General features: G+C 40.5%; 1 protein-coding gene and 1 long non-coding RNA gene across 3 annotated transcripts; both read right to left on the minus strand.

Moving 5' to 3' along the window:
• Window positions 1-3,166: 3,166 nt before the first annotated feature.
• Window positions 3,167-149,123, minus strand: GRIA3 (glutamate ionotropic receptor AMPA type subunit 3). 2 transcript variants are annotated; one of them, XM_053955517.1, is made up of 16 exons: window positions 148,857-149,123; window positions 147,843-148,001; window positions 114,586-114,825; window positions 83,285-83,472; window positions 66,926-66,979; window positions 65,290-65,451; window positions 61,282-61,449; window positions 57,996-58,100; window positions 56,910-57,017; window positions 55,559-55,765; window positions 45,629-46,005; window positions 38,533-38,731; window positions 24,577-24,824; window positions 8,585-8,699; window positions 6,182-6,429; window positions 3,167-5,584 (listed from the first exon to the last, which is right to left on the minus strand). In XM_053955517.1, the coding sequence occupies exons 1-15, from the start codon at window positions 148,945-148,947 to the stop codon at window positions 6,184-6,186; spliced, it is 2,667 nt and encodes an 888-aa protein (XP_053811492.1). In that variant the 5' UTR covers window positions 148,948-149,123; the 3' UTR covers window positions 3,167-5,584; window positions 6,182-6,183. The 2 variants fall into 2 exon arrangements, with proteins under 2 accessions (XP_053811492.1, XP_053811491.1); XM_053955516.1 differs by lacking the exon at window positions 8,585-8,699 and adding an exon at window positions 23,909-24,023.
• LOC128795068 (uncharacterized) lies at window positions 32,833-36,021 on the minus strand. The gene is made up of 3 exons (XR_008433381.1): window positions 35,870-36,021; window positions 34,495-34,704; window positions 32,833-33,062 (listed from the first exon to the last, which is right to left on the minus strand). It is a non-coding gene; the product is annotated as an uncharacterized LOC128795068 (long non-coding RNA).
• Window positions 149,124-224,173: the final 75,050 nt, after the last annotated feature.

The following is a 224,173-nucleotide window of genomic DNA, read 5'->3' on the forward strand; positions in this document are numbered from 1 at the left end:
ATAGAAACAGCAATAAATAAACACTTGGTGTGTGCACCAAGGTTTCGTTATCCTGCCCTTGGTGCCAGCCCATGGAGGCAGCACCATCCAGCACGTCAGTGCCATGGTGTGCAAGTCAGCGCTGCAGGAGCTTCCAGTGAGCTTTACCAGGGAAGGGCAGAGGTTTTACTGCTGCACTGGCTGTAAGGTGTGCATGGCAGCTCCTGTACTCACACTCCTCTCTGGGTGCTGCTCCTTCCCTGGTGGGGCAGCTGCTGCCAGTGCCTGTGCCCAGGGGAAGCTGGAAACCATTTCTGTTGATGCTGTTGCAGTGATGGTGCCATATTACAAACCAGTCTCAGTAATTTCTCTGTTGGTAACCGATGAAATAAAAGCAAGAAAGCCCAAGCACAGAGTCAGAGCAGGGCTGGGATGTTGATGAGCAGATTTTGGCCAAACCTGATACCCACAGGGCACACATAGGAGGAGGGTCCCAGTCATGGTGCTGGGGCTGCAGCCTGGGGCTCCTGGGCTGGGAGAGATGCAGCAGTGGGTGCCGTGGCCCTGCTGGTGCTGTCCCATGGTGTAATGCCAGCCTGGGCCCCTTCCTGTGCTGCAGGACAGGGTGCTGCTGCTCCTGGGGACACTGTCCTCCCTGATACCAATTTCAGATGTATTATATTCTTAGTAAATACTACAATGAAATTTATAATATCCGTGCAAATATTATCTCTGTATTTAACTCCTTTTGGTTAATTGAATAGAGCTATCAGTATCCAAATCTTGTTTATGTATTGCTGCCTGCAAAATAGAGCCTGTTTTCCACACTGAAATGATGACTATGGGCACCAAAGACATTTTGTAATTTAATTTTAATATCCATGGCATAATATTATTTTAATAACCGTGAAGAACAATTGTTTATGAAAAAATAAATGTTGCAGTGCTTTGCACAAAACCTTTGAAGGAAAAATGATACAGTATTTATTTTAATTTGTTGTCAGGTGTGGTGTGCCATGGGGAAGAGCTGCTTTTGGTTTGGATTTTTAGGCTCAAACTTGAACACTGTTGAGGTCCTTTTGTTGCCACTGATGGTTCTTGGAATTTGATGCATTACTCTGAATTTTTCCTTGTATTTCCTTATATACTCCCCACCTGCAGAAGTCTAGAGACAAGGTCATGCTGGGGTGTGTTGGAGCCCAGCATTCCAGGGGTGCCATGCAGCCCTGCAGCCATTGCTGTAGTCTGTGTAGCAAGTCCAGGTTTTGTTCCAAAGTGCACTGCCCTTGTGGCCCAGGGAGGTTCTGGACTAGACCATCTCCTGCCTCTCATCCATGTGGCTACAGACCCATGTGAGGCCATCCCCCACCCCATGTCAGCTGGCCAGGCTCTCCCAGCTCTGGGTGCAGCTGTGCCACTTTGCCACAGCCCTAACTGCCCTGTTTCACCTGACACATATTTATTAGAAAAACTTAACACCCACTGTGCAGGATCTGGTGAGCCCCTGGCAGGGCAGCACCGCAGTGACTGCTCACTCAGGGCAGGGCTGGCATCAGCCTGGCACTGGCCTTTTGCTGTGCTTGCAGACACATTTTGGCAGGTGGGGGAAGGCAGCATAACTCACCCCCGTGGCTGGTGCAGGGCTGTGTGTGGCTGTCAGGCAGCAGGGAATGGATCAAGACAGCTCTCTAGAAAAATGCAGTCTGTCCATGTTGGCCTGGATGTTAAGCATGAAACGAAAGCTGAAGGACAGAACAATATTTTGTCCATGCCTCCCTGCGTTCATTGCATGGGCACTTCACACATAAATAGGCTCATTTCAGGGAGACCTCCCTGTGCTCTGTGGGAAGCGTGGTCCCACATGGAGCCCAGAGTGCTCAGCACAGCACCCTGCTTACACCCAGGATAACCTGACACCTTCATTCTTGTGAGGTGATTTAGGGTTGAATAATTGTTGTTTATTGCTCTGTTTTAGTCCTTGCTTATTCCTGAGCTTATCTGCAGTTGGTGAAGCCTCGGCTGAAGACACAGGGTGGGTTCAGCACCTGTTCCCCCGCTTCACTTATGAAGCACCAGTGGCAGCACCACAGGGACTGGGGCTGGGCTCAAGCAGCCCCATGGTTGGGATGGGACCCACTGCCAGGCACCAGGTGCTGAGCTGGGAAAGGTACCAGTGACTGCCAGTATATTTTTCCCCTTTCTCCTGCAGCCAGAGGCAGTGCCACAGGGACACTCCAGACATCTCCTGTTTTGCAGGGTGTGTTTTGACCAAACCACTCAGGTCCATGCTCAGCTGCTCTGCAGCAGCACTACTGCCCAAGACCTCCTCTGGGGGATTTTTTTTATATTTCAGAGGCTGATCTTTTCATCCCCAGTCATCCAAGAGAAGCCTGGTGCTGCTCTAGCTCAGCCCCAGAGGCCCTGGGTGCCAACAGCAGTGTCACCCTCAGTGGTCCCTGGAAAGAGCCCAGGGAGCTGGTTCCTGATGGGGACCATGTGGGTGGAGTGGCCAGGGGTAGCTCCAGAGAGGTGCTGGGGTGTGGTTTGGGTACACACCAGCTGTTTAATACCAGGATTACTTCCCACAGTTCATACTTTGTGGTGACTTGAAAAACTACACTGTGGGTGAAGTAAACTCAATAAATTAGAGCTGGGATTAGCTGCAATGTTGGGTGAAAGGTTTTTTTCCATAAAGAAACATTGCTGAAAAGCTGAGAATTGCAGGAAAATACATCTGTGTAGTGAATATTTAAGGAATTTATTTACCCACACTGCTGCCCACTGCAGTGGCAGAGCAGAGCATCTCCCACCCTGGCTGCAGCCCTGAGGCTTCTCCCCTGCTCCTCACAGGGTGCTCCTTGCATCTTGCAGGATCAACCAGTTTCCATCATCAAGAAAATAAAAAATTAGTTGGTTTGCAGGTTACCAAACCAGGAATACCCATTTCCCAGTAGTATCCTCAGTTCAGTGTGGGGGCCCCTAAGCTGGGCAGGCTGGAAAGGCTTGGAGAAACCTGGTCTAGAGAAAGGTGTTCCTGCCCATGGTGGGGCTGTTGGAACTGGGTGATCCTTCCAACTCAAACCTTCCCAAAGTTCTGTGGTAAACATCTGAGGAGCATCCCAGACTGGCCAAAGGGAATGCAGTAGGGATGGACTCTTTCTCCTCTGAAGAAAAGAGAAGCAAGCTCTTTAATTTTTTTTTCTTTACAGTTTTATTTACAAAATGTATTAAAACTCTTTGTACAACACCTCATCAAAATGAGGCTCAGTAATTGATGTCCACACATGCAGTTTATGCTTTTACAGCCATTAGTTTGCTTGGCAATTTTTCTGCTCACTCAAGTGCAGTTTCAACGACCAAAAATAGGAACTTAAATTACAAAAAAAACCAAAAAAAGGAGAAAAAAAAAAGTTAAAGGAGAGAACCCCCAAAGCCCCTGAAGCAAAACAAATTAGAAAAAAAATATACCAAAACAAATCATCATGAGACTACTGCCAAACTTCTGATAGCTTGAAGTTGGTAGCCAGAATTGGTAAGCACTCAACACATTTTAGATTTACATGCAAGTTTAAAAAATATCGAACCATTTACCAAACTCCCTTCACTGGTGTGAAGCCTCCAGTCTTAAAAATTGATCTGATAAACATACATATTTTATACATCTTTTAAGAAAAACGTTTGTTTTAAATACAACTCATAACTGCACAGCTTTAGCTCACCCTTGCTGGGGATGTGTTTGTGTTCAGAGGTTGAAAAAAAAAATCAGAGTTTCATGAAAAGAAAATGAAAACAAAACAATTTTTTGTCAATATCTCGTTAAAAACTTTAACAATAAATTATTCTCCTATGAGTTTTAAAATTATTTTATATTACATTTTGTTGGAAATACATATTTTTAACAAGACTTTTATTTTTATTATTTTTTTTGTTTTTTGTTTGTTTTTAAATCCTATTGAAAGTTCAAATCTATCATCAGCAAACTAAATGCCTAAGGGTCAGACTGGTTTAAATGAGTTTCTTTTTCACTGTATGTTATTGATGAAATAAAACTCTATCATAAACTACGGAAAATACATATTGTCGATTAGAGGTAATTAGTAAGCAGATATTCCATTGAACATTTCCCAAGTGATTGACAATATGTTTAAAGTTTTGTGGTTTTTTTTCCTTTTTCTTTTTTTTTTTTTAATTTTTATTTTTATTTTTAGAGATGAAGTTAAGTAGTTTCCAGGCAGAGGTTCAAGGCTGAAATGCTGCTGCTGTCTAAGACGTTGGATGTGAGTAACAGTGAGCTCCTCCTGGAGCAGAGGTGGCCGGAGCGCGGCGTCCTCCTCACACAGAGGCAGGGACAGGAGCATCCTCTCACCAGGCATGAAACAAGAGTTGGCAGGAGCTGATATTATATAACAGTACTAGCAGGAGTCATGTTAGATCACTTACTATTACTCTGGAACTGCAGCTAAACTGGAGTTACTATCCTCTTTCCTTGCCTCTGTTTTACAAGGACCGTTACTGAGGAGCGTTAGCTGAGCACGGTGCTAGGTGGGAGAGAACTGGGGAGAAGCAGAAGCAGGCCTGGGAAAAACTAACCTGCCTTTCTCTTGCTTCATTGCATGATATTAAACAATGAATTAAAATGCAAATGCACAGCAAGAGAGGAGATATATGGTCTGAACTTAAACAGCAAGTAGCTTTTCCCTTTTTTTTTAATTTTAAAAGCCACCCAATGTTATTTTAATAAAGCACCTGTAGGTATGCCTGATGATAGAACAAAAAAAAAAAGGAATGCAATATTTTCTGCCCGCACTTTAGCTACCTTGTCAAGAAATTAATTTACTGATCTGGAAGCAAGACATGCAGTTCCACAAATTACTTTCTTCTGGATTTACAGATTCACAGTCATTGACCTTAATTAGTTTGAATGCACAGATTCTTTCCCTCCTTTTGCTGCTATACAGAATTGCTCAAATTAGCTGGAGAGGTTAAAGTGGCTCAGAAAAAAAAAAAAAATGACACCACTGTAAGTAAATACTGAAACATCTTGACATCAGCTCACACAAGCAGTGGCAGGCCAGTCCACGTTTGCACGCAGCAGATTTCTGAGGCTTTGTGTCAGGAGGAGTTTCATAATTTGATACGATTGGGGTGGCTGATGAAACCAGCTGCGGTTGCTTTCAGGACACAAGTTCAGTTACTGTGCAGTGGTATCAAAGAATGGCTTTTGTTGCACTGATCTTTTTTTACAATAATTTTTTTTTTTCACATACCAATATCTTGTTACCAGTCCTTTTCTTTTTCCCTTTCATTTGTTTCTTTTTTTCTTCATTTCTTTTTCTTTTCTTTTCCTCTTTTATTTTTCTTTTACTTCTTTGAAGCAAAGCAAGAATATTCAGTGATGGTTTGCATTGTTGTGAGTCTCAGAGTCTTCCATAAGGCACTGAAGGAAAAAAATACCAGTTTTTCCTATTAAAAGTACATTGCACCATCATCAATGCGTGTCATGCCTGACACCTCGGAGAGAGTGCAACTGGCTCAGATGGTCCAAATCCATGAAGTAGCCACATTCTCTGCTGCTTTTTATCTTGCAAGCTGTCAGGGCGAGGATCTAAAATAAAACCAGAAAGATTTCATCACTGCCTGGCAGCAAGGGACAGGGGGGCTCAGCCCATAGAGATGCACAGATTATGGGCAAGGAGCTAACCAGGCCTTTTCAGAATCCTTTGTCAGCAATTCAACTCTACTTTTCCTGCTTTAGAAATCATGAATTCTTGTGCAGAAAGTTTAGTTCTATTGCAAGTTTTTTTTTTGAAACTTCCTAAAAGCACTTACCTGACCTGATTATACCTTACAAAACAAAGAGGAAGAGATCCGTAACAAGAGAGATGAGAATTCTGATCAGAGTGATTTTAAAAGCAATTAGCAAAATACTTGCATTTGAACTAGCACGATGCTGGAGAGAGGAGTTACTCACTTCAGCACGAAGCCAGCAACCTCTGTGTGTAAAACAGAATGGTACCTTTCTGATCCTACCTCTGATCAGGGAAGAAATTTAAATGACTGATACTTAAAAACTACCACAAGATGGTGTTTCAAAAGCCTCTTGCAGCAGCCTCCTAGTGCACACAACAGAATAGCACAGACAGCTTAAGAAAGGACAGAAAGAAGAAAACCCAGAGGGTTTACTCCCGGCCCGCAGCCGTACCCCTAGATTTTCACACTTTCTGTGCCGTACACGTTGTAGCCTTCTCTGTAGGTAGCGTAATTCTGGGTGTTGGTGGCAGGAGCAGGTTTGAAGTTCTGCGTGTTCTTGGTGAGCTTCATTCGCTTGGACTCGGCCCGAGACTTGTAGCAGAACTCGATCAGTGCCACCATCATGGCCAGCCCCAGGCCTCCCACAAGGATATAGAACACGCCAGCAACATTGCTCAGGCTCAGAGCGCTCGTCTTGTCCTAAGAGAAACGAGCCACGCTGTTAGTTCTGCTGAGAGCAGCAGACAGACAGACAGACAGACAGACAACAGGCTACTTTGCATTAGGCCTAGCTGGAATAGCTACACTCATGGTGTTCAGTGTCCGGCCCACGGACCAGTGCTGTCCCCCCATCCCCGCAGCCCGGGGCTGCACAGCAGTGACTGCTCTGTCCTCCACCCTCTGGTGGGTGAAACCCTGGCTGACTCCAAGGCAATGACGTTTTTTTGGCCACTGGCTTCCCCAGGCCTTCGGTGTCCCAGAGCAAGGCTGCCTATGGCCGAGCATCCCTGGTAGCAAAGGCACTGGGGGAAAGTTGTGCTGGTGGCTGCATAAAACAGCAGGATTTACAGAAGGCCATGACAAAACGAGAAAAAGAAAAAGCCAAGCCACTACACACTTGGGTTTGGTCAATGTAGGTAAAATTCCTGAGAAGCTGCTGAACTTAACTACCTTTTTTCAACATTTAGGAAAAAAACCACACCCTAGAAAGATGGTCAGTTACTTAGAGGTCAAGTAGCAGAGCCCTGAGCTAAACTAGCACCTTCAGGAGAGTGAGTTATTGAATGAAACCAGACATTGTAACACAAAAATCACTGGTCAGGGTTTATCTTCCTTCAATACATGTCAGATGGGGGAGAAGCTTGCATTTTTTAAAACAAGGTTCTGGAATGGGACTAAATAGAGCTGCAACCCTTCTGCTGCTGCATGGGTGGCTGGCTGTGGGCAGGAACGGCTCCTGGCTGGCACAGCTGGCTGGGCTGCCACACCACACTGGCCTGGGTGGATGGACAAGTGCCAAAGAAATTTGTCTGTGCCCAGAGAAGGCACTGCTGACAGAGCTTGGTTAACGATTCTCTCTAGGGAGAGCTAAATTTGCATATTGTCAGAGTAAAATATGATTTACCTTGTAAGTGTCTGTGTGTTTCACAGTTGGTATACATGTGGTTGTAGCAAACAATCTGCCATTTAAACTAAAGATCTTAAAATCATTTATACCTCTTTTTGATCACAGCTCCCTTTGGCAGCTGCCATGTGTTCAGATATCCCATGATCCCAAATTTACCTGACACAACAACTACTGGGCTGTGCCCTAAGCAACTTCCAGTCCTACTGAAATCAATGAAATTTTATTATTGGCTTCGCTGGAACTTGAAATTGTCCTCCGACACTGAAAGGGTGCTTTGAAATTGTAGTTTTCTGTTTGAATGATTACAGAGAGCACTTCCAAAGGCACCAAGGGAGTTAGGCACTCAGCTGTGACCGATTTCAGCTGGAGCTGGATTCTCCTCCTCTTGGTGCCTTTGAAAATGTCCTTTACTCCAACAAGCCCAGCACTTCTACAGAGTTTTTCTCCCCACTGGGTCTATAGGCATTAAAAAAAAAGTCCTCCTTTTAACTGAATGGTGTAAATAAATATGCCCTACAATTTAAGTGTGCAGCTACTTGGCCAATCCACCTCAGGGGTGGGACCTGCCCTGGGGTCTACAGTGGTCCTGCATGAGGCTGGACAGCCCCACAGCACAGCTGGTAGATGACAGGACAGTACAGCAGCAAAATGGTTCAAAGCAGTATAAAAAAGAATATTCAATATTTAGGTAATGATTCACCATTAGTATTTCTAGATTTTTTTTTTAATCCAACCGATTTTAAAATGAATTGGCAAATAGGGCAGGAAAGGCATTTTTTCCTTATCAGCTGTCTGTCCTGAAAATTTGTGCCCTTAGCAAGCATGTGACTGTTTCCCAAAATGACATGTAGAGAATCTAAGTAATAATTTTGAAACAAAAACGAGTTTTTTCAATAAAAATATGAAAAGATGCTGGCCTGAATAATAGACAGTGACTGTGCTGAAACCTGCACATTTAAATGAAGACACCAGCTTGGGAGGCTTTGGGGGCTTCTCTTAGCATGTTTCTAGTAAAATACTCACACAGTGAAATATACTTACAACTACAGTCTGTAACTGCATATAAGAAAAATGCTGTCATGTTCTGAGACTTACTTATTTTTTTCTATTATTTTCTTTCAACCTTCAAAATGTAAATAGCAATTTTTGAAAGTCATTCTTGGTATAAACAAACAGTGGGTCAAAATGTGATTGCTAATCAGTACAAAAAGACCTTCAGCGACTGACCTTACTTCCGGAGTCCTTGGCTCCACATTCACCCTTATCGTACCACCATTTGTTTTTCAGCTTGTCTAAGATGCCTTGTTCACTGAGTTTCAATACTGCAAGGTTTACAGGAGTTCTTCACGTGGGAAATAACATAAATAACATTATATTATGTTATTTTATGTTATTCAATCTTTAAACTACTTTAAAACTATACAAAGCGATAAAGCAGGGTTCCTGGCCACAAAGTATTTACACTGCAGGCAACTGGATCATCCCCTTAAGTTAACGCTAGAGCATCTCTACATTACCAGGTCCTGCCCATATCGCTTTGAGTAATCGGCACTCACTGTTAAATGAAGGCAGTAGAAACAAAGCACGGCCAATCTCCCACTTGGTGCGCCACAGGCACTTGCAGTAGCTTTACCGATCTGGGTGGGTTTGATCCAGCAGGGCCCCTATTGCACCAACAGACAGAAGCCCCCACACCAGCCACTGTGGCTGTCAAACAACGCTTGTAGCCCCTGATCCCCGGCAGCCCCCGCGCCTGGCGGGTCTCTGTGCACATCTGCAAAGCAAAAGGCGCCAGGCTGGACCCATGGAGGGGGATTTTGCCGGCGCCACAGCCACTTCCCCGCCGGCGCTGGCTTCTCCGGCTGGCGCTGCAGGGGCTGCGCTCGGAGGCATCGTGCTGGGCTGCACTCCCTGAACTGCTGCATCTCCAACTCCCCCCGTCCAGGGAACTGCAGCAGAAAATAAGCAAATGCAGACCTCTATGAAGCAAACTGATGAATATGGAAATTGCCGGCTGAAAGTGCCCAGGGTGGGAAAGGTTGGCAGAATAAACGGAATTGCTGACTCGTGCTGCCAAGAGCCCACAGCCCAGGGGGGCTGAGCTCATCTGGCCCTTCCGAGTGGGAGAGCAGCACCTGAGGAGCTCTCGGTTAGGTTTTGTCATTTCCACTTCCTCCTCGTGTGAAGTCTCGTTTTTTTCCCTGCCTGCTTCCTGTGCAAGGAACATCTTCAGTTCCTGCTCCCGCTTGAACAGCTCTGATCCCTGCTCCACGGCTGCACGGGGCTGGGTCCTTATCCCCAGCAATGCTGTGCCACAGTGCTGTGCACTGCTCTGCACACCAGGCAGACACGTGCACAGCCTGCTTTGGGTCCATTCAGGCCTGCTGTCAGCAGAGGAGACGCAGGGGCTCAGCCCATGTCTGCCCCAGCGCCAGCCTCATGTCTGCCTCTTGCAGCTCTCTGCCTTTCTCCCACCCCTACCCAAAGTGCCTGACTCTCTGCAGAGCAGAAGAGACTCAGGAGAAAGAGCAGCAAGACCTATACAAAACATCTTAAATATAAGCTAAATTGCACACTGGCATTTAGGAAAACATCTCCAGACTGGGAGGGCTCACAGCTCTGAGCAACAGGAATGGCTGAGCCCTGCCATGCCTGGGGCTGGACAAGATGCTGAAAGAAGTAGCTGGTAAAGAAAAGCCCTGTTCCCTCATCTGCCAAGAGCTACTTTTGAGATGGCTGGGAGACTGTTGGTGGCTGCTGCTGGGAAGAGCTGCTCTTGGAGATGCTCCGTATCCTTTGGCAGGAGGGTGGCAGCCGAGCCCAAGAAGCTCGTGGGGTATCATGAGATAAATGATTGTATTCAAGAGCTCCTGAGCTGAATGCCCCACAGGCTGCTCCAACATGACCCTGTGTAGTGTCACCCAGGCCAGCAGGGAGGCAAGAGCAGAGGAAAGCCATCAAGGTGGGGACAACTGCTGGTAACAGCAGCAGCACTGCCAGCACTGCCTGCAGAGCTTCCCAGCTGTCCACGCAGAGGCAGCACCACTCACTCCTGCACAGGGCTCAGTTTGACAGCAGCCAAGGCTTTATTTTTATAAAATGGGTATTTTTAAGCGGCAGCTGTAATCTAATTAAATATCAATCAGGGCTGGCTGTACACACTCAGCTGGACACAGCCAACGGGTGGCAGTGACAAGCCACATGAGACAGACCGTGTTTGCTGGCCCAGCACTGGCAGCAGGCAGAGCTCCTCCACCAGGAGCCAGAGGCATCCTAAAAAGCCAGCTGTGCTGCAGCTCCACCTGCATCCTCCTACAGGTAGGCTATAAAATATTAACGGGATCAAAGCAGGCTCCGAGACACTGCCAGCACCCCGGGGGTGCAGGGAACACACCTGCCCCACTCGGTTACACCGATGGGCAGCAGCCAGGTCCTGGCCAAGCCACCACCATGGACCTGTGGGGCAGCTGGGCTGTGTCGAGACCCCTGGGGACCCCCAGACAAACATGCTACGAGCAGCTGTGCGTGCCTGCAATGCCAGCCAGTGAAAGCTCAGTGCCTTTACCTTCCCCTTACAAGCCCCAGCAGAGAGCAGGGTGAATTATTGCTCAGAGAACAGTACTCTCATTTTAAATTTCATTTAAAAACTATCTAATTTGGAGAGATTTTATGCAATACATCTCTCAGCATTGAAAAGCATTGTGCAGCTGAGAATACACAAACAATAGGAAGAAGGTTATAAACATCTTTCCTCCTACCTGCATATTTTATTGTGCAAATTTTCCCCTCCCCCCAGTCCTATTCTGAACACTATTTTTAATTTGCATGCCTTTGTAAACCCCATACGGAGTACTGAGAATTTGCATAACATCCAATACATTATAGATTAGCTTTCACAACATTATACAGTATTGGGAAATGAGGAAGCTTAATATGCTAATTAGGGTGCTTTATTTTTTTTAAGCCAAGATTGCAGCTAATTGAGCACACACAACTGCCAAAAAAAAAAAAGAAAAAAAAAGAAAAAAAAAAGTAGTAAACTAAAATTATCTTAACTAAACAGATGGGAATTTGCCTAAACTGAGGGCTTCATTATCATTTGTCACAGTCCTGTTTGCCAGGTGAGGTACCACATTCTCTCAGCCTGGGTAGGAGAGAGGTGATGTGTCCTATCATGAGAAGCTGAGTGGGATGGGCAGACAGGTGCCAAGGAGTCACTCCTTGCTTCAGGGCCACCCAGCCTTTGTTGGTGGAGCTGTCACCATGCCAGGGTGCTCTGGTCCTGGGGCTGTCCCCATCCTGCCTGGCACAGGGCCTGAGCAGGTGGCTGGTACCAGAGGGTCAGGTTGTGTACAGAAAGAACAGGGGAGGCAATTCAGACATGAAAGAGTAGCTGGTGCCTGCCCCTCCCTGCCTTGGCCTTTCCTGTCCCCCCAGCACACAGAAAACCTGAAGATTTGCCTGAGCAAGTTCCCAGCCTCCCTTGGCTCAGCCACTTCACTGGGCAGGGCACTGGGATGAACATCTTGTACCTGAGCAAGGACAGCCTCTCAATGTGGAAGGCACCAATTTGTGAAGCACAAAATACAGCTTGTTTCATCAAAGTCCTAAAGAATAATTTTGCCTGCTTCCAGGAAATAAATCCCAAAACCTCCTAATGCATGAGCTGTTTCCTTTGCAGCAGGATTTGAGAAACCTTCTATTTGGAGGAGGCATGATGCCTCTGCAACCCCTGGTCCAGCACTTCAGGAATGCAGTATGAGCTGGTGCAGGATGGATTCCTCAAATCCCAAATTCCCAATTTCCTCATTTTCTGAGGCTCTGTCTCAAAGGACTTCAATTTCCTTGTAGTTTTCTTGGGATATTTTTGTGCTTTCCAGTTGTTTTTTTAAAATTATGTTGCTGTTGTTGGGCTGTATGGGATATTCTATGAAGTCCTTGGTCCTTTCCTAGGTGGCTTCCACTGTTTTTCCATGCTTTAATTTATGATGGGATTCTTTTTCATCTCTCCTGTGTGGTTTCCAGACCTCTCTCTGTTAGCTTGGTTGCTTTGATAAAAGTAAAATGTTCAGAGATTTGAGAGCTTGTGTTCTCTTGTTGTGCTCTGTATGCCAAGAAAATGAGATGAGGCCATTTGGATTGGGATGTCAGCATTTTGGATTCCACAGGTTGGTATTCTTGTCCAGAAACTTGCAGTGTTTTTCTTCCTTCCCATAACTGAAGGATTTTGTTTCCTTGCTTTTGCTTTTTATCCAGTATGATCTGAATCATCCAGGCTTAAACCTGTGAGGTTGGTTCTCTTGGGCAGCTCTACCAAACCCTGCTAAGATTTTTTTCTACAAATGATTGGAAGACTTGAGTTTAGAGAAACAATACCAGGAGCCTCATACGGGATAGTATGGCCCTTAGAGGGGAATTAAGCCATCTGCAATGGTTGTTTCTTTTAAGAGTGGCATGACTGTAAGATCAGTGGCCACCTGTTTTATAGGCTTTACAGAGACTGCCACAAATACCATTTTATACCTTGACAGAAGTGGGTTTTATTGGTGTTTCAGCTGTTTCGTTTCTCTGCCACCCTGTCAGGAGACTCTGTTCAGGGGCTGGCAGTGTAACCTTCCCCTCTTCAGCCATCAGCTACTGCTGGAAAACAAGCTGTGCCAGTCTTCTTCCAGATTTAATATGACACCATCCCAAAAGGAACCTCCTTTTCCTTTTGCTGCGTGGCCCTGGGATCTCCTCCCTGCTGCACTTTAGCCTGTCTGGGTGCAGGACACCAGACTCAGAAGCCCTTTGCACTCTTTGCTGCTGGTGGCCCCAGAGGATAGGATACTGATGGAATGAAATTATTTTTGAAAAACAAACTCTTTAAAATCTCATCCCTGAGCATCCCCAAAGCTTCAGGTTCAATTTAAGAACTTGGGCCACCTCTCCCTCAAATTCAGGAAGTGCTACAGCACTTTGTCATGCAGGTTGGTCCTGTACAAAACATAGCATTGTTTCCAGGCTGAGTATGTTCACCATGCAGATACTCCTTCTCAGAAGAAAGAGCTGCTATGTGCTCTTTGCAAAGCATTTATTACACTTATATTTGATTATTACCCACCTTCCATTCATGCAATTAATATGGAAAAGAGGGAACACAGTGACTCAGAGGCCGTCCACTCTTTCCTCTTTGAGACAGCCTTACCTGTCTGAGGGATTTCTTGCCTTGCCTCCTCTTACCAAAGCCCCAGTTTCAAGTTAGTTGCAGTAAATGTTATCTCCACTGAGAAAACTGGTGGTGTTACAATATTTCTTTCCATTCTTTCTGGCCAGAACAAGCTTGAAGTAGAAGACAAGTAAATTAATCATCAAAGAAGTAGATCTTTATTAGTCCCAAAAGTGGGAAGGTAGAACTTCTGACCCTCTCAAATTATAAATCATAACAGGTTTTTAGTAGTGTGATTGATGGCTTTTTAGGTTAATTGTTGTGATTTCACCTGCACCTATTTAAAGAAGATAACCCCAAACCAGATGTTCCACATACTGCCATCACTAACTTCTACCAGCTTAAGACACATCCTAGCAGGCTGCAGTCCCACGTATGACTGAAAAGGCTGGCCAGGCTGCTCCTTTTGGCAGTTGATTCCAGTTACTGGCCACCGTGTTTGTGTGCTAGTGCTGTAAACAGGACCCTTTCCTGAGCAAACTTGGACTGCAGAGAAGAATCTGAGCAGTTTCTTGGAAAAGCGCTGTTAATTTATGAAAGGAACACTGCGATCTTGCCAGGAAAGGGCTGTTTTCCAGCAAAGATGCCAGTGCCTTTGTAGCCAGCGTTTGGGTTGGTCCTCACAAGTCGCAGCAGGTGATACAAGGAGTCAATGACCACTGGAGGTGAGAACTGGGAACAGAAGTCACTTTAGGACTCGCGCATCTCACCCAATAATCTGCAGACTTTTTTCAGCTCTAACTGGTGTTTGAGTGGCATGAAGTCTCAGCAACACTGTGGTTATGTTTATTACTTGCAATCTATAAAAGATTTAAGTGATGATTGGAACAGCTTTGGATAATTCACATCCCATTCCATGCTCTAATGGATGTAATATAAATGTTATACCCAAACCCAATCACTGCCAAGGAGAGTGAATGAACTCGGCAGACGGCACACTGTTCCTTTTAAACCAGATGAACCATTGCTCAGAATTCATTTAGAATTTTTAGATGCAATCTTTCAGAAAAGCAAGTTGCAAAGTAAAGATGCAACAAGCAAGGCTCTTCAAAGCACCAATTAAAGGGCTTCCTCAGGGTGGCACAGGATGAGGAGGGCAGTGCATGGGCTGCCCTGGCACCTCTCACTACCTGGGTTTTACAGCTGGAAGTGTTCCTTCACCCACCATCAGCTGGTTCCTGACTTTCTTTAGAGTATCAGGTGTACAGTGTGGCATTTTCACAACAGTGTTGCTTGCAGCATCTTGAGAGTCCAAACATAGCTTCTTTGGGGGTAGAGGGTAAAGAAATCACCCATGTACTTGAAGGAAGACCAGAATAACATTCATCATTCAGAGCTCCTCTCTGGTTTTGAAAACACCCTTTCTTCTCGTGTGCCTGGGGCTGTGGCTCAGGAGAGCAGAGCAGAAGCTGCAGCAGACCTGATCAGCACTTCAGCCAGGGAGGGATGCCCGGCTGGCTCAGGAGATGTCAAACACCGGGCAAGAACTCCAACCACTGCAGATTTGCTGCTCATGAGTGGCTCCTGCACAGGAGAGCTCCACAGTCTTCTGCAGGACTACTTGGCTATGACATCCATGTCTCCAGCAGCACTGTGGAGGGACATGGGCCATCTCACCCAGGAATACAGAGTTCATTTAGAGGTGAAGCAAAGAAATTTAAGGCCCGTGGCAGTGGGGATCCTTCTCACAAAAGCAGATGGATGCTGGCTCCAAACATACAGCAAATATGGCCACCAGAACTGTCCTTGGCTAACAGACCTCCCTGTGTACTTAACACGGCAGCTACCACAATGCACAATCCTGTGTGGTCACCAACAGGCCCTTGTTCATTTTTCCCAGCAGTAGAACAGCCGACAACAAATTCCTGTGGTTGGAGAAGTGTCATGGAAATGCAGGCACACATCACTTGGGATGCAGCATTTACAGCAAAGCTGTTTGTGATTCCCTCTACTTGGTACTGGCCCTTTGGGTGCACAGGAGAAGGTGAAATCACAGTGCCAAAGAAACCCCAGGCTCTGGCTGTGTCACACTGCATGACGTAGAACAGCTGTAAATATGGTCTAGTATCTGGCTAGGCCAGATTTATTGCTGATTTGTGGCATCAGAGCAACAGAAAGCCACAGGAGGCTTCTGGCAAATCTGTCCCTCCCAAGAGTCCAAATCTGTCCCTCCTAATGAAAGGTGACATTCTCCCTCTGCATCAGAGTGCTGCCCAGGCCAAGCCCCATGGTCAGACCAAGGGCTTGGCCTCTGCAAAGGGCTCGTTACTCTCCTGTCCAAATCTCAGTGACGTGAAGGAGGTCAGAGTCCATGGTGGTACCAGGTCTTGGTTAGTACATTATAAAGTAGTTTTTTACTTGTTTATCATTAGATAATAATAAACTTGTTTTATAATTAAATAATCCCTGTTGGTTTTGCCTAATCCTTTTAGTTTAGGAATCTGACATATTTGGAGCACTCTCACTTCTACAGCAAGAAATGTCTTCCTTTGTTCCTTATGACCAGAGCTGTCCTTGCTGGCTGGAACATCCCTGGGACTGCCGACATCAGCACAACCCAATCAAAACCAATGTAACATCAAAGAGTTCAGATGTTAAACACTTGGGTTTCTAAAATCCACCTCACGGTGTCAGAGAAAGGCAAGTGGAATAAGGTGCAAACAAGCAAGTATTTTCTAAATCCAAAATGCTTCCTAAAATCCTCTTGGGTAAAACTACTGAAAACACTGAATTAATTGTTCCTGCTAGTGTCACTGGCTAATCCCCACTAACTTCAGGGAAAGCACAGAGGGCAGCTTGCTGTAGACATGTGGGACATGTCACATTTACCATGTTCTGAGAGGCAAATACCTGAGGAGCACTGAGATTACAGAATACAGAATATTCTGAGCTGAAAGGGACCCACAAGGACCATTGAGTCCAACTCTTAAATGAAAGGCCCATAGGGGGATTGAACCCACAACCTTGGTTTTATCAGCACCCTGCTCTGACCAGCTGAGCTACCCTCAGTGTGACCCTGAACCATGGCACCACTGCCTGGCACTGCTTCCAGCCGAGCAGAGAAATCCCTCAGCACCACACATCACACAGACCACCAGCCTTCCCCGTCCTGCTGGCAGGAGGAGGGGAGGTGATGCTGAATGCAGCCTCCAGTCCTGCTGACTGGAGCTGAGTGGGCCAGAAGGCAAGTGGCCACTGCTGCATCCCTGAGCCAGCCTGCACAGGCACTTGGCTGTGCAGGGACTGACAAAGGCAGAAATCAAGTCCAGGCTCTCTGCTTAATTTGACAGGATACCATAAAAAATATCACTAACAACCATCTTGGTATCATTAAAATATAAAGATAGAAACAATCTAGGAAGATACACCAAATCCAGCACTACTCTCTAGAGGGCATTGCTCGAGGTTAAAGACCCATCTAAATCAAATAAGGCACTTTATTCCCCCAAGCTGTATAAATCCCAGCCTGATCTGTAACTATTGAATGGACTTTTTGTCAGATCTTGTTACTGAAATAACTTCTGAATAGATAACAAAAGCTGAGGATGAATGCATCATCCAAGGGCTCTGCCCTTGCTCAGATCAGATCATCCATCTGCCTGTTGCAATTTACCATTTTAGCAATGTCTCTGTGCCATGACTTCACGTTTTGTGACACACCCACATGTGAGGGATGGGGAACACTTTGTTTGGAAATGGGCTCGTAATCCAAACCCACTATGTTTGTTTGAGGACTACAGTTGCCCGGTACCTCAAGCAGGAATGAAGAACCTTGAAAATACAGGCAAAAACCCATATGTCCAATCCCTGCTCCTTCTTGTCAATCACTACGTCCTACCTTCTGTCTCAAAAAGTGATCTTTCGTATTCCACACTGAACATTCAATATTCAGTGGAAAAACACAAAAAGCACTGGGCATTTCTTTTTTAAATAATGAGCCCTTGGTTGCTCTTTGCTACCATTTCAGACCCACAACACTTTTCCCCTGCCCTGTGTTACCAGCAGTTGCACATTTCCAAGAGTCAATATTTGAGGGATTGAAATGCTTTATGGGTCGGCAGAGGAAGGGATAAAAGAGAAAGCCATCTAGTTTGGAAAGACAAAGACATTGCACAATTAGAAAATTAAAACTCAGCACCTCAAGCCCTATATATCCCCCAGCCACCTAAGAAATATGCTGCATGTCGATGGCTGGGGTAGTGCTTGGAGGCAGAGCGATAAATCCCCTGGCAGAGGATGCTGTTTTTCCTCAACAGCAGAGCCAGCAGCAGTTCCCTTTGCTCAAGGCCCCGGAGCCCTGAGTGATGGTGAGAAGCATCCTGGGGCTGCAGGGGATGGGTTTAGCTCCTGCTGAGCACTGAGTACCTGTAATAGTTCTCCCTAACTGACCTTTGTTATAGTCTCCATTACTGGGCAGGAGTAACCTGCCTTACAGGTTGGAGCATCCAGTTTATCCTTGTGGAATGTGAAGCGTTTTTCCTTTGGTCACCAGGTATACATTTTAAATTCAGGTGCTTGAATGAACACATGATGTCATTGCATCATCTACAGACACTCTGTGCACACCTCTGCAGAGCCAGATGTGTCACCAGCTGAGGCTGCAAGTTCTGCTCTCTGCAGAGTCTGCAGCCTGTGTTTGGCAGCAGCAATGTCTCTATGAAGGGTTATATGTTTCACAAATGTAGCTCAAACAAATTAAACTCTGTACTAACAGGATCACAATTGAAGAGAAGTGCCAAGTGCTAATGCAATAATACACGCTGATTGGATTAGGAAATACAAGCCATAACAAGTCACTGTAGCTCATTCACAGCAGTACCCGATACTTGAGGTACGGATGTGGTGAGAGGGTGGAAGAAGAGCAAAGGAGGGCAGGTGCCCAACATCGCACTCAAACTTTACAACATCTGAAAGAGCAGCATGGACCTTTCCTGCCATTGCTTGGGTCCTTTCTAACCTGGATGGGTACGAGCAAGAGACTCAACTTACCTTGCACGCTGGCTATCCCCTCACCTTCTCTTTCTCTTGTCTCTAGGCACATCCATTTTTTCCCCCCATCTTTATTTTCCTCTTGAAACGGCTTCTTCTGAGACTCCTGCTCTTGGCTCCTCAGCAGGCTGCAGGTAGGTGCTGCTTAGTCCAAAGGCTAGTCCACAAGACATTCAAAGAACAACTAGGTCGTGTACAAAAGCTAGAGGCATTCGGCCCAGGGTTACAGTGCCCGCAAGCACAGAGAAATCCACAGAGCAGCAGCAGTGCCTGCGTCCATGAGAGCACAATGCTGAAACATTAGAGTCACTTTGAAGAAGAAGAAAGGCATTTACTTTTCCCTTTGTACGTAAAATGACAGCAGTTACTATTAAAGAGAAACAACCAAGCCCAGACCCCCAGGGAGACGTTCAAAGAAAGGGCCCTGCTCCTGTTGCTGGGAGCTGCACTTCCAGCTGCTGGTTTTTCTTTTTTCCTTTTCCTGTACCACAGAGCCTGCTGCCTTGACTTTTCCCATACTGATACTTACAGTGCAGGATAAATGACTCGTGTAAGCAATCTATGGAAATTAACTGTTAAGAACCACAGTTATTATCAAAAGGAGTGCACAATTAACAAGTCTTTAAGATTTCTTGCGGCCATAAAGGCAGGAGGTGGTGTCCCTGCACAAGCCCCAGGTCTGCCACAATTAATGCTGCACAAACAGGTCTCCTTTGGCAAGGCAGCAAAGCCAGTCTCCAAGATGCTAAAGGTTATATTGGCAAAATTGAACAGTTCCAAATTCTTGGACACCACTGGTTCTGACTGCACCAACTCCTTCCCAGTGCAGGCAACCTATTCTTCCTAAATTATCATGCCACTTCCCCCAGTTCCATTTCCAGGAAAATACCCCCAACAATCTGCACAACAGCATTGATGTTTCTGCAAACCAGAGCAGGCTCTCTGCCCTTCTTGGCAGTGCTCTGAGATGCTCCAATGAACTCCCAGAGCATTAAGACTTCATCACTGGCACAAAACATACACAGTATTATTTCCTAATATGCTATGAAGTAATAGCTGTCAATTAAACCAATATTCTGGTGTCTTTCTTTTAAAGCACTATTTTGCTTTGTCACTAATTTGCACAACACAGTAATTTTGTATTACTTTCCCAGCTCTGAGCATGAATTAGCTCTGTGTTACTGTCACTGGCTCTGATCAGCCATTTTATCCTTTTCCAGCTCATAACGCAGGCCTATAGTATGGATGACAAGGAAATTCATGCTGATGAACATAATTTCAAACAAATTGCTGAAATAAATCGTGCTGCATCTTTTTAAGATAGCCATTTCCCCAAATGCCCTCTTTTATGCACTATGTGTTTGGCAATGGTGCTCTTTAGGCATCAGGTATCATCTAAAATAAAGCATAACAGATTTCTTCTAAAAATATGCCACTTAAAAAAATTATGCTGCAAATGCTAACGGCTGTGCTGAAATTGTATCAAACCAAAACAGCACACAGACACGGGGGAACAGATCCCATCTGCTAATGGCCACACTCACAGCTCCGAAGGTCTCGGGAATAAGATATTGTATGGAGCACAGCTCTGAGGGCAGAACTCAACTAGCCCACTGGAAAAGTAATTCTATGATTAAAAAGAAACAATTGGAAAATCAAATAATATTACATTGCATGTCATTTCTCTGATGTACTCCAAAAGAGGGATCAGCCTAAAAAAAGAATATATTAAAGAAATTAAGTTAAATAATTAGCAGGGAATCTTGGCAGGTGAAGTTGGTGAGAAGCTGCATTCAAACATTCTCCTTCCATGTTGGTTGTCATTAAATGTTACCATGAAGGTATAAGAATACAAGAAATTTATCAACAGCAGAACTATGGAAATTTATCTTAGCAGGAAATTGTTCCTATGCTACTGAATAATTAGTTTCACTTAAGTCACTCAGGCTGTGACTGCTGTCTGCATCCCCTTTTGTCTAATTCTTGTTAAATCCCTATTCAGGAGTCACTCAGCTCCAAGATTATAGGACTGTATAATAAACAAAATAATTAGTTTCCAGACTTGTAATACACTGCAACATATTTCCTGCAATATGTTTTTTTTACAACTATTATTTTGTATTCTCTCATGATTGAGAACTCAGCTTGCATGTATAAGAGCATTTGAAGAGAGGATAATTTTGCCATGAAACTAAATTCAAGCTCATTTAGGAGGGCTAAGTGAATGAGTTTTGATGCACGTACCAGAATGCCTGCGTCAGCCAAGTCAGCCCACATGTATTGACAGGCATCCCAGAAAAATTATGGATGGATGGAGCATATTCCCCTTCAGACTTGTTAAATAAGGACCACTACTGAAATCGGCTAATTCCCTTTGCCAGGGCACAGACTGGTAGCACTGAAAACAAGACACATGTCAGCTGAGGCCTTTATAACAAACTCATTAAAATGGCCCAATCTCTTTAGTCTTGACTTACAGGTGAACCCCCGGAGCACGGAATGCCCACAGACCTAACCTTACACTCTGTGTAAACCAAGAGATTCAAATCCTGCAGAAAGCCAATTGAATACCTTTTCTTTTTCCTGCTGCAAGACTCAAAATCCTTGAGAAAATGGAAATCACTGTTTAATTTTCCAGAGGCAGTAAGATACGGTAACAAGAGATGAACTCACAACTCAGAATGATTCCTCTCCGAGCACAGGCACAGCGCATGTGGGACCGCAGGGAGGACGAGCACGGGAGGGGTGACCGGGTCCTCTGCAGTACAACGACGGGCACTGGCACAAGCAAACAGGCTCATACTCACCTCTGGCTTTCAGCGTGAGCTAAAGTATCAGAGTCACAGAGGAATGCAGCTTAAGAAACCGGCACCACCAGTCTGACATGACTCACATCTACACACAGCCCATTACACAACCCACTGTCAGGAGGTAGGAGAGGGCTGATTGCCAACTCGGGGGCAGCGATTCCCCAAGCCCGGGTCTCTACTGGGGAAGCTGAGAGAGGAGTCTGTCAGCTCAGCCGGTAGAGAGAGCTGCCCCAAGTGAGCAATGGTTGAGATGGAGGGCAAGGTCTGTATCTCCACCTCATGCACCTTCACCACTCCATCCTGATTCCCACAGCTGCCACCTCCTTTAAGGTAAAAGGGAAAAAATAACAGTTTTACAGTGACTCCTCTGAATGATCTACAAGTAAATTGTTCATATAAACAATTAACTGGAGAGATGGGATGAGATGATGGGGGCAACTTCTGGTGGGAGGACAGTGAGGAGAGAGAGGCCAGCAAGATTCCTGGCGCTGCAGTGCACAAGGGGCAGCACCAGAGCTCATCCTTCCTGAGAGGGCAGTGGGGCTCCTGCTGGGCTGGGGCAGGGCCTGGCCAGCGATGGGGCTGTGCTGGGGAGGCTCTGCCTGTCTGCTGCAACAGAGCCTCACTGCAGGCTGCAGTGCTCAGGGCCTACAGAACTACCAAAAAGGAAAAGCCACTTCATAACTAAAAAAGCCCTTTTTTTACCACACCTCTAGAAACAGCCACTAACCCCTTCCCTGTCTCCCTCAGCTTAGTCTTCTGTGGGAGGTCTTCTACATCCCATGTTCTCCTCTCTGGGGACTTCTGCCAGCTGAGCTGTGCCCCAAGAGCTGGTGACAGTAGCTCAAACAAGTCCTTCACCACAGTGTGTTACAACAAACTGCAGGCAGACGTCACTTGGGACTAAATCAGCAAAACACACATGATTGTGTTTGCTCCCCTTCCTCCTTCTCTGGGTACCAACTCATATCAGCAGAGCACCCCAGACTCCACTCCCTCAACATTGCCTGACCAGGCCAAGGGCCTGCCAAATAGACAGCACTGTTCTTTGTAAAACATCTTCCAGCACAAGCAAAAAGAGAAGGATGGCCCTGCCCTAATTGTGACCATTTAAAAAGCCCTCTTTAGTTTCCTTAGGGCTATAAGTGTTATTGGCTGGGTTTAATTCAATGAACTTGAAGCAATGAAGTTCACTGAAGCTGGTTTGTATGAAGAGTTTTCTTTCAGGGAGGCAGTATTAGACAATGAGGTGCTGGATATTAAATGTTTAATATACTGGCAAATATGACATATAAAAATGTTCTGTGAAGGATAAGCAGCAGAGCTAAAAAGCATAAAAAAGCTTGTGCTCATCTCCAGGCTGCTGCTGAGCACTGCAGACCTCCAGCTACTGAATCAATCCAAATTCAAGAGCTTTTCCTTCCTTTAATATTACACAGTGGCTTTTACTAGCAGTAGACATGACGAGCTGAGCAATTTCCTATATAGCTAACTGTATGCAACTCTTATGAATAGATTGTAGCAGTAATTTGCAGTAATTGTCTGAAACTGCAGTTTACTGTTATTATTGATTTTGGACCAAATCTGAAGCATTTTTATTGGAGAGATTAGGAGTTATTGTTCCCTAAAGATCTGGTTTTACTAGATGTAGGCGAGTGTCACTATAAAAATGAATTTCAGTACTTTTCAGTATAACAATGTAATTTGAATTAATTTTCTTGGTAATTCCTGCACCCAAGGTGACCAATAGCACCCAGCCAACTCTAGCTATAGCTTATCCTTGCTGGGTTAAAGACTGCAGAAGCTGCCAGTCCTACAGGCCAAAGCTGGCAAGAGGAAAGCACACTAGTTAACATTTGCAATACATGAGCTCACTGAAGCAACTTTGTGAAGGTACAGTACAGGCTGCCTGGAAGGCTGGGAGAAGCCTCAGCTCAGCAGCAGGCAGTGATAAGGCTGCCACTGCTGCCACTGGAACCAGATTTGAGTCCACATCTGTATCAAAGGCATGTCAAACACAGATACAGGGCTCCTGCACAGGAGCATGCAGAAGACTGCTCAGTGCTGTATAAAAGGTGACATTTGAATACTCCAGGCAAAATTTCCAAAACTTCCTCAAAAAGCCAAAGGAAACAAGAGCTCTTTCACTTCCAGGTCTGTGCTGGAAGACACAGCTGGTCCTGGCAGAAAAAGTCTCATGAACCCTTGCCCTCAAGGGTTGGGACAGTGACCAGAGGTGATCACTGGTTTCTTGTACAGTTACCTCACTGATTTACTCTGTGTAGGTCCCACCAACACTAGACTTTCTATCTGTTAGTTAAATAAGGTTTCCAAGCTTGAACAAACCCGCTGATGATATTAAATAAGACTGTTTCTTTGAAAGAGCTACTGAACAAGAAAATAGCGTTTTTTTTCCCCACCACAATTAATGAAATAATTTTCATCTGCTTTTTTTTTTGAGTTTTTTTTTCTTAAGAAGCAAAATAACAGCCTTGCCGATTACTCTTTGCTAAGGTACCCGATTGTGGTGACATTGAGGCTGACCTTGGAGTCACCTCCCCCGCTGCCGCACTCTCCTTTGTCGTACCACCATTTGTTTTTCAATTTGTCCAAGAGGCCTTGCTCATTCAGTTTTAATACTGCCAGGTTAACAGCATTTCTTGAAACGATAAAACATAACTTGTAAGAAAAAATGCACAAATGCTTAGGAAATCGTAACGTATAAAAAAAGGAGCACAAGAGGACAAATTGGCTAAAATTTCACAGAACGTGGAGCTATCAAAATGTCTGTACAGCAAATACAGGGTTAAATATTGGAAGGTGGCATGGAGGATAACATTTGCTCAAAACTGAAGTGTGCGGGATGGGGAAATCGTCTTTGAGAAAAAAAGTAACAACACCACATCATGCAGTTAACATTCGTCACATATGGCAGGTTAACTTGGCTTTTACCATTTAAATTGAAAAAGCCATTGAACTGTAAAATTAAAACAGCAACAAACAATCAGAGGACAACACGAAGAGAACACAAAAAAATGGATGCATTAAATAAATGAAACCATAATTTACCGTCTTATTTAACTCCATGGAATATTGAAGATTTTAAACTTTTAAGTTACCTCAAAATCCACAAGAAAGAAAATGACAACACAATACATCAGGGTAGGTGGAATACTATAACAACATGGATATTGTTATATTATTCCACCCACCTTAATGCTGAGCCTTTGGGGGTTGCTACACCATAGCCCTTGGAATCCAGGTTGCCTCCAACTTTCATGGTGTCGCAGGGCTTGCGCTGCTCGATGTACTCGTTCATCGTGGACTCCAGCAGGAAGGCAAACTTCCCCTTGGACTTCCGCACCCTGGCCACGCCGTCCGCCGTCGTCTTGGTGAACACCGAGGGCTCGGCCGACTTCATGTATGACCACATTTTCTCATAGACAGCTATTTTTGACCTCTGGGAGAGATGAAAGGAGGGAAAGGAAGAGTCATGCTGGCAAGACTGAGCTCCTTGGGCTTAGCTGTCTTCGAGGTATAATGACACCCTGTGACTGATTAAGGCTAACAGATCAAAAAAGTCAAGGTAGCTCGGAGAGAGATACATTGCCCCCTGAACAAAGACCAAATAACAAAATGTTTGTGGGGGAGAAGCATATCTCAGGCATTTATTCTACTGATCACAGAGTAACTCTCAGCCTCGGAATGAGCAATGGTGTGTGCCCACCCCAGCCTTAGCTCCTGCTCTGGGCTGGGCTTATCTGCCCATGTGCTGCTCTGCTACCGAGCCAGAGGGAGAATGGGAAATCCCAGCTCATCCATCATGCCCAGGAGTTGCAAAAGGAGCCTCTCCTCTTCACACAAATCCTCAGCATTGTTTTTTTTTTTTTTTTTTTTTTACACTACCTGCAGCTAGGAAGGGCTGGCATTTGCTTATTACAAATTTTCAGCAAGGCAGGAGTGTGTTTGTCACAGCGGTGACAATTCCTTGCAGAATAGGAATGAAGCAGACAGTAGCTAAATCTAGTTCAAATTTAGCAAACTTGTGGTGGAAGACTGCTAATGTCCATCAGCTTGATGATCGAGACATGCTTCCTCCTCATTCAGGACAATTTAATGCATTTTGAATAATGCAATGCTTAACAACCAGCCTCCAAACACTTCACAGGGAATAAGCCCTGCCTGCACTGCTCCTCAGATTAACATGCTCAGCTGGTGCTGCTATGGTGGATAGAGAGGAGCACAGAGGGCAGGATTTTATTTTATCCTTCCTGATGAACTGAAAATGCAAACCAATTAAAATCAGCCTATCTGACAACAGGAAATCAGAGAGACAACCATATAGCCCAGTCACAAGAGGGGCTGGCTGGGTGGTGGGTGTGAAAAACAAGTCAGAGAGAGCGTCTCCTAGCTAAAGAGGGGCTGTACAGCTTTGTTTGCCCAACATCAGGACAAAGAGGGATGTAACTGGGGTCTGAACTGGTCCTTACATAGTTGAAAGAAGGAATCTGGATTTTCCTGACCTTCCCCTGCAACAGCAAACACTGAATAGCCTGAGATGAGGATGGTGGCTCTGAATTTGAGTGGGGAGTGTGGCAGCTCAGCCCCTGCAGGGAGTGCTAAGCCTCAGCCGACTGCAGGACCGTGGATCCTGCCCAAGGAGGATCTCACTGGGGCTCAGGGCCAGGGACTCGTGGGCTGGCAGCCAGAACACCCTGATAGCCACTTAATCATTGCCAGCTCGAGGTGCCCTCTGCGAGCACACTTGGTGCTCCTGCTTTTCCAACAACCCACTTAATGGATGTGGGCATTTCTTCATCTCCTGCCCTGCTGGGAGCTGCCCAGGGCATTGCATGGCTCCCAGGAACCTGCCAGAGGGACTGTGGGGATTCCAGGGATACCAGAAGTGCCGGGAGGTGGTGTCTCCCTGTGCCCTGTGGGCAGCAGAGCAGCTGTGAGCAGTGGCAGCTGTGCACCTCTGCAGGTGGCAGTGCAGGCAGTGTCCCAGGCACTGCCAGCCCTTCTTGTGCAGCTCTCTTGGGCACAAGGGAACATAAACCAGCCAGGACGGCCAACACGGAGACTGCAGGAGCAGTGGCAATCCTGGCATGGCTTAGCTTCAAGGTTCTCTTCCTGACAACCTTCATCTTCTCTTAGTATAAATAATACAACACACCTGGCCATTTATATTTGCAAATAGGCATGCAAGGGACAAAAAGAAGGTAGAAAACCATCTTTACTCTTTATACCTCTCAGCAAGCTGAGGTCATGCACTTTCCAAACTGTGCATGCACTACGTATGCTTTTGCTTGTTTTCCTCTGCAGAGCGTGCCTTTAATTACCCAGATAAACCAGAATTTCTTTTCCTTTCAATCTTTTAACTCACATGTGAATACCTGTCTGTCAAAAGTTCTTTCATACTTTTTCCACCTGGCCTGACTACCTGAAAGCAATGGCCAGTACATCTGTGCACCGTTAATAATCACAGTTATCTGGTGAGTGCCAACAGCATGCACAGGGCTGCACATGGTCCACAAAGCATGTTCCTGCTCCAAAGGCAAAGGGTGAATATCATCATTCATGCTTCAGAAAACCAAATTCTACAACTGAAAACCTGATCTTTTTTCAACTTCAACAACTAGCCTAAGCTTTATAGTCTGTTGCCTTCATTCAACTCTTCTGGATGACGTAGTTAAAAATCAGTTCCCATTTCTACATGGTCATTGCCCACCTCTTCTTCTGCCAAGTGGGATTTTCATAATATCTTGTTATTATCAAATTAACTAAATAAGAATAGCAATCTGATCTAGCAGAAGTAGACAAAAATTCAACCTAGAAACAAAGCATGTGTTGACTTGGAAAGGTTACTCTAAAATGCATCAGGCATGTATTTAGAGCACAGTCTGGCTGAGTATCCCAGGGGTTCTGAGAGAGAGGACCAGGGATGTGATGGGCTCTGGCCACCGAGTCCTTCTTGGTGAGTGCTGATTTTTGCAGCATCTCCCAAATTCACAATAAAGTGAAAGTAATTACCTATGATGAGGCTCCTTGGAGAAAGGGACAGTGGCACCAGATGAGCTGTGACACCTGCACACGTGCTCAGCAATGCTCCAGGGCATTTTCTGCTCCTAGAGCCATATTTTAAACCTGCTCAATGCCCTGAAACAACCAGTTGATTAAAGCTGGTCAAAGATGCAACAGGATGAAATGACAGATGGTATTTTTAGTAATTTTTTTTTCCAATTTTCCAATTGCCTCAACAAAACCCAACCACCCCAGAAGCTTTCAGAAAAGAAAAATGTCTTTCTTAACTATAAAGCTCCAAATTCTGTGTTGAAAGAACATTCTTACCCATCTGTCCCCCTCTGCAGACATTCACACTGCCTCTCCCAGCCCCCCTAGGAGTCTGACACCCATAAAAGGGGCCAGACAGCAGAAGCAACCACAGAGAAAGGATTTACACTCCTAAGTAAGGCAAGGTCTGACAGATCTGCACTGTTGGTAGAGTTCAGTGGCAGTAAAACATTCTCCCTGTCAATAAAGTGTTACTTTTAAAGAGATCCTTAGGGAAAAAAAAACTTAAAAGCAAATATTTAAGCCAATTCAAAGCCCATAACTGTAGTAACTCTCTATGCTCTGCAACTCCTATTTCTTTGATATTGCTCTCCAGAAGTCCGCCACACACATTTCCTCGGGATTTCAAGGGGATATTATTATAATTTTTTTCTTAAAAGCAACATTTTCAGTGTTTCATCTAGGCCCTGAGACACATTAAAGCGTCTTCATTATCGCAGCCTTACTGCAGATATAAATAGAACTGGCCTTTGCTTTGTCAATAATGCTGGCTTTTTTTTTTTTCTTTATTTGGATACATTTATGCAGAAATATGAGACACAAACACTACAGCCAAGGGTGCAGGCAGCTCCCTTCTGTGTCAGCAGGGCCAGCAGCTCTCGTGCCAAGGACTCACTTCACTTGGCCCGTTACTAATCAGCACCTAAATACACGTTGCTTCTGGGTAGCAATGCATTCATTTGAAAAAAAAGATGCCAATTCCATCAGTCCACAATTTTAACACTGTCTTTCATTCTAATCTCCTAGTTTTGCTGTGTGGTTGACTCCAGCAGTGAAATGAAAAATCAGCCAGTGTGTGTGGTAGCATCCAAAAGCGCGGCCAGTCAGGGCTGGGCGAGTGACACAGGCATGGGAAGGAGGCAAGTTTGCTCTCAGATGCAGCTATTTCTTCAATCCAGCAACCACAAATGTGGCTCCAGCTGAGCTAGACCTGGTGCCTTGGTTTCACTTTTGCACATTCCAAATCACCTAGAGATACCTAGCAAACCCCAGCACACCTTGGACAATTCCTTGACATTGGTTAAATTTAGCTCTAAAATATGAAGCCTTCTCCCAGTGACTGAATTCCCTTCCCCCTCTGCAGACATTTGTCTCACACTTCTGCTAAAAGTGACATTGTGTCACCTCCTCCACTACTGAGTAGGGGTGAAGCTGTTGTGTTTGAAGGAAGCGAGGCTTCTCCTTTCTAGGTAAAGTATGTTACAGAGATGTCCTTCACCTAATTTAGAGCGTTTAACTCTCCCTACCACCTCCTCCACAACCTGAAGGTCTTCTGCAAAATGTCTCCTTGTGCAGCCTGTTGGGATATTTTATTAAAAATTACTAAAATGGTCCTTAATTTCTTATGACAGGGACCAGGAAGTGATTTCCCAGCAGTCAAGCTCAAATTGTTCTCCTACAGGTGAGAGTTGTTGCTCATCCAGTAATGAGCTAAATTTACTCAAATATTATTTTAAAAATCCAGTTATATATTTTATAACTGTATAACTGCTTTATACTTTAAGAAATTTTAGATTATACCGATGTTAATTTTTTATCTCTGCCTTCAAAATTAAGAGTGATAAACAAAGTGTAGCAAAAAAAAAAAAGCATGTGGAGCATCCTGACTGCAGCATGCACATAAAGGTAGGCAGAGACATTAACAAAGGTCCTAGAGCAGCAGACTTACTACTCTCCTCTGCTGCACAGGCCCTATGACTAGGTTTTAGCTCCTTAACAAGGGAGATTTACAGCCCTTAAGTCAGACAGATGTTGCTGATACAAAACACAACGGTCCATACTAAATTCAGTGCAGGTATTTAATCTGAATAATACATGCTGCCTTTATACAGATCACACCTCACTTTGTATAGGTGCACACGTCACTGGAATGAACTTGGGCAGTAAAGTGTGAACCGTAGCTTCATTATCATCACTCACTGCTTTTCCTCCACGTGTGCAATTAGCTCTTCTGCAGCAGCTAATGAGTCCAGGAGCTTATGAACCATTTAAAAGCAAGCTACCAAACAGGAATGGAAAAACTGCCAAGAGATTGCCTTGGTCCTGCTGCTGCTGCCTGGCTTGGGCCCCACTGATATCCATGGGGTTTAGGCAGTTGCTTAACTAAACTTCTAATATGGCAAACTGCAATGGAATGGCACCACTGTGTTTGCTGTTTGGATATGGCTTTGATTGGATGCCTTTCCACTCCCCACAAGCCTGATGTTGAATCATCCCTGGCAGAGCTGCCTCTGGCAGGGAGTGACGGACACCGGCGGGAGCCCTCAGCCTAATCTCAGCCCTGGAGCACATGGAGGCCAACCTAATGATGATGCTACATAAGAACACGATAAATGTTATTAGTAAGGTCCCTCTGCCTGAGATTTCCAAGCTCTTTACTGAGAAAGTAAAAATAGGTCTCATGAAGGCCAGAGGGCCCCATTAGTCCCTTCTCCCCAGTGAGGACATGAAAGCAGAAATGTCATTTACTGAAGGTCATAGGGCAGAATCTAATAGATCAATGTCACAGCTTTTAGCCACAGATAACCTGTGATGCCAGCAATTTACTTACCTATATGGACAGAAAAATCAATCCCATCATTACATGAACCTCTTGCTTTTATTACATTCTCGGCAGAAGAAAGTAGGTCAGGGCATTTCTCTTCCAGCAAGGCCAAACCCCAAATCTACCAATCTCTACCCACGGTTTATGAATTTGTGGGATGCCACAGAAAAGCAAGGTTCAAGCATGCACATGTAAACTAGTCTGTATGTTTGTAGGAACACACAAATCCTTGAGAGCGTATGCAAACACGTAAAAGAAAGGGTGACCTGGTGGCTAATAACATTTTGCAGCCAAGCATATGATGGGAGACGTTGTCATGTTGGTTTATTGCTGAAATGATAACTTAGGCTTTAGAAATGGCATTTTTCTTTCCCAGTTGGGGCAAACGAAGCCCCAGAAGGGGGCAGAAGGATCAGGCCTGCAAACCCCTGGACTGCTGTTTTTCTCTAGAATCCTCTATGTCAAGATGCAGACTACCCCTGCATGGGGCTGAGGGATGGGGAGTCCAGCAGGGGGCTGGTGGAGGTGGTGATGGTGAGGAAGGACAGTCCACAGCAGTGCTGCCCACCCAAACAGCTGGGGAAGCAGCTTAATAAAGCTCCTCCAGGCTTCAGCATCATTAGTTTTTTCACACCTGACACAGACAGTGGCCTGATTGCAAAAGGAAGTGTCTTACAGAAATAATACAATATTTTAGGAGGTGTGTTTTGAGACTTTCTCCCTGTGTATTATGGTCCTTTTCAAAGTGTGACCTTTGGCAGCAGGCAGGTGATGTGCTGTAGCTGCTTTTTAACAGGCACCTCTTCTGCAGCGAGCTCTGCTCACACAGACAAGCAGAGTCACTCCGGCTGCAAGCAGACGCTGCTGACATGTCAGTAACGCTCTGAGCAGCAGAATGTAAATCAAGATTTTAAGACGTCCCTTCCTGGCACAACACTGAACTTCAGACTATATTCATCTCCTCACTTCATTGCTGCCTTTACTCCTCCTTGTTGCAATGCTGATTGGGAAATTAAAATGAAAGTCTTTACCAGAGACAAGCTGCCTTTGTAAATCCTCTGTGACTCAGGGACACAGCCAGCGCTCGGGCAGTGCTCGAGGAAGCAGTGCCAGGGGGGTGACAGGGGCGGGGTGGCACATACCAGGGATGTGCTGGGTAAGCCTGTCTGTCTGTCTGTCTGCCTGTCTGCCTGGGGAGCAGGAGCAGCACACACTCGAGCTGGCTGGAGGGAGGCTTACGTCAGCCTTCAGGCTAAGGGGCATCTTTCCAGCAGTGACTTATTCAGCAGAGTTGTCTTGTCTGGGCAACTGAGCAGCACAACCAGCCCTGCTCTGGATTTGGCCTGTAATAAATTAACAGAGAACGGCATTTCCAGCACATGATCTGAACACTGTCAGGTCTAATGAGTTTTCAGCTCCAGACAGGAAAGGCCAATATATAGGTAATGATGGAGAAATCCCAGTGGACTGCAAGAGGGGATGTTTCATATTCACACCATTAGAGTTTCTAAACTTTCATGTATTTTCTAATTATGCAAAAGTAACAGTAGCAATGCTGTGAGTCATTTATCAGCACCCATGTATTTTAAATGAATCTCTAATAAGCATGTACTAATGTGACACAGCAGCATTACATAAAGTAGTAGAGACTTGAAAAAACAGGGTCCTCGCTGTCTTGGGCAATGTCATTATCATTATCATAGAGCTTCTCTCCAAAAAGTAGAGCATTCAAACAGCAAGTGATTTTCCCCCCAGGCACTCTCTACTTCGCCTCTGTGGTACAGACACAGTTACAGTGTTAACCCACTGTGAGCTGCTGTGTCTGGCTTCCCACAGGCTGCAGCCCCTGTGTCCAGCTTCCCACAGGCTGCAGCCCCTCTGTGTCCAGCTTCCCACAGGCTGCAGCCCCTGTGTCCAGCTTCCCACAGGCTGCAGCCCCTGTGTCCAGCTTCCCACAGGCTGCAGCCCCTGTGTCCAGCTTCCCACAGGCTGCAGCCCCTCTGTGTGCAGCTTCCCACAGGCTGCAGCCCCTCTGTGTCCAGCTTCCCACAGGCTGCAGCCCCTCTGTGTGCAGCTTCCCACGGGCTGCAGCCCCTCTGTGTCCAGCTTCCCACAGGCTGCAGCCCCTCTGTGTCCCCTCTGTGTGCAGCATCCCACAGGCTGCAGCCCCTCTGTGTCCATCTTCCCACAGGCTGCAGCCCCTCTGTGTCCATCTTCCCACAGGCTGCAGCCCCTCTCACTACCTGGTCCCCAGAACCCACAGCCCTGCTCTTACAGAAGGTGACTGCTGGGTGGTATGGAGACAGAGGTGAGCTGGAAAGCCTAAACCACAAACACAAGAGCTGATAGACAAATGCCATCTGTTGTTGAAGATAATGGAGAGATTTATTCAAATATTTGTTACTAAGTGTTGACTGAAAGCTTTGCTAAATTTCGGCTTGCTTGCTGAAATTAGTAAAATGGTTCAGCCACCTTAAGCCCAGCTCCATTCAAATGCTTCCTTTCCAAGAAGTAGATGATGGATGAGCTGTTAATTTTAGTTCCTGTAAGGATACATTTTCCTCTCCAATCTATAGGCCTAAAGACATTAGATCACTTCATGGGAAACCATTTCTTTTGCAATTATGTCACATTTGATTTCCTGTTTCCTTTAAAACTGCCTGTTGGCCATGTGGCAGAAAGGAGGTTCAAGAGATTAAATGAAGCCCACCAGCAGACCATCTATCATCCATGCAGTGGAGAGGCTCTGATCTCTCTGCATGCATACATTCACCTTTTAATATTTGTACATGCTCCCACCTATATCAAACAGGGGAAGAGAGAGAAAATATATAGGTGAATAAAATTTTCACACCTTCTGTGTTTAAAAACAGTTAAACTGCAGTACTTTTTACGATTAATCACTGCCACATTGCGTAGCTCAGATCTATAAAACTCATCTTTGAAGCTACCACTTTTCTGTGATGTTCTATTCTTTAAAGCTCATAAATACAATCACACTTCAATTTTTTTGTCAGGAATTTGTTATGATGACTGTGTTGTTTAGCTCAATGTCAAGAACACAGAAAGCTCCAAACTGCTAATCATAGTTTTATCCTAAGGCAAAAGCAAAGCATTTGTATGACTGCAGTGCTAGAAACAAGTCCTTCATCTTCACTAGCAAAATAAATTTTGAAATTAAAAATCAAAGAGTTTAACTACAGATGAAACCCTTAGTGCTGCGTGCACAGAGTTCACAATGGTGTTTTTAATAGCCTCTAATGATGATCTCAATATCGTTTGATTGCACAGAATGCATAAAAATCATATGGCAGCTAGGGGTGTATAACCCAAGGCTTCTCTTTACCTAAACTGCTTGCTCGTGGAATTTATTTCCTTCTCCTCTTCACACAACCTTATCATCAGAGGAAAGCAATGAGCTCTTTAACTTATAACGGGGTGTAACACACTGGTGCTTTCGAACGCATTATGGTCACAATTCCTCGCTCTCTCCTGAGGCTCTGGCATGGAGCTGTGCTCTCCTTGCATGCCTGTCTGGCATTAGCCTCACCTGCCACTCTCAGAGGCACCTGAATGGGGAACCCTCTCTGCATGCTGCCAGCTGGGGGGGCAAGTGGCACTTGGCTCTTCCGAGCCAGGAGGGAGCCACTGGTGCCATCACAGCCCCATCTCACACAGCCCAACACAAGGCTCTACTGAACAGGAGGGGAGGTCTGAGTTACCTCATGTGCTTTTAGCTGAAGGTATTTCTAAATCCTTTTGATGGGCTGAAGGAATGTTTTCTTTTAATTTCAAGAGTATTTTGGAGTTTGTTCTTTCACTGTTCTCTCAGATAAATGCTCATTTTCTTTTTTGGTGTTTATCTGCCTGGTGTTTTTTTTTCTTTGCTTTCAAACAAATTGTTTTTTATGTTGCCTTTAGTTTTACCAGCTAAACAATTTGGTGCTTAAGTTTCTTTTCAAGAGATACCTCACCAATCCCCTTCCCACTTACTGCTTTTTCTGGTAGCTGTTTGCATGTCAAAGCACCTCTCCTCAGTATGTGCAACCAGAAATGCAAAGCCAGCACATCTCATGCTTTTCTATCTGCTGAATTATTCTAATTTCAGAATAGTTTTAAAATGGGGAACATCTTCAAGGGCCATCCTTAGCATGACTTCCTGTGTCTTAAAAACTGTGGGTTTATACATATTTTATGTATAGACAAAGTCCAGAAAGGACTCACATCTGACCTTGGTTTGCAAAGAATCACTTTTTGAGGAAAGCCATCGTGCCCAAAGGATCTTCAGCCTTTCTACTGAAATTCCTAACAGATCTGGCAATTAATGACATTTCCAGGAGGAAAAATCAGGAACTGGCTTCAGGGCAAGTCATTCCACCGGAGGCATGGGAGAGCCACTCAGTAGCTGAGTTGTTTGGTCAGGGACATCCTTAAACTTGTGCTGAGAAATATACAAAGAAAAATTTCTACAATGAAGTAACATTCATTGGAGATCTTCTTTTCTCCTTAATTTTGTGAACAGTAATTAACTACATAAGTTCTCAGTGAAGTGTACTAGCAGGTCAGCTGTGTTTGACAATGATCAAACATACACTTGGCAAGGTATTTTGCAGAAGCCTCTTAACAGAGATATCTGCTATGAATTAAAAGAAACAACCATAAATTCAAGGTCAATTTATATTTCTAAATGTCTACAAATATGTCCTGCTTCTGCTGAAGTTTAAATACCACCAAGTTTAGACAAGAATCACTAACTGATTGTAAAGGTCATGCCTTTTGAACATATGCATATCAGAGGTGAAATATTAGAGTGTGGTATTATACTTAGGCTCGGTGCTAAATTTGGATTAAATGGCATTATATTGATTTGATAAGCTGCTCAGATATGCTGAAACTTTAACTGAATGTATTAGAAGATGTTAATTCTAACAGATAGACCCTTAAAAGTAGCTTAGGGATTTGAAACTTCTTTCTCATACAGGCCTTCACCAACCTTCAAGAAAGAGGAATTTTGGAGTCCTTAATCTAAGTTATTGTGTTATCTGAGTTATTGTGTTAATAAATACCTCAGGAGAGGTTCTTTCTTTTCCTTTTCAATATGGATGAGTGGCCTTTGAAAGCCAAAAGGGAATTGATGTAATCTATTGATTGCCATTTAAATGCCTTTATAAGCTAATTAGCTCAAAATGTAAGATGTTTCTGAGCAGAAACCGGCAACAACCATGAGAATACAGGAAGATTCCTCTGAATCTTAGATATACTGGGAGGACAAACATCCTTATGCAGAGAATCACCAGCAAGTGAGGAGTGTAAGCAGTGTCTACTGTGAAACTGTTATACCAGCTCTGGTTGGCATTGTGAGAGCAGTGTTGGCATTGTGAGAGCAGTGTTGGCATTGTGAGAGCAGTGTTGGGACTGTGAGAGCAGTGTCACGCTAAAGCAGCCGCTGTGCAAGCCTCAGGCAGCAGTGGTGTATCCAGCTTAACCCTCATAGCTGGGAGAGCCTCTACCCAGGAGACACTGCCGTGTTTAGGGAAACTGCCAAGATTGGAAAATAGGTCATGAGCTGGAGTCTGCCCAGGTCTGAAGTGGCTCAAAGTCATTACCATCTGTTCATCTGAATTGAGAGGCTGGTATCAGTCCAGTTTAAGGTATTCATACTGTAAGGAAAACCTTCAAAAGTGATTCTGTCTAGAAATGGGGCTGGCAGAAGGGAGCCATGGCCTGGAGGAGCTCCTTCTAGCACATGCAGACAAGACGGTGGGGATCTGAAGCTCACTTACATGTCACCCCTTTATGATGCATCAGGAGGCAATTTTTCCTTTCTACTGTCAGTCTGGCACCTTCCACTGACCAACAGCAGCGATAAAGATCAGAATCTGACTAGTATCTTGGAGAAACATTTTAGCCTTACAGCTCTAGAAAGAGATATATCCATACGAGCTTCTTAATGGGATCTTGGAGAGACTGTCCTGAACCTCCTGTGTGAAGCCATGGCCCAGCTATAAAGCCAAGTTACTCCCTTCTCACTGAGTAAATGATCATGAGCCACTGAGCTAACTGCTGTTTAAACTAGCAAAATGCTGGGGGAAAATAGGTGGAGAATATTTCCCTTACACTGGGAATAAGCATCACCCTGTACTCAAGAGAACTCATGCTTTTTCCAATTCAGAGCACTGTCACATCCACTGATGCTTTTGGTAGCAGAGTGGAAAGAGATGCCAAGGGAGAACAAGTACCCTAAAACACAGAGAGGTGCAGTCTGTGCTGCAGGACCTTGGAAAGCAAGAATCCTCTAAGTTATTTAAAGTTTCAGCCACCTTTACCATCTTATTAAGTCACTAATAAAGACTGTAAAGCAAAGTATTTATGTGAACATACGCATTTGTTCTAAGGCAAAGCTTTTGCCCTTTTCAAATCAACTGAAGAAGACTCTAATTACAACACTTTCATGGATGCATCACTCTATTGAAATTAATTACTCTGCAGAAGTTAACACAACTGAAATTATGTTGTGTGGCTTGAGAATGCCAGAGAGAGAGAAACACACAGGGCTTATTCTTCTTCCCACTTGGCCCATACAGCCTTGCTCCACACTGCTGGGGTTCTGCTCTTGTCCATCCCCATGCAACTCCTGTCCTGGCCTGATGGAGCTGGCAGCTCCTGACAGATCAGCTCATTTACAACCCTGCTTTTCCCAGCACCAGCAGAGACACAACTCATCTCAAGATTATTAGCAGCATAACAAAGCATTCATACATTTACCAGACTTTGTATCCTTTCACATGAAACACTCATTCCTTTGATCTCGCCTTGAGAAGAGGTTTCCTTGTTGTGTCAAGCTATTAAGGAAATGAAGGAACATCCCTCTTTCTATATGAACTGTAACAAGGTAGTCAAAAGAAGGCATTTTCCCCCTAAGATCAGTATAGTAACTACAAGCAGCACCAGTATTTCTGAACAAGTTGTGCTACCTCTTTTGACAGGTTCACTCAACTCATTTTTGTTGTAGACACAATACTGCCTTGGGTTGATAATTAACCAGAATAAAAATTTTTATATACTAATGTCACCCTTACAAGGTCAGTGTTTATTTGATAGGATTTTAAAACAAACAGAAGCTGCTGTAATGTACCTGCTACCACAGTTAATTACAAACCACTGAGTATCTCTTTTAATATAAAGACATATATTTTAATATAAAGACAAGCTTCATAAAATACTTTGCATTCCCTTTCAAGTTTACATCAGATGTCTATGCCATGTAATGAAATTTTAAGTAAATTCAAGGAGCCCTGACTATGTCTCCAAGGAGCCCTCAGTATTCCATCAGCCTACAGCAGCAAGGGTTTTTTTGTCTCCCTCCTCCCTCCCGCTTGCACCTGGCCAGTATGCATGACAGGCAGTAATTAGTCCTGCAGCACTGGCCACTCTTCTATACAAAAAAAAAATGTTGGTTTGAATGGCATCTGATTGGCACTGCTGAGAGAGAACCAAGAGCTCCCTGAAAGGCCTGAGCATTCCAGTTCACCCTTGGAAAGAAATAAGAGCTTTTCTGGATGATGTTTCAGAGACATAAAAGTGGACTGAGATCTTATTTAGAGTTCCTAATGCCTCTCACCGAACTGTCTGTAGTTCAGCCTGTGGCTTGGCAAGAGGAGAAAGGAAGGATGATCTTACATAAAAGTGTGCACCTGCCCCTACCCCCTAATGTTGCAAACCCTGCATCTCCCTAACCAAGGTGAAAAACAATCAGAGTTCTGGGGTACAAAATTTTTACCCGACTGTCAGGTACAGCCACAGCCAGACACTGGCGAGCAATGAAGACACAACAATGGCAGCAATCAATGCTCCACCAGGAATGAGCAGCACACAGGCCTCCCATCCCCCTTCGTTCTGGCAAGTGAGCACCGACGTCGGATGGCATTACTGGCTGCCAGCTGGGCACGCACAGCAAGTAGGTCAAGAGCATCACTCCTTGCAACAGTTTTTTCTGCTAAATATTGTGCCAACCACTGCAATTATTGCTTGTCAGACCAAGGCTCTGAAACTGGTGTTACAACACCCTTCCCGTCACAGCAGAGGTTGGGTCTTCCATCTTGAGATGTTTCAGGTTAAGCAAAACCACCCATTTTTGGTAAAATGCCTTTTGATATTAAAATCTGCACTCAGGCCTGTCCTGATTGCATAGGATGGCTATTACAGCTGCGTAAAATTAAACAACTGAAACCCATAAACTAGGCACTTAAAGGAGATTTGACAGACTTACTCTAAAGAATTCTTTGGTTGAGCCTGAATCCAAAGTGCCATAGGCTATTTCAGTTTGTTTAGCCAGGTCCTCTGCACTCTCTATGGGTGAAACCATCCTTTCCACCGTAAGGAAGGCAGCGAGATTAGCAGTGTAGGAAGAGATAATGATGAGAGTGAAGAACCACCACACTCCTCCGACAATTCGCCCTGAGAGAGATCTATGGAAAAACACACATCATTAAATTGCTTTGAAGACAATCCTTGATTGATTTTTTTTTTCTTCACTGAAGAGAAATTCACATGCACAACCCTTTTGTCCAGATCTTCCAGGTATCTCTGAACAGGTGGTCTGTGAGCCAGCTCCTGATAACCTCCCTCAGGAGTGAAAAATCAGTGCACACCTGGTCTTACCCAGTGAAACTCTTTTTGTAGTCTTTCAGTGAAAACAAGAACAGTAAATTAAGAGAGAGTTCATTTGAGGAGAGGAACAAGCTCTCCTGACTTCCACAAATCCTTTGTTGGAAAAGGCTTTTCCCAGAAGATTTTTGTTGTCACTGCGTGCCCAGCCTTTCCCTGTGCTGGACATGCTGGGATATGCCAGCATCATGTCCCTTTGCCCAGCTTAGAGGACACAAATGCACCTTTTACTGCATCCACTCCCAAAATGTAACATACAGTAAACTGCAAAAAGGAATCTGAGTAAACATGCAAAAGAATATACCAAAAATGATCTAGTATCCTTCTCTCATCACAACCTAGCAGGAATTACAAACTGAATTTGCATATTGAAGTGAGAAGAGAGGCTGGTTTGGTTTATGTTTTATGTTAATTAAAATTTGCATGTTGCACTGTTCCAACTCAAGCATATCCCTGCTTTATAAGCACCAGAGCAACAGAGAAGGAAACAGAAAAAAAAACTGTGTTTAGTTTTTGTTGCAGTCTTTGGTTTTTGTTTTTTTAACGGGATTCCATAAAGATTTAAGGAAAAGCCTATTTGCAACACATAATTACAAAATGCCTAATGGTCAGAAGGTCTGGATCTTGTCAGCAAGACCTCTTGATGCTTTACAGCAATTGAACAGCCTCAAAGTATTTGATCTGGGCTGAAGGATGGCAGTGACACATCACTCAGCTGGGTGGGGAATTTCATTGCCATGTACATTGCTTGTTCTTCAAATACAGCATGTTGACCAAGAATCATTTCAACTGCTGAGACAAAGCTATTTCATGTTTTCCCTTAGCTCTGCTGATACCAGTGGAGGAAGAATCAATCTCAGACACATCTGTGGAACCTGAGTGCTCTAGTCCTCAGTTTGTGCAAAGAGAAGAAATAGAAAATTCTTACCTGTTTATTTGTTTCCTTCAAGCCCCTCAGTGCCATCCCTAGACAGTGGGTACAAGTTGTCCTACCAACAGATGGAGATAGGCAAAACCCAAAAGTCTCATGACATGCCCCCACCCCACCCACACAGGGGAGTTTGCTGGTAAACTGCCCAGTCTTGGCCAGAGCCTGAGATTGCCTGAGCCATAAAAAAACCAAACCTCCATTAAATTATTCAGAAAAAAAAAAAAAGAAATTAAAAAACATATCCATCCAACATTAAAAATCATAACAAAGAAAAAAAATCACCAACACAATAAAAACAGAGAGCTCAATCTGGAATACGTGAGAGGAATGTGGAGAAAGGTAAAGCAGCACTGTCCTCCACTCTCCTCTGCCCAAGGAGCTAAAGCAGCAGCTTCCACTGAGAGCGAAGATGAAGGCTGGTTCCCCAGAGCAGGCACACATCCACCAGATCACCCACAAGTGGAGGCCTCCCTGCCTCTCTTGATGGCCTCCCAAGAGGGTAAGAGGCTTCCAAGTTTCAGCTTGGGCTGTGCAGCCAATGTGCTCACTAACACAAGGCTACTGAGTTGCTGCAAAGGGAATTTGCAGCAATATAAATACAGAATAATGCCTGCAGTCAAGGAATCTATCTACCTTACTCTAAATTCTTTGTAGGTATCATGTGAGTGGGATTTTACAGATGGCTGCAGGCCTTTTTGTCCAGCTTCCTTAACAGGTAGGGTCTTGGCTTTAGCTATTTGGTAAAGCTTGATACCCTCTTACTTGGGCTGACACAATTTTCTCCAACTACAAATCAGCGCCTGCTGAACTTGTCACATAAGGCTTCCTTTGGAGCCAGCAGAGAAAAAGAGAAGAGCCTGACACCCTCAGAAAGAGATTTATCTCACTTGCTGCAGTGTGGGATAAATCTAAAGTTGTCCATCTGTCTCGTAACTTCGGAGGGAACAAAGATGCCTCACTAAAAACCACAGTCTATTGCTTTCAGATGGCTATGTCAGGTGAAATTCATCCTCCTTTAGCTCCTTTCTTCATTACACACTTCCCATCTTCAGAGAAGACCTGGAGTTGAACTTTTCCTCCCTGCAGTGATGTGGACAATTTCAGAGCCAGATTGAGGAGGGGTTTGGCTAGCAGGTCCAGCAGATGAAACATCTACTTCCCTACTGCAGGACAAGATCTATCTGGAGTTTCCAGGTTCCCATGGCCCTCTTGCTTTAAGGTAGGTCTTGAAATAGGGAGATGAAAAAAAGACTTATCAGTGTGTTCTGATAAATTCAGTGGAAGCATTGGGAATAAAATGGTATGTGTTCATTTCCCCTACAGTTTCCCCTAGGAAATCTCTTACTTGCTTTGGTAGCTGCCCCTTCTGTTGGTAGGACAGATGGGTTGCTAGGATGGAGATGTGCAGAAGATAAGCGTTTTCCAAACCAGTGAAACCTCAAGCTCCCATTGCTGCAACAATAAAAGGTTTGTGCCAGGCTGCATGTTCAGACAGCATCCTACACACTGAGAAAGGTAAAAATACCTCGCCCCAGAGTCTGGCAACCTGCATGAACCAAGTCAGACAGATATAGGACAAAGACCACTTGAGAGGCAGGACAAGATGGGAACAGGGGGATACCTTGACAAAAAAGGCACTTCCCCGTGGGTCCTAGGTGCAAGAGAGGGGTCTTGCTAGACAGGGACCAGGGCTGTTCTCAGAAGAATTGAGGTCACTTCAAAGAAAACTGGATGTCACTAGAGTTGTTTCTCCCAGAGTCTTTCAACGAGCACAAAAAGAAGGATTAAACAGCAGCTACTACAGAGCAGTCTGGGCTGACATAGCTGTCACTTGGTGTCACAGGATGAGGCAAAAGAAAAATCAAATAAACCACAAAGTTGACACTGAAGGAAAGACAGACAGAGAGATGAAGAACAAGAACATGGACAAGCATGGCCTGGCAGCTTCCTTGACCAAAGAGCCCCAGCTTCCCCCATCCATCTGCTCAAACGAAGACTCCTTATACCCACTGCAGGGGCTGGTGTAGAAGGACACAGGAGAAAAAGGGTTAGTACAGGTACACTGGGCTAGGAATCAGAGAGTGCTGTTTGGTTTATACTGTGAACCACAGAAATGTTTTTCTATTACTCAGATAATAATTATAGAAAACTCAATCAAGCTTTTAGTACCAGCACCACTGTTTCTGATGCAAGCCATACCTGTCCACATGTGCAATAATGTAATTAAAAACAATCAATTAATGCTTTAGCTTAATATAGTTTCCCAAATCACCTCAATTTGTATGGCATTATTTTAAAGTGAATTAGAGTGCTAACAAATGAGAGGAGTAACACAGATCTGGAACAACAGGATTATAACTCAATTGTCAAAACAAAGTCAGATGGTGATTTCAAAAGCAAGTAAACAGGAAGAATGCATACCTTGAGAGGAAATTTAAAAGGAAGCATGGAGTCAAATGAGAGCAAATTAGTAACAAGAGAAAAAACAAAATAAACATTCAAATTCACATTCAGTTTCCAGGAGAACAATACATATAATACATTCAAACAAAACTTCAATTATGAAAATAGCTTGGATTTTGTTTCTGCTCAAGGCCATAAAAGATATTTGATTTTATATTACAGATAGATAGTGAGCTTCTCACGCTACTCCATTTTTAATTGGGCTGTTTGGATCGATATATCCAGTTGTTATGCTGACAGACATCCCTGAACACCTGTCCTAGTGCAGAGCCCCTGGATATCCTGAGCACGGCTCAGCTGGTACCCCCAGGCTCCGGGCCAGCCCTCTGCTGGCACGCCCAGCCAGCCCTCGGCCTCGGGGACACAACGGGCAGAATCGGCATCTGCAGCGCTGGCTTGAGATGCTCCAGCACAGGAATGGCAGTGGGAGTTTCAGGAATGTCAGGTTACCCTCTCATTGCTACTGTGAAAATCCCACAAAGACATTCCCATGGCCTTTAATAGGAGTCTCTTGAGTCTTCTGCTGTGAAAGCAGGGACCTAGAAATACACCCTCCAAATGACCAGCCTCGAGATAGTTTTTGATAACCCCCCTGTCCTTTTCCATCAGCAATTAATTAATCTAGCCTTTTTGTTCTACATGAATAAAGAGCAAAATGAAAATACATGCTCTCATATAGATTTCAAAGATACTTTTGCTCAGAACAGTGTTACAAATTTGACTGTGTTTTTTCCTGATTCCATTTGCTCTATGCATCTTACATAAAAGCAAGTTTAATAATCTACTTTTGATCCCTCAAAAGTGAATTTTCAATGCTTTAGCTCACTATGCAGAAAACACAGCAGCCTTTGATAGCAGAACAAAACTGCTGAAATAAATGATTACATTAAGGGATGCACTAACCCTCAGCCTTTGGCTGCTCTCTGATTCTGTTTAGACGACTCCTATTAAATACAGAGAGGAGAGTATAGGGATATATCCTCTGGAATATCCACACAGCATACTCACCGAGGATAGATCTAACTAGTCATTAGATGTCACAGCTGTTCCACACAAAGGCAGCTGAAAGAGCCTTTATCAGCAAGTACAAAAGTGATCTCTCCAGACTGCTTGTCGGCATCTCTCTACGACTGCTGTACGCTCTCATATAAGAAATTTATTCAGACAAAACTCACAATGGAAGAATGAAGCCCCTTTTAGTGGCAATAAAATAGTATAAAACATTCATATAGTCAATGTACTGTGAATGGTGTAACCTTACAAAGATTACGAATAGGATTAAGAATAGAATACTTGGGAATAGTCCCTTCTATGTAAAAGAAATTTGACATTTTAATCAACCTAAATCAACATATCAGTCAAAGGAACAGTGTTTCTGGAATTTAAACCAAATATTAGATTTCTCTTTTTTTCCTGTAACAATGCATGTAACTGCCTAGAATGTTATCATGGAAGATAACAAAATAACTGGACAACATCTTCAAATGAGGGCCATATATTAATACTGAGCTAATAGCTTCTAATGGACAGATAAAATAAATAGATAAACTTCTGTCTCTCCCCTTTTTTTTTTTTTTTTTTTGGTAGGTATTTCCAAGGCACTTATTGTGGTTCTATTGAAAAAAAAAACCAGTGTGTTCCACTTGTTATATAAGGTAAATGGCTGACCATGCCAAAGAGTCACATGAGAGCTTCCCAAAAATCCTATGCACTTTTATTTAACTGTCAATAACCAGACCTAGTGGAAACAGTGCAATGCCTGCAGCTTTCCATGTGATGTCCCAGTGCTTATTTCCCGGTCCTTTATATTGGGCACACACATGGTCAACAGCAATTTAAATGTTATCACTACTCATCCCCATTAACAGCAAGCACTGGGGCAAAGTGTCAGTGCAGGTTTGAGGCATAAGGCAGAAACAGGGAGTGCAAACAGGGGGAGGAGGCCAACAGCTGTCAGTGCACAGGGAGCAGCACACCGAGACACCAGGAACTGGGGAAACTAACAAACACAAATTTATAGGATGATTATTGTACTCTAACAGACAAAATCATGATCCTTCCCAAGAAACTTCATAGAAATTTTGTCACTTGCTTCAGTGAGGCAACTCAAGACTCCTAACCCTATATGGACCAGGAAAATCTGGCACCTTTTCAATGATTCAGGTATTGAAAAAGGCAACCTGGAGATCAACAAGGTGCATTTTGAATGTCAGTACATAGGGAAAAGATCTTTCTCTTCCTCTAAATAGCAACTTTCTTAAATAGAAAACTGCATTCTGTTTGTCTCAGCAGGTGTTTTTAATAAATAAAATAGCTGGAAACTGGTTATTAAATTATTGTCTTAACATACAAAATTATTGCTCCATCACTAAGAGACGAGATCATTTTACTGCTTATAACAAGCACATCACCAAAGTATTTTACCAGTATAAATGAAGAAACATGATAGATGTTATTAAAAAAAAACCACCTGTGGTATGCATTGTTCAATTACAGGGAGCTTCACTACTTTAATCTGGTTTTTAAAATGCTTCTATAAAAAGAAATATAATTCTACAATAGTTAATAGCAATGCTCTCTGTTAAAATTGGTACTAATATAAATCATACTTTACTACAGCCTTATCCAGAAAGAACATCTTCATGAATAAGAAAAATCTTTATGGAAACTGGCAATGCTTATTAGACCATATTGACTATGAACAGAGGGACAACAGATTAGACTGGACTGAAATAACAATACACAAAGAGGACAGTAGCACAGGACATCTGGAGACATGAACATGTGCAAAATGGTGGCAAGCAGAAGGATGAAAGGATGGTTCAAGAAGAACAAAACTGGAGAAATTAGGCACAAAAGAAAGTAAAAAGACTAGCAGGAGCCTTGATGGGAGTGGAGATGCTTTAAAGTGCTGTTGCATGTGACTTTTAAAAATAAATCTTATTTTGCAAAACGGAATGTGTTATATGCACCAAGGAGATGACCGTAAAATGAGATATGCAGCAAAAACACGGTAGCCCTCCAAGCATTGCTGAAAACAGAAAACCCTATGCATTTTACAGCCTCAACATGGTGAATATAAGTTTGGCAGAAATGCATAAATGGCATTATAAGCAATGCTACTTAATCTGGAGGCGAATGTTAGCAAGCATGGTGGCTTGATGAGGATGTCAAATATTGAATGGACATGTCAAAATAAAAAATTTGGAATTAAAAAGAAATTTGAGAAAGTAACATATATGCACCATGGCATCAGAAAATGACCATAAAATGCAAAAAGGTGATGGAGTGATATGGAACAAACCTTGGAGAAATATCGCATCCTTGCTGCATAAAGGCACCCAGGGAAAACCAAAGGCTGTTAAATATTCCAAACTCATTTGGAGGGTCAGGAGGATTCTGAGGGTCACGTGGTTCTTCAGTGTTGTCTTCCAAGTGCCACTCATAAGGGCTGAATCTGCTGACTAGGAAAAGAACTACGCTGACGCCAATGTAAGCAAAGACTATACACATCCAAATTTCATAAGCCAAAGGATCCAGGAAAGAGAACACGCCCGGTTTAGATTTCTGAGGCTTCTTGATCATGATGGAGATGCCCAGGCTCATAAAGGGTTTGGAAAAGTCTATGACTTCTTCTCGCACCAATGTTATGGTGAGGGGGGCAACAGCTATATCTGCTCTCTGAAAAGGGAGAACAAACCCAAGTCAGTTACAAGTCAGACACAACAGAATCACAAACTACAGTCTCAGGCTAATGAATCAGATGATAAATTACAAGAGTGAGTGGAAATAAATTCTTTGCAGGCTATTTTGCAGTCACTGAATTTAAGGACTACATGATATTAACAGAAAATTATTAACAAGTAAAATTACAATCAAATCTGTGTACAGGGCTCATGACAGCAGCAGATATTTCTATTAAGTTAAAATGGATGAATAAACACTACACAAACTGGACAGTGAGATGGCAACCAACACAATGTCATTTTTTAGTAATAGTCTGTAACCACCCATTTGTCTTGAAGACTTTAGACAAATTCTGTGTTTGCTCTTTTTTAGTTTTCTCTTTTCCATTCTTTCAGCATGTTCTCTTGCCTTACTGATTAGTTCAAGATCTTCAGAAGGAACCCATGAGAAGTAATCTGTCACTGAATTTCAGCTGCACTTGGGTGCTACTACTTGTATGCTCCTTTAAAAACTCCACTGCAGTAAGGGACTGAAGGGGGATAGGAACCAAACACACCCTTTCTGTGGTCACTGAAGAACAGTAAACACAGATTTCTGAATCCCTGAGGAGTAAATAGCCTGGATAATCTGAGGAAAATGTAGTGTCATGTATGCCCTGCTGTCTTAGAGACCTTGGCTCTACAGGCCTGTAACAGACTGCTCTGGGGCTGAGTCACCTGGAAGCACAATTGCATCTATTGCATCATTCATCATTCACCTGTGTGCTGGTGAACGAATACCCTTCCCTTCAATCTATACACCCTTGCTGGATTTCATGGGTTGGCAGGCATGTAAAAGCAAATTACTTAGTTTCCTGATTAAAAATGACATTCCAGAATAGATTTTCAACATATTTAACTGTACCTATATTTCTATGCTACAAAGATTCAAGTCTTCTACTTAGATACCCTAGCCTTGATCCAGCCAATCACTCAATCAGGTGCATTTGTATGAGAGTGGAATGGAATGCTAAAAAAAGAGCCCTTTTCATTTGAAGAATGTTATGAGAGTCTATATACCTACATACACTATTGTAAACACTCTAACTATTCATGTTATTGATATTTTTGAAGAGGGTCTTTCGTTGGCAATTAAGAATTTCAGAAAGAAAAAATGTTCCTTAGGGAAACCTTGACTTATCAGTACCTAAACCACTGTGCTCTTTTTAAATCAGATTTTTTTCCCCACTAGTAAATAGGCATCTCTTTCTGGTGGAAAAATAAAGCCTGATTAAGTGGAAGTTTGAATAAAAGTTAATGGGAAATGTTAATAAGATACTATTAAAATCTGTGACATAAAATAATTGAATATGCCTCTATGTAAATTTGATGGTGATGTATGTGACTGTCATTAATATCTGGTTTGCTCCTCCTCCTAGCTATTGGTTTGGGTTTTACATTTGATAAGCAGAAATGGCAAAGGCTTTTCATACAGCTGATCAGAGCATCGTGGGCTTGGTGCCTGCTGGTGCTCAGCAGCACCGTGCAGCCATCCTGGAGCACTGCTCAGGGTTTGCAGACCAAAGCCAGTGACAGCCTTGTCAGACGAGGGCTGGCCCTCCCCACAGCTGCCTCTCTCTGCAGGGTGCCCATTTGCACAAGGTTTGCTCCAGCCACCCAAGAATACCTCTCGACAGTTCATACCAGCATGTGCAGCTACAAGGTATGTGCACAAGTTCACTGCTTGGAATAATCTGATAAAACCATGCCTGTGCATGTAAGGAAGCCACTTGGAAATCTTGGCCCTGGGTGCCCCCTCTGACAGCCCTGCTCAGTCCCTTTTGACAGTCATGTGTACTGGGACACTGCCTTTCCCCTTGAGTGGCCCTTTCCTCAAGGAGAAAACCTCAGCTCATTTGTGGCCACTTACTGCAAAAATCTAGCTGAACGTGGTTTGAATATAAAAACTGAAAATGCCTTTGGATGTCTGGATGTTTACTGGCTTTGCAGATGAATGTGTTCATCACCTAAGTAAGGGAGAGACTGGAGGGGAGGATATGGGTAGAATGAGGTAACATCTTTGCAAGATGTTGGAACTTGTTCACTGAGGAATTCCCCCAAAACATATATTTCTCTTATAGCTGCTGCTTGTTGAGCTCCTGTTAAATACCAGATGTCTGCAGTCAGGGTGAGATTCACACAGAATATCAGTTTTAAATGTAGTCAGAGTCCACAGCCAGCTGGAAGACTAAGCACTTTGACCGTGCCACTGTACTTCCTGTTGAACTAATGAGGTACTTACAAATTAATCCTTATTAGAGCAAGCTTAATGGATCAGCACCCCTATGGAGACTTAGCAATGGCTCCATGTGAAGTGAAGCTTAGGTGGGAGGCAGGTGCCTTCCCACCAGGCACTTCTGCACATGGACTGCAGCCTTGGAACACTCCGTCAAGGGAGGGAAAGGTGCTTCAGCTGTAAGAGCATTTGGTTTCTGAAGCATTTTCATGGACTTGGAGAATTTTAATTCTCCCAAAGTAATATTTTAATTTCTAAAGTAGACATGGTGGAACTCTTCTGAAGTGCTGATGCAGCATGCAATAAGGTCTGTATCTCCTTCATGCACAGCTGAGTTCATGCAGGATGTTCCTATGGGGGATGAAGCTGATGCTGAAGCACAGACAAATCACTTGTTAAAGCCCTGATTGTTACCATGTTCCTATCACACAGGGCAGATTTCTTTGTAAATAATTTCAAACTGCATTATAATATTAAATGGGATACAAATACTAACTTTACTGAAACATCTCAATCTTCCTGCTTTCCTACCATCCTTACCAAAGGCATTCACTTTACTGGAAACACCAAAAACCACCCTCATCCTTTAGTGAACAAATGGTTTCTGCAGAGGGAACAAGCATGGCCACACAGGGTCTTGGGAAAGCAGGGCACTGATTGACCAGCTACAATCCAACACCCAAATCTGGTTGCCCACCACTTCCCTGAATATTAATTGCACTAGGGAGATTAAAAAACAGTTCTCTCTTTGCTTATTTATTTAGAGATACAGTATTTGAAATGGAGAGCTTATGGAGAGCTCTAAGCACCCTAAAGGATCATTAATAACTGCAGCACTGTTGAGAATTTCCCTCCCTGTTATGGCTGCAGATAAGCAAAACCCATACAAATTGAGCTCGATTAAAAAGAACACAACTACAAACATGCCCTTCTTCATAGAGAACTGGAGAAGGGTTTAAGAACCTCAACAACTGAGCTTTGCTAATCACTCATGACTAATGGTGTTTCAAACATCATCTTCACTGCATTTGAGCCGGGCGAGAAATGTCATGGATTCCTCTGAGGCTTGTTCTGTCTTTGCCTACTAGTGTGGGAGGGATGGATTTAGAGAGGACAGGCAGCACAGAGGCACTGCCCACTCTGCTCAAAGATGACCCCAGGGAGCTGCAAACCTCCAGACTCTTATGGGGAGGGAGAAAAAAAATAGCAAATGGAAATACTCTTCTACATGGAGAATGAAAAATGATAAGGTGTTCCACCTCTGTAATCCAGACGGAGGAATGGGATTCTTCTGCTTACAGACCTACTGATGACTCTCAAATTCAAAGCTGTGCACTAGAGACAGTGAGAGATCTGGGCTGTGCTCCTGCCTGCACAGGCTTTGGGTCACTCCTGCCTGCAGAACTAAACACCTTCTTTGCTCGAGGGTCACTTTTCAAGAAGTGGGTCTGGACTGCAGTCACTTTGTGTGATGGGAAGCCAGGCAGCACCCCAGCTCTGTGCAGACTGGAGCAGAGGGACACTGACCGACTTCCATCGGCAGTTGAACCTCTGCACACCCAAAAAGTGCTGAATGCAGGTACACGGGGGCACCAGAAGAGACTGCACTGCAATGGTGATTGTCTCAGTGCAGTCTGAGGTTCCCAGGTACCAGAAAAGAGCATCAGACAAAGCAACACATCACCTGTGGTATCAGCTGGTAAGAGCTACCTTTGTAAAGGCAGTGCAATGTCCCCACGGATATTCAGGGTGTGTTGAGAGGCCAGGTCATGGGGGCAATGTGGTTTTAACACATTAGCTCACACTTATTTAAAGCCAACAGGTCATACCTGACTAGCAACATGTTGCATTGAAGCATTAATGTGTCCTAGCTGAGCAGTGTGAAAAGGTATTAAGGTGTTAAAATGGCAGTTGGCCTTGTCTGCCACAGTTTGTCAAACTTAAGTCCATTTGTGATTTCTGTGGATGCCCACAGCTCATTCTGACACACTCCTGCCATTCACAGATGGAGATAAAAAGGGTACATCTGCTTTTGGGGCTGTGGACATATGTGTGCTTCCTCTGTCTGTGCTTGGACTCAGGTCAGCCAAAGCCCAGGACCACGGCAGTGTGGCTCTGTGCCAGGGCTGTGGTCCTGTCCTCCAGCACAGCTCAGCCTGGCCAGGGACCCCACATGTGTGCTAGTGTACAGGACAAGGGTCTGTCTGAGCTGCAGGGCAGCAGCATCACACAGCTAGGGCAGCTAGCTAGCTTGGGGACCTGCACCTGGGCTTCCCCCCTGCAGAAACCAGGAGTGAGGAGCAAAGGACAAGCTTCACCCACTCAGGCTCTGCCACAGACTAAGAGCATGTGGGAGATTTAAGGAACAGTAGGAATTGAATTAGTCTGCCTCTCTGCTATGATTCAAAGGCTGTATGTGCCACCTTTAGTATTTCTCCATGCTGCTGGTAGAGCCAGAGAGGCCAGCCCCACACGGGCTGGGTTACTCTGCAAGGCAGGGCGATGTGTCGGCGGTCCCGCTCTGACAGACTGCGGAGGCTGCTGTGTTCCGGGGACTGCCTGTCCTTTACATCCCTGCTTCATTCCTTTGTGCTACTTTACATATTGAGAGGTTTTTATAAAGGCTTGTTTCAACCTGAGCAGAGTTTTAAAGGCTGTAAGGTCTGGCTGCTCTTTTCATTCCCAAAGCATTTGTAGTTACAATTAAGATCTGTGTTAAAACTACTGTCAATTAGCCTCGGCGCTGTGAAAAGCATCAGGCCCGGGGAGGGATGGCTTCCCCTGGCTGAACAGGGAAGGAAGAACAGCAGCCTGCTTTAAAAGGGGAAGAAGAAATAAAAGCCTACAGAAAGAGGCTGACCCCAAAGAAGAGAAAAGACGACTGTCTAGTGCTCAGCAGCTGGTGGGTACAAAGCCCCGAGCTCAGGGGCCGAGGGAGGTGCTGCTGCTCCTCAGCCCCAGCCAAGGGCACGTCCTCAGCCCGTGGGTCACTGCAGGACAGCACTTGCCTTGCTGGATTGCTCTGCTGGTCAGATTTAAATAGCAATTCAGTCTCTTGGACTAAGAATGATTTAGCTACTTCCCTTCTGAAATGTCCAGGAAAAATGCTTTACGTATTTTCTATTTTTATTTTGTTGAACATTTCCATTATTCTTTGGAAATTTCTCTTAGTTTAAAAAAATAACATTGCTTGAATGGCTATCTGGTAGGATGAAGAGTTTTATTTTGACGCCAGAGTGAAAGCGCAAAATTAAGTTTTTTTTCCAGCCTGAACTGACACTTTTTGATTTATGAAAAACCAAATACATTTCCTTTTATACCAAATTTCAATATTATTATTAATTAGTATTAAAATTATCATTACTACTACTATCACTAACATTTAAAAATTGCTAACAGACCACAAAGCTCTGTTATTCCCTCTCCAGCTCTCCAACCCAAGACTGCTGGGTTCTTCTGCCTGAAGCAAAGGCTTTGGGGTTATCTGCTCAGGCAGAATTCCTTGCCTCCAGGGCTGCCATCCCTCTGCAACCAACTGCATTGGCATAGCCTCTTGCAAAGCCACAAGGAAAGGCCCAAGGGGCACAGATGAGATTGTCCTTGACTTCAGGGACCCTACAGTACAGCAGACTTTTATGCCCTCCAACCAAACCTGATGTGATACGAGACAGGGGAGGGAGAATTTCTAATGGGAAGCATTTTAGGGTGTAAATGGCAACGTGTAACTCTAGAGACTGCTCCAGTTGGCCCAGCTAATGCCGACCTCCAGTGAGTCTTACACTGGGGTCAGGGCTGTGCCACCCTCCAGACCTGCAGCACGGTGACACACCACCCCTGGTGCTTTGGGTACAGCTCAGTGCAGACTGAGGCCCCTCCCCTGCAGTGTCTGGAGGCTGCCTTTTCTCCCCTGACTCCGTGCTGCATCCCATAGGAATCGAGAGCAATAGTAACACTGAACTGGCACAACCCAAACATTAAATACAGTTAATTAGGGTTTTACCATTAAAATGACAAGCCATTCATTTCCCGTGATTGTGCTAAGGGCAATTTTAGAAAGGAGCTGCATGCATGGGGCTATGCAAAAAAGGGTTCAGTATTCAAAAAACCGGCTGAGGTGCCCCAGCAGTGCCAGGTGGTGGCAAGGAGGCTGCTGGGTCAGGAATATGCTGTATTTGACAAATGACTACTCACTGCTTATCACTTGAGACAAATGCAATCTACAGGATTGTGTTTCTGCCACAGCTCAGCTGAGCTGCTGGATAACTGGTACCAAAACCAATCAGGCCCCTTTCATCCTACCAAGTCTATCTTCCATAGATGCTAACAAAGGTACTTAAAATCTAATCTGCCTCTTGTCTTCCCAAAATGGAATCCAGAGGAGCCAAATTTGAGTAATTTTGCTGACAAGATTCACAGGGGCATTATGCTAACATAGTTTTAGTTCCCTAATAGAGTTTTAAGCCCGTGAGAGATAAAGGAAAGTTAGCACGTAAATGAGGCACTTGCTCCAAATAATTAGCACTTCTAGAGTACTTCTCATCTTCAAAGGGCTTAGCGCACATCCTTGTGAGTGTGGTACACAGCCCCCTCTCAACGGATGGAGGAAGAGGGCAAGGGTATTTCACAATGTTTGCAAATAGAGCTGGGAAAAGGTCTGGAGGGCTGGGGAGGTTTATACTCAGAGCTCAGGGGCTGTTTTCCCTGCTTCCAGAAAGCCAGGTGGATTTCCATGCAGCTTGCAAGCTCAATTCAGCTGGGCAGTTTGGGGAGCTGGCTCAGCAGCACGGGGCTGGAAGCATTAACTTGGGTCTGCACTCAAACCTCACGGGACACATCTGACCTTTGAATAATTGAGCATTGCAGCGGAGAGGCTTCAGTAACAAAGCTCACAGCATGAGTACAGGAACTGTTGGGGGTCAGGGAGGGAAACATTCCTCAATTTTTCATTAATGAGAAAACACAGATGAAAACTGTGCTCAGAATACAAAGGAACTGACCTTTTTGCAGGGGAAAAGGAGAATGGTGGGTGGTTTTGGGGTTGTTTTAAGGAATGGTCTGTGGTGCCTGCAGGGCTGGTTTTGCTGGTGTGGAAAGGTCACAAGTATGATTAGGGCTAAGTTTAATGCTAAGGAGGCAGAGCTCTCTTGAGTTAGGCTGGTCCCAAGAGGCTGTGGAAAAGGCAGCTGCAGCCAACCTGCTTATCACACATTGGTTTGGGTTGGAAAGGACATTTAAAGATCATCTAGTTCAACCTCTCTGCAGTAAGCAGGGACATCTTCCACTAGTTCAGGGTGGTTAGAGCTCTGTCCAGCGTGACCTTCAATGTTTCCAGGGATGGGGCATCCACTGCCTCTGTGGGCAACCTGGGCCACGTTCTCAGCACCCCCACAATGAAGAATATCTTCCTAATTTCTAATCTGAATCTGCCTTCTTTCAGTTTAAAGTCATTCCTCCTTGTCTTATGACATGACCCTCTAAAACATCCCTTTCCATTTATCTTATAGCCCCTTTAGGTATTGGAAGGTGCTATATGGTCTCTTTGGAGCCTTCACTTCATCAGACTGAAGAGTCTCAACTCTCTCAGCCTTTCCTCACAGGACAGGTGCTCCAGCCCTCAGAGCATCCTTGAGGCCCTTTATGCAGGTGGATCTTGTATGGCAGCTGCACAGACTAATCTTACTGGGCTCAAGACACAAAAGCTGTAGCCCACATCACACCTTTCCTCCCCTCGTGCTCTGACTGTTAGCAGCAATTTGAGGTTCTCTTTTGCCATGCTTTTCCCACATGGTATGGTTATTTTTTAAGTGAATGAACAAGTTTCATTGCTTGTCACTTGCAAGTACATCAGAAGGACCAGAGCTCACAGATTACAGCTGATACTCTTGCTATTTCTTGAACCACATACAGAGCAACGGAGGGTATAGGTTTCCAGTGCAATGTAATTTGCTTGGAACTAAACTAAACCTTTGCTTCAGAGGTTCTCAGTGGACCTGTGTTCTCTAAGAGAGCAAACTTCAGTTTCCCAAATTGCACAACTGAGGCAGGCAGAGTTCAGAAGATTTGCATAATGTCAAACCTCAAAGCAACAGGGAAGCAAAGAAGTAATCCAAGGGTCCAGAACCCTGTTTACTTTCTGTAATCAGTAGATTTCCCTCCCTGCCACAGTACAATACAACAAAAACATTGTTATTTCTATAAAACATTTTCAAGTACAACAGGCTACCAATTACGTAATAAAGCATCAGGACTGACTGCTCCAGAGAAAGAAAACTTGTGAAAATCTAGCAGTTACTTAAAAAAGACTGATTCATTGGAAAAGAATTATCTCACCAAACATTTTGCAAGAATGATGATGCATTATCCCAAGGAAATTTTGAGGTGACTTTTAGAAATTACACTCAACCACAGAACAAAAGGATGCGATTGAAATATGCGCTTCTGTTCAGATATTTTTAATAAAGGGAAGCTTGTTAAAAATAAACTGCAAAAAAGATTTGGGCGGAATCACAAATCATCTCATTAGCATTTGAGGAAAAAAAAGATGAAATATCAGCTTGAGAAGTCTTTTCTGCAAAGCCAATTTTCTCCCCCTTCCATCTGGTTTAACTGTATTCCAAAATTTTCATTTTCAAAGAAGGTTCTAAAATGGCAATTCCGGACTGTTTTTGTTCTTACTAAACAAAGTGATGTACACCCAATATAGAAATATAAAGAAGAATGCAGTGAATTAGCTTTTTTTTTTTTTTTTTTGTCTGACAGTTGATTTTTGAAGCCAAAACCAGGGTTTAAAGAGAAAAAACATGTAGGTGATTTCACACCTGTATTGCTTCTTACCCTGAAAAGTAACCATGGAGTTAAATGGGTCTGGTCAAAACCACAAACCAAGATCAGTGACCCAGCATCCCAGATCAGACCTTTAATGAGAGGGACACCCCCCCCCCCAGCATTTAAGAGACTGATACAGAAAAAGGAGATCTGGCAAACGAAGAAGCAGCATATAAAGACCAAACTGGAAATTCTGCTATAAACAAGAATTTGAAGTTTGCCCAATGTTACTTCTCAGCATTTTGTGGACTCTGATTTGGAGAACAGCAGTAAAAAAGTGACACTAAATGAAACAATTAGGAAAGTAGACTATAAAGATGGCAATACAAAGAAATATCTAGAATTTTACAGGTGGTATTCAAACAGATGATCTTTATTTTGCAGTTTATTAACTTTGAGCATAATTTTTTTATAAAGAACATTAAAATGAAGGTTAAGAGAAACTTACCCCATAGACCAGTTCACCCACCATGCCATTCCATATCTTAGTCTCAGGGTCCCTAGCTCCATATTTCCCATCTCCAACAATTGACAGTTTGTATTTTATTCCAACATGTTTTGCTATTTCAGAAGCTAAGTCTACACAATATCCTTCATATCTCTCATTCCCTTCTAGTTGTTCATGGTTTTTCTTATACATTACATATGGTGATTCCTTTGAAACAAAAGTAAAGATCAAAAGTCTATGAATGTAAAATACAGCTGTAAACCACACAAAATGAGAGCTGTTATTATCCTTTATATTACTGGCAAATATTTACAATATTTCCTGCTTTGGTACAGAAATTAGAAAGACTTCTGCAGCATAAAAATCCTTGGCTGATCCTACAGCCACACATACTATTGACTGTATTCCTAGTAAGGAGCCATTGAAGACAACAGGACTTTTTAACAAAGTTACACATCTGTTTGCAGAATTAGGCCTGATTAGACAGTCAAGTAGCACCACTGTAGCAATAATTCAAATTTTAGTGTTTAAAGACTGACATATCCAACACCTGTACCATCACCACAATTTCCTAAGGCCCCAGTGGCCAAGAATGGGGCTCTGATGGAGATATTTCAAAGAAGCCTAAGGGAAGCTTAGCACTTTTTGTCACTGAATTCCCTTAGCCTTCTTGGAAAATTCTAGTTGAAATGCTGATAACATCTCACTAAATCCATAGGAGTATAAAATACAATGCTTCAGTAAACAGCATAGAATTAACTCATGCTTATTGGACTTGTAAAAAGCACAGAAGTCCCAACGAATGCTGTACAGAGCAGATCTGTAGAGGTGTTGGGACTGACACAGGTGCTGCTGCTCATGACACATGAAGAGCTTTGCTCCTTTGGAATTGCACAGGAAAAGGCTGCTTTTCACCCACTGCTAGAGCAGTTCCAGTTCTCTACAGGCTGCATTGTGCCACCCTTACTCAGTCCACAGGGGTTGAGTTTACAGGAGCTGTACCTGAGTGAGGGGTGCAAGATTTGACTCTACAGCACAAAGGCCAATCTCTGTGCTCATTTACATGCATGCATAATAACTTCACTTAAATGAGGCACTTAATTGAGTTCAAGTGTCTGGGAAGCAGCAAAGCACAATGGTGAGCTCAGTGAGCTCCTCCTGTGAGCAGACTTACTGATACATTAAATTAGCAGGGTCAAGCCCTCAGAACAGCTCTGGAAGATACTGAACTTTCCAGTCACTTGAATTCACACAGTATTCAACATCTGCCTCCTGACAAGGTGCCTAACACACCTCAGGAGTCACGTGCCTTGTTTCCTACATACAAACACACTACAAACATAAAACTTACCAAGATGGTAGTGACTACTATAGTTCTGTTCTCCACAGATGAACTGTCATTAGAGGGCAGCTGATCTAATGCTGGCACATATCTTTCATATTCATTCCAATAACCAGCCTATAAAAATGGAGATTGTTACCTCATTACATACCTTTACAAGGAGTCTGGTACCTGGACATGTAAGAGCAACTATCAAAACGTAAGACTTTGTAACATTTCTCACTCACTGTTTTTGTCATTAAGGGACTACATTAACTTTACATCCATTTCCTTAAAGAAACAATGTTCTCAAGCCCAAGAGCAAATCAGCACAAGCCAAATTTAAGTGAAAGTATATATTAAATTCTCCTTATCTCAATTCACATCAGTATGGTGCCTGTGGAATAAATTCTCATATATCCACAGCATAAGAACATACTACAGACAAGAAGAGAAACTGCACAGCATTCTGAGTAAAATTCTCTGTTTTTGCGGCTTTATCCAATACAGCCCCTGCAGACCTGAGCTGGCTTTAGATGCACAGACATCATTGGCAATGCAGGCACAGCTGCATTATCTCCAGTGTGGGACACAAAACCCTCTGTGAGCACGAGGTGACTTTATCAGCTGGCCGGTGCTGACCTTTGGCTGCATCACTGGGCTGTCAAAATAGCTTTTGTATTTCTGCACAACACAGAAGTAACACTGTTCTCTTCACCCCCGAGTGGCTGGGCCATTTTTAGAGGTACTTGGTATGGCTCTAAAGCCCAATATGGAGAGGGAGGGAAAGATGGACAGGAATTTAGAAGATAGGACTAAGCACAGGACCATGACAGCAGGTATTATGCTTGGCAGTGAAAAAGCTCCCAGAACGGTTTTAAGTGAAAAAGTTGCGTTTGAAGTTGACATGGAAACCAGTGAAGATGTTAAGCAGGGTGAGTGGTTTAGTCCAGGAACTCAATAAACAAGGTTCCTGGGATAGGGAAGACAGCATGAAGGGGGCATTCCTCAGGACCTTGTTATTACACTGCATCCCTAGTAGTTTTGAATTTCGTTGGTTTGTTGGAATAAATATTTGAGATAGTGTGAAATCTGGATCCATGTCTTGAAACTCACCTTCCGTGATCCAGCAGCTTTCATTTCATACACATCAATTGTGTAATTTGTTCTTCGCCCATAGGTGTCAAACTGGATGTTCCCTGTCATTCCTTGAACTTGCACCTTGAGGGAACAAACAGAAAAGTATTTTAATAAAAGATTCACTTTATTTTTTATCTATGTAAGGGACTTGTACTGCTTCTGACACAGACAGTTGTACTGTTCAAAACAACCCCAGTCCCCATTCTCTGAGTTCCAGCTGTAAATACTTAGCACTCAGCTGGTGACCCAGAGTGAGCTGCATTTAAATGAAATTATCCCTGCAGGTATGTTAAATGTAAGAAAGTCTGATCCTGCCATGCTTGGTCATACTGGGTTCACAAGTAGAGAATGGAGCATCAGCGAGGCACAAGCAACAATTAGTGCAGCTAAACCCCTCACAATATGGCACAGAGTGATCTGCAGTACAGACCAGAATGGCATATCATTGCTCATTCTGGGAAGTGCTTTATTTTAAGATCAGTCCCAGTGTAGGAGAAAAGAACGAATGTCTTCTCTGAATGAGCACAGACAATTGTCTCTACTGCTTATGGGGTTTTGGTCTCAGTCAGGATGGATGGGTGTACAGACGGTAAGTCATTATCATTACCTACTCACATGAATCATCTGAAGGGGAAGTATAAAGTACTTTGTCTCAAAAAAAAAGCCTTTCTTATTTCCCTGTATGAAAGGATGAGGTATTTTCGTTTATCACTTATCAACACTGACAAGCTGTCTCTCAGGCAGAAAAGGTACCAGTCTCAAACTTCAGTAGGGGAAAATTAGCTTTAATATTTAGCAAAAGCTGTAGACGTTACAGGAAGAGGTGAAGCTAGACTAGTCAAAGGCAAACTGTTCAGGGCTGGTGACCAATCTGCTGGTCACTGTTAGAGATGAGGTGCAAGGCTACATAAAACAAAAATTCCATGGACCCCAAATTATCCAGTGAGCCAAATTCACACTGACATACAGGGAGTTTCTTTTTATCAGTAAGTGGATTTGAACCTTCTTTAAAATAGTTTATGTCACTACAGGGGCTGGAAAAAATCAGAGGTATTCCTGTTTCCAGAAAGCTAGAGAGATGAATTGCACTTTGAAAAACAAATTTGACCCTAAGTGGTCTTACCAACTGTTGACTGAGCAAATGTATTTGTAGGGTAGTTGACACATAAGTTGCATCCAGATGTGAGTTGCTGTGCCTGCATCTGGCATTTACTGGGGGCTGTCTGTCTCCCTTAGCACAGCAGTGACTGGGTGTCTCACAGAGCTTGTTTCACTGGCTCCATCCTGATGCCCACTGAGACATGATCTTCATGCACTGGACACCTTTTGGCTTCAAATTTAATTTGTTTCTCTTTGGTGGGAAAACTCAGCACTTAGCAAAACCTGGCTGCACTGAGGCAGAAGGCTTGCCAGGACTCAAACACTTTTGGTGGCAGCATGTGGAGGCAATTGCAGAGTGACTGCAAGTGTCCAGATCAACAGTCTGCCACTGACCAGATGTGTTAGAACCAGCTTCAGAAGCAAAGATATGCACAGTTTTCAAGGTTGTTGGGAAGAAGTTTCAAGTAATGTTAATTATCTTGCCAGTAAGATGACTATAGTGAGGCACTGGACCTTCTGGTGGCACAGGATAGATATTTCAAGGATCTCTTGGAAAAAGCATTTTTATCTGAGTTGATGCTCAGAGTGGAGAGGAAAAGTTATTAAATCATTGGTTTTTTTTTTTTTTTTTCCCTGAGCAAAGATTCAAGATCATTGTCTGCACAGAGGGGAGAAGGTGATGGACAGGACGGGTACTGGAAGGCCATGTGGGATGATCTTGGGTAGCTCTCGTTTGAGGTATGGAAACTTTGCTTACATGACTCTGAATAACTAAAAACATTCAAGGCAGCCAGCTAAAAGTCAATCTTCTGCATTTTTTGCCAATCATGCCTTTTTATATCTTTTTAATATTTTTAATAAGTTCTCCTAAATAAGGGAGTGTCCTATTGCAGTGTTGGTTTTCTCTATTGACATGAATACCTTATATATCAGTACAGCACAAATTCTTTAACTATTGTGAAGACTGAATTTAGTTATTTCTCTTCAAAAGTGTGCAATGCTACACTAATGAATGTGCAGTGAGGGTATATGTTAGGAGGTGAAAAAATGGCATAAAAAAAGAGCTCTGGCTCTTTTTATGTGAGACTATACCACCTCAGTTTTAAGAGTGATTTAATCTGATTATAACCATCCACAACTCATTATAATATTGTGATACCATCCTCCCAATTTGGTAGCCGAGAAAAAGCAGCAATTAAGCTAAGTGTATGAAGATTGACCTAGGATTTGTTTTCACCTAACACAGGCTTAGTTCTGTTTTCACTCACTCCAGTTCTATGTCTGCATTAATATAATCAATGCTAACAGGTTTGTTTGAGCGTTACTTGAGCCAGATTAAAAGCAGCAATCTTGTCTTCTGTATCTACAAAAACATTATCCAATTTTTCCTGCTGTCACTTGCTTAAACACAAATAGCAGACTAAAAAGAGTTAAAAATCAACAAAATTAGGGACATAAGTGAGGTAGGATCCCATGCCATAACTAGTGTTAGGGATAAAAATCTGGCCATGCAGAAGGTAATCTGGCTGCGTGCAAAGTTATGCCAGGAATCAGAACTGGTTGGAGGCTAAACTGTTCCCAGGTTCAGGCTGGTGCTGAGATTTACCAGTACTGCTGTGACCAACAACAATTTCTCCACTGTTTTAAACCAATCTATATTGATTTTTTACTGGCAAATTATCAAAACTGCACACATGCTTTTAAGTTCATAAACACATCTATCCCTGCAAGAATTATAACACATGTACCAAAGACCCAGTCTAGTTCTGTTAGTCAGATTTGCAGGCTCACCCTGACTTTAGAAACCCCCAATATGTGTTTGATTGCAAAATGGCTCATGCTCACTCTCCTGGGAAGCTGGGGTGTTACAGGGGAGCTGAGGGATTGTAGGTGCTCTGGTGGGGACAATCAGGCAGCTGCTGCATCAGTACCAGAGAGATCTTGGCCAAAGTTTTGAGAGCTAGTATGTTATGCCTTGCCCTCTATTGAATTTATCTTATCCATCCTTTGAAGTTCATAATTAACTTTGTTTTTACTTTGCTTCCCCTGAGGAGCTGCAGCTGTTTGTGTGAGCACAGAAGCTCTGTGTACACAGAGCAGGACACAAGCACTGTGTACAGAATTGCTGCTGTTGCTCTTCAGCCATTATCTTTGCCCTTACCATTTTCAGTGCTCTTTCTATATCAATTCCTTGGCTCCATGGCACTGCAGGGTTAGCCAGGCAGTCTCCAGCGCTGCCTCTCCTGGAGACATCCACACGCTGCCTTCGGAGGTACCGGAAAGCCTCTGCTATCACCAGGACTGCGTCATGGGTCAGTGCAGATGTGTACTGCAATCGATACAAAGAAAATATAGTGACAAACTGCAATTTTAGAATTGCCCCAGGTATCACATCAAGTCCTCCTCTTTGTTAGAACAGAAGAATCATGCTTGCTGTTCAGGGCTGGTGACTGATCTGCTGGTCACTGTTAGAGATGAGGTGCAAGGCTACATAAAACAAAAAATCCATGGACCCCAAATTATCCAGTGAGCCAAATTCACACTGACATACAGGGAGTTTCTTTTTATCAGTAAGTGGATTTGAACCTTCTTTAAAATAGTTTATGTCACCACAGGGGTTGGAAAAAATTGGAGGTATTCCTGTCTCCAGAAAGCTACAGAGATGAATTGCACTTTGAAAAACAAATTTGACCCCAAGATATCTTATCAACTGTGAACCCTTTGCTTGCTCTCTTGCTTGTCCTTCAGCTGCTGCTTTGTAACAATTCTACCTATTTCAATTAACAAATTAAAAATATTTTGATTCTGTATAGCATACAGCAGCAAAATAAAAATACCAGTTCATAGTTGCATAAAATTTCAATTTAATTGGAAACTTGCTCATCTAGATGAGCTTACTACAAATGTCTGCAATTCCGTGCTGAACCATACTGATACCAAAGGAAAGCTCATATTGGAGTTTTTGCATTAGGTATTTTTGTTTGTTTTTAACAAGATTGCCAAGAGAGCTTTGACTTGAAGTTAGCATAAATAATTTCTGTTTCGATCACAATCCTGATTAGGTAGCATCTGTGGCAAGGAATAGATAAGATTACTTTCCTTAGAAAACAGCTATACAAGCAAGTAATCACAAAATACACTTTGGGCATTACATCACCTTGGTAATTCACCATCTGCCTTCCCTTACTCCATGATAAATCTGCAGAGGGTGGTAAGATCTGTGGAGTAGCAGCTCTTGAACAAACCCCCAGACAACTTATCTTACATGTTCCTGTTGTGTCAACTTCATTCACTGCTCGTTGCAATGTTATCTGGTGACATGCCCCCTATGCTCTAAATTTAGTATCACCTAGAAAATGTCATCAAAGAGGGTTTTTTTTTGGTATTTTTTCCACACGTATCTGTTGTCTGAAAGTTCTTCCCTCCTAGAGTGGCCTGGGCTTTGTATATGACATCCCTGGGTTCCACTGGCATTACAGCACACCTGTAATTCAGGGTCTGTGTAGAGGAGACCCTCTCAGCATGGACCTACTGGGAGCAATTGAACATGCTCACTCTGTAAGAGCAAATTTCAAGTCCCTTCTAAGTGAACCTCAATACCTCCACATCATTTGTAAAAGAACAAAGGAAGAAATGAAGAATGGAAGGTGCACCTGCCCTTCTTTTGGCTGTCTGTGGTCCCATAGAGATCCTGCCTCCTAAGGAACCTTGTGCTGGAGTTCAGGCCACAAGACCTGCTGCCCATGTGTGAGTTAGAAAGGCAGAAATCCAAGTTTCAGCTGCTCATTCAGCTACTCTTTTTATGGATAAGATTTATTATATTCAGAAATGAATTCTATCCTGTAGGGCAGGATAGCACAATTGGAGGTTCTGCATTTCTTAAAACTGAGTATTATCTTACTGCAAGTTCTTCAGTTTGACAGCAAGCCATAGGAACTCTGCACAGAACAAGGCGTGTCTGCACGTGCAGATCGAGAGAATTGGGTCTGATAAAAAAGAGTGCAAAGGTAGGGCTGTGAAGAAGGTGACAGAGCAGACATTTCACTGAGCTTTAAATGACAGCAGCTTATAAACTTACTGGGAGTGGGTGGTGGCTCCTGCTCTGACTCTCCAGCACAGTCACTCCTCTGATCCTGCCCACCTTTACCTCTCCCTGCGATGCTTTGCAATAATCACTCTCTCCTCTTTTAGAAAGTTAACAAAGGTTATACACATCACAATCCACACAATAATACAGAACTGGACAGTAATTTTAACGTATTTGTTCCTGTATTAAAAAAAAGTCTTGTAACAGCTGTCCAATCTAGCACTACATAAAACTTAGACTGATAATTTTTTCAGCAGAGTGCATCAATTGTCAGTAACCTTAATGCAGCCCCTTCTAAGTCATGCCAAGAGAGCTATCCAATTTTCTACTTTATTTGAATTCTACTTATAAATGCATGAGCATGCAAAGAGAAAAAAGAGAGAAAGAAAGGGAAAGGCTGATAAAATACAGAATAAATTAAACATCAGGACTTTAATCTCCAGGCAATTTTATTTCCTAATCAAAAATATTGTACATCAATTCTTAAGTATGCTTTTTGTCTGATTGACAAATACTGTGCACATTTCTATAATGAGCTGTACATCTGTGGAAAGGTAATGTAATCTTTGTGTTTGTACCATATACTTAAGATTCTTTTTTAAGGAGGGAGAATAATTTTTTCCTCAAGGTAAATTGCTTTCAAGTGGAATAAAATCATCTCAGGTTAACTTTGTATATTTCAGAGCTTTTAAGATTAGTATGATACTTATCTTCACTTCTGCATCACTGCTAGAAAGCTTTAGAAAGCAGGACTAAGTTCTAATCCACAGGCAACAATACACTAATCCGGGTTTTGTGGGCCTCTGTTTGCCTTTCTCTGCTTCCTCTGAAATGCCAGAAAGGCTGTGAGATGGTGTGGGATTAAGAAAATTTTCCTCCCTCACAGAAATGACATGATCCCAGGGATGGAACAGTATCTCTCCAAATGGCAGCAGTCATTAATGAATGGCGCTGCCAGAAGGAGCAGACCCTTGGTAAGCGGCTCCTTTTCTGTCTGTAGCCCAACCCAGGGCTACTGCCTACCCTGCTGCCCCCCATGCATGGAACTGGACTAGATTTTTCCTTCCTATCTGGTATTTTATTGCTTTCCTGAACTTTGTCTTACTCATACGGAGACATTACTCCAGTTTATCAAAGTAATTTTGAATTCCAAATCTGTTTCATCAATTTGCATGTGTCCTTCCCAAATCAAACACACAAGACATGAACTGTCTTGTCAGGGCAGTGGTTTTTAGGTTTGGCTGCCCTGAGAAACCAGTCTGTATACTACCATATCCAGGATTCATTCACCTATGGATAACAGTGAAAAATAACAGATCTCACCAAAAGAAGAGAAAGAGGAACATAATAGGAATATTACTAATATGCAGTGGTCCTAGAAGATTTTATGACTTCTGTGCCTAGACAGAGTTTCCCTGATGCACTCCTTCACAGGACAGTGAATAGCATCCCCCTCTAGGATAGGAAGGAAAAAATCTGGGCGAGATAGTAACAGGTTGCAGGTTTCCTACTAACAGAGCATTTACTTAATCTAATCTGTGAACTGGGACTTTCATCCAAAAAAATTCTGAAAAATTTTATTGGTTTCAGTTTTAATAACCAGACTGTTTAAGTAAAGGACAGTGGTGCAAAACAGAGGGTTGAATTGTGAGGATAACTGCCAGCAGTAACTAGGAGGCAGCAGTGGCTCCTTAGTGAATCCAGAGCTACTTCATTTTGCATGTGAAATTCTCTATTACCATCAAAATGGACTAGTAATCTACATTTTGCATCTAAAACCTAACCTAACTAGCCCCCATATCCAGCCCAAGACTAACTCAAGAGGTTCACATTGGAAGTTTTTATATCCACTGTACAGTGACAGGCTTTGCAAGACCAAGCCTTTGCTTCTGAGGAACTCCCACCATGGTGGGCACTTGTGTGTAACAGCTTCTGCCTCTTTCTTCTGGAAGGGCAGTGAATGTTGTGACATTGTCTCATTGGGGATCTGTATCATACTCATGGCACGTGTCTGAGGCTAAAAACTCCCAAAGAATTGTTAAAAGCATGTCATGTCCATCACTGAAAGGTTAAAATAAATACCTTTAATGGTGAGTTTTTGGCTTCAGGGAATTCCCTTTCATCAAGCCTCATCCAGCGCTGTAGAAACTGTTGAACCATTGGATTTTCATTATTAACAATCTGGAATCCAGTAATGTTGGCACCTCCATGCATTACTCTCTCCAGAACAATGTCTGTGAAACCCTGGGAGGACACACGTAGAAAAAAAGAATCATTGTCAGCCAAAGCCACTTTCCTCTGGCTCAGTTTTACCTGCTACAAGTGCAGCACAAAGGACACTGCCTAATGTCCCTCTTGTTACTGAAAATATTCTACCAAGGAGACAATTACTATCACAATTAGGATTTTGATAGTGGCATAGAACAGAATTTAAAACATCTTCTTGTTCGTTGCAATAGAAAACTTCTCTTTTGGGTTGTGGCAATGTGGTAGGTAATATTTGCCAGTCAGAAAGAAAACTGAAAAAGAACAGATCTCACAGATATCAGGGAAACTTGAAGTATTATTTCCTCTTTTGTCCTGATCATGGTGAAAACTGGTCAAAGACCTCAAATCTCATTCGTACAGCAAAGTGAACACAAAGGTTCAGGGCTGGGAAAGAAAACCACTCAATCTCTTGCCAGGCAGTTCTCCATCACAGCATCACTCAGCATGTCACGTGCAAGCAGAACAGGATGGTTCTCTCCCACTCTGTTGTTATTTATACCTGAGGCAGTAAATTGGAGTCTTTTTGATTAGTATGACTTGATTGCAGTCATGTTTATCTGAATGTCAATGGTTACACATACTAAAAGGCAACCCAGAATAAGAACCTCTGTATTTCTATGCACGAGTTAATCAGTGAGATCATGTCTGCTTCTTTTAATGCAAAATGATGCATCTTAAAGTCATACAGTACTTATACTAAATAAGGATATTTAAAATTTGTCTTTTCTGCTTAATCACACCAAAACATGGATACAGAGAATCTTTGAGTAATTAGGATTGCCAATTAGAAAGTGAGAGTTTTGGAAAAACTCACATTTTTCTACTCACAGTAGGCACAGAACCTAAAAATGAATCTTCCTGCAGGATTAATTACAATACAAGACTTTTATAAGTAACTTAAGTAGATGGTGTTTCAAAAGCATCACAAACATCCCTGAAAGTCAATCCTACTCTCCAGAAGCAGCTCTGATACAGATAGAAATGTATGGCCTCTTCCTGGTAGGTGAGCACATACACAGGCACAACCCTACACTCTGAAATACAAAAGAAAAGCTAAACAGCCTTGGTGGTTTATTTGACAGAATTGTTCTAATTTGCAGCTTTTTACCACTTATACAGAAACATGCTACAATTATTTTTCCTAGAGTGCTTAAATTCAAAATATGTTTATAGAAAATTACAGTCACAAATATCTAATTTATGAGGATAGAAATTACTGGAAAATATATAGTTAAATTATTACTTTAAAATTAGTAGAGGACATGACATTTTCTGACAAATGAAAACTGAGTAGAGATGACATACCAGTTATAGTATTTACTGAAGTAATTTCTCAAAATCCAAGTACTCATCCATGCATTTCCACTTCCTGATTAAAGTTTCCACAACCTGAACAGAATATTTTACCCTCTAAAATGCAGCTATACTTTCCATGAAGAAAAGTTCTTACCAGGTTAGCTAACATGTAGTGATAGCCTCTAGAATGTTTGCCAAGGATTACAACCTGTGTGGAGAAAAACATTACATATTATTCAGTTGTAAGAAGATGACTCTCAACTGGTGGAAAAGACACAGAGAATGAACATTTTGATCATCTTCCAAGTCCAATCCATGAGCAGCATGAGTATTCCACATTGGTGACCTTACAGACAAGATGTAGTCCTTTGTGTTTTTCTAACACACGGGCAGAGTACAACAAAGAGTAACTCACAGGGCTGGGAGGATTCTGCTTGCAGAGATGACCTTACCTGGCAAATTCACTCTTGTGGTGTGTGTCCTCCCTGCTGACCAGGTTAATTTTAGTTATCAGTTCAAGTATTTCTGCTCTGAAATGAGGTAATACTGTATGTACTCAAAGTAAACTCCTGTTTATTTGTTGTTTGTGGAGTGTAGGAGAGGTGCAGGACACAGCCCAGCCTCTCACTGTGTTTATTAACCTGTACCAGCACAGCAGGGCTGGGTAAGGCTCCAAGTTGTACAGGGAGTTCCCTACAGGAACCCTGGCCAAGCCTTTTCATGTATGAATGTCTAAAGTTAAATTCCCAAAGTTATAAGCAGTGACCTTCATTGCCTTTTGACAAGTTCAAAAAGGCCTGAAAACCTGTCATTTCTGGTGCATCTAAATGGATACATCTGACCTTACAATGTTTTATCAAAATTGCTACTAAATGTTATGTTGCACATTCCACTAAGCAGCATCTCCTGCCCTGGCTGACCTCACTTGGGCCTCTCTCCGTACAAACAGTCATTAAAGGGAATCACTAGGAGACAAAAGGACAGCAGGATGAACTCAGCAGCTGGATTCTCTGAGGGTAATGGGGAACAGTGGAGGCAGCACTGTCTGGCAAGCCTGAACTCTGCCATCCTGTGTGCTTCCCCCCGCTCCAGGAATCCTGTGCTTTTGCATAAGGAAGGAAAACAAATACTTCCCATGTCTACACAGCGGGCAGCTGGCTCACCAGCAATGGCACTTATGAAAAACTTGCCTTCAGATTGTAACCTCAGAAACATCCATCCAGTCCCACAGCCATCAAATGGAACAACATCCACCAGTAAGAACTTAATTTCTAGTTGTAGTGATTGCATGCATGTCAGGACATAATCCATTCTACCCAGGCTTGCTGGGTTAAAACCAGCAAACATAACGTTGGCAATACACACAAATATTATTGTAATACATGTCCAAGCAGCTCAAGTAAACAGATGATGCTTTTTGATGAATCATCTGAAAATCCATACATAACCATACAAACGTACTCCATAATCACAGAAAAACACTCCAAACACCACACTTTAAAAGAAAACACAACCACTTAACGTCTTTGCTAAAAACAGATGACATTTGAGTCACTGACTTTAGCTATACTGCTGAGCCTGCTCAAGTTCTTGATTAAATTATTAAGTTCCCAACTGCCTCTTTGGGTAGTATTGTCCTTAATAGATGCCATTTCTTTTAAATTCACATTTAATTCTGTAGGAATTTGCATACTTCCAGCAGCCTGAAAATAAATTGTTGTTCAGGTCCTCTTGAGAACTGTATGTACACTCTGTTGGTAGAAAGCATCTGCTTTCCTACACTCACATTTGTTTTCTGTGGAAATGTGCAGGCTTCCTTCAGATCATCTGGTGTGCATGCTATTTGCATACTGAATTCTCTGTACATTTTAATTTCACCTTAAAGGCAGGTTAGAGACAAAAAACTTATTTAAGAACAACAATTGTGGTTTTAACCTTAACAACAAATAAGAAAATTTTTACATTTCTATTCAGAAATGTGTTTATTTAAGAGAAAAATATCACCACAGATGAAGTCAGAGGCTGTAAGAAAAACATACATGGAACTGCTACAGGCATCAGAAGCAATATTGCAAATAAGAAATGTAGGACTCATTAGCATAGATCAGACTCAACTTTCGTCTCATCTGTTGTCATGTCCTCAAAATGACTCTGTTTATTAAACCTTTGAGAGGTCCAACATTCTACAGTCAAGCTGTAATTCATAAAGCATCTTTCAGAAGTGACCTGACAGCATTTCTATTCATACAATCCACCACGTTGGCTCATAACTATTGAACTGGATCTTAACAATGTGTTTAAAATTCACTACACACTACACAGCTGTCCTAAATCTTAACAAGTACAACTCACTTTCCCTCACTTTCCACCCTGCACCAACTGTCCAGCATGCTGAAGGGAGCTGCTGGATTAGCGAGCCCAGCAGAAACAATCATGGACATGTGTTACTCCCAGGGGAGCCAAGTGATGGATAAAGCTTTTTTATGAAGAAGGAAAACAGGAGTATAACAAATAAATCTCATCAACTGCTGATATATTGTGAAGCTTATACAGAAAGTGGGATATTGAATAGTGGTGGTGAATAGAAAGCCAGGATTACAGGGCAAGGATTTCACAGAGCTACATGTCTTTCGTAAGTTTGACTTCTGAGACTTAATATTGCTTTCACCTTGACTGAAAGAAAAGCTTATAAGATTTTACACTGAACAAAGGAGAAGAGAAAAAAATGGCTGGAAACCATCATGAATAATTCAGATTTCTGATCCCATATAATTCTTGCTTTGTAGATAAAAAGATCATAATGTCAGGTTTGATTTGGAATCAAATAAAGTTTGTATTTTTAATTAACTCTTTGGATATTTCCAATTAATTAAGAGAACATCTAGAGGGACCATAACTAAAATGTATCTGCTTTCAAAATAAAAGTAAAATCTGCTGGTCAGCAGCAAGCTTACTTGAAGTACAGACTTACATGCCAGATTGAGAAATTAAATCATCAATGTCAATTTTACTTTTCCTTTTGCCTAGGGGAGTTATTTTTTGAATGCAAGCATAAAGACAATTTGGTTTCCACTGCATCAGTCATCATTATAACAAGTAGGCAACTACAAATTTTTTTGCCTTAGCTTTTAGATTTTTCCTAAAGTTTTGGAAGATAGCACTAAAGATATTAACTGGCTAATATTAAGTTGGTATGAACTACTGTGGTATTTCTAGAGCAATAATGAGAATTCTCTCATGAGGAGATCCATGTCTTTCCTGCACTGGTGAGCTCAGAATTGTACACAGCACTTCAGATGCAGCCTCAGCACTGCAGAGTAAAAAGGAAGTCACTGACCATGCTAATCCAATGCAGCCCAGGATGCTGTTGGTCTTCTTTGCTGTGACAGTGCAGGGCTGGCTTGTGGTCAGCTTGACTACCAGGACCCCAAGATCCTTCTCTGCAGAGCTGCTTTCCAGCCAGGAAGCCTCTACCTGGTCTGTACTGGTGCATGAGGTTGTTCTTTTTCAGGTGCAGGGCTTTCCCCTTCCCTTTGTTGAACTTCACGAGGTTCCACTCTGCTCAATTCATCAGCCTGTCAAAGTATTGTAGCACTACTTGGTGTATCATTCCTCTTAATTTGGTATCATCTGCAAACTTGCTGAGACTGCACTCCATCCCACAACCTTCAGATCACTCAGAGAGAGGTTAAACAGGATTAGCTCCAGCACCCTCAGGGTACCCCAAATAGTAACTAACCTCCAGCTGGCCTCTGTGCTGCTGATCACAACCCTCTAAGCCCAGTAGTTCAGTAATTTTTAAATCCACCTTCCTGCCTCTGTGGGCTTTAATTTTAAAAAGGCATTGAAAAATACTAGCTAAGAGGATATGCTTGCACTTTTACTGAGAGCAGGTGCTATCATGAATTTGGAAGCAGTGAAAGGAAAACTACCATGTCCAATTAATATCTGTAAGGAGCATATCTTCCCCACACTTGAATCCACTGCCATCTGGTCAGTTTAGTCTGACCAGGATGTCAGAAAAAGGATTTATCATCCTTTATTTACAAATGAGAAAAGAAAGAAAAAAACTCGATCACAAAAGTACAGACTGCTTCATCTACAGCTCAAAACCACAATATTTTATGAGTCTATTAGATCTTTCCATAACATAAAAAACTGATGCTGACAGGCAGTATTGCCACAAAGAAGGTCTGAAAATTTTTACTGTGCTTTTCATACGTGACAAGTGGCAGAAATATGCCACTTTAATGGAATGACAGGCAGAGAGCTGACCTGCTGTAATGTGTCATTTTGACTGTATCTGGGAACAACGAAGCAGTGTTAACTCTAGAGCTCTTCTTTCCTACATTTTAGTAAGACAGTAGTAAGAAAAATTAAATTTCCCATAAGATCAGAGTTAAAAAGTATTTTGTTGTCTTTGTTGAGGTTATTTGTACATTAATTTTGGTTCCATTGTTACAAAAAGCCTACACTTAAAAAAGAATCTACTGTTTTTCAAGTATACATGCACATTTCTGAGGACAGGAGAACTTAGCTACCTCTAGTAATGTGCCTTTACACCTTGCTATAGAAATACAATTATGACACCTTTGCCTTCAAAGCAGTGAGCAAATGTCAGAAGTGATTGCATGACTCTTTCTTTCCCACAGCAAACAGGCAAAACTGATGAATGGACTCAGGGATCAAAAAAAAATTTAACAGCATTGTCAGGATGAGCTATCAGCGTTGATTGCACTTCATGGGAACAAAAGGATATCAAGCATAGCAACAACTGTCTGGCAAGCCTAAATTGTTGTGCACCACACTGTCTTCTCACCTGGGTAGCAGGTCAGGTGTTTTCTAGCTCCTAGCCCTATTGAAAGCATTTCTGTTTGGAGGATGGAGTTACTTGAAGCTTATCTCAGACCTGAGCAGCTCCTACCTACATTGGATTGAATGACTGAAAAGCTGAGCCTGGTGATGCAGCACTCTACTGAACCAGTGGACTAATTTGTCTTCAGGACAAAATGAAGAAAGGAGAGGAAGAGAGTATCAGGGTGACCAGCCAATTAGTTTAACAGAAACTAAGGTCAGGGCCCAAAAAGTTGTCAGTACATTAGCAAGATGTTTAACCTCTCTTGAGTGGCAGCTGCAATTACTGCATCTCAGCTCTGTTCCCACCCCTCAGCAAAAGGAGGAACTTCTGAAGCACTGCAGAGTCCTCTCCCTGGCCTCCTGCCCACTCCTGCAGACCCTTCCTGCACTGGGGGAGCTGCCTACAGGCTCTGCAGCCATGGCACTGCAGTTCTCTGCCTCAGTGCACTCCTAACAGCAGTGCAGGAGTCATCTCCTAGAGAGCTACCATGTGAGCAATGGACACTAGTACATCATCATTTCTCACCATGGTGGCTCTGCACAGGTCACCCCTTGTCACAGAAATTCTCCAGACAGGACTAGGAAAAACAGAAGGAGAACAGAAAACAAAACTTCTCTTGTGGGAACAGGACTTTCCTCATCTAACCAGATATTACAGTAAAAATAAGATCCCTTGTAACCCCAGTAGCTCAATTTTACTGTGAGCTGGCACAGCCCACTCACCTGTTTTCCAATTTACACACAAGCCTCTGAAGGAAGACCATATTCCCTTTGAAGATTATAAACACTAGACAAGGTTCAATCTTCTCTCAGTATATTTATAAAAAAGGGTGTTTTTGGTGTCATGATTTTGTCTCTATCACACCAACACCACCAGTGCCAATATATGAGGTTCCACAGGAACCACAATCTCATGGTGACAGAAGATATATCCCAGCTACTGGTGGACTGTCACTGCCAAACAAGTGATGCCTGTCCTGCCTTTAATTCTGCAGAGACAAAACCATTTCCACATTCTGCAGGAGCTGCTTCCCTCACACAAAGGGTCAAAACCTCGTGACTGTAACTGTAGTGCAAACCCAGGGAAGGAAATTTATCTCTTCACTTGGTATTAATGAGACAGGAATCTGGCCACCAGGGATAGCGATGCTGTAAAATATGCAGTAAACAATGATTTCATTTATATGAAGAATGAGTACTATATTAAATTTGAGTTAAATATTAAATGAAGAATGTGTTAAATATTAAGATGAAGATTACACACACATATAATTTGTTGCAGATAAAAATAACTGGATATATATTTGAGATTAATTCATCCACCGTTTCAGAGCCTTCATGCCCTTTAGAGAATGTCACAAATCCCCACATAGTCCCAACTGATATATTTTGGATTTTTGTGCAGTATATGGACCTAAGAATTTTACTTCCATGCTACTGCCACCTTATACATTTGTGACTACATTTTATAACTAAATCCTCACTTTTCTCTACAATAAAATATCAAGATCATTTGTTTGGGCATATAAAACATTCTTCAAACAGCTTTTGGCTGTTCCGCAGCGAATCTCTCACGGGAGATCCTCTCCTAGAGAACCGGAATCTCCTGGAAGAAGAGGACAAAAATGTGCTTGGTGGAAGCAGGGAATTGATGCCTCTGAAGCACTTCATTAGGTTTTCCCCCTCTGGCTCCCTTCTTGTGTCCTTCTCTGCCTTGCCTCTCTCCTTCCTGAGAGTCACATCAAGAGTGAAATTCTGCTTTCAGGCCATCTCCCGATAGATGATGGTTGTACACATTAGTGCTTGCAGGGTAATGAAATGCAACATCTGAAAGCTGTGTTGTGATTTGCTCTCCCTCCATATGGCTAACTCTTCTTTTCCCATAACCAATCTGACATATGCTGATTGAAGATTGTGTAGTGGAATACACATTTAATTTGTGCATAAAAGGTTACATTATAAATTGTTTCAGAAAAAAACCTACAAGTGCAACATTGATTCTGAGGGCTTGATACTTCCCCCTAATTTCTTTCAATGTGCTGACAAAAGTTTCTGCACCCTGAAAAAAATTTCTTAAACTAATTTTCCTTGATATGACTTAGCAATATTGTCAGATTAACTAATCTGTTGGCAAAATTATTGTTGAAGGACATATTCAACTGCAAGATATCAGATCAGAGCAGACAGAGACGAAGAGTTTTATGATCTCTGGTAACTGCCATTCATAATCACAATTATTTACTCTTTAAAGAGAATAAAATTCATTAAATAAACTTTCTATCAAAATTTCTTCTTTGTTCAGACAGACAAAGCCAGTGTTATATCTCTCAGGACTGCATCTCTCTTCACAACTCACATCCTTCAACACAAAGACCTTCATGTCAAAAAAAATCAAAACTTAAACTACCTTTCATCACTAGAAGTTAGTTCACTAAAAACAAGATCAGATACAAGGGGCTGCTACAACCAAAACAAAAATTCTTTGTGCCACATGAAAAGGATACTCAAAATTGCTGAGATCTTTCCCCCTTATTTTGCCAAGATACCTTCATGAAAAGATACTTGTTCCCAGACAGCTTCCTCGAAAGAGATGTATCACAGAAATTTTTAATTAGTGAATTCTTTAGATTCTTAAGTAAGAGTAATGAACTAAAAATCCAGTTGTGTTCTGGAGGAGTTTTTGCAGCTGTATTTATGGGAAGCAAGTGAGTTATTACATATGTTATTCTGCAGCAGTGGTTTTCACACATAGGTAATTTGAAGGAGATAATATTTAAATTGTCTGTGCTGTTCTAGTATATTTTTTGAGAAATATCCTCCCTTGAGAAATGATCATGATGACAGATGATTTAACATCCAAGGAAGTTCCAGTACTTTTTTAATCCTCTGTAAAATCCTAAGTTCTCCTGAAATTTAAATTTCACCTCAAATTTCCCATAGAGGCTTTAGACCTCACAGAAATCACAGATAAGTTGCTTTTCTAGCAATATTGTCAGATTAACTAATCTGTTGGCACAATTATTGTTAAAGGACAATAATTTAGCAACAATAAGTTGCTTTTCTAGCAACTTATTATGTAACTAGCAGTTACATTTCCTTCAAACTACAGTGCAGCCAGCTCCAATCCTGTGTAGCATGGTCCCACCACAGCATCATCCCATTTCCAGCTCCCCATACCCTCTCTTTCCTTTTGCTGCCTCCTTGCTCCTCAGCAGCTCTTGCAGACCTACAAGTCCATATCAGGTAGATCAAAAGCACCACTACCAAAGCTGACTTCTAGCTTGGCATGCTTCCCTAAATTTCACACCACCTGACGTCACTTTCACAAAGATTGCTAATAATAGTGATATTACATTTATTCTCAGTTGTCTAAACCTTCTGCAGAAGGCAGAAATGCTTCAGCACAGTTTGGTGTAGCCACATCACTAACAGGCAGCTCTTTAGTGCCCACTGGGTCACGTGCCCAAACCCTGTGACACAGGAGATATCCAACTGTCCCTTCTGGCTTTCAGTGGTGTGAAACTGTACATCCAACACCCTTCAGAGCACACCCTCACAATCACAGACACACATAAACAATGCTCATTCCTTCTTCTCATATCCCACAGCATAAACTTCTTCAGTCTTAGCTGCTCAAAATATCTATATTCACTGGGGGAAGAAAGGAAGAAATTAGGTAAATGGAGTCACACATTTTTCATTTTAAAAACCACACAAATTTCTCATTTTCTCCATACTTCCCATCAACATGTCAGAGTAAAAATCCCAGTGCTATTCCCTGGAATTGGACAAGAGTCCTTGGAAAAAGAATTCTGCTTATATAAACTATTACTGCATGTCAGGATCACTTCAAACTATTATTTGGATATAACCCAGAAGTGTCGCAGTAATTCAGTCCCAGTGCTCACACGAGAATTTTTTGGAAGGGGTTTTGTACTGCAGAGCACTGCTTTCAAGCAGACCAAAAATACTGAATAGTAGCCATTCTTTTTTTTTTTTTTTTTCTTTTTAAGCATTTCCTTTCCTTTTCAAATGCCCTACAAAATTAAGAAAAAAAAAAAGTCAGTGCAATCTCCTCTAGGAAAGACAAGGTTACTTTTTCTTATTTTTTTATTATAAATAGCATTTTACTGTGACTAGAATTGCACTCAATTTGCTTTATTCAATGCTTTCAAAGAGTCTGAAAGGTTTAGTCTGCTTCACTATAAGCAGCACTCTACAATATTCCCATATAATTTGGTGCATAAACCATGAACTGAAAAAGATTATGAAGAGTTAATTTATTTTTACTAGATTTATTTTATGCAGCAGGGGCCACTGTTTTACTCATATGAGGTAATAGAGATACAGCAATATTTTTCTTTTCTGATTCTTTACATGCATTTTCCCAGGATAGAAGATACTTAGGGTATTTTTTAAGGGTCTATGTATATTTTTTATAATTTAATTTATTACACACTCTGGAAGAAAGAGCTTCCATAAATACACCATTATACCTCCACATGCCTGCCTATGGTGTGACACGAACAAATTTAATTTAGTAACATGGGCTTTTTTTAAGCCATGTAACATTAGTTTTCTCTAAAATTATTACTCTGCTTTCCAGCTCACTGGTTGGATACTGTGGGGTAAGTTTGTATTTGAGCTGAGTTGATTCACAGGGCCGGATTCTCTATAAAAATAATCCAAGCTCCCCTGATGTCTTAAATCTGCTCCCTGGAGGCAGGTGGAATTGCACAGGTGAGAGCAGAGGTGGGATAAGAGACAGGAATCCCATATGAATGTACAATTACAGCAGTGAGAGACTGGAATGGGATGTACTTTGCCATAGAATGCCTGATCCAAACCCACCTGGAGCCTGCAGCAAACACACCACAGCTCTGGATCACATCTCTGGACCTCACTTCTGGGGATGTCTCCCCACGAAACTGTAGCTATGAACTCTCAGGGTGTTCCAGACTGCACCACCAGCACCTGGGCTCAAAAAGCCCAGGGCTTGGCCTCCATTCAGCAAATCTTGCTCTCTGAACTGCACCGTAGCTGTACTCCATGAGATGCACTTGGGAACACCTTGGTCCATGAGGGGCCCTGAAAAGTCACAGTGCTTCTCCTCCTCCCCTAGGTAAGTGATCCATATCACAGTGAAGCCATTAATCCCATCTTAGTGAGCTGTGAAAAAAAGACACACACTCTTGTGCAGCTTTTCTTTTACTTCTTTCCTTGTAAATGAACTGATGAGCCACCAGAACTATCGTGCTGTCTCTGGTGATGTACAACGCCTGTTTGCACAGTGGTACTGTGCTATTACTATTCATTTTGATAGTGTGCTTCCTTCCTCTCCCTGCAGTTGGTTCATCTGAATTGTCGCCAAGATGGTTGGTTGCCTTGGAAACTAATTAAGGAAAAGCTTTGGTTAGAAGCAGAGTTTCAAGCATTAAACTATTTGAGAGACAGATGCAGAAATTAAGGTAATGTCTGCTAAGATGAAAGGGCTTATCCTTTATGTATAAGAAGAAAGAACCACATTTAAATGCCAGGACTGAAACAAAGCAACTTATACACAAACTGATTTTTAAAACCTGGAATGGATGACTGAGTGAGGGGCTTCAAAATCAGTCAGGAGCTTAGAAGAGGTGACAAATATTCCCAAAGCTATTAGAGATGGAGAGATGGACAAATAGGGAAAGACAAAAACTCAGGGAATCACATGTTGAACAAATTATAGCCAGCTCTCTCCCTTTCCCTCAAATACTCTGTCTTTAAAACACTTCTTGTGAATGTTGTTTTTGAAAAATATGTGTAGAACTAATCAAAGACCAAAGCCTCTCCTCCAGTCCAGGCGTGGCACAAGAGTCATGAATGAGTCCATCTGCTCCCAAAGCTCAGCAAATGCAACAGCAGGGAAAGGTGAGGGCCAATAGCCCTCAGGCCCTCTGCACCTGAGACTTGACAACCTGAGCAGCTCAGGCAGTGTGGACACAGGCTCAACAGTGAGTGGGACCCTCAGAGGGCCCAGGGCAAACACATGCACCATTTCTGTGCACTCAAAAGCTGCATAGGAAGGTGAGCTATGCAGCAAATTGAGCTTTTACAGCTACCTATTAACTGAAGTTCAAAGCAAATACAATCTCTGTATGAGCACAGTGATATCAATTTAAATATCATCTTCAGGATAAAGGTTGACTCTGTACTTGGAACAGCAGAACTAAACAAAGATTTTGGTTCTCTGTACATTTAATGGCAATGCAGAGGTTGCCATATAAGTATGACTGTAACAGGATAACTGAATACTACAAATATTGTGGTAAAAATATGCAAAGTCTTAAAAGCAGATGCATGTGTGTGCATTGGTGTGTGAATTAATATCCCATAAATTATCATAAAACAAGTAACTGCTACAATCACAGAAAAATAAAAACTCTAATGGTGACTTCAGGTTCATACACCCCTGGCACAAGAAACAATAGTTAGCTTGGCAGCAATCTTCCACATACAGCAGCTTCCACATTTACAGTGAGATGTGTCTGGATTAATTATTATTACTACTTGATCAGATAAATTTAAAACTGTGCTTTAATGTCTTTTGAACACTTTTATGCTTTGTGTGCTATTACTTCAATCATTCTGCATGATGACTAATGCTCTGATAAATCCTGCTCATTTAGAACCTGGCTTGTTTTATGAAATCTGGATGATGGCTTTGGAAAGACATTCCTTTTTACAAGCTAGAAATTGTTTCCTCAGGTATGTGTGAAATATGCTGTATGTGGGGCAATTAACCCAAGACTGACTCTGCTTTAGCAATTCATCTCCTGCCCTTTATGAGTCTCAGCTGATAGAAGCAGGCCCTTTAAGGCAGATACAGCTGTCACTTTTAACTTATCTCCATTCTTACTCTTCTGCTGTCTATGTCCAGAGGGTGCCTGACCTAAGCAATTCCCCTTTCCTCCCCATATGCCCATACAGACTTGGGAGCTGCTGAAACTTGCTGGGTGTGAAGGGAAAGAAGTGACCTCTCATTCTGCTTTACATCCTGGTTTCAACAATACTCATGGGTATATAACAAAGAAATGTCCTAAATTTTAAGTTTCTAGTTCACTGGAAATGTAAAAATGAACTGTACCAGTTTCAGCATAATGTTACACAACAGTCTACAAAGCAGATACTCTCTTGGAGCCTCAGCTGAACCCCACTGCTCCACACAGCTCCAGACAGAGGATAAAATTAACCTGTGACACAGCTGTGGCCCTGAGCCCTGGAGAAGGTGACGGGCACACTGCTCTGAGCAGTGCAGTGCCTTCAGAGGACATGGCATTGCTGGGCTTCAAAAGCAAAGCAGAAGCTACTCATAGCTCTGCTTCAAGTGTCCCTCTGGATTTGTAGGCAATTGTATTTTAAACTGCTATGGAGAACACAGGCAAACCCCCACCAGACCATCTGCTTATAATGGAACACATAAACCAGGAAGTTTACATGACAGCGGCCTTGAATTTTTTCAATTACAGTTTTCCCTATTGTTATTTTTAATGACTGTTCATCAACCCAATACTACAGTTCTGTGCTTATTCTTATGACACCCTAAATGTGAAAGCTGCTGTGCAGTGAGCTCACTCCTCTGAGACCTGAGCAGCTCTGCACAGAGATGCAGCTGAGCTGGGGCTGTACTGAAAACCTCCATCCTAATCTCAGAATTTCAGACTCGAAGGTTGTCACAGTCAGTGTGTGCACAGGACAGAGTTCAGTCAATCAGATTACCCTTCTTAATCCTAGAGATGCTTTAAGTTGTCTTTGACAGTCTGGCTGTCATTGTAAAACTTTAGGGACTGCATTCTCTACTGTAATATTGCTTTTGCTTTGTGAGATGCCTTCACTTAATACAGACTGCCTTGGAGCCTAACCTTCATGACTAAGTTTGGAGATAGCATCCTTTCAATAAAAGCATGCAGTCTCTGGAATAAACAGGTCTTTTGTAAAGTTTCACCATTTTGATTCTGAATGGAGTTTCTTCCTCCTCGTTTGCCCTGAGGAGATTTTCTTCTAAGTGGACATAAAGCCACTCTAGTCTGAAATACAGCTTATTATCCTGGGAATAAGAAAAATATATTTCTTAACTCAAAAACATGTCTCTAAATACATGGTTGAACAGGCTAAGGCTTATTGTTAGCTCTCAGAAGAAAATGTTCTTCTGTTTATGAGAATAAAATTTTATCTCTGTGAAGAAATACAGAATATTTTAGCATCAAGGGACAAGAAGTGTGGGGAGCTTATGAATTTTGCATGATATAAGTGTTGCTATCTGTATGCCTGAGAGGCCAGTAGATGATTGAATTGGATATAGTTTTGTTGTGCAAGGAGGATATAGAGCCACATGCTCAGTGGTTATAGAACCACAGGGCAGGTGAACAAACAGATGGCAACTTCCAGAATAACTACTGATTTCTCTGCTTCCCTCTATTGTACAGCTGAAGAGGTTTGGGCAGGGTATCCACCTCCAGGACAAAATATAAGGCCTATCACAAAATCTTCTGAATGGGGAATGAAAACAAATCAGCCTACAGTATGAAATTTGGCATGAAACAGGTTACTCAGGCAGAGTAGGAGCTGAGGTGCCCTTTTTCCCTGACCTTATACTCACAGCTGGGAAAAGCAGGTACCAGACAGCCCTGAGAAGATAAGTACTTCATATGACAGGTTACAGGTCTTGGAAATGTAGGGACATACACACATGTGCCATATGCTAAAGGCACATGGAATACTCAAGGTTACTGACTCACTGAAGGAAGGTGCACAATATTCTAGAATGACCTGAAGTCTCAGAAGAAAATCTCCAGATGTGTAATTGTCTTTGGATGAGCCTGAATTTTTGGAAGAGATGTATACCCTGGTGTGAACTGGTTGAAAAAAGGATCAAAGGAAGAGATGTGCACACACTGACCAGCCTGATACAGGAAAAGAGGTCACTCTTACTGAATCCAAGCACTAACACAAAGCCATGATACATGGTTCCTGGAGCAGAGCACTGACAAGCTTGCTGAATGGGCTGGCCAAGAGCCCAAAAGTCTGATAGCAAACCCAGTGCGTGTGTAGACTGTTTAGTGGTTTACAGTCTGTTTATTTCTGCTATGACTTTTCTTTGTGAATAGATTCTATTTAAGCCTCTGAAATCCAGGGTCACTGGCAAATGCTGCTGCTGACTCAGAGAATGAAATAACAGGTGCTACACAGTAACCACATAAAGCCCCTCTCTGGAGGGAGGCAGCACTCCCAGAAGCTGATGGGAGGTTTGACCTTTGGAGCTCTGCTCCTAGGAGGCCAAAAAAGGGAGAGGGATGGAGAGGCAGCTGGGTAGAGGCAGCCTGTACCAGCCCTCTGCGGGACACAGTTTGTCCATCAGTGCTCTGACACAGCAGTTCAGACAGGTAGGGTGTCTTGGCTTCCTTTTGTTCTCACTGGGAAAAACAAACCCATCTGTAAATGTGCACCAGCAAGTGGTAACAGGCTCAGATGTTACTGCTTCTCAGCTGAGCAGCCTTCCTAGACTCCACACATAGCACTGAATTGACTTTTCAAACTGCAATAAAATGCTAGATTTGAAATATGCAAATCCAGACTTATCTCTCCCCTCAATATTATGCTATCAGCAAACACACTTGGCTAAAAAAAAGACAACTCTCCATTCCCTTGAAAAAACTGGATGGATGGATTTAAATACGACACGTTTGTGAAAACTTTTAACTGCATTATGAGAAGATAGCAGGGTAAGCAGAGGAGATGGAAGGAAAAGTCTACAAACAATAACTGTTCAGCTATCAACCTAGGGTCCATCCACCATTAACGACTTTCCCTGCAGACATTTAAGTCACTGCTTTTCAGTATCCAATTAAAAAACCTCTGGAAATTGTTGACAGAAGATATTTTTAGCATCAGGGGCAACAGCATGTGGTATAGAGTTTGGGAAAACCTGGAGGCCCTAGCAGCAAATTTTTACCTAGCAGATGCTAATCACACTGACAGAAGACCGAATCATACATTTAACAAAATTTAAACTTCGCTAGAGTTGAATTTAGAATAGTAGCAGAAGAAAAGACTCGCCAGTTCTTTTGCTATATAGTTTGCTTGGTACACAGCTTTCCTTTTAGGCACTGAAATGGTTTGACTTATTTTTCTCTTACTTGGACAAGAGAAGAAAAGATGAGAACAAATGTAAATGAAGTCAGATCAAACAAAAGGCCTGCTTCTTAGATGAGTGGGGGCCCAGAGAGCTCTTTAAGCTTGGCTCAGGAGTGCTCTCCTGCAGCATTTTCAGAAGAGTGGGATGTGGGTAGGTATGGTGTTTTGCATCTTTTCCAAGAACATAAGAAAAAAAAAAGACAAGTTTCTTACACTTTTCAGTATGAATTTCCCTAAAGACAGCACTCACCATATTGCCTAAAAATACAGCACAAAATGCAATGCTGTGTATTAGCACCACGAACACACCGGTTGTCAGAATTAGGGACCAGCATGGCTTGTGCCCTTTTCTCTTGAGCACCTCTTTCCTTGCTCTCTGGAAGTAGCAGCTGTGGCACCTGGCTGTCCCCACAGACTGACCCTCAGTGATACACCTCAAGGCCTGACAGGAACTGAATATTTTGAGAAGGAACGCAGTGAATATATTTTTCATGTTTCCCAGGGTTTATGGCAGTGGGGTCAGTTTGTTGGTAGTTTACAATACAAGATTTTCAAGAGATATGCTAATGCTTCATGAAATTTAAATGTTATTGATCTATTCCATACTATGAACCCACAGTTAAATTTACAAAGTGGCAGTAATTACAGGGTTTTTCAGTCTTAATGCAAGTGAATTCCCACATGCCTGTGACTAACCAAGAATTTGGTGCCACACCAGCACCAGCTTTACTGTGAGCCCAGGCAGCAGGGAACTGTCCTGTGTCTGCTTCTGACAATTTGTACCTGTTACTACCCCTCTTCAAGCACATGGCACAGCACAGCCAGAGACACGGGCAGAGTGGGCAGCACCCTGGGATGGCCAGAGGGTATGGCCATTCCTCTGGGGCAAAGCAATCACTGGGAAAGCCATGCAAGAGCAAAACAGTCACTCCAGATGCATCTTGCCCCACAAAGGTGCTTGGACTCCATCACCCACAATTTAAGCCTGCCAACAGCACTGGCTGTGCAGAGGGGAGGACTTTATGTACCAAAATGTACTAATGAATCATTTGGACTATCAGCTGAATTTTTCATTAGCAAGATTTCCTTCTGGGAATTCTTTAAGATGATTCTGTGATACTTCACTGGCTTTTTATTTCTTGTTTCGTGTTCCACTTAAAAAATTGCACTTGTCTTGCAATCCTTACAAGCAGCCTTGATTCCAGTAGTATTACTCTGGCAGCTGAGGTTCTAGGTTCCTTATCTACTTAAAAATTATTCATGATTAACATTTGTGAAAAAAAATATCACAGTGGTGTTTCCTGGTAGGTTACATGTAAGTGCTGCCACTATGAGCACCACTGTGGCATTTTCATTTTACTAGGTAACTGGTCAGTTGTTGGGACTCACATCACAAAGGATACTTAATAATCTTTAGAAATAACCAGTTCTGGAAATATTGATGATGCCTGTCACAGAGAGATCACAATTACTGGAAAGTAGATACCTGTTCCAAAATGGTGTTGATTCTGTCTACTTCACAGTCAATTAAGTATCTTTTTTCTTGTCGTCTGTCCATCTCCTCTATAATTCTTCTGAACTCTTGAACATCTTTTATGCTTCCTACAGATCTGGCTGTCACTTGCCAGTTGTTCTGTACTGCTGCTTCCATAATTGCCTGAAGAATGGAAAATCCTGTGGGGGAAGAGACAATACAACCATTTAAAAGCAGAAAAAAAAAATAAAAGCTATTTTGAATGTTTGACAAAGGGTTCACAAAAACTTGTATCATCTAAAGGGACACAAACTAGCTGAGACCCTGCAAGTGCTTCACTGCTTGAGAAAACAACAACGTAGGGACCAGTTTCTGCTTTCAGCTACGCCACTGGCAAAGTCACTGTCTTCAGCAGAACGTCTTGGTGGTGTATCACTGCAAGGCATATCAGAATCTGTCCAATATACCATATTATGATCTTTTCAGGGATGTTTATGGTCATGCTGGGGTCTGTGCCAGCTGAGAATAGGAGCCTGCAGCCATTACTTGGGCAGAGGTCCATCAGCCTGAGGAGCGGGACAAAAGGGGTGATTTGCCTGTGCAGACTGCAGCAATGGGTCATTAACTGGCAGGGATCCAAGCACTGCACAAGAATGTCAATTAAGTCATTGTACCCGTCATTGGAGCCACAGCCACAGGAGAGTACTTTACTGATACTCACTCTGGTTTCAAAAAATGTTTTTAAATACGGAGTCTAGCAGCATTAACCACACTTTCAATGTGTTCATTAAGGTAATATCAACTCAGTTAGTATCCTCAACACAGGAGAGAAGCAGCACAGAACGACCAAGGACTACACAGTGGGAAATTACAGAGGCAAGCAGCATTTCAATTTCTTGTGAGCAGCCGTGCCTCGGCAAAAGGCAAAACCCAAGTCAAGTCCCTAAGTGAAAAGTGGTGGAACTAAAGACAGAATCTCCGTCAAGTCATGCTTATGTAGGAATCATCAGATATTTATTTGCATCCCTTTATTTTAGTATGTAGTGGGGAACCTATTTTCATTCAGAAAATTTAATTTTGTGCATAGTTCTAATTGTTTCAATTCTGAGCAGATGTCAATCAAAGACAGAGGTCATCTACTCCAAGCACACCCAGTGGTTTCCAGTAGAGTTTTATTGTACTGAAGCATATCCATATGAGTGCTGTTTCTGTCCAGATAATTTATTTGCGAAACTTTCAGTCCAATTATTTAGTCATACTGTGGATTTCTTATCCACAGCCAGATTTGAAAAGCTTACACACAACCACATAAACATACAGGATCAACAACCACTTAATCGTGCTCTGAAATAACCAGTTCTCTGAAACTGAAAGGAGTTTGAGCTACAGAGGAACAACACGTTCACTGCTGCGAATTACACCAATAGCTGTTCTGAACTCAGACACCCTTGTAGAGGTACAACGATAACAAAGAACTTGTGCTGCAGCCTGATCTTCCACAGCCTGCTCTAAATTTGTAGTGGCTGTCTGAAGCCAGAGGAGCTGCACTGTTACCTCATTGCAGACACAAACAAGGGAAGAATGATTTTCTGGATTACAATTAGATTATCATAATTTACTGTGTGACTTCCTTAGGTCTCACTCAAATGCCCTCACTTTCCCTGTACAGCCTCCTTGATCCCTAATGCTTTTCTTTGTATGAATGCACTTTACTATCCCATGAAAGGTGGTGACAATTAATATGTACACTGGTTGAGAATTCTTTCTGGCATCTTCTTTCCTCTGAGACTACTGAAAGAGAGGCATTTACATATGTATAGTACAATGAACCCAGTCTTCCTTAACATCATATTTTACAAAAATGGTTGTGATGTCTGTGACAGCATTGTGATTGCATTACATGTAGCAGGAAGATCTAAGCCTAAGATACTTAGTTGGCTGCAAATGAGGAATTTTTATGTGGAAACATAAATACCACTAATGGGGATTTACAAATGCTTTGTATACAAAGATGTGCTTTTGAAAATACATTATTCCACTCAGTAATAAATATTTACAACTTCATTTCATCATTCATATAACATGTAAGTATGAACCTTGAGCTTGTTGTAAACAACAACTGTCCGTAAGTCCAGGTTTTTTACTCCAGATTGAACAAATTAGTTCAAAATATTATGAAAAACTGACACTTCAAACATATCTGTAGCTCCATTTTTTGGTAATGACACATACAAAGCTCATGAACTATCTCAAGGAAAGAAGGAAAATTAATATGCTGGAGTGAAGATGCCATTGCATCCCAGTTTCAGCTAACACTGAGTCAGAATTTACTTTGTCAAACCTTGAATATCTCAGAAGAAAGTTGGGCAATTTTCCTAATTTTGTGCAATTGCATGTTTGTGTGGGTGTGAGTATATGCGTATTTTTGTGTGCATGTGTATTAGTCAGTGGTTACCATTTCAAGAAAGAGAAGAGCAAGATTACTCAGCAGCCTTTCTCCTATGCACAAAAATACAATTACAGTAAACGAAGACAGAAAAGTTCCAGAGCTTTGTAATTCCTGTCTTCTCTGCCTCCTCTTTCTCCTTGCCACATCAAATCTTCACCATCATGGTCCCCTCTACCCTTGCCAGTTCTTGAAATCCTCCCTATGGACACCGTCTGTGCTGAAGCAGCTCCACTCTCTTGGGCCCTCTCCCATCCTTGCTTTGAGAAGAACCATCTGCCCTTCCTGCAGCAGCTCATTACACCAGTCCTCTGATGACCTTTACAGAACCCATTCTCCCAGTTTACCAAAGCTTGGTTCAAACCTCCTGTTCTCAGGAAGGTGGCACCTGCATCCTCAGTGTTCCAGGCTCAGGTCTCTCCCACGTCTAATGTCTTCAGTGCCATTTACTGCATTTTACGTTGTTACCCATTACATGGTATTTCTGTAAACAACATGTTCCAGGCTCCAGCTGTACTCTACCATTAAAAGAGCTGTTACATAAGCAGTATGATTGTTTAACTAAAAGGACCATTTTATCTTGAAATGTGAACTTTTCTTTCTCTTTAGCATAACAATGCAAGCTGTGCCATTTTGGGAGCACTGCCTGGGTAATAAACAGGGAAATAATTTCCCGTGTTGTGTGCACTGTCAGTGACCAGGCCTGCACATGGTGCTTGTCCACACCCTGCCCTCAGGACACACACCTGTGAAAGCTCCTCAAGGAATGCTCACCCTTAAACACCCTGGAGGTGCAGAACTCTTACAGGTACCTCTCATCTTGTTCCCCCTAAAGGAGAAGGCAACAGCCAGCCATGGCAACTATCTCCGGTCCGAAGTCTTTGCCTGGTGTGCATCACATTTACTTCAAAACGCTAAAGAACTGATAATTCACCACAGGTCTGTGGAGAAGTCATGCAGGAACAGATTTCACCAATACTGTTGCCAGTTCATACTACTTCTGTCAAGACAGTAAAAAAATATTAGTTAATGCAAGAAAAACTTGAGATTATCTTAAAATGGGGACCATAATATCATCACCAAAATTCAGTGGCTGCTCATTCTGTAGTGATTAATGCCAATAAAAACCACAAGAAAAATGTATTTAGACTCTAATCTGATCTTTCTACCTCTTTTTTTTTTAGTTATACCTTGGACGTGAAAAATAGTAGGATGAAAGGCAGGCATTTTTCTGGCAGCACCGTTTCTGAGTTTAGTTCATCTGAAGGCACCACATCCCTTCTCTGCACTACGTTATTAACAGGTTGGCATTACAGATTTAAGAATAGTCTTGTCATGTGATGGCTGTAGCCATACTTGCCAGGTCACATAACACACAGGTTGCTCCGGTCATCTTTGAGTGCAATCTCACAGGTCAATCTGATCTGCATCACTAAAAGCTTAGATGATCCTGGCCTTAACATTCAAATATGCCATTGTCTGGCTTATTTTTAAAATATTGATGAATGTAAATAGCTAGCCCTCATCTAAACAGCCTGCAAAATGATTGGGCTGAAGGTAAATACAGTAATAAAACTAGAACCAAACAAATGTTCAGCTTGCCTCTCAGTGAGCTGAAGCAAGTATTTTGAGTTTTGCAGACTGAAGCTTGCAAAGAAGGAAAACATTCTAAATAAATTTCTTGTAAAGCAGTGAAAATCTTATTTATTTCATTGCTATCTCTGTACTTTAAGCAACACAGATGGAATTACATTCTGGCCAGTCCTCCCTGAACTGGACTAAGAAACAAATTCAGCCAGTATCTTGCTACTTTTGCCAGGGAAGTAAAGTCTGTGCCTCAGTCTTTCTGATTATTCCTTTGATAAAAGCATCTCTCCACTGACCCTATCAACAGAAGTGAAGAGGACATTTCACTATTTTGCATCTCTGAAAGCTCACAAAACTTCTCCTACATCCACATAGGCAAAATTCATGTCAGCAGTTTGCTCAGCCATATGAAATTCTATGTGCTACATCACTGAACTTACTCTTGTTTAAATAACAGCAATCATTAATGTGACATGACTAAACGATCACACTGGAGCATCTGTAGTATCACGTGAGCCCTTGCAGTTGGCACCAAAGCACTTACTGAAAAAAGTTACCACTTATGTAAATCTCTCGTCCTGAATGTTCTTGCTAAGACCTTGGACCTTTAGCCTCCTACAGAAATGGAAGAGCACTTGCTCTTCCTTTTGCCTTTCTGAGTACCAATGATCTATGCAGGGTGTATTTTCCTGACATGCAGCATGCTTGTGCCACCTGAATGAACATCGGCTCTGATCTGAATACTTGTGTTTTGAACTATGTATCTGGGACATGATACAGAAATCTACACTTCCAGCCCATGAGTGACCTTCAGGGATTTAAGCGTTGAGCTGTGTTTGTCAAGGGCACAATGAAGTCACCAAAAAGGAGGCCACCCAGGCAAGTGATCCCCCATGACAAATACAATTTCTATGACGCCAGCTTACACTTCAAGTGCACCAGAGGTTGGTAAGTTGAGATATACTTGGATATTCTGTGTGTTTGGCACTGAACCTAACACTAATTTGAAAGCAAACAGATCAACATGTTAGACACGAGTAAAAAAAAAACCTAGCCAACCCCAAAATTCCCCATCATTCAAAATCCCAACGTGTCTGTGGGGCAAGTATGCTTTGCATAACCCAGGTTTGCTTAACAACTTCATAAGTAGGGGAAGAAGTAAGGAACAAGTTACTGAATGAGTCACCAGGAAGCAATTCAGCAAATGATGATGACCCTGGAAAGTTCTTTCAGTCTAACACAGTTACGTTCAAATTATTAAATAAAGAAGAGTAAGCAAAATCCATCTGGTGTGGCAGCAGCTCTCTGGCCACAGAGAGCAACGCACAACTTTCCCAGGAATTGTCTTGGGGAAGGCTATGAGAAGATCAGAGAAAAGAATGAGAAACAATTCTTATCTTCACTTGATGCACCTGTTGTTGTGAACATGTGGAATGTGTTATGGGATTTGTTTACCAAAAGGTGGTTTCTTAATTGGCCACTGGTGATGGTGTTTGGATTCAAGGACCAATTGGGTCCACCTGTATCGTGACTGTCTGTAAGGGTGATGGGTTTCTTAATAAGTATAGAATATTAATAAAGTGATTGATCAGCCTTCTGAGTCATGGAGTCAATGCTAATTATTACCCCTTCGGGACGCCACGCGACGACAATCTGGTTTTGACCTGATCACTTTTAGCTGGTAACCAGCACATGAAGTGTTACACTCCACTACTCTGGTAGCAGACAACCTTCTAGACCAAGTAGCAAACACATTCTAATGACTTTTTTTTTTTAATTTCTGCTTTTTCTGTTCTGTAAACCACTTCACATACACTACAATACTGCAACCTGTCATCCATAAACATAGAAATATACACAAATAAGTATGACAGCTTGGTTGAGTGAATGTGAACTTGCCTGGCTCTAGAGAAGAATTTACAGGAACCATCTGGTTCATATTTGTTAGGGATGGGATACAGCTAAAACTGCAGAAATTCAGAGCTGCTGAATACAAGTAAAATACCTGTTTTTCCCCCTAAATGGCTCTTTCTGAATCCATTTCACCTTGATCTATTCTTTCATAACAACCTTACACCTAACTTGCCTCTCATTTTACTCAAGTTTTAGGTCAGTGCAACTACGCTGCTTTTGAATGAAGCTGTGCCAGTGTAAAATGAGAGCAATGTAGTAAGGGATCAAAGAGTTCAATAACCAAGGACAAGGCAAAAAGATTCTGTAAGCAATGCTGTCTCTTCCACAGGGGAACTTATTCATATGACTTTCACAATGTTGTGGGCAAACCTGCTGGTGTAGGACAGATAGGGATACCTCAGTACAAGGATATGATCCAAAGCTTATCAAAAGAGCAGTGTTCTAGTTTTAGCTTTGCTATGCAAATCTTTATTTAAATAATTTTCAAAGGAATAATAATTGAGTGGACAGCTTCTGGATACAGATTGGTAACAGAACAGACAAGATGGAACCACATCAAAACCAGAGTAGATTCCACTCGAGGAAAATATAACAGGTAAACAATTGTGTAGGGAAGGCAGAATTAGCACTGAAAATCAGAAAAAAGAATAATAAATTTTGAGAAGTAACAGAAGGTGAAGAGCATTGTGTTGTCCAGTGATATGGGCAGTAAGGTATCCTCTGTCCTGATGCTGATGAAACTGATACTGATGCTACCAGAGTTGTGAGGGCACTCTGTCATCAGACAGTGCTGAGATCTGGGAGACATTGGCCTAGGAGTAGTGGAGAGCTCTCCCAAAGAGAAAACTTTTTACATGCAAAGCATAAATTGTAAAACTACATTAGCATTAAAAGTAATTAACTTCCAAACTTTAGAATATCTGAATAACAAAAAAAAAAAAAAAAAAAAAAAATTCAAATGGCTGAAGCTCTACAGAGTCCAGGGCTTTGTCTGTTCAGCAGAGCCCAAACCCTAAAGCTACCTAGGCAGTAAGCATGGTGCTGTTACATAAGCAGTGAGATACAAATCTGTGAGTTAAATTCCTATGGTATTTATCACTGACACCAATTTCCCTGAGTGCCCTGAATTCTCCAGCAAGGACATGCTCCAAGCGCCATCAGCAAATCCAGAATAAACCATTTGTTGAGTATCTTGCATCTTACTGGTATCAGGAAGCTAACACCATAACTTTAATACAATATCACAGCCTTGCCAAGACACAGCTTTCTGTAGACACCTTCCCTTGTGTTCTTCACCTTTGAGCTCTTCTAGATCACAACCGTGATTTTGCAGCCTCACTTACTGCCTCTTGCATGGAGCAAGCAAGAAGCCTTGCTGCTTGCAACAGACCAGCCTTCAGCTGAAAAGCATTCACATGATATAATCAGGTCAGACGTTTCTTTCCAAGAAACCAAGATACGCAGATATTACCAACCATTTCCTTCAGACTCACCAGAGATGGGTTTTTTTTGTTTTTTTCATTATCACTGTGCATAGGTTACTAAAAAAACCCAGATCTAGTCACTATGGATAGAAAGTATCTCAGCCATAATCCTCCTGACATCAGACACAGTGAGCTGACCATAATGAGGCCTAAGTGGACTTCATCTGTCCTTAACTTCAGGCACATATGGATGACAGTCTCTTGTATTCTCTCTCTAATCAGGAGAGAGATGCCGTGTAATTTTTCTGTGTTTGAAACATGCATGGAAATCAACAGAAGAAAACACATAAAAGAACAAAGTTGTGTAAAGCATCATCATCAGAGATCACTAACAACTTCTACTTGCAATTGAAAAACTAAACCAGAACAAAAATCCCAATGTGTTGAATAACACTCAACCAATGAGGTTGATTTATTGCATGTTAAAAGTACAGACATAACTGTGTTTACATATTTATCTCAGAAAAAAATTATTCTATTTAGGAATCACAGAGTTAACAATTATCAGTCTAGAAAAGATAATCTGTCTTTACATTCCATGTAAAGCCATGTTCCATCCGTATGGTATTTCAGAATACATTTTTCTCTTGTTCACTAGAGCAAGCTGAATAGCTACAGTATGCCAGTGAGCTGGGATACTGATGGAAGCCATTATTTATTATTCCAGGTAAAGTTGCATAACTGTGATACAATTACAGATAAAGTTAAAAAGGAAAGTATTGTGTGGAATGGCCATCTGAGAAAGGAAATAAAAATTAATTATTTTTAAGCTTAAATAACTTTTTTAGCCAAAAGAGAGAATCACTGCCTTTATTCTATTAAAGGCAGTAGATGTTCTGAAAAAAGGAAACTTACTTATCAACAGCATAGGATTTTGAAAATACCTAAAACTTGGCTTCATGTATTCAAGAGTGATAAAGATAATTTCAAAGTATGCTGTAAACTTCAATATATTGGTAACGCAAGTTAACTCTTTATCACAATACATTAGGGTTTTTAGCATGAGTGTGCAGGAGTATTGCTGTCTGCCTTCTCTTAAAAACATGTTTGGAACTGCTAAGTCTAAAAAGTGATAAATATTGGTCCTTTGAAGAAACAATCACAGGAGATTATGGTAATCAGACTATGAATTGAAATACGTATTCATCACAAGAAACCCTGGATTCACCTCAGATAAATGTCTTGGAAAAAAATAATGCTAGTTGAATTGTCCTCAGACATAGCAAAGTTATTTTTTCTATCTGACCTTCAGTCAATCGTGTTAGAAAAATATTTATTCCAATTCCTAACCTTTATCTACACTTTCAGTTTTCAAACTACCTGAGCAAACAGATCTTATGCCTCTGAGAATTTTCATTAACAGATGCTATCAGCCTTTCAAAGTCTTTCCTCATCAACATCTCACCCTTTAGTAGCCAGCATTTTAATTGCCCTTGCAGCTGGAATGTGTTTCATATCTCAACCCATAAGTTAATTTCCTTTTATTTATTCTGAACACACACACACACAAAAAAAAAAAAAAAAAAAAAAAAAAAAAAAAGCAATCAAAGGGTGACTTCTGAGCTTAAAAGTATTCTGAAATTTAAATGAGTTTTTATGGTAATATAAATGATAATTTATGGATCCATATTCACAGTCTGCATATGTGTTTCATTTTTGTCACTCAACTGGCTATTTCTGCCTCGTTTTTGCTAATAGCTGGCAATATGGAGCTTTTATAGATATCACTATTTCCTATATTTTTTCAGCATATTTCTCTTCATAACAATTATGTGTTTGTTAACTACAAGGCCTCATATTAATTCTAAATCAGTCTGTATACCTGCTAATTACTTAGTAATACAGATTTGGTCTGAATTGAGCTTGAACATACAAATATAGTTCACCTGCATTGACCACAGCAGTGAATGCATGACCTGATCTGCTTTATACTGATTCTTCCTGTAGTGACACCACAGGATGACAATTTACAAAGTTACTGGAGAATTCACATGGCATCAATAGGCAACACCTGACCAGCACAAAGCTTGGGGGTAACAAATTACCTTCCAGAACATTTCACCCAGAATAAGGATGGACTGGCTCAGTGCTCTGTATCAGTGACCTAACTCCTTTTCTTGCAGCATAATGCTCTTTGTCTCAAAAATAACCTGGTTTATTCTGCAGGATGGTGACACACAACAGGCTCATGTAACCTGCAGATTAGAGACTTCCCACTGCCTCCCAATCAGGAAATCCCTTGGCTTCACCTGCTATCCAAGAAAGACACTAAAGGGGAAAAAAATGCCTTGCTTTTATTATTCAACCTTGTAACATCATTTGGCTATTAGATGTCTTTTTCATTGCACCAAAAATCAGACATTTAGCATCAGATATCCCTTCTCTCCTAACACACAGAATATGTTTTGTCTGTTATGTTTTATTTTGCACCTTCTAAATACAGGGGTTGGAGACAGTAAGCTCAGGTGGGGGAAGATACCCCAGATGTGTTTCAGATCTCTGTTCAGTTACAGCACATGCTGTTCCCAGTATAGCTCAGGAAGGCAGCTCACATGAAACATTAGGCTGGATTATACAGAAATGTGCAAACATTTCAGCATAACAATTCACTAAACAGAGACAGGGATGTGATTCAAACATTTAGCTCTGGCTTCATCTCTTCAAGTTTCCATGTGCTCAGTTGGGGAAGGAAGCAGAGAGGCACTCTTGGAGCTGGCCCCACAAATCAGCAAGGTCTGGGCTTCAAATCCAGACTTTTCTATAGCACAAGATACTTAAAAAAATAAGAAAAAAAAGGTAATGTTGCTTAGGCATGGGTGGATTTTTTCTAATTTACTGCTCTGAAAACTGATGATTAGAAGTATCAGTATGACAGGCTTCACAGAGAAACTGGACTTGGGTAACATATGACTTCAGAGGCAACTTCAGCAGAAATTCAACCTTACTTTACCTTGAGCAAAATCTGGTTCTGCATATAAAGAACCTTTTGACAGACACGCATATGCCTTCAAAATTTGTCCAAAAATTAGCATAATGGAAGTGTACACTGCTGGATCACCACGAATATAGAATGGTATCAGCAAAAGGTCATGCATTCTTCATGAATTCATGTCATAGATCTTTGTTAACTGCTGCTGAACTACAGACTCCTATCTATGCATGATGCTACAGTAAAATCACTGAACATGTAAAATGGTGTCTTAGTTTTATATTAAAAATAAACATAGAAAAAAAGTCTTGTTCTTGCATGTGTACTTGGTAAATAGAAAAGATTCAGTTAAATGATCTAGAAATGGCAATAACCAGAGAATTTGAAGCAACTAATACTTTTGCCTATGATTCTCAGAAACGGGCTCACTTCACAGTACAGCAGAGGTAACATTTTCACAGATACCTCTTTCATTTCCAAAAGTGACTTGGGTAGGATGGTGGGAGCAGGTTTTCAAAGGCAATTAAGATGCAGATGCTGATGAACCTCAGCAGGTGAGGTACCTGCATTCCACTGCCTTAAATGACAGGCACACATAGCTCTCATTGACGTGCTTTTCACAATGTCATTCTCTGAGTGTTGAAAGCCTAAATACCTCTGAAAGACCTGTCCTGTGTGCCTTTGGAAATCACTTACCAAAATAGAATATCTGCATCTCAGAATACGTACTCTGTGGCCTGCTTAAAAAGTGGCACAGAATTCTCTACAGAATATGCTGTTAATTAGTTATTTCACTGTAACATGTTCAACAAGTGCACAGATAAGGACTGTCTGACTAAATGGGATGTTCAAATATCTGAGACAGACTATCAATTGTTAGCTTGAAGAAGAAAAGGAAGATAGAAAATTCCACTCCAAGGCTGCAGAGCAGTAGATTAACTGTTACAAGGAAGGGGCTGCATGTAAACCACATACCCCCAGTTTTCACAGGTTCAAACTAAATTGTTCCTAATGTTTCCTCAGAATTGCTGTGCAAAATTAGGCAGCTGTAGCAAACACATCCTTGAGATCAAACAGGCTCAGTACTCCAATTATGTTGGGCTTTACACACAATTATGCTGCCAAGTGTTTATTATTATTTTAAATACTTATATGTTATTTGAATATTCAAGCTGATATTCAGTGAAACAAAAGAACTCTTTTATTCAATTTGGTTTGATATTATACTGATACATGACTACTCTTCCATGAATAGAAAGCCTCACAAATCTGATTGCATGGTTAGCAAACTACAATGGTTAGCAAACTAAAATATGCAAGAACTTTAGCATTATCTAATCTGAAGGAGAAAATATACAGTAACTGGCATACACAGCTAGAGGTCCAAGCACTGATAGTTCTGATCTCCCAGTTCACCATTACTGTAGTCATGCAAGGAAAGCAAGATTTCAAAGAACAATGGAGGTCCTTGGTATGAAGAGTGGAAATGTTGTGTTTTGTGCAAATCAATACTTTAAACCAAAAGGTTCTCATTCCATCACTGCCCTCCTGCAATAGGGTGATACTTCTTGTCTACTTCTGTTTTTTACCCCCAAGTAAACAAAGTAAGATTTCTTTAACACTTCCTGCCACTGTTGTTATCTCTGTGCAGGTATGAAATACAAGTTAAAATCAGGTCGGTCACGCCTCCAAGCAAATGGAGTTGACTTCAATAAGAAATTTCCATCTAACCTTACTAATTATTAATGTACAGATGTTCTAGGCTCAAAATATGATGCCTATGCTAACTCTAGGGAGCTGGTCCCCCCTGACTGTACTCAATAATAACCAACACTCTCCCTGCAGTGAAGTATCAAGCCAACAGCTTTTTTTTATAGCAAAAATTCTATTATTATTGTTTCTGAAAAAAAGGGGGCAATAAAAGCACAAACATTTATAAAGTATATTCTTTAAACACTGGATTATGACTGTGCTATATAAAATAGTGTAAAAGAGGTCTAGAATCACATTCCAGCTGTATTGCTATGTTTAACAACTCCAACTAAGTTCTTAGCTCTCAGGGCCAGATATTGTTGCTCACTGTTTGGAGCATAGCCCATCACTTAATTGATTCCTTTTCTTTTTATTCTTTTTAATGCAGCAAAAGTTTTGTCCCTGTTTTAAGAGGTCTCCATTTTGCACCTCTGTCCTCATTCTTTGGATATCTCTTTTGTCTCTCCTGTAACAGAAGTCGTCTTGTCTTCGCTCCTATCTTTCAGAAATAGCACTGTTGTCCTCCTCTGCTACACTTCATGGCTTCTACTCGATTTACTTCCCCACTGTGATTTACCTCTGTCACTTTGGATTATGTGGAACTGAGGGATGATTCAAAATAAAGGCACTGTGAAACACAGAGGGCTGAGACCATGGTCCTACAGGCATGCAGTGAAGCACATCCCTTCTACACCTCCACTGATTCTGTTACATCAGTGACCCAGGTACTCCTGCATAAACCACTTCAGACCTTCAGCCTATAACATAAGCACACTTCCAAATGTCCCCTGTACCCAGGACTCTGGAGATGAGTGGATTCATCACATTATCTATCCTGAACAGCAGAAGAGAAATAACTTGACTTCCTAATTCCTCAGCCTTCCACATAATACTCCCACCTCATTTTCCACATAGAGTAGTATTTTATTCTCCCTCTTACATCCTGGAACTATAACACCTTGGGAGTGAAGCAGGAAGAGAGCTAAATCGTGTATGTTCCAGATCTTGCCCATTCCCTGCCAAGAGTTTTAAAACACTGATAATTAATACTAGCCTAAATATGCTTCAGCTAAAGCCACGTGGAATTTTTGTGGGAATTCAGAGATCATTTGCAATTGTTCCAGCCATATTTCCAAAGAGATTGGTGTGCATTATTCCAGAAAGAGTTTACAAAAATAGTCAGTTTAGATCTAAGCATTTAAACCTGAATGACAGGAAAGACCTTTTGCCATTCCAAATTTAAAATATATAAAATATAATGGCCAAAGAAGGGAGAAGGGTAAATTTGAATCCAAATTATCACATTTTAGAAAGTTGCAGAGAACAATTCGCAGCCAATTGACTGCCACTGACATGATATTCAAGCAGTATGGAAAAGTCTAATACACTGGACATACCCCCCACTGACTCCTCTAGGAATTCTGAATGGAGCTGCACATCTGGTGTGGCACAGGAAAGCTCTTCCTTCCTATTATTTGTATTTTCTTCAAGGATTTTCTGCTTAAATAAAATACATTATTGACAACTGAAGAAAGATTTCACTTCCTACTGAAGCTTCAGTTCCTGTGTCATTCACAGAGTTTCTCAGAGCAACAACACTGAGCATGACCTTCAAACACTTCTGGACTCACCTTTAACACTCCAATGCCATGGGATTGCTTTGAAATGCTCAGGGAGGTTTTGCACCAGCAGTTGTCTTTGAAAGAATGGCTTAAACTTTCACTTGGCATTTGAAGACCAAAATTGTGCCTTTTCTCCCAAGTGTTCCAGAACAACATTAACAGCACAAAGAAAGGTGGGAGATGAACACTGTGATTCAGCAGCAACTGGACTACATTAAAGCAGTTGTTCCACACTCAGGTGGAATGTGGTGGAAGCCAGCTTCTCCTTACTTTGATGGATCAGACTGCATCCCTCCGCACTGCATAGTAAATAAAACTGCAACACCTGTATCTGACATACACATATTGACCTCAGTGATGTATTACTAAAAAGCTCTTTGAAATATTCTTTCTCCCAAAAGCCATATGAATAATACACTTCATTTCTTTGGATAGAATCCCAAGGGGAAAAAAATAAAAAGGGAGACATCATTAAAGATAAAATATTTCTCTGGTGCCCCTTTTTTTTTTTGTCCAGAAGCCATGTAATGCTTTTCTGGCTGGCTTGTTCTGTCACAAACAGAATGACCTTTATTGAGTGGCCAGCAAATGTGATGGTTTTAAAACAGCTACAGTTGTGGTGAAACTGATGCACTATGATTGTACCCTTGCTCACAAAATGCAGAGGCTCCACTGGGTATTGTCAAAGCAACTCACAGCAGCTGAATGCAACAATCCAATTAGTGAAACAAGCACAGTTCATGCATAAAGTATCTTCCAGGCACCATTAGAAAACAAGACCCCAATGTACAGAGACTTTCCTTTTAAACTACATATTTCTATTAATTTCAGAAGAAAAAAGGATTACCTTGTGGTTTGACTTATCTAAAAAGACCAGAGGCCTGGAAAGGGCCTTCTTCTAAGGCTGTGGTCAAACTGGCTGGTAGAACACAATAGCATGCAATAGTCCTTTATCAGAGCCACAGCTGATGGTAGAGACATCAACTTCTCCATTCTCCACAAGAAATACAAAACAAGCTTGCTTTCCTGGCAGGGCAGTTTTTTGTTATGTAGTTTAATGGATTTTGGAGTCTTATTTATTCCTGTTTAGGGTTTGTGCTTTGAAAACTGAATACAATGACAGAAAAGGTCTCAGTTTTAATAGGATTTTCATTCTGGTATTTGTAAGGGTTAGTGTGAGAATGAACAATACATGCCACCAGGACTAAGAGATAAGAGTCTTAACACTCCATTTTGTCTAGGTGATCTACTCCATCTGCAAAAATACTCTCACCACTAGAAGATGCAACTTTGTACTGTGGCTTCATTTGACTCCTGTAGTGCCACAAGTACCATTCATCTTCTGTATGAGGCAAGAAAAAATAATATAACTTAGGCTGCTTGTCTGGAAAGTAACAGGCAAGAAATATGATAGCAAGCAAACCTGACTGCTCATTGTCTGGTGGTTCTTTTGCCTGGCTAGAACCTACACACACCACCCATGCCTCTTGAGTAGGTCTTACAAATAGACATGGTTTTGGGAAGTTACTGATAATGCCTAACAAAAATACAAACTAACACTTGAGGCAAAGGGAAAGCATCTCTCATTCACACCAATACAACAATTTTTAAGGCATCTACAAAAATAATGCATGATCATCACTATACAACAGCATGGAAACGCCACGGGAACAAGATGACAGCAGAAAACAAAACAAACATGGAAATGTTTGCTCTGTACCTGAACAACTAACCAAAAATTGCTATATTTGCTGTAGCAAAATGCATTGATGATAATTTCATGCTTTTTATTTAGGAGGTGTTCATAAATATCTATAAATGATAAACGAATTTAAAATAATTTTATATAGTGCAGAAGGGCAATAATTCCATAATTTAATGAAATAATCATAATTAAATATATGATTTTCTTTTGACCAATTTTAATACAGGAACATATTTACAATATGTTTACAGTATCTTAACTTACTTATTTTTAAATAGTTATTAATACAATAAAACCAAGTGTGGATGATAACTACAGGCAGGTACCCAAGTAATTCTAGTCTCAGTAAAATTATATTATTGGACAAAATAATATGATAATATATTTAAATAATATGGGGATATTACTAAAGTAAAGTCCTGATAAATTTCTCTTCAGCAAAAAAAAAAAAAGCAGCATGTTTATTGTTGTCATGTTTCCTTCTGTAAAGTGTGGTCAGTGGCCACTCTCAAATTTTTGATACCCTGCATATGTATGTGGGCTCATAACATCACTCAATGTTTATGGAAATCTCCCATTAGCAATTATGGCTTCTTTAATTCAGTAACAAAGCTGGTGACATTTTTTTCAATTAACATTACATTCATTAGAAGAACAGACCTTTAGGAGAGAAAGGGACCACAATGATAAATTAACGCAGGCCAAACTGAAATTACAACTCAGGCTGAAGAAAAGGAAGGAAAATGTTTTTCAAAATGAAAGTTAATGATGCCTACTTTCAAAACTGAACAAAGATTAAACTAAAAGTTAGGCTTGAAATAGCATGGACCAGATGTCTTGCAGAAAAACTGACATTTTTCAGCTTGGTCCAAAATGAATATTGCAATTTCTGTTTCACTCAACATTTCCCACTCCTTCTCAGGTTCCACTTGACTTTAAGTTATTCTTTCTAAGCTTTAATTCTGTCAGGCAGGAAAGAAAATATACATTTTTTACTTATGTTGAAGAGCATAGTGCAATGTTATCACAGAATAAAGTACAAATTCCTGGAAAGGAAATGAGAAAAGACCAAATAGTAACTTGAGAAGACACTGCACCAAGGAATATTCTGTACAGGACAGTTATTAAAAAAACCTAAAACCAGGGAAATACAATAGCTTTCAGGTTTCTTTAACAAATACGTCCCTAAAAATCCCTGAGGGATCACAGAGAAATCATTATAACATCATTTTTATTAGTTTACAGAAAACCAGTTTCCCTTATGACACAGCAATTTCCACTTTTATTGCTCCTAGACTCCGGTCTCTGTGTGACAATTGAGGCCATGATTCTTCTTACTATAACTCCCATAAACATACCTCAAGTAATAAAACTGAAGCTAATTCTCAATTTTCCAGCAAAATGTCCACTGAAGCCCTCCCATTTCCCTCCACTCCACTGTAATAATCTACAATTATTTGTTTAAAATAGTTCTCAAGAATCCCCATTGTGACAGATGTTGCAGAACCAAGCAAAAATGTATTCCCTCCCCACTTTCAGTAATGACTGTAGGTTAAATACAGTAATTAAGTGAAGTTCTACCAGCTGACCTCAAGAGCGGTATAAATCATGACAATCAAAATATTACAAAGTGGTCCACAGCAGAACTTCTCATTATTGATACAGTGAACTCATTGTTCTTAAGTAAACATTTTAAATAGCATCCATTATTCATGTGGAGTATGAAAGATTACCTATCTGGGATTTAAAAGAAAGAGCACATTTGAATATCAAAAAATAGCAGATTTTAAAATCTTTTATAAGAATGGTTTTGTACAAGTTCTTATTTCTGTGTTGCAATTCTGTTGTTTGAAATGGACACGTAAAGAAATTATTTTTAAACACTTTAGGTCAAATCTTCACCTGTGCAAGTCTGCATAGCTTCACTTCAAAGAAATGCAATGAATGGCTTTTACTATGCTCTGAGGCATATGCTGATTTTTACACAACTGATCTCACTTGGTTACATCCAGTAGCAGTCTGAAATTCCCTGCAGCAAAAGTTTTAATGTTAAAAACATTTTGGCAAAACCCAGCTTTTGAGTCAGAGGGAGGTCACTAAAGTCACAGAAACACTATCTGCAGAAAAATGCAAATTAATATCCCATAAAGCAAGAAGATATCTATGCAAAATGAATAGCACTTAAAACTTAACAACAAATAACATAATTGCTCACATTATCTTTTTATCCATAATTTTCATAGGAGACCCAATAAAATGTTATGAGAATGCAGCTGGCATCTAAAATTCACTATGAGACAGACAATGATGTGCTTACATTGCCTACTGCGGCCAGTTTTTGAAGAAGGTCAACCCAGAGATTACATAAATTAAATCTAAATTGTAATGGTCTACAGCTGCTTACACTCAATATGTTATATTATTAATGAAAGCTCAGTGTAGTTCTATACACTTCAAAATGTGGAAGTTACTGTTTTTATTTATGCCTCCAGACGTGTAGTTTCACGATAATTTGTTAAAATAATGAAAATTACTACTGTATAATTGAGAATTCATAATCAAACAGCCAAGCTGAATACTCCCCTACAAGGAAATGGTGCTTTAATACAGAGATATTACTATATGGTTGCATCAAAAGGGGAGCATTGATTGGTCTTATATGTTATGTGCAGTTATATTCTTCTCTGATTTGGAGCATAAGGAAAACATGAAAACCAAATGGGTCACTATTAAATGTCTGCCATTCACATCCATTTTGTTGTTTTCTTTGAAAAGTGTAGCTAAGTGGTTCCAGAGAGCATGACTACAATAATAACTACACTAAAACAATAGAGATGCATACAATTTTCACTTGCATCAACATATCTAAAACTAGACAAATAAGCAATGAGACAACCCTGCAAAATACTTCAGGCAGCCAAATCCATGTTAAAATGTAGAAAATAAGTCTGCTTGCCTATGACTTTTTTTCTTACTGAAACAGGACAACTACAACATTGTGATGAATGTGTTCCAAAAGTTCTCTTTCAAACTGTCTCCATGATGTGGAATATCTTTTAAAGCACCACAGACACTTGTGTAACAGAGATAGTTCATTGTAAAGCTTTTTAAAATAGCATTGCATGAAACTCAAACTGTCAGTGCATAAATTACTACTGCCTTGAGGCTGCAATAACTTATGCATCCTTGTATTCCCCCTCAAACACCTCCCCTTTCAAAGAGAAGTTCAGCTCTCCACTCCCACCCCCACCTCTCCACCTCTTTGTGGCAACCGTTACAAAGCCATTAAAAATCCACAGGCCTGCCCAGAGAACTGGGTAACAAACGGCAGGAAAAAAAAAAACCCAGGAGGTTTTCGGACTTTCAAGAAATCTCTGCAAAAATGGTACTGCAATAATTATGTGTTTATATAACTCATTATTATTTGTCTACAGTCAGGCATAATTTGATTTTATTCCTTTAATAAAAGCTTGATCTAATTTGAGATTATCACTGTCAGTTCATGGACAAACCCAGCTGATCGATAATGCCAGGACTACTGAGCAATAGGCAATTCTATCTACAGAGCAATTACTGACACCAGTGTAGTCAGCTGAAAGGCTTGATCTTGCTGAGCCAAACAATGTCAGGAGACTGGCTTCTTTATTTTTCATATCCTTATTTTTGTTATTTTTCTTTATCATTCCCCTTGAAGAAGAATAAAGCCTTATCTTGCTAATAAAAGATGTGCTAAACTACACAAACTGTAGACTAATATTGGCTCCTAAAATCATATCTCCTTTTTAAAGCAGGGGGAAAAAAGCCAGTAAGAACTAATATTGCAGCAAATAGCACTCTTTGATCTAGAAACACACAGTATCTTCAGTCATAGCGGCAGATCGTGACAGAATCCACTCTACGATGGTGTTATGTATTTATAATGCTGGCAAAATAAATAAATTGCACTGAAAGGATTTCGTACTACAGTTCTGACTTAAACTCATCAAATTAAATTTTTGATGAATTAATGCACATAGAGGTCAATGTAGTATATGACTCTGGCATTTCGTAAAAATGAATGACAATTATGGACTCTGAAATATTTTAGGTGGCTCAGCAGGTCATAATGTAACTGAAAATTACTTTCAATAGAGGAAAGACACTGTTTATATCACACCTCCATTCAACATTTTAGTTTATTTGATGCATTCATCCATTAGAACCACACATACTTCTGTATTAAATACTCCACTCAAATTGAAGGCACCCAAGAGTTTTAACAATTTCTTTTCCATGTTAATTCTGAGACTACATCATTATTTTTACATCACCAAGGGGATCATAGTATGAATTTACAAAGCCATATATATCTACAAAAATTACAGTATTATGTCCTCAGAGTGGCCAGCATGAAACACTCTTTGCTAAAAAAGACACCTGAAGATGTCTGCATTATTTGCCACATTTATTTAATGGCTTCAGAGTATCTAAAATATTCTAAGGTACCCTCAGAGAATATTTAATGACCATTGTCATGCATTTTCTTCTCTGGAAAAGTCCTCTTAACTATGACTATGAGAGCTAGATTGCTTAAGAACAGCTCAGAGCCACTGTGTTTGGACTGCTTTGTACACCATGCCACATGAACAGGAAAGGAGCAAAAGGGCTTTCCACTGAACAGCCTTTCATTAGGCTAAGACAGAATAACCAGAAGTGTCCTTTACTTTGCAAAGGGGAAAGAAGGCCCAGTTAAATGCTCACAACACATAGGTGCTGATTAAAAAATGCCACAACTGAACAAAGCAATTTGGATGTGTATTAGGCCCTGGGCAGGAGGGCTCAATGCACTGCGCAGAGTGGTCCTGCTCCTTTATAACCCGTTCTCAAGTACAGTTGGGAAGATTATCAAAATGTGAGTCACCAAAAATGAATTACTGCTCTTCTGAACATGACTACAGAATGGAGAAATAACTCATAACTCCATAAACAGAAGAAATGTTATAAAGATATTAGCACTTTATGCAAATAAGAGTAGTCTTTTTACACCTAATATGTGCCCAGCCCTGACAATTCACTGCATATAATTATTACTATCAGCATTAACAAGAACATCCCCTAAGCAAACAACACCTTACCAACCACTTCTTGTATGTGCTAACCTTTCCAGACTGCTGCTGGCACATGCCAGCACAGCTCTGGGATGCTCACAGCCTCCCAAGCACTCACAGCTCCAGCACCAGGCATTGTGCTGGGGCACGGGACAGACCTGAGCTGTGTTCCAGCAGCCCAGCTCTGCCCTATGAAATATTTCACCTTCAGGTGTGTCCCACCAGCCCACACTGCTCACTAAGCTACTACCTTGGGAAAAGCACCTTGCTCAGGCTCTATCTCACCCACCTGCAAGGAGCACAGGTGTACTCCACGTGCAAATCCAGACTCCAGGGCTAACCCGCATTGTGGAGTGGTGCATGAGGAACCTGGCCCAAAGTACTGAAGGAGAAATACTTCAGCATTAAAGGGGATAGTTTGCTGTTGTAAAAGATGACAACTCTGTTCAGTTTAACAAACTAAAGAGGGACCCTGAATAATGCTGTTAAGCTGCGCAAATCATTGACTGCTGATTTGTTTCCTTGGGCTGCTGACAACCAAGGTAAGTCAGAAATACTTATAAGTGCAAAGCAACAGCCTGTGAACATGATGAGCTCAGGCTGAGGAGGAATAAAACCTCAGGTCACCTTTCCCTCCTGATGATTCTTTGCATCGTGAATCAAAGCAAAAGAGGTGGCCAGGAAAAGCTATGCATCTTGAGTTGAAGAAATGAATAATTACTTGTTATTGAGTATAAAATTCATGTCAGGAAATTTAAACTTTTTTTCTTTAGAGATTAATACTTAATCACTTTGTGGAGCTATTTTTCATCCCACTGTACTACCAAATCTTATATACCTCCTGAAATGCAGGCTCACAGTGCTGTTCTACTCTGAATTGCAAGAAGGGGAGTTAAAAAAAAAAAAAAAAAAAAGAAAAAAGAAAGAAGTGTGATATTAAATGTCTCAAAAGAAATCACAGAAGAATCTATCTCTGCAGGAGACAAAAAAACTTTTAAAACTCCTTAACCCAAATACAATACGAGGTCATTTTACCTGCTAGCTGAGTGGGTTTGTCACAAATACATTCACATTTACTCTCCTTCTACAAAGCACTCTAGTCATTTTTATGCTTACTAAAACAGCTGATATTTTCTGGAAAGAAAAAGTTATGTCGTCAAACTAGTTTGGTAAATTTTCTGAAGCCTGAAAAAAGAAACTACATGTAAAATGGCCAAGTGTCATAGATGAAGGAAAGTACTGAAGACATAACCAGTGGATTCATTCATATAAACTCCATGGCAAACATCTTTAAATAACTACCTTAAATACAAGGCTTCTAACTAATCCATTATGACCTTCTTCAAAAGTTCAAGTATTTTTCTAGGTGAAAAGGGAAATTCATGGTAAAATTTAAGGAATTCTTGTGCAGGAGCATGAAAAACTGCTTGTCATTAGTGACCGTGGCCATTGACGTCCAGCACGACATTCTGCACATCTCTTAAGTCAAAGCTCACAGTGCTTTCAACTCAAAGGTATTTCCATACAAGCAGATGAAGACCAGGTTGTTAACCTGCTGATCAGTAGATCAAATCTTCCGTCTGAAAAGCGGGACTGGAAGCCCTTGCATACAACATTCTTTCACTGCTCTTTGAGACCATCAAATGAAAACCACTTCAAAAGCACAAAGGCTTTGACAAAGCTAAATTCTTACACACCATTCACTCAGCATGGTACAGTTCTGTATCAAAAGAAATTCAAACTGCATATGAAGTCTCTCTTTTAGTAGTGAGAAAAGAACATGCATATCATTGCTCATCTGAGAAGCTGTTCTGGAGCATCTGAGGCCACTCTATGGAAGGAGCAGCTTTGATTTACTAACTCATTGAGATACTCCATTTTATTCATATATTTCTCAGGCACTGGAAAAATCTCCTTTGTATTTGGTGTTTTTTACTACTTCCACCTATTACAGTCATTCTATTAAGCTACAACAGCCTGTGCTCACTCCACAGAAGTTCTTCACCTGGTGAATGCTTCATTTTCCTGAGCTGAAAACCATCTTCTCACCACCACACCAAGCTCAAAGAGGGGTGTAGTCTCTCCCAGTGTATGCTGGGAACCTGTTCCCTTGTTGTGAATAAGAAACAGCCCTTCTTCCATAAATACCACGGGCCACCAGTAGCAGTTGTCACTCAGGCTAAGAAAGACCAGTTTCTAGGTGAAAGATGCACAGGAAGAGCAAACACACAGTCTAGATCCAGAGAAAGATGATGACATTTGAAAACTTGTAAGAATACCAACATGCTAAATAAGTGCCATCTTGAATGCACTAAGGAACAAGGTGTCAAAATGTCCTACCTTTGGAAAACTTGTGTTGACCAGAACATGCCACTCCACTGAAGAAGTCAAGTTCACAAACTAATGCAATGTTTCACATTTCTTTTTGGTACATACTTGAAAATTGCTTCATCTTAATTTTGTATTACATAGTGCTGCTTTCTTCAATCCCACAGAGTACCAGCTGCCTTATGCAGATTTTAAGTCAGCAAGAGAGATTCCATTAACAGAATCGGCCCAAGTTCCCAGGTGAAGCCAGCTTGCCTTTCTTGGAGCATCCATATGCCAAAGACACCGAAGACTTCCAGCTTTTAAAGCTGTGCTGCATATACAGATGCAAAATAATGAACTCAAGAAAAGTAACTTTCAGACTCCTAGATCTGTTGGGTGAGATGGACTAAATAAATAGGTTTGATAAAACTTTACCCTCAGTCTTTTGCATACAGGTTTTCTTTTCTACAGACTTCCTTTCTAGTCTAAAAAGTCCTATCTCCTTCCCAGGATCCACAAATTCCACCTTGTCTTCTCTGGTTCCAAGGAAAGCCTGTCCATCACCTCTAAGGCTTGGCTTTGTGTCAAGTCCTTGCCTTTGCCTCAGAGCAAAAGGGCCAACAATGCTTCTCATGTATCTTTTCAGCCCCTCCCTCCCCACTTGGAAATATTTGAAACTTTGGCTTTGTTTCAGGAAATCTGGAAAAGTGAGATTCTGACCATTTAAGCCTTATTGTTGCAGACATAAAATCAACTGAGAACAAAAGCATCTGCACTTAAATTACTTGTGCACACAATGAAAAAACTAAATGTTACAGCTCTACCAAAAGTTGATAAAACATGCACATTTATAAAAAGATAAATATTTAAAGGCATGCACTTACCCAACTCAGTTTATAAATACAACAATTTGCAGATGCATCTCTGCAAGGCGTTGGTGAGTAGCAATGCTGCTGGTTTTCCTGTTTACTACAGAAGATACTCAGGGCCTCAGCCCATGATCCTAAGGGTTTTGGTTGCTTTCATTAGGACCACAAGGATGGACACATCCTGCTTTGGACTTCCAGAAATTTATCCTGAACCTGCCCCATTCTTACTCTGTATCCAGAATGTTCTGCCTCAGGTTTATGACCTGATTTCACGTAAGGTCAAGACAGGTTCTGACACTTTCTCAAACACAACTGGATTCACACTCAGTGTGAATGTGGATATGAGGACACTGTAATACCCTTTTTTTTTATGAATGGGCTGACACTTCCTTATTGTCCGAGGCTCCATGGAGCAAGACACAAATATATTGTACATGTGCAGTTACTCCTCTTGTTGGAAAACACTGCTGACAATAGTGTGTGTTCCAACAGCTTCAAGGGATGCTCAGGCATTGGGCCCAGGCATCTCAGCACCAAACTGAGCCCACTGTGTGTACACAACTGTTGTAAAGAGGCACAAAGCTGCCATACAGAATACCCCCATGAATGCTGTGCTGTTGGCCTTAAGCTGCATCTTGCCAGCATGATACATCTCATGCTGGATGACTTTCAAAGTTGATCCATTCCTCTTGTTCATAAGCTAGAAAAACGGTTTAAGTGATTACCAGGGGTAAGCTAAACAAATAGCAGCTAATGGGGAAGATCAGGAGAAAAATGCTTAAGGCTCTCAGTCCACCTAAAAACCGGTCAACATCCATTCTCCCATGCAGGGTCTCAACGTTTGTTTGGGCAAGGATCAGTGAAAGGGCTTTCTTCTGTAGCTGTGTACCACAGAGACCAAGATAAAAGGAGTTGGTATGAGACTTCAGAGATTTCAGAAGAAATAAATGGAAAGTGATCATCAAATGCTAGATTTAACTGTTCTGACTCAGATTATTCCTGAACATATTTAGGCAGTAAAATCAAACAGTAAAGTAATCCTGAAATATTTCAATTAAGGTCCTGTCTTGTTTCCGGAATAGAGCTTTGCTTCATACATTACACTGTTGAAAGCAATGAAACCATGTGCCCTAAATAAGTATGTCATGGTTTGCCTCCTTGTGAGGTTAAATTACTTATATTTTATACAAACATCTCTAAGCAATATCTATGACTTTAAACCCTATATAAATATAAATTCTAGGTATTATAAGATGGTAAAATCACTCATGCCCAAAAGGCTGATAGTGAAAGAAATAGATCATTTTACTATTGCATGTAAGTACATTGAGTATGATTGTTCCTTAAATCTAAATAATGGATATTCTATCATAAGGATCTTTACACTGTGTGTGTTCTCTGTTGTAGCAGAGCATGAAAACCTGAAACTACACTACATCCTTTCAAGCAAAGCCATGCAAAAGCTGCCACATTTGTGGCCGTGCTGCAAGTTGGTTTTGACCTAGAAATTTCTGCATGTCAGTTACTGGGGCACATAAGTCTTAAAATGTAGAGGCTTGTGACACCTGGTCCTGTGACGTGGGAGGTCTTGCCAGGATTTGACTCCCTACACTATATAAAGTGGGAAAGGAGAATGAGACAGCTTATCTACATAGCTACCTAAATGCCAGCAATTGATACTCTCTCCATGTCAATCCCATGATTCTGAACTGCTGCCCAAAATACTCCTGCAAAGAGCCAAAAAACTCAGAAGAATCAAAATTTGTAGTAACCCTCCCTTTTGTGGTCACTTTTGGTATTTTATAGGTTCCCAAACAAGCTTTGTACGTTGCTTTATTCTTTACCACAGACTGCCATTTACAGAAGAAAATGTCAAAATTTTAGAACCTTTCATACTTTAGAAAGTGTAAGCAAAACTCAATGCATCAACCTCACAGGCACAACTGAGAAGAATTAAGCAGGTATAAACATATTAGCAAGCAAGAATTATACTTTTCAAGTGGACCAAGCCCATGTTTAATTTTTAATTAATGAGAAAAATGTAAGCTGGCATTAATCCCTTTTTTGTTTATGTAAGGGATTCAGAGAAGTTTTTCAGCCAGTGGGATAACTCCCCTGCTCTGAAGATAAGCATGTTAATGAACAGCTCAGCTATCGATTCTTTTGACATTTGACTGAACAGCAGGTGCTGAATTCAGGGTTTACTAATGTTGGTGTAGCTACTACCACTATTTTTATTTTCCCCTTCATTGAAGAATGATCTTTATAATAAAATAACACTTCCTGACATGCAGAAAGACAGTACAGAGTCTAAGAAATGAGCTATGTGGAAAGAGGAGTTCTTTTGCACCTCTTTGCTGATGGAAGGTGCTTATAAACAGGAGTCAGTCACTCTATCTTAGTTTCCATTCTTCATTGCTGTTTTCAGGAGAAAGTTGGTCCACCAGAACACAGCATTCTAAAATCCCTAGGAATCTACCAAGTACTAAAGCACAGTCCTTTTAGATTCCATAAAAATTAATCCTACCCCATGTTTAAAAAAAAAAAAAAAAAAAAAAAAAGAGTTACATTCTACATATGAGTAACTTTCCAATGCAACTCTTACTTAATTGACAAAAATAAAAATCCATCAATTTAATTTTGTGGAAGCTATAATGAGCTTGGTTCTACATACCAGTTCTTTCATCAGCTCCAATCGCCCATTCTCCAGGGAAAGCAGTTCAGAAGTGTCTTGTCCTTTGATAGCGATAGATAACTAACCTCATTTTGTAAAAACAGAACTCAACAGAGTTGTTCTTTGTCTTCAGCAGAAGCAGGGAATCAGACCTCATTGCCTTGTACTGAACTCATTTTAAGGCAATTTGATGCCTTACACATGATCACTGAAAAGCTTCCAGTTGTAGCTTTTTTTTCCCCTCTCCACTCTTTTCACCTGGCATTTCTTTATGCAGCAGAGTACCAGGAGGTTTTATATTTAGAAGAATTAGGACTGGTCATATTTTCTGAAGCTATATTTTGAGGCCTTCTGTATCCTTACTTATCCATTACATTCAAGTCAAACATTTGTCTTTTGGTAGCAGTAAGGATTAAAGATGTAATTGCTTTTAAAGCAGACATTTTCAACTCTCCTTAGCCAAATAACCTGGGGCATTAGATTAACACTTCCCTGCCTCAGCCTTCATCTAGCCACTGTTAGCCAATGAAAAAAAAAAATTACCCAGCAATAACCATATTTATTAAGGCTTTTTTTCCCTTGACTTTTGGTCCTGCTAGAGATCTACTGATAGACTAAATCAAAACCAAATGACAAGTACTTCAGATTTAGTGAGGGGTTTGGTTACAATGCCACAAAAAACCTGTGATGTCTCTTTACCTCTGTCCAGACTGAGCAGCCATGGAGTAGGAAGGCATTACACAAACACAACTGGCCATTTTCCTGTCCTGTAATGACTCCTATGACCTGAAGAAGACTTGATGCAAATCACAGAAATCACCTGGTGTGGCTTTAAATGATCTGCCTGACAGAAATAAGTATCTTCGTGCACAGTAGGTATGACAAATCAAAACAACTTAGGAAAAAATGTCCGTGTTACATTGACAGATGGAAAGCAAACAATCTGTACAAAACTGTGTTTCTCTGGCAAAAATAAACCAAAATGTTACTTAATATTATGAAAATTTAAATAAACAAAAGCTTCAGTATTACAGTTCACCATTCCATTTTTATAATTAACAAGTATTTCATACTTTCAAGCAACGATAATATGATTATGAAACACACAAGTTTACCTCTGCACACATTCACACCTGTGTTACTTCAGTTCACTGACTTCAGTGGAACAACAGCTGATTTAAAGTAAAGCAAGAGAAGAGACAGAGCTGAAGACTGAAAGTAAACCTGAGGGTTTTGATAAAACATAATCCTCAGCATGAGATACAAAAGGCGACTTTCCTGAAATGTGCTACCTAAATTCTTAACAGCCTTCTGTACATCACCTCACCTCATCTCATCCTGACAATCTTAATTAGTCTTAGTCCTACTGCAGAGAAGCCCACTGAGGCAGTTAGCACCATACAATTAATCAGATATTTTGCATGCATCACAGCAACCAACAGTGTCAACTTACTGATGTGAGTTAACATAAACAGAAATCAACCCTGCCTTTCCCTTTCACATGAACTAAAAGCATGTGGCATGAAGTGAACATATGATTATTTCTTCTACACACCACTTAATGTCTCTTCTTCCCTTAGCAGCCATTTCCTAAGGCACCATTGCTCTCTGCAAAGCATGTTTTAGATTTTTTCCTGGTGGTACTAGAGGAGAAATGTGATTTGGTATTTCTCTTAAATTTCTGTTTCTTCATAGAAAAATAAGTTTATCAACTGAAATTAACAATGATAAGACATAATTCTTGCTGGTGAAATTCATGAATCTCACCATTTCTTTTCCTATGTGCTTTAGCAGTTTTTAAGAAACTGAATTTTATACCTTCACATAAATATACATTTGAGAGCACAATATGCAGCAGTCATCTTATAGCAACAGAAAATATTATTTTATACTTAAGACTGTAAGTATATACAATGTACACACTCAACTGATTAAAAGCTTCACCACCTATGTAATTATACATCTTTATTATATTGTTTGAGATTTATCTTTGGTCTTCATTGCAGGAGCCAAACACCACAGTATTGTACATAAAGTCACTGAGGAGGAAACCATACACTTACATGACTTGATGGCAAACAACAAAAAGAAAACAATTTTACAAAGCTGCATTTTCCTAAGCTTAAACCAAAAGAGTTCAATAAACCACAAGAATCTTTACTCAGTTTTGTATGGCATGTGTAATATGCTGTGGTACTAATAGTATATGCAATGTTTCATACATGGTGGTCTTTCACTTCAGCAGGATATGGTAAAGCTACTTACAACATCAATTCAGTCCATAAATAATACTGACTATAAGAAAGAATAGTCTAATATTTAGTGATTTCTCAGGTTCTCAGTGAGTTTATAATGTTCCTAAAAATGCACTATTTAAAGGATAGTTTATCTCAGGAACTGACAATTACCTGCTCAAGACATTCTCTCTACAGTGTTTGTGCCCCAAAGCAGTTAAGTATCTAAGACAGGAATTATTAAAGTTGGGACAACTCTAGTGTTTGCATTTCTTAGCAAAAGAACATGTACAGTCTATTCACTACCTGACACAAGCAGTCATTCCCCATTATTACTGTCCAAACTTTTGGGGATTTTTTTTGTATTTGAATGCCTATCACAAGAAATTGGTGAACTTACTGGAATTGTCAAATGTTTGAGGTCACACATGATTACCACTCCTCAAAGGAATCTAACCTCCATTTCTCAGTACCTAATTGCCCTGTATCTCTCTGATAGTAAACTTCCTAATTTATTATAATACTAGAAGAATTAAAATTCTTGATAGGATGGCTACCAAGTTTCTATGAAGTAAACTAAAATAGCAGTAAGTGAGGCTAATAAACTGTTCATTTTTTCCCATTTTAGCAAATAATATGTATGTTACCAAACAGCAGCAACTAGGAAGAACAGATAAGATGTAAGTTTGTACCAAACAACTTAAAGCCCATCATCAAGCTACCTATATGTACTGATGCTTCTTCCATGCTAAAGACACAGCTGTCCTTTATCCTTATCCTTAATGTCCTACATTTTATAATCCTACAGTGACCTTCACTGTCATGTCACTCAGATTTGTCACTCTGACAGTCAGAATGGCTGACATAACACAGGGCCAGCCTAACACCATTCTGAGATGCTGGAAGTTCACCACAGGATTTTGGTTAGTCATTGTAAGATTGAGTAAAGTGTTCCAAATGGATTAACCATCGTAAAAAGCTCAGACTGTGTCTACCTAAAGATTGTACACACTGAGAACTGCAAATAAATGCAAGTTTCAGGTTGCAAGCCTCCCCTCCCCCTGACTCCCATTATTATCTCACTTAGTCTGATAGTCATGTCATCTAGACAAGTTTTAGTGAAACTCTTATTGTTTTGGATGATTTTTCCAGTCTGAAGTGCCAAATTTCTTGAATGACTGGTGAAACTCTTTCCAAAGCCAAGTTTAGTAGCCTTAATCATGGTAAATTTCATCCTGGAACTAATGGCATTTTACTTCATCACACACTGTAAGCTCATTGTATTTGGCCACATCAAATAAGCCTTTCTTACTAAGACAAACTGCTTATTCACAGGAGCTTTCATTTAATAGTGGACTAAGCCAGAAAAACAGATCTATGGGTAATGATTTTAAAAGATTTTGGAAGTAATGGTTTTCTTAACTTCACCATATTTTCCTACTTAATATCACAGCTAGGGTTTTTCAGTGCTAGAAATATTTAACACCTCCAAATCACTCAGAAAATTTTAAATGCTTGCCATTCACCTAATTCAGACTGAAAATGAATTTTTTCAATAAATGATTTTTTTAGGTTTTAGTTGGGTGATACTACTATTCTTCAGCATGAAAAGCAAACCCACTGAAGACTTGATCCTTAACAATATGCAGTAGCCTAAGGAAATATTGCTATGGGAGCCTGGAACAGAATCTAAGCTTCTTTGTCTCTATTGAGATCCCTTTGATCTGAAAAATTTCTTGAAGTCAAAAATCATGAAGCTGGTAAGAAGGGCAGTGGCACATCTATTTGATAAAAAAAATGCTACCCAGGTGAAATCTGTAACAGAGGAAATTCAGCAAATTCAATACACTCAGAGCAGGTGGCAGCTGAAAGACTCCTCACAGAAAATGGTTTCTGATGTCTAGATCTCTTTTTGACAGATTTTTCAGATTTTCTTGGACAGATTTTTACCGCATTTTCTGCTCATTAGTAGTTAACAATTGGCTTAAGTGTGAACACACTGGTTTTAATATGTTTCCACTTAGTTAAACATAACTCTGGTCATTCTTGGCATGTATCTCAATTTGTCTCTGGAATGTGAGCTATCTAGAGCATCTTTTCTCCAGCCCAGCACAGTTGAGTTACATTGTTCCTGTTGTTGGATTAATATTTGCTTGCTTAGGCAAGAAGCTTCTTTTTCTTTCCCCACCTTTTTCCCTAGACTCCAGCAGAGATCTTACAATATATGCTTAGACCATTATTAATGCTTAGACATCTCCAGAGTGTATCTTAGCATGGATTGCCTTTGTCCAGTGACAGAAGAAATGTGCATTTATGTAAAGTGGTGTGGGATTTGCAATGCACACACAGTGGAAGGTCCTGCTTATCAGCCTTTTTCATAATGTTGACCTTATTTCTTTTGCAAGGACTCAAACACCCCGGCAGTGTGGAGTCTGCAGTTTGGTGGAAAGCAGGCATGCCAGCTGAATACTTACTCTGCTAACACTATTCTCAGACAATCTCCTTAAAAGTTATCAGTAACATGAAGATGCTTCCTTGTCATTTATCCATTCATTTCAGTTCCTTCAGAACAAACTGGTTTTCTAGGACCATCACAAAGTTCTACCTACATCCCCCCAAAAAATGGTCTGCACATACTGATGCTGGTAGTACTCAGAGCAAGCTATGAAACAGAAAATCAGTCAAAATGAGAGTGCTTACCCCGTTCTGTGTCATAGAGGTACACAAACTTTTCCCACTTGTAGTAGGTCAAGAGACTCAAGATGGCTCCTTTCAATGCTGGCCGCATCTGGATGACAAACTGCACATCTGCATCTGTTGGGAAGCTCGGTGTGATGAAGGACGTGTGAAGGGCTCCACAGAACGACGTCAGGGTGTTCATGGACATCTGGTCATAGAATCCAAAGATGGCATAAACTCCTCTGGAAAACTGTGAACAGACTAAGAAAGACAGACAAGGTTGTTAAAATCTGATATATAATGGAATACAATCAAATTTTCAAAGTATATTTGAGGTAAGCCTTCCAACCATTCCTGCTATTATTCTGTATGATGCAACAGATGAAGTGAATTAATGAAATAATATATACTAATTTCAGTGCAGCAATCAATTGTACCAACTTTGTAGCACTTAAACTGGCCTGAACACATTTATTTTTGGTGATGTTTTGTTCAGTGTTGTTACAATCCACTAATCTCTTTTTATGCTTTAAAAATAAACATGGGATTACATTACCTGTCTGTAAAATACCTTTCCTTCCTTGAGTAGCACCTTGAGAGCTCTGTGAGGAGCTACATGACAAATGTCAGGCCTGCCTTAAAGTCAGAATGTTAAGGGTTTTTTTTTCCCCTGGTATCCAAAACTGATTCAGATCTGATTCAAAGAAATCTGGATGTTTTATTCCTTTATAGTCCACAACTCTGAAATCTCTGTGTGGTCTTTTTCAGTAAGGAATTATGGTGGCTTCTTAACAGAATGTTAAAATATTTCAGAGTAATAAAGTCTGTGACTTATATGACAACACAAATGAGGAGCACATATTGTTGCTTCATGGGACTAAAGCAGATATTCCTTAAGGCTGTTAGTCATTAACCATTCTGCTACCCTGAGAAACTCATCTTGTATCAGAAAAAAATCAAAATGCAGACAAATATGATTTTTTTTTGTACTTATTGGGGAAAATATTTCATTATTTCCCACCCTTTATAGAGATTGAACAATGACCATTTTGGACAAAGATGAAAATATTTCAAATTGTAAACATGGTCAGTTTCATGGGCATTGCAGGAAAAAGAATTTCTTAGTTGTTCAGCTCTGTAGGAAAAGCACAAAGTTCTTGTGACCCTGGGTTTGTTCCATGGAGGGAGTCTGAATCACAGATAGCAAGGGAGCCTGATCTGTGAGCTGCTGGGGCTCTGGATTATAAAAAGACTACAACTGCAATACAACACAGCACAACAGCACTTCTAATCATACCACTGCTGAACAGGGATGAGCAAGGCCCATTTGTAATGAAGAAAGGTTTCCCAGAAAAATGTTCATTCAGCAACAATTAACAATTTCAATTGTCAAGAACTGGATTTAACAACCATTTACAACCAGCCCCATTGCCTTGGGGTGACTTTATGGCAATAGTCTAGTCCCTAATCCTCTGCTTTATGCCCAGAAATGGCTGCTGTAGATTTAATATGAACCAGAAGGTGGGGCTGGAGCCTGGGAACCCCAGGGGAAGGCTCTCTTGGAACTCTCTTCACAGGGTGTGCTCCATGCACCATGGACTGGGACACGTTATGTTGCTCCTGCTGTTGGATTAGATTTGCTTGCTTGGGCAAGAAGCTGTCGCCCTGATTTTCAAGAGTTTTCTAAAGCCTTCTGAGTTTACATTCTTGTAGAGAACTTTCTCACACAACTTTCTGTAAACAACCTGTTGTTTTGCATTCTTTCATAGAGGCGGAGAAATTTGATGTACAGGTAGTTTGTCCAGTGTCGTTGGAGAGGTGGCACGTTCACCCTCCAATCCTCTGGCACCTTTTGAGAACTATAAAAGTTTGGAGTCAGAGAAAATAGATTAGTCTCTTCATCGTAACCAAAGCTGTGGTGCATCGTTTTTCCTTGTGTCACCTAGTGACAAGAAGCTTCATTTTTTTCTTTCCCCACCTTTTTCTCTAGATTCCAGCAGAGATCCTTCAGTTTTTTGGTTGGGGGGTGGGGGGGTTGTTTGTTTTGGGGTGGTATTTTCCCTCCCCCCTTGAACTGTTTTGGCTTGGTTTTTTTCTTTGTTTTCCCCTCCACTCTCATGAGCCTGTGGGGGCTGTGCTGGACAGTCCAGGCCCCAGGAGAGACCAAGCCAGCAAAGGAAAGGCCACCAAAACCCACCAGCTTTGCCTGCTGTGAGGAGGAGACCAACACCAGAAGTGTTCCCATCTATTCTGCCCAAGTGGCTGCGTGAGCTCCTGTGCCTCCCCTTCCCCGAGACAAAGGGGACAGCTGCCATCTGTGCCCCCAGACACACAGGCCTGGCTGGGGTGGGGGTTAAGGGTTTGAAACTTCAATTTCCAGTATTTATTCAATCCTTTTCTGTGCCTTGCGTGCACCCTTTTTTTTGTTAATAAACAGTTGGGTTTTTTTTCACTTTCACCCACTGGTATTCATTTCTCTCATTGGCAAACGCCCTTCTCTTTAGAGAAAACACTAATTTCAGGGTTTTTTATCCTAAAACTGTCTCTAAACCAAGACATCCATTAAACACTTCTGCAAAAACACTGCATATTTAACTTTGCAAAAAACCCAGTAATTACCAGTAAGAAGACATGACTTCTACACAGAAATCTAGAGCATTGCTACTTCTGAAATATCATCACATTTTCCACCATTCAGGATCACTAAAAACTGTTAGAGTAATTTTAAAAAGGATTCTCCACAATAGCAGGTCATTGATACAGCATCAAGGAGAGCATCTAAAATCAGCAATCAGGTGTGAAAATTTGATTTTCTTCCTGAAGCTCTAGATGCAAAAACTAGAGAAGCTGTAAAGGAATTTCTTTAAGTATTTAAGCCACTGTAACAGGACATGACCAGCAGCAAATAGCAGCTGGTGAGACAGAAAGGAAATAAGAGGTGGTAATTTCTGAAAGGAAAGTTTGCAAAGGTTATCAACCACAGAAAAGAAAAGATATAAAAGAAGTTCTAATACAGTAAGAATTTATTCCCAGAGGCATGACTGAGGAATTAAATACACTGTTTAAAAAGGCATTTCGTTAAACTACATAGCAGCAGGATATAAAGCAGAAAAGCTACCATAAAAAATTATCTGCTGAAGTAACAAATAAAAAGCATTAACTTACAGATGGAAAAAAGGGAAAAACAAAAATTACATTAGAAAGTCTGGCAGTCTCCAAATCATTGAAATGGTGTGTAAACCCTCTAATTCCATAGGAATAATCAGTGAAGTGGGATTAATGGAGTGAGTGTCCTCACATACACTGAGCCTGTACCTCACAGATCAAGCTTCTTTCATGTATATATTAATGGCATAATTTTCATGTAGAGTCTGTACTGCAGAGAAAACCAAGTATTCCAGGAATCATCCCTTCTTGCAATGTAAACAAACATTCTCAAAGGTCTCCTGATCCTAAAAACCAAAAGCATTTCAAATAGTCCTGGATTCACCCATTATTTCTTATCAGGTGTAATATTAGGAATATTAATATAAGGAATATTTCTGAACTGTGACTCAACTGAGTTATACTTTATTTTCATAGCAGATTGTGCTCATTTATGCAATGTGCCCATCATCAATTGGTGAATAATCTGAGAAAAAACTAGTCTGTGAACAACCTGACTAAGCAGGACCTTCTCCAAGTAACACCTCAGAGCCAACATGGAGCTGCTGCTCGCATGGAGGCGAGAGCTCTGATTTGGTCCCCGGAGTATTTGCAATTATTTTTCCTCCTGATTTTGGAGAATCACCAAAAATATCTTCTAACAAATGCAACTACCTGCCCACTCTTATTTCTCCTGGTTCAGGTTTGTATTCACAGCAGATTTTAAAGATTAACCCTTTGATAGACTGTTTTCTACTAATAGCTTATTATTCCTGACTATCTATTATGCATGCACTGTAGGATGCCAATTTAGTCTTACCAGTCTATTTAAAAGGCAAATAAACCTTTGTTTTTATAAGGAAAAGCTAAAAGGCCAATTATCTCAGTCCTCAATGTTTATTTGCATTTTTTAACTCAAAGTTTTGTTAAAATTTTGTAGCATTAGGTCTTCCACACAGTTTGTGACCTAATCTCCTCTGTGATCAGACAAACCTGTAGAATATCCATGAATCCAGAGTCATATTTTTACTTGTTTTCCAAAAAGCAAATGTGTAATTACATTCATTTTGATTACATTATTATTCTAACATCACTCAGCCACAAGAAAAAAATTAAAAATACTAACTAAGCCTTACCCTTAAGCTCTTTTTACAAACTGCTTTCTACTAACAATCAGAACAACCTTCATGTTTGAGTAAGAATTTTGGTATTTTTCCTTAATTAATCACAGTTGATTTATTGGGGTTTTTTTCCTATTTGAAAAATACAGATGGTCAAACACATACTTTGGCTGTTAAAGAGATTATTTGGACAAGTCCTAGTTCAACCTCATTCCTCAAGGAAAAAAACAGATTTTTTTTTGCTGAGCTATGTAACTGCTCTTAATTATGTGGATGCACATCTGTTTCCAAGGACAGCACATAACCAATTTGATTTATAACATTATCTGAAAAGTTTCAATGTCCACAAATAAGGGGGAGAGGTCCTGAGCAGCAGTTTTCCAATGGGAGATCATGATAAGCCATTATTTTGGCATTAGGTGAAAGGTGAGTATTTATTAATGGAGATTTAACACTGGACTTATTCTCAGAGTGAGCTGCCACATGCCATCATGTCCAGGAGAGGAAGTGATGGTATGACAGAAGTCTGTGAATTCTCAAGCATGTCAAGAGAAGATAAAAACTTTCAGGTCATGACAGACTGGTGTTTCCTGCCAAGGAAGGAAAATGCTCGGAGGCAGAGTGACAACAGCGGTAAGCAGAATTTACTTAAAAAAACCCAAAAAAACCCCACCACCACACCAAAAAACCCCAAAACCAAAAAAGCCAAACTAAACCAACCAAGCAAAAAAACCAAAACCAAACCCTAAAAATCCCAAACCCCAAAAGCAACTGACCAAAATGCAACTACTGAAGCCAAATAAATAGAAATCTTAGTTTCCATACTGAATAGCAGCTCAGCCATCCTAAGCATCAGTGTAACCCAATGAACCCAGATATCTGTTTGATTTGCATTTCCATGCTCCCTCCAGTCAAATCAGGCCCACCACTGAAACTTGCTAAGACTAACCAGATAAGTTTTTTTTTTTTTTGTACTCAGATCCCAGGAAGGCTGCAGGCCAGAATCTCAAAAGACGTCCCACTTCACACAAGTTATTAGATGTTTTTTGTATTTTTAAAATTTATTTTTGCTTTCTAATGGTATTTAGTTTTTCTATGTTTTAGTGACTGTGAGTATTCCTGACACAACAAGGTTGTATAAAACCTGACATTTCTACTGTCTATTGCCTAGAAGCTAAAGTCAAAACTTCTGACACCTTTTTTTTTTTACTTCCAGTTCTTACTATAAACAACTGAAGCGTTACTAGGAACATTTACAAGTAGGTTTGGATTTTGCTTGTTTAAAGAGAAGATGTATAAAGCTAACAACAGATATGTTACTGGTGGGACACAATACATGCTTTTCCACTGGATGATATCATTAATGACTGAATTGTAAAAGTCAGCAGGATCCTCCCAGCTGCGGCATCCAGTGAACATCAGCCCTGGATGCAACAGAGCCTGCTAGTTTTGGAGTCAGGTGTTGGAGGTTACAATACCTCAGACACTATTCCTCCTTCATTACTCTTTTTATGAGCAGGTAATATCCCCTTTGTCCATATCCATTTCTTATAAAGTAGGTCTGACACAAGTACTGTGTCACAGGGCACTGTCAGCCTGTTTCAGAGACACTCCCCCAGCTCTCGGGAGGGAAGGAGCCGTAGGAGCTCTGTCTCAGCTGACATTATCCTGTGTTGCTCATACTGCTTCCTTAGTTTTGTGTTCTGGGTTTTCCTCAGCTGTGAAATAATTTTATTCCCTCCACTTCCTTCTGCCAATTGTCTTGGATTCCAGACAACTCTCAGTGCCAGCTCCAGCCAACAGACTAATGGGACTGCTTTACAATGGAATAATATGCAGCCTAACTCAGAGCACTTGCCATTTTCTAGGGCTCCATCCTGACCTTGTTGTAATAAAGCAAGGGTTACCATTAACTTTACCTCTTACAGCAAGAATACAGACTTCCTCTTAGAGAGACAGACAATACCTCTACTACTTTCTTTTGCTTTCATTTTAATACACAGAATGAAAAGCAACAATTCTCTCTACCTTGAGCCCTGAGGAGATCAGCACAGCAGTGCCCCTGAATGCAGAATGAGTTACTTTCAGGGGGCTCCAGGCAATCAGACTTGAGAGCTTCCTTTAAAGACAAGCCCATCATATTAAAAATGTAAAATTAAGTGAACTGCATTTACCTATAGCCAATAAAGCAATCTTTTACATTTTAATTAAGACACTGAATTCTGTCATGAAGAAAATATTGTTTAAAATTCAGGTGAGAAAAGATGCATTTCTGAAAGCAGCTATTCCTGGAACAGTTAACAGTGAAAATTCCTGGGGGCAGGAGGGAACCAAGGAAGCTACAACTTGCAATTGGATATGAATCTTCCTGAGACACTGGCTATAACATGACTTCTCATCCTACCTAGAAAAAGATATGCCCTCACAAACAAAAAAATATCCCCTAAAAAGAAAAAAAAACCAACTCAAAACCTCACAGCAGAGCACAAAACAAAACCAAAATTTATTCCTGTTACTTCACTTATGGCATCAATTTTCTCAATGATGAAACTGCAATGTTTTATCTAGTTCTTTTTATAAAGAACTACTTGGCTTGTTTTGTTCTATCTAATGTCTTCTTCAAATATACACACTTCAGTTTGCATTTCATTTTAGGAAAGCAAATAAAATAAAACCAGCATGTTCTGGCAGCAGGAGGGGGATATTATTAAATTGCAAATGAAAGGCATAAGGATTAATCCATTCATATTTTACAAACCATTTACTGGAAAGCAAGTCTAAACACATGTTCAGATCCAAGCATCCTTGAACACTCTCTGGTCAAGATCCTGTTCAAGATTACTTTGGTCACCATTTCCCAGCTCCATCACACACTGTTAAAGAAGTCTTTATTTCTTATCTGCTTTTCAAGATGACTTTGGAACCCCAATCACAAATACAGTTCCTTGGTGCTGAGTGCTGTACAAACCCATTGCCACAACCCTGGTTTCTTTCAGTGTGCCCAATTCTTATGACATACTTGACTCAATAAACTTTACGCATTTTGGCTTATATATATATATATATATATATATATATATATATATATATATATATATATGACTGTGGTCAAATAAAACCTTAACAACGTACATGAATTTGTTGTGTGCGGGATCTTCTCTTTGAACTGCAATTTTTGTGTGAATTTTATGAGTGTATGAAAAATGCCAGCTGGCAGTGACAAACACAAGCCACCTGGGCTGTAACAGTGCTAGTGGGAACACCAGCAGCACCAAGGCTCACACATGCCACAAGGGGGGTAATTGTCCAATTGTCCATTAGCATGGCTTCAGTCTGATAAAAGTAAACCAGGATAAAAACCCCTCTGGCCCAAACTGCCAATTTGATATATATGCAAAGTAAAGCTTTGGTATTTAAAAACTAGCTAATATGTTTAATATGTGAATAAAAAGGGCAATCCTGAGTACCAAACTGTAAGACAAGCTGAACATAACCTTGATTTTACTGAGAAAGCTGTGCTTAGCTTTCTGAAAACTGCTCTGGTCCGAGAAGGTACTGCAGGAGAAGGTACTGCAGGTAGCCTGAGCAGCTGGGAACAGGCAGTGCTAGTTGTATTGCTATTTTCTATTCACTTTCAAACTTAAGATAGTGTAGAGTCCAAACTACCTCTGTTTTCAGGTTACTGACCACAAAGCTAAAAAAAAAAAAACCAAATATTTTTTTTTCTTGTAAAATCTTGTTAAAACTCAAGCACAAAATGGGTCTTTTGTCCCACAAACCTACCAAGTTATAATGCATGGTTTTCATTAAAAAAAAAAAAAAAAAGAAAAATCACTGGCTATTCAGAATTTCTGTAATTATGGCATATTTCTGATGGTGGAAGAAACCCAGGAGTCAATCCAGTCAGTTTCCAGGAAATGTCAGCCTCTTCTCAGGACAAAAATATGAAAGGATTTTGTTTACCTGGGATCCCTGTTACACACTGATTTTTTAAAAATATACCATTGATTATGAGTACTATTAGAACATTCCTTCTGAAAGGCTATGAGTCAGATAATCATGATTCATTTTGAAGTACAAACCATTGCATTTTGAAAGAAATAAAATAGGGGTGTAAGCTTAAAATGGATTAAAGGTGAAAGAAGATATATGTATATATGCCATAAAAATCAACTGATTTTTTTTGGAAGATGATTTAAAAAAACGTGTTAGGTACTTAAGGACTATACTTAGGTATGTGCTGATCAGAACCCTACATGATCCTGCTTGTGTCTGTACAAGATGGAGTTCAAGCTCTCAGACCAGGTAGCACAGATATAGCCAAGCTTTCTGTTCTTAAACCCATCCTGGTCATTTGTGATCTACTGTTAACAGAACACTTTTCATCCTGATCCCACCATCCCCACAAGCTGCTCACAAGAAGCTTTTCTTTTAAAGGAAAGCTATTAAAAACATACCACACAGTTTTAAACAAAGAGCTTTTAAAAGAAGACTTTGTAATACTGTTGTAGAAGTCAAATTGAAATGCTGTGGATCTATGTTATTTGTGACCTCTTCTGCTTTCTGCCTATGCCCATCTTGACACCAAAGCAGATGCTTGCAGGAGAAGCACAAGAGGCTTCTCTTGGTGGACAGTTAAACTCACTGCTGGAGAGAAATGGAAAGGCATTGGTATCTGCCTTTCATACCCTGCTGAAGAGATGTTTCTGCTCAGCTACTCCAGGATAATCAATGCCTTGCCAACAGCAGCAGTATGTGCAACGCCAACACTCTGCTCCTGATTCCAGCTCCACCATCCTGGATGCATAAGATTTATGGCACAGGCCTCCCTCAGGTTCAGAGAGCGTTGGGAACTTAATGAGTGGATGTAAAGCAGTTCACTGAGTTCTGCCCTTCCTGAAAGCTTTAGCCAATCCTATACACATAACCACACACTCCCTTCTCCATGAACCATGGGAGATGAGCTGACACCTGTGTGAGGGAGCCAGAGGACCTGTCAAAGCTTTCTGCAGGAGAGTCTAAATATATTCACAGCAAGCAACTTTCATTTGTGTTCCTCACATCCAATATCCAGCTCCTGCTTCGTGACTAATCTCTGCAGAAGCACGGACAGAGAGCATGCAACACAAATATGTAACACTCACTCAAGTGAAATAACTTGTTTCCATCTGTTGCACCATTTGAAAGGCTTTTAATTTAATATGTCATGCCTGCTTGCTCTGATCACTTTGGATTGTAGCTGTATCTCGTATTTTTCAAAGCAATTTTTCTAAAAATGTTGGTGGGAGGAAAAGATGAAAACCATTTTTCTTTCAAAAATTGTCCAGTTATAACACACTAGAAAATTTAGTAGCCATTTATTTACAAGCAGGTAATATATTCTAATAACATGCATATTCTAATAAACACAGTTACACAAATGTTTCTGTAAATATATTCAAAGTAAAAAGAGTTCCACAAGCCATTAAGCACCCTGCCTTAGGACAAAAAGACATGTTCAAAAAAGTGTTTTTAACATGAACCTGACAAGATGTTGTAGACCAGAGAGTACCCATTTCACTATTGTTACCTTCTTCAGAGACAATCAATCTTAACAATATGTTAAATAACAGGCTAAGGGAAAGCAAGAGCTTTGTGGTGTGAAGAAAAAAATCATACCCATCAGAAAAGGGCAGTATTTTGTAGCTGGGGATGTTAGGCAGAACATAGGGTTGAATCAAGGAGCAGCAGCTGAAGGCAATGCTGTGCCTCAGAGCCGTGCATCAGCAGCTGTGAGCTCCAGCACCCCAGTACTCTGAAGGGATTTCTTACATCACTGGAACATCTCAGTGTGGAGGAAGTAAAAAGGCAGAGGCATATTATTAAATGTATGCTTGTTCAGCACATCTTTTCCTAAGTGATTTCAGAAGTTGACTTCATTCTGGGCCACTGTGGTGAGAGGCAATAAATCAAAACAAGGCTTGGGCAGTGTGATGAAAGATGAGCTGAGTCTGCTGAGGTGGTGCCATTTATAGGCCTGTGGGGATATATTACAGAGGATGAGAGAAGAGGCAAAGTGGCCAACACACCTGAAGCACTGAGCTGGGTAAAATTCACCAGGAGGTGAAGGTCACGATTAAGGTTGTTCAAGGAGAACAGGGATGCAAATGCCAAAACAGCAGCTGTGCAAGCAGCCTCCAGCTCTGGAGGGCTTCCAGTTGGCTCTATGTTTGCAGAGCACGGTGCTGGCTGACAGACAGCCCAGCTTACCCAAAGCAACAGTCCCTCACACTTTCCTGGAGGCTCTGCAATGGTATTCCAGCAAGCACTGTCACTGTAAGTACATCTTGGACCAGTGGACTGGATTTCACATTTCCGTATCTCCTCCCTTGTTCCACTCAAAGTTCATGGGGCTATGCAATTCTCGCCCTTGTGTTCCACTGCTGTCAGCTGATCAGTCTGAGAGGCTTCAGATCCATCAGTGCAGAAGCAGAAACAGGATGTCTGTGAAAACTGGCTTCAGGAGCCAGGGAAATTATTTGAAGATGCTCCTTAGGAGTCCAATAAAGCACCCAGCAGTACCACTGGAGAAGTTCACATGGAATTCAGTGAAAGCTGGACTAGAACTGAGAGACTTATTCACATGAAAGTACAAACTACAGAAATATCACATCAACATCCCAACTGCCCTTACAAAAGCATCCTCCCATGTATTTTTGTTGATATTATTTCTATCTGCCTTAGCCCTCACAGTTTTTCTCGCTACCAGCCTCCTGGACCTTCATGATCACATCTGACAGTAATTCACAGACCAGCACCCTCAGCTAAGCCAGTGCCTTATTTACAGGAAACAACAAGAATATTATTCTTTATGAATTATGCATAATCACTATTTATCAAGCTGGGTTAATTGGCACATAACAAAAGAGTTGTCTGGTGAACAGCTGAATAATGTGGAAGCCAAAATTGATGGAAATGGTACAGCAAAAGCCTGATTGTGAAAAGTCACATTGCTACATGTTAATTCTTAAGTGATTGCTGCGCTTTCAGAGGGGGAAGGGGAGGCCAAGAGAGACAGACCTATCTTGGAATTATTTGTTAATCTCAGAGGGCTTGGACACAATGTCATAGCTTTAAATACTGATTTAAAGTCTGCTCTCAGCCACCTGCATAGCAAGATGTTAACATGGTGCACATGCATTTTTTGTGTTCCACGAGATGCTGCTACATTCACAAGCAGAGAACAATCTCATTAATCACTAGCAACAGCATGAGACTGTGGTCTGCAGGGGTATGAGTGATGCTGATAGAGAAGCAGGGCTCTTCCCACATCTTCACTTGACAAACAAGAGCTAACTGCCTCACATCAAGGCCAGACTAGCGGCCCTTTGGTTGTAGGATCAAGAGATCCTAGAAGTCCTCATCAGAACGCTGGGTGTATCATGAGACAGTGGTAATGTGGGGCAGCACTTGCCTTTCTCCAGAACACACACACCTGAAGAACCACAGCTTAGTTCACCTTGCTCTACATGCACAGAGGGTTTTACTTAATGTCCTACATCCCAAAACTGCGTGCACAAATTTAAGAACATGCTTCAGTGTTTTGAGGGACAGGCGCAGACTGAAGCATGTGTCTGCTCAAGACACTGAATCAGAGCAAAAGATCAAACTACCATGGTGCTCACTCTGGTGGGCCCCTTCCATGAGGCATTACAATCTAGCTGTATGAGGGGTTGTCAGATGAATTAGTCCGATTTACACCATTACACTTCCACACTTCCTTGATCTCTTCACCACTAACACTTAGTAAAATCTCTCCTAGCAGTAAAACACCTGCAAATCCATGCCTTCAAAGTACAGCCCTTCCTTCCCTCTCCCTCTCTCACTAGAGAATACTAGAGAATTAACAGAAAATGAGAAGACCCCTGTAACTCCTATTCCTATGGGTTAGAAACTCTTTTATAAACAAACATTATGCAGGCCAGAGAATCCTCCTGTGATCTTACCATGTTTGCGGTCTCATCAGCATGAATATAAAATGAATGTAGACCCACAGATATTTTCAAAAAAATCTGGATTATATTATTGCCATTACAGCTCCTCCCTACCGGAAATATGGCTAGCAAACATTAGCTTTCTTCTGAAAATATTCTGACTCTTTATTAGAAGTATCAAAAAAATTATTCTCTCTGGCTTTTTACAAGAATCATTAGATCTGCTAACAACCTGCTTGTATACCCCAATAAATTCCAAGCGGCCTGCAAAACTACTGAGTGAACATAGAAGGGAGAAGGAAAATGAAGCAAGGGGAAGTCCAAAACAACAATGTTACTGCAACACTATGGAAGCCTTTTCTGGTTTTGGGAACAAGAACACTAATCCTTATGGCAGAAAGTAAATATGAATGTCTACAGAGCAATGCACTGTGGATCCTTCCTTCAGTTAGACACTTCAACTCCCAATCAGTCTTTGAGCAGCCATTAGGAATTATCCCATTAAGGGGATATTTTTTCAGCCAAGGAACAAGCAGATGAGTCTCACCACTGTCTGAAACACAACTGTGCAACACCCAAATCAGTACAGAGTTGGGGGAAGCAGTCTCAAAAGGGCGGTGTGTATCTTCAGGACAGTAGGTCTGACATCCAATTTACCAAACAGCTCAACTGCAGCACTTTGGATGACAGACAACAATAAATTTCTCTGCCTTAAGGCAATTTCCCACAGGGCTGTACCATTCCTCAAGCTCTGCAGTGAGCTGCAGGATGAGCTCTTTCCAGAAGACTATCATCACCCTGAAGGTCTGCCCCCACTGCTGCTTATCCCTTGTGTGCAGCACCACCTGTTCTGGGAGGTCAACCATGGAACAAAACTGTGCTAAGGACAGGGGGAATCTTGGTGAGAGATGAGACTGGAGAGAGTCGCTGCCAGCCCTGGAGGACATGACCAGGCTCAGGAGCTGGGCAGCCCCTACTCACAGCAGGCACAGACACAGTGATGGGAGGAACCATTTCATGAACTCAATGAACTCGATTAATTTTTCAGCTGCCTGTCAAAAAAGCTTTTAAAAAATCAGCTTGCTATGCACAACAGAATAGTGATATGTGGCTAGAGATTGTAAATAATGCCTTACTTTAATTTAAATGTACCCATGTCCGACCAAATAAAAACTTATTAAATTTCTGCTTTACTAATTTCTTATAAAGTAACACACAATATCCTCCAGTTTTTACAGATTAATGATTCTGAATTTTAACCTGAAAATTCCACTGCCAATTTCAAAATAAATTTAAAATGTGTCTCTTGTTAGAACCCATGAAATAGTCAAGAGAAGCATTCACATCATTCAGAAAAAAGCAGCTCATCACAAAGGTTCCAAACCAGGAAACCTCTCTTTTTCTGCACCACACACAAATGCATCTCATGTAATCCTACACTGCCTAAGCAGCAGACAACAGAAAGGGCTGTGATTACGTGCCCTTGTATTTGATTAAACTGATGCATTGTAGGAGCTGATGTTGGGCTACTGCTACTGAATTTTCCTACTTTGATTCTCAAACCAACTCCCTGACAGAGTCAAGCTTTTTAAAGTGTCCCATCAACAGACTATTTTTGGACTTGAAAATTTTGTTGGCCTTGAACAGATTTATTTGTTGAGCTCAGGTAGTAAAGCTTTTCAGATAGATTAATGGACTAAGTGAAGTGTCTCTCCACACTATACTAGGAGGCTTAAGAGACCTCATTTTCTAAGAAATGTCAGTTATAGGCACAGAAGATTTCTTTGTACTCTGATTTTCTCCATGTATTTCCATTTGCCCGAGCGAGTCCAAGCCCTCCTTCCCACTGGCAATGTTATCAGTGAGACAATACCTTTCTATAACAAAAATAGCACAGAAACTTGCATAAGAAAAATGAATTTGATAACGATAGAATGACTTTCTCATAATAATTTAATAAGTTGAAGACAGGAAGATTTAAATCCTCCAGAAGAGCTGCATAAAAGGGATTGATGAATTCATCAGCTCTTCCAAGCTTCCCAAAGAAGCCCAGACAATATTTCTTACCTCCTGTTCTACAGATAGCACCTATAAAAGAAAAGCAGGCATTCAAGTCCTTCTATTATACTATTCTTTGCCTCTGGGGCTAAACTCACTGTTGAATCTGCTTTAAGTAAATGTGACACATTTAAAAATATTCAGATTTGTTTCTAATCTTTTTCATTAGAATAATACACTTGTAACACCCTTTCTGGTTAGGATCATGGCTCTGAACCCTGAAGTTACCACATGGACACATAGCAAGTTAGTGGAAAACCTTTATGGTTTTCCACTAAACCAAGAAAAGTCTGCAAAAACATTGCCAGAAATGCAAACACAGGCTATTGCTAGTTTTAGTTAAGCACTGTCAGTATATTTTTGTATGTCAAGAAGTCCTGAGACCTACAGAAACCATATCAAGCAAACTAAATTAGGAACTCCATGGATTGAAAAATCATGAACTGCTCATTTTTTTTTTATGGATTTAGCAGTATACTTTTACATACAGTTCTTTTTCTTTTCTTGTTATTGGATAAATAAAAAGAAGACAAAGTTATGGGACTAACAAACACAGAAATGTAATCCTGTAACAAGTCAGCAATTGCTGCCACTTACAAAAATAAGAGGAAAAAAAAGAAATGTTTTTTCCCCCTCTGGTTGACTGTCATGTTGGTGCTATGAGTAAGGACAGCAGGAAACATCTTTACACACAGTATATAGAATTTATAAATTTACCCTGTCTCTTTAAGCACAGAACCTTCAGGATTTTATGGTTTTAATCTACATTTGATGGTAATATTTCATTCCATGAAAATTATTGGGTCATACAAGGATTCAGTAGTAGCCATCAGCTAGGAACGTCCTCTTCACTCTGGGGGGAACAAAACTACACTGAATCTTTCATCTTACTTTGTTGAGTTACTATAGGAGTAGAAAGAGAGATTGACAGTAACAGGATAATTTAGTAGCCATGAATATATGGACTAAACACTAGCTCCAAATTATTTCGTTTCTGTTCTTTAGAAAAAAACTTCCCCTTCCATGAACTCTACCCATGATACAGTAATTAAAAATCTTTCTAGACAGCAAACACACCAAGGTTGTCCTCTAGAAGTGACTATTTTCAAGTTATTTCACGTCTTAGAAAGAAATGCAACTTAACTCTTGGCTCCAGATCCTTTTCCAAATTGCAGCTTCCCTTCACATACTTGGTCCTATTCTTCCTCTCTCCCAACACCCAAGCCCATTCTCAAATAAAACATATCCTGCTATCACACAATTAGCATTGAATAAAAACATAAGAAGGAGAACATTACTGCAAAAAAAGCAAACCATGGAAATGTTACAATAAAAATATTTTCTTTAACCAAAAGGATGGTTCAAACAAATGTAAATAAATTCAGTAGCTAGGATTTTCATGACTTCAGCAAAGTAGAATAAATGTGCTGGGTCAAGCCAATAAGTGAAACTAATCATGCTCTCTAGAGCTGCAGCCTCCTGACAAGCCACATTCTGAAGTCTCTTTCTAAAACTGTTCTATCTACAGAGTCCATTCAAACTTCCCAAGTGAAGGTGCAAATCCACAACACATTAGAGATAATTAGAGCCAACAATGTGGGAAATGCAAGATAATTAAATTCTTCTCCTAAAAGATTTATTTCTGAATACCAGTTTTGGGAGACTGAGGGGGGAGCAAGTGAGAAATTAATCTCACTCTGGAAAACTTAACTCATCTTTGTGAGGCTCTCCCCAGGAATGGAGCAGTAATATGGTGTTGCTTATTAAGAAACAGCGCTGATCACAGTACTATTACACGAAGATGCTGCTGTACACATAATTTCAAAATCTGTGTCCTTGATATCAGCAGATACTGTCTACACAAGCAGAAGAAATTACACAACTGCAGTGAAAAAGAATAAAACCAAGTTTGAATCAAAAGGAAAATATAAATAAAACCCAAGAGTTCTTAAAAATAAGAATTAGCAAACATGAGAGGAAGGGTTCTTCTTCTAAAACAGCATAATAAGAGTTTTTGTCTGAAAAATGTAATTGCTGACCAAGACTAGAAAAGGCTACCTGAACGTATGAATTGGGAAGGATGGTTTAGGTGAAAAACTTGGGCTTGTGATTAACTAGATTTGAAAAATAAGCAGTTATTTAAGCTAAGCAAGCCCACATGTTCTCATTCTCCTGAAGGACAACACAACTTGCCCCAACTGGCATCTAACAGAGATTACACAGATTGCCTCTTGCAATGGATATTGCTACTCACATAGAACAAAGCTGGGGCCTGAATTAGATATCCACACAGCATTTTACACAGCTGAGCAGACTGTTGAAAGGCAAGTTTGGACAATGGGGTGCTCAGTTTCAACATCCAAGCTCTCCAACAAGGTGTTAATGCCCTTATGGACAAGAGCACAGAACACTGAAGAATATTAAATAAGGTGGTTTAGCTACAAGCCCTGTACAAGCAACCTCTCAAATGACATTATCACCCTTTCTGATTTCTTCCTCTGCCATTCTTTTCTCAAGAACCCAGATAAAGATTATCTGTGATGGTTATTACCACAATTGATCTTGTATCTTTAAACCACAATTAGGACAGAAGCAGTCATATTGCAGCTCCACAAAAGAATGAGACAATTCTGCTTAGGGAAGGACACCTTCCCTCAGGATTCACAGGACATTTTCCTCTTTACACTAAAGTGAACTGTAGCAATGTCAGAGTTTTCCATAATTAAAGAAAAAAAAAAAAAAAGAAGGAAAGATTCATCACTGTACATTTCTTCACCCTCAAACTGTCTTTTCTGTCAAGGAAGCCAAAAAGGCAAAGGTATCTAGTAAAAACACCTGCTTATCACCTCCCAAGCTGGCTTTGTGAGTAACCTGACACTGCAGCTGAACAGTCAAGCCCACATCCATGCTTTAATTAGAGGTAAGGGGAGCACCTACTGTTTGCATTTACAATCTGTCTGGTTCATGAGCAGCAGGAGCAAGTCCAGCCTCACAACTGCTCAGCTTGAGCTGCTCTGATGCATCGTTTCAGTAGGGGAACAATTAAGCAGACCCATTCACAGCTGAAGAGACCACTAAATTTTGCCAAGTGCAGTCACTAGTGTTTTATCCTTGCTACTGTATCTTGTCAGCCACTGCACCACACAAATTATCAACAGAATCCATCTCTCTCTCTCTGCTGACTGCATGGGTGTTCCGTGGGGGTGTCTATTCTCCCATGTACGCATAGGCTATTTATTCTGCTAACTCATCCACTTATATAGAGCTTGACCATATCCTGCCTCATAAGAGGAGATTAAATTTTTGGAGAAAGAATTTAAGAATAAAACATCATCAATTAAAGTGGTGGTATTAGAACAGCTTCATTGCAGATACTGAGACAAAGGAAAGGCAAGCAGAAGGAAGCAGACATAAAAAGTGGCTTGCTAGGATCTGAAAAACCAATGCAAAGAGACACTCAAATGAAGAGTAAGATTAGTTTCACTTATTTTCTCGTTACAAATTTTACAGATTAAAAAGAAATCTCAGACTATGAAGGAAAAGAAAGAACAAGAGAAAAAATTATTTTCCTATTCAGGAAATTGGTAGTTCATGCTGTGAAAAAACTGGAATTATGGTAAAAAATATTCCATTTGGAAGCTATCACAAGTAACAAAAGCTGCAGAAGAACATGACCCTTTGGTAACCGAACAACACACAAATTCATAGCAAATCTGTAAACCCTGTACTGCCAAAAAGAACTCCTAAATATCATTTTAAGAACCATAGTGACATGGATCTGTTTTCATGAGGCATGATAAGTCAATCGACTCCAGCTGGAGTGATTTGGACTTAGGTATTTAATGAAACTTTAAATGTAATTATTTAATAAATTGGCTACAATTGCAAACACATTTTAAAACACATCCTAGTATTATACAGTTACTTCTGTCACCGCTGTGTACTACTGAAGTTATGGTTCTTTGTATCAATTAGTTCAGGCAAATAAAGGGAAACTCTGCTCTCAGGACAGCAGCTGGAGGCAGTGGTGTTATTTCAGATATAAACAAGTAAGCATGAGTAAAACTAAAATAAGAATGCTCTGAGCACTTAAATCCATTTTCAGTCACCCATGGCTACAGAGTAAGACAATGGAAATTTTCAAGCACGGGACTTAAAAATCTATCTAATATTTATTTAACGATCATACTTTTTCAAAAATATGAATCATTCAAATATACTGCAACATATCAATGAGAGAGCACGTTCTATAAAATGTGAGAGGTTAACTTTTGGGGTTCTAACTCATTCAAGTTAGAAGAACAGATTGTTCCACAGCCAAGAGGCCATCTGCTGACCTTGCCTCCAGTGAATCCCACAGCAAAAGACATTGTGATCGAACGACCCAGGCAACTGGGATACACACCACTAAGTAAGCGACAGAATGAAGAATGGAAAACTTTTGAGGGTAACTGTAGACAAACACAATCACTGCATCAATGCATTTTTTTTAAATAAAAAAATGAGAAAGGTGAAGCTATTTGCTCTGAAGCCAGAAGACTACTACTGTATGCCTTGCAAACAGGGCTTGTCTCAAGGTTTTCTCTGATTTCAAAACAAAACTGTGGTAATAGAGTACACTTAAATAGTCTCTTTTCTATCTGCAAATTCCAAGAAGTTGTTTACTCTTTTAATAAAACCGATGTTCTTCACCTCCACAGCAGAAGACTGTTTAAACCAGTTAGTGCTCATTGGAGTTTTGCTGTGTCACCTTATTTCACCATAAACTTGTCAACTGGTTGTTTCTAACAAAGGTACAAAAAAAATAATTCCAGAGTCTAATGCTCGATTCTGGACTCCTTCAAGTAACTTTTAGTACTTTTTAATTAGGGTAAGAAAAGTCAATGCAGACACTGCCTGCAAGGACATATAATTCAGTGTATCATTTCATAACTCAGCTGTCAACAGAGACAACATTTTTATAATCCATGTATTGTATGCGTGCCAGTATGAGATGAATAGTTCTGTAACTATAATCAATACCGTTCATTCAAACAACTGGCAGCAGCATTTCAGACAACTGGCAATTTCATCAGTTTCACTGGGCTGCCCAAAAATAAACAGCTTGAGAAGGATGAATGATCTCTGTGGTTATCTATAAATAATACTAATCTCAGCCATTTGTTTCAGGGGGTTCATCACTGGGAGCTGCAGAAATCTCATATCAGTACAGAAGGCATGGCAGCCTTCAAGAAACTAAAGAAACACTGATGAATTTTACTGTTGGTTTTTCATTCACACAGTTACTGTATTTACATACAGGCCCCACTGAAAGCTCCAGGATCCCTCCAGTGCTTCAGCAGTTCCAGCTTTGCAGGAAACTCACACGATCTCAAGGACTGGTAAATAGCTCAAAAGTCAAACTGGATTCACAGAAAGCTCCAGTGATCTGAGCAAACCCAGCCTGGGTAGTGACTTACACTAATGTCACTTAAAAGGAAATGTGAGCAAGTCTGAGGTTTTTAACTACTTCAGTGTGAAACTTGCCCACTCTCAAAAGAGTTATTGAGAGCAAAACAAACCAAACAGCTCCATGTGAGTGAGACTAATGCCAAGGCTGATGGGCACGAGGTGAACCCAGGCAGACAGGGAACAGAAGGCGCCATTCACAGTCCTGTTCACTGTCTCTGGGAAGTGAAATAGCTTTTTTTAAAAAAATTTAAATTATGCTCCTATCTATAAAAGCAAAGCAAGAGCAGAGAACACAGAAAAAGGAATAAAGACAGCTGAAAAAGGAAAAAAACACATCCCTATGGAGTACAGATCCCAAAGAAAGCTTCCAAAGCCCTGAAGTGAAAAAGTTCCAGTTGCTGTGGTTGTAGTGAGCCTCTCCCTGGCAGCCTTGCAGGGCTGTGGGCAAGTACTGCAACACCACTGCTGCCTAGCATGTGACCCTGCACATTGGTGGGTCACCAGCCCTGGGCTGAGGCACTTATCTTCTGCTCCTGCAGGAAAATCTCCTAGCCACTAGGAATTCTTACTTAGAGGTTTTCTATCCTATTTCACTGTAAGAATTACAAGATGCTTGCTGTGTGCTCTAGGAAAAACAGAGGAAAGATCAGTTCTCCCAAGAACCTAGAGGTTGGCACTCCTTGGCTTCCAGGCAGGATTTGTGGTGCCATGAGCCACCACTGCAGAGAGCTCAATACACCACTAGACTGCAGCAATTCTTTTCTGCAGCTATCATGAATGGGAGCCAAGGCCATCACCTCAGCTCCTTCACATGGTGTGTAATGCTCCAAAGAAACTCCATCAGATGAGCTCTGCAGAAGTTCCCAAGCCCTCTGAACACATTCTGAGCAGGAAGCAACAGCACATCTGTGTGCATCCAAGTAAACAAACTGCTTCTGCATTAAGCTTCAAAAGTCACATTGTTCCACCCACATCCAAAAATCACTTTAAAAGCCTGTTGCTCAGAAAATTGATATCCTGGGAATTAAAATAATCTTCAACTTGTAGCATTATCCAATTTACAAGCTTATTGCTAGTTTAATGACAACCAGCATGCCCAGCCACACTCAGCCAGCATTGCAGTGGGATGTTTTCAGCATAACCACCAAGAGCAAAAGGATTAATGGCACCAACTTCTCTGAAAAGAGAACACACACCAGTGGACAAACAGGAGAACCTCACAACCTCTACACCTCTGAGAAATGAAGCAGGCTGTGGCTGTTTTAAAATGAAAGCCTTGATTTTATTGTTAAAGTAAAATTGTCTGCAGGGCATTCATAAAGAAAAGCCAGCTTTTAAGAATGGGTGAATTTATCAAGCTGCACATCTTTGATCATCAATATTTTAAAGTTACTACTTTTTATTCTATATTGCCAATAAATCTCTACACACTGTAACTGTAATCACCACAGCACAACATGACCCACTTCTCCTGGAGATTTAAAGTTGGACTCAGTCACAAAAAAATGCCTGCACTAGGTAGGAGAATGGCTAAACTGGTAAAATAGTCTCTCAGTTTCAGGTAAATGATGAGGTAGCAGCGTGCACTGTTATTAACCTGAAGTTCATAATGAGAGCTTAAATGAACAGTTCTAAGTGGACACAGGCCTCGTAAGGGAGCTGCACTCCTGCAGCTGGCACTAATTGATCCTTTTGCTGGCAGGCTCCGTGGAAAAGGCAGGCAGCAGCAGGAACCGCAGGCCCTTCTCTGTCATGCAGAACAAAGTCACAGTCCTGATTATCCAGGAGGTTTGATCTTAATGCTCTACACTTCTACAGCTTCTTTCATCCAGGAAAGAAGCAGCCAGGATAGCAGGGGAGACTGTCATGCTACTTTTGCCCTTCCTACACCCATTTTGCAGAAGGTCTCCTGTTTTTGGAGTTTTCAGATACTTTTTCAAGGGTACTCCATGCACATTCAGTTACAGAGCTGAATTTCTGAGAAACTGAAATGATTCATATCTCATACACAGCTTCACCCAGCCTTCTTGAAAATACAATTTTTATTTTAATCCCCTTATAGAGAATTTTGCTGTAAACTGAAATCAACCCAGCATATACAAGAAATAGACTGGGCTGATATAATCAGTTTTAGAGACAACATAGTAAAAAGTAAAATTTTGTACAGAAAGATGCCATTTTAAAAGTCACGTGGAGATCCTGACTAAGGCAGACTATTCCAGGGCAGCAGATTCTGGAATCAATTAACAAAACAATTCTTATTAACACAGAGAATCTCCAGACAGTACCAAGGAAGCACAGAATCTTTGCAGAAAAGCCTGCAAGGAAAATATATTTTAATATCAAATTGTATCCTCCAGCGTATGCAGAGATTGCTTCAAATCTCAAATGCATCTTATGTGAAACAGGGGCTAGCACTGCAGAACAACACAATAAGAATTTAAGACAGGAAGTGCAGATAATTTATCTAAATAAAGCTTTCAGGAAAATAACTGATTTCTGTTGATACTGATCCAAGCTGGAACCTCACCAGGATGCAGGAGTTAGCATCACTAGCCACAATAGGTTCCCCATTTATGAAAAACAACAGTGTGTTTTTACATATGAAAATAAATTAATATGTTAACTTTATGCTTCTGTCAAAAGACCCTGTTCTACCAGAGACTTGTTCTTGAATTTTCTCTAGAATGACTCAGAAAAAGGTGCAATGTTTTTCAGTCAAAACTATCACTATTCATGCAAGCACCTAAGAGACACAATGAGTTAAATTTCACAGAGGAGTCTACAGTCTTTAATGTCACACAGCCTCTATTCATAAAAGAATTGCAAAATACATAAACTGATGCAGAGAAAAGTAGTGAAAGCATCACAGCTACAAAAAAATATACCTGTAGTTGGAAAAGGGGGAAGAAAAAGGAAATCTGAAAGCAGAGATGGTGTAAGTGACTTCTGCTAAAAGCAGGGTCAGCACTTTCCACTGGAGACTATTTGATTTACACTATTTTGTTTCAGCTGAAAAACAAAATCTTTCCTTAGCAGTTTCTGCTCTACAGAGTCTACTACAGATACTTCTGAGATACCCAGCATCATTTATAAGGGGACACTTACTACTGCTGAACATGATCATTTCGCTAAATTTCCCAAAGTTCCAGAAGGAAATAACGTGCTATGCAACACAAGGGTGCTTTCAGTCAGCTGGTGAAGTCAAGAGTCTGGATAACCTGCACAGCCCTGGAGGAGAGGTGTGCTATTGATTATGATGTTCAGGGTCTCCCCTGAAGAATCCACTGGCTGGCCTGGACCCACATTCCCTGCTTAGAGCCAGGAACACTCCAGGAGGGACCACTCTGCTTTTAGCCTTTACTGATTTCACAGAGCTACTCTGAATCTACCCCAGTGTAAATCACATCAGAAGAAGACCCCATTGTGTATCTTAACTGTCACAGTACGTGTCACAGTTGAGATGGCCACAATACACAGAGCATCCCCGTACAATTTCAGAAGGCTTTAAGCATTTAGCCATACCACATCAGACAGCTTCAGGCACCTGCCCACACAGAGTAACATCAGGGCACTTCACAAGGCTGCAAGCATCTGCCCTTCTTGTTCTTCAGCCCAGCCTTTTATACCCTCCTGTTCATGCAGTGCACCTGAGTGCCCTCTGTTCCCTTTGTGGTTGCTCAGTGCCCCTGGGCACTCCATGGCTCACTGCTGTCAGTGCTGCTCACAGCTGTGCCCACTGGGGATGAGGCTGGGCCAGCCCCACTCCCAATTACCACAAACTGTGCACCTACATTGACTACCCCTATTTATTCTAATGGGATACAGAGGCTTTTTTTTTGAGGGTAGAACAATAAAGCACTAAACATTAGGTCCTAATGGTCACTGCAGATAGGCATAACTAGGTATCACCACTTGCAATTTCTTTTTGTGTTATATAGAACAAAGTAACTGTCAATAAAGCACAGCTGATGCCTATGAACACACATCTTTGAAACAGGACAGCACAGTTGTGGAAACCTTCACAACATTTACTACCCTCTGCATGTAGAAAGCTACACTGATCCATACTTTAGAGCAGCTTCTGCACCTGGAGTGCCAAGCTGGAGTAGTGGAGAACTTCAGGAGGGTTAACTGGTCTCTTTTTGCTCAGTTTTGGGCTTATCTCACTGCCTCTCCAGGTAATAAAGTAAATTGCCTGTAGATGGTGTGGAAAGACATACTATACATACTTTGACTGACAGAAGTTGTCTATCCATAAAATCCATCACAAGCAGTTTGAACTATATACCCTGAAAAAAAGCAGGATTTCTTCCAAATCACACACAATTTTATATTCACATCTGTAATCTATATGTTGTTATAAAAACTGGACAGAACAGGTGCTTTTACACAGAAAAAGGCAGATTCATGCCTGCAGAAACATCTTGCTAACTTGGATAAGCTTTACCAAATAGTTTCAACCAGGAAAAGAAATGCACAAAACAGAAATCATCATTTCCAAAACAAAACATTTGACTTCAACTGAAGGTGAGTAATTTTTTTTAGGTCTGAAAACTATTTAAAAAAGCTTTTATTTTTAATTCTCACATTTTCTGGTTGATCCCAATTTAAATCTTTAAAACCTTTTTGGAACTACATCTGAAATGAAAATTAGAAAGTCACATAGCTCCCATAATTTTGATCATGATATTCTGGGATATACAATTAGTTTCTGGGATGCACAGAACAGTGTGATAATGGTTCTATAGAGGAAGTAGCTCTGAGCTGGCCGAGGCATTCAATATAAATATATAAAAACTACCATTAGTCATGAGAATCACTCTGCTGACATGGCTGAAATAGGAAAGAAATAGGATTAGCTGGCACATTATAATCATGTACCTTTTTTCTCTTTAGCCCATTTTCTATTCATCAAGAAGTCATAAGCAAATAGGCACAAAAAGCAAAGTTCTAAAAAAGAAATTCAGAGTTGGATAGTAGGTATTATGCAGACTGTTTGCTCATTCAGCACTTCCTTAGGTTCAAGTGCTTTTCACATATTCCACAACAGTAGTGAAGCCACTCTGGAGATGCTACTTGACCACTGCACAAACACTTCAGAGAAAGATGGGTGAGTACATTAAACTTGCTAGATAATTTAGAATCCCCCTAACAGTTTTGAGTCAATCCAGGGTTAGAGTTGGGGTCAGTCCTTTGCAAATCAATAGACACTAATTAGCTCTCATCTAACTGCTAGAAAAAAAAGAATGCATGAACTTGAGTTTTCTGACCAGCAGATTTAATTAGAATTCAAACTTGGTGACACAAGTGGTAAAGTCTAAGAAGACAAAACCTCTGTAACTGGTTTTGTCAGTACTTCACCACGCTGTCCTGTAGAAAGGCTACAAAAAGTTCATCACCTGAAAAAACTTTCCCATTACTACTTTTCCCCAGACCATCTTCCCCCTTGCAGCTCCCCCTCAGCAGAAAAATACAAATTACAACAACAACAACCACCAAAAAGTTTTAGGGAATTTATCATGCACAGCAGAGTACAAAGACAAATCAAGATGTGTGTCATGATGCAGCAACCCTGTGATCCACAAGACCTGATCCATGTTCACTAAGTGGGCTGCAGTACCCATATCAGACTAAGATCTCTGAAATGGAAATGAGACAAAGAAATCAAGGGAGGCAGCAACCCCTGAAACGCACTGCTGCACATCTCTTGGAAAAGCTAGCAGCTGTGAGATACTGATTACAGCACACCTCACAGGGAGAAATCAACAGACAGCAGCTCTTCTGGTAAAGACAGGTCGTTCTCCCATCACTCAAATAAGCAGTCAGAGTGTGGGGTCAGGTAGGCAAGAACTGGGCATATGCTGTGCTGCAGTAGTATGGACCATATTTATTATAAAGACCCAAAGGGCATAGGAGACAAAAAACTTTCCAGTATCAAATATCTTTTCTCTCCAACAGCTTTGCTTATTTCAGGTAAAGAGCTGAAAACTCCTCCTTAGCCAAGTGATAGATTGGCTTGCTGTACAGCTGCGACACATGTTCTCCCAGCTCCATCAGTGGGAATGAACATCTTCTTACAGCAAGGACAGCAAATTTGTAATTGCCAATTTCAATTCATCTTTCAACAGGATCAAAAGTAGGCTGGATTTTCGTGGGGATTTTTTTTCTTCTTTTTTTTTTGGGTTTTTTTTTTTTTTTGGTTGTTTTTTTTTGTTTGTTTTTTTGTTTGTTTGTTTGTTTGTGTTTGTTTTGTTTTTGGTTTTGTCTTTTTTAGGAAGTGGAAGAAGTGATCAATAAATTGAAGAAGGTGCTGTTAGCCTAAGCTCTCCAAGTTTTTTACTGGAAACAGCCTTGCAGTACCTCTGAGCCAGAGGTAAATTTTACTACCCTTGTATAAGAGACAGCAAAACCGTGCTATTAAAGGACAATTCAACTTACTTCATATCATGCTATGAGCCACAGAGAATTCCACCATTTCCCAAGGTCAGTCCCTTTACCAGATAGGCCAGGCTCAAATGCTTGATGCTTGCATGTGACAAAAACTATCCATGGTGAAATCAGCAAGTACCATTACACACATCAGCCCAGGAGAAAGACGTGTGAAAATAATGAAGTATACACAAAATGAGTGACTATGCACAGACTATATACCATCAGACACTAGCTATCTCTTACCCAGACAGCTGCATATAATTTTAAAGACAGTCCTTTTACTAAAAAACTCTCAAGCTATTGAAGCACCCATACAGCCATACATATTTTTTAAATTCTTGACCAGAATTTCAAACATTACATTTGAATAAACTCCAGCAAATATCAGCCCAACACAAGGGCAGGACTAATCATTCGAAGCCAATTGCTTAAGTTATAAGTGGACTGAAAGCAAACATGTAAATTGCACTTGAAACAAACAAAGCAAAAAAACTTTCAGTATATCTGAAGCATCAAAACAGTCTGGCAAAATAATTACATACAAGTGACCAGATAGGTCGCTCCATTCCAGCAGAAGAGTGCTCACTTGCACTATTACCCATTCCAGGAAAGCAATTCACCCTTTCTACAAGTGCCTGGGCAAGTTATCCACAGCACTGTGGCTCTGCAGATTGATCCTCACGCATTAAGGGCTTCTGTGCCTCCTGTGTGGTGTTTGTGTCAGGGTTGCACATTGCCACTTGCTATTTCAGAAACAGTTAAGATGATAACACAGATCCAGAGCCTCAGACACAATGGCAAGGATATGCAGGAATGACTGACTGCTCAGTGGATTCACTGACGTAACTCGTTCCTACGTTCACTCTTTCTCTTTACATAGAAACCCTATCTCACCTGTTTCTCTCTTGCTCTGTGCATATACGATAGTATCACCACTAACACATCTTTGTGAGACCAACTGAAAGGGTGCTCACTGCCTTTGAATATTTCACACATTGCTGTGCACTAATAAAATGAACTTTGCATTCTGTATCTGCTGATATAGAAATGACTCCAAACTTCCCAACAGAGCCAGGCTGTGAGGCTGTGTGGTAGTTATTAGTGTCCAGCAGCAATGACTACAAGCAGCAGAGCAGGAGTGTCTGCCCTGGAGTCTCCATCAGATGGCTGCACATGAAAACTCAAAGATGATTTCAAATTTGAAGTTTCAAAGGCATCTGATATTCTGAAGATCAACAATAATATAAAGCAGGTGATATAACAGAGGGAAGCCTCTGGCTCTGACAGGAAATAGAATGCATAAATATATAGAAGAAAAGAATCTCCATGGGTGAAATTTGTAAATTGCTTCACTGCAGTGATCATCACAGCTTCACAGAAAGTGGTTTTATCTAGATCAATAATTTCTAAATTTTTGGCTTTAGATCACCATGTTGTTCCAGTGGAAGTACAAGCCTTCATATAGCAAACCTCCTGACAATAGTTAGAGAGTTTTTAGGCTGCCTTATGAGTTTCCTTAGAAAAGGGGTGATGGCCTTCCAGTGATCTCTGCTCTCCAGCAGCACAGAAAGTACTGCTCTCAGGCAGTAACTTAAATGCCCAAAACCAATTCACATAACACCTTTCTCACAATAAATGAACACAGGTTTTCATTTGTATGGGTTGGCTTGGTTTGAAATGAATGATGAAAACACACTGTTGCTGTTCCAAAAATAACATATTTTAAAACATTTTAAGGATTGCGAACTAAATCAAAATTAGCATTCTAAAACTAGTAATGACAAAATATGTACTTTAAATGGAAAATGTTAAATCAATGGTTTGTGACAATAAAGAAACACTGAAAATACATCAGCTCTCTCATTTCGCACCTTCTTGCATAACAGTCCTACACTGGCAGTAGGATGGCCTCCCACCTCCCAGACACTGAACACAGTGAACCCAGAGGAAAGAAACCCACTGTTTTCTGCAGCTCTTGGACAAGCTCCCAAATCAGCCTTCAACAAAACTGTGGGGCTTTTTTCGTTGTTGTTAAAAGCTTCTGTCACAGGCTAGTTTCCCATCATGGCATCTCCATTTCCTCCCAGAGATAAACTACAGCTGTTATACATTTCATGGGAAGGGGTAGTTCATCAGTAGCTCTCCAACCTGCCCTAAGAGCCCCATGGGTCCTCCAGGCCCAGTGCTACAGAGGAAAACTGAACAATTTCGTATCTGCATCTGCACAAAATCTTTCCAAAACTAAATAAGTAAATGGCACTCCTTACCATGCTTTACTCTTTATTCATTTGGTGAACTCAGAGTTTCTCAAAAAAGTGTCCATCCATGTAAGGTATTTTTTCCATCTCTACTGTGTGAGTCAAAAGGCACCCTAATCTAAACAGTACATCAGGGTAATGTATCCAGCAAAGGAGAGAAAGCTTATTCTGAAATTAATTTAAGAAATAATAAAACATAGTTTGAAAGTGGTATGGCTCCTTCTGCTAACACTGACATCACATTAAGTTTAATGACAAATCACCTGCTCTGCCATGAAGTGGAAACAAACAGTAGTTGGAGCACACCTTTCACATTTCAACCTAGACCTAATAATGCAAAAGCTTTGACCCCTAAACTGAAGCCAGCTGCTTTTTGTGGTCATACAGCAGTTACACATGATACTTGAGCGCATTTTGCAGCATGAATAGCATTTTCAGTGGTCTGTAATGAGCAGAGCTGTGTAGAAAGCACATTTCTCGGTGTTTTACCACAGAACACTGGAGAAACCAGAGTATATTCCATTTTGGGAGAGTTCAGGCATCTCCCCTGTGCTTGCTGCTCCCGCAAAACCACCAGTACCCAGCCCAAACTTGGCAATGCTTTCAGCAGCACATGCTCATGCTTTTGGCAGAAGGGAGCTGACCACTTGCAGCATCAGTGTCTTTTGCCAGCTGGCCAAAGAGCACACAGATGCAAGGGAAGCAAATTATCTGCCCACTGGCAAAAAGAAATGCTGAACAGCACCTAAAGAGAACGTGGGCCTGTGCACGTGTGTTCGAGTGCGAGTGAGGGTGCATGTGAGCACACACACCCCCACACCTGTGCCTTGGGAGAGGGAGTAGCTCAGTTAAACTGCAAAAACTGTCTGATACTTGTCCCGAGGTATCATCTTCTGCAACACTCTCACAACAATGAACTTGCACTTTTCCCATTAAAATCTTCCAAGCTGAATTTTTAGGATTAAACACAAGGGCTGCAAGGATGCTAAAGTAAATTTTTATAAGTCTGAAATCAGACCCCTTCAAGAAAGTGCCGATACAACCACCTACAGTATTTTAGCAACCTAAGGTTAGCATGTCTTTGCATCTTCCCTCTTTTTTTTCCCTCTTGATAAATGAATGCTCATGAAAAAAACCCCACTACACATCTATATCTGGTAAAATACAAAAAGCTTTCTGGATTTAGAAGATACATAAGGAAAAAACTCAGAAAAATTGATGGGACAAGAATTTGCAGCTGATAGGTTAGATTGAGCTGAGAGATGGAATTTGTCTGTAGATTAATTAATTCTACAATCACAGCCCCCTTTCATCTGCACACATCCCACCACCGTCATTACATGATCAAGAGATTTTAATGAAAACTATGCTTTTCATTAAAAAATGCCTTGAGAAATTCAAGGGAGACTATACATGAGGTTTAGTTTACTTTTCTAAATATTTCTTGAAAATTGTACATAAGGCAAGTGCACATTTGTTGGCTGTAAAGGTGTACAACAGCAATTTTTTGCAATGACAGTGCAGAGAGGGAATATGAGATCTGTGTGCTAATGAGCTGACACTGCAGAGGCTGGAGCAGTGTTAGTATAGTGCACTACAAGTGCAGAGCAGAACGACAGACGTGGGTTGTTTCTAGGGAATGTGATCTACAGAGCCATACACACAATTCAACATTAACACGAACATCCTTCATCAGATTATGAGAAATGCATGGGAGATATTGCTTCAGTGACAAATTTATATATTTGAGTTGTCATATTCATATTATTCTGAAAAAGCTAGCTCACTCCCTACATGAGCATTTTTAAAGAAAATATAACCCGATTTTGATTTTATAAATTCATAGGTCAAGTTAGCTTGCTTTCTGTTTCTACTGATAGCAAAAAGCTGCATATTTTAAGAAATGTAATAATTTCCCTAGAGCCAAATGATAAACTTCAATTCACCTTTAAATACACTAGAATTTTCATCTGTGTTTGCATTTGTTCTCTGTTAAGATATCATACAGCTAAATAAATAAGTGGGCAGATAAATACAGAGTGGATAAATACTGTATGAATGTGTGTAAATTAAATATACAGAGAGAGGCTTGGTGCTAGCAGCGAAGCAGGGAATACATGTACATAAATCAGACTATGCATCATTTAACTGAAAAAAGAATGAGAGGGAGGGGCTTAGGGCAGGAATTTTCTTCTGCTTCTAAACAAGTTTGTTCCCAGGTTGGGATATTGCCAAATCTGCCGTAGCAGAGGTGGGCTATTTTTCTCAGGCTCATGAGAATACTTCAGAAGAGGTTTTTTTCTCCTCTGGAATGCACCAGATTGCATCAAGCAGGATGTGCAGCTGCACAGTAAGAACCTAAGTCTTTCTGAGCAGAGCTCCCCTCAATCCCTGCACACAGGAACACTTACTACAGTCACGCTCATACAAATCTATGCAAAAGAGAATGAAAAGTATTCTTTTATGGATACTGACTAGTACAGGCACTAGGCTCAGGCTACACATGCTCCTTTCTTCAATTTCCTCTCAGCTTCTGTACATATCCCACCACAAAGTCAGCCTCAGCCTCCCTCCCCAGTGAAGGCAGAGCCACTGCAGGTTTCTCTCCTATGGAACCCTGCCAATTGCAAATATTGATTAAACGGCTGTGTGACAGCACTGGAGACAATATATGCTTACCCCAAGTGAGGTAAAAATGTTGTGGAAAGAATTCCTTCATGGATATGGAGCACACTGAAATTATCTGCCACTCCCATAGGATATGGTTAAAGGCTAGAAATTTGGTCAGGTAGTGTGAGGATTCATCCTAATGCATTGGTACACATAAGTGTTCTGACTTTGAAAGATAATTGGTACCAGATTCAAAAGAATAACTGTTCTGATGGGTTTTTTTAATATTTTGAGCTACTGAAGCCTATGAGTGGTGACTTGGACTCACTGTATTCTTTTCTTATCAACAGTATTATGAGATGGTTGACACAGTACAGACAAGGTCACCTTTTCATTTTCTTTCGTCTGTTTCTTTTTTCACATCTTCTGCTTTTAAATAGGTTACTGTAGGTAATCTTCTTTGGTCTACAGTTTCTCTAGAGATTTAAGTTTTCTCATTTTTACTATACTGGTAATATGGGTGTTGGAACATGCAGCCCTATACTACAGAAAACCATCTCACTTTACTAAAATTGCCACAGCTTTTAATAAGCATTGACAAAAATCATTAGATGTCAAAAGATGAGTAGAACACTGACTAAATATACTAACTGCCCTAAACAAGTGTGTGGATTACTTCTGTTGGTGGGAGAAGAGCTGGTAACAACTTTTAAAAAACAATTAATAATTAATCAACCAAGCAGTTCAATGTATTTAGCTTAAATCCATATAATTGATATTTAGGAAACTGTGCTTGAGATGCAGCCTCTTGAAGGGATTACACTGATTAAGGATTAATAGTCTGATGTTTGTTGTAAGAGCTGTTGAAGCTGGATAGGATTAGTAAAATAAGATGCAAAGTAGAGACACGCTTTTATTTACCATTTTTTTCCCACTTTACCAAGTATATTTTATTGTATATTACATAATTAACCCCTCTGCAAAAGTTTTAAAGGTCCTACTTCAAAGTCCTTTGGAGAGTGTAACACTGCACTACCAAGAAGCAGTCACATGGGGGATATATTAGAATATCAATCCAAATTTGTCCAAATATTTCCTTACTGTGTATTTTCTAACCATCAACTTTCTCAGAATATACAGTGGGACAGGAATGTAAGAACTATTCTATCTCCTGCAAATAAAAAAATAAATAAATACGTTATTCAAAACACAGAATTGCTTTAAAGCAAAAAATACTAGTTTTCTGTACTCCGGTACTTCATTATTTCAGTACAATGCTTCCTCTTTGACCATTTTACACTGTGAGTATAAACCTGCAAACTGTGAGAGGAAACCTGGTCATAATGTGAAATTAGTACATTGCATTCAGCAGTTCATTAGATCATGTGCAGACATGTATCTCCACAGTGCAAAGTGCATTAGTTACCTTGGAAGAGGACTCCTTTCATTTTCAAAGATTTACAATAAAACTTGTATAGAATTGAATTTGGATACATCAGTAAAACAAATATCCAGGAACTACTACTGGTAAAGGAATACTTTTGAAAATGCAGAACACGCACAAGTCTTTCTGACAGAGATTCTGCATTTTTACACCACATTAGCAATACTCAAAGTTCTATTTTGCATCTTCTGTTAATAAAAGCTCAAATTCTACAAGTGCACAGCTTGTGCAGAGCTATTTCTCCTAGCGTCCAAGTGTTCTGATTCCATTTTCTCTCCCCTCAGCTCTAACAGTATGTGTCAGTTTACAGTCTCCTCAGCTTTTCACAGGACTCTCACTGTAAGAAAACAACTCAGTATTTCAAGGCAGATGAGGCAAGTAAGCCCCTCTAGCCTTCTCCCTCTCAAGGTCACTTCTAAACAGTGGTTTCTGGTTTTTCCCTACATAGTGTATTATTTGCAAATTATGCCTTTTCTTACAGCTAGGTTGTAGCCTCAACAGAAAAGGCATCTTACTTCAGCAGCAATTCACTGATTGCAGCTACCCAGCACTGCTATGTCAACAACATGGTTGTTTTCCTGAAAAACCAAACTAAGGGGATGAAGTGGTAAGAGAACTTTTCCTAAGGTATTCCATATAATGCTGCAAATCCACTAAACCTCCAGTCACTACACACATTTGTTGCATTATATTGTATGACCAAGAACTCTATGCTACCAGGAGGGAACTGAATGTAGGATAGATAACAAATTAATATATTTTTTAAAACCAGGTATTTACTTACAAGCATTTGTCACTGAAAAACTGTTGGAAGAGTCCAAGTGATCTACGTGATAGTTCAAATGGAAGGGCTTTTCTGTGATATTTTGGTTTGTGTTGTATAGCTGCACAGCAAATCGAAATGCACTGTGCTCCTGAACAGTGTTCCTCATGAAAAGTCCACCTAGGTGAGGAGAAAAAAAAAAAAAAAAAAGGAAAAAAGGAAAAAGGTTTTTCAGAATTAATTTTGAGGAGAAACAATGGCAATAAGTTATATTTGCCTGCTGCACACTGCAGGAGAGAATGAACAGGAGCAGCCTGAACGTGAGCACATAACTCTGACATGAAATACATATTACAAGTCCAAAGTTAGGCTTTTAAAGCCACACACCACATCCAGGTGCCCCCTGAGCAATGAGAGTCGCTTGGAGCTGCAGGTGCACCTTGAAAACCAGGCCACTTCTACATGGATGCCCACACAGAGATTTAAAAGTCTAACTTGGGGAACCGTGGCTCCTAAATCCTGTCCAGGCTACCGAAATATCGCCACTGTAGTTATGTGCGGGGACACGGCGGCGTGCGGCGTGGCAAACGTGCGGTTTCACGGTCTGGTGGAGCGATAGCGCGGCCGAGAGAAATGATGCTCCGAGGGACGGCAGGGAACAGCCCCGGCTTCACTCGCTGCCCTGAGCCTCACGGCTCGCTCGGCCCCGGCTTTCGGGCACGTCGCTACAGATTCACGCCACGACTCTCTCACATTATGTGCTCCACGGGATGCGCTGCCCCAGGGCACGGTTCCGCAGAGCGCGGACCCGATCCCCGCCGCTCGGAGGGGTGCGGGCAGCCCGGCGCCGCTCGCAGCCGCCCGCCGGCGCAGCCCGGGCACCGCCGCTGCCTCTCGCCCTCCGAAAGGGGAAGGAAGCGGAGAAGGGCTGGCTCCTTCCCCGCGGGGCCCGGGCTCGCCCCCCGCTCCCCTCCACACAACTTCCCCCCGGCTGGCAGGGAAGGCGCGGGTCGCGGTGCCGCGGCGGGCGCTTACCTATACTGATGGTACTGGGGAACCCCGCCAGAGCCTCCCCCAGCAGCCCCGCCAGCAGCAGCAGGAGGGTCCGGGGCGCGCTCTGCCCCATTTTCTTCAGCCCCTGCGGTTCAGCCCCTAAACCGAAACTGGCGGCACAGGCATGGGCGCAACTGGAGACTCGGAGCGGTGTCAACGGTGGTGGCGATGCTGGCGGAGGTGGTGGGGAGGATGGTCCCCCTCCTTTCGTCTCTTTTTTTTTATTCTTTCCTTCCCCAAATCCCTCTGCTCTCGTCTTCACCCCAGTCTAGCAGGGCTCATTGGCTGCGAGATTGCCTTTCTCCCCCGTCGCCAGCAGCCCCCCCCCAACGCAGGGACTTCCCCCAAAGATGGTGGGTAGCGGAGCCGCCGAGGCTGCTCCGCCCGGGCCGGGAGGGGGTTATCGATCAAACTTGGCGTGAGGCGGGCTGGCAGCCGCTCGGCTCCGCTCCGCTCGGCCCGTCCGCCCAGCCCCGGCGGCTCCGGCCGCGGCTCAGCGCTCGGGGCTGCGGTCGGCGGGAGCGCACCGGCCTCACGTGGGGCGGCCCCCGGGCTGCAGCTGCCCCTTTAAAGCTGCATCGGCTCGATATGTGTGTGTGTATGTGTGTGAGAGAGAGAGAGAGAGAGAGAGAGAGAGAGAGAGGAGAGAGTGTGCGGTGCGTGCGCCTGTGGGCGGGCGGGGGAGGGAGCGGGGAAAGGAAGGAGGGGCGGGGAGCCGAGCCGAGCCGGGGCCGGCGGAGGAGGCCGGGGGTGACGGCGAGGTGGCCGCGTCCTGCCTGTGCCGGTGCCGTGCCCGGTGGGCGCTGCGGGCGCCCCAGAACTTGTGGGCCGGGAGGCAGAAGAGGCGGCTCGGGGCGGGAGGCCTGGTGATGGCCGGGGCAGGCGGGTGCCGCCGGCCCCTCCTGAGGGGAGAGGGCTGGGCACAGACTGAGCGCAGGGGCTGCCGAGGGAGGGCTGGACGGGGCCACAGCAAGGGATGCCGAGGGACCGTGCGCTCTCCCGAAGGGGCTGCCGGCCCTGCGCCCGAGTTCTCCCCATCCCTCCTCCAGTGCCAGCGCATCAGCAGGGAAGCATCATCCGCCCACAGTGCTGCGAAGTGAAGAAAGACAAGAAGAGTTGAATCCCACACGAGGGAATGTTAGGTCCTTCCCAACCTCCTCTAAATGAAGGAACTCAAATAAAGTCTCCTCGTTTCATCCTTGATGCTGGAAAAAGACACAACATGTGTGTCAGCTGATGAGCTGCCCCAGCACAGAGCACTGGGCAGGGCTAACCTGGTGGTCACAGGGGAGCAGGGGGATGGGTGGCGGACATCCCGTGTGTCTTGAACACCAGCCCTGAGATGCCCCTGGCCTTCGTATCCAAAGGGATCTGCTGTGTGTCTGCCTGAGTCAGGTTCTCTGTCTTTCACCCATCTCCTTACACTTCGCTGTATGGATCCTACAGTGCTTTTCTTTTTGCTGCTTTGGGGCTCACAAAACTGTACAAAATGGAGACAGAAGAGTAATACTAGGTGGAGTTGTCCATCTCATAGGCCTAGCAAAGACTCTTCTTCCCTTAATATTTGCTTTTCCTCTGATTTCAGCAGGTCACTTTACGTTGGTGCTGCTCTGCTTCTTTTTTTTTAATCTTAGGCTGTGGCATTATTTGGGTTGATGTTCAGTTCAGTTAGGGATAATATTAAATGCAGTTGGCTTTGCATTTGTAAAATAGTCAACCAATGCCACTGGCTGTAGCATCATGTAAGTAGTCAAGGTGTAAGATTGAAGATTGCTGCAGATTACTGCACAAATGCTGATGAGAAACATCAGAGATTCAAACTACTACTTTTGAAGGAAGCCAGAGGTAGAGGTGAAGAGCTGGGCACCACAGTCATGATGCAGGAGTGTAACATATGCTTTTAGTGACATGTGTGACACCTGCTCACTCCAAGGTGCGTGCGTTGGTTCCTTCATGTTGTGTTCCTTTATGAGAATCATTCCCAGAAGATGGAGAGTGTTCCAGTTCAGGCAGAGGTAGGGATCAGGGTGCAGGGTGAATGGTAATGTTCCCTATTTAGATTGAGATGGCAGTTGTCACTTTATCTCTCTTTCTAAATAAATGGTTCTCTGTGTGGACAGGTGGGGTATAAGGTCCATGATTATATCTGTAGCACTCCTCAAGCTCAAAGCCCTTAACACATATTACCTGTGAATTCCTGTAAGCATCCCCATGAGGTGTGATTATATTCTTCTTTTACAGATAAAAAATTTAAAAATCAGGGAGAACCACTGGCCCATCTCACCTAACCAGCATGTTTCAGACCCAGAATTAGCATCTTGAGCAGGAGCCTGGCTTTGCTGTAGAGCACTCTGCTCACAAATGTCTTTTGGTAAGGACAGCAGATCTGCAAGCTACAGACAGGTACAGGAAGTTTAGACATTAAGGACAGTTGTCAGAACCACATTCCTCTTAGCAAATCATTTCTCTGTCTTCTTCCAAACTACTTACCTTTCCTATTCACCCGTACACCTCCAGCCTATTTCTAATGTATTCACTACAAAGTCTTGCTGTCTTTTTTTTTTTTTTTTTTTTTTTTTTTGTGTGTGCTTTGCTAGCGGCCCTATGTTCTTCCTTTCCTGTTCACTTGCTCTTGCAAAGTTCTCTCCATCTCTGCAGCTAAGTATTGCAGGCTGACGGCCACCTGTCACACTGACAGCTGATGGTGCACTGAAAAAATTATGAAAGGAATTATGCATAACATTATAGATGTTAGAACAAGGGAGGAGATAAAATAGCCATGAATGAATGTGGCATGTGTCAGTCTCAGTTTCACACACTGCCAGTAGGGTGGGTACCTTGTCTCCAATAAAATGGTGCTTCACAGTCTAATCTACAAATGGACAGTCTTGTGGTGATCCAAAATATATCTGTGCTGAGAGACAAATTTTCATTATCACCCACATTCTTCCTTCTGAAGCCCCTTACATGTTGTTGTTACTATTCTCATTAGCATTTGGAATATGCAGTTTGCTTTTTTGCTTATGCAGTTAGCCTTACGGCATGATTAGCAGGTACAAATGGCACAACAGCCATTCCATATGGATTTTGGAGAAATCCAGAGACCTCATCCCAGTTTATCTTTCTTACAGTGAACCCAGTGTGTCCTGGGACAAAATGGTAGATTACTTGCCTTTATGTGGATATCAATGCCATGGAAATATTTTATATACTTTGCTAGGGATGCTCAGTGAATTAATGAGTTCCATGGTAACTCATTGAGGCCATACCAGATGCTTTCCCAAGCCTTCCCTTACTAAATACAACCAAGATTTTGCAGGATAATCAAGCTTCGTGTTTAGATGATTTATGGTGTTCTGGGACACTGGGGATGCAGAGTATCTACCTGAGCAGGAGAAGTTAATGATTTATAATTAGTTAATGTGTTTTCATTGTAATGTCTAATAGTGGATTAAAAAATGCTATGGAATGTGGGACATAGCAGTCTCACTGTGCTTTTTGATATTACTAGGCTAAACCCATAGTGTTAGCATAAAATCATGGCAGAATCTACAGCAGGATTCTGTTGCTGAAGCTTCACTCTAACTGCACTAAGCAGACTTTATTACTTTTGTCATTCCTATTTCTAATTGCAAGAGAGAAGCTCAGGCAGAGAGATTCTAACAAATATTGTGTTTCTCCCAGTGTGATCCAAATCATATCATAATTGCTAATAAATGTATTATCAAATGTGTCTTGCACTATTTTTTGTTTGCTTGCTTTAAACCAGTTATTTCTTCATAAAAGCAAACGACACACAACTAACCAAACTTTATGTCAATGTCAGCATTATGATTAGCTAAACTGATTAATTCTACAATAGACAGTTAACAGATAGAGTGATAGTGGGGAGAGACAGAAGCGAAGATGAAAAGGGATTCAGGGACAAGATGAAACTACTGATAGAAGGAGTCAAGGGGAAAGTACAGTGTCAAAAGGGAAAATTAATACAAACATTACAGCTTCATTTTGGAAAATAGGTCAAAAGGACATCTAGTTAAGATCTGATTATGAGTAGCCATAGAACAAACTATTGAAGCTCTCCTGTTTACCTTTCATTACTAGGCAATAACAGAGACATAAAATGAAATTAGAAAGCTGCAGATGAGAAACACTTTTAACAAATATTCTGCTGTGCGGTTTACAGCTAATCTATAAAACTGTCTTCTACACAATATTCTTGCCAAAATAATTGTTTTTAAAAGTTGGAAATTTTATGTGAATTAGCAGAGTAAATGCATTAGACTATCTAGTAAAACACTGTAGGGATTAATATTCAGAATTCATTGCAAAAAAAGCTGTTCCTTGCTGCCTCAAGAAAGACTTCCTCCTCTTATTCATTATGAGTCTTTACGGTATATCTAAAGTTCTCTGAAAGTTACTTTTTGCTGGTTAGTTTTAGAGACAGGTTCAGAGACTACTTGAATCATTTATTTGTTGTTATTACTTTTTCCAAAGAACAGTTCACAGGTGAAATCCTAAAACCACAAAACTGTGTAGTAGGTTTATTACTCCTGTCATTGGAGCTAAGATTGTACCAGATACATCCTGGCAGAATAATTGTGTCTGGCACTTAGGAATATGTTCTAGTACATGGAAGATTGATCAAGATTTGCATAGGAACAGGGTCAAAGAGGAAAATTTTAAATAAATAAAAGTTATTACTGCATTACTGGAATCTATTTCAACTTTAGGTAGCGGAAGTGAATTAATCCAGCAACTTTTATCAGAACTGTACATGGACTGTAACAGTAATAACATATCTATTACAATTGCACAACTAAGACACAAATGTGGAAACAGTCAGTATGGACAAATATCCTCATATTTCTTGGGTTTGTGGTATCTTCAGGATACATACTTCTAAGAGCTACGGAGCTGTGCTGGAAATGTAGTGTTATTATAGTCCCATAATGTCAGAAACAATTTATATTACCTTCTGCTTTCCGATTAACTGTACACTAGGCACTGCTGGCATAACACAACCCTGCAATTCTTACTTAAACCTGTACTTTGCTGTGCTCGTCTATATTTATTACATCAGGAAGCAGTAAATCAAATAAAAGCGTGGTGGTATCCCCTATATAATGTTAATAAAGTAGATACTCTCTTTTTATTTTGTACCTATGAATACAGTTTTCAATAAATCTTGGGTGTTATATTCAATTCTTACCCATTTCAATTGCGAAACCTCTGACCACTGAATATTTAATTTTTGTACATAATTACTGAAATATATTATTCTTAAAGAGAATCTAGTTTAGATCCAAGTAGTGAATAATCACTTCAGTTGACTGTTTGCCAATCAAAAGTCTGTTTTCCTACCTGTGTGCATTTGTATATTACCATATATACAAATCTGCAGAAGTGTCTTCTAATGAAAACATCTTTGGAAAACAGCACATAGATTCTTAGAAATAGATGTTTAGACAAAAAGAATTTAAAATTTTCACTAGAGGTTTAAGGATTTCTGTTTTTTTCCCCACTTGATCAGACAGAGATTCCTATCCTTCCCTAAGCCAGCAGTCTGGTAATTATAAAATTTTTAGAGTTATGCAGAAAACTGATATTCAGTTCTCTTCTAAGTTCAAAGAACCTGTTTTACATTTGGTGTGAGCCTTTGCAGAACTAGGAATCAACTCTCTTTTTATTTAGAATTCATTTAATTAATATAAACAAAGTATTAATTAATATGGGAAGGAATTTAGACAGAAAATGAACTTTGTCTTCTTCTGGGGAACATAGTGTTTGTGGGATATTGGTCTCTCCCTTGCTTTGTCACTGCCCAAGAAATATCACTTTGAATGTGAAAAGATTTCCCTATGTAACTGCTATGAAAAGAAAGCATTTTACTTAGAAGAAAGAGGTCCATACAGCATATATGGTAAGAATGAGTGGCTCTGGTAATTTAAGACCTTTTTATCCCTCTCACTTGGAGACCTGCCTACCATCCAATTCCAACACCTCAAAGTCTAACAAGGTAAGAAATAGAAGAAAACCACCAAGGATGATAGCAAACTGTCAATACAGGGAATTTACAGAACAGTCCAGAATCTGAGAAGGCAACAGAGAAAAATCATAGGAAGAGAAAGACATCCTATTGCAACATTACAGTGTAGCCCATAGGCTGGAAATTTCGATCCCTGTATACTGAAAAATCTAATACAGAGTCTTTAAATCTGTCTCGGTTTGAAAGACAGGTGTCTGCTAGGGAAGGCAGGAGCCTCCCTTGGAATGGAAAATGTAAACCCCCTCCCTCCGAATCATAGTCATTATAATTTTGAAATTAAGGAGCTCTCAGGTAAAGATGTGAGATGGGAATAACAGTTCTTTACTAGTAGGTGTAACAAGGCAAACCAACACCAGCAGCCGTGGTTAACAGCGAGCAGAACCAGGAGCCCAGGGACAGCCTCGGCTGCGGCGCTTCCCCTGCGCTGCAGTTCCGGGCACGGCCAGCAGGGGCGCTGCTGGCTCCCGGCGGGCAGGGCAGGTGCGGTGATTCCCCCGCGGCTGCAGGGGGCGCTGTGGGGCCCGGGGAGCACGCGGCAATGGCGGCTTGGCCCGGGCGGGAAGGGATGGAGGAGAGGCTCTGCTCCACAAACCCTGGGGCAGCTGATCCCGGAGCCCAGCAGGACTCTGAGGAGCACCAAGCTGGAACGGCAGGCATGAGCAAAAGTCCCGGGGTGGTGGATGAGATGTATCGGAAGCTGTGCAGCGGTAGCTGTAACTGGGGGACATCCTGGCAGGGGAGGGTGTGCAGGGCTGCAGCATAGAAAAAACTCAGAGCAGTACCAAAGAAATGGTGACCCAGCTCTGAGCAGGGCTGGGAAAGGCAGGCTCAGGATCCCGGGCACCCGAGCAGATGGGGATAGGTCCCTCTTTTAGTGAGGTAGGTGTCAATAAGGTCCCAGTTCAGTGGCTGCTCAAGCCCACAGCAGAAGCAGCCCCAGGCTGGGTTATGGCAGTGGCAGTGGCTTCCTTTCCTCAAACGGCAGCTCCGACTGTCCTCTCCTCAGCTCAGAGAGAGAGGGAAAGAGAGCTAACAGCTGCTCCCAGCCCCCATTCTTTACCTGCCTAATTCTCCTGGTATCTCTCCCCTCAGAGAGAAACTCCCAGAGAAGAGGAGTGTGACCAGATACCCTCGTCTCCTGAGCTTGGTAATTTCTTTTGTTTCTGAAGTACCCAGTCGTTTGTGCTTCCTTGCAACTTATGGGAAGAAATTCTATAACTGAAAAGGAACAAAAGGCAAGAAACCTAACCCCCAACAAAAGCATACTTGTCATATTGTGAAGGACTTACATTGTCCATCTGCACAGAGCTGAGTTTCATCCAACATGATTTGTTTCATTGATTTCAGTGAGGTGGACTGAGAGTGCAAGATGGTTACAGTTGTACACTTAGGTTGTTGTGAACAACAACATGGTTCTAATAATCTGCAGTGTTTGGGAGAAAAGCAAATCATTCAGAAACCCAGTGGCTTATTATTTGAAAATATCTGATATTAACAATATAGCCAGTGTTAACAGAAGTGTTCTCATGCTTTATGAAACTTCCATCTCTAATTAAAAGTTGTTTGGTTTTGTAAGTCACACCTTGTAGCAATTGTTCTGGGTCTTGATAATTACAGCATAAAACTGACTGCCTGTTTGATTGCTCTTTCAGCACAACAGAAGGCATAAAAAGCAAAAAAACACCCACAATTGCAGAAGGGTTTTGTAATAGCAATTCCCACCTTATATCAGTTTGAAGAGTCTTAAGCATTTTCCAGAAGATATGCAGTGGTCCTTATATAGCAAACTGAAGTTGGCTGGCAATAGATTTACTCTCCTCAATTGCCTTTTGCAGGTTCTTCAGAAGTAGACCAGAAATGTCCCAAGGAGTCTACAGACCTGATTTACAGGAAACGAGATATGTATTTATTTATTATCATCTGTTAGATGTTGTTTTAGTAGCAGTTTAACCCAAAATTGCTCTTGAACATGTGAACTGCTAGAATCCTCTTTTGAATTCTCCTGGGTCCTCATAAACACTCAATAACAGCTGAGCACTCTAACATGAAGGTATCACTGAATGTCTGTATTTAGGAACTTAGTCTAACTCATGATGTTGTTAAAGCACCCTACTTTTGATGATGAAGCCCTGTTGTTTATACAACCATTACTTTCAGTAAGTTTGAAAGCAGATTTCACAGTGTAACTGGCTCAGGCAAAGTCAAGGAAGGGGCACCCATCTGTTTGGTGTTCACAGTCCCACAGTTCTTTCTGTTGCTTTTTAAAATATACTGGATCAAATCCTAATCCAGTGTAAAGCACCTTAGATCAATGAAATAAATTCTGCTGTGGAGTAGGGAAAATGGTCTCTGTTCAACATTTCTGCAGTGTAAATGCAGTAAATATATTTGTAATGGCACAAAAATTCTGATCAAAAATTCTACACACCCTGGAGTGATATATGTATCAGATTTAACATCCATGAGACTAAAGTTTAGGTTTTAATTCATTTCACTTAAAAAGTATTCCCGAATCTTCAATTTAACTTTTGTTTTTACTGTTTAGCTTACATGCATATGTACTCCATGAAGAACCCTGTTTAAATAGTAAAAAATTAAATTAAAAATATAAGAAATTTCCTTGCTTCAAATTATTATTTTACCTGTTATATTGCATTCTAAATATTAGGAATATCAAATGTGATTGTTCCCCTTGCTACTGGAGGCCCTTCTGGTGCTACAGAGAACTGTTTAGAACATCAAACCATAACGGATGCTCTATCTCAGATAATAATTTATGTCTTTTAGCAAATACAAAACAATGAATGCAAATCAAGTCAAGTCCTTCCTTTCCATGAGTCAGATGCTATTTCCTTGGTACTTGTGATGCAGAAACCTAGAGTTTAATCTAAAACCCATTACATTCATTAAGCAGCATTCTATTGACTTCAATGGTCTTTGAATAAAGCTAATAGCCCATTTTGTTCCTACATATCCATAGTCTTGAGATACAAGGGAGGCTAGGGAACAGCAGGAAAGTAAGGACTAGAATTTTTATGTTTAAAATAATTCATAAACTATTGTTCATTATACATTGGAAAGTATAAAAAACAAAAGCATGGATTTTGAATTTTTTTTTTAAGAAGAAAGTGGCAGAGAGGTCACCTTGTAGTTCTACCTTGAAAGCTGTTTACATAAAAATCACTGCTTTTCAGAAACAACAGCTCTGCCTCCTACACCTAAGTTATGACACTGACTTGGAGCAGCATCCACTTCTACAATTGCTTTCACAGCGATTAACCAGTTAATTAAATTCCCCAAAGCAAGACAATTCAGGGTTGTCCTTAAGACCTTCTTGTTTATCAGCTGTAGGCAGTTACCACATAAGAGTTAGCTAAGAAGTGGCCAGTCTTACACAAGGTTTCTTTGGGGCTGTAATACTTCAAGTGTTATGTAGTGAGTTGAGGAAATGCAAAGACATAATTTTAGACTTAAGTTTGAAATTTCTCTCTTTTGTGTTGCAAATCAGACATTATGCATTACTTTGGCATACCATTGTTATTTGCAATGTAATCTTGTATAATAATTAACTCCAACTGATCCACTGCAGTGCTTTAGCAAAGTATTGGGGCCTATTAAATTGGACCTTGAATGCACAGTTGCTTTCCTTATTTCTAACATAATTATGCTGTTGAAGAAAAAAAAAATGCAGATTACTGGGAAGGCATTGCTAAATAGGTCCCCTTGCTGTTGTAAATTTCTGGAGTGCTGTTATAAGGTTTTGAAGTATTAAGTATATATGAAAAGTGACATGCTGGAAATCTTTTGGAAAGCATTTGTTTCTCTTATTCTTTAGGGAAAAATTCTGCTGTCAAAGGTGGAATCCAATGACAGCAACACCAAGGGGTATGTTTTCAGTGCAAGCTCATTCATAGCTTTAGGTCTACCCCATTGCACCAATTTCACACAATCCTTTATGCCTAAATATCCATGAACCTTGAACCTGGCTTTGCTCTTGCAACTGAATTCAACTTCTAAGTAGAGCAGCACTCCGAAGTTTTCAGTGAGGGGTTTTGCTTTAAGGCACACATGAATTCATGTGTTTGCTGTATACATCTGATTGGATTATAGATTCAGCTTGGAGGATAAATGTTCTCTTTTATGGATTTACTAATGTGTTGAGATCATGAAAAACAAGTATCTGTTCTAAGTAAGGAAGATACAGGGCATTATTCTAATTCTTCGCAAATTGGACCATAATGACTAGAGTTTTTCAAGATTTGCATCTCCTGGGCCCTGTAGTTTCTGAATCATTTATCTCCCACGTGGCTCTAGCTAGAAACCACCTGCCAGTTTATATACCTTCGCTCAGTAGATGACCCTTTGTCCCACATGCTCTGTCCCTCTGCAGAAGAATGCTGAGAGCTGTCACCTCAGCCAGCTGCATTGTTGTAAATACAACAATGGGTAGCTGTAAAATATGGCTCAGAGTGCCAGGAGCTATCTCAACTCCTGTTCAGCCAGCAGTCAATGGCAGATCTGTGCACAAATAATTAACCAGTCCAGTGTTTCTCTAACAGGGCAGTTCACATACAATTTCTGGGGAGAAGACCCTGCTTAACTAGGAAAAAGAGGCTCAGGGATGACACTGTAATTCAGAGGATGAAAAAAATTCTGAAAAGGAAGAAATTGTTCCAGACCAGTTCATGAGTCAATACTTAAAGAAACTCCAGTTACTGACAATTAACAGTCTGAAAAAACATCCTTGCAGACCTACTGTCAACCCAAGTAAACATTGGGCCATGATGGACATCTCCACGTAGGCACAGGGCTATGTGAGTGTGATCATGTTCTCCAGATATGTTCTGCTGTTTTAGCTCAGGCCACAGCCTCCTCGACTGCAGCATGAGCTTTGCACAGGCTAAAAGAGCTATTTCACATTGGAGATGACATTGGGAAGTTAGTAAGTGCTGAGATTGGTACTTAAAGCAAGACCAGAATCCAGCTGTTTCACTTGTTCTCAATGAATACATTTTCCATACTTTGTACAATAATGAACCAAAAGTCAACAAATTTCTGCATATTTTCAGGATGAAATATAGATGCCAGTTTTTCATAACAGATTATTCCTGTAGTTCTCATATTTACAAATAGTCATTGGTCCCCATAACTTTACACTCACATATGCCTTGATTATGTTATATTTCAAATAAGGTGATAATGATCTTCTAAAATAGATACATGAAAATAATTTTGTTAGAACTGTAGCTGTAAGCTAAAACCACAAAGATCAGCTGACAGCACTTCTCATATCCGTCAGCAACACTCATTTTGATGACAAAATATAACTACAATTTCCAAAATTGGTTCATCAGGGAAGATCTACCCTCTCAGTTTAGTTCGTGTTCATCAAAAGACTTTTGCTGAATTAGTGAGGTTTTTGGAACATACAGGACCACTTAGACTACTCAAGCCAACAGGAAGTTGAGTGGCAGCTCTTAGTAGCAACAGCATTTTTCAAAGTTCACAGACTGTCTCAAGGTCATCAGGCTAGATCTGATTGATAAGTCTAGAAATACGAATATATATATAAAGTAATATAAAGTAAGCTTTAGGTAAGTTTTGGTCCCTTGTACAGTGAATTAGAAACCATCACTGACATCAGACTGGACTCCAAGTCATTAGATGTCAAATGCAAAAAAGAGGAATGCTATTCTAATTTTATTTTGATTAGGCCATGATCATCACATGTAAAAAAAAAACATGCAATACACATTTGTGTACATTCCACACAAAGGAAATATATTTCTAATTCAGAAGGTTGAGTACTTCCAACTGGCCCAGAAATAAATATTTCACAGCAGCTTTGTGAAAACGGAATTGTGGAATCCTATATATCTCTTGATTACTTGTAGCAAACATTCCTTTTAAGATTAAAAATGCACTTTCAAGCTCTTAGTTCTGCCAGCTTGTCTGGGGCCCTGAGAGAGTGAAGTCATATTCTCTCCCTCCCCAATCTCACACCCAAGTACAGTCTTTAAAGGCTAAACAAGGCCTTCAATGATAGCACTGCCTTCTAATTGTACCCCCAGTGACGTCCTTGCAGCCTGAAACTTGTCAGTGAGGTTTATCGAGTGTAACACACTGAAACTTCTGAAACTTTCAGTCCTGTTGAAGTTGCTTATAAGAATCTGATGTGCTCATGGAAGCTGTGTTGGCTCTTTCTGAAAAACAAAGCTCATTCTGAAACAGAAGCAAGAGAGAAATGAAAGCCTATTTTTGTCACAAAAGGCAGCAAAACTGATTCTTAAAAATGTGAGCAGTGCTGTTAAGTGGCTATGTGAAAGGAATACATTTTCCACTCTGGGCAGTACTGCTCATGCAGGGCTTAGTGTGTATTTCAGCTCAATGGCTTTTCCTTCTGTTCAGTAGAGCCCATGATTCCATCAGCTGAGTGGAGGGACATGAAGTGACCATGAAGTGGTGGAGTTCTAGATCCTTAGGCAGCAAGGAGGGCACACAGAAATCTCACTCCCCTGGACTTCGCCAGAGCAGATTTGGCCTCTGAGGATCTGCTTGGTAGAGTACAAGAGAGCTGGAGAGGAACTTTTTACAATGGCTTGTGGTGATGGGTCAAGGAGGAACAGCTTTAAACTGAAAGGGGGTAGATCCAGATTAGATGTTAGGAAAAATTCTTTCTTGTGAGGGTGGTGGGGCCCTGGGATAGATTGTCCAGAGAAGCTGTGGCTGCCCTGTCCCTGGAAGTGTCCAAGGCCAGGTTGGATGGGGCCCTGTGCAGGCTGGCCTAGTGGAAGGTATCCCTGCTTATGGCAGGTGGGTTGGAACTGGGTGATCTTTAAAGTCCCTTCCAGCCCAAACCATTCTGTGATGCTATGATTTCTACTCTAAATCATTAGATATGAAAAGTAGTTTGATCTCAAAAGCATCTCTTTTATTCCAGGAGCAGCGTTAAAAGGAAAGGTATTTCACATAAATATGATAATATTCCTTATCTATGGATTCAGATTATTAGAAAACTGCCTATATCCTTGCCAGTCCTTATCCCCCTTGCCTAATGCTTTTCAATGTTTCAAAGACATCAATAGGTATTCTCTAAATAGTCTGTTTCCTGAAAAAAATGGGAGATTGAGTTAAGTAGCCTTGCAGATTTTGGGAGTGTACTTCCATCTTCAGTAGATTTTTTGCCAAAGAAAGGATTACAGGCCTCAGGATATGTCCGTACAGTTCACATGAAAAGTACTGAGATCATACCATAACAATTTAGGAAGCCAAAAAGAATTTAGAAAGAAGCAAAGGTTAGTTAATATTTAAATATTTTGGTTGTTCAGCTGTAAATTCAGACACTGAGCACAGATTAACTGGATTTGGAACCATAGAGATGACTAACACAGCAAGGTCAGGGCTGAATGAAATGACTAGAAATCGATCAAATGTGTGAAGTACTATGGGGGAACAGGGCAGTTAATAGTTTCAAAACTTTACCCTGTAAAATGTACTGTACAGGATCAATGACAGAGGAGATAATAGAACAAACAGACTACCTCTCTTCCATACAAAAATATGCTAGATTTGTGTTTAGTCTGATTAATTCTGCAAAATTTCTGTTGTTCATTAATGATGCCTTAATCCAAAGGTAGAGAAATTATCTTTGGGAGCCTAGAGAGGGGCTGTACTTCATTTAGACTTCTAAAATCCTATATGGATATGAAGTATGTATTCTTTGGGTGCAAGAAATGCTGACTGCTTGGCATTCATTTATTGGCAGTGGGATATGCATGTACAAGCCCTTTTGCCTGCTAGCACCAAGAGATTAACAATGCACCAATTCTTTGAGCCTTGGGGCCTGATTCTGTATCATGGATGTCAATAGAAGCTTTGTCATTGACCTCAATGGGCACAGGCTCAAACACTAAAAAGAACACATTATGTGATAGACATTTTTTTAAAAAAGGCTTAGCAGTTTTGTGTTTACACAACCAGGGGTGACTGACTGATGTAAAGAAACTGAAATAGAGAGATTACAAACAAACTGTGATTCCCCAGTTAAGTAACTGACTCTACACCTGAACACAGTTTTAAAGCAGTCAGAATATCTGCACTGAATAGCTGCATTTTGCATTACATTTAAACTGTGAATAATACCTGCTGAAATCAAGTTTCTAATTTAGGTACCTGAAAACAATATAAATCAGTGAAAGCAGCAGAAGCTCTAACTCTTAGAAGCTTGGTGACTTTGTGTGAAATATAGATACAGGAGCCTATATGTAAGAAGGTTAGATTAGAGAATTTTGTCTGCTGCATACTCAGGGCAGCTCTTCTCATTTCTCTGACATAAAATACTCTGCCTCCAGGAGTCCATCACTTGAATGCAGTGCTCAAATAAACGTGAGAAACTGCTAAGAGCAACTGTTTAGCACTATATTCAGAGATGTAAGCAAGTTAATGCCTACATGTTGAAAAATATATACTTTGTAACCACATATAGTCAATGGCTGTGCTTTCACATTCTAGCTTCAGCATTAATAAGAAACTCTTTTAGTTTTCCAAAACTTAATCTATAAAGAGAACAACAGGGCCTGCATATACATATTCATGTCAAAAACCCTCCAGAGGAATTAAAGGCAAGAGAGCTGTTCATCTTCCTTACATATTGAATGAATGAGCCTCGTCCCTCCAGGTTTTTGAAGTGTTACTGGTCACTCCATCATACATCATTCTTTCTGATCTGTACCTGAATGGTTTGCCATCACTTAGAAAACAGCTGTGTGAATACTTTCAGTGAGAATGCTTGTTTGCTCAAATGCTTGTGATATCTTGTTTTCCAAAAACAGTCTTGAGGGAAAGAACATTTATTCTGTTGCTGGCATCTGTAAAAAGGGAAAGGAATCCTTCTCTAGCCCTTCTAGACAAAAGTTGACACATCAGCAAGGACACTCTTTAGTGGGGGGGATGTGGGTCGTGTCGGGGGATGCTGCAGAAGTCTCCTCTTACTAGTAAGGGTTAGAGCATCAACTCCAAGATACAAAGACTTTTTGTAATACCAAACCCCAAAACATTTTCTCAAAAGTCAGTATCATTATCACATCCTAGTGGTGCAGAATGTTTAATGCTGAGCAGCCAGCACATTTTATGAATTCATCACTTTGCTGTTGAACACTGGCATGCACTGATAGCTAGGCACAAAAAGCTCCAGCGCTGTACAGAAGTGGCATTCAGCCTTTGACAAGCGAAGAGCTACTTTGTCATCAAACAGAGGCTCACAAAACCATGAAAGAATGAACTGCATTTAAAATAGAGAAGTGTGTGCAGGCAGTTTATGCGAGAGTTAATACACTGCTCCAAACAAGGCAGCAGAATCTTTAGTCAGAGCAGCATTTCTCAGGGCACAGATGATGCCCCAGACTCATTGGCTTTCTGTCACCAGTCTCAGAGGACAGTTCTGTGTAAGTCAATACAGTCCATATGTGTGTGGGCACAATCACACCTCTATTTTTTTGTTTTAAATTGCCTGGAGGCAGCTGCCATATCACCTTCAAGTCACTACGTGATGTCTTAATCAAATGTTAACAAGGAGTGTGAGGCAATGTAGAAACCACAAATAGGATACCAAATACTTGAGCACCAAAATATAGCATCACTGGGATATCAATAACTGGCTACAGTTTTTTATTGCCTTTTGCATGCTTTTCATAGGTACGATGGTATCTTTATTGCTTATTTCTTTCGAAAGAATGTGAAAATAAATACCTTTTAAGCAAGACTGTGGTTTTAATAGGACACTTTTGGTCTATTTTGCATAACTTTATGCTGTCTAGCTGCCTGGATTACAGTAGCAGGTGAACAGAAACCTGGGGTTGCTGCATTCTAATCCTCTCTAAAGCTTAGAGCATATTTTGCCATTTTTCAAATATGAATTTTGGTTACAACCCAACCTTGTCATCCTTTCATATGCAAACCTCCTACTGAAGGATCAGTGGGACTTCTGAATATTAAGAAATAAATGGAAACTTGTTAGTTTTTCTCTTCAATTTCTAAACTGCTAGTGGAAAATTGTGTCAACCAAGGAGGGAGAGGAGGAAGGAGAATATGAGGGAATGTGATCAGAGCTAGATAGTGCAGCACGCCAAATGCTTCCCAATCACCCTTTGGCAGGCTGCTGGAACGTTGGAACGGCAGCCAGAAGCATTAACGTTTGCAAGTGCAGTAGCTGCAGTCCCTTGTGACTAAGTTTTCAAAGACCAATCCCATTCAAAAATACCATACAAGCAACAAATACTGTTGCATTGTTTGAGTGTGTTTGCACAAACACATACAGGATTTTTCTTACTCTTCTTTCAAAATACAAAATAAGTATGTTCAAAATTCTGTTTACTGAAATATTTATGCCCAATCAGAAAGGGTGACGGGCACGTTTTTAGTACCTATAGCATCTATAAAATAAACACAAAATTCTAGAACAGCTGGTGCTTGACAGTGGATATATTTGTCTCTTGAAATTTTGTGTTAAGGAGATTTCTTCATTAGTACAAGAACCTTTTTAGTATTCACTTGCAGATTGCTTTTACTACTTGGTTCAAGACAGTGCATATTGCTAAATATGTTATCTTAACACAGTAAATTGCACCAAATTGTATTCGTTAACAGTGAAAGCTGTTTTCAGACTCAAAGACAGTAGCAATTATTAGTATTTCTTTTAGATAATCACATCTACTGACTTAACATTTATTTTTTATTAACCCATATTCCACATGCACATATTTCTTTTTATTTCTTCTTATGTTTAAACTAGACTGTATTTCATCTTCAAAGCAATGAGGCTTTCAAATATCAACATTTCCCCTTTTGAGCCTAGAAGGGCATTTGTTCTGGAAAAGGGAAAGGATATACTAAAGGACTTTCAAAACTTGACTGGACCAAACTGTTTTCCCTTATTGCTAGCATTATGGTATATATTATATATATATATATATATATATATGTATAAAATACACACACACACACATATATATATATATAGTCTGATCCAATACATACAGTCTGATCCTTCTAGTTTTGTGCCAGCCATTGTCATTTTATTACTGTCTAAATGACACATGACAAGACAGAAGTGTCACTTAAAATACATTGTAAAGAGTTCTCTAGCGAGCTTTGAGATTAATTACTGTGTTGAGTGAGATTGAAGCTTTAGTGGCAACACTGCAAAGGGCCCTGAAAGATTTGAGAATACAATTTATGAAAGTGAAGCAAGCATTACTGTGAGCATGAGAAAGATCAAGAGGACTTTTATCATTAACCCATATTATCAGGACCATTTCATGAAGAATTCAGGTTCTTTTGGTAGTGAGATAAATAATTCATGTATCCAAAATATTACTAATCTACTCTACAGTAAAAAAACCCTGTCAAGTACTTTCAACAAGTCCTTTTCATTATTGGAGCTGTTAATTCATACAGAATCAAACACCTTTTATGGCTGAAGTGATGACAGTTTTTAGTAGTACTGAGACAAAAAAACTGAAATTAGTATAGTAATATTTGCAATATTTCAGTTCAAACCAAAACACCTAAATCATCTGTGTGCAAAACTATACAAGTTAGGATGGGATTAGGTGCAACAAATACTCTTTCTTTGTATGTAACTTTTGTAAAAATCTGTGTGAGAGTTCTCTGGAAAATTCAGCTAAATAAAGCAGGTATAGAGCAGCTGAAATAAAGGACCTTTGGTTATTGTTTAGTACTTGACATGGTGCTTTCAAAGGTTGGACTCAATGGCCTTGGAGGTCTTTTCCAACCTTAAGGATTCTATGATACTTTTTTTCATAGCTTATCCCTTTTTTCATAGCTTGTCCCTTTTCCCCAGTCCAAAGCTAAACAAAACAAGAATTATAACCTGTCTGGTTTTGCACTGGCATTCTTCACTTTGTGTTTGTGTCTTTACTTTCTTCCAGTTTGTCTTGTCCATGCACCTATGTAGCTCTGTTTTCAAGGACCCAACAAAACAGGACCTTATTTCTGCTCTGTTCTGGAGGTCTTACCAAATCTAACACAACATGTCTGGTGAGACTGTCTTCTGCAGTTGGTGAAGGCTTACAAATATTTTAGGGACCAACTGAATTCCAGGAATGTAACCTTAAATAAGAATATAAAATTCAAAACATGGAAAGGATGGAACCTTCACTTTGCTGCAAGACCACCAACAAGCTGCTCTTACTCTTCAGAAGCAAAGGGAAAGATGAATGTGCATCCCTTCCTCTTTCCGTGGGATAAGGCATCATGCACCAGGAAACAGGAGTTGTTCTTTTTCATCTGTCATGGCTCTGGATTGTCCACCTATGCTGACAGTGTGCCTCCAAGATCCGAGCAGCTGCCTGGCAGCTTGGAGAAGGTGCTTATGCTCATATCAAACTGCAATTGGTCTTCCTGTGAAAAGCTGCTAGAAATTCTCCTGGAGCAGTCTAGATGTGTTTCATTTTGTTTTATCTGGACATAATTACATATTTACTTATATTAATTTTAGGTGCTTTATTTGCCAAGTTCTTTGAAGTGGGTTCCTTTCTGCTCATGTGTTTCATTCCTGAGGATTGCTCACTGTAGTGGGGTGAAGAGTTATCTCAGTGTCACTTACACAAGGTAATGCATTGGACTTGCAAGGATTAAACTGGTTCTGAACAGAGATGTTTTAAGAGATTCAGGGATACAGAGGTTTAGGTCAGATGCTGATGGCAAGGTTGAAGAATCTGATGATTGTCTTGAATGACAATAATTCTGGAAGCTGATTCATTTTTGGTCAAATTTTGCCTGTTTTTGCAGGCAAGCAGCTTTTTGAATTTATCTGTTGCTGAACCCACAAGGAACTTCAACAATCCAGAGCAGTTTCTGCATCTAGAAAGGTATTTCTGGCTTAGCCCTGTTGTATGTTGTACACTGAGTTTGTTTTAGAGGCTTTTTTTATGTTGCCACTGCAAATTTCTTGCTTCAGCAGCTCTCAAACTTAAATTTTAGCCCACAGTGCTCTGTCCACAAAACACAGGACTAGCATTCAACTCTGAAGAAGATCAAAGAAACAGTAATTTTGGATTCATTCACAACTAATTTAGGCTCTTAAAGGCAATGGGACTAATAGTAGTTAAAAACTGTAGAAGAGGGCTCTTGCTAAGACAATTTTAGTACACTCCAGGTATAATAGCATTGAAGTCAACAGTTACGACATTTTTGAACTGACTCCAGTATGTTTATTTTGTAGAGAAAGTTTCCTCACACTATAAATCATTGTAAGATTAGTATTAATCTGACTGAAATGTTCTGAGCCATCCAATTCCCTGGTTAATTCTATTAGGCTGCATTTTCCACATGCTAGTTTGAAATGTTATCATATGATGACAAATGTAAGCTTTTTTTATTGGATTTATGTAAAGCCTTTCTTTACTGAAGCTGTTGGAAGGGTTCTGCAGTTGCTTATGGGATCTACACATTGAAACACATCACAAATTCCTCGTAAGAGATGGGGTTTTCTTCAGAAAGTCAGAGACTTCCAAACCTTTTTCCTATCACAGCATCATGTGAGATGGCAGAAAGTTTTCTATCTGGATCTAGCATTAAGAAAGAATACTTTTTCAGAGAGAAACCAGGAATGAAAAAAAACAGATTTAAATCTCTGCTTATCTCTCTTGTTTGGCAATTTCCTCTTTAGATTGCACAAACTCCAAGGTGTTGTCATGCAAATAGCCTCCACTTGTTATAGTTTGTATTTGAGAATTGTCAGATTAAAAAATCCAGTCCTTCCAGCTATACAGTTGGAATGAGACAGAAAGAACAAAAAAATTCTGTCTGGATGGTATTTTCCACACCTGGATGCCACTTTCCATACCTGGACACCAGGCAATTAGATTCTTTGATTTCAGACAGGTCTTTATGAAAAATGAACCCACCCTGAAAATTTCAGCTTTTTAGCATAATCTATTGCATTGGGGTTTTTTGGTGGGTTTTTTGGTGGTTTTTTTTTTTTTTTTTTTTGGTTGGCTGGGGGCTTTTTGGTAAGGTGGTTTGGTTTTGTTTTTTTTTTTTGTTTTTTATTATTTTTTTTTCTGTGTGTGTGTGCGTGTGTGTGTGCTTTGGTGGTTTTGTTTGGTTGGTTTTTGTTTTGTTGTGGGTTTTTGTTTTGGTGTTTGTTGTTTGTTTGTTTGTTTGCTTTTTAGTTCATTACACAGCAGGGCTGTGCTCCAGCTTGACACCCCAAGGCTCAACTACAATACAAATAATAAATAACTAGTGCTGCCTTCAAGTACCGGTCAGACCCACTGACTGCAGTGAGGCTACTCACACTTGAGGTCCACCGTACACTATAGTGCTTTGCTGGGGCCTGTGTATCTCAGATGAATAGGTTTTTCTTCAATGAATTTTCCAAGTCTCCTTCTTAAAGGTCAAAGAAAAAGCCTGTTCTATTTCCTGCTGAACTGGGTGGACCTTTTAAACCATATTACATTCATTCTTAGTATGTGTACTGAAGGTACTGAACATTAGTTGACCTTAGTCACAGAAGACTCAACAATACAGTCCCATAGAAGTATAAAGGTGTTGGAGGTTAGGATTTTTCCTGCTTTTTTTCTTTCTCTCAGGGAATTTTGTCTCATTAATTGCCTAAGAAATGATAATGACAGTACTTAAGAGGCAAAAGAAGTGGCTGAGGTCGGGGGGGGGGGGAGCGTGCTGCTGGCTACCCTCTTATCTGGGGAGTTTTGTCTTAGGAGGGGCAGAAATACTGAGATTTTGGCTGGTGGGTGAGGGGCTGGCCTTGGCCCCTCGCTCTCTGGCTCTTGGGGTCAGAGTGGAGAGGTGCGGTTTTTGGTGCCGGACTGTTTCTGCCCAAAGGATTCGCTGCCACTGCGGAGTCCTCGTCCTCACAAGGGCAGCTGTTGAACTGGGACCTTTCCAACACCTGACCTCACCGGGAATGGGACTAAGACCCCCTCCCCCTTCCTGGAGGGATGTCTCCTGGCTGTGTGCAGCAGCTTCCAGAAGCTGGGCAGCCTTTGCCCAACCCTGGTGTTTTCAGCCGCTGCTTTGGGTTTTTCACTACACTTTAACCCTGCACTCTGTGTCCACCTGAGCCTGAAGCTCCTGCTAGGGCTGTGCAGTTTCTGTTACATTTTGTTTTGTTTGTTTTGTTTTGTTTTGTTTGCCACCCTGGGAGAATCATCGCCCCTCTGCCCGGCCGGGAGCCAGCAGCGCCCCTGCTGGCCGTGCCCGGAACTGCAGCCAAGGGGAGCTGGGGCTGGGTTTGTGCTCTGCTCGCTGGGGCTGCCGGCGCTGCTGCTCGCCTTGATTTACACGGATGTGTAATGTACAGACACAGCCTGGAGTGTGCATATAATGTACAGACACACCCTGGAGTGTGCACACAGTGTACAGACACACCTTGGAGTGTGCACACAGTGTACAGACACATCCTAGAGTGTACATATAAAGTATAGACACACCCTACAATGTGCATATAACGTACAGACACACCCTAGAATGTACATATACATGCTAGTAAAGAACTGTTGTTACTTTCCTTATACCTTTGCCTGAAAGCCCCATAATTTCAAAGTTTTAATAACTCAGAGAGAAGGGGGTCACATTTTCCATTCCGAGGGAGGTTCCTGCCTTTGTTGGCAGACACCTGTCCTTCAAACTGGGACTAAAAGCTAAAGGCTAATTACAACACCAGAGATGTAGACAATTCTGTAAAATTTCTTTGTTATTTATTTAGCTGTTTTTAATTCAAAGACAATGTTCTATTTGGATGTGAAGATTCAAGTAACACTTTCCAAAATATGAAGCCTAAATGCCACATTTACAATTGTTTCTGAAAAGGGTTGACCTTTATTAAAGTTACTGAGTAAATACAATTTTGAAGGTTTTGTTTCTGTTGTAAATTAAATGGTATGTTTGTAGATGGAAAGGTCAATTTTCAGTAAAGCTGAACTTCAGAAAACATCACCTTTCTCAACTAAATCAAAGGAGTTAATTAATTTTACAGATAAAATACATAATATATAATTCTCTTATCTTTGCTTCAAAATCAATTGTTTATGACATAAAGAGGATACACTTGTCATCATTAGGTGTAAATGCTTGCTGCAGCAGCAAATATAGACTTAGTCTACCACACACAGCTTCATAAATGTGTGACACTGAGTTCCTCTGAGAGGTTGTGTGTAGGAGAGTGTTTGTCCAAATCCTATCTGATATCAGACTCATTGCATTTAGGAAATTTATTCCAACTTACATGAAACCATAACAGTTTCTAGTAACAAAATATGCACTAGAAAAATCTTACTAGACATTGATACTGCACTGAGAGCTCTTAACTTTAATCCCCTTCTTTCTATCCTGTCCTTAATTAAAATCCATTTTTCATATTTAGTAATTGTTACAAATATCTCAATATGAGACCACACATACCCATTAACAAGCATCATCTGAACCAGTTAAGCACCTGGGTGTATTACCTGGAAGGAGGCTGGAAGGCTTGAACTTTTCTACCTGTGTTTGTGGTAGGTAACACACCAGAGTCTGGAGCTTTTTTGGAAGTACTGAGCACCACACTGTTGCTTAAGTTGTTCATTAAAGAGAATATTGTTTGTGTAGCATTCACATTCTCTGGACAGAGAGACATAATTCTGTCTCTTAGGAGAAGTGCAGAGAGAAGAGAAAACAATCTTTATCTCTGCTCCTTTGTTTTCCCCATGTGGAATGTGGTATGGAGATTATTTACCTGAAGTGATTGCTGGATTGGATTCTGGTGAAGGTTGTTTGGGTTCAGTGACCAATCGGATCCAGCTGTGGCTCAGACTCTCAGCAGAGAGTCACGAGTTTGAGTTAGTTAAGACAGGTAAGTAAGAAGTATGTATGTAGAATAGGATAGTATCTCTTTAAATAGTATATTAATGTAATTTAGTATAGTTTTAATAAAGCTATCCTTCAGCCTTCTGATCTGGAGCAGACATCATAATTTCTTCCCCATTGCCTTTTTTTACTATATTGTTTGCTGTTTTGGACAGAAAATTATTGGACTAAGAGGCAGCACCACCTGCCTCTGTAACAGCCTTCAGTCTCCCTCTCTGTATGGCTTTCCAAAGTCAAGGAAGAGAAGGGAACAATGGACGTGTTATTTGTTTTCTCTAACATCTCTTTAAAGCACCATTTACAGCATGCTTCATGAGTGTCTCCAGAAGGAAGACATCTGAAGTCAGATATGTAGAAGATGCTGGAAAAATTCAGTCTTCATTGAGATGTACCATGAGAGCAGAGTGATAAAAAGTTGAGTTCCTCGTCCTGTGTCTACTGGAAATGACCAGGGGTTTCTTATGGATCTTACTCTCCTTGACTTGGACTGATCTTGTGATTTTTTTCCTTAAGTGCTATTTAGGGAGTGCTATTATTTATAGCCAGATATTGTTTACATACTATTTATACAAATTTTATCTGGTAAAATTCCCCATGGAGCAGATTCTTTAGGACAAATTCCATGTGTAGCCTTGCCTTCTTTGAAGTAACAGTACTAGTTTTACTTAAAAGCCATTTCATTAGTATTATACCTCTATTCTCTGTACAAGCAGAACATATCTGTCAATGTTTCTTCTCATAGAAAGGTGTCATATGGGAAAAAACCAAGAGAGTTTGTGATGAAATTGTATGAAAAGGCAATGAAAATAAACCAGTTTATGTCAAGCAGAAAGGTTTGCAATAAGTATCAACAACAGACACCTTCACTATGGGAAAGAGTATCCTAAAAGATAAACATTGAAAAATTGTAGTCAAATTTTCCAAGCTGCTTAATCTTCTATAATGGAAGCTGGCTGACCTGATCCTTCACAGTGCTTTTGCCACACTTAAACCTTGCAGCTGCTACAGATAATCTAACCTTCAATTTTGTACTGAACAATATTAAACTAAACAAGTCATCTTGCTCTAGAAGAGAGCTGGGTCAAAGTGGTTCCACTGCTAAGTGTAGCCTGGGTAATTTGGCTCTGGGGTTTAATCGAGGTTTCAACAGCAATAGCAAATACACATTACTATCTTGCAGCAAGCTCTTAACACAATTTCAATACTAGAAGGAACAAAAATAGGGTTTTGTAACAGTCAAATGATTTATTAACAATTTATAATGTTCTGCTCTCCTCTTTGATTTCCTGGTGTGCTATATTCTTCATATCCAAGCAATTTTTGAGGTAAATACTCAAAATTCACTATTGAGTTCACACATGATAAAAAGAAAATTGCACATTCCATACCCTTAAGAGATACTTTACACAAAAATATCTCCAGCCAGCATATATAGGTTCATATATATGGAAGGTACATATATATGGAACAGTATGATATTAGGGCTGGTATTACACATTGATTTTAGTAGAGGGCTCTAAAGTAGAGAAGAGGTCAAGAGAAGTTTTAGGAGAGGTATAGGTAGTTGGAGTTGAACCAGGAGACGTAGATCATGAGTTTTCTGACATTCTCAGTCCTGCCATTCCCCATCTGCTCCCATAACACACAGGGAACCTGCTCACTGCAGATTCACAGTGAGACTTTTCACTACATTGTCCTCCCCTGATGCCTCTCTTTACCTATCTGCAGAGCAGCTCTTTAGTGAACCTGTTCCCTGCAGCTTATTAAATCTCTCATTTAGAAAGTACAGCCCCTCAGGTGATATCACAGATGTTTAAACAGATATAAGGGTGGTAAAGGATACTAGAATTTGGCGATTGCTGTGGGCACTCAATGGAGGCAAATAATCAGTGCACTCAACTACATTTTGCAGTGTAGGCAATATATCACAGCAAAACACTGAACTGTATGAATTCTGGGATCTTCAATCAGATATTGCTCATTTAAAAATGGAGCTGTGCAACAGTGGCCCTATATCTTGTACTCATTTTTCTTGGAGCAGCAGTCTGACATTTCAAAAGATGAGAAGTACCTTTCAGCTTGAATAAACTCAGAAATATATCTGTAAACACATTTGGCCTCATCTTTAGAAATGTCAGTTTTCTGGAATGAACAGCATGGGTACAATATTTGTGTCAGTGTTTGGACAGCCACTTGTAAGACAGCAAGCATGTTACAACATTTTATACACTCTAATTGCACTTTTTTGCAAGTACAATAGCTAAAGGAAGAAATACCCATTACACCCAACATCAATAAAATACTTGCAAAAATAAGTAAATGATAGCTTCAGTAGTGGGGAGTAAAACTTTCATCTTCTCTGCCTCACAGTAATCAGGTCTCTGGCTTACTGGTTTCCATGGAGGAATCCTTCCTGACACTAGGGGACAATCATTGTGTTCATTCATTATTGTTATTCATTGTTGGGTTCCAGTATTGTCACCTGAAATCAAGTTCTTGCTCTGTTGAGCACTATCGATGGAAAATGGCAGTTCCTGCCCTGAAAAGCTTGCAGTCCAGACAGTTAAAACAAACATGAAGTGAACAACAGCCTATAAATAATATTAGTGCCACTGCTTGATTATTGTGTTTACAGCAGCAGTTTTTAGCCTGCGGTCTGTGAGCCCCAGAGGGTCACGGTCTGTAAGGGATCCAAGGAAAGTAACTAAGGGAGAAAAGCCCACAAGCCTTAACTTTACCTTACCTTTCCTTTGGAAAGTGTTTAGGGTCTCTATATTAAAAAGCTTGAAAGTCACTGTATATGGGTTGCTGCAATCAAGGCTGTGATCTATAATACCTGGAGACACATCAGCTGACATGTCTGGTTACTACTTCACAGGCTCACACACCAGTCTCGTCCCAGCCCCTTTCCACTCCAAGGCTGTGACAAGGAGTAGAGAAGAGCCAGCAAAGTGCAGAACCTCCAGGTTTCCCGCACCATGAGATCCCATGCTCAGAAAATCCCTGCAGGTGTCTTAGAGCAGCACACTCTCACTACAGCTCCTCATTTTGCCATTAACGGCCTCACCTTCCTTCTCCTTGTTACACAGGATTCACACCTAGGACGATGAAACTGTGTCTTGAGTCTTCAAATGGAAAAGACTTAAGCTTTCCTTAGCACTTGCTTTCTTCTTTCCTATGACTGAGGCACTGGACAGGGAAATACTCACCAGCAACTAGCAGTTTACTCAGTGGAAACTACCAAGTTAATCTGCTTGAAAAATACCCAGCTGCAGAAGAACCTCTCTGTTTTGAGGTTCCTGGAGACCATGAACTTTGACAACAGGTCTGCCAGTGTTACCAGAGAGGCATTCTTGACTACTGTGTATGAGCAAGCCACCCACACACAGAGGAGAAGCACTTGGCTTCTGAATTCGGGGTGTTGATTAAAGCCAGGGAATCTCACTGGTGGTGGATTAGCTCCAGGCTATGCATGGTACTACGTGGTATTTTTCATAAAGCACTTCATTCTCTTACAGTCTTTCAGAGAATAAAATTTTCACTGATCTAATAAAATATGCTAAAATTGCTTATAATGGCACTGTTTAGGATTAGGTAGGAAGTCATTATGTCATAGTTTACAGAGCTAATGGCTACTATTGAGCGTGCATATTGTAAACTATAATGAAATAGGAAAAATTACTTTCAGATGTATTTTCACTTTGTATTTTGTAATAACAACAATATATCAAGCTTTCTAATATTCTTTTCTCATGACTAAGTGAACCTATTTGATTTGTCATTGTACACATGTAAATCTTACAGTATCATTTGGCAACCGTTATGCTCAAAATGGAATATACTTATTTCTGATGCTGCTGCTTTCTCTCTTAGCCTTGTGCTAAGGCTGACGAGCAATAAGGATGACACATGAGAAATCTGCATCCACTCTGAGAACACGAGAACATTCTTACATCCTCAACAGCTGCTTTTCCTTATGGCCAGAGGTATTGGACTATTCTGCAAATGTGTCCCAATGTGAGATTGAATTTTGTTTATTTTCTCTTTCTAAAATTTCTGATAATCCCTGGAATTCCACAATTTGTTTTGGCCAATGCATCTGTCTCCCTCTCCCCTTTGTTGCTTTAGTTTTTGTTGTACATATATATATTTATGTACACTTATATATTATTTTTCCTGCAGAGCAGATAAGAACAGAGAGCTGGTAAGGCCCTTGTTGTTGATACAAATTAAAACTTGTTTTTGTTAAAATATATTTAGATATAAGGAAGATCAGATACTAAAATGGATAATACAACCCATCTGTGACAAAGGTTAATGGAATCAGAACAGTTTGGGTTGGAAGGGATCTTACAGATCATCTAATTACAGTGACTCCATGGCAGGGACACCTTCCTCTAGACCAAGTTGCTCCAAGCCCCATCCAATCTGGCTTTGAACACTTCCACAAATGGGCCATCCACAGGTTCTTTCACTGGCAACCTGTGCCAGTGCCTCACTACTATGTTTGATATCAGGTTAAAGCCCTGTGTATATCTATCTATAAACTGGAGACAGCTCATGGATAAACCATGTCCTTTTCTAACTTTTCTAACTGGGTACTATTTGTTCTGGAAATGCAATGAAGTCTTGATCAAATGCTTCTCATATTCATGCTTCCATTTCACTGAAATGAATTTATTCCAATGAGAAAGGCAAACATTGTATGGGATTACAGGATTTCTTAAGGAAGGACTCAAAATACACCCTCTAGTATTGAGTAAGACAGCAATATCCCACAAAATATGCATGAAAGGCAGAAGTATTCAGGAAAGTTTATTAAATGCAACAAACAAAGACATTGCAAAACATCTTTTAAATATTGAAACTAAAAATGTTATCAGACTAACCTACACAGATAGCTCTAGCCCAGGAGTCTTAAAGTTGACTGAGGTCAATCACAACTGAAAATAATAATATTAATACACTTTGGCAATCTGAGATATTATCCAGCAGCTGGTGATTGCCAACATGATATATGAGAAAGATGATGTAGAGAATAACAGATAGAATAGTCTGATATTACTGTCTGAAATAATAAACAGTTCATTCAGGACTATGTCAGCAAAGCACTTGAACCTAAAAACATAAGGAATGCCAGTCATCATTCCTAGAAGGCATATCTTGTTATTTTGGCAGAAGTATGTGCCTGGTTTACAATGGCAGTTCTCCTGGTGTAGGGTACAGAATTCTTCAAGAATTCTTAGTACCACATCAAATTTTAAAACGCATATAATAGCAATGTAAAATGGGATATCTTAGGTGGATTACTGGCCCATTGACAGATCACAGAATGTAGTTACTGAGGGGATATCAACTGTCTTGCTATTGGTAACATAAGGACTAATTTGTGTTTTAAAACACTTCAGCATTAACTAAAGAAGCCTCTTGTTCATTTGCACTGAAAAATTAACTTCGTAAGCCACAAAGGTAGGCCTGGGTTTCATTTCAGTGAAGTAATACATTTTTACAGCTTTTACCTATCTCTAACATAACACAATTTTTTTAGCCTTTAGATGCATTTCACTTTTAATCTAAGATTGGCTTATTGGGCAGTGGAACTTCTTTGATCCTTTAAACCAAAGTGAAATGGAAGGCAGACTTGGAAAGCACTACCCCAGATGAGATTTGGCAAGGAATCAATATTTTACAGTTTAAATATGTATTAATCCATGGCAGAACTAAACCATTTTAACTTTTTATACAGATAGTATTTTACCCTTGTGAAAGTGTATTAAAAGTGTATAAAAACTGTGTATTATGGAGTTATTTTGCTGAATGTTATTTATGATACAGTTATCTCACTGGGGAAAAGCAATAGCTAGTGATATCTGCCCAGAGAAAAATTATTGGGTGGTGGTTTCAAAAGAGCTTGAAAGATTTAGGCAGTCAATTCTCAGTGAATTGGGAGTTATGAGAGGAGTTATGGCTCTAAATCATATATGCAGTTTTGAAAATCCAGCTCCTCCTTCCCCCTTTATCTTTAATTGAGTTCATTTGTCTTTCATTTGCTTATCGTGACATTCTCAGGCAATTTGAAGCAGTTTCAGAAATAATAACAGCCCAAATAGATACACCCAGTCTTGAGCTGTTAGAGGTGCTGCATAGTGGAGGAGAGTTGGGCTGATGGCTGCCTCTCTAATTTACTCCCTTGTTGAACTCACACAAAAAGCAGCACTTTCATGTTAGGGACCACCAGGAGCAGAAGCAGAGGTAATAGAGGTAATGGAGCAGCTGGAGCAGAGACAGCAGCACTACCAGTGGAGCAAATCCCCTCTGGAGCTGCTGGCAGTGCCCAGCGTGGCTCTGCACTTCCCCCCACAGAGCCTAGAACTAGGGTGAAGTGTATTAATATGCATAAATCTGAAAATGTCTAAAGTTATTTTAAAAATCACATGAAATGTTGGAATCCTGGATGCTGAGAATTTTAAACTTTCTGTGCTGAAAGGCACAGACTTGCAAGAAAGCACTGCATTTGACCTGAGGCTGTGGAGAAGACTTCCAAAATTGATTAATAGCACTGGGATTACGGGTGTGTAGTTGGTTAGAAGTCTGTAATATCACCGAGTGAAAACCTTAGAGTTTGGGATTGTAGAATATAGAAATAAATATGAAGCAAGATAGGAGTCTTAGGGTAGAGACAGGTTGTTCTTCTTCGCCTTCTTCTTCCTTCTTCTTCCTAGGTTTAGATGATGTTTTATAATTAGACAGAAAAGTCCACATTGCGGGCTTCAAGAGATCAGTTATTGAGTTAAAAAGGAAAATAATCTAGGTGTCATTTCTTAATTGGATAGTTTAGTTTTAAAAGACCTTGTAACAAGAGTTAGTTAGCCATTTTGTGCCTTGCTGATGAAAGACTGCAGAACTCATGGCTGTGAGGCTGTTTCACTGATAAGAAATAATAAACACCTGAGTCCAAACATGAAATACCGTCTCAAGTGCCTTTAATCCTGACCCCGGCAGAGGTAGAAAAAACAAGCAGAAAAGCCACAATGAAATACTAAGTAATATATGAAATGTCTCAATGAAAATGTTCTGTTCTGTCCTTTCTTGTTAAGCCTAAATTACAATTTGTGGTTACCAGAAAAAATGCATGCCTTCCAATTCATGTGTCCAATAAACAAATGTACTGTTTTGTTCTACTTGACTTAGGTTCAGTTTTCTGTTTCGGAAAACAAAGTTCTGAGTTGCTGATTCCATCTTCTCCTTTATGTGCCATGGCTTTCCATGAAGTGTTCTCCCGTTCCTGTTTCTGTGCTAGGGCATTCCTTCCAGCCAGGCACAACCTTGCTGTGGGTGTTACAGAGTGTTACACCTGGGCTGATTTCCTCAGGAGGGAGCTCTCCAATGTGCTGTGTACAAATGCTGCAAAATAGGCAAGCTCATCAACTCCGCTGCAGAGGTGAATGGCTCTGTATCAAATTATCAACTATGCTTTGTGTCTGGGCTAACATATCAGTCCTGGAGCTTCATTAGCTGCTACCTGCCCCAGGGCAGCCTGCTGTGCTATTATAGTCTCTGATAAGCATTATTAGATCTTGTCCTGAATCTTAGGATTCAAACTGGATGTATTTGGCAGTATATCTAGAAGCAGCTACTCTCATCTGAGTGCCATCAATACATATAACTCCACTGAAATTTCAGAAAAGTAAGTAGTGTAGAAATGATCTTAACATTTTTTATTCAGAATACCTGCCAAAGGTAGAGCAAATGGGTGTGGGATTGCATGCCTCATACATGGTGGTATTTTACAGTTTAAGATACAGCGTGTGAAATCCTGATCACAGTGTAGTGACTGGCAAAGCTCCCACCCCTTTCAATAAGGTTAGGATTTCAGTCCATATGGGTACCAGCATTTAAAGCTGGTAATATTTATAACATCCATGGGAAACTATACTAGCTGACTGGTCATCCTGGAATGTATTGCTGTGAAGGTTCATTGTACTGAGTATTTCTGTTATAAAGGGGAAGAACATGAACCACCCTTTTGCTAAGATGGAGAAAAGCTTTTGTGTGACTGTCAGTTCCTCATGTGAAGGTGCTTGAACCTGCATGCAAGTCTCTAATATGGGCCAGGCAGAGCCCAAAATCCCCCTGGCACAGCAGGCACCTCCTGTCTGTGCTGCCTTGTGGAAAGATGGAAGTCAGTTTTATCCCTTCCTGAGACAGGCACGGGTACACAGAGCAACAGATGGAGTCAATGTCCCTTTTAATCTCAGGTGAAGGGACACTTGACTGAGTGTAGAAGAGTTTTTAGGGATGCTTCGCTTGGGACCAGTTGCTAGTGGCTCGTATCAATTTCACAGTAGGACCAAAATAATTCAGGGACAAGACAACATGTGAGTCTTACCACAATGCTCTCAGAAGCATCTCCACAGGGCAGCTCAGGGCTGGAGAAAGTTGAGCTCCATCTTAGCAGCCCAGTAGGAGAGCATGGGTTATAGACATGAAAGTGATTCCATGCAATTGTTTCTGAGCAAGTTGGAGTTAAAGTATCACCAGACAGTTATGAATTGAGCTTTCTTTGCCTATGTGTAAATATATGATATTTCACCATGCTTTATTTATGTGGTAGGTTAAATTTATTTGTTTGTTATATTTTGACATATTTATAAAAGTGACAGTCATTGATAGAAATTTAATTTTGCTTTACTTTTAAGAAACATATACTTATAAAAATATGAAATGTATATTTATTTTTATTAATTTGTAATTACTACTACATTTATTATTTATTATACTTCATATATATTGCAATGAAGCACAATACCACGCAGAAATACCGAGTGATCATCCTTGCTCGGAACAGACTCTTGATTGCCTGCACCTGAGGCTGATGATTTTCCAGTCTCTGAAAGTTGATGCATGGCTATCCCTAGCAAATGCTGTTGTTTTTTCACTTGAAAGCACACCAAAAGCAATCAAGTGCAACAGAAAGTGTACTGCAAATTAAACATTTTTTACAGTCCTATTTTCTTACCAGTTATTGGGCTGATGTCTAAATGCTTTATATAAATGAGCCCTATCTAAGACAACTTGCAGGCCCACATATAATTATAATACCTTGAAAGGTAACTGTTGGTGATTTTTCTTAATACTTGCATGTTCTATTACAGCAAAACAGCAGCTGTCTGAAATTTCCTGGTGATTAATGACAAGCCTTCCTCCCCTCCCCCCTATCTAATACTTATTTAAGCAGCAGTGACTGACAAGGAGGCCTTTCCCAGCAGTTAATTACCAGATAAGCTGAGTATTGGCACATTTAGCTGAAAAGAAACAGCCTTTCCATCCGTCATTATTGCTTAAATATAGCCCAAATTGGTACATTGTCAATTCTTAAGGAAGACCTGCAGGGAATATTCATTTAAAATGTGCATATAATAAGATGTTTATATACAGAGAATATATTTATTTGAAACTATCCCTCTCTGAAATCAGTTGAAGGATCACTGCCAATGTGGGGAGGTAGAAGAGTGAAAAGAAAACCCATGTTTTGAGCCATCATGGAGTTTTCCCAGAAGCTTTTTTGTTTGATGGAGTCTGGGAATGATTCCTGCTTTGTACAGGATGAATTGTGAACATGATAACCCAACATTTAGCAATAGATAACCCTGGAACAGATATTAAGTATTAAGAGCAGGCAATGACATGAGCTCTGGATAATTTCCTTGAATAAGTTTAAGAAAGTATTTTTTTTCCCAGCAACCCACTCATGGTATTTTGCTGACATAGTGATCAACCAGAGACACGTTTCAATTGCTTCAGTTCAGGACCAACTAGATCCATTGCCATTTGTGTTAAGGTTGATCTAAGATAGTTAGGCACTGGCAAGGCCAATGCTCCCTCTGTATTCTTCTAAGGAAGTCGTAAGTTGTAGTGATGGCACACAAAATAATAGTAATTATAACTTACAGCAACATGTGTTAGGGTTCTCTCATTATTCAGAGCATACTTGAGTTTTAAAGGCTTCAAGTCAGGATCCTTCCTATAAGAAAGGAAGCCAGTTCATCAAATAATTCACTGTGACTCTCAGTCAGTCAGGATCTTCAGCAAATACTATTTTGTATGCTCATTTTTGTCTCAGGCTGAATACAGAAAGCTGGGGCACTAATTTGAACATCTTCCTCATGTTATATTGACTACAGGATCAAGTCGAGATAACTCACTGTTCTCTGTGCTCCTGTTGTTCTACTGTTTATCTTTAATGGGATGGGAATTAAAGGTTTCAGTCAGAACTAGGTAAAAAAAAAAATCTTATGTTTCTATCTGCTATTAATCGCAAACCCACCCCCCCAACTTTTGACAGTTTTACCAGGTGTTAATTCTTCATAAACTGAGATTTGAACAGCTGCATTAGAGGTACTTTACTCTAGGCTTCTTACAGTACTTTTAAATTTTTTATGCAGCTTCAGCAATAAACCTAGGCAGAATCTGCTAAACTTCATGGCTTCCCCTTAAATCAGTCACTGATTTTTTTTTTTTTCAGAATGAAAATGACAGTCGCTAGAAAGGCATTGCAATCTACTGGTTTTTTTTTCCACCCTCTTTCTCTTACATTTACATGGAAATATCTAGCAAATACCACTTTCAGGATCCTTCTCCAGACAAAGAATGGCCAGCTGTGTGGTTGGATGATAAATACCAATGACACTAGGTATTCTATAACTGGCTATCTAAGCAAATTGTACCATTATGACATCTAAAGAAACTAATGATAGGTGGTTTAGCCTCTGCTAGTCCTTGATCATGAATATGTACAGTCAGTTTCTAGAAGATTTTTAACATTAGAAATATTTTTCCTTCAAAAATAACAGATCAGAGTTAATGAAGGACACTCTGCTTGTAATAAAAACAAACCTGTAAGACTAAATCAAGCCTTCTTATTGCCTAGAGAGATTTGTCTGTCTGAGAGAGCACATGCACCTTGGTATCAGAGCTGCTAGGATAAGCAAACACTGCCTGTCCTTTGATCTTCAACCCAGTGGAGACCTGGGACTCACAGTCCCCACCCCGGGAATGGCAAGTGAGCCCTCTGAATTTCTGCTGTGTTGACATCCCCAAACCACCTTGAACAGACTAATCATATGAGAGCTGTTATACCAGCTTGCAAAGTTGACATCTACTCATGAGAATGGTGGTACACTTAACACCCTGGAGAATAACCAGATCAATTCAAGGAAATTGGCTGAAAGTGTCCTATACATTTTCTGGTTATCTCTAGACCAGCAAAGTTAGGCTGAATCACTTTCTTAAAACAAAAATACCCCTTGTGTCCCTGAACAACCTCAAGCTACTCAGAAAAGTACTAATACTCTGTTTTTTTTACTGCTAAAAGCCTTTTGAATGCTAACAGTAGAGGTCATTTAACTTGTGTATCAGAGAATTGGCCATTTTGTGCCAAATAGGCCATTTTGTGCCAAATATCCTTGTTGCAGTTTCTTGAAATTTACATATCATCTCTGCTTTATAAGTATGTACTTTTAAGAGGACTCCTTCATCTTGAAGGAGTCAAAGATTTTTGAAGGAGCATCTCACTATATTGGAGCAGCTCACCTCAGTACAAATTGCACTTCAGTCATTATTTGGGATTAACTTCATGAAGAAAACTCAGTTGAATTGCTTATTTTAAATAGACAGGTTATAATCTCCAGTATATAACATTGACTGCTACTCCCAAACCAGCTGATACATGTAGGAGGAGGACTACCTGGATAATGGCTAGTAAGGAAAATATTTTCTCTAGGATCTTGAAGAAGAGACATGATAGATGTCTAGCTAGACACCAGTGCAGGCTGCCTTGTATAGAAAGTATCCAATATATAATAGCCCATTTTCACTTGAATATCCTGTTTCTATGAGAAAATAGAAATTCTAACTTGTACTTTAGGACAAAGGAAGCACCAGAATTATTCCTAAAAGCTGCCTGTCAATAGGCTTTTGATGCAAATGAATATATATAGTTTATCTCTTATCTCTCAAGAATTGTTGAAGCAGATTTCAACTCTGTAAATGAAATTGGTGTATTTGCATATCCTTTTGCTGTATTATTAAAAGACTGCACATAGTATTATGCATATTACCAGTGTGTGAAGACTCAGAGTCCTCACCAGCTTTCCTCACTGTAAAAAAATAAAACAACAAAAGCTTCATGTCACCAAGCCTTCTGACTAATAGCTTTTAAATCAATAATAAAGAACCTACAAGTAAAAACATCTAATAACCTCTGGAAATTTATGGCTGTATCCTGCAATAAAAGAATGCTGGGTTAAAATTTACAATGATCCTACTTTGTAGCATGTCTGAGCATTGAAATTCTGATTTAAAACAATGTCTTTCAAAACAAGTATGGAGCTCAATACTGGTATTTATTAATTGCACTTATTTTCAGAGCTCCCTTCAAAGTGAAGTGATCAGTTAAAGTCAAGCACAAAAATGAATAAACATTCTGAAATAGGTACCACTGAATTCTTATCCATTCCTGAACTGCTGGCTACTGCTGCTGATCAAAATCCTCAAATTTAATTAGCATGCAACAAATCATCTGAAGTTGGAAGATGAAAACGGTCGATTTACAGCTAGCTAGTCGTCCTTCAATGGTCCAGTGGCTAGCACAAGGCACTGGGGCTATGGGACCCTGGAGGGCACTGCTGCCTGGCCACTGTCCTAGGCTGTCCTAAGCTGTGCTGTGTTTGCTGAGCCAGAGCAGCATCCTCAGCCTTCCTCTGGAGAAGGAGCTCTAGCCACTGCTCAGTCACCTGGAAGAGATAACTAAGAGAGACTTCAGAACTGGGAAATCAGGACATTCATCCAGACTGTGGAGCCAAGCCCCTTTCAAGAGATTTGAACCAGGTTTTCCACATTCAGCTGAAATCCTGGAACTACCACCTATAAATGATGAGCAGTGATTGGTAACTCCTGTAAAGTCTCATTTCCTTTGCTTCTCTCATAATGGCTTGATAGGAAATGAAACTTTCCAGGGAAAACATTTTCCATTAAGCTCAGTGTGGCAAGCACATTTTAAAATTCAGTTCTAATCTCAGAAATAGCCTCAAATCTTCTCAGATATTTTGGTACAACAGCACTACTGAAATGTAATTCATTCTCTGAGAGTTGAGACAAATGAACAAACCTCTTCCTTGTCACCTATTTCACATCTTTTGAGCTCTTGAGGACCATGCAAAAAGACCAGGCTAAGCAACAGGAAGAGCAGCTCCAATCCTTGTCAGGTCTGGAAGGCGGATTTATAGCACCAATACCTCAGTTCCATAGGCATTGGCTCAGATGTTCCTCTGCTCCTGGTCTTCTCTCTTGGCAGGGGTCTTTGCAATACCTTAGAGGAAGGGCTGCCCTCCTTTAAAAGCATCTTGATAAGGACATCAGATGACATAATTCTTTAGAATTTTGAGGGATCAAGCCTTTTGACTTACAGAGTGTACCTGGGGTATTAGGATCACTGTGTACACATCTTTTAAGATGAGGCCTTTGGGTACAAAAGTTTTCTGTGCTTTAAATCACTGTGGAGGGATTTCTCATTACGTGTGGTGTATTAACTTTCCAAGACGTATGCATCTGCAAATGAGAGAGGAAGCTTTTGCAACTGGACACCCTGTTATATCAAATTGACATGGCTTATTAAAATATTAATGTTAAAAAAAAAATCTTTCCATTAAAACAGAGCCAAGTCAATTTACATTTTGAGAGGTCAGATTTCAACAGAAATAAATTGTGCTTAGGCTAGATTACATTTTCATTAGTAATCACATAATTGATATTCATTGCTCATTAGAGTTAAGCAATTTCAGGGTACCTGTGCAAATACTAAATGTAGTAAGCTCTTGTAAAAGCTGAATTGATCACAGATATGTAAGGTCTTTTCAATAACATGGAAGATATTTGCTCTGTTATACTTCATACCCAGGCAAGCTACATGCAAAACCTGATCATGCTGGAAGGCAATTTTGCCAGCCTATGTTAATATGCTTGAAAGGGCTGTGTTGTATGAACTGAGATAGGAAAGAGGTCAGAAATCACCTCGGTAATGGAGGTAATTCTGATTAAAACAAATTTTATCTAGGATAACAGTATTTATGGAGATATTCAGGAAAAAAAAATAGTGGAACTAAACAAGGATTGCAGCTATAGGAGCTGAATATAGAAATGACTGTAACCTGGTTTATTTAATTTTATGCTGTATTCTGTAAAGATCTACCATCCACTGCTGTTTTACAGGTTTGGTTAGAGATAAATCTGACTTGATCCCTTTTTAGTCTGTCTTTTTTCTGGCATTACACATGCTATTAACTGCTCTTTTTCATATTCCCATACATTTATCGTTCAATAAAAGCAAGATAAACAGGCTTCCCAAATCTCCAGTTCTTGTTAACTACAGCTGTGCTGAATCCTTTATCAAATAATATTTTGTCCTGGATTCTTGGCACTAACTTCCTTACAGGCCTTGGCCATTCTGCTCAGAAAAGAGATGCTAAAACAAGCCCAGAAAACACAGCCTGTGAGCAAAGAAAAAAAACCCAGAGGCTGTGGAAGACCTGAAACCAAGTTGAGAAACATGAGAGGGAGCTGAAAGGAGAGAGAAATCATAGAATCATAGAATAGTTTGGGTTGGAAAGGACCTCTAGAGGTTATCTAGTCTAACCCCTTTGCAATGAACAGGGATGATCTCTTCAGCGTAGTGAAAGGAATGAAAAAAGAATGAAGTGTATATAATAGGATTCATATATGTTATTTTGCATCAACATCACATGTGTGGAGTGGATACTGAGCTCATAGCAACAGAAAATCTTGACACTAAAAGGTACTTCCTGCACCAAACCCCATGTAAGCATAACTGTTCCTGACTCTCCAAAATGTCTGCCTGAAGGATAAATGAGCACATCTATTCTGGTCAGCAGAACTCATTGAATATTTATATGTAAGTTTTCATTTAAGGGAAATATTTCAAAGACATTTACTAGAACTGAAGAATATGGATCTTTGAAAATAAAAGTCAAGAATTTACATATTCTGCAGCTAAAACTATAAATAGACACAAACTAAAGAATAATATATTTTTGAAACAGTATAGTCTGATGGTTACAGCAGTGTTGTGTAAGTGATATCCTTCCTTCCACTTGACTCTGATACATTTTGCAGGGTTGATATCTCTATTTCCCTGCCATCTACAAGCTTGCAAAGCTTTCAGAGCACTTAGTCCCTGCAGCAAGATCTGCACACCCAGCAGATAAAAACAGGAGAAAGGACAGTCTCATGGTTACTGTTATCACAGGAGACATGGATTTGCTTCTGTGCAACCAAGAAATCTCACTCAGCACGCCTGTATTTGGTGGCTCAACATCCTGCAGAAATCCAGAGCTGCTGCTGAGCCTGCTGGCTCTGAAGGGCAGAGTTTCAGTCCTGCCTCTTGCACCTGAGCCTGTGCTGCTCCTCTTTCTGCTGTACCATCAGATCGAGCAGCATCTCTGCATTTCTCTGCTGCTCAGAGCTGTCTTTTTGTCCTTGTGCCTTACCTCTCCAAGCAAACTGGGAGCAGCAGCACTTCAGAGTGGCCTGCCATGGATGTGTGCATGCATGACCAGGAGCAATAAGATGCTATAGCATGTAAACATGTCAGAGAAAACAAATTGTCTTCTACAACAAATGAATGAACAAACAAATGAGTCACAGTAGCAGCAGCTTCTTTGCTTAGTTTGTTAAACATCTGAGAAACAGAGGCTTAGGAAGGGACAACTAGGCATAGTTCTCCTCCTGTATTGGTAAAAATATAACATTTACTACCCAAATGTTGCTTATAAAACTTGCATCTGTAACATATTTAATAAGAATCTGTATAGAGGTTTCACAAAATGTCCTGTGAGCACATATACTGTTATGAAACTTCTGTTGGAGTTCTCAGCATTTAAGAAAAATGACACATCAGGCAAGATTCACTCCACACAGTGAAAAAAAGGAAACCACTAGGGACTACTTGCAGTAACATACTAAAGGAATATATTCTACAGGAAAGAAACTCAAAAGATTCAAAACTGAATTCAGAACTAGATATCTGTGTAGAAATTATGAACAGAAATACAAAATAGACCCTCTTGCAAGCTGTTCCTATTTTACCAGAGCAAATGAGAATAGTGCTTGGTTTTCATCTGAGCTGAAGGCAAGTGTCTAAGACTGATGTTCATGAGGCTTTATATGCCAAATTTATGAAGGCTGGCTTGTACTTTGAGCTCTTTTGGTAACAACAAGGAGAAGGAGAACTTTGAATGGTGCCTCAGGAGGATGTAAATCTAGGCAGAAGAGAAGGTTAAAATCCAATTTGGTACATATTTTGTTGACTGCAGTTAGGGTCAGGCCTGAGGCAGAACACCTGAAAAGCTGACCACAAAAAGTACTGAGGGCCTCCTCATGTAAAGCTAATTTACTGCATAATCAGAATGATAAGAGATCAGACAAAACCCCAAAACCAGGCAGACAGAGAACATCTGGTAATGGCTTTCAGGGAATGAGCTGAAGGACTGGCTGGGAGAATGCACCTTTACAGGTATCTCATGGGTCAGGCTGCTGTAGGGACAATGCACAGTTTCTTATTTATGAGCAGAAGCAAGATCTGTACCCATAAATCAAAGTCTGAGATGTGTAACTCTAAAGTACATTTTAAGAAGCATAATTAAGAAAAACTACCCAGAAGCACAGAACTCAGTGCTATGAAATTTAACACAAAGCTCTGTTATGATTTAAGAGTCTCTGACACTGCAGCCTTAAAAATCCCTAAATCACATGCTGCCATATAAAAGCCTGCTCCTACCCCTCTGTATACACATTTCTGTTGAACATAAAGCTTATTTAACTATTTTGTGCCGAGCAGGGCTTTTAAAGCCAAGCAAGTAATAGAAGATATTTAACATGACCCTGCACAGGACCAGTGCAATGGGGAAACCTCATCTTCTAGGTCTTATTTTGATTTCCTGTTTCCACATTATATTCTTGTCCTAGCAGCCTTCTATTCTAGCAAACTTCTTCATAAGGTTTCATGAAGTGTTGACAGAAAAGAACATTTATGGTCAGAAAACTTCTAAAAATGATAAATACACCACAATTTTTTTTTCTTAACTTTTTGGCCTATATAAAATATGTTCCTCATCAGATTATCCAGGGTAATGTTATGATCTTTGCACAATGCCAATGAAAACTTAACAAACACATGAATCTTTGAAATCAGATATTTGTTAGGAATGACTTTCAGCCACAAGTTTAAAAGTCCACATGAAGAGGATTTGCCAGCAAGCAACCTTGACAGGAGAATAACTAGGAAGCAAAATAACATTAAAGGGGAGAATAGATGATGTGTCAGGGGAGCTGTTATGGATCACAGTAAAACTTCTAAAGTCTATAATTAAAATAAAGACAAAATCTTTTCTTCAGTCTTTTTTATGCAGTGGACCAAGGAGCTGCACACTGATACAGGTGATCACTACACACCATGAATTGTTTATTGAAATCAAAGCAAAATCACAAAGCATAGATCACTTATTATATATTAAACAGTTTTTACATACAGTGAAAAATATGCATTCAGCCTGAGCCTTGCCTGATCACTTACTGATTTCAGAGTCTGGCAATTAGAGGGGCTCAGGGACTTTACTATCCAGCACAGTGGTTTGAGGAGAACCAGCTAGGAGATAAGGTGACATGATTTTAAGATCAATGTAATATGATTTATTTAAATTAGACAAACTTTCTGTGATTATCAGGGCAGTTTCCTCATGGTTTCTCTTCTCCCTTCCTGTGAGTCTTGTCCTTTGATTGTTAACTCTGAAAATTGTGACTCCTTCGCAATTATCTTCTGTGAATAACTTCAGGGATTAAGGCAGCATTTTTAAACTGTTAAAACCTAACAAAAATTGAACATATTGTAATGGTGATTAAAAAATGAAGTGGAAAAGAATTCCTGATATGTATAGCCTACATAGATTATTTATCTGTGTGCACTAGATCACATCCTAGGATGTCTAAAGGTACACAAACAATATAGTACAAACAAATCAAGACCTACGTATACAGTCAAGCCATATTTACAAGATAAAAGACTAACATGGAAGCTCTGTAAAAAAGTTGTCTGATCCTGGTAGATAACCATCACAGTGTGATGCTGAGACCACCAAATGGATTAGTCTTTGAATATACAGATATGGAAATGGGGATTAGGAGGAAATATTATTTCTTTATTTGCTACTGGTAAGCCCTGTACTGGAAAAGTACAATTAAAAAGGCTTTTGCTTGATTATGGAGAGATGCAGGAATGCTTAAAAGGCTTATTCTGTTCAGTTTGCTGATGAAAAGATGAAAGGGAAAGGAGACAATTGCATATAAGGACCAATGTGGAGACTACAACTCTGCTATGGTATCTTCAGTCTGCAAACAAAGCTTTAAAAAAGGCTCAGTCGTTAGATATGAATGCCTGATACATTCAGGCTAAAAATAGGATTCACAGTTTTAACAGCAGGAGATCTTGCAACAATTTAATCCAGGTTGTGAAGAATTCTATCAATGATAATTTGAAAATCAAAAGTAGATGTTTTTCTTAGAACTTCAGTTCAAAGAAGAGTAAGTTCATAGATGTGTAAAACACTAGATAATAATAGCACAGAGGTTTCTCTTGGCCTTGTAGTGTCTGACCTCATTAGATGGCACATTAGTTCTTGGGTGTCTGTGGAGGGGTGCAGTTTGCATCTGTTTGGTTGCAGCACTTACATCTCTTTGATGCACCTGCCCAAAATTGGGATTAGCTTTTATTTGCCACTCAAAGAAGTAAGTCCTGCTGAATCAGGTGCACAGCACTCTTTACCCTCCCATCACCAGATTGCTTCTGCATTTCAGAGCTCTAAGAGAGGCCAGTGAAGTGAAGATGAGGGACATCTTCCACCAGCCATGACATTTGTAAAATGTTGATCCATCCAGCTGCAGTCTCTGCACAAAATGTTCTTCAGCTTATTTACAACACTCTGATACGGGCACCAGCTTTATTGCCTCAGGCTGGCTTTCAGGATATTCAGCTGGGTAGATTAATATCCATATTCTCTTTGAGTAATCGATGGATATTTCAGTTAATTTTCCTCTTTACTTCTTTCATGACTAGTCTGACTTCATTTGCACATACAGAGCGCATGAAATAGAACTATTGCAGCAAGACACTTATTTTTCAGACTCCTGTACCTGCCTCAGAATACAAAAATCCTAATGAATTTTATGTTACAAAAAGACACTCTTAAATCAAAATGAATAGTTTCAGATAAAAAGCTTAATAAAAGCTCCCTCTTGTCTTGGCTCCCACATAATGAGCTGGGGTCATTCTAAAGAAAAGAACAGAAATTCTGGGACTAAAACAGAGCAGAGTGTGAAGTGTTTTTAATATAACAGCAGATGTAATTATTTTTGTTTCTTTTTATTAATAAACATTGAGGTAACTAGGAAGGAAAATCAATACAATACACTATCTTCTAAACAGTACACCATCTTCAAAACAGTGCTTCTATGTACCTATAATTAAGGATTCACAGACCATGTTTTATTGTGCTGGAGATATGTGAAAAGGAAGATAAAGGTCTGGTGGAGGGAGATGTATCTTACTGAAAATGGCCCTACTGCTATATGCCTTACACTGTTGAAATGATTGCCATTAGAATTAGAACAAGTGTATTTTGAATTCCAGTTTGTGTACTGGAGGACCTCTCTGTCCATTCTGGATCTAATATCTTGCTTGATTTCTTTGCTTCCTCTACTAAATAAGAGTTTGGTGGCTTCTAGGAGAGCTGTTATGAGTAATAATGCACTTAGATTTCTAAGGGCAATAATGCATGTGAACTACTGTTTGTTTTCTTCAGTGATACCATTGAACATTCCCTGTTTGGAGTAGCTGTGATTTGTTTTGGGTCATTACTAAGATATTTGGAATTACAGCAAAATAAGTCTTCCTTCTACTTGCAAATAAGATCTTTCCATTATAATGGTAAAATTTCAATGCCTTTGTTGACTAACTAACTCTTTGCATATCACTGTGTACTTTATTGTTCATCCCCTATAAGAGGTGCAGTAGCTAGTTTGCTGGCCTTTGATCTGTCTTTCTCTATTTTTGCTTTCTTTCCTTCTTTCAAAGGAGCATTATAAGCTTATTTAGGCTAACAAGGAGATCACATGTCCAGTGAATGTGCACAGCAAATGAAAAGAACGGTGTCTCAATAATACAGACGTACTTCAAATATCACTAGAGTTCCACAGTGAAGAACATTACAGTCAAAGAAAGGACTTCTATTGATTTCATTGATTTGAGCCCTGGCTTCTGAAGTCAGCAGGCTGAGTAAAACCATGCCCCAGTTCATTACTGGCTTCTCCTCACTGCTTGCACTTCGGGCAAACTCTGTAGTTCAGCAAAACGGACACTTTTAAGAGAATCCTCCTTTTTTCACTTGACGAGGAGAATAGCTGTTTTTTTCTGTCAAATTTCCTTCTGTGTTTTTAGTCTGCACTGGCCCAGCAGTATTTGCAAAGATGTGGAAAGCAGTGAACTACATGCTTCAGTTCACCTTTTGCCATATTAACAAACAGAGCTGCACCAGCTGGTGAGCCCCCTGTGCATGCCCAGCCTTGTCAGCTCTCCCACTAGAGCCCTGGGCCAGGGGAAGAGCTGTGCTGCTGCAGCCAGCCCCAGAGCCCTGCACCTGGATCGTGGCCTCCTGGGATGCAGAACAGACATGACCTGATCCGCTCACTTTGCATTAACTTTGGAAAAGGCACCTGAGCAGAACCAACAGCAGTTCAGCAGCAGCCACGTAACCACTTTGCACTTGTGGGCAACCAGTGTGGATCTCAGTCTTGACTGGTCACATTTGCCAGCCCTTTATGCAGCTATTGTTTGATCTCCACCCGTGACAAATACTCCAGTCAGACAGCAGTGTTCCTGTTTTTCTTAGTCTGTAGAAGGGAAATTTTCCCTCATACACCAGAACTATACATATGGCTCACACATAGCAAGACAGCATTTTCTGTGCTACAGTGAAAGATGAAAATGCTTTCCTTCTTCAGGCTATATCTCCAGGTGTTGGAAAATCTGCATGTTGAGTGAGTTTGCCCTCAAATCTGATGAATGTTGTGGGGCACAGGGAGGGGTCTGTGCTTCTTGTTGAACCTCCTTTGAGCAAGGGAGGAGGAAGCACTTGATTCCCCTGGCTCCTTCTGTGTCACAGGCTTCCTTAAACTCATAGTGACTGACCTTTCCTCTTCATCCTTGTGTCAAAGCTGTGGGGATCCACCCGGGGCCCTGTTCACATCCCAGATGGCCTCAACATACATGCCAGCTGATGCCTGGCACCCTCTCTCCTCTTGAGGAAAAGACATCTGTGATCCTTCTCACAAGCCCTGTTTGCTACTCCGCACTCGACAGAGAGCCATCCTGCTCCCTGCTTACTGTGCACGGGAATCAGGAAGGAAAACACTGGGATCACACAAACTTTGCATATTTGCTTTTGTTTAAAAATCTTTCCAAATTACCTTTTTGTGGAAGCTCTGCAGTTGTAATACAACAATGACAACAAAACTTTTTCAAAACACCACCACTTGCAGTACAAGTGTCAAGTGATCATGGAATAATGGAGTCTTGGAAGACTAAGGCTCAATTCAGACTTGAGAACTTTACATTTATGTTTGAGAAAAACTCATTTAGAGGGTTGTAGTCTAATGCCTCTTTAAAAAAACAAAAAAAATGTGAAATTTACTTAAATTATTTTTTTACTTGCATGCATGAGCTCAACTACAATGGAATAGTATTGCTAATATAATTACAATGGCCTGTCTCCAGAGAAGATATTATGCAGTATGCTCTCTGCTCTATATATTCTGAGCACAGAACCAAAAAGTAAATGAGCAAATTTATTATTTCATCCAGTGGGAGTTTTGACAGATTTATTCCTACTCTAAATTTCTTCCAGAGGAACAGAAAGGTGGAGAGGTCTTCCAATTATACCTGCAAATAGTTAGGTTTGGAAAAGAGAAAGAGAACACAGGATAAAGAGAGATTTCTCAATTCACAGGTTGATATAAAAGAACTCTTAAAACTAGAAATAAGATGACTTCACAGATATGTAAAACATGTAATCAAACTTAAACTGCAATAATGAAAGAACTAAATGCCAAAGATCTGGGAATCTGTCCTCTTGCTGAAGTAGAAAAGAGAAGAAATTTTTGTTGTCATGAAGCTGACCTAGGTTCAGCTGCTGACCTCTTTCCATTCTTTTATTGTTAGGCTACTAAATACCTGGAAGTTATAACTATACTAAAATGCAGAAGTGGATCAAAATAATTTCTGAAAATTACTTTTTCAAAAGTATGTTTTAGATTTGAGGAGGGTATTTGATAATTTTGCTGAAATTTTCTATTTTCTTTGGTATTCAGCTTTTAAGAAAGGCCAGTAATAAGACACAGAGGTTATGCAATGTTACAATGCTGGTGCTCATTCACAGTAATTGGAGAGTTCTGAAAAAGAGAGATAATTTGTCCAAACCTACAGACTCAGTAATATGCCTGAAATTTCAGTGAAGACAGAGAGGATCTTAAGAGGACTAACTGGAGTGTGCATGAATTCATGCCCAAGTGATTTCCAATAATTTTATTAGCTCCTGCTTAAATCCTATCCCGAGTGTCCAGAAGGAGATTTTAAGTGCAGTATAAACATATTTTTAAAATTTACAATGTATATACACAGGAATAGAAGAGAAAACTGAAATTACTTTCTTGAGTACAAAGTAAAGCAGTATTTCTGGCTGCAGTAAGAAGAGTATACATTTTGAAAATGAATCAAAGAAAATTAGATAGCCAGACTGAATATCAGAAGTGTTAAAAATCTGTAATTGTATATATAATCAGACTGGAAAATTATAGTACATTTGGAAATAGACTGAAGCAAGCTTAGGCTGTGGGTCATAGGTACACATAGCCATTTCTTCTATATTTTAACACCTCATGCACTACTCCAAATTACCATATTTCATTTAGATTAACTGATATTTATTCAGAGATTTTACTAAGAGACAAGAAATATAAGAGCAAGGAGATTCTTGTATTATTCAGTTTACAGTTGAGCTCTGAACAACTAATTTATCTTCACAGCCAACAGTTTTGGTTTGAAGTTTGATCAAAATGACACTTTCTTCAAGAGGCACTGGCAAGATACAATTGCAGTGTCCATACTCTGCTTTGTCAAATACTTTTGTAACACTCATCCAGGTTCCAGCAGTGACCTCAAGTGAGACTGTAATAGCATTGAAATGAAAAGGGGAAGCCCATAAATCACTCAATCTGTACCTTCAAATTATTTATCTCCTTGCTAATTTCAAGGTCACAGTTACCATCTGCTATAGAAGCACAAAAGTTTGACAGTTAACATAAGCAGGCTTTTCCAAATAGTTTATCTTCAGAAAAACGATTTTAACTAAAATTGAGATTTAGGTCTATTCAGAAAGTGATTTGGCATTGTGATGAGAGAGAGAAAGACTGTAAAAAATCAGCAATTTTTGGCTGATGATTCAAAAACATCCTTCAGGAGACAGGACTAATACAGGAATTAAAAAACCAGAAAAGTTGAAAATTAAACCAGACTCCCTCATATTCCAAACAAGCTGAGAATAATTGCACTGAATGAAGATGTTCTGACTTGAGAGCAACTGTTCTGTGTTTCTGTTTGTTTTCTTGTTTCTTTTTAAAAGGAGAAGCGCTAAGAATAGCTGTGCACAGAGGAAAAAATGAGGGAAACTTTGGCCTTCACAGCATCTCTGCTTTCCTCTCTGGGGCTCCTTCTGCCTGGCTTTATCAGGAGAATTGTTTCTGCACACACACATTGTTTTCATTGTGAAATGAGAGCTCTGGTGTGTTGGGAGTGGAGAGCACTGCCCGGCTGGGGACAGAGCTGCAGTTCTGCTCTGCTGGGCCTGGCCACTGCAGGACCTCAGTCCTTCCCTGGCCACAGGACCTCAGTCCTTCCCTGGCCACTGCAGGACCTCAGTCCTTCCCTGGCCACTGCAGGACCTCAGTCCTTCCCTGGTCACTGCAGGACCTCAGTCCTTCCCTGGCCACTGCAGGACCTCAGTCCTTCCCTGGCCACTGCAGGACCTCAGTCCTTCCCTGGCCACAGGACCTCAGTCCTTCCCTGGTCATTGCAGGACCTCAGTCCTTCCCTGGTCATTGCAGGACCTCAGTCCTTCCCTGGCCACTGCAGGACCTCAGTCCTTCCCTGGCCACTGCAGGACCTCAGTCCTTCCCTGGTCATTGCAGGACCTCAGTCCTTCCCTGGCCACTGGGTTCCCTGGCCAGGGACCTGTCTGGTCCCTGCTGAGGACCAGAGCTGCCACACGCCCACCTGCAGGGAAAGCAGGTCCTCCCCAGACACTGCTGCACTCTGAATAACAGATTCTCCAAATTTATGTGCTACTGTTGTTCGCCTTCTTTATCTTCCTTGAAAATCTTGTCTCCATTTTACATCTCTAGGAATACTGTGTGATAGAATAAGGGATCAGAAGAATTTTCATCAAGGGATCCTTGGATCAGAGGAAAGGTCATCACTGATCTCACTTTGATCAGTTTACTGAAGGGAGATGCTGACCCTACATAAATATTTAATGGTTCTGAGGAATAGCCAAAAACACCTTTGTAAATGTTTTACGGGCTAATGGAATTTTCTGAGACCACTCTATTTCCTTTGCTAAATCCATTACCAAAGCTTCTGTCCCCCTGTATTTGCATTCCAAAATTAATTCAATATAGCTAACACTTGCTCACCAGGTTTTCTTAAAACAGTAAATGTTAAAATTATGTAGAGTAATGAAAAAACAGGCTCATTTCAGAGCTAAATAAGGAAAACAGAGGTTTACAAAAGCATATAGATGGCTGGGCTGATTTAAAGTTTTCTGTGCGTGCATTTCCATGACAATGAGGCTACATGAATATTCAAAACGAAAAAGTTAGCGATGATAAAAGTGGGCAAAATATCAGTACCATCTGCTCACTTCTAATGCCCGAAAAAATGACAACCTAAAATTAACCAAAGAAAATGAGCTGCTAAATAACCTTTCTCCCCCTCCCAAATCTTAGAAGCCTGTGTATTTCAGCACAGAGTTTGATCTTTACTTCTTCATTGTTCCCTACTGCAATATTTATATTTAAAAATTTTCCTTAACTTTAACTGAAACTCTTGTACTGGCACAGTTAAAATGACTGGAACTTAATAAAAACAGTAAAATTCTGCTGCTATTACTAGTCTCCAGTACTGAGACTGCTGTAACTGAGGAGACTAAATAACCACACTGCCAATAATTTATTAAGATTTTTAGCCTGAATTTTGCATACCCACTTTCACTTTTTCCAGTCTAAGATTAGCTACTCTGTGCTGAAAAAATTCCCATAAATGTCAGCAGAAGAGCAAATACAATTTAAAAATAATCTATATTATTTTAAAAATTGTTTTTCAAGTCTGGGCAGTAAACCAAAAAGTAGTTCTAAACATAAAAGTAGAATTTTCAATTTTTTAATCTTTGTTTTGAATCATGGATGTGGGTTCCTTATCTCCCATCACCAAAAGGAAAAGACACAGCTAAGGAAACCCCGAGTCTTTAAGATCCGTTCTACAAGGAGGTCTATGTAGATCTCAGTGCAGTTTAGTTTCCTTGTGTATCTTACACATTTTATGTTATCTGAAATCCTGCTACAAAGAGCAGGTTGGCACAAGCAGATAATGCACTGAGAGTACCTGTGCTCAGAAAGGAATATGTTACAGTGGCTTGGCTGGATCACACATGGAGGATGCTGATACCAGCAGTCAATAAACTTCTGCCAACAGTTCCTCTGATGCTGTTCAATTTATAAGCTGTGGATATGGTTTGGATTTTAATATCCCACCAAAAGCAGCTGATAATATTGAAGGAAAAATTAACATCTTCACTTTAATAGAAATATTTCAGCTACTGGTATTTAGTTTTGGTGCTGGCAGGGAGTGTTGTGTCATTCTATATACACAGAGTGGAAAGACATGCCTCATTCTGAAACAGCTCACTGCCACCCCACCTTGTAAGCAAGGTGGCTTACAAGTGGCAAAATCTATGAGATACCTTATCACCCAGATTGTCAGTACTGAAGAAAGGATTTTTCTGGGAAAGGCAGGTCAGGAGTGTCCAGGCAACTTTTGTGACTTTTCACATCATTGAAAAATGAAGATGATGTCAAAGAGCTTACTTCCAGTTTGCTGCTACTTAGACTAAGGAGACAGAGGGGGACAAGGCTGAGCCTCAGAAATTAAAAACATTGAGAAATGGATGTAAGACATGGAAAAAATGTCAAATCAATCAAAAGAAAATGGCCAGAGTGGAAGATGAGATTTTGGAAAAAGCAACAGAGTTAATCTATGACCAAAACCAGAACTCCCTCTCATTTTTGCAAACACTCTTATGTGATTTTATACAGCATGAGCCTGAAAACATACAGCTATATGTGAATTCAGTTTATATAAATGATCTCGTTGATGGCAATGGAATTATTCATACACGGAATATATGCCTGGTTTTACAGTCTGAGCCAGCATGCAGTGAATGTGTTTCCAGTTACTGCCTGAGCTGAGCACTGCAACCCTCATTGTTCAGTACAGCCCTGGTGAGGAGACTTCCATCAGGAGCCTTATTCCCTTCTTTTTCAGTATATAAATCTATGTTAATGCTACTGATGTTAATCAAGTAGTACTGCTCTTGCTGCTAAGTTTATAAAGTAAGAACATCAGATAGTTACACCTAGAAAATATTTTTTATTTGAGAATTATTAATAAATTTAACATGGAAAGAGATTTTGAAGCCTCAGTGAAAATGAAAGGCTAATACCATTAAATGAGAGTGATTACTTTTGCAAATAATGTGGATTATGTTAGTTCTCAGTATAGAAATAAAGTGAATAAAACCATGGTTATATTTTCATCTTGGCAATATAAATAGGATAGACAGATGCTTGATATTGTACAGTAATTATACATGGCTGAACCGAGAATAAACTGTTTTTGAAGATAATGGGTTCTGATTTTGAAGTCTGTTTTTAAATCTATGGTTAGGGTTTTGTCTTATTGCCAAGGACATGAGTTAAATATTTAGTATAAAGCACAGTGGTGGTTTCTGCACTCGACTTTTAAACATAATATGCAAGCATGCTGATAAGTCATGGGTCAAACAACACGACATTTACCAAATTGAAAGAGATAGGTAGGGGTTTAATGAGATTATAAATTTATCTGATAATCAGAATTGTGTAGTGTAATTAAACAGAAGAAACGACCACAGAATCTTTGCCAGTATTCTGTGCTGCAAAAGGACAAAAGGGAAGGAGAAAACCTTTGACACATTCCTGAAACTCAAAGCTGTCTAGCACAGTAACTTTGTAAAGCTGTAGGCTCTGCAACTGATACGCCATCGCTCTCTTAGCAGATGTAAGAAAAAAAGAAATGTAGTACTATGGAAGAGTGAGAGGGAAGAGACAGAGTGGCATTGATGTGATCAGCTTTAAGGGCATTTCACTTGAAAGAACACCTGAGGCAACAGAAGCAGAAGGGACAATAAATAATTCAGCAACAAAATTACATTTCAAAACAATGAGGTTGTCTTTCTGTTTTCCCTTTCAAAGAAAACTGCTTTCAAAGAACTTTCTGCAGAATTAGCTGCAGATACTTCTGCTGAAAACATTCTCATCCACTCATATTTGGTGAAACCATGCAATCCTTAAGCAGAAAGCTACTCAGTGAAAGGACAGCAGTCTAGAATGAATCTTGCTTCATGAGGAATTGATGTGTCAGACACAACCCAGTGCTCTCAGGCCAGATCTCAGCTAGTAGCAATTGACATAAGTTGTCTGACTTCAGTGGAGCTCTGAGCAGTTACACTGGGGAGCAGTTATCCCTGGAGAATTGAGAAAAGTTTTGTTTAAGTCAAGTTAATGAAAATGTAAGTTCAGCATACTGCAAACTGACACATGGGAGAAGGGAAGCACGTTTATCAGCTTGACTTGGCTGCAGTGGCAGTGAAAGGCACAACATTTTCAATCACTGGAGAGTGTGTGCAGCAGATAAGTCTGTACTGTATGGAGAACTGGAGAAAGCATGTGGAGGATTTTAAATAGGATACAAAAAATCTTAATTTAAAAGACAAAAATACTTTAAATTAAAAAATGAGTTGCTGGATCTTTATCAGGGTTTACACTGATTTAAACAGAATTAGGATATGGTAGATGAACAGGACAGCTCAAATTTTGATTTATAGCATGTGAATTACCCACAGGAAGGTGCATCTGCCCTTAACCAGGACTAAGCAGTAAGCAGGGCAGGTGACATAAAAAAATGGGGTAAACCCACTCTTTTTTACCCTTCAGTGTGTCCTGCAGGACAGCTTGCAGTCTTCAAAGTCACACATATTTACTCAGCTGTTAAATGTCATGGTCCCGTGCTTTAGTCAGTGTCATGACATCAGGGTTTTGCTGGTTGTGAAGGCCAGTGCTGGAAGGGTTTGACCTCACTTGGCCACTGCTGCTCACCACTGTCCTTTTCCTCTCCCCTTTGCTAGGCTGATGCAACTGTTGTGGGGATGACCTCTAAGCAAGACTATTTTAGCTTTCAGGGAACAAGCTATAAAATTGATCTTTGACAGATTCTGTGAAAAACCCCCAAATCCTGCAATATTTTCTTCTTAATCCTAATTTTCAAGACCTACAGCCAAAGCCCTACAAACAGATGAATCACCACACCTGATAGGACAGTAACCTAGAGAAGGTGGAAAAGCAAGAAGCAGAATGGAAAAGGGGACAGGACAGCATGAGAATTATTTAGTATGGCTTTGCTGCCAGGGAAAGCACAGCAAAGACCTGTTGCAGCTTTGGTGCTCAGCCTATGTGCTTCTGTATCAAATGTGAATTTACCAGGCTTTGGAAGGCAAAAATCTCACTGAAGCTGCGGATGGTTAAAGAGAAAAATAAAAGGAAAAAACCCCAAAGATAATTGGAGAAAAGCACCAAATTCCTGTTTATAACGTTAAGACATGTTGAAGGTTTCCTACTTTTTCTGTTCACAGTCTGCTAGGAAAGAGACAGCTCTAGATTTGCAGATGTCTTAAAATTGAAATACCCTTTCAAATGAATATCATATATATTTCAGGCATTCATTTCAGCTCATAGCTAGTTTGATGCTTTCTTATATCTCATGAACAAAGATTCTAAAGATCTTCTGAGTGTTTCCCTGTGTAATATTCAAGAAAGCAGAGGAAAAAGCCAAAAAATCCTGGTTAGCTTTTCAAGAAACAAATTCACTTAACTTGTTTCTGATAGACTCCCCAGTGAGGCAATGCCCAGGAGCTTTCCTAATGTTGCTCATGTCATTAAGGAACACATTATTCTGTTTTAGTATTCTGGCTTAAAGTGGAAGAAAATCTCCTTGCAAAATTCTCATTTGTGAAGTTCTATAGATTCTTTTTGCCACCATAATCCTATGAACCTGTTACGGGCTTCTGTCATCAAGTTGTTTCTATCCATGAACAGATTCTTATACAGGGATTTATTATCATGTACAAGGTGAGCTGTACTAAATAGAGGAGATTACAGATAAGAGTACAAGGAAAAAGGGAGTAAAAGGGGATGAAGCCTTCAAACCCTTGTAGAATTCCTACTGATGTCAATAGGAGTCTTTCCACAGGTTTAGTGGAGTGTGAGCTATTCCCTTATTTATCTGACATTTTCTCTGAGCTGCAAAATTGCCTGTAGTTACAGGTATTCACTAAAATTCTGCCTATTAAGAACAAGGACTGAATGAAGGATTATATAGTTGTATTTCCAGAAGTAGGTAAATACTATTTTATGTATATCATCATAGTGGAAGATAAGATGAGTTATTTATTGATAGTTGATAAGGTTCAATTACAATGATTTGCTCTTGAGGATAGGTACACAGGCAGTTGCTAGAATGACAGAGCTCTCCTACATTAAGTACTCTTAGCTTCTAAAAATAAGCTCCAGCACATTACAATTAATATCTGAGGACTCACTTCATTCTGTTTAGTGGAATCAAGTCAATATTGTTTATGAGGTGAACAGAAGTTACATGTGACTTACTGTTAAAATCAAAATCCACTGAAGTGAGTCTTTGGATATGACACAGGAATAATTCATTTGGATAACTAAAACCCTCCTTTTTCTAATGGCAAACTACCACAGCTATGGAGCCTGGAAGGTCAGCTGCCCTGCTACAGCATGTGGTGAGCATCCAACAGGACAGCAAGGCCACCTGCTTACCTCCCACAGATCACTAAAGCCTTCTGCAGTGAGCCAGGCTGTGCCCCGGGGCAGGGCTCTTCCATGGTGCTCCAGCTGCCAGGGATCTGAGAACGTGACCAGCCCAAATGTCACTGCAGTACATTCACTCAGGCTCAGGCTATGAGCTGCTTGCAGCTCCTGGAAATTCTATTTGTGTCTGGGAGGAGGATGCTAATGCCACAGCATCCTCTGAGTAGGTTTTACCACTCCTGTGACGACTGTGCTGTGAAATGCCAGGTGGTGTTCACCTCCCACCCCATCTCTCGGTTCTGCCTTCCACCCAAGGGAAAACACTGGCATGGCACAGAATCATTACGTGGAAGCTGATGCTGTACAAAGCAGCTGGGCTAGTTCCATCCAGGCCACTTCCAGCTTCAGTGAGTGCCTGTAGGATACTGCAAAATGGGCAAGAAATTAAATCCTAATATTCTCCATATATTGGTAAGACTATTCCTTGTAAGTTGAACCCTAGCTTTCCTCCCACTCTCATTGCAATATATCTCAACCACCATTACTTGGCTCCAAGTTAAGCAGCTTTCTACATCTAATCAAGGCACAGAGAACAGACAGCAATCCCTTCCTTAGGTAGCTAATTGGGAGTGTGAGATACACATCTCCCACAGAGACCTTTCTCCATGCACTTTTAAAATCACTGGAACACACAAAGAGGTGAGCAGGACAGTTAAAGAAATAATACTTTTTTACATAATTCAGTGTATTGGATTGTTGTTATCATTTAACATTTTTTCTTAAGTCATAATTCCAACCCAAAAGGAAGGCACTGCCCTCTTGGCTAGGTATTATACAAACACAATTAATTACCATCCCTAAAGCTCTCATTGTCTGAGAATACAAATAGTCTAGGAATGTAGAAGGGCCTGCCTTATAAAAATTGCAGCAGCCAAAGAACTGAGTAAGAGTTTGGGTAAAATAAGGAGAATTGAACAATTCTTAACTGGTCCAGAGTAGGTGTTAGCATAGCACTGGTTATAAAGTGGTACAGTTCTGTTTGGAATAAATAATCTCCAGAGGTCTCTTCCAGCTTTGTCTTCATGGTTTCTGTGGTCTATGAAGACATTTTTCAATGAGCTTTATAATTCTGCAAACCAAGGGCCTTAATCAAACCCACAGGATAGGATACCAACACCCCCCCCCCCCCCCAAATAAATACCCTTATGTCAGGAAATTAAGCAAGTATCTTTCAACCACAGAAGCTACAGTTCAAGATGGGGATTGAATCCAATTGCCTAGATGAGAAAATGAACCTTTTACTACCGCTTTCCAAGGGGAATGTCACTGAAAACATAAACTTTGGCATTAGCATAAAGCAAGGAAAGAAAATTTAGTTAGAGCTGGGCAAATTTTGCTGCTACTGCACAAAGTACTGTGGAATCATGGAAAACAAGTTCTTGGCATTATGGCTGCTTTTCAACACCAAGCCAAAACCAATAACTTGTTTGATACATCTACTCCAAAAACCTGAAAAGACAATTTGTAGGTCTAGTAAAGATTAAATAATTGCTTCCTGAGCCTTAGCCACACTTTATACTAAGCACAGCACAATTCTGCAGTTTTCAGTGCAGCAGCATTATGTTAAACTAGGGATTGACACACCTTAAAGGTTAACACAGGCTAGGGGTTAACAAGGAGGTCGGTCAGCCAGGAACCAGAGGTGGTTTTCCAGCATAGGATACAGCAAAATATCTTCCAGCTATGGTTTTAAAAGGTTAATCAACCTGACCTCGGCAAAGTTTCTGGCAGGTGTCCCTCTGCAGCCTCCTGAATCACCACAGTGCATGTGCAGTGCATATTGTCCATTCAGAGTGGCACCATCTCAGGCAGACAGTGCAGAGGCTGAGCACTGCCATCGTGCTAGGGAGATGAAGAGATGAGGCTATAGAAAAGTTACTGTTAAATGTAGTTTAAACAATTTCACTTCATTCTAAATGTCAGCCTGAAATTTTCCAGAGTTTTAATCTGCCAAGTGTATGCAGGCTGGTGATTTCAGCTGAATGATTCCCAAGCTTTATTGTTCCAATCTTATTTTAAAGCATGTACCTTGTTGGTACAGGCCAAGAACACCCACATGGATGAGGTGGGTGGGTACTTCTCTTTTGCTAGCTGAAAACTGACAAATAGGTTTTATTTCCTTTGATGCTCTACTTGTATTATTGTAAATCCCACTCAGCTTTGGAAAAGAAAAAGAGACATAGTGCAATTATACTTTCTTCTAAAAGAGTGGGGGATTTGCTAGGGAATTTTGTACAATTGTAGGAGGCCAAATACTTCAAAATATTCTCTATGAGGCTGATAGAGTGTGATACTGTAAAAGTAGCAATAAAAACGCTCTGAAGAAAAGGGGAGGAAATTAAAGGAGCTGAAACATCACCTGGCAAACCTGAAATGATTCTGCAAACAAATGCTGACCCTGGAGAACACAGATCCTTTGGGAATGAAACTCAAAGCTCTATGGCATTTTACAGGAGGCCATGGAAATTAGCTTGAGTACCCATACCTGCATATTGAGTGAGAGATCATCTTACTTCCTCCATAAAATGAGAGAATTATTTATTTTATATATAATTCTTGGCAAGTTCAGGAAAAAAGAAATCCCAACACATATGAAAAGGCAATTTCTCTCCACAGTGGACAGCTGCTGTTTCCCCTGTTTTCTTCTAGGTGGACATAATCATGTTCATCAGGGTAACTTTAAATAGAAGCTCCAGAGTACCCTGGGAGGGTGATCCTGCTGGGGGATCTGTAAATCTGCATGCTGACATCCCATGGCTATGCTTCTTTCTCAACATCACTGCCTGCTTTTCAAGATTCTATTGTTCTTTGGGGGACTCACTGCTGGTTGGAAGGTACAGATACTTTAGGGAAGAATTGTTCCCCTTATGAACTTTGTTGTATATATATATATGTCTAAAAACACAAATTAAGCTTGAAGCTGAATTTTTTTCCTTACGCCATTGCAGAGATTTTACAAAACCAAAGCACAAGGTTTGAAAACAAAACAACAAAAAAAGGCCAACAGAGAGCTGTGTGAGTCAGAGAACTGGCAGCATGATGTGAAGCTGTTCAGTTCCAACCCAGGGGGACAAACCAAATAGAGTACCTGAAGGTCACCTCTATCTGCTGGCTCTCAGCTGACCGGTGTGAAATGAATCTCTGTTCTCAGCCATGGATCAAGTGAATGGAGGGCCACCCAGAAACAGCTCACTGTTCCTGAACATAGCACTGTCTGCATGAGGCATCTTTGTGTCCATGTTTTTACAGTCTCAGCTTCCCAGGACTATTTGTCTGTCAGATTCCCCATCCAAACCAACAGCAGAACTACGGCAATGTTCAGGAAGGGATATTTAAGTTTGGATCCAGCCCTGCTGGCTCTGGGGTATGCCAAGCAGTTAAACAATTTGCAAATTACTGTCACTAAATTGTTCAGTTACTCTTTCTCCATCACTTCCCATTCCACCTCCTTAATTTATGCTCACTATTGTTACTTGTTACAGCAGGAAGTGCGACATCCTGGCACACAGCTGCTGTCTCTCTTAGCTGGAACAGAGTCTGCTGCTTCTCCCAGTTCCTTGAATGTTTTTATAGACTGCCCCAGCCTTTGATGGAGTACAGCAGGCTCCTCTTGCTAGTGCAGACACATGCTGTTGATAAGCTGTGCCAGCACTGAATAAAACATCTCCTCTCCCTTTAAATATTCCGCAGTAACTGTGAGCAATGGCCTGAAATTCATTTTAATATGGATAGAAAATTTTGCCTTATATTTTTTATAGGACTGGATTTCTTTCTGTTATCAATGAAATTAATGTGTTCATTAACATTTAAACTAACAACATGAAAGCTACAGTTCTCTTCATGCATTAACTTACACTACCCTGAAATAATCAGCCCTGATACTGTGATACAGTATCACTTGGGTTGTCTTTTTTTTATTATTATTATTATTTTAAAGGACAGATGAGAGAATCATCTTACAGTTTCATTTATGCTGTGAAATACTGTCCTTTGCAGATAATGTAATGATTTTTCAGTATGAGTAACAATCATCTGCAAGATGAAGTAAGGTCTGTGTCTGCTTGTGTATCTATACTAAGCCTGGCTACATCAGGCTCCATTCTTCAGATGAGTCTTTGAAATGAAAATGAAAATGATGGCAATTTTTATTAGCAATGATGGAACGTTTATTTTTGCCTTTAATTTTGCCTTCCCTGAGTAGCTACTCAGGGAAGTGTGAAAGTGATTATGTGATGGAACTGATGAGCAGGATAAATGCAGTTCTGAAACAATCCAGTGGACTGTTCTGCATTTCCTGTTATGCACTTCCCATTTAAACATGGAGATGAGATAAAAAAAAATCACAGAAAGTACTTAGTATATGTAACTGAAAATAATTTAATATAACAGTATTGAAAATTTATTACCTCAGTGTGTCCTTGTACAAACTGGGCAAGTGTCACCAACCAGCAGAAGAGAAATGGCATCAGTAAGCTCAGGGACAAATAGCACAGGCCAGTGACTGACAGGAAGGGAGCATTCCACATAGGCTGAACCAGCCTCTTCAAAATACTAACATTACTACAGCTTTCAGTGATGGATCCAGGGATCTTCACCTACAGAATACAGCAAGCAGATTTGTAGCTGGAACAGAATGAACTGGTAAGGTTTTCAAGTAGGGACTAAATTTCCTGAAGTTCCTCAGCCTGAATTTCCTACTGCTGTGGGAAATTCTGAGTCTTACATATATAGGAAATTGTTCCATACCAAAGACAAGAGAATCAAAAATCCAGGGAAAGATTCAGATTTTCTCCTGATTGCAACCCCCAAGAAAAGTTCAGATGGAAAAATTCAGATCCAGGTGCTACTCTAAGGCAACCTCCTTAGAGGTTGCTTCCTAAGGCAACCTCCACATCATTTCTATTCTTGTTTCTGTAGTTTGCAAAAGCCATCCAAGAAAAGCAATTTTTCATGATACACAAATTCAGAGAGAGAATTTGCAAATGAGAATGACTAAACCTCATAAAAAAAATTAATGTTAAAATACCCCTAAGAACTTATTGTCTGGTTAAATTAAGAATTAAAATCAAGGATAAAATTAGTCCATTATAAAAAAAAATTGCATGATCTTTTAAATTTGATAGAGTGTATAAAGTGATTTATGAAGTTAAATAAAAGATTTTGGGCTATGCAAAGTGTAAAACAAGAGAAACAATAGAAATAACATGTAAATCCCTAGAAGCTACTGATGGTCACTCACCTTGCCTTGCATTTTGAATTACCACCTAAGCCTGTGGAAAATGAGTTTACCTACTGCTGCTTTGAGTGGGGCATCATTTTATGCTTCTTTTGCAAAGCTGACAAGTCACCACATCATCTGTAAATGGCAAATTGGACTGAACTGTTTGTCGTAGGAACGTTTCCCATTAGCCCATCCTTCAGGAGACAAATGCAATTGCACTTATTGAACATCACTACTGGGAGGTCAACGCAATTCAGCAAGAATAAAAATAAATCCTCATTGCTCTGGTAGGGAAATGGACACCCTGTCTGGCCAACTGCTTCTGGTGAGCAGATAAGATTTGTGCAGTTAGGGCCAACTTTATCTGACACACTTCCTGATCAGCTAGATCAGGAATTAGTTTGTAAACCTGAAATAAGACTGGCCAAGTTTTTTCCAACGGGTACCTTGGTGTTTCCAGGATCTAGGAACTATATAGACTCTTCACACATCACCAGGTCCTCTGTGCCCAACAAAGGTGTGCACTGTTGATTATCTGTGTTATTTTGCCCCTTACAGGCTGGAAACAGAACCAATGTTGTTGTTGAAGCTGGATGTGTGATTTCACTTACCATGAATAAGGTGGTAATTTATCCATCGTGATACTTTAACAAGCATACATTTGATGGATGATATGACTTATTATACACATTAAAAACTCCTAATGATATTTCACACATCTTCTGTCTGGTATTCTGTGGAAATCTACCTCATAGCTATGATTAGAAAATGTTGCATCAGGAAGAGCCCTAGAAAAACAACTTATCATAAATAGATCAACAATTTCTTAAAAATTTTTAATGAAAAGGGATTCAACTTGCACAGTTTCTCTTTTTGATAAGCATTTTGATGTGATTGTGAACTGGCAGTGTACTGAAGACTAAAATTCTGTGATGGCTCATTACTGCTACAAAGATTAAAAGAGAACAGAAAATAGAATAATTCTTATAACACTTTCATAACAGTCTTTTAGCTGTGATATGAACAGAGTTTGAACAAAATTCTCATGATACAAATTGTAATGAACATCTGCAGCTATTACAAAATTGGCCTATTTCTGCATCTCTGAGTGGTTTCTCTGTTTTTTTCTCAACAGGCAGTGACAAATTAATCTTCCAAAATTGAAGTCTTTTAGAATTACCTGCATTTTCTTTGCTAACTTGAGAAATCAGCAGCTGTATGTGACTTATATCTGACTGTATCACTAACATTTTAGTATAATAATTGGCATGGTGATTGAAGAAAGCAGAACTGTGTGGTGTGAAGTTCTACACATATCAATCACAAGTGGCAATCCCAGAGTTCTCAATGCTATAAAAATCCCTCTCATTAGAGTCAGTCTCCTTATTTTTATCACATTTTTGGATTACAATTTTGGATATGCATGGATAGATAGACATAAGTCTACTGTGGACTCTGTAGGCAACCAAAAGTATCTCAGCAGGGGTTAAATGTGGACACCCATGATAGGATGTTGAAAATGCTCTCCTTTGGGAGATGGGAGACTCCTAAACCAAGTCTGGGATGGGAGACTTACTAACCAAGAGAGGATGTTTTCAGAAGATTCTTCACCCCTGTAATCTAAGCAAGTTGTAATTTGGAAATTTATGTAAAAAACTAATTGTATATTTAGTGGTTATAGGCAATATAAAAGACTGAAAAAGTCTGGAAAACAGATATTTCACTATACAACTACATCATTTTAAAGGGTAATTTCCTAGCACAACGTTTGTTTTTTTTTTCCTCAGCATGAATGCTACATTAAGAGACTGAAATTTTAACATGCATATGACTAAATTGACAGATCAACAAGTCCTGGGGAACTTAACAGAATTCACCTTGGTATAATTGACTCTAAATTTGTTTCAAAACTTAAAAAGACATATTTGATGGACTATGTTTAAGAACAAAGTGCAAGAAAATGTGTGTACTGAATCAAGAATTTAATGAAAGAGCCATTTGTTCTTCTGAATTGTACATGAGTGGGTAATTATCTCCAGCAAGCAATTTTTGTCTGCTTGTACACAGAACAATACTGAATGCTGCAATTCTTCTCCATCTCCAGCATCAATTTATGTACATAATCAGAAGCAGGAAAACAGTCATTGGGACTGGTGTTTTTTACAAGAATTGGCTCATTAACCTTAAGTAGATCTTTCTGACCTAAATGTGAATGAAAAAAGACAAACAACTAGAGTGACAAGGTGTGTGTAGATCCTGCCTGTGCCAGGAAACGCAGAGGGCTCAAACAACACCTTGGCATAGCTCATGTGCTCTACAGGCTGCTCTGGAGCAAGACTGAGCAGCAAAACAATTTAGCTGACACCAAATACAGTCTATGGATGAGAACCAGCACATGCCCATGGCAGTTATGTGCCAAGCAAACACCAAATAGACAAAAGCAGATTGTTTTCCTGATTAACTCTCTACCACAATGTTTCATCAGACTCACAGCTATAATAAAAAATAAGTTGCTCACAGGTTTGATGGCAGCTCAGACAGCTGGCATTGGTCTTATTGGGAACACTCAGTGGTGCTGCTATTGACTATTTAAATAGAAATGGAGTGAAAAAATTAGTGGAGTTTATTACTGTGGCAGGAAGACAAGAACACTACAGAGGTGCAATAGAAGTCCTTGTTTATAGTAAAATATCCCAAGGTACTGCCTACACCTCATAACCAGCTCTGAGAAGTAAGGATTTGACCGAATTCTTAAATCCCCAGCAGATGAAGTGAAAAACATTCTGAAATCTTTGTCTCCTTATTTCTGATCTGAGTACCTGTCCTAAAAAAAATCAAATATTGTGAAAAATACCCCCCAAAAATATAAGAAAATCTGAATTGTATCAAAAAAGCTTTTGAAGCAGGCATTAAAAACTGGAAAACTAAGAAAAAGCAATGGGATACAAGTAAGAATCCTTTCTTCAGAAATTCCATTATGCCAACTGGAAACATAAGTGGTGGAAAATCCTACTAAGATATGCACATTAGGGAAATGCTTAACAGTTTCCAAAGTTAATAAGAAGTAGCTGTAGTAAGATAATGTGTAAATGGAAATAATGCATAAGATGATCATTTTTACAGATAAGATTTTTCCTATGCTATTTTTGGATGAATTGGTAAATTGCTTTTCACTATGAGTAATAACTGCTCATGCCATATCATATCACAGATTAATTGCAGTGCAGTTGATTAATTTTTTTTCCTCTTTACCAACCAAGCAGTAACTAAAGCTGATGAAACCCAAATAACAACCTGCCTCAAAGCTATCCCCAAGTGTGAAATGAGCTGCCCTCGATACCAGCATTGTTTCATTTAGGAGAAAGTTTCAGTAATATGTATCTACTTCATTGCATTTTTTAAACATAATTTCTCCTGGGTGAGGGATCACTCATCCAGCCAAAACACTGCACTGTCACACCTGGTTGGAATGCACATATGCCTTGCTCTTACAGCATCAAGAATTCCATACCCAGCTTCCCTTACTGCTCTGACTCAAGTTATATTAGCATCAAGCCCCAGGGTTATGTGATGGATGCATTAACTGGCAATTAGACAACAAGAAACAGCTCCTACAGAATGCTGTGGAAATGCCCAGCCAGTTCTGTTATTGGGGACCCTGAAGAAAGCAATGTTTCAGAAAGAAAAGTTGGAGAATTGTGCAATGAAATTTCATACTTTACTTAGTATATTAGAAAGTGTAAGGTTTAGACTTTGTAGGCACACCTAAGTCACACAGATCTTTATATAACCCTATATAACCCTTATGGATATATGAAGAGGAGGCCTTTTTTATAGTTTTAAGCTGATACTCTGTCAATGCAGTGTATATATAAATACACAGCTGTGAAAATGCTCAGGGTACTTGACAGTTACTGAAAGATATAAGAACATAAGAAAATAAGCACTAACAGTAGATGAAGTTTTCACTAATTTGTTTGTACAAGCCTGTGTATCTCCAGCCAGAATATTTACATGCTGATGCACAGGGCACCAAAAATCATCCACTGCAAAACTGAAGATAAATGGCATCTTTGTGACTGAATCTTAATTTGTTCTGTGATTCAAAGTCATGCGCAAAATTATGCTTGCAATTCATTAATTTGAAGGCTGGCAAGTATTATTAAGGAGAAATTTGCATACAAAAGGTGTTGATTTTTAAATGCTTATGACAGAAAAAATAATGAGTATACAAATAACAAATCTTGCATGAATATGCATATGGCTTATTGAAGCCACTACTTAATCTTTTCCCCAAATATATAAACCAAGGAGGCTTACAGGTGGCTCTCAGAAGGCTGTGATTTCACCTAAATCAGCAAATTTAAAACTTGCTTTGCAAACTTTGAGATATTTGGTAGTCAATGCTCAATTACTTAACCAATCTTCTAAGAGGTGCCTGTGGAAAGTGTTACTGTGTGGGGTCTGTCAGAGCACTGAATCTTCAAAGGAAGATTCACTTCAAGAATCTTCAGGAATCTTCAACGCCCTTACAATGAGGTTAAAAGAGAAGACCCAAAGGATGTGGGCACCTCCATCCAATGTGTGGGTACTCACTGCAGCCAAACCCAGGCTGTAAATGCACCATGCAGCCACAGGACATGTGCCTTCTGTACCTACAAAGTATTTTCTTCATGCTATGCAGGTGAATGAGTCTCCAGAAAAGTTGCACACCAACAGAGGTATGTGCTACACTAAGACCATAAACTTGATGGTGTTGCATCATCTGTGGCAATGAAACTCAATACAAAAATGAAAAGAGAAAGGCAATATGAGTATACATTTCTTTTTAGACTTGTTCTGCTTTTTACCTGGATTTTTTCAGAAACTACCATAAAAAATGGATAATCCTGCACAACAAAATTACTTGGTGCCTGTACATCAGATATTCTCTAAGCTGCACACTCCAAAGCCAACCCATCTTGGACTAGTTTCTGTCAGCTCCTCTGCACTATTTCTGTAGGGAGAACATGCAAGTTTTAGGAGTTCCTACAATGCAGTTTATATACAGTAGCTGTTGAGAGTTCAGCTGGGGCAGTCTTTCAGCCATTTCCAAAAGGCACATACCCTCAGTCAGTCAATAAATAGGGCAACATCATTGTCATGAGATGGTAGGAAAATCCCATGAGATTACTCTAAAAGCAGGAGATTCACTGGGAGTTGTTATCATTTGCTTGCAGTGCTCCCACAGATTCTCCAAAAACAAATGGAAAAATACAGTCTCTGGTCCAAAGTAATTTTCAAGACACAGCTGCACGTGATAGAGCTAAAGAGAGGCTCAGTAAGGACATTTTAATCCTGACCTTGTACACACATACTCTAGTACATCCTTAGGGATGACTGTATTTGGATGGCCCAGAAAACTTACATAACCATCACTCACTGCTCCCACAAAAGCTGTATCCAGATGATAGGGTCCAAATTCCATTTCCTTACATTCGTATATTAACTATAGAAGATGTTTATTATGGCTTCCTTTCCAGCAGGCCAGGATAAGAACAACAAAACATTCAGCACATATAATATTACTGTGTTAGCAGGATTTTGACATGATTATGAGACACTAATTAAGTGTTGGCCTATGTTATTAAACAAAATTGAATGCCAGAAGTATTGACTTGGAAACTACTGTTATAGAAAAAGTATTTAAAAATATATAAATAAAAGTGTTAATCGGGTAGAGCCAATAGGAAAAAGTCTTTTAATTTAATACACATTAATTACAAGGCCAGGAGTTGGACTTGATGATCCTGGTGGGTCTCTTCCAACTCAGCACATTCTCTGATTCTGTGATTTTGTGAAGGCTGAATTATCATGAACAAACTGCAGTTAAAGGCAGAATCCTTTCTGTGAGAGATGCCAGTAGGTCAGCACAGCTTTCAGCACAAACTCTACAGTATTGGACACTGCCAAGAGAAGAGCAGGTGGAATAGGGATGAAGGTGAATTTATTTTCAGAAATTTACCAGAATCCAGGGCTGAATCACAACATGCATGGTGCCAAGAATATCTGGCATTGAAATAGTTAATATAAGCAATCCTTGTAAAGAATATAAAAATCTCATGCTTTAGGGATTAAGCTGAGATGCAATTAGCAGAGATCAGGATGAGATCTTCACAGGGATACAGGCAGATATCCTCTGCCTACAGTAAAAATTTTAACAGGTTTCTGCCTGAAGCTCTTTTCACTTTGATGCCAGGCTGCCAACCTGGGTGGTGCCTTCACCTGAACCTCAGACATTTATATTTCCTCCTTTCTCTGATGCTTGGGCCATACGAAAAATCCCAGTTACTCCTGTTTGCTGTGCAATAGAGGATGCCAGGGGAGCTGAGACTGTCTGGGAGGCAGAGAGTTTGCTCTCATATAGAAGAGAAGATTCCCAATTCAGCATGGCATGAGCTGCTGGGCTAGCTTGGCTGAAGGCCAGACTACCCCTTGCTGCTCTTGCTGAATCATGTGGGGAAAAAAAGCTTTTATTACCTGAGATCTCTGATAATTTCTTTCTTCCTTGTGGCTACCAGGAGCCAGAACTTGTCTCTCTCTTGTTCTTGGAGAGAGACAGGTGGAGTCTGACCTTTTTACTGCTCTATCACTTTTCTCCCCTGTGCTTTTTCAACTATATAATGTGGAAAATGTTGGTTTTCTGTTAATATTTAAACAATATTTAAGGTATACCAGCCAGGAACAAAACGAGCTGTACAGCCACTGGTGGAGTAAGGAAAGGAGCACCCAAAAGTCACATAGGCTGAAGGGGAATCTCACATGGAAGGGCAAGAACAGAAGACAAATCTCTCTGGGTAGAGGCTTAATCTGTGACCCTGCAGGTTTTGGTGTTGTCTGTATTGGCTGCAGAGGTTCTGAGCCCTTGGGAGAAGAAGGGAAGTAGTCACCTATTTCATCACAAGATTTCTAAACTCTTTACAAACCAAGCCTAAACCAGCTGTCCAAAACAGACCCTGAAAACTCACAAAGCACCTTGGGGACTGGTGCTCCTGCTCTTCAGGGCTGTGGCTCTTTAATAGCTGATGGCTGGGTAGTTCAGCAAAGGTTACACTGAGTCACAGCAAGAGGGAGAACTATGATTCTCCTTATGCAACTGGGGATGCCACCAGAAAGACACTGACATCTTTAACCAAAATTAACCACCACCCTCAGGCAGGGACAAATTCATGCTGGTCTTGATTCTACAAACAGAAATATCTGCTGCCCAAGCCATTTTAGCTTCCTTCTGTCATTCACCTCTGTCATTCCTATCTTACTAATTTCTTACAAACTAATTTTCTAGGAAGAAAAATTATTTCTAAGTTTTATCAGTTGCAGAGGCATTAAATTCCTGAACAAACTGAACATATAAATCCTCAATTAAAATAGATACACATAGATACAACTTGTCAGCTTGGAATAGGGCTATGAGCCTGCACTCAATCTGGAAACTTCTGCACAGGTGAATATACAAGGCCCTCGTTGTTTCTGCATGGTGCTGATTGGTGGCCAGCTGACAAAATAATTGTTCCATTCAGAAGAATATTAGGCTTCCCCTGTGATACAAAAGAAGGACTTTAAATAATAAGTGAAAACAATGCTAAAATGTAAACTGAGTCCTATTCAGCACTCTTCACCTATCCTGGGCAGCACAGGGAGTTTCACTGGGGTTGGCTGCTCAGGATTCAATAGGTTTATTCATGTAGGTAAGCACTGTTTGATAGGAGAGAGGGTTGTGAGTCAAACCATAAAGCAGGACAGAAAACAGTTGGTGTCTCAGTTTAATTCAAATATAAACCACATTTGCTCCTTTTGGGGTTTTGTTTGTTTGGTTTGGTTTTTTTTTTTTTTTTTTTTTTTTTTTTTTTTTTTTTCTCTAAGGAAAGTTGAAGAAGATCTAGTGAAGGAAGTCTTTATAGATGTGTGGGGCCTTCTGGGCAAGTGTCAAAGGAGTCACCATGTTTGCTCTCATGATTTTTTTTCCCTTCAGAATGTATCTCTGTTGATATTGCAGCTTGGTTCAGTTCTATTGTACTTTACAGTAGTTGTACTAGTTAGCAAAATTTATATGAATAAACACAAAGGCACCACCTTTCTCTAAGGAATTGCAGAGTTGGGTATACTTTGGCATTGTCAGAAAATCTGGCAGAAGATTTTGGGTCTTAACAGGAAATGAGGTGATTCTGATGAACTGAGTTCTAGTGAAGAACCACCTTCTTATGATCAGCACAGTAACCTTTGTGTGATTCTGAGTGTTGTTTGATTACAGAAATATATCCCCAAATTCAAAAGTCCTGTAATTTCTGTTCAAAATCAAAACTGTCAAATGATCAAATTTTTGTTATGTGAGTGTTACAGAAAAACAAGGTATAGAAAGGCTCAAGCACTTGAAATGTGTGGCTGTTAACTTGTAAGTTCATCTAACAACTAAAATATTTCAAATGTGTTACTAGAATCATAAAATAATCAAAGAGGGGACTTTCAAAAATCTGCTACATCCTTTTGTAGCAACTGTCTTACAATCTAGAAATATGAAATAAGTCAATATGGAATTACATATTATTTTTTTAAAATACCACTAAACAGAGAAACATTTCCACTTATATTTTTCTATATAAAACCTGCTTTTAGGAACCATTGATAGTAAGATTAAAATCTTATCCAACTAACCCACACCAACCTTATGTTTATAGGGAGGGTGTGTGTTTTTAGGTACTTAAGATTATTATCTTGTGTATGTCTAAGTTCATTCAGTGAGTGCAATGACAGAGCTCAAAAAGTCATAGCATGTTATTATGTTTTAATGGCACACATTTGATTTACAATGATATTCCTTAATATGTGCACATAGCTTTCACTGACATCAGTGGGAAGTCTGTAAAAACTAAAAGCAAAATGTGACCCCAAGAGAAAATTAGATGGGCAGTTATTTTGAGAAGCCTGAAACACTCAGATGTAGGAATAGTGTCATAAGATAGCATGTGTGCTTGCAAGAGAAGGGGAATCAGAGTTGAACAGTAAACTCTCTACTCCTGGGGGATCATTTATGGTCTCTAAAGAGGTTAATGTGTGTCCTGCAATCTGTTCTCATATCTAAGTTACTTTAGTCATGCTGAGAAGAAAAAAAGAGTAGAGCAGATGGCCATGACAGATGAAGACAGCAGCCAACACTTCTCTTCAGGCAGAAGGGCCATTTAAATCTAAATGAACTAGTCAGTTGAGTGATGTAGAGTGCTATCAGGTAGGAGACCTGGCCTCATTAGAAGGGCAGTACTCCACAGCAGGCTGTCCTTGGCACGGAGGACTTGGGTACTGCACTGCACTGTGGCCAAAGAGAGCCTGGCCTTGTTTTAGGCAGAACATGATCTACAAGAGCCTGCAAGAGTCACTTACTGTAAACAGAGAATCCAGCCTCAAGTGAGGTCAAGCCATATGTCTTAAATCTGTATAGCCTGCTCCTCACTACAGCTTTAGCATTCCAATTCCAGTCAGATCCCTGCTCTAAGCCCTTCCTTGCAGACAGACAGGAGGTAAGGCCTCCTTTAAACAACCAGCAGGATTAGGAGGTGCAAACTGTTGCTTGCCATGGAACCTGGCCCTCCAGGTCTACTCTGCTGTAGTTCGTTCCTCTCTGCCTTGTTTTGTAGCAGGAGCAGGCTATGGCTGACAAGTTTTTTCCTTGCCCTGACATTCTATTTTTATTTATTTATTTTTATCTCAGCAACTCGATAGCATATAAGAAGACTTGCTTCAATGAAAGAAGGGAGATTCCCACATTTAAGTCTCTCATGTGCCCATGTGCTTTCAAACCTCTGCCTCTGAGTTTGAAAGAAAAAAAACTTCTCTTACCAGGTTTAAGAATATTTCAGGTGAGGGAAGATTTTGTTATTTTGTTTTAACTGAAATAACTTGAAGGTTATCGTAGAACAAACTTTGGTCTTATTGGAGTGTATTGATTTATCTCACAAGAAGCTTCAGCTAAAAAACTAGGTATTATTGAACCCTCAAATTATTTTGTATTTATTGACATCATCTGCTGTGCATTGAAACCTGATCTTTAGAATTTTTTGACTGAATTTTTTCTTTGTTTTTCTCTTTTGGTCAGATGTAAACAAGATTGATTCATGCAGAAGGAAGGGCAAACTATGTTTTATAATGCTGTAATCTCTTGCTAACAGTCATTTGGCTAGGACTGAGAATTTTGCATTTAAAAGTAGTTGAGATTTGCTTTTCTGAATAATTACTCTGATTGCCTGAGGCTTCTTTGTTGAAATATCAGAGAGGAGATGGTTTCAGCAGCTTGATGATAAACTGGACAACTTCTGGCATTTTAATTCTGTTCCCAATCAATACTGACAAAGTCTGACCTTGTGCAGAAGTTATAAGTACACATTTGTGATGGAATCACTTCACACATTCATTAAGATCTGATGAACATTATATGTGAATCTCTCAAACCTATTTTTACCACTCATGGACTGAATACAGATAAGAGGAAAGATGAATTTTCTTTGTTGATGTGACTCCATGATTTGTATTACAGAAAACAGCTACTAGAAAATGCATACTGATATTCCAAGATAAAAAAAAAAAAAAAAAAAAAAAAAAAAGCAGCAAGATAGCACTATGAGAAATAAATATCCATATAATAAAATGCAGTATATGTTTAATTTCAAAATGTGAAGAGGCTGAAGGACTTGGGCTACTTTGCTGTGACCAACACAGCTATTCAGAATGCAAAGCTGTTCTATGTGCTTTAAAAGGTGTACCCAGCCTGACATAAAAATCAACCAAGCTTGTAGGTCTGATTGTTGCTTGGCTCAAAGAGAAGTTTGGTTATGGATATATTACCCCCCTACTCTGGTAATATATTGGTGGTGCCCTGATTCATTAAGAAGTGCATAACTTCTGCTTCCAGTAACCACCATATAATTGGTGCCATTGCCATATAATAGAGCTATAATTTAACACTGGCTGGGGCTTCCTAGAAATACCAAAGTATTCTTAGAGGGTATTCCTGAGTGGAAAAACACAGCATCATAAATCCATACACCACTCTTGCAGTTACATGCCATGTGGTGCAGGACAGAATGCTCTATTCACGTGGGAGCTCAGCTCCTGTTCAGTACCAGACTGGAGGGCTCCAGCAACGACTAAGAAGGAAACTGACTGCAATATATCAACCTATGACACCAATGCAATAGGGAAATCAGAAGGAATATGATGTGCCTGGAATCTATGGACCATTAAAATCCTGCCTGTCTGGGCTGGCTTCAGCCTTACTTATCCACTGTGAGGAACATGTAAACACAGCCCAGAACTAGAGAGGAGCAACTGGGAAGACTGGGAAGACAGCACAGTTTTTGGTAACCATTGAAAAGGCACGGAGAAGGGTTTGAGTCTGACAAAACTGGATGGATCTTGCAGAACAAAGGTCAAGAGGGAGCTGGAGCCAGGTATAGCTCATCTGAGTGTTCCTGACCATTCACAACTAGTTTTGACTCTGTCATCCAGGTAACTGCCAGGAAAGAAGAAATTCCCTGGATTCTCACACATTAGACAGAGGCATAACATTTCTGGCATGGACAGGTTCTTTAGCCATTACCAGTTGGGAATTTGCTCCCTAGAAAACAGGCTGCCCATCATGGCCTTGTCCAGGTTTTCTGCTCCCTTAGAATGAGTGTCCTTGTCAGTGCACCCAGGCCCACTCCAGCAGGGCTGAGTGTGTCATATCCCTACAAAGCAGAATTTCCAAATGCTGGCATGGGTTCAGGAAGGCACAAGCTGGCTGAAGGCCTGGAATTGCCTTCTCAAACCCTGTTTCACAGATCAGGGCAGCTGATAGTGTTCTGGGAGAGATGCCTCCAGCTCATCTGAACTTTTTTACATTCTTAGAAGAACTGAAAATACTTTTCCTCACCACTTCATCCATGCAATTCTGAAATTTCCTCAATCCACCATTCATTCAATTCTGTTGGGTTTTGTGTCCAGTGTATGCTTAAGAGAGGAACAGTGTTCATGTTCTTTTGACCTTTAGCACAGGAGGACTGAATCTTTATGTACTCTCAGGAGCAAACAGTGATATATATATAGAACCTACAAAGTGGAAAAAGTAAAGAAAAAATATATGAGGAAAAGCACTGCAAAAGATGGGGGAAGTTCACTAATTTTGTAGCAGGTCTGTTGCCAGTTTGGCATAGCTATTTGTTTCTTCCTCTGTGCTGAATCTTTTGAACCAATGCAAGGGCCCATCTAAGAGCTGGGAAGCACTGCTGGTCCCCTTTGAAGAGTATTTGCCTAGTCTCAAGAGATCCTTGAAATTTGAAAACATGGTCCCAAGCTCCTGCTAAAGCTAACTTTGATTTTACTGCATAAGTATCATGCAGTAAGTACATCATTGTGCTTTGACAATATTTTAAACTCCTATTAGGTATCCTGACATTCAACTGCACTTTTGTAATTACTTCTCATATATCTCAGACCATCATGGCCACACTACCATTAACATGGTCTATAAAAGCAAGGAGAGTGAAATACAGGTCTGTAAGACAGCACAAAGGCCTCAGTTTTGGAATAAACAAGATTTTGAAATATATATGTCAAATAAAGACAGCTGTCAATGTCTTTGAAGATACTTCCTGATGGCTGAAATATGTAAAATTATTAAACAAATTTAAAACATTCCTATAATATACATCACTTAATTCATGTTCACTATGTATTCCAATTACCTTATTTTCTAGACTGATGAATGAGAACTAAAGATTAAATTAATAATTTGCAAGGTCAAATTCAGTTCTAATTGGTTTCTATCAAGCAAGACACCTCTCAAACAAAGGTAAAAATGACCCAATGACAAGAATAAAGTTATCTTGTGATGTTTCCCCATTCAAATAAACCTTAACTGTTTCAAGAGTTAATTACATTACAGGAAAAGTTAGCTTTTCGTTTTCCAGTGCCCAGGTGTCAGCTATTTTTCTTATCTGGGTTATATTCACACATTTGACTCTTACATGATGCTCTTATCATGTCAAAAATGCATTTACTAGGAAAGGATAATTGAGAATTCATTACTTTAATGTTTCTCAAGTTGTTAAATGACAAATTGTAATAGTTATGACTTTGTGACTACTGGTGACCTTTTATCTTTATACTCAACCTTCAGCCAATTTCCAGACAGTGAATGCCAACAGGAATTCTGAGTGTAAAACCACCAGGGGCATTGTCCACTTATTTAAAGAGACACCTACATCTATGTTGTGTATATTTCAGTGGCAGTGAAGGATTCTTGAAGCATAAATATTTGCCTATCATTTATTTTTAATTCCCCTGATCTTTTTCCCCTAGAAAATCTCCAAGCTCAGAAGAAGCTTTGTATATTCATGTCCAGTTTATGCTTGCTTTCCATAAATAAATTTAGTAGTTATTATACTGGCACAACAAAGGAAGCAGCCATGAAACACAAGTGAATCAATAAGTAGCCATAAGAAGCAAAATTTGAATTCATTATGGCTGAAGATCACATCAGAATTCTTGCTCATCCAGTTATAGACTATGTGAATAATCCAAACAAAATTACATAGCTCTCCTATTAATAGGCAACTACTAGGCTGCAAACAGCTCATAAATGATCTGAAAACCAAAAACCCTTGGTAAAGCAATTTGGCAAACAATTACAAATAATTCATATATTTAGAGAAGTCCAGACAAACTCCACTGACAAAAGAAAAAATGTAGCCTAAGTTCATCAGATAAATTATTAGAGCCAAGAAAATAATCTATCACAATTAGTTCCACTAGAGCACCTCTCAGTGATTAGAAATAAATAACTTTCTCATAAACATACACTCAGCAGACATCTAAATATGTTACTGATTAAAATGTACGTTTTGCATTTTATGTCATTGGAGATTTGTTCTACTTAGTCATATGGTGAATCATTAGGAATATACACAGGGCACTGAAGTGGAACAAGGTGAGTAATTGCACAGTGGAGCAGAAGGACCTGGCTGCTGGGAGGGCTGGGGGTGTGCAGGGAGCTCAGCTCAGGCCCTCTGCTCACACCTATTTCTGCCACACAACTTTGTACCTGGCAGGACACACCTGCAGTGACTAAAGATCCACTGTGTTGACTACAATAAGGGAATAAAATATCAGCCCAGCACAGAACTGTGGCTTTTCTTAAGGGGAAGTGGCCACTGAGCTGTTAATCGTAGCTCACATCACTGAGGGTGACCTGGTTCCTTCCACTGCCTTGTAAACAAGGGAAGCACACAATTGCTTCTCTCGAGCTGGAAGAAATGAAATTGAGCTATCAAGACAGATTTCTCATTTGGATTATCTCTTCTTTTTTTTTGCAAGCCAAGTGCAAATTTCTACTCAAACACTAAGCAGATTTTTCTTTTATATTACATTAAAATTGAGCTATCTGTGCACATGCAGTGTCAGATTTTGCAGTCCTTCAGAAATCACTCAATATGATGGAGATCTGAGCCTGTGTGTTAAAATAAGTCAGTGTCCTCACTCTGCATTTGTCCTTAGTGATGTCTTCACTTTCCCACTAAATTTACTTCAAAAGAACATTGGGAAGGAAACAGCATGAGAGCAACACAGGAGCAGACCAGAGGGGAAATTTAGAGAAGAGAAGGTAAAAAAAAAAAAGGATGATAGGAGCTAAACTGAACTTTTGGGAAACCATGATCATCTCAGGAGAGTTTCATGTTTGCCTCCTCATAAAAGAAAGGGCTTCAAAATAATTGGAATATGCAAACCATAGTGTTTTTTTTTTTTCCCCAGGAAAAGAAAAAGGCAGGTTTTTTTTTTCTTCAAAAGCAGAACTGTTTCATTCAATGCAAAATAAAATGCATCACTTTGCTTCTGTTTTCCTTAGCTCTTCCATAGTGATTATTACTTCTCTAAAGATAAAAAATTAAATGTCCAGCCTCTCAAACCACTTGGAGAAACTGAAAGAAGGGAAGGAGGGAGCGGCATTTTTCTTTCAGTAAATGTAATCCCTTTCCTTTGCAACAAGTCCAGTGCTGGCCTTTCAAACAAACAATTCCAGAGAAGATGTTTTTCCTGGCCCTTCTCCATACTCCATTGCTCTTGGTACCATTGAGCCATGGGGGATGATGGCTGAGCATCTCCCCTCCTGTTGTGCTCGGATGCCACCTACGAGTTACCAGTGTGTGCTCTTGGCCAAAGACACAGCCATTGCCACAAGTACCAGACACTTGCCATGTCCTCACCTGAAAAGTACTGAATTAAGAAGACATTTGAATGAAAGGTTACCCACTTGAAACAGGCAATTTTTTTCTCTCCAGCTTGGAGAAGGAGTCAAGATTTTAACTTTGGAACTCCACCTGTTCCAGAGGGGCAAGGAGAGATCCCCATGGACCCCCAACACTTGGGGAGGGGACACTCCCTGTGTGTGCTGGAGCCAAGCCCCTTGGGACTGACTGCAATTAATGCTGCCCTTAAAATGTCACCAGTGTCCTTGCTGAGACATCTCATCACACATACATGGAAGGGAGCTCTTGTGCTCCAGCTTTTCCCTCCACATTACGTTTAAACACAATAAAGGCTGATTTTAGCTCAAAAGCATTATGAAGGTTCACTGAATGATGACCTTACTGGAAATGGAAAGTAAACTTTTGGCCATAAAACAGTGAAGTTCAGAAGCAATTAGTGCTTACTCTTCCCATCAGCATTTTGTGCATTGTTGCTGCTGCAGTGAATAGGTACAGGAAGAGCTTTGGGAGCCCCATATGGCAGGCCATCTCCTCCAGGCCTTCAGGCTGGTCTTTGCAGCTGCTCAGGCTTATGTTGGACAAGCCTGTCATTTCACACAACCAAGATAGACTTTTTTTACCCCCAAAGGTGACCTGCAAGTAAAAACAGAAAAAAAATGGCTTTGTGCCCATATTATCCTGTTCATCCTAACTGAAAAGAACATGTGGGATCTGCACTCTATCTATTGCTGTCAGTTTGTTTGCAGGCTGAGAAGGAAGATTTTTCTCTACCTGCAGCAGGAGTCTGCAGAGATACCTAGAGAAATTAGAGAAATGTAGGAAGTACAAGTATTTGCTTGTACAAGCAGAAGATTCTGGGATTTGCTATTTCATGAAATGCAAATGATTGTGAATTAAGACATTGAGAATAGTTGTCTATTGAACAAAAGTAGATAGAGGCAAAACCATCATGGCCCAGGAAGCAGCACCTCTTTTATTTTTTCTAATTTCCTGCCTTGCCAAGATTTCTAAATACAGCACAAACAACAAATAATCACATTTCAAAAAATCATAATGGTATAGTCAAAATTGGTATTTTTAGAAGGAAGAAGCAGCATTTTCTGCTATAACACAAACAATTATAAAAGATTGGGAAACAAGGATAAGAGTAAATGGAAGATAGATTTTCCTAAACTATTCTTCAGAAGCTCATAGTACCTGATTAAGGGCCATTTCAATGAAAGACCTGCAGGTTTCTGGAAGAATTATCTGCTGTTCTCTGTGGTACCCAGAAAGACAAAGCATTGTGCAATCCTGCCTTCCAGCTCACAGCAATTCCATGAACTCTAGAACTCGGCAGACTCAGATGACTTGTGCCTGTCCCAACTTTTCCCTGCATTCTGAATAATTCCCCCTTCCAGTCTCCTGTCTCTCTCCTCCTCAC

The sequence above is a fragment of the Vidua chalybeata genome, chromosome 14 (assembly GCF_026979565.1).
Source record: "Vidua chalybeata isolate OUT-0048 chromosome 14, bVidCha1 merged haplotype, whole genome shotgun sequence".
NCBI lineage: Eukaryota > Metazoa > Chordata > Aves > Passeriformes > Viduidae > Vidua > Vidua chalybeata.

What these genes read in the sequence shown, in the direction of transcription:
- GRIA3 (XM_053955517.1), bottom strand. Translation starts at nt 148,947, where the DNA reads ATGGGGCAGAGCGCGCCCCGGACCCTCCTGCTGCTGCTGGCGGGGCTG. An exon ending in CCCCAGTACCATCAGTATAG is followed by an intron (nt 148,002 to 148,856) that starts GTAAGCGCCCGC and finishes CTCCTCACCTAG; the next exon opens with GTGGACTTTTCATGAGGAAC. An exon ending in TTTTTCAGTGACAAATGCTT is followed by an intron (nt 114,826 to 147,842) that starts GTAAGTAAATAC and finishes TGTCTTTCTTAG; the next exon opens with TCTGTTCACAGTTTTCCAGA.